At 35.6% G+C, this 219,877-nt stretch overlaps 4 protein-coding genes and 1 long non-coding RNA gene across 5 annotated transcripts; 4 read left to right on the top strand and 1 right to left on the bottom strand.

The window, feature by feature from the left end:
* The first annotated feature begins 10,693 nt into the window (after positions 1-10,693).
* On the top strand, positions 10,694-80,337 carry LOC121412036. The gene is made up of 27 exons (XM_041604947.1): positions 10,694-11,055; positions 22,939-22,971; positions 34,723-34,890; positions 37,857-38,023; positions 39,866-40,013; positions 40,314-40,466; positions 40,972-41,171; positions 42,625-42,847; positions 43,555-43,986; positions 45,263-45,522; positions 45,961-46,138; positions 46,899-47,142; positions 49,726-49,913; positions 56,239-56,434; positions 57,151-57,383; positions 58,436-58,694; positions 60,098-60,342; positions 64,362-64,548; positions 65,350-65,579; positions 66,638-66,995; positions 68,267-68,418; positions 71,935-72,062; positions 74,367-74,528; positions 75,812-75,974; positions 78,473-79,042; positions 79,860-80,183; positions 80,321-80,337. Exons 1-27 carry the CDS (start codon positions 10,968-10,970, stop codon positions 80,335-80,337), a joined length of 5,706 nt encoding a protein of 1,901 aa, XP_041460881.1. The 5' UTR covers positions 10,694-10,967.
* Positions 52,320-54,287, top strand: LOC121411135. Its single transcript, XM_041603667.1, has 2 exons — positions 52,320-52,897; positions 53,494-54,287. Exons 1-2 carry the CDS (start codon positions 52,498-52,500, stop codon positions 54,084-54,086), a joined length of 993 nt encoding a protein of 330 aa, XP_041459601.1. The 5' UTR covers positions 52,320-52,497; the 3' UTR covers positions 54,087-54,287.
* A 1,447-nt stretch (positions 80,338-81,784) lies between the features above and the next one.
* On the top strand, positions 81,785-83,684 carry LOC121411134. The gene is made up of 2 exons (XR_005969427.1): positions 81,785-81,881; positions 82,604-83,684. It is a non-coding gene; the product is annotated as an uncharacterized LOC121411134 (long non-coding RNA).
* Positions 83,685-85,056: 1,372 nt separating this feature from the next.
* Positions 85,057-139,883, top strand: LOC121411133 (zinc transporter ZIP12-like). The gene is made up of 13 exons (XM_041603665.1): positions 85,057-85,704; positions 105,759-106,094; positions 118,973-119,180; positions 122,690-123,153; positions 126,536-126,710; positions 127,941-128,110; positions 129,653-129,889; positions 130,353-130,457; positions 131,071-131,176; positions 132,434-132,586; positions 133,025-133,212; positions 136,987-137,100; positions 138,515-139,883. The coding sequence occupies exons 1-13, from the start codon at positions 85,435-85,437 to the stop codon at positions 138,659-138,661; spliced, it is 2,673 nt and encodes an 890-aa protein (XP_041459599.1). The 5' UTR covers positions 85,057-85,434; the 3' UTR covers positions 138,662-139,883.
* Positions 139,884-163,768: 23,885 nt separating this feature from the next.
* LOC121411132 lies at positions 163,769-192,007 on the bottom strand. Its single transcript, XM_041603664.1, has 5 exons — positions 191,356-192,007; positions 179,599-179,670; positions 167,628-167,689; positions 165,636-165,740; positions 163,769-164,516 (listed from the first exon to the last, which is right to left on the bottom strand). Exons 1-5 carry the CDS (start codon positions 191,447-191,449, stop codon positions 164,475-164,477), a joined length of 375 nt encoding a protein of 124 aa, XP_041459598.1. The 5' UTR covers positions 191,450-192,007; the 3' UTR covers positions 163,769-164,474.
* Positions 192,008-219,877: the final 27,870 nt, after the last annotated feature.

Below are 219,877 nucleotides of genomic sequence, written 5' to 3'. Positions count from 1 at the left end.
AGACATATTCCACAGTCAAACCAACAAACCGACTCAGAGCCGTCCGTTGGAAGTTGTTTAAAATAATGTAATAGCTTTGATCAGTATGGGTTTGGTTTGATTGATGTGACCCTATGACTTTGTTTCAGGAATGCATGTTTGGGTTACTTTTCTGCACCAATTGGTTGAGAAATGAAAGAATATGATTCTACATGTAATACAATATAATGCTTTTGCAGAAGCAATGCAATCATGCATCAGACAACCTTCCTTGAAAAATGAGTCGCGTGTTCCTTACCTTGACTCTGAACGAGCAACTTCCAGGCATACCGTAACAAATATATATTACCTGCTGTGACAATACATTTGTGACTTGACTGACATTTGGCAATCTATATATAGTATATATTTCAAGCCACAGTTTGCAGTGTTTGAGTTCATAGAAAAGTGCTTATATAGTTGCTATGATGCAACAACTATGATTTTGCGTTTTCATACGCAACACTAAATATTACATGAAATATTCTGAATATATTTTTATCATTTACCAGTTTGGAATTAAATACTAGCATCATACAGCTATTTGAATAGAATAGTTATTTTGCTTGCATTCATGTTTATGGTACATTGGATTTTATATTCTATTGCCCGATTCTTGGTTTTAACAAATGGTTTCAATACACTTTGTCATATTTGAAATAAAGTATTTGAACTTGTGTGAATCAGATAAAAGAGGAAATTCATTGCAAAAGTATTTTGAGATAAAATGAGTCATTCCGATGTTGTGTATACTGTACAAATTGTCTAATTTCTTCATTGTACATATGTATAGAGTCTCGTATGTTGCATGTATGAACATGACCGTTTGTTGGTTTTTGTAGTTTTAAATGAAAACTATTTTGAATATAATTTGGAGAGAGAGACCAGAATGAAATATCTATAGTGTAATACCATGAATTTCTGTATTGATATGTTTATAAATAATTTAAGAATCTGTACATATTTACAATTTTTCTTGTTTTCTTGTGCATGGCAGAGATATTACTAAATTGAATTGTATAAAAATACAGTTGTCAACAAATTTGTATAGTTTGTTACAATCTGTGTGTATTTGCTACTTATGCACAGCCTGAAATGGTCTTTTCCTTCCTCTTATTAATAAATTTTATATTAGGTACCTCATCATTGTGTAAAATTTTTAAATTGAAAATTATCATGTTCATACAATGACAAGAAAATGAATTTTGTAGGCCCTTCTTGTGTAGTGTCTGTGTATATATTCATGAAATCTTTGCTATGCCAGTATTACTTTGTTTTCCTTCTCTCTGTCTCTTTCTTTCTCTGATGATGTCTAGACTGAGAATAGGAAGATGTTGAGAGGGACAATATCAGCATATGTTTTTGTTGTCTTTATTTGCAGTAATATTGGACTCTGATTAATAGTATGGTGCTTTATGGGTAATTAAGAAAAAAAAATGTAAATTTTGTTTTTGCCAACTTCAAATTTTAGATATATTATGTGGATTATAATTGTGGCTGTGTTGTATATTAAGATTTTATCATCATTGGGAAGATAAGAAAATAGTGCTGCAATTTCAAGGGGAAAAAGAAAAGAAAAGAGAGAATGGCAAAGAATTATTTATCAAAAATTATTTTGGTGATGTATTGGGTTTGCTGGTGTGTATAATAAATTTTATGCGCAGGAATTCATTAGTGTTTGTATACATTAATTTCTTTCTAATTTCATTTGCAATATGCTAACAATTGGTGAAGTAGTGTAGTGATTAAAGATTATGTGACCCGCGTGATTAGAAAGAACACATTTTTTTAGAGGACAATCTCTTTTATTAAAAGGTCAAATTTACTAGTTTAAAGTCGAGTTGAATTAATGGTATTTACCAAGATGAATATATAAAACTAGAGACTTTGAAATACTACATGAGAGCTATATCTGAAATCATGAACACTTTCCTATCTAGTTGATACATTATCTACTGAATTGTTCTGAATTATAACATATTGTATATTGGGGGGAGGGATTTTTTTTTCAGCCAGGCCTACATCAGAAACAGTAGGAGAATGCATATTTTTGAATGTCATTTAATATGTTTGCTCTGCGTCGAGTGTATTGTATTCTTAAAGGTAACCTAGCGTTTCCATCTTTAACAAATTATATTTTATCATAATGTGATTTCTGAGGTTGTAGAAAACGATGTGTGACTTGATATTTTCCTTTTGACAATACAAGTATATATATATATTTGAAATATGGGAAAGGGAGAGAAAATGTTTAATATATCGAGAAAAAAAAAAAAAAAAAGTTTTGCCTGTAAATTGTGAATATGATTACAGCAGCTTTGAGATATTTTTACCACATTCTTTAACCCTCCCCCAGTTTACCTTTCTTGTATATGACTACTAGGTATGCAAATAAGAAATTTCCATAGTCTATTTTGAAATAGTTTGTAGGTCCCTCTGTAATGTGTATATGTGTTCATAATGTTTCTCTTTAGTGATGTGTCAAAACCTGATTCTTCAAGAGTTGCGTTTTTAACAAAGTCGTATATTTTATTCCACCTTTTTTCAGTATAGGTATTTTGTAAACATTTTGAATATTAAAAAAAGGTACTACTGGTTGATCCTACAGTGACCCTATGATTGGAATAAAATCTGCACTTGATATTGTTTGATGGCACTCAGTAACTGTTCTGTAAATAATCGTTGAATTAAGTTTTGTGGGCCTGGTTTCAGTTATCTCTTCATTTTTTCTCCCTGCTGTATTTGTTCTTTTCATGATAAAAATGCATGTGGTGTAGTGGAGTGTGTTGTCATTGTACATGTACTTTGTTCTTTTTTTGTCAGCAAACGTATTTGCCAATAAAGTATCAAACCTTTCAGAGAAATAGTAAGTCACTTGTCGGGACCTCCTCAATATCACTTGCCATTTACAAACAAGAATAGGAGAGAGGGAGAGGGAAAAGCATTTAGAGGAAGAGAGAGAGAGGGAGGAGTGATAAAGAAAGGGAGACAAACATGAAAAGAAAGTGGAATAGTAAGATGTGGATGAAAACAGAAGATGTAAACATACTGGATATTTGATAGAGGTCGTCAACTTCAACCCTAATATTTTCTGTCACTTCCTTGATTCCCGCTGAGAAAGTAATGTGATTTTGTTTATTCGATAATGCGAAATGAATTATATCACGTGCATTTTATGTGAACGATGTGTATAAATAGTTACTCGCTTTCCAAATCCATATAGGCCTATTTTCAGCATACACAAAAGTTATTTTGAAAAATACCAAATAAATCTCAGTGACACTGAATGTAGGGTAACTATCATTTACTTTTAAAAATTGTTTTTAGAAACATTTCCAAATAATAGCCTTTTTTTAATTTCAGAGAAAATCTCATTTTTAGGGTGCAAAATTATCATTTACATTTACAAATTGTTATTTTGAAACATTTCCAAATAATACCTCGTTTTCTCCGAAATTTCCAGATAATTCTCTAAGTATTCCGATCTTGTGGTACACATGAGAGAAGGATGTGAAAAAGTTTTCAATTGGAATTCAGTTTCGTAAATATAATACACGTTGTCAGATCATCCAAAGGGGGAGTCTACTCTATTGATTTAGAAATAAAACATTTTGCTGAATTAAATCTTCGATGTAAAATAAGAAATTATGACATTTGAAGTTTGTTTTTATATATGAAAAACAAGGGAGATGCGCAAATAAGATTACCGATGATATGAATTTTCACTATTCCTTTTGTAATTCATTGAAAAAGGTATAGCATTTTATTTTTTACACAAAATGACGCAAAAATTATTCCTATATACCTTAACATGAGGAATACTCATTGTTGTAACATAAAAAATGTCGTTCAATCAAAATGGTCATTATCAAAACTACAAGATAATGAAATTTTCTAGAAAGGACAGTCGCCATGTCATGCAATTTGATCCATCGTAATCACTTCAAAGTGATGTCGAGACATTGAAATAAACCAAACAGCGGTTAAAATCATGATTGGACTTTTTATCAACTTACGTACTCATTGCGCTCAAAATAAAGGAAACTGAAAATTATCGATGATATATATAAGTAAATGACCTATCATAAAGCTTATAGGGTGCGTTTATGCGCCACTTTTTTACCCTAGAATCACGATTCTGCAGAATCACGATTTCGTTTATAACTTAAATGATTATTCATTCACGCTTGAATGAGCAAAAATAGTTTGAAAAGGGGGATACCAAAAAGTCTCTTGCCTGAGGTATTTGAATTTCAAAAAGAAAAATCACATATCTAACAGTTCACCATCTGCTCTTTAAAGTGATACTCCAATCAAAGAATTCAAACTTACATTAATGCTTCTGTTTAAACAGCGCATTTGTGGGTTATGTTCATGAGTGCAAGTTTGAAAAGATTTCTCTTTTCATGACTGACTGATCCATTATTTTCCATTCACCACCCTTATCAAAACTTGAACTTGGGTCAATGAAATATATGTACAAGTTGTCTTCCGGAAGTACAAGATTAAAATTTATTTGTGGTGTCAGTGATGACAACTAGATGTAGGTATCAGTAATGAGGGTTTAATATTTCATATTCTGGTAAGATCAGGTTGCATTTTTCAAAATGAATTAAGCCCTCTAAATTTGGATTTACTTTTTTAAATATGATATGCAGGTTGCTCAGTGCTCTCTAGCACGAATTGTAACGCCTGTCTTTCTATCAACTGTAAAGGCCTATAGAATAACCTCGAATCTGTTAGAGTTCAATTTTAGGCACTAGCAAAGACATTTTGTAAGGAAACAAGACATTTGGTTGAATGATATTTGAAAGAGCTTAGTCAACTATCCTTGGCATTGAAATCACGCTGTTATGTTGCCGATTCATGCCAATAAATCAGTTTGCAAACTCGACGTGAGTGCATGGTGAGAGGTATGTTGTTTTTGTTTACGTTTTCATTTTGCATTTTGTGTCGTAAGTGGAATATGTTGGGAGAGAGAGAGAAAGAGGGGGAGGGGAGAGAGCAAAGAAAAAAACTCTTTAAAAAGACTACCAAAATCAATAAAGAGGTACAAAAAGAAAGGAAAAGACAGTTAAGAACAAAGGTAGAGCTAGGGAGGGGTGAAAACTTGATTTCATCAGATTCTGATGGTCAGAATTGTAAGGAGGGAGACTATCTTGTCTTTCCATTTAGTCGGTGCTCACATCCTCAGTTGTCACGTTAAAAAACATATCCAAGATGGCTAGTGGCTCAATATTTTATTTGGTTTTGCTGGCCTGTTTTGCTCTCGTAATTTCAAACAAGATGCCCCTTCAAGAAAAGGGTAAGAAATCGAATTTAATTACCATTACGATCTGTATCATTTTTATTATCATAATAATTCTTATTATCAGTCTTATTATAGTTAGGTCTGTCGATGTTGAATTTATTATTAGTATTTGCATTATTATGATAACATATATCATCATCATCATCATTTCCATCATTAGCAATATCATTATCATCGTCATCATCTTATTATCAACATCATCATCATCATCATTATCACTTTTATTTTCATTATTCCACTGACAGATCTCTCATTGTAATTTCCTTTTCCTAAGAACCTTTAAAAAAAATATAAACTATAGTATTAGACATCTTTACTGTATTTTCTTCTCTTAGAGTGTGTTAACGATAGAAAACATTTTATTCGATAGACAAGTATGAAATATAATCATATATTACATTATGAATTCAATTATATGATGTTGACTATATATATACCGCGTTTTTATAATCAAATATTTCTTTGGTTTATTTGTGATCCCGATTGACGGTTTACTTAACATCGATCCTAAAGAGCATGCTCATTCGAGGAGAAAGCGAGGTAAGTGACTCATTTTCAAGATTCCTTTTTAAACACTGCTGGGTCATAGAGATAGTTGATTTTGGGTTTAATTTGTTCTGCTTATGAACAGAGTTCTGCCATCAAATATTGACCATTTTCAGCAAGGCTGTCGAGTGTTGAACCGCAGTGTCACAAATAAAATATGAATATTATCAACCGAAAACATTCCTGCTTCTGTCCTACGACGTCCGATCTGATTTCCATTTTCGCATTTTGTTTTTATTTTGAGAATGCTGTGCGATGTTACCAAACATATCGCGAAGAACGTTCAAGCGGCGTAGCGTGGATCAATTCAAGGCGGCGGCACCGGAAGAATAATTGTGAAACAAATTCATTCCCTTTCAGGTGGGTGCAAGGAGCATGCATATCCCCGCCCGCGCGAATCGCAGATTTTCCATCTTCTTTCTTCCATCACATTTTGAGAGAAAGAACACGTCTTCAACCACGAACTAGTTGCTAGTACCCACATCCTTCGAATTCGATGTAGCATTTCGCAATGAAGGAACTTGGCTGGAAGAACAAAGAAAAACCAAGTAGAAAATGCATAGTTAGTTGATATGCCTAATATTAATTGACACATATCTCTCATATTTTTTTTCTAACATATTCAAATTGTTTGCATACTTCCCAAACAAAGGTTGAACGCATTATTCAAGAGTTTATGGGTACGTTGGGGGAATAATAATACCATTGTTTTTTTTTCTTCAAATTTTAATGCCAAATGCAATATAAAACCTATCTGTTTCGTTCTTCTTAGCCGTTGATTACAATTAATGATCAATTTAAAAATTTTGATTTCGGCTCGATCGTTTCTCACAAATCTTAAAAACAACGCACAAATATTGCAGCAACGTTCCGAAACATCAGCTCCCTCATCAACAACACCCGTGATAGGGCCTATTTGAAAATATATTTTCCCAATTACCTCATTAACTATTCTTAAAAATGTCAAATAAGAAAAATATCGTTTGGCTGAAGCCTGCGCGTCAGTTATTGATCATTCTTCCTAGTTCATCTAACCCACTCAGAAAATATGCTTCTGTATTTTCTAAATTTCTTAAAGGGGAATGAAACCTTTGGAACAAATAGGCTTGTGTAGAAACAGAAAAAAAAAGAATAAGAATACAGAAAGTTTGAGAAAAATCGGACAAATAGTGAAAAAGTTATGAGCATTTGAATATTGTAATCACTAATGCTATGGTGATCCTCACATTGGCAAAACCAAGGATGTGTGATGTCACTGATGAACAACTTTCCCTTTGGTGAACTATAAAATACCCTCAAAATGTCTCTTTTTGCTCTTATGATGATACAAACTCTTTATCCATGATGTATTCTTAAAAATCTGAATTACATGCCCTCATGTAAACAGAACACATGATTTATGAATAGATGTGATAAAAGAGGCAATTCTAGTGAAATATATACTAAAGTAATGGGGAGAGTTGTTCACAAGTGACATCACACATCTTTGTCACATTGCCAATTTGCTATCTCCATAGCATTAGTGATCGCAATATTCAAATGCTCATAACTTTCTCATTATTTGTCCGATTTTTCTCAAACTTTCGTTGATCTGTTTCTTTGATCTGTTTCTTTGATTTTTCTGTTTTCACATAAGTTATCCTGTTCCAATGGTTTCATTCTCCTTTAAATCATGGAATCATAGCCTAGCATTCTCTTCGGTCGGCATCTCAGAAAAATCGCAATCTCCCTAGAAATTAATTTAGAAGAACCATTTGAAACATACCGCCACAGATACGAGATGACCTCGGCTAATATTGGAAACACATCAGGATCATTCTTTCTGATTGATCGATGCGTTTATTTAAATTTATTTAAAAAAAAAGACAACATGTCAAGGTGAACAGAGAACAAATTAAATTTATTATCCCAAGTCTGGGAGCATTGACCTGCGTCAAGGGGGTGATTGCTGCAAACAGCTCGAGATATCAAAACAGATTTGGGGGAAAGAACCTATATATGTCCTTAATACTCTAACAAACCTAATTTAGATTCCCTAAGGTCTTCAAAACTCTATTGGAAAATGATACAAACAGAAGAGTTCGGAACTGTTATGATGCGATTTGTAAACTCAGAATGGATTTACACATCTCCAAGTATCATAATTCCCCAAAAGAGCTTGTTTTTGTTTGTGAAAGAAGTTTATTTTGTTTGTACTTCGCTTCAATTTGTGACCCTGATTTTAAAGCTAGAAAAAAAATCATATCATATGAAAAGAAAATAATCAGATAGAAAATTACATGATGTTTTTGTTTAAATAAGGATGGGGATTGGATAGTGGCAAGACTGGGGTAGTAGCTCTTCTCAGAAACATTTTTACCTCTACCGAAAAGTCTAAATATATCATAGCACATTATTACGGCATGTAAAAGGGTAAATAAGTTATACATGTATAACAGCTTTGGCAACTCTTTTTTATTCAAATATTTTGTGACAGAAATTTTCTCTTCATCCATTTCTGTCACAAAAAATATATATACATGTATAATCACAAATAGTTTAGTAAATGCCCTTGAAATAAAATCGTAGATTTTAAAAGGAGCATAGCTCTCAAAAATTAAAGGTAAAGTCACACTCGTCGTCACTGCCCATGATGTGACAAAAAAAAAGAAAATTAAAAATCTGTTTCTGAAGCAGCCGTGAAAATACGTTTGTTCATATATATATAGTTTACACTTCGTAATTCCGAAGGTTCGTAATTCGAAACACCGGCGCAACACGTAAATTGCCTATACCTCGAAGTTCGTTAATCCGAAAACGTAAAAGGGTTCGTTAATCCGAACATTTGTAGCGTTATTCCGAAGGCTCGATAATCCGAAAACGAAATAAGGTTCGATGTTTCGAAGGTTCGTTAGTCCGAAAACGAAATAAGGTTCGTTGTTCCGAAGGTTCGTTAATCCGAAAACGAAATAAGGTTCGTTAGTCCAAAAACGAAATAAGGTTTGTTAATCATTACGTTTTCGGATTAACGAATCTTCGGAATTACGAACTTCACTTTGTTTTCGGACGAACGAACCTTCGGAATAATGAACCTCATTTCGTTTTCGGACTTACGAAACTTCGGAATTAGGAACCTTCGGAAATACGAACCTTCGAAATAACGAAGCTTCGGAATTACGAATGTATGCGCTATATATATATAGTGAAAAAAAAGATGCAAACAACTTGTAACTTTCTTGTAGATAATAAACCAATATATATATCCTACGAATTTATAGAAACCTGAACCTGGTTTCACTCCAATTAACAGACCTTACGATCAACGCTTCCTTAAGAATGTAGCATCTTGCCATGACCTCTGGCACTGATCATTGTTTTGTCAAAATGGATGCGATCCAAAGCAATGATGTTGATGCTAATGAAGCCTTCTTGGTGGTCAGAAACCTGTATCGTTTCCATCTATCATAACCCGGTTACATCAACGACACAAATACTGTAATCATTACCAGTTGTGACTGATTCACATTTAAATTTTAACTTCATGTACATATATATTATTTTCTAAGAAAATAAATACGAAGGCATAACATTACTGAACCAATGAGTAACGTTGGCCTGGGGCCTGGGGTGAGCACAATATTTTAAAACCCAGGTTTAAAACGTTATCATACGTCGCGATGGTACAAATAGCTCGTCCAAGACCCCTCCATTTCCTTCCTTGGGAATGCTTAATTGTAGTCTGGGCATACTAAGAGCCAGTTTCATTAAGACTTATGGCAACGACCATGGTGACAGGGCACTGCAGTCAGTAATACTCAAGGTTTCCATGGAACATATAATAATGGCAAAGTTTTATTGTTTATCTTCATAAAATGGGCCCCAGAAGTAGCTTGCAATGAATAAATGATCGAGTCTGACATAATACGGGGTTGCATCAATCTTTGATCTAAATCAATACACGTTCCGTCTTTGTTCAACTGCATGTCGGGTAAACAAATCCGATGGGGTCCTACATTAATGTGGAACTGGTTTGTGACGTATAATGGCGACGAGGGTGTAGGATGTTTTCTTTAACCCCCACCCAGCCACATTGTACATGTTGTAATAATGAAGACATTCAATATGTACAGTCTGTAACTCATCATCATCATCTGGTACCACCGCGATTGAGTTGACAGGAAAACACAAGGGTTCTACAAAGACACAAGTCACTTTTGAATCGTATCGCAACCGTAGAAAATAAAGGAAGGATAAAAAAATAATACTCTCTTCGGAAAGTATAAACTGGAGAAAGAAGTAGGTTTATTCAAGTTCATTGAAAGAACTGTCGTGCGATCCTTTGCGAAAGCCAAGATTGGAGATCGCAAAAATTTTTGAACCATTCAAAAATTTTCTACGATCAATAGGATTACCACGACTGATCTGATATGATCTGATACGATCTGATAAGGTCACACAACGATTACCCCACGTTTAAGTACGCCGTTTGAATCGTTGCGCAAAAACGTGACAGTGGGAACTAGATATGAAAGAAGCCTCGATTCGACGTTCCGATTCGGCTCCTTTATTCGGCGTTGTGGTTAATCCCCAAGTTATCATTTCAAATTTGAGGTCAACTGACATACCCTATTGTTACGATAGAGTGACCCTTTCATGTGGCGGTGTGGTCAAGACAAAGTATAAAGTGAAATGTCTCTATATATTTTGTGTTTACAGTATTATACGTACTGTGCCTATAACGAGGTTGTGAAAGTCTTGGCTCATTTGAAATAATACGTTCAGACTAAATAAGTCCTTTAAACTGTTCCCTGGATACTCAGTCCAACATACCAGTCCTAAACTTGCGACATACCTATACTAACACCGATGGACGGTTTTAGAACGATGAGTTCTATCTAACTCCTCTTCCTCCCTACCTATTTTATGACGGTGTTGTGATCGCCTGCGCGCGCATGTTGGCGCCACCAGAAACCGAGCGTCAAGCTGAGATAAGTATTTCTCTTTGCTGGCGCGGCGGCCGATATTCGACGGCATTTCATTACACGTCCCTCATCATCAACGTTCGGCCATCTCTCACTTCACGAGTAGGTGATCTAAGAGTGCTCTAAGAAAGATGGGAGACGGTTTGATATTTCATCTGGGCTGCCTTCTGGCCTGTATAACCCTGGTGATTGGGTACAATATTCAGAACGTCAACAAACGTAAGTCTATTTTCTTTCCCTTCTAAACATATTCGCATATCGAGTTTTCATTATTTTGCATATAAGGATACATAAGTGATATAAATTAGTGTAAGAATTACACAATCTTTAAACGTCCCTGATCAGTTTGGTGTTTTGATATTTATCGTAAAAACTATGTCGACGAACAAGCCTCTTTCACTTTACGTAACCCTAGGAAGACTGCATTATGGAGTTTCAAAGGGTGACAACGATCAATCAAGAATGGGGGGGGGGGTGGTATATTGCTTGTAACCAAGAAAAACAATTTATGACGAAACTACCAAAGCCCTTTCTTCGGAAGAAAATGTTAAATGGCATTCAAATTTTCTCATAGGAAACCGCCCCTGAGGCCCTTCCCCTTAATACCCCGTGTTTGGTTATGGATGGTATCATTTAAAATGTTATACATACAGCCACATCAATGGATACTGATATATTTTAATGTATGGTTTATTCGAACAATGATTACATAAAAGAATCAGCGTATAGTTATTGGCCCTATAGTGGTGATGTGTGTGGGTGCGTGTGTGGGTGTGGGAATGTGTGTGTGCGTTTCTATGTGAGGAATGTTGCTAGGCACAACAAGGTGTCCTCAAATTCATACAGTTCCCAAAATAATATGGCAAAGTACATACAAACGCAGGCCATTTCCTATGGGCGAGTGGTATATAGAATATAACTGGTTTTAAAAGGTAAGACATTGCATGAGGGTAAAAAGTGGTAAAAAGTATGCACCATCAGGGAAAATCGCAGTAGAGTTGTGAAGTTTGAAGGCCTATTTCAGGATGGTACTTAATTGTTAAAATCTTCGATATTCGTTTATTAGGCCATGTCCTAGTTAACCTGCTTCTAAGATCATCTCGGTCATCCTGACCAATTATTATTATTATTATTTTGATTTCCAATGCATTTCCATCAGAGCATTCGAAGTTCTGTTTCGAGATGTGTGTGTTTATCGGAGTTCTGTTTCGAGACGTGTGTATTTAGGGGAGGGGGGGGGGGCAGTGTTACCCCTTGTTTATTGAGATATGCAATTTGTTTGGATAATGTACGATATTTTTGTTGCGTTATATCTGGAGGTCACATTCAGGATAACTCCAGCTTTTTGAAAAGTAGCACCAACATGTCAAACATCTTATTTCCATTTGTTTACTTATTGTTTTACATGATAAAATTTTAATATACGGATGGAAAATGTTACTTTATGTAGGATATACTTCGCGATATGATTAGCAATAATTCAGTTATGCTAATGCCATGAGTACATGGACAAATATCACTGTTTTTTTTTATATTTCGCTCGCCCATCATGCCCATGGGCCTAACAGTTTAAATGATAATATTCAATTTCTAGACTTGATGAAAATGTATATGACACTGTGGTACTTGCTTGTATCCCTCAAAAATAATGTTCTTATTTGGTGATCGGATGTGGTACACAAAACTCTGCCTGGAATAAAAACAAAATGGTACTTTACTGACTTCAGAGCTTACCCTACCAGGAAAGGTTTTTCCGTTCATCGTTTCCGATTCTTCCAACAGTCAACACAAGTAGAAAATTCAGCACACCTATGTTTTGTACGAAACAATCAAAATCTACTTGCAAATGAAACATTACTTAAAGTAGCAAATAATGATAATAATCATTCGCTTTTATGATAGAGCACTTAATATATCGGAACAATGTCTTGAAGCGCTTTACATTTCATTACCCCGTTCATCGGCTGCCCTCACCATATTTGCCTACTGGTAAAGCGTATAGAGAGACTTCACCTCGATTATTATGCGTTATATACATTTAAGTATTATTGTTATCATTATTATTGTTATTATTATTATTATCATTATCATTATTATTATTATTATTATTATTATTATTATTAGTAGTAGTAGTAGTAGTAGTAGTAGTAGTAGTAGTAGAAGTAGTATATATATATTTAAAGGCTACTGTACGTGAGGTTTCGAAATAGGGTTGGGTAAGAGGGGGTGTATAGTGTTTGACACGCTTCCAATGATTCGCTAGAAATATAAAAAAATGAGAGAAAAAGTATAATGAAGTCAGCTCAAATTGCTGCGTCTATATGATGATTCAAAATGTATGTCACGTCCTGAAGTCTCTTCACGGATTGGCCTCTGACGGTCATTACCCTTGACAGACAAACATGTTTCTGGAAATAATCTGCATCCAACAACAAATTGGAAATCACTTAGGAACTCATCGCCTGATCATTGCCAAGAGTTCTAAGGTCACAGAAATGACGTTTTGCGAGTCCGATCTTCATTACCATGGTCAAAGTTCGAGAGAGCTACCCTTTCCAGGTCAGGGTCGTTTCACAAAGCACGCTGTCAGTGATTTTCACCGACAACCGTTATAAGCTACTGAAATCCGTGCATCTGATTGGCTGAAAGCATTGAAAAATCAATAGCAAGTCGATTCATGAAAGAGTTCCAAGGTCTACATCCAGGACTTTCAACTCTGTTTTTCTTCTGAGTCAAGTGCACCTTGACACCAGATCGACGATCATCAGAAACCTTTCATCGTTCTGTGATTTTCCCCATTGGGATTGTTGTTATTCGGATGTTCCTGGGTTATCGGAGAATCAGCGATGGCAGTTTGATGGTTTTCATTCCAGATCAATATCAAACCATCTCAACAAATCTGATGACTTGTCATAAACAAGTCAAAGAAAACAGATTGCTTATATGAATGCTGTCCTAATTAAAATGGTTGCGGTTGGTCATTTATCTTATGCGGATAAGACAAATGGTTCTAGCATCCTTTTGCTGTCTGGGTTAATACGTGATTGTCCATATAGACGCTCTAGACCCAGGGCTGGGGAAGAATTACTGTAACATGGAATGCTTAGCCAATTCTTAAAAATGCATTTCGATATCAAGACACAAAGCGCGACAGGTCTAAGATACGAGGTCTAAAGTAAGAGAGCACCATTTGCCGACCGATCATTCTTTTCAATCAATAAGCCGTCCCATATACACGTAAGGATGATAAAAAATGTAGGGAAAAGTGTTTTGTGTGTCTCATTCGTATACTAGTATTGCGATATCCCTGTAAGATATAAGATTACAGTAAATTATAAAACGCGTAATTTTATGTATGCATGTTTAACTTATAGTACATTATTGTCACAGAGATTACAAACATTATTTCCTATAACATTATTCAGTGTGAACAATTAGGAATTTCCAAATCATTCGGTTCAGTTACCCAGAATGTACACAAGGTGATCATGCGATAGTAAAAACAGATTGCTCTACAATCAATTGATTTAGCCAAATGACCTGAATGTATACATTCAGCAATCTTTACGTGCTGTACCTACCACTTCTCCACCCAACCACAAGCTTTTGGCAATTTTGGAGTAATATCCTATTGTACTATTTCGCCCTGATGAGAAGTGGATGTTTCCTCAATTATTAAGATAGATTATGTATTTATTTTTTTTTTTGGGGGGGTTAGAAAGATGAATAACGTAACCCAAACCTCAAATAATTATCATCCAGTATAGTGGAACTTCAAAGCAATGATAAATCAGAACTTTCCTGTCATCTCTCCAATTACATTAGCGTAGTAGTTAAGTATTTCCAGGAACCTGTAGGCTCATAGTTTCGAGAAGAGTTGGGTTTGTGATACCATTTTCAGGGAACTAAACCATTCGAATTGACTGCATCGTTTCCAAGACCTGTACTCGTCACATCTAATTACCTTTGACAACCTTTATACTTCTTACTGCGAATAGGTCAAGTACATCTAGTTTGTCTAATGGCGGGAGATTTTAGGAACGTATCTAGCAAGATAGACAGAAATTATCGAGCAGAGGCTCACGATAATTTTTTTTTTCAATTTGTGGTCTAATATGAAAAAAAAAAGAAACTAACAAAGACAATGATTCATGTTGTTTGCTTACGTGGCGATGAATACCAGAACACAGGCGATCAGTGAAGACGAAAACAATAAGCAGGAGGGGAAGATAAAATGAATATGAAACTGAAGACAGTGAAAGCGAAGAAGAGTAGACGAAACAGAAAAGGGCACCAGCAACAATAATAAGAGAAACCATGAATACAATAAGGAAAAGATCAAAGAAGTAAAAGGAGAAATAAATTGATCATGAGTAGTACTAAAATAAATAGGAAAACAAGAAAATGAAAATGAAGGAGAAAAGCTTGCCAGATGAAGAGTCCCTGCATAATTATTCCCCGTTCCTAATTAAAAAAAAACACATTTACTTCGTTTTGGCCTTTTGAAATAAATTTCACAAAATCCTTTAGAAAGATTCAATCGAAAAAAAATCTGCTCGGTTGTTCAGCCCCCTCACTTCTAGACTTTCATGTATTCTTGAACATTTTACACCCTCTTTTCCCCTCCCTTGGTAGATATTAGAAGAAGAAGGCGGAGGAGGAGACGAAAAAAGAGAAGAAGAATAGCAACATCAGCTAGGAAATATAGAATTAGAATTGTTGAATTAAAGTCTGCAGTTGACCATGTTGACTTTGAAAACAGAGGCATTAGAGAAGGCAGAGACGATTTCTCCAAGGGAATGTAATGTGAAATGATTCTGAAACCATTAAAACAATATGAGATTACTCTTCCAAGTAATCCGCTTCCTACAGCCTACATGACTGAGGTCTCTTGGGTAGCTTTCCATGCCTGATGGTGAACGTGCACAACAAGCTTGTGTCAAGGGCTAACTGAGCCAGCAATTTACTTTGGCGCGTCGGAGACCCCATTTGAAACCACTATCCCCGTCAAAGAGAATAGTGAGTTTTAGCTTCCACGAAGTACGACAGATTCAAGAACACAGAAAATATATTGAAAATTGCCCATCAAATGATAATGAACAGCTGGGAAGTTTCTGACGAAAATTGGTGAACCGGAAGAGCAGTTTCGTCCCAAGTTTCGGAGGTGACGAAAAATTGCAAATATTTCGTTTGGATACACCAGTTTTGGACAAAGAATTCTTGGTTGTTCATTGTTATGGAGGTCATTATTATACTACATTTTCTATGATCTTGAATCTGTCGCCCGTCGTGGAAGTGGAAAGCTCCCTCGTGTCCCTTGAGACGAAACCATCCGTGATCCATGTCACAGTGTCAATTTCGAAACACATGGACGTATTTAACCCCAACATGGAGGTGTTCTTGAAAATTCATCAGGGGCTCACTTTTGTTTTCGATTCTTGTTTGTACTCTATTAGACCAGACTCCAAGATGTAAGTTGCAAGGAAAGAAACTTTGGGAAGGAGGAGTAAAAAGAGGAAAGAATGCAAGCGGAGCATGAATGGGAAAGGAGGAGGAGAGAAGGATGGAAAGAAGAAGATGAACGGTGCTTTGGGATATAATGTTAATTGTACAAGGATCTACCCCCCTGATTTATAAAGGGAAAATTGGGACGCTGGATTGATTATCAAAGAATGCACTTGATCACATCAAATTAGCGCCTATGAACATGATGAAGCCAGGGTTTCATTTCGAAGGGGGGGGGGGGCTGGTAGGGAACACGCAAAAATGTAAATTAGTTTTTTTATAGAGCATGCTCTCTATTGGACAGGATGCAGAGAGGGAAGATTCATCTCCCGCGCAAAGCGCGGAAGCTTTGATGTTTCATAAATCTTACTGAATATTCAATCAGCTTTTGTACGATTGAATGAGAAATATATCGTTAGCATATTATGCTGCATTCCCAGCGATTCGCGAGAAAGTTTCTTTTTTTTTAATGGATGAATGTAAAAGGAGTGAAAAGTATTAACCCCTATAGGAGAAAGAAAACAGTTTCAACATTCTTATAACATAGACCTACATGAATTTTATGCCTGCATCTGTATATTGAAAGAACGATATTAACTGTCATGTTGTATATCCCCTTGTATTGACATATCTGGGGCCCATTCCATGAGGATTATATGTCAACCGTGATTGTGATTGGCTGCTGATCCCAATTACCATGATAGTTACCATGTTACAACAGGTAGAAGTCCTTTATGAAACGGGCCCCTGCAATTTGAATAGTCATGATAATGCGGATATTGGACGATGATTCCAACCGAACTTCCATTCACCAATCGGATGAACTCTCGTACAAGTAAAATCAATATACCGTGTGAGTAAAAAAAAAAACAATTCCCAATTTAAGGAAAAAATATATTTCATATACAAAAATAATTATTATATATGACCTGAATTAGTACATTCTCCCAAATAATTTGATATCATATTTATGTGGAATGTGTTAACGGTTGGATAACCATGAGACATTCTTTACAGTGATGTAATTTTTTGTTTGCGCCAAATTAAGGCATGACTGTACTGCAAAAAATGAATCCAGATGTAATTGATTTCATAATCCTACAAAGATTGTACTAAACCCCTTTCAAATACCTTTTCAGTAACTTACACTATAATTGTTTAATAAACACATTTTAGTACCAATTTTCAAATTGATTTTATGGAAAATGGATTTAAAAATATGTTCACTAACTCATGTAGGATTTTGGCATCTGGATTCATTCATTCAAATTGATTTTATGGAAAATGGATTTAAAAATATGTTCACTAACTCATGTAGGATTTTGGCATCTGGATTCATTCATTCAGTCATGCCTTACTTTGGCGCAAGTCAAAATTACATCACTGCAAAGAATATCTACTGATTATTCAAGCGCGAAGACATACAACATTAATGTTGTATCAAATTATTTGGAAGAAAATATTCTTTCCAGTCATATATAATAATTATGTGTTCACGGCATATCTTTCCCTTAAACTTGCATGGACTTTGTGACTTGTGAGGTGTCTAGTTACCGATAATGCATATAGCATTTCCATTTATTTGAAAACAGGAAAAAAGAGCATTGAAGATTAAATGCCTTGCTCACGGCAGAGGTGGCGTGGCCGGGAATTGAACCCCGGTCTTTCCATGTATAGCCCTGCGCCTTAGACCACTCGGCCACGGCACCTCTTTTTTTTTACTCACACGATATCGGTAACAGCCCGAACGTTCATGTGAAGCCAGTAAGTGCGCCTCTCGGCTTCCCAATGGTGTGCTACCTTTATGAATAAAACAAAAACATTCCTAGACAGCTATATTTGGAAACGATTTATGACGAAACATAGGCCCAAAACCATGTCTGATGTGTTATGTGATTGAGCCTACATTAAACCATCGTATGTTGTTGTCCAGGCTACCATTTAAAAGTATCCTGGTATCGCTGTTCTCTGGACACCCCTCTCCTCCGGATCCATTCTTAGAATGCCTCGACAATTACTGCATTACGACCTGGAGGATAAAAATAATACTCAGATGATGGGGCCGATAGACAAATAGTTTTATTAAGATGAAAGAGAAGGAGGAGGAGGAGGAGGGTGAGAAGAAGAAAAAGAATAAGAAGGAAAAGAAAAAGAAGAAAGAGTAGAAGAAGAAGAAGAAGAAGAAGAAGGAGGAAGAGAAGGAGACGACGAAGAGGAAGAAAGTGGAAGCAATTATTTATAAAGCTATTTCGCAGAAATAAAAGGTGCGTGAATGGTGTGTGTGTGTGTGTGAGGGGGGGGGGTAATGAATGGAGAAAATTGTAACATTATGACAAATGAAGTTGTTAGTGAGGAGGTAAAACTGATCAGTTAAAGATTGCTATTAACTTGCGATTACTTTGGACAAACATTCCTTATTAGATTAATGGTATTTGCGGCGTTGGGCTAAGAATAGATTTTGTTACAGATGATGACATTCGTTCCAAGGAACGCCATCACGTGACTTGTATGTATTCTAATGCCGAATTTTTATTTTTTTGCAAATAAGAGTGTGCATCAGCGCCAAATAATTTAATTCAGTCGAATGATTGACTCCAATACACTTTTGACATTTGTGAAATCTTCAAGACTATAATCGACATCAGCCGGATATTATAGGCTATGACGTGTATAAGTATATCACCATGTATTTCGAGACAATTCAAATGTTGCAATTACGATCGAAAGGCGCTCCCTTATTATTCAATCAAACGGGAAGAGCGCACCTATTACTTTGTTGTAATTCAAGGATTTGAAACCTATACAGCCGACTAAATATTATGAAAGGAAAATTGATGTTGAATGGTAAGGTCATGGAAGTATGCCTTCACTCTGGTAGGGCAACGTTTAACCTCACTGTAATCGTAATAGCATCTGATTTATTAGTACTATATAGTAATAGAAATGCAACGAAGTAATATTAGCCAATTAGACGATGGTTCCCAAAACAAATCTTACGTAGATTTCACTGCTTATGCCGATAGTTCTTTTCGCCATCCACTGCAGTGGCGATGTCATGCCATGCACTTTTTGGTTTTAGCATAACGAAGACGATGGTTATGGACAAGAGCCGAAAAAGGTAGATTTGAGTTGGGACTTCTACACTGGTAGCAATTGCTTTGATCATTGTTTTTCTAATAGTTCGGAGTGAGTGGAGACAGGTCAAATATCTCGTGAACTTGATTTATAAAATCTCCTTTTTGTGGATTAAAGTTTATATGATTAGAATAATTTTATATGGCAATCTTTGTTTCTTGAAATTGGTTGATTGTTTACAAAGGCAGTTTCACAGCCTATTATGGTATTGTGATATTTAGACGTATGTTGACAATCTTCTATCACTTTATAAGGCATTGGAACTGATTTATTTACCACAAATTTCGTTATATCAGAGTGATGAAAATGCAGGTCATTGTTAAAAAGAAATCAGTTTTTCAAAAATGAAGGAACACTAAAAAAAATTGTTTTATTTTTAAAAATAATAAATTAATATCACACCCCAAAAGAACATATTCCACTTTCCCCTATATCTGAAGTGGCGACAATTCACAACCTTTTATGATTTCTGGATACCATCACAGAGATTAAGAAATTAGAGATTCTCAGTGTGTATCATGAGAAAGAATAAACCCATTTTGATTGAGGTCACATTTTATCATAGGGGGAAAAATCTAAAAAAAACAAAATAAACAAATCGACATTTGGGGACTTTATCCGCAGTTTGAACTATTCTAGATTGTGGTTCGGAGTAACCGGAGACGGGTCATCTTGTGAAGTTGATAAAAAACATCTCATTTTTTGCGGATGTACGCTGATTTGATTAGGATAAATTTATATGGAATCTTTATGTTTCTTAAAATTGGTCGATTGTTTGCAAAGGCAGTTTCACAGCCTCTTATAGTATTGCCCTGATTTCAAGCGGTGAGATAATAAATGTCATCGTAAAGGTCAGTGAAATCGACATATTTCCCCCAATTTCGTTATATTAAAGTGATAAAAATGCAGGTCATTGTTGAAATAGACTACCGAGGCCCGTTTTTTTAAGGGTTGCGTTTAAAAGACCGCCTTTCTTCCGCAAATAATTCAATAAGAATGTTTAGGCATGTTTATATCGACCGGGTAGTTTCACAGTTTGTTCAAAACAGTGATGGTTTACAAATCTATGAACTACTTTCAATTTTGTAATAAGTTTGTATTTTGAACTTGTATAAAAGCAGAAGAACGAAAGTCTGATCTGTGCGCTTCTGATTGGTCGGAAGTTGAATTTGATTTCTGCCACGAGCTAAGTTTTCAAGTCGGCTTAGTCCAGTGGGGAAGAGGGAGGGGTGATTTCATCATCGACTAAACCTTAACCTAACATTTGATAGGAGGGGGGGGGGGTGCTGTATGTTTACCTTTTGTTGGTTATGAGCAGGGGGATGGGTAGTGATTTGTTTTTATAGTCGTATATTTGTCAGATAACCAAAAATATCGATTTTTTCGCAGTATGTCGATTACCTATAACCGATTGATTGGAAAAGGATCACACGCCCCCTTGGACCTCTATATATCCAAGACAGCAAAGGATGACCGCGGTAACATGTTCCATGTCATTTTTGATCATCAATGATTGTTCTTGGTACTTCTGTGCCAAGCTATACTTTGTTCTAGTTACCAGACCTCGTGAAAATGAAAGTGGATAGCCTTGCCCAAGCCGCTTTTCAAACCGCGATCGCAAGGGAACACAGCACGATAAAAACAGTCCTAATTCTTTAAGGATATCGGCCATTGTACCAAGCCAACGTCGTCCTCCATGACACATTACGATCCATTAAATATAAAACTAACATGATTAGTTTTTATGATATTTCCATATCGGTGTGGGCGTATATAACAAACCACAATTTTGTAGTGATACGACCCCCTCTGAGTTGAAATGGGATATATCAAAGATATTATATTTAAATCTCCTTGGTTGTATGGTATATGTAGTTAGAATATTTATTCAGTCAATCAGTGATAATCCATTTGATTGTGATAAAAAGTTCCTGTGGCTGTATTTACATCTGGGATTTGTTAGGGACATATTCTTCAAACTTCTCTTTCGTGCAAAAGTATATTTGAAGTTGTGCATGTCTTTCAAAATAACACAATAGCGGATAGCGAGAAAATATTAAATGAATAAAGACAGAAGGTGGATAAAACAATGAAAGATTGCAACAGAATTTAATTGGACTAATAAGTAAATTAAATAGCTTGCATGCACTGTTGAATAACGGAATAATAGAATAAGGAAATAAGTTAAATAATCAGGAAAAAATTATGTCTGTTTAAACAACAACTTTAAAGAATGTTAGTGTGTCAGTTGGTGAAAGGGTAAAACGATAATAAGCAAAAAAATGAGGGGGAAAGAGGGATCCTATAGTGGGATCAGTTAGGGGGGAGAGAGCGAGAGAGAGAGAGCACAATCCATAAGGAAAGGTTATGAAATATTATCCCAAATATTATACGAATAAGTGAATATTTAACATGACCCCATCTACACCGATCAGCTAGTAACAACCAGGCGCTGATCGAGAAAGGGAGGGGGGGGGGGGGGTCACAAGCCATGGGCACTTATGGTAATAATGAATATCATTATTATTATTTGTCACAGATTTTGACATAAGAAATCACAGAATAATGTCTAACAAGGGTAGGCCTATATAGTATCTAAGATTATAATAGATAGATATAATTAATTCATTATAGAAAAGCACCTTGTCAGTATGAAGGTCAATGCTGATATCTGCCTTCGCATTATGCCCACATTTTTTCTGTGTGCCATTTTTATAATGCCGTGTCTGCTGTTGCCATAATAACAATAATTATATAACATTTATGAGGCGCCGATTTATCTAGTTTCCTATTCAATGGCGCACTATATAGTACCCTACATGGCTGTAGCTCCAGCTGCTAAATGCGCTCGGTGTATTGAAGGAATTAATCCTGCAGGGTACCCATTCACCTCACCTGTGTTGAGTGCAGCACAGTGTGGATGAATTTCTTGCTGAAGGAAAACTCGCCGTGGCTGAGATTCGAACCCACGCTCCTCTCACTGAAAGACGAGATTCGTAACCACAACGTCCCCACAAACGAATAATTAATGTCTAGAATGAATAATTATTAAAAAAAACAAAAGAATCATTAGAAATTAATGGATTGTCTGGTTCAGTACCAACTCTCCTCTGCCGAAAAACGTTTTGATGTGGCAGCTGCCAAGACTTGGAATGCTATCCCTCTTTCAATATGAAATTCTTCCAGTATTCTGGGCTTCAAATCTTCCCTTAAGGCATGCCTTTTTCCTCAATAATATATTAATTTCCTTTTTTATCTTGAATATTGTAGTAATTATTGCAAATGTTAAATTATTATTCATACATGGTACGCGCTATTGTACTTTTTGTTTTAGCGCCTCTAACTATCCATTATTAGTATTATTAACGAAGAATAGGATATTCTTAGCATTTCTTATGATTTAAATAATTAATTATGCTTATATTTACTCAAAGCCTTTTCAATTTGTTTATTTTCATACAGATGATGTTGTTGAACAAACGAGAGAAAGGCGAGGTAAGTCACATTTTATTTCATTCTCTCTCTCTCTCTTAGCCGTGAGTCATTTGCTTTCATATCTTGACCAAACTTTTTTGTCATGTATTCTCGATTTATTTGACATCATCTAAAAGAAAAAAAAAACACATTTTTTATGTAAGCATCTGCAAGTTTATGTTCTTATATAAACAGTTCAAGTTCATTTTAAATGTAATATTCGTGAACTTATAGAGTGGAATGTATGTAAATAGAGAGGACAGAAATAGGTTTGCGTGAATTGGTGATGAACTTTGAATCAATGCATGACGACGACGAAGGTAGTGATGATAATTATTAGGAGGGGGCAGGTCGGGTGGGCAGGGCTCAGAGGGCACATGCCCTATTTTGGTCAAAAATATTGAGAATGTTTCATTATAACCCCCTTCCTGCATGTTATTTATAGAAGTGAGATATAGAAATATATTGACCGACTCTTTGTGCCCCATTTCTTTTCCCTATTCACGAAATCTTAGATCCGCCCCTGATAAAAATAATGGTCAGAAAAGTGGCGGAATTATACTTACAGATGCCAAAGGGTTCAACTGATGGTACTTTATCACAGTTTTTTTCATGTTCTTTTTAAAATTCTGGGGTTAGCAATTTGTAATATGAAATCACAAAATGGTAAGGGGTATATTTTCTAAATAAAGGATCTACGCCCCCCCCGCGCTCCCAAAGCATCGTAGGGTTTCTTCACGATATTATACTTTGCTGGTACAAACTGAGCCAGATTGTATGAACTTTTGGGCCTAATTGGTGATGAAGGTGATGGTATGTTCCGTGCATTATGGATGAGGTAGGGAGATTTGCCAAATAAAATTGCAAGGCTTAAATGAGACAGAATAGACCCATTTACTAACTTTTAAACATGTCATGCATGTTTTGACGAAAATTTCAATAGGGCTTGCTTGTCATGACAATAAGCAATATATGTAAGTGGGATTCCATGTTTTATAGTTTATTTATTACGAAAAAAAGTTATAATGGAATATACGTACCTCGATACAAGGTACTTCCAGAAAATAAGCATCAACGGACTGAATAATTATCTAAGCTTATATCGGGTACATGATGGTGGTTGCAGGCTGTAGTGTAGTGGTGGTGGTACTCGGGTACATGCACTGCAGAAACTCCGGTGTTGATTTAACACCATCCTGGAATCTATAGATGTCCACATCGGAGAAGTGTTAAACAACACCAGTTTGGTTTTGGTCTACACCAGATAGGTGTTTATACAACACCAATTAGTATTAAAACAGCATCGGTTTGATTCCATACTGGTGTTGTTTCAACACCGGAGTTTTTGCAGTGTGATGGTGGTTGTAGTGTAGTGGTGGTGGTGCTCGGGTACATGACGGTGGTTGCTGGTTGTAGTGTATTGGTGGTGGTGCTCGAGTACATGATGGTGGTTGCTTATTGTAGTGTATTGGTGGTGGTGCTCGGGTACATGATGATGGTTGCAGGTTGTAGTGTCGTGGTGGTGGTGCTCGGGTACATGATGATGGTTGCAGAGTGGGTGTTGTTGTTGGTGGTGGTGGTGCAGATTGATGTAAAGAATACCAGTGATGGAGTTTATGGTGTGTTGGTTCTGGTGGTAGTAGTGGTGGTAACAGTGTGACAATGGTTGTGAGAGAGGAAGTTGTTTTGTCAAATCCCACCTCTCGTTACACCTTCTCCATTCCTTTGTCTTGATGTTTCTTTTGCTTTATTGGTCACATCCAACTAATCAATCACAGCCCTAAGTACATGTATCATCAATGCTTCTACATCTCACCTTAATCGTTTAGTATTTATGATTTATTTATCGAATATTACTTATTTTTATTCAGTTATGTATTTAACATTTTCTCCATGTAAAACTTTGAATTTCTTAACGCTCTGACATGAATTTATTTCACATCATGATTTTTGTTATCTTTACAGGATTTTTTCACTCGTAAATGTCAAAGTTTCGCTCACGTTTAGGTGGTAATTTTTTAAGTGGATAGTACTGTACAAATATGAATTGGTAAGAAATCCCGTATGTTTCATAGTGTTATGCGTATTATATAGGCCCTGTCATGTACATTATTTCTGGAATGTGGAATAAAGAATCTGAAACAATTGGGAAACAGTTGAATGGCAGGATATCGGCCCGGAAGCCAAGAAACATGAGAAATTATGTATTTATTCCTGCACCAATCACCCTTCACACATGAGGTTTATTCCGCCGCTGGCACAAACACCCCTCAGTTGCTACTATCCATGGTTACGCCAATCAAACGGGGCGTTTCTTCCAAGACGTGGGAGGTTTTCCCGCTCCAGGTAATTCCTCCTTAGCCATGACCTTTGAACCTACTCTATTATCATCACAGGTGTCGGTAAAAACGTGATTTAGAGAGGTGAACAAAATGCACGATGCCAGCCAACATTACAAAAGTTAAAGAAAAGTACTCTGTAAGATACAGATGGTACTGATATTACTTCACCTAGTCGATATGTTACCAATTAGAAATAGATAAAGTCTGGAGCAAACAATATAAAACAAGTAAACAAAGCAACAGTCTAAAATGTTAATCGGTCAACTATTCCTCCTCGGCCACGATATCCCTTTCTCTGCCCACATACCTTTCTCTTTTCTTTCTTGTTATTTTGACCAAAGTTCACTCTTTACCCATTCGATTGGTTCAATCACTTCAATTTGAAATAAGAGGTTAAAGAATGTGTAAACCTAAAGTGTATTATTTATAAGAAGGCCTATCAAGACGTCCCAAAATGTTTTATTTATTTATTCATTCATTTATTTTCTAGAAAGATTACGAAACGGTAAATCGTGTTTTGTGAGTTTAGTTGTTTCTTCATCTATGAATTTGTTTGCAGGATTTGGATTAAAATGAAGATCTTGAAACTTTTTTTTTCTCATAACGCTTTGAAATGTAGTCATATTTTCCTTCATGCCATATATGATAATTGATAAATCATGAACAGCGTCCTCATCATGATTTTCCTCTTTTCTAGGATATAGGACTCAGGGCCTTGGGAACGATTTTTTTAAAAGCTGGGGATGCTGATGTAAATTTAACAAGCAAGAAAGAAAGGTAGCACTAAAAAAATCAAGGTAATTTTGCTACCGATAAATTTGACAAGAAAAAAGTTTAAGGGTTTCAAAAATATGAAGGTAATTTTGATCCCGAGAAATTTGAGAAGCAAAGAAGAAGAAAAAAAAGGAAGGTCACCTTGGAAACATTTTCATTTTTTCCAGGGGCACCCCCGCTTCCTAGGGCCATGATAGGACTACATGACAGTTCACTTCAAGTCAACATTCAATCGGGATATGAAAAAAATGTCGGTGAGATCTAATCAAGTCTATAATTCAAAATAGATGCTTTGTCGCCCTCTATCTTACATCGCAATTGCCTCAGTTTACAAACTTGTACTTGTGGACCTTTATTCATTTTCTTTTTAAAGAAAATGAAAATAATTATAAATAAAAAGCATGATGAAAAGCAATATACCATGGATAGGTTGCAATAGGTTGCGGACAAATGACGCAAGGCTGCACACTGAAGTATTGTTAATCTTTAAATTTTCTTTTGTTTATTTCATTATTTATCTTATTTTTAATTAATATATAAAAGCAGACCTTCACCCTACAAGTTCTGCTTTATAGTTGATCTCCTTCCCTTTTGGTTTCATGGTATTATTGTAAATATATATATTGAACTACCATTGTAAATATAAAAAGGTTGAAATAGGAAATGAATTGAATTGAATTGAATAGAATAGTAATAGAAAAGGGGAGAGATAGATATATAAATGATATTTATTCAAATTCACCACATATTGCACTTAACAAACTAAATTGCAAGTGAATTACAAAGTTTAAAACGAAGGATACATATCATTAAATACATTTTACAGTACAATGTTCAAGTGTGCAAAGTCATGGAAAACACGAGAAAGGGAAAGGCCATGCAATCTAAAAAAAAGTGTCATGAAAAGGAGAGGATATGAAGTAAATAGGAAGAAGAATGCGGATTACGAAATATATAAGTTTATTTTGATTTAGTATGGAATCATTAATTTTATATCATGTTGTGGGTGTTTTTTTTTCAGATTTGATCATTAAAAATGAATTCAAATAAAAAAAGCTAGATTATTTAGCAGAAAGAAAAAAAAATGATAACGAAGGCCGATTGAGGGGAGAGGTGCAACAACTTTTCATAAGCCCCGGGGGGCACTTCCATTGACGAGTGGATACCATGCGCGACCACGGGGTCTTTAAAAACACCATAAACATGTATTTTCCATATTCTGAAAGTGCACCCCTTAACAAGTATTGGCGTGTGAAACCCTACCCTTAACAAATATTGGATACATGCTATTGGCAAGTATTTCCAGAACTGCGCCCCTAAACAAGTACAGCGATGTATTTTCCATATTCTGAAAATGCACCCCTTACAGTATTGGAAACAAAACGATACTCTTGGCAATTAAGTTTTCCCTGAAATGAACCCCTAAACAAGTACAGAGATATTTTATTGTTATGTCAAGCGTCCGTCGGTCGTCGGTTTTACCGGGGTTTTTCCTTTAGACACCATTATTTTGGTTTAATACGGCCCCACCTTCCACACCTCGCGCAAATCGGACGCTAAACACGTAGTGTTGGGGCAAAATGGACATCCTTTATAAAACATTTTGATTTTGTATTATCATCCCCGCATATTTGACCCTAGACACGTATGTTTTTCCGAGCGAAATATGGTTACACTTCGTAATTCCGAAGGTTCGTAATTCCGAAACACGTAAATTGCCTATACCTCGATGTTCGTAATCCGAAAACGAAAAAGGGTTCGTTAATCCGAACATTTGTGGCGTAATTCCGACGGTTCGTCATTCCGAAGGTTCGATAATCCGAAAACGAAATAAGGTTCGTTGTTCCGAAGGTTCGTTAATCCGAAAACGAAATGAAGTTCGTTGTTCCGAAGGTTCGTTAATCCGAAAAAGAAATGAGGTTCGTTGCTCCGAAGGTTCGTTAATCCGAAAACAAAATAAGGTTCGTTGATCCGAAAACGAAATAAGGTTCGTTTTTCCGAAGGATCGTTAATCCGAAAACGAAATAAGGTTCGTTAATCCGAAAAATGAAGACCGGGAAAGCAGAGACAGAGGCAAAGGGAGGGGGCGGGGGACATTGTTGCCGTTCAATTATTATGAGGATGGGAAGGCAAGGGCGGCCCAACGAATTTTCGTTGGGGGGTAAAGCCTAAAAAATGAAACTCATACGTCAAAATGGGCACTTTGGTGATATTTTCACCTTATGATTATCATCTGCTTGAAGTCATTGTGTGTTTGATAGTGATTAAGTAGAGAAGCACTTTTTTGAAGTGACTTCTTATTATGGCAAAGTGTATATTTAGGCTTTATTTTTCGGGAAAGAGTATATGAGCGAGCGGCTTGGTAAAAACAAATTCAAAGGTGAAGTTGTAAAACGTTTTTTGGGGTCAATCATTCTTAAAATGGCATTATTGCGAGGTGTTGCGAGCGTGAATCACAAGCTAAAACTTTAGGTTATTTCAATAAAAAATGAAAATAAGTTTTTAAAAATCCGAGCAGATTTCTGCTGTCATTGAAAACATGAAAAAGATGTGCATCTAACTAAAGAATTAACATGAGCGCAAAATGCGAGCCTAAACATACTGACCAGAAAAGGAACGTGTTAAAGAAAGCATTTAGTGACCTCTTTAGGATGCATATTTCACCAATCGAATGAGAGTGCGAAGCGCAAGCTGAAAATTTGCAATACTTCAGCCTGAAAACTTAACTTGTATATTTTAAAAAGAGAGTCAAAAGGGGCCTAAGCTTTCGATCCTAGCAGAATCTTCTTCGGAGGCAAAATGACAAATCAAAAAGAGTATTTAATTTCGAAAAAAACATGAAAAACGGTATATTTATTTTTGAAAAAGGAACTTTCTCTTTTTGGAAAATATTAATTTCCCTGTTTTTTATTTCATTTTTGGGGTGCAAGTGCCCCCTGCCTCCCTCCCGGCGGATCCAACTTTCGTCAAATAGGGGGGGGGGGGCAATTTTTTTTCAGCCATATTTTCCTCAATCGGCAGCTTAAAGTTGATTTTTGTTTGTTTCTTTGAAAGGGTAGTCCTAACAGTCAATAATTAGCTTTATAAAATATAGTAAATATGTAATAACATGATAAACCCTTTTTAAATAATGCGATCGCGAGCTATATATTTTTTAATATGATGGGCAATATGTTTGTGATCTTCAATACGAGAATAATGCCTATGTAACTAAATTTAGATAATAACTGCGAGCAAGAAGCGCGAACAGAAATTTTAAATATATAAGCTCTGACCTGATCTAAAGGGGACATTTTAAGAACTTTTTGCAGTTAGCAATGAAGACGATGCGTGTTTCAACCACTGGCGGCGGAACGTATTTTCCCTTTTTTGTGGGGGGGGGGGGTGGAAGCAAAAAAAAGGGGTCAATAGGGGCAATTTAGTGCAAACGGATATTTTCACCATGAGATTATCATCTGTGTAAAGAGGTTGTGTGTTTTGTAGTAATTAAATTGAGCAAATTTTTTAAGTGATCACTAAAGTTAAATATTTACGTTTCATTTCTGCGAGCGTAGCGATCATTGCATAATATCGTGTAATCTTGTAATAGCAATGTCGTTTTTGTTACCAAAATTAATTATTTTCATTTTCGGAAATACGAACCCTATTTAATTTTCGGATTAACGAACCTTATTTCGTTTTCGGATTGACGAACCTTCGGAATTACGAACCTTATTTCGTTTTCGGATTGACGAACCTTCGGAATTACGAACCTTATTTCGTTTTCGGATTGACAAACCTTCGGAATTACGAACCTTATTTCGTTTTCGGATTGACGAACCTTCGGAATTACGAACCTTATTTCGTTTTCGGATTGACAAACCTTCGGAATTACGAACCTGAGTGTTTTCGGACTGACGAACCTTCGGAAATACGAACCTTCGGAATAACCGAACCTTCGGAATTACGAAGCTTCGGAATTACGAATGTATGCGGCGAAATATATACCCTTTTTCAATATTTTTGTGTTTTTGACACCCTTATCACGTTACGTACGTAACGTGCCCTATCTTGAAAAAGACACCCTTTTTACGTGTTTTTTGGTCGCGCATGGTATCCACTCGTCAATGTAAGTGCTCCCCCCCGGGGGGCATAAACGGGGTGGAAAAAAAACTGTTCACAAGAAGATCTCGATAAAGAGAGGGGCGTAACCTGAAAGAATACAGGAGAAACATTTCTCTTCGCTGATTCCGCAACGGGTCACTGTTTCCCCATGACCTCGACCTCTCGGGATTACAGACGCCATCACAACAACAACCCGGTGCTTTCGTCAGCACCACATGGTACCCCATGGTACCTACCGTCTCCCTCAAGATGGCGCAGGAGTTCCCCACAGAAGAGCAGGGGTAAAGCCCAAAGAGCATGATATGCATACATGCGGCAGCCATGCCAACCACGGACGATCTCGGATCAAGCGATGTGTCTAGCAAAACTGAAGTTTCCACGAATCAGAGTTTGGTATATCATGGACCCAACCCAACATGGGTATTATGATGCCCAAACCTTTGCAGACCGAATATGCAATTTCAGACGAGACGTCAGACATCCTATTAAACTTGCTGATGACGAAGGGTAAATCACAGATGGTATTGTTTGCGTGATATATTGGTGATTAGAATAGAGGTAAGTCAGTTTGAAGAATTTGTGCAGAGAATTGAAAGTATTGATTTATTTTGGAAATGGGGTATTAATGTTTACTCCGGGTGTTTACTTTGAAAGTTGTCTTGCCATTTCCATAGTGTAAGAAGAGGATGTTGTTATTTCAACTTCGGAGAAATTTTAGTTGAAATTATTTGGGATCATCTCCTCGCGCTGACATGTCGCACTTGTTTTTATAGGGGCGAAGTCAGCAAAGGCATTGATCAATATTAAAAACGAAGCAATATAATATGAGTTTGTATGTCGGTATATGGTATTTAGATATCAGTTGGGTGTATACTAGTATAGTTGTATATAGCTTACTTCAACGTTGTCCAGTGATATAAAAATATGTTGTATATATTGAGATAATTATAAACTATTATAGGTTGAAAAACTGTCGAGCTGTCATTCACCCGTTCTAACATGTCTAAGGGTATTAGTAATGCCCGTGTTTTCATGAAGTGAGTCTATTATTCAAAGTCGAAAACTGAAAATAAAGCATCATAAGATAAAAAACCCCGACCTGAACACAGCTTATTAATGTTCATTTTCATTATACTGCACTTGTGATTGGAGATGCATGAGCTTAGTATGACATTCTGTATAGTTCAAAATAGTGGTTGAATATTCACAAATAAAAAAAAAATCATTGCATTCCGAAAACCGTTAGCCGAATATTACCCCCCCGAAATACAAAACTCTGTAATGGGAAAGTTGCCGGGATTTGGCAGCATATGGCGAACTGGTGGTTTTTTAATCCTCACAATATTAGGGCCAAGGAATAAGGTCATGTAAATTGACTATAATGGAAATTCAATTTCATCCACCTTCATATATAAACATTGAATTTTCTGCCTCGAAGTCTCTATGTTTCTCGAAATCTTCCGGCTGTATTATTATTTTTTGTTTTTTTCATTATTGTAATGGTGCAATCTATCATTTTCTGTTCTCCGGTTCACAAAATAAATTAAATCTAACCCCTCTCCCCTATTAGCGAATTTACCTGTCTTATATCTCTCTCATTTCTTTCATATTTTATCTTTGTTACCTATTCCTTTTGTCTCCTTCCTTTCTCTACCAATCTATTTAATTTTTTCCTTTCTTCTTTTTTTTGTTCGTTTTTATTTCTTCTTCATTTTGTCTTAAAAAAAAAACGTTATCCGTTTGTGTCTCTTTTCCTTTTTTCCCGCTTTTTTTTGTTGCTCTCTTTCCCTTTCGCTGTTTCTTTGCTTCATTGTATTCTTATCTATTTCTATATCTATCTATTTATCTGTGTATGTATGTATGTATGTATCTATCTATCTATCTATCTACTTCCTACCTATCTAACCTATCAATCTCCATTCTACCTTTCCTTTTTTCTGTGTCTTTCTATCTAATCCTTTTCATCCTTGTGGTGAGATGGATGTCTCTGCTGTCTTGTCTATCTATCTTTCTATCTATCTATCTATCTATATCTATCTATCTATCTATATCTATCTATCTATCTATCTATTTTGCTATCTTTTCCTTTTCATCTTTGCGATGAGATGGATGAGAAATTGTCACTGCTGTCTTGTCACTGGCAGCCGTCGCTACTTAAGAGAGAAATAAAAGTTTCTAGAATCTGCCTATTCCCACCCTCGCATCGTATCCGAGGCTCTTCTTTTTTTTGTCTTCGTCAGCAAAATTTCACTTAAACGAAAAAAGAGGCGCATGCCCACTTTCCTCGGGTAATAGCCCATTTTGTCAATTTCTGTTGGTTGGAAGCCAAAACAATTCCTATTTTGGACTGTTCTCAATCCGTTCTTTGTATCATACAAGTTAGTGAATTAACAAAATTGATCATCGATTACTGCGTATCCAATACAAGGAATGTTATTAATGAGGAAAACAGTAAATATATCTATGGACAGTCATGGACCGAATACCGTGTTTACCCAGTCGAAAAGAGTTGAACCGTTACTGCATCCCTAAAAAAGATTTGTGCATGGTGGCTAGAACTTGTGGAGGGACATAGGTTTCAAATTTGAGTTATTTATAGGGTGAGTATTACTAAGGATGTGAATGGATTTATCATTCGTTTTGTTTTAACTTAACCGATTGGTGTACAATTTCTGAAAGTGAAAATAACGTTGAAAATAATATGTTTTATTGGTACTTCCCTCAAACGTTAGCAGGAGAAATAAGTATGCGTTTATACCCAGTAGACTTCATTTATGTTCGTTATTAGTGGCCTTTAAATAACTTTTTTATTTGTTTTGCAATTTTGAATTCCTGTAATACATTTCATAATCACTTTCCGTTGCTTCAGGCTTTAATTTCTGTTCTCATTTGCATGTCCTTATTTTTGTTGAACAAAGGTTTCATTCATATTGAGAGTATACAATTTAACTAAGACAATAGTAAAATACGAACATATATTTTCTAATTCATTTTATATTGAGCAATCGTTTTATAAATCGCCTTTGTATATTATTTTACAATTACTTCATTAATCATTTCTTTAAAAAAAAACGTATGACCTATTTTTTGAATTATCAACCGTGTATTTTATGCTCACAATAGGGTGCTATGCGCTTTTCTGTTTAGGGATGAGGATCCATGTCTAAATGTGTATAAGCCCTAAGTGTATACAGTAGTTGGATGAATTCTTATGAAAACATTCTTTAAAAAGTTTACTTTCCAAAATGAAATATATATCCAGTATCCACCTCCGGTAAAAATGAGATCCTTAGATTTTTTTTTTTTTTTGGGGGGGTAACCGCATATTTGGCCTCAGTTGTACATAGTATCTCCTATTGTTTGAATATGTCCCTAATTGCTGTAAATCGTTCATTTTTGAGGGGAGAAAGGCTTTTAATGGTGACATAATTGTAATTAAATATGTGCCCGTCCCCTTATGATAAGACCCTGTCCAGAGACATTGGTTATCAACGGTAGACAAGAGTGAACCACTACAAATATACTAAACAATCACTTCTTGCGAGTATCCGTATGGTTTGAATTCATCTTTTGTTAGAAGTAGTGAACATCATACAAGTGGTGTTCAAGTCATAAAAAAGCCACCTACCACACGTCCAAAGATGTCCTTGATACGACTAGTTATTTTGTGGCCCCTCTCATAAATTCCAAAGAGGAATTGTTGCTCTCACCCGCTGCATTTACACCAATTGGTCCAGCGGTGTACACATCTGGGTCCCCATTTAATATCTTTCAATCGAATGCTCAAGGTGTTTCAGGATATGAAAGAAAGAAACCAATATAGTGTTAATTCTTTCTCTTTTTTTTATTTTCGTGATTCAACAAAACTTTTTCTGGCCAACAGTGTGCGGTATGTTTGGACTTTCCAAAATGATTTGCTATAATCAAAATACACTTGATTATTATTATTTTTTTACTATTGCCAATCGGTACAAATCAATCTGTGTTGGCATGTTTTACATACCTGGGTCCAAGTTTGCAGTCACAGACCCTGATTGAAACTTTGATCAACAGATGGGCTCCATACAAAGACTAGCACACACACAAGGCATTATATGTTGCAAATTTATATTCAGACCTTTACCTCGAGTGAAGGGTTTGCAGTTTGCACAGCAGACTACCTGGATCCCGTTGCAAAAATGTTACACTTGTGGAAATTTTCCAATCGATAGTAACTTGCTCCATTGTATCCTTGATTGTCATTGGCTCGGACATTGATTTCATGCAACGGTACCCCTGGTCATATTATTTTTGTGGCAATTCTCTCAAATATCAATATCTACATGTATTGTAATGATTACGTATGGCTTATTGAAATGTTGCCTGTAATGCAACTTTGTGCGTCCTCATAAAATCGGTCTTTCTCGCAACGTTTGGCAATCACTTCAATCATGGTCATCTTCACTATTGTAACACCATCTTGATTTCAATCACATCGCATCATTTTCTTTACATGCCTTCACCCTCAACTTTTTTTTTCTGCACATCATATTTTATGACATCAATATAACAGGTGATCATCAACATCGATCTCGGCGCGCTTCTAGATATAGAAATGTGATATTAGAAGAGATCGGCTGGGACATCTCGGCCAAACATCATCATGGCTACTACCATCCCAGTATCTCCATAAATGTCACCTTCCAAACATCAAGGGCGGGCGATAACATCAAAGGACGAGGTGAGTTGGCTGTCTGGACGCCTGATTCCTTTTTGGAAAAAACACAGCATCCCACAGTATGTTAAAGATTCAGACAATTAAATCTGAACATTTCAATAGTTTTACATCGTCCACTATGTGACCATACTGTGAACACTCACACTGACGAGGTGTTCACAGTGTGATCTCCATATTGTTAATTAATTTCAACTTTGTGAACCACATTTTTTCATAGTCCACTATGTGAACACACTGTGGACATCCACACAGTCGAGGTTCCACGGTGTGAAAAAAAACACATTTTTGCATAGTTCACTATTTGAACACACTGTGGACACCCAAACTGTCGAGGTGTCCACAGTATGAAAATCATACCTTTACATAGTCCACTAGTTGAACACACTGTGATCACCCACACTGTCGAGGTGTCTACAGTATGAAAATTACATCCTAGCATAGTCCACTAATTGAACACACTGTAGACATCCGCACTGTCGATGTTCCAGAGTATGAAAATCACATCTTTACATTGTCCACTATTTGAACACACTGTGGACATCCACAGTATTGAGGTGTCCACAGTATGAAAGTCACATCTATACATATAGTCCACCATTTGAACACACTGTGGACACACAAACTGACGAGGTGTTCACAGTGTGATCTCCATATTGTTAATTAATTTTAACATTGTGAAACACATTTTTTCATAGTCCACTATGTGAACACACTGTGGACATCCACACTGTCGAAGTTCCACGGTGTGACAAAATCACATTTTTGCATAGTTCACTATTTGAACACACTGTGGACACCCAAACCGTCGAGGTGTCCACAGTATGAAAATCATACCTTTACATAGTCCACTAGTTGAACACACTGTGATCACCCACACTGTCGAGGTGTCCACAGTATGAAAATTACATCCTTGCATAGTCCACTATTTGAACACACTGTAGCCATCCGCACTGTCGATGTTCCACAGTATGAAATCACATCTTTACATTGTTGACTATTTGAACACACTGTGGACATCCACAGTATTGAGGTGTCCACAGTATGAAAGTCACATCTATACATAGTCCACCATTTGAACACACTGTGGACACCCACACTGCCGAGGTTTCCACAGTATGAAAATTACATCTTTACATATTAGAACACACTGTGGACACCCAAAGTGTCAAGGTGTCCACAGTATGAAAATCATATCTTTACATAGTCCATTAGTTGAACACACTGTGATTACCCACACTGTCGAGGTATCCACAGTATGAAAATTACATATTTGCATAGTCCACTATTGGAATACACTGTGGACACCCAAAGTGTCGAGGTGTCTACAGTATGAAAATCACATTTTTGCATAGTCCACTATTTGAATACACTGTGGACATCCACTCTCTCGACGTATGAAATTATCATTCATAAATTATATTTACAGCTAAGAATATATGAACAACCTCGGAAATTGGGACAAAACCAGAATTGCAGACAAGCCTGCAGAAAATTTTCAACGAAAAAACAACAAATCAAATAACACTTTTTCCCTTTCCTATATCTGAAAGGATTTAAGAAAAGAGGAATGAGTTAATAAATTCTACTCAGGACTTTTTCTGTACTGAGTGATCAAAAAGAAAAAAAATCGTAAATTTGATGCAATGACACGGCGTTTACCCTCCATGCGCGGTTCCGCAAAATGCTTTTTTTTTTTGGGGGGGGGGGGGATAAGGAAAATAACCTACTGTCGGCAGCATTGGGATGGGAGACATACTCACTCTGCAGGTGGGATTATAAGACTCTCTCCCCGACCCCGTCAATAAAATTAGGTCAAATAATCGAATCATGTGACAGAGCGTAGCGACCGAGCGAAACAAAACATAATTCCCAACCTTTTAAGTAACTTTTTTATCATTCATTTAATCTGCAACATCCAGGGCCTACAAATTTTGTTTCACAGTAAAGGGGACAAGACTTTAATAGGTCTGTGTTCTTCTCGTCTCCAGGCTTGCAATTATTATTAATAGCCTACTCGATCGAGTTAGTCTAGCTAACGGGAGAAATGCTTATTTTCGAGAGCAAAACTTTATTGTTGAAGATCTTTGACCATATTATATGCGTTAATATGTGAAGATGATTTCGATTTACTTAACTTTCTCCACTATTGGAATGAAACATAATTGAGTCCCCACTGGGTGTGTGTGTGTGTTTGCGTGTACAGGCTAATTTGTTCGTCTGGGGGAGGGGTGACTTTTCAGAGCTTAAACCGGCCCTCCCAAATATTTTACCTCAAAAGGAAACAAAAATGTCTATAGGCCTTCACATATTCTCACACACGCACACGGCCCACACTCACCCACACGTTTATTTCTCCCGTTTCTCATCCTTTCCCTCCTTTTTAAAAATTGGTTTTCGTACACATACCAATTATGACTACAACAATTTGATGTAGGCCTACGATGAAATAAAGATCCTTAAATACACAGCTACATGACACACACCCTCAAACACAAACACACCCACACGTTCGCTGTTACAGACTTACAGGTGTGTTTTTTTACGAAAGCCTGAAAGTGCTCAGTGGCGAGATAATTTATCCTGCAAAGTCGACATAAAACCGTTAATATCAATTTGCCGAGAAACGAACCGGTACTTTATATAACTTTTGAAAAGTTTTATATCAACATGCGAGATAGGTTTGACGACGTTTTGTATGTCGAGATTTAAATTTATATCCATAGCGTGCGCGCACGTGGCCGGCCGCAGAGCGCCTTGATTCGTCAACCATCCATTGATATGGTGCTTTTACGCGCTGTGGATATACTCCTTGTTCTAATCTCGCCAATTATGTCGACTTGTCGAGATAACGTATCTTTCCACGTATACATACTTTTGATGAGTCAACTTGGCTCGCTAAGTCGACAAGTGGACATATGGCACTTCTGTTATATGCATGTAGAATTGACATTTAATTTACGGTTTCCTAGGTCTCTGGAAGATTGGTCTGTTTCGAAGTCTATATCGAGATGGGTTTGGTGATCGGGCTGGGCCGTACGTTTATCAACTTCTTAGCGATGAGGAGGCTTCAATGGGAGTCCGTACTGGAAGACCATATCATTTTACAAATCTCCAAACAGTGTATGATTTGAATGAGGTTAGTGTCTTTATCGAATATAAAGAAACGACGAAAAGGCCAGTTTGTTTAACTTAGGAGAACGATTATTTTAAACGCGTACGGTATTAAGTCGATCGAGATGCGTTCAATGGAGGAACCAATAGCAAGTGCTCACTGCTACGTACTGTACAATTTTTTTTTCACAATTTAATGCTTTGTTTTTCACGCTATTAATATTAGGTTTTCATCTATTTGAGCTAATTTTATTTCTGACTCGAGTCTCAACAAATGAAAGAAATGAACCAAAGTAATAACTTGATTTTGAAATGTCAGCATCGGTCATTACTTTAAAATTTAGGCTTAATTCATAGATTTGCACGGTTGGTATTATGATAATCATAGGCGGCGGAAGTGGGGGGGGGACATGTCCCCCTAAATTTTTTGTTGATAACTTTTTTTCAGGTGGACCCCCCCTAAATTTTTTCGCTTCCGCCGCCAATGTTGATTATCCCTATGAATTACAGGTCTTAAGATTTAAGTGAAATTTTATTTGGGATTTATGAACTTCATCCCTCATGTTGTATCAAGTACAACAAGATTTTGAATTTTCAACTGTTGAAGTCACTATTTTTTTACTATCAGCAAAGTGAATATGATTCCAGGTCACTGGTATGGACAAAGGTCATTGTATTTTCAGGTCAATGAATGTTCTTTTGAAGAATTGATATTTTGTACATTATAGGCCTTGCATCCATTTAAAAAATTGTATTCAGATAACACTTGTACCAACTATCACAGCTGCAGCAAAGTTTGAATTATTTGTTATCAAGTGGAAATCAGTGATTTAAATTTGTGAGTCCCAATTGAAAGGCTGTGCATGGGAACAAATCAGTATCAATTCATTTTATTTTTTATTTTTTGACTTACCTAGTGAAATATAAATAATTTCAAAGAATAAAGAGGCTCGTTTATTTTCTAAAATTTTGTATTATAATCCTCCTCTTGCTCTCTTCCAAATATCTGAACTCAAATGAGTGTGTTGCTTATGTAGCATAAACTCAGTAGAGACAAATTTGTATGTTGCTTTTTACATGTATTTTTATAAATAAATGTATATATTTATTCATAATGATAGTGTAATTCAAATCTTGGATTTTTAAAAAAACACACAAATTAATAAGAAATAATTATTATTTGACCTTTCTCATTGTCAAACTCATGGTTGGGGGAGGGGTTCAATTGAACACCTTTTCAATGATATATTTCTGAATAATATTTTTTATAGTTGGTTACAATATAGCTCAAAAATGCATATCATATGTGTGCTTCATATAGTTTTTTTTTATATAATGGAATATTATGGGCTATATACTGCTTCAAATGCGGTGAAAAAAATTATTAGAAATATCGTTAGAAAGGACTTAATACAGTATGATAAATGCAATCCAAATGAAAAATGATACAGTATTGAATTTGATTGATTTTTATCATTGTGAAAAATGTAGTCTTGGCGATAAAAACCATTAGTGGTTTAAGATAGATGATAATTATATAAGAAAATGAAATCTAAATTATGAAATTCATTCATGTGACTTAATTTCAGTTACTATTGAAATTAAATTGAAAGTGCTTTTAATTATTGGTCATGACTACATTTTTCAAAATAACAAATATGTAGCATCTTTAATTTGAACACAGATAGGTCTCCATTAGTATACCCTGTAATTTGACCTAGGTAAAAAAATGACTAAGGAGATAGCTTACACATAGATTTATTTGATGTGAAAACTGCTTTAGCATCGGTAATTTTTGCAAGTTGGTGCTTCTAAGGGTATTTATACAGAATTAGTCATCTAAATTATTGAATGATCATCTTTACAGGTAGGGTGCGATGTCGAATTCCATCATCTGTGTATGGAGTTCACACAAGGTGATAGCCCAAGTCCATGGTACAATCTCACTATTGTATCCATAACTGGAAGTGCAGTACTATGTACTGAGATACCCTGTTTCGGCCGAACCGGTCCAGGTAAGCCATTGTCATTATCAATAATGGTAGAATAAAAACAGAATTTAGGTTTATGAGGTTTTGTTATAATTTATTGAATTTTATTCATATCACGCCATACCTGTAACCTGCCCCTAAATGAGAGTGCAATTTAAGCAAAAATAATAGGCCTGCACCAGCTTTAACCAATTTGCTATTAAAATTACTATAGGCCTACATTGATTTGTAATCAGCGGATAGGGGGATTGGCTGGTATGTATTGGCAGTGACACGAGGTACAGCAGTACCCTAATCAAACCTCTTTGTTTTCTTTATACATAGGGGTGGATAGAAGATGTCGCCTCCCTTGTCCGGAAGATGAACCTGTTTGTGGAAATGACGGAATCACCTATCCCAGTTCATGTGAGGTTGACAACTTGATCAGATGTCTGTCACGGGATGTAACAATAGCTTACTACGGGGAATGTCGAATAGGTCAGTTGCAAATGAAATCTCTTGCCATTTAGTATTTCAGGGTTATTTGCACTATCGTCCACGTAATGTACATATATACTAAATCATATTTTCTATGAAATATGGTTTTGAATTGTTTTATAACCTCAGTACATATACTAACAAATTGTTTCATGAGCGCATTCTCCCACCTGTTGTACAATGGTGTCCTCACAAGGTTTGTTATAATATAGGCCTATCAGAACCTAAATGTGCTTGCCTTCATAATATCTGGAGATTTTAACCATCAATTGGTGGATGAGGGGAGGTGTTCCACCTGGTCCCCAGTGTTGTGCTACTTTAGGCTGTCCTTAGGGACAATTATGTGGTCTGATCCTTAGCCAGTTCATGCTTGGTATTTGCTTACTTAATGTAAGTGTTACACCGTACAAGACAATTCATTTTGCCAAACAATGATTTCTACCTGTTTTCTACTAAGAAATAGACCAAGGTCTTAATTCCCTTATGAATTTCTCTCTCATCTTAGGAGTTATCATGGAGAGTATGTTTTGGTCTGCCAGTGTTGTAGACAATGAACCTGGTGAACTGACTGAACTGGAAATGGAAGCGTTCCTCTTTGCCAACGAGTCCAGTGAGAGTGTGGCTGGAACAAATCTATGGCGTATGGGAGTATTTGGCAGCATGAATGTCGATGGAACTGGACCGAAGTTTGGTTATGTACCACAGGTAAGATACTGCATTTCCTTGTGTTGTATTCTGCTGTCATGATTAATGTCTAATGTACATGTTGCAGCCTATTTTGCAGTGGCTTTTTGGTGGGTGAAATTTTGCATTCATGTTCAATTTTTTCCACCTACAATAAATTAAATGATTCAACGAAGCAAGGATGTATGTTTAATGAAGTTATCAATGAAGTACTGCAGGAATTTACATGACGAAAACCTCCATTTGAGAACACTATACCCCAATATCCCTCAATCAATTCTCTTCTCCAAGTACGACAAACCCACCGCCCCAAGCATAGACCTATCCATGCCCCAAGCAAGCAATAATATTTAAGTATCAAAACACCTGTTTCTTGACCTCGGTCCGAAGATAACACACAGCCCGAGCGCGGTCCCTGCAAAGCATGCTGTCATTTATTTACTTACTTTCCTTATTTCAAGGTCGATTTTCTTCGTTCGAAATTTAAAATGGACTAACATTGGATTTCTGAATACAATATGCCTTTGAAAACGTGATGAAAAATCGAATACAATAATTTCATTCCGAAGGTCCTACTACAGGCAGAGAAGACAACGGGATTACCTGGCCAAGAAGGGTTTATCGGGGCTCGGAAATGTTATTGAGATTTCAAATGAAAATTGGGGTCTAGAACCGCAGTTTGCAATCCAAACGGGGGTTTGACGTAATGATAATTTTGATAAAAATTTGCAACATAGAGCCCAATTCTTTTCCCCAACATTGTGAAGAAATATAATTTTGTTTTTCATGAACCCATGTTTGAAAAGTGTTCACTATTTGGAAGCCTATGGTAATTATTATAGATAATAACAGAGTTTGGAAGGAATTAGCCTGCTAAGGTCACAGTATAGTTTGAAACAATTTTAGTTCATCAAAAAGACTCCACCTGTAGAGTATTGGAGGCAAAGAGATGATCAATTTCAACTGTTTGACTAGAAGAACAAGAAAGCCTGTTTTGTATGAGTACAGAAAGCTGGACTACAGGTTGATCTTCAAAGTAGAAAGAACCAGATATCAAGACTAGCATTGATAACCCTCATGTGTAAGGCAAGGGCCATCTAGTCATAATTTTACAAGACTACTTGAAAATCATTTATATCCCTCAACCTATATGAATCTCCTCTGAATGTAAGTGGCCACTGTCAGTGTCAAGATGAGTACATTTGCTGATGCTTCAAGCTTGAAAAATACAAGTAATGCTTTCTACAGTAAATTAACAGCTTTCTGAAAAGGGTGTACAACCTTAAAGGTATTTGAGTACGTGGAGGTCTCACCATTTGAAATAATTGGCTTTGTCTGTGATAAAGTACAGATGAAAATTGTCTGAAATAATATAAAGAAAATTAGAGAGAAAATTTAAAATTGAATATGAACAAATATGTCGGAAGCTCTTAAAGCAACTGGAATGTGAAAGGTTTCTCTTTCTTTCTTGCAGATTCTTGATGAGACTGCTGCAAGTCAGGTATTAGTTTCTGGCCTCCCACTTCCAATCAGAGCCCGGTTCCATTTTGATGTGGCAACAATCGGCTGTAATGAATTTGATTTTATGTGCATGGAGTTTACTCGTGACAATGCTGCCGAACCATTCTTCCCATTCCAGACCAATAGTGGAAAGGACACCTTCACAAGTTGTCGAGTCGCGCCATGTGATCCTTTAGGTAGATGATTTAAGATGTTTTGCCATAATTTCAATTTTTGTATCCTTGTTGATTGTGCTTGTGCAGTATGTTTGAAAGTAACGATATTTGGGGAGCTTTAATTTGATGAGTGATAGCTGGAGAGAATGAACTTGGAGTACAATGAAAATGCGACCTTGCGACCACTGATCCAGCCAACCTATAGACACTCTGGTATTGCTTTATTTTGCCTTCCATCTCTATGCAATGCTTTCCAAGTAATGTTATGAAAAGTTTAAATAAGCATTCATGTTTTTCATGCGCAAAGGGTCTATTAGTGTAGATTTGCATTGTTCTCTGAGCTACTGTCTTCTAAGCGACTGTCTTACATAAAAAAAATATCTCCTACGAAACAAGACTTGAACTTTCTGACACACAGTATACACCAATAACCAGGTTTGCCCATCATAATCTTAGACCCAAGACCAGAATGCATATTTAATTGGGTTGTTTAATCTTTTTATTTTTCTCAGATCAATTGTCAGAAAATGATCTGTGTTGTATTTTTATGTCACTATACTGCAGGTACATGGTACTGTCACATTATCTATTGTAATTATTTTAATGATTAATTTATTTAACCACAAAGATCCAACAGTATTTATTAATGACATCCCAGAACTTTGATTCATAAATGTCAGTTCCATGATTTGAAGTATTGAAAACATATTTATTTCATTTTCCACCAGCCAGCTTAAATCGTATGGCAGTTGGACCAGTGACTTGGGGTATAACAGTAGCAACCTTCCGTCGGAGTGCACCCAGTGATATCGTATTGGACGTGCTGGTCCAAATCACTCCTGACAGCGAGTTAATTCAAGGGAATGGGCTTTGGCGGATAGGATTATTTGGTAGTCCTTTGGCCAATGGAAGTTCTTCTGAGAGGTTTAACTACGTCCGACAGCTCCTTGACCCAGCTCTTGCATCCTTACCTATTACACCTGGCCAAAAAATTAACTTTCCTGCTCTTCCTGCTCAATTCAAAATCATTGAACTGGGTTGCTCCAGGTACAAGTACATCTGTCTAGAGATTGCCAAAGGTGATGAACCACAGCCAGACTTTGTCTTTCACAATGACCAACAGAAGCCTCTCATCTTCTGCAAATCTGTGTCTTGTCCTGGTAAGCCATCTTAATAGAAACCCTGTTTGAAAATGCAAAGAGAATAAAAGATAAGACTGATGTTGACATACATGTACATGTACAACTTCTCATATGTCAACTCTGTGAAATAACATAACTCGCCAAGTTGACTTACAATTTTTTAGATATCGACTTAGTGAGGAAATGTATCTGGTCATATTGACATACAACTTTTCATATATATTTTTGCAAGGTAATGTACCTCGCATTGACTGGCAACTTTTCATATGTCAATGTGGTTGATGACACTTGAAAGCTTCCGTACATCAGGTCACAGGAAGGCTATCTCAAATTATTTAATGTCTGCCATCTAAACTAACCAAAGCAAGTGGAAAAGAATTTAGCACTATAAGTCGCTTCCATATTTCAAATAAATTATGAAGAAATTAACATTAAAATGTCTGGAATTCGAACTTAAACTGGATGTATATTGAAATTGCTTTTAATATCCTGAAATTATCATCATAAGCCAAATTCTTCTTGTAGTTTTGTTGTTGTTCATTTGGGGTTGTTTTGAAGGTTAATTTACCTGTAATTGTTGGATTGCCATTCTTAATTTCATTTTCTTATATTATTTTGCGGTAAAAGCACAGTAAGCAAATTATTGATCTCCTAAAACATATTCAAAGTTGAATAGTATGTATTTTGGTTTCCTCAACTCTGTTCCGTATATCCCACATGTGATGATGCTCCCATTCTATCACCAAATAAAATGTTTCTCTACCACTGAATATAGTCCAAATTCAAGTTTTAAACACAATAAAGTTTACATATTTAGAATGCCTACTTTATTTTTTTTCTCTAAAAAAATCTGGCATAGCTGCACTGGTTGTGAATTCACAAGACTTTCTGTTACACTCCACTTCAAGTTTGATAATGATAAATGGAAATACACACTGATGGAACAGAAGGCCGGTCAGGTTTAATCAAATTAAATTTAATTAAAGTCAAGTTCCTCTGGTAATGTTTGCTTTCACAAAGTGCGTTACTATTGATGGGGTTTATCTTTTTTATACAGCTTAATGTACTCCTGTGCCTTACCTGTATCTTTCAGGTTGGTACACTAATTCCATTGATCATTAAACAAGCTGGATGTTTCTTGCCTGAACAGATCTTGGAGATTTTCCTGGTCAAATCCTAATTGTTCAAAGATGGATACATGTACATGGTATCATGGTGATTAAGCATACACCCATATGACCCCATGCTGAATGCATTCTTATGGCTATAAGATCAATGTAATTCATCATTGCAGGTCCCCCCAAACCTGTTGTGCGGCTGCTTAGTCTTGACTGGAATTTAGGCCTTATCACGCATCGCATTGGTAGCCCAAGCAATGTCAGCATCATCGTTTCGATCGCTACTTCAGAAAGATCTTCACCTGTCAATGGTACTGACCTGTGGAAACTTGGATTCTTTACAAGCGGTGATGCTAATGGAGTGGGTGGCAGGAGAGGCCAGTACAAAGAACAGATCCTAAGCCAAGCAGATTCTTCACATCCCATCATTCCCGGGGTATCCACCTATACCCTTTCTCTACTGTGCTTAATTAAGAATTTAAAGTAAAAATAACTTTTTAGTTTCAAGGTATGACTGTTACTGCCTCAGCAATCTAAAATATACACTCTGAATACACTGTCTAAATAGCTTTGTTTTGAATGGTGGCTATATCCAAACTGCCTCAAAATGATACTTTGTACTACATTTTTACCAATGGTGATTGTTTTTATTGCATAGCTGATTAGCTATGATAGTTTCTTTTGAGGATCTGACCACATGATGAAGAGATAATGCCGTCAATGGTGTATGCGCCTGCCTCCATTTACTGAAAATTTTGAAAATCCTGTAACCATCTTCAGAATGCACTTTCAGCTTTATAGAATTGCATGTTAATCAGATCTAGATTCTTGGTTAATCAGAAACATTCTGTAAATAATGCTTCTTTTTTTTCAGATGCCACTGAACTTTGTTGATGTTCTCACTTCAATTGACATAACTGGTATGGGATGTGCAGGGTCCAACTTCAGTTACACCTGCATTTCTTTTGCGAAGGGAGATGCCGCAGACCCAGACTTTGACTTACCATTACGTAATGATGAAGCTGTTTCCTGCAAGAGAATTGCTTGCCAAGGTCAGTTTATTTAGTCACCCATCTAAGACAAACTAGGCTCACATCATTCAACAAGTGGCTCTTTCATAACAAATCATGTATATTTATTAAAAAAGAGTAAATAAGTCTCATGATATTTTATAAGGTCTACAATGATTTACTAACAAGTGAGTATATAATTCATTTCTTCATTTTCATGTCATACATTGATATTTTGATGCATTTTCTTCTAATCCCGATGCACATATCATGCTAACGACAAAGATTTCCTTACAGTGTGGCGAATCTGCGATTGCTTCTAGGTTGGTAAGTGAGATTTACCACAAAGATCATCCTTCTCTTACCTGATGCTTGTTGTACTGTCAATGTAATCCTTGTTCTGTTTGTGTCTTTTATGTAAATGTCTGTACGCATATCTCCAGCAAACCTTTGTTAAAATAAAGTCTTTCCTTGTCAACCTACCCCTCTTGTCTGTTTTCCAGTTGTGTTCAGTTTGTTTGATGAGATGGGAGAGGTGAATGCACATGTGTGAGTGGGTAATGTGTGTTTGCTAGGTATGTATGTTGGCGTTATGGTGTAAATGAAGTAGTTGATCTTGGAGTGAATGTTGGAGTTTAGAAAGCTGTAATTTGTAATTTTCTGTGGCTAACTTACTGATTTCATTCCTCACAGGGAAAAATGCAATATAGACTTATGCTACCTTGTTAACTGAAATGATCTCTGTTCTTCCACAACCTACTATCCCACTGCCCCCACCCCCTCTAATTCATCAAAAATATAGCTGCACAATCTCAAAGGTCGGCCATATTTCAGGCAACATCGGTGACCTGGGAGTATTTGGATGACAGCTCTGCAATAAAAGTGAGGATGAGGCTGATCCCAGATACCGGTCATGAAACAATCTCTGGAAGAAATCTTTGGGAAATGGGTGTATACGCCTCGGATCCACCTGAGAACAGAAACCCGACGAAATACGGATATGTTGAAAACATACTTGATGGACGTGTTATGGGTACGACAAGCTAGTGAGTAATTTCCAATGATCTTTTGTGTTCATTAAAAAAAATCAAGATACAGTTCTTTAGTAATGTCAGTGTTTTCATTAATGTCAGTTCTTGCCTCGCCTGCATAGTAAAGCAAGACCATAGGCACAGCTTTTCCAACACTAAACTGAACTTGACTGTGATTGGGTATCAACATGCCGTGGTCATTTATGTCAATAATTAAATTACCTAACTGTTATGCTAGTTCACTGATATATCTTGTTTCCCAAATAAAGTATACACATTATTCACGCACCCTCATGTGCCACCTCCCTGCCCATGCACGGAGGTTGCGGCATTTCGGTTTCATTGATCATCGATCCCGAAAGCATTCAAGTCTCCATGTGGGAACTGAGCCCTGCCAGAGATAGAATTGTTTGGGTCATCCTGCAATCATATACTTCAGATGTTTTGCTCACCGATAAGCCTAAGGATCGAGTCAGAGGCTTGGGCTGTGGACACCTCTTATCATTGGGGAGCCCAAGGGGTTATTGCCTTTCCCCTGTCCCCCTGCACCCTCAAGTCTTGCAGGAGATGAAGGAGGATCAAGCCTGGGTCCTTATGGTAGCATCCAGATGGCAGAGGAGGCCCTGTTTTCCTCTACCCCTCACCTTAATTAATAAGCAGGTAGCCCCTTCCTCTTCCTCTTAAATATCCACCATCAGAGGTTATTGTGATCGGCCATCGCCACAATCCACACAGGCATTCCGATGGCTCGGCTGTCACAATCTGAATCTCTTGACCAGACTATCACCTATACTTTTTCCATAAACATTCTTCCGAATTGAAGCTAGCTCCTTGGTGTCTGTCAAAGGTGCTTGAGACTTTGGCTTCGAACTGTTATCGGATTTGGCACTCCATCACGTGACTGTTAAGACAGTTTACCTTAACGCTGTTGCTTTGTGCCAGAGGCAGATTTTCCTCTATGCCCTGTGCACCACGCACAAGCACATCAGATGGGAGATATGTGCAGTGTCTGCCTTATCTCTATACATATCGCTACATGCGAAGAATCAGACAGCATCTTTGGGCTCAGATGAAATTTGGGGTCCCTTATACAACTTTTTCTCAATCAAGGTGAAAAGTCTGGTGCACTATATGTGCCCTCATGTGATATTTGGATACAACTGAAAACCACAGCAAGTCTGAGCAGCTTCACAAACCTTCACTGCGATTCGGGCGATTCTTTCTCTTGGTGCATTGTCAAAATGATCCATGCTGCGGGCTCAAACATGCACATTTTGGGTGATAAACCCAATGTCCATGTTACCAGATGGATTGATACATCATGGGCACTGTTTCAGGGCATCATGCTTGATGAAATTTTATGGCCACTCTTTGTCATTCTGCCAATTCCTATATATATATCTACCTAAAAGTAATCTCCTCAGGCACGGTTTGCCTCCTCTGCATGGAAGGTACTTGGAACCTCTGTTTCTCTTTCTTATTAGTGCCTAATTCCTTCCTTTTTCAGACAAGCCTCTTTAGGATTTATTCCATGCTGGTATAGCCTAATGGGTAGACACATCTATCAGAAAGATCTTACTATTTATGTGAAAATTTGATGCATCTTCTGGGCTAGCCCCCCCCCATCTGACAAAGCAACATGTTCTGACCTCTTCAGTAGCTGATGAGAGAAAGAATGGCAGTTCAGCAGTCAAAGGTTATCTAATAATGATAATAATAATAATGTCAGATTTTTCCCAAGGAAGCCAATTTAGTTTTGAAAACTGTTCTATACCAGCGGGCCCTGCTTAACATGATAATATTATTATCTGAGTTCATGTGTTAAAGTTTACCTGCAAGACTGATCTCTTATAATAGAAGAGACATATATGACATAACTCTGCGCATGTTGCAATGGCTAACAATCTTTGGTGCTCTTGGGATGTATTCACGTCAGTTATGGTGCCTTTGGAGGTCAGATGGTGAAGTCAAAGATCATACATTTCTGGTCAAATTTCTGGTAATGTCAAGGTCGTTTGAAGTTTACCTTGTGTAATTGAACTTTGGGGGGAACCTTTGTGTTATGTAGTCACTGATGGGTGAGCTACAACATGACTATTGCCTTTCTTCATATTCAGAACTGTTGCTATATTGAATTGCATAATGCAGGCGAGACAGACCCAGAAAGAAATCTTCTTGTTGTTCGTTATCAGCTGAACAGTTTATTGAAACTCTTATTGTAGTTGGTATTAAAATGCTTTTTGATAAAAAAATGAAAGTGATTTTACATGTATTATTTCTAACCCATTCTATAAATATGTGTCATTGAAAAAAAATGAATTTATGTAATTTATATTGTCAAAAATTGAAAGTAAATGGAAAGAGAATATAAATATTTATGAATTTATAATTCTCTATTCTTTGATGGATTTTCCTCAAATTTTCACTGATACTTTTCTCATTCTTCTACTTTTATTACCACCAACTTATTGTCAGGGAGAACTTCCCTTTTAAGCAATATTTTGAATGCTTAGTGAAGAGTCTGTCTTTGTCTTTTAGGCACTTTATTAAAAATCAAAATACATGTCTATATCTTATTAATTCTCATTGTATTTACAGCCGGGATAGAGAGCTTGAACTGGTAGGATCAACGCCTTTTGAACCACTTAATCGCTATCTATGCAGTGACTCTAGGCCCCGCCCATATCTTTGTGTTGAGGTGAGAAAGAACCCAAGGGCACAGCCACCGTTCAGTCTCCTAGCCACAGATGAGCGCATTAGACAGTGCAATCTGTTCAATTGCCATGGTAACAATTCTTTTACATCACTCATTAAGAACTGAATATAATTCTGATTAAATGCATTTGGTTCATTGTTTTTTACAAATTGTACCAGTAATTTTCTTTTATTTGAATTTGATCCTAGATAGTTCATTCTAAAAATTATATCAAAATATCAAGTCATTATACCTTTTTCAAAATTTTAGAACAATGTCTTGAAATTGAATTTCAGTAAATCAAATTATATCACATAGCTCAATGATATTTCCAGTACTTGTGAAGATAAATCCATTTATGGTGGAAATAAGTTACTTTGACAAAATAGTGTGAAGTTTGAATTAATTAATACATTACTAATAGTATGAAATCCACAATGCAACTACAAACCGCAATTATTTAGAAAATGTAAAATTTATAAAAATTGAGGGGAAATGATTATGTGAATGACTGAATGTAATGTACTAAGCGGTAAAATTATATATTTTTTTGGCTAGATCTGTTGTGATACGTTTTGACATATGTATTTATACATTCAGAGCATAGCCAGTATCAATTTTACATGTTATTTTCAATGCAATTAAAACAATGCTTGCAACATTTATGAATTCATTCTCAAAATGTTTCACCAAAATATGGTATGGTTATTAACTCTGTTTCCCAAAATGTTAATTAAATATTTTAGACCTTTTCTTCCATAAGCTGAATAATGTACATATAATTAGGATGGAAAAAATCTAAATGTGCTTATAATGCAATAGAAACATTAAGCATTAGGAGTGATGTTAAGGGGAATAATCCTAGCTCTAGAAGCCAAACAAATTCTGCTTTAACATACTAACCTAAAAAGAACATTTATTTATATATTCATTGTGCTGAATAAATGCCAAAAAAAAATGAATTAACAACAACATTCTGTTTTACAATTGCCCTGAAATGACTTTTGAAAAGTGATAAAGTTTTCTTTAAACCTGAGCTCAGTCCTCTTGGACTGACAATCATTCCCATTTTTGGCATAGAAGTTAGTCATCCAGTTATGATCTTGCAAATTTATTGTTATTTTCCTATTTGTATGAATGTTAATTAGGGAAATTTGACTATTATATTTTACTGTTTGCATATCAGCATGACAAAACGCTTCCTTGAATAACTAGGCATGTTGTACCTCTAGCTTGATATTAGATTAGTAACCTTATAAACACTTCCTTGTCTGTAGTATTGCATTTTAAGTGGATGAGAGAGTTGTTGGCCTGCATTGATGCATGCCAGAGACAAACTCTAGTGTATCACTGACTATTAGTGTGTTTGTATGACCAATATGTCCCTTATGATTCCCTGAATCAATAATTCCAATAACTAGTTGTGTTCATCTGTGTAAGAGACATATGTATGGGTAAGATCATATTTTTCATGTACATATTTTTTGTAAATGATTGGGGCCCCACATTTTCTTTGAGTTGTTAAATTCATGATCAGGAAATAAACCATTCCCCAGCATTTTTAGCCTGGCAGTCATTTTAGCCCCAAAATTGGCTAATTCGAAACAAATTGCAACAGATTTTATTTCACCACAATGCATTTATGTTGAAATTTTTTCCAAGTGAAAAGTTAAAATGACTAGACTATTAAGAGCAGGGATTATATAGTACACATTGTGTGCTAAACTGTGCTTCTCAATAGTCTAAGGACAAAATGTGTCTTGTACATAAATTTGTCCATGTAAATAGGCCTACCTGTTGATAAGTTTGAGAATAATGGCTTAAATTTCACTTTTTGTACCTTTAAATATGAAAATTTATCATGTCAGAGTTGGTTCTGTAAAGGCAATCATATTTTGTCAGATGGCAATACAATTGAATTATTTTATGGAAAACATTGGAATGTCCCAGAAATGAATGACTATCATTATTTATTAGATAGGAAAATAATATAAGATAGAATTTAGTCTCTTTGTTTGTTTAAAAGTGAAATACCGGTACTAACAAACTTTATAAATGTTAAAAACTGACCTTTTACAATTTACACATGTAGAGGTAAATATCACATGGACTTTACCATATGGCCTGTTCTAAATAGCTAAGCTTTGCTGTTGGGGTATAAGAACTATTTACCAAATGTGTCAATAAACTTTGTGTTGTAAAATTTGCAGCTCTTTGGCAATTCATGTAATTTGTGGATTTGTAGTGTTTCAATTTCTTGAGCTTGTTGTCCTCCTGGGAAAACAGTCCTGTAGATTTATCATTTTACTAATTATTTTTGGAACAAGATGTTTTGTATTAATGAAAATATTAAATTCCACTGTTACGCTTATTGTCGATAGCATCAACATTTGCTGAATACACACAGGATGTAGCATTAGATTACGCATGAAGCACTCATATGTTGAAACTTTTGAAGTGGAGCACGATTTTAATCATCGATTTGTACAAAGGACTTTGGATGCACTACTTGACCTGAAGCATGAACTTTGGTGAGTTGCACGAAACTGTATAGCTATAGTGCTTTCTCTGTCAACTATGGTCTGCATTACTTGCCGACCGGCCCCATTTCTCCTCGTTCCAATACAGACACGAGTGGCAATATTGAAGGTCTCCCATCGGCTCGTTTCTCTAGTATGCAGTGGATGCTGACTCCAATATTGGATTTAGGATCTCGGAGAGCAGCCCAAAGTGTCCGTATCCAGCTCATCGTAATGCCTGAGGCTGGGACTGACTACATCCATGGGTCAGGGTTGTGGAGGGTTGGGTTGTTCTCGAGCGGCCAACGGGATGGTCGTGGTGTAAGACACCAATATGTCCGGCAGATCCTCAATGAATATGAGACAAGCAGAGAACTAACTGTTTCTTTACCCTTGAGATTTGATTTAAACACAGACTTTAACATGGAAGGAATTGGATGTGGGGATACACGCTACATTTGTATTGAGTTCACAAAAGGAGATAGACCACGTCCAAACTTTAATCTACCGATGACCAATAACCACTTTATTAATTGTCATCTTTATCGCTGTAAAAGTGAGTAAAAGAAACATTTGATTTATTTCCATCTTGAAATGATATAGACTCAGATTCCTGTAGTTTGTATCACAGATTTAGATACCAGTAGATGAAAGATGACTGTTAACTGCTTTTCATGGCCAACTTTCCATAGATGAATTGTAACTTGACAAAGAGTCAATTTATTTGAACATGCAGGTATTAACAGGCCTACTTTTGTTTTTTATTGCCTATTCAGACATATTCTGGAGGGGGGGGGGGCGGTTCAACATAGTTTTATATACCTGATGGTCCACTATCTGTTTGTCCCCAATTGTTGTTTTCAGTAGATAATTCAAAAGGCTGGTTTTCAAATTATTTCTTGATTTAGTTAATACAATAATGGACAGATATACTTGAAAGCAGATGCTGTATATTATGATTAATGGTGCCTATATAGTACACCCAGTCATTTTGGAGGAAAGAAAAATAAACTGGTATTAAACCATGATCAATTATTGTTTTTATGGTCTAATGCATATGTTTCCATTGTTATGTCCTCAAACATGGCTGCTTGTGACATCTTGTGGCTAGCCTCCCTGTAATCAAAAGATGCTATTTTTTATTCATATCAGATTCAGATCCAAGACCAACTAGAGCTCCAAGACCAAGACCGAGACCACGTCCAAATCCGAATCCCACTCCCACCTCTAACCAGGGTCCCGATAGAGGACCTCGTCCTGTCAGCAATCAGAACAGTCACCTCAAGACGGCAAGACTTACAAACTTTCGATGGAACATGCAGCCAGTAACATATCGGGATGCTATGTCGAGCGATATAAATCTCAGGGCATGGATTACCCCTTCCCCAACAACTGATTTCATCCATGGCGTCAACCTATGGAGATTGGGTATCTTTGGCAACTCATTGCAAACAGGGAAGGGACCGAAAGTTGGGTACCGTCGGCAGGTCTTGCCTCTTCGTGATGCCAATGCTCCAATGCATGCTGCAGCGCCACTTGAATTTGAAATCCCGATGCAATTTGAATTGTGGAGAGTTGGATGTAATGACATAGGGTTTCTCTGTGTTGAGTTTGCCAAGGGAGATTCTCCTGATCCAAATTTCAATTTTCCTTTACCTGGTGGAGGTGCAGTTGTTTCCTGTCAAAGAGCAACATGTCTTCAGGGTAGATCCAGTGGTTGGTACACTGCAAACTATTTTTTTTAAGTTTCTTGCAAGTGTTCAGATATAATGTAATGCACTCAAATGCATGAAATAGTGGGTGGTAAACTTATAATAGAATAAATGAAAAGCACTGCAATCTGTAATGATCGTACAATTTGTTGTGTCACATGCACAGTTGTGAACTTTTTTTTTCAATGATGGCAGGTTTCATTCAAGGTTTTTGATATCAATCATAAATTACAAATTGCAGGTCTGCTTCTTTCAACAAACAACCCTTATTTAAGAAAGTAAGAATTGATCATAAATCATTTGCAAGTTTGCAATTGATTTTTTTGGGGGGTTGATTGATAATAAGTTGCAGCAATTAACCCATAGAATTAAGCTCCAGCTGCTTAAAGTGTGCAGTAACGTTGGTTTCTTGTATGATATTCAAGTCTTAAAAAAGACTGAATACCATTGAAAATCAAGATAAGTAAAGACCATTGATATGTTATAACCACACCCTTCCAAAAATAATTGTAGATTTCCTAGAGCATGTTATTGAATTATTTAGAGAATGAGTCCTCATTGAAGTATCACATTATTGCCTTGTGTACACTGTGTTTCACATGTGTTAAAGTGTGTGTAAATTATTTGTTGGTATACATAGAGTTTTGAATATGATTTGCACTAAGTTTAAGATGAACTCCACCCAAACAACAAGATGATTTGAATAGGTGAGAATCTGTATGAATGAGAAACTTGTAAACAATGATAGAAATCTAATAGTGAGTTGAAAAGCAGGTCTGGATGGTATCCCAAGTTGTGTGGGAAGGAGCTCATCGATCTCTGACCTGAACAAGCAAGAAGAAAAAATTAAACAGTCGTCTTGGTTGGGGCCGCTTTCCTGTCAAAAAATATTGGACAAGCAATTAAAATAATGAAGAATAAGAAGGGGGGGGGGGGCACATGGCTCTTTAACACCCCCTGTTGCACTTCTTATCGGCTGTCATTTCCATATCATTCATTTCATGCTATACACTGTTTTTTTTAATGAATATAAGCAAAACTGTTGAATTTAATGATGTCATATTTTACTTCAGATCTGTATGAAATTTTAAGCATTCTCCTTTTTTTTACCTTTCTCTGTCAATTCAAATCACCTTGTTGCTGGGGAAATCCTGATCTCACATACAAAGTACAGAGTGATACATATTTAGCAGTGTTGGATTTATTGAAGTTTGTGTCAACTCCCATTGTATTCATAGTTTAACCATAGTGTAGACATTTATTTTGTGATGTATATATTGCCACTATGTGTCAGATATTGAGCTATATGTTTATCCCATATTCATAGAATTACCATTGTCTAGTTTCAGTTCATATGGTTGACCATATCATCTCTTCATAGTTCACATACTGAACATATCCATCATTTACCATGTAGTATATATACTAATCAAATTATTTATTAAGCCTTGTATTAACAGAATTAGTAGTATCAAATTTCAGGGAAAAACAGTCTGCATGGTGTGATATGTTGAACTATTTTTTAATGAAACTAATATTTTCATGGTTTCTTTTTCTTTCCCAGCTCGATCCCCACCTCCATTTTTTTCAGTTTTTTTCATTACTTGTGACATCTTCATCTGTCAGATTTTCACATTTGTCTTTCCCATTGCTATGTTTTAACCCTTTTATGCTTAAACCACAGTCATTTTGTACCAATGTGATATTTGCTTTCTGACATTTTCTCGCATTTTTAACACCAGTCTAAGCTCTGAAATAATATGTGGTGCATAAGCACTTAAATGCAGGATGGAAATGAGACGCAGATGTACTGTTTTCACCGTGACAGAAATCTACACATTTTATGAAAATGTGTACAATGTTAGCCAAGTTTACTCTTCATTATCAACATACAGCATTAATTTTTGAAAGGAATTCAACTATACCACTGCTTCATGTTCGGTGTAGACACTTTCATTATGATTACTGCATTCACATATTTATGATCATCATGATTCCCCAAAATCAAATAAAGTATGTAATATGGATGCATAGTACCGTACATCAACATAGGGACAAAGTCCTTAAAAATGTTGGCCAAACAAAAATTAGATGCTCCTGGTAGGCCCTACATTGGCTGCTAAGGTTTTGTTTATCTCAACAGAAATTAATGAATGATTTTCTTTTGTTTTCTATGGTACTACAGCTGTTTCTGTTAATGTCGCCAACTACAGAAGTATGCGCGCTAGCTACGGTGTAGAAAGTGCACCCGGTGAAAGGGCTGTTCCTATAAGGGTTAATTTGATGGTAACCCCTGGTGATTCAACGAAAACAATTACTGGGAATCGATTGTGGAAGGTGTCCGCTTTCGGAAGTGCATCTCCTGACGGCAGTGGTTCAAGGCAAGCTTAAGTCACTGCGTTTCATAATTATTGTTCCCAAACTACTTTGATCAAAAATCATATGCGACTTGTGTCACTATAAAGTATTTGAACGTCATGAATAATTCCTTTTTGCATTATAGAACATTGTAGATACATATATGTATAACTCTTGGGGACCATGCAATCATCCAGAGTTTGGACCTAGGGCAACTTATCTTGAATTTTACAATAGCACTTTGGGGGGAATTACTCCAAATACCATATTTCATTCACAAAAGGTAGTATTTATATGATTCTTTTAATCCGTAAGTGCAAATCGACTGATGGGGAATTTAGTGTAAAGGAAATTTGAACAACATTTTCCACTCTGTGTTTGCCCATTTCTTTATATTAAAGTGTAAGAGGCATTCTGTAGATATACATATGTAGAAAAAAAATTGAGGGGGAACCTAATGTCCTCAGAATGGGCATGTACTTGTCTTCATTATTGCCATAGTTTGGGGAGTTTCTCAAAAATAATGCATATTACCTAAAAGGAATGTTCTTTTATATGCTTACAGTTTAAATCAATTTTTCATTTGATGCTGATATGTTTGTTGTAAGCAATTTTGAAAAATAATTTTGTTCCTCATTTGAATCTCTGTATATTTTTACTGGCAGGCTGAAGGATCAAAGCAAAAATCTGCAGCAAATCTTGTATTTCCCTTTTATTTCTGTTCAATAAATATTTTTAGGAGAAGCGAAATACCAAATATCCTGGATTCAGAATCCCAGCGTGTTTCCATGCGACCAAGTCAGGAGATGACATTGAGTGGAGATGTAGGGCTGCCTTTAGCTGAACATGTGGGTTGCAGACCTGGCTATGAGTACCTCTGCCTAGAATTTGCTCGTGGAGATAATCCCACCATGACATTTTCCATGAATTCCAATGTCATGTGCCGACAAATGGACTGCCAACCTGTTGGAGGTAAGATTCTTGTTTCTGACAGGAGAATGGAGGAAATCTGAACTTTGTAGAGATAATCAGTAAAACACACTAGTAATGCATGATGTATTGTGTACGTAACTCCCAGAATTTTTGTCTCGCACACCAGAGGTGAAGGTGTGATAGAATCAGGGATCCAAATGTCATCCATCCGCAAGGGCGCCGGAAGCGGGGGCAGGAGGGGCACTTGCCCCCCAATGTGCCCCTAAAAGTAGAAAAATTATTAATTATGTAAGGACGAAAGTAAACGAAGGTACTTTTCTGCCTGAAAGTTGTGATTTCCATTGTCAAATATAAAAAAAAATTGCGGCTTTTTTCGCCCCCGATGGGTCAATTACATATCATAGTAAGCCTTGCGTCTTTTGACGAACATGTTCCTCTGTGAAACATACCTTTGATAAGCCCCCTTTCCATCTTATTACAGTGTGATAACGTTTAACCTTTTAATAAATACATTTCAGACTAAAACTGAATGGCAAATTGAAAGTGGTTCACCAATGCATGCTGGCTGTGTCGGCTAACAAACGTGCGGTCGCCCAGAAACGCTCAGACCGGACCCGATATCACTAACACACGTGAACGCTAGTTACTCGAGCAACATATGAAATCTATGTCATAGCTGTCAGGCCCAGAAACCATAACATCTTGTCTTTTAACGTTTTTTTTGCACTTTATAGTTCCAGACAAGTTCTTTTCACAGGTTCATCATCTCTGAACGTCCATCCCAATCCACTTTCTTCCACAACAAGTTCTTGCATTCAAGAGGGCACTTGTATTTTTTCTATCAGATATTTTGACACATATTTTGGTATCATGGCCCAGCCTTTCTGTTCTTAAGTTACCTTCTATTGTCTCCACACTCCATGTTTCTGAGCCATAGGCCTATATATACCTTCTAACTTATGTAAAGTTTATTGGTTGGCTAAGTGGTTCTAAACAAACCAGCATAATACATAGATATATATATTAAAGTAGTAAATCACAAAATCGCGTGAGATATATGATGTTCCCTTTGATTCTTAATAATTCTCCAGATACTTCGAGGAGGCCTAATACTGGTAACACCGGTAGTACTGGCCACACCGGTAACACTGGTAGTTCTGGTAACACTGGGAATGCTGCTGATACAGCCAGATGGCAGCGGATGGGCGCCAATTTACAGGGGCTTGGAAGTGACACCATTGGTGCTTCACTGGAGATACATCCTCATGACACTACTTCAAGGATCACTGGAAGTGACCTGTGGAGGGTGGGAGCTTTTGGAAGTTCAAATAGAGAAGGCACTGGAAGCAGGTCAGCTCATGACAGTTTACGTTATATATTTTTACCATCACACATGCAGGAGTGAAAAATCCCTTTTGAAGTTTGAAAATAGGGTCTTAAATGTATTTTTTACTTTAAAGTTGCCTACATTCCTTTCTGGGGCTAGGCTTCCCTTTCTAAATGAAAGTGATTTTGATCAGTCTGAATGATAATACTCCTCCACCAAAAGTATTCACACTGGATTAAAAATTTACTCACTCTAACCTAATGTGATTGGCATGGGGCAATCATTAAAAGTAAAGAGTATTACCCCATATCCCCTGATAATACCCTTTGTAATTTTCTGAGTATGGTTTTGCTTACTCACAAATCTTTACTGAAATGGAAGCCTTTGTTATAATTTAATAAGTTCTCTCGAGATTTCATACTATTAGGTAAAGCATTTCCTTTAATATGCCTCTTAAATATGATAAAGAAACTGTATATTTCTTGCCTGCTTTTTAAATTTTTAAACTGTCACCATAGCTTATATGAGAATATGGATCTATTTCATGAATTTTGGATGTGACGGAAAACGAGTATCATTATTCATTTTCCATTGTTTCAGATCACATAATCAAGGTCAAGTGTAATTTAGGGTCAATGAAATTTGATTATGTGCAATCAACTTTGAAATCTTAACCAAGGTTAAAGTTTTTGAATTGTCACCATAACTTTGAAAGTATAAGGACCAATTTCATTAGACTTAAACATAGGGGTAATAAAGTATCACTGATAAACTTGCGCATGAGCTCTTGAACACATGACCAAGGGCAAGGAACATCTAGGGTCAATGAACTTTGACCATTTGTGACTTTTGACCATGTTGTATCAACAAATATGATTATGAATTTACAAGATGATTTTTTATTGCATCAAACTTACATAATAGCGGTTTATTGAAAAAAAATTGATAAATGAAATTCAAGGTCACAAGGTGAAAGTCAAAGGTCAATTTGGGTTAATAAAATGATATCAACTTTAGATTTTATTTTTTTTTCAAGATAATATTGAAAATTTTAAATTTATTTTATGTTAAACTTGAATATTATGAAAAGAGATATCAGAAATATTTTCAGATTACTGCGTCATGTTCAAAGCTTATTTCAGATCAATTAACTTTGATTAATATATTAATATTCTTTCATTATTTTAATAGTACCTCATCAAATTACATGAAACTTATAATTATATGGAACTTTTATTTGATATAACTTATGTATTTATAAAAAGAATAACAATTTTCTCAGTCAATGGTAACGGTCAGTGAACTTGTTATTTTTTCAAAGTCAGCACTGCTGCTATATTGATTCGTGCAATGCAGGGGAGACTGCGAATTGCGTTCCACTTTTTATTCTTATCTATCAATGGATTTTGTTTGATTGGTATTATAGAAAAGGTCAAATACGAAACATCCTTGATGACCGAGCCATGAGGACGTCTATGGTACCTCGTCGTCCAATTACTCTGTCTGGGGATATTGGTACTCCCTTGAGTAGAAGATTGGGCTGTCTCCGTGGCTATGAGTACCTGTGCCTTGAATTTGATAAAGGGGATAGACCTTCTATGCCATTTAACATGGAATCAGGCATCATGTGCCAAGAAATGCCAAGTATAAACTGTGACACTTCAGACACAGGTAAGATAGTAATTATGCAATCTAATTTCACTTTTCACAATATTCACAAATTTTGAGTTGTATTTGAAGTTGATTACTCTCTTGAAGCTTGTTAATGAAAATTGAAGAATTAAGGTTTCATTAAAGTCATTCAAACAAATTTCAACTTTCTTGTTACATTTTAAGAGAGAGCACAGCAACAAACTTCAAAATACCTCCAGTTGCTGTCAGAAAAATGGTACCAAGGATTTGGCCAGATCAACATCAAAATTATTTTTACAAATCTAAACTACCCTCTTGATTGTAGTCAGAATTTTTAAGCAGTCTTTGAGCTGATTGTTTGTGGTACCTGATGATTCTGAAAAAAATGTGATTTGACCTCTGTGAAACAGAGAAAGAAGAAATGAATTTTTCTGATCTGTATTATTCATATTAAATTAGATTTGTTTACTTTGTTTTGCTACTATGTTTTCTTAATAACTGTATTTTGCCTTTTGTGAAATTTGTCATGTATGTTGATTACTTTGTAAGCAGTAATTAAAAGAAACGTTAAAAAAACCCAAACTTTGAATTTAGTGCATTTTTTTACATTATATTGTATATATGGTCCTCACGTTCAAAATTGTCCTCTTATCAAAACATGTTGCCCATGAATAGCAAAATGAATTCCTGTGCATAACTCTCTGCCTGTATCTAAGAAAAATCATACACCAGCGTCAGAAATTGCATATGAATTTGAACAAAGAAATGATCATGATATACACTAAGTAAAATGATAACAGCAAGCGCTGCCTTTTCAAATTTGTTTTGACACTGTTGGATGAGCTGTTTTGGCAAAATATGTCATTTTACATGTTTAGCCAGTAAATTTTTCCTGTGATGATTCTGGCTTTTTTTTCAAAATTCGGTGGCAATTTTTCTTACTATAATTTCTCACAACTTTGGATATTGGACGAAATTTGACGTTCTGTTGAGGCATTGGCAATTATTGCAGAGTCAGTCTATGGAGTCTACAATTTGATTAAAATACTGTTTAGTAAAGAGAAAGTACTCTGTGGTGTACTTTCACATCAGATCTCAACTGGGGTTTCCTCTAGATCTAGTTTTAGGATTAGGCTAGGTATGAAGTTAATCTTTTGTTTGTTTGTTTGTTTGTCTGCTTGAAATTTATTTCTGCGTTCCACATGTTCAACATAATACAACATAATCAATTATTACATAGATTTTACATATATATACATTTTAGACACACGTATCATTTACAATCTCTTTCTGAAGATAAGAAAAAGTATATGAAAAATATTATTTAACTAAATTTCAGAACGCAGGTGACCCTCGTCATGAGCGACCTGCTTGATGTTGACGACGGCCTCAAATTTTCAAATCATTAGCCATCTTAGTTGAAAGTGATGTATCTAAGCGCAACTCATTCCCAGGCCTGCATGATTCACAAAGGTGGTTTTGAATCTATGGTTTTAAACAATGGTGTTTCATGCAGTTTCTATTCAATGCGTAATAGAAAGCATCCAATAATGAACAATTGAATAATGCACAACATTATAACCCAGCTGTTGTGTAAGTTTACCAGCCCCGAAAGTGCACTAAAAAAAAATGGGTTAATTAATGCTGGATAAAGCATTCATAAACCGTAGTTTCAAACCATAGTTTACATGTAATTCACTGTATTCTAGCCGTTTTGGTCTCAATAGCAGAGTGAGACTATAGGCGGCGCTTTTGCGACGACGGTGGCGGCATCAACACCAAATCTTAACCAAAGGTGAAGTTTTTGAAATGACAGCATAACTTAGAAAGTATATGGAACTAGTTCATGAAACTTGGCCATAAGGTTAATCAAGTATTACTGAACATCCTGCCTTAGTTTCATGTCACATGACCAAGGTCAAAGGTGATTTAGGGTCAATGAACTTAGACCATTTTGGGGAATGAACATCAAAATCTTAACCTACGGTTTATGTTTCTGAAATGTCATCATAACTTGCATAGCAGAGTGAGACTATAGGCGGCGCTTTTCCGACGACAGCGGCGGCGTCAACACCAAATCTTAACCTAAGGTTAAGTTTTTGAAATGACAGCATAACTTACAAAGTATATGGACCTAGTTCATGAAACTTGGACATAAGGTTAATCAAGTATTACTGAATATCCTGCGTGAGCTTCACGTCACATGACCAAGGTCAAAGGTCATTTAGGGTCAATGAACTTTGGCCAAATTGGGGGTATTTGTTGAATTATCATCATAACTTTGAAAGTATATCGGTCTAGTTCATAAGACTTGGATATAAGAGTAATCAAGTACCACTGAACATCCTGTGCGAGTTTCAGGTTGTATGATCAAAGTCAAAGGTCATTTAAGGTCATTGAACTTTGGCCATTTTAGAGGTAATTATTAGATTGCTGTCATAACTTTCAAAGTTTATAGATATAGTGTATGAAATGTGGATATAGGGGTAATCAAGTATCACTGACAAGTTTTAGGTCACATGGTCAAATGTCAATGACCGTAGTATTGTATCATTATATGAATGGTGTTTTTTGTGAATATTTTTTTATATTAGTTTTCAAAGTCAGCACTGCTGCTATATTGAAGAAAAAAAGGCTAAAAAAACAGCATGTTGCTCCACAGTCTGACAATGCATCACCTATTGGTGTAGTTCTATGAGACGTCTTCTTTCTCTCACATCTCGTGGATGAACAAAGCTTGCCTTGCGAATCACTGAATGGGAATTCCCACATCCCTGTATCTATGTTGCACTCAATGTGTGTTTCTTTCGGTGCCGTTCTCATGCATGCAGCCACGCGTTGCTTAAAGAACTTGTCAGGGGAAAGATTATTTTATGAGAAAGTTTTGTCAGGGATTTTCACTTTCACTGATGACTTATTTCCCCTCGAAGGATTTGCAGGAGTTTGTAAACAATAATGAAAATCACTCCCATTTTGTTTCATGAAATGCTGTCCAGAATACCACTTCAAGATGTCACTTCGGAGTGGTCAATCAACCCTGACAATATCTAGATGCCACTTATTGAATTTACACTTTCATCATGTCAATACATATACCTCAGGATTTGGGTACATGCAAGCAATTGAAAAAAAGAACTTTAGATTGTTATTTGTATCAATATTATTATGAAGGTAGCAGTAGAAGTAGCAGTAATAGTACTAAAAACACTACTAGTAATATTAATAGTAGTAGGAGTAGTAGTAGTAGTGGTAGTAGTAGTAGTCGTAGTAGCAGTAGTAGTAGTAGTAGTAGTAGTAGTAGTAGTAGTAGTAGTAGTAGTAGTAGAAGTAGTAGTAGTAGTAATTGCAGTAGTAGTGGTTGTGTAGTCTTTATTTTATAGTATATGATTTATTAGTAGTAGTATTGTGGTTATTATTTTTCTATTATATATGTTCATTAGCTATATTCATCATATTTTGAGAAGAAATTTTGATTTTCAGGTGGATGGTCAGGGAAGGAGTGCAACCAAAGAGGATACTGAAACAGGTGGAGGAGAGTAGAATTGAAAGAGAGAGAGGAGAGGTGGGGGGGGGGGGTAAGCCAATAAGGATATAGATGGTGGAACTTAAGGGCAAGATAATGAATTCACCCATATTTTGTGTGTAGACCAGCTTTAAAACTGAGATGATTAATATTACTGATATTATTACTGTTCATCTTATTGTTTTTATTATTTTTATTTTTATTATTATCATCATCATCTTCATATCCATCATCATTATCATTATTTTATTATTATCTACCTAATAACTTTGCAAAGGGGTAGTCAACACTAGTGAGAAACCCAGGGAGAAAAATAGGTTTAATTTCATCAACAATTGATCAAATCTTCATATATGTTCGGGAAGGGGGGGGGTGTTAATAATGGGAGAGGATACAAAATATTCCTCAAGGTATGTATAATTGTTATTATAATCAAGAACATATAAAAGCTATAGGATAAGGAAGGTCACAATCATTCTATCATTAATATCATTGCTATCATTCTGATTTCCCTTGTGCCCCTATATACCCATAGGACATGAAGTGGAATCTGGAACTGTTGCTAGGTGGTCTCAAATCGCCCCTGGTTACAGAAGGAATCGTAACCGGGTCACTGCCACAGTAGACGTAACCCCTCATCCTGATACAGACTTAATCCATGGCAATAATCTGTGGAGGGTTGGAGTCTTTGGTAGTGAGCGTTCAGACGGATCTGGACGAAGGTAATGGTTTATTGCAACTTAGTTCTGCTTGTACAACTGTACCGGTACCCCAAAACATGTTTGTGAAACAATGAATTTCTTGAGTTTTCAGTTAATGCTTGTTTTTTTTTGTGAATGAATGTTGACTTAAGAACATTAATAGCACTAGCGTTGACTTTTTATTTTAGGAACATTTCCAGATTGAGAAAGTATAAATCTGATACCTGAAAATGGTATAGACATATGAGCAGAAGTTGCAACGTGACAATATGAATGGCTCGTGGTGTAATATCAATAAAGGAAAGCTATTTAAACTTAATATATGAACATGAAATTCTCTTTTATCTTCTCAGTTTTGAATGATCTTTGAAGGTTTCATTGGTTGTACAAATTATGTTAAAGAGAGATGGAAATGTAAGGTGAAAAAAATATGAATAAGAGAGAGAGAATCGTTCTAGATGGGGAAATAGCTGAAGTCCTAAAATGATTGTAAATCGATAAAGGAGCAGTGAATGGGTTGAAAATTATCAACAGCAACGCGTAAATGTAATTTCTGAACGTTTCCATGGTGAAGAAGAAGAGTGTAAAGGGTATATGTCATGAGAAGTTGCTACATTTTGGGCAGCTTGACTGTCACTCATTAGGAAGTTTTCTTTGTTAATGAAAACTATTGATCGGCAACACTGTTCTATTCATAATTTTAGATGGCACCAGAGTATTCATTAGCATGTAGTAAGTAACTATAAAATGTTAGCAAACTTAAAAAGGGGCAATTCTGTTGGCAATATTGTGAAAGTTCTGACTCTCATGATGCATTCACAGGAATGGAGAAGTCCGAGACATCCTCGATTACTCTGGGCGTGGCCGAACCCTTCAGCCTCCGAGAGGAAGCAATCAAAACATCATCGAGCTCTCTGGTTCTTTCAATTTCCCTGATGGATGCACAAGAGGATACCGCTATTTGTGTATAGAGTTTGATAAATCAGAGAATCCCAGCATGGATTTTTCCATGAGTCGGCCAGATCCAGGCTGTATGGAACAGCAATGTGATGGTAAGTTCAACCTTTCCCTCAATAATCTGCACATTTAATTTTTTCTTTAAAAGAAGAAAGGAATAAGTAAGTACCTCCCTTGATTTTTAAAATTATTTAAGGGGGCTTGTTATACTCTTTTGATAGAAACTGGCCACTTTGGTGAGACAGTATTGTACTCAACTTCCCCCAGCCCCCCCCCATAAAAAAATCTTTCCTTAGAATCTTCTTGTTGAGATTCAGAAAAAATGGACCACATATAATTATCATTTTAATTCATATTTGACAGCAAAAAAAAGTTTGTAAAGTAGCCTTAAAAATAAATACACTGAAGGTTTTCAACATGCACTCATTGGAGTAATATTGCATGAATAACTAGAATGGTAGAGCAAAAGAATCCTATTATATATTGTTTCGGTCTAGTGTACTTGCCATTCATGTGATTTTCCTATGATGAGTGCATGTCCGAAAGCTTCAGTATGTCCGTCTCTTAAGGCTATTTTACAATTTTGCAGTACCAAACACTTATTTATATAAAAAACAGGTCATCATTTTGCATCTATTTGAATAAAAGTATCTTAACTTTAATTGCAAGAAGGGTTAATAATTGTGGAATGGAAAAAGTGTATGCATTGCGACTGACAAGAATCTTTCTGTTCACAAAAGATACCTGACCAATGGGACTGACGAAAAAAATTTTGTCCACAAAAGATAGCTGAATTGGATTACTAAAAGAAGCCTATTTACTTGAAACTTCTCTGTGAAAGTGATTTTTGCAGGTTATTACATTTGCAAAGGTATTTCAATTTTATGGATCTATCAAAATGTGTAGTGGGTTTCATTTTACACCATGTATCTATCGTGGGCTATTGTTGGTCCTGAAAAGGTGGACGGTGAAACCCACACACATCTTCTTTGCCATGAAAACCTTTTGAAGTTGGATCAATTAAAAAGTAAGTTATTCATTGGCTATGACTTTCTTGTAAATGAGGATTATTTTGAAAAAGGCCATACATTTTAAACGAATAACAATTCTGTATATTGTTAATGACTTGTCCTACACATTTGATCAAATACAGGACCCAGGGTAGATCCAGGGGGTTCTGGTACAAGTGGTGGTAGCGGTGGTAGCCATACTGGTAGTAGTGGTGGAAGCCATGGAGATACATCAGTTGAAATCACTGGCCTGTCATGGGCACCAGTGAGGAGTCGTGGAAGTAATTTCTTTGACTCTGCGGAAGCTACCGTCAACCTGAACTTTGAACCAGGCCCGACATTCGAAGGTTCAAATCTGTGGAGGATGGGAGTTTTCGCAAGTCCTGATTCTGAGGGCCAGACAGATCGACAAGATGAAACCGAGCAGATCCTCAGTAGTGCAGACAGATCAAGGACCATTCAACAGAGAAGGGGAAATACATTCCAAATAAGCAATCCTCGGTAAGAATTAGCGCTGTAATTCATCCAGTTAGGTCTGCTTTACTTTATCCAAAGACTAAGACATAGCCAAAAACCCACGACCCTTTGCTTAAAAGGCAAGGGACAGAACCACTACACAGTGCCACTTCCTTGTTTCTTAGGGTGTTTTTCCAAGACCAGGTTTTTCTTGAGGCTTCCTTGAAATAGGATATATCACCAAAAGAATAATTTGATAAAATATTTAATAAGTTTTAATTTATTAAAATTCAGGGACATCACTTGGACAGTAGCAAGAAAATAAAACATGGGAAAGGGGCACTTTTTAAGGGTAGGTATAGAATGCAAAAAAAAAAAATTAAAAAACCCTAATTCATAATAGTCTAATATGCAAAAAGCTATATAATTTGCATCGACTGTGGGACATATGTAACGAGACCCATGAAAGGAAATCACTACCTTGATAAAAACCTGATAAAAAGTCCAAATTCGAACTGAGATCCCTATAACCCCACATTTCAAACCTGAACCAAAATCCCCAATGAAGGGTAAACAGTGCTTGTATGAAAATCACAATTATTCATAATGAAATTTCTGTTTATGTTGCTTTTTTTCAGGATGATTCTCGAGGATAGTGTCCACTTTTTGATTTGATGCCCATTGTAGGCTTATTGAGAATTCAGGCCCTATGCACCCATTAATTTTTCTATATGATTATAATTTACAAATATTTAAAAGAGGGGGCCCTTTGCAACATAGACAAATATCAAACATGGTGACATATTCAAATAGAAACAAGAATAGCACATAAATACAAATATAACTGCTTATGTACATCAGTTCATAGAATAAACATGTTAATATGTTAGCTGTGTGCGCTATGAACACCTAGCTTAGCCGGGTAATATAGGAGCGCCTTGAGCACCTAACAAGGTGGATATGTGTGCAATATAAATACCCTACATTATTATTATTATTATTAATATGGGGGAAAAAGGTATGTTACCGTACAAATTAAGTCCCTTTTACATCTCAGCTGTCATTTGCCATTTTTTCTACTGTTTAAATTGTTTAATGTTTTCTATGAATGGCAGCCATTCAAAAAATTCAGACGAGTGTTATTAGTATGAGACAAAAATTAATTCTGGTGGAAAGTGAGGGTAGCACTGACATCTTCCAAAAAAGAGTATTAGACTTACAACAACATATGAAGAAAAATGCTAAAATTTTAGATATTAACATTTTTTTTCTTATGCATTTTATGCTAAAATTGTATGATTGCCTTTACTCTGCAGTGTGAATATCTCTGATGCTGGATGTGAAGGAAAGATCTACTTATGTTTTGAGTTTGGCCAGGCCAGGAATCCCAACCCGTCCTTCAGCATATCAGGCCCGCATGGTAATGGACAGACAAGGATATCATGTAAAAGGCAGACTTGTAGAATAAGTAAGTTTATGATGTTGATGGGACTTCTCCAGATACCTTTTCTTAACACTCAGCATTGAAACTGATGTATCCTTAAATGACAGTCTAGAACATCTTGTCGTGCATAGATAATTGACCATCGATTTCTGTAGTTATTTTCATTCATTGAAATGTATTCATGATATTTAATGAATATTATATTGATTAAATATTTACAAATTTAAAGAAAAGAAACTAAAAATAATGTGTTTTTTAAATCAAACTCTGAAGAAATGTAAAGAAAAAAGAAGGTACCAGTTAACCCTACAGGGCTCCGCTGCTTCGCGGCGAAGCCCTACGCTCAACTATTGACAGCACCGCAAACCGTCAGTTTGGTTCGCTTATTTTGGACATAATGCTTTGAAAGTTAAAAATTTCTACTCATATATACTCACGAACTTCCTGGACAACCAGCAAACCCTGTAGAATCCTGATTTGAAAATTATTTTGAGAAAAAAACGTGATTATCCAGTGCTGTCAAAATGTTCCCATGTTGTAGCAGCCATCTTGGAAAGTCGAAAATAGACTGCGCATGCGCGTTGTCGGCGCAGCAAACATGAATATTCAGGCTTTCAGAGAGATTAATGAATATGCATGAAGACGAGTCTGTACTGGCATGGTACATCTCGCAAAGACGTTGCCCAGCAGGTTCATAACCAAGCTCCTTTTGTAGCCATCCCCAAATTTCAGTGACCTTTGAAATGCTCCTGTATTAAGTAAAAGGGTCAAAGAATAGATCAAGATCAACTGTTTTGAGGAGTATTAGGTAATTATGCAAACTATGTTAGGAATGATGGTGAATATTAAGAAATTTCACTAATGTATTAAACATTTCATGCCTTGTGATGTCAAAGCAGTATTCACATCATTTATTTTACAAAATCAAGAAATTAAAGAAAATATTAAGCATGTATACAGATGGAGTTTTAAAAAAATGTTCATGCTTGTTACAGTGCCTCTCAAACTTTCTATGAGTGGCATACCCACAAATAAAAGTATAATCATTTTTATTTGGTGCTAGAGGTAACACCTGGATTCATTTTTTTCTTTGTTACAGTGGAATTGAACTGTAATATTGTAAGTTTACCACTGTGTCATTTAACTCTCTCTTATCTAGTAGTTATCCAGGTACACCATTTTACTATCTTACTTTCCATATTAAAGAACATGTATGCTTACTGTGTGTAGATGATAGCCTTTGGGGCTTTGTCCTGGTCCCTCTTTAGGATTTCAAGATAATCCTTCAGATATTCTCTGAAGTCAGTGGATGTCGTTCTTTGCAAGGATAGGTGGATATTTGGCCTGGTGGTATAAACATAAAGAACAATTGACTGATGCCCATGCAACAGTGTTTTTCACTTTTGTTCTCAATAAGAAACCACATAATTACAATTTTTTTTTTTTCAAATGCTCCTTAAAATCAATATTATTTTAAATTCACAAGTTTATTTTATTATTTTGGTCAAAATCTCAGTGGAAATTTTAATAGGCAATAAGTTAATAGGCAAAAAAAAAAGAATTCCTTTGAAAATGCAACAAAAGTTAAATGGGTATATCATTAGCTTTTTTATCCTATTATCATCATATAATGATGTTTTTTGTAGCATGCGAAATGCTTGAAGGTATCTTGTTGCATCGAGATGGTCTTTGATTTTACTCATCGATGTTTGGGGATTCTCTGGTTGCACATCATCCTCTGGATCTTGGATCTCTGGAGGCTGTTGGCTGGATCTGCATGGCGAAGCGAAAGTCGCTGGCCTCTTTGCACATGGTGTGCCATGTGGGGAAGAAAATGTGCGTTTTGTTCTGTCCCTTTTATTTGGGGCGTTCTTATTTCGTATGGTATTTTGCACCAGTTTTCTCTTGCATTCTTCGCAAATGAAGCTGTACAGTATGCCCTCCCTCTGGAAGACCCTGCTGATTGTCCTTGGGCTGGTGATTTTGACAAGTTGTATTTTTCTGTAGCCCGTACGGTTCTTCACGAAATAAGCCGAACAAATAGAGCACTGCTGCTGATTGCTCATGCTCGCCATTTTGTTCTTGCAAGGTGATATTACCACCGGCGTAAATCCGTTTTGAGGAGTGGGAGGGGGGGGTGATAGACTTTTTGCCGAAGTTTCTTGCATGAACTCACACTTAAGTATACACACACACCCTTACTAACCTGAGCAGACCCCCACACATAATTCTTTTATTTTGCCAGCAAGTGAAGCGAGCGAGAGAAAAATAACCACTTCGTTGTTTTTAAGAGCATTTCATATGAAAATTCCACAATATAACCGTCGTTTATGACATTTTTATGAAAAATATCATCAACTGAATTAAATACAATATCATTTTTTCCTCAAAAGAGGGGGATATTGTACACGCCATCCCCACTCTCGAAAAAGTGGGGGAATTTATTACCTTCATCCCCCAGGGATTTTCTCTAATGGATATTAGAATAAACTATCTCTTTGGGGGGTTTTCTTTTTTCTTCTTCTTTTTCTTTCTTTTTTTTTTTTTTTTGGTACTCTCCATGAGAGCAAGGATCTGTCACTCGTCTTCATGCATATTCATTAATCTCTCTGAAAGCCTGAATATTCATGTTTCCTGCGCCGACACCGCGCATGCGCAGTCTATTTTCGACTTTCCAAGATGGCTGCTACAACATGGGAACATTTTGACAGCACTGGTTAATCACGTTTTTTTCTCAAAATAATTTTCAAATCAGGATTCTACAGGGTTTGTTGGTTGTCCAGGAAGTTCGTGAGTATATATGAGTAGAAATTTTTAACTTTCAAAGCATTATGTCCAAAATAAGCGAACCAAACTGACGGTTTGCGGCGCTGTCAATAGTTGAGCGTAGGGCTAGGTACCAGTGAGAATTACCAACTGAATTGAAACAGAAAACAGAGAAATTGACATGGACTGGAATAAGCAATAAGATTAATTTTTTTTCATGCACAAATTAAAAAAATAATCTTGTCACCTTTTGAGGGATTCTCCCACCTGATTGTGCTCTTGACTTGGCTACCCTTGATAGAAAACATTTGCTACAACTATAGTATGTCCACATGTTCAAAGAGTAAACATGTTTAGTATAATAATCATTAGAACAAAATTGAGTTATTTCAAAGTTCATATAATAAAATACAAAAGAGATGGTGAGTCAGTGATGTCATTGATTCCCTCATTTGTAATGTGAATTTGCAATGTGCTCATATGGTATAGGAAATTAAGTGAAATCTCTAAAGGCTTGTTCTAGGACAATTACCCCCCCCCGACAACTACCTCCAGACAATTACCCCCCGACAGTTGTCCTGATCCCCTAAATGCTATTACTTATTACAAAATTTGTTGAAATTTTCATGATTGTGATTGTTTGATATTTCATTATAGATTTACCATATCTTTTGAAGTGGATTTTATATGTATGTGTTTAAAAATCATTGTGTTTATAAATCATTGCAGAATGTAGCTACAAATTAAATTATTACATTTTGTTTGCTTTATCAGCAAAATCAGTTTATGTGATGAAGGTCACCCCAACCTCATCTAACCCTCAGATTGTAGCACAGGATGATAATGATGTACGATTTAATGTCGAGGTCAGATTCGATCGGCCGAGGACTATGAGCATTACGGTAAGTTGATTTTTCTCTTTAAAGGAAAAAAGTGATGCACACAAACAGAGAAATCCTCTTTTACAATAATTTTAGAATCATCTCATAGTTAAATTAAAATTAATCAATTACTTCAAAGTTGAGAGGGTAGAGATGAATTGAGAATTGAACAGAATTTATAATAAATCAAATGGTCATTAGATGAAGTTGCCAACATAATGCATAGAATGATGATCAGATCCTTCAGTTCTTTACATAAAATTGGAAGAAGACAGAATACCAAGTTTCAAATTGGCAATATTAAACAGTAAGTAGACCAAATGGATAGTAGACAAAATGGGTAATGTGATATTAAGAAATAGATCTGAGAAAAATAACAACTCTTAGAAGGTCAAGTTTACTTCTGAGTTTTGACATATTAAATAAATAAAAAAAAAATTCAGGGATTTATCAAGTCGACCCCCCCATTGGTATTGCTGGAGGCATTATGTTTGTGGGTTGTCCTTCCGTCCATCCCATTTCTGTCCCATGATAGCTTCAGAACTCTTTGATGGATTGACTTCACATTTGCACCATGTGGGAGTGACAATTGACTGAATTAGGTTTGGGGGTAGAAAGTCAAAGGTTGAAGGTCATAGAGGTCATTACATACCTTAAATGCCTTCTCATGATAACTCAAGAACCATATTTACTCTAAATTTGAGTCATGTATGCATATAGAGTAAGGGTGATCTGATACGTTTCACAGGTCAGGGGTTCAAGTTCATAAAGGGCATTATGCATCTTAACCCTATCTAAGCCGGGGTATTTTGGGAGTTCCTATGGCCAGGGGGGGGGCCTCCCAGGCCCCCCCTAAGATCTCGGCCGTCGATCGCACGATCACGCCAAAGATTGGCATGTGGGTTGTCTGGGACATAATCTACAAGATTGTATAGTAATTCATTTCGTGCGAATCGTTATTAAGTGATTATGCTAATTTATGCGTAATTAGTATGCGAAATCATACTTTTTCCTCTAACTCCCTAAATAGAGCTCCAAATGTACTAATTTCTGGTATAGAAACTCTTTGTGGTGTCCTTAGCAAGTTTGCATGAAAAAAATTGTGATATCAAATCATTTTCCTATGTATTATATTGTTTTTTGCAATTTCTTATGTATTTCTTTGTTTTTTACCTTTTGTTTTTCATTGTTTTTTCAATGAAATTTGTTGGGGACTCTTCTGTGACTATAAAAAGCATAAAATGAATACATTTAGACAAGCAAAACTAAAAATAATCATACATTTATGAATTTTGGTTGAAAACACAATTTGCATTGACTTTGTACATGAAATTACGTTTTTGAGCAATTTTCGGTCTGACATGCACTTACATAATGTTGCGTAATTTCGGAACCACGTAACCGAGTGACGCAAAATTGGTCTCAAAAGTTGCGCAAGACTTGAAAGTAGCAAGTCAGCCAGCAGCGCATTAAAAAAATTCGCACGGCGAAAATATCGCGCGATTCCTTGAGGGGGGGCCTCGGAGCCCCCCCCCCGGCCTAGATAGGGTTAAAGTACCTTGTACTTGAGAAAGCTCTTTGAGTATTTGAGGTAGCAACTTCAAAAATGGAAGATGTTTGCTTACTGGAGTGATAATAATCTGATATAGATTTGGTTAGACAGAGATCAAAGGGCGAAGGTCACAAAAGTCATTCATATATTCAAACATATGATTTTTTTATAACAGTACTCAAGGACAGTCTGAAAGACTGCATGATTTCAAACTGGGTTTATGTATGCAAGCATATTGACAATAATAACATATCAAAGATGTTGTGGGCTTCCTATTCTTGGAGAATAGCAAACTAGTACAGAAAATTAACTGGCTTATTTTTTTGCTGTTTCTTAATGTTCCTTACTCTACCTACTGAATGGTAAGTTCCAATAAGTTTTATCATTCAAAAGTGAATTATACCCTGATACTAATGTCAGAAATATAATGCTGTAGACCTGTAAAGCTAAATGGTGATTATATCATAATACAGTTAAAGATCAAGCACACTGTGACAGATAATGTTGAATCCATAAAAGTCTTCTTATTTTCAATGAATAAGAATTATATGGAATCTATAAGAAGTGATTCTCTAATGACTATGAGGTTAACAACCTGATGAGATTAACTTGATGGTTTCACAATATCGCAATAAAGTAAGCAATATAGTTCAAATCTGGCAGTGGCGGGGGCTTAAATTTTTGACTGTGTGCAGTTGAGAATCCATCTAGTTTATCGATCTATTTTGACAACGCAATTTTGATATTTTTATGGTTTTCACCCTTTGTTACAGGGTACTGATCTCTGGAGAATGGAGGCCTGGGCTTCAAATACCAATAGAGCAAGTGGAAGGAAACTATCTCACTCCACACAGATCCTGAATAGTGACTTTGTACGGGATACTGTGGTCACCAAGGGTACCGACAGTTCAAGGATTGGTGACTTTTCGTTTACGGTACATGCCAAAATATTTTGTAATAGATTGGTGTACCAGAGTGGTAATTGGTCTATTCTTGTCTGTGTGTCATTGACAGTGCAAGGGGTTGGATGGTTATAGCTGCATGCATTCAGGGCAGGTTTCAAACGATGTACAAACACTTTGCCATTTTGGTGCAACCATTGTACTAGGGCTCAACAGCTGATCAAAGTCAATGTTTTTGTGGGAGTTACTTATCAAATGAGAAGTCACCAGAATCATGTTCTCTATGAAACGGCTCCAAGTATCCGATACTCAGAGCTGCGAAGTAGAATAGATTTTTTGTATTTAGTACTGTAAAATGAGAGAAAAACTGGTATCTAAAGTTTCAGCTTTATGTCTTGTCGTATGGTATTCATTTAAGAATAGTGATTTTTCCCACCTAAATACCGATTTTCAGCTATAAAAGTACTGAAATGTTCCTGTTCAGGTTGGCAGCTCTAGATATTGCTTTTGATTTTATAGCATGAGTTAGGCTAGGCCAGCTTGTCAGTGTCACCACACTTGGGCTACTGGTGGCCTTACTATTTGTACCCACACAGACATGAATCCCAAATAAAGGTTCTCATGATTTATGTATTTTATTATATCATGCGATATGATACTTATATCTTGTCTGCATATATTTCTGTTTTATAGTTATCATAGAATAAAGACAAAAGCATAGATCCTAACATCCTTGGACATCTCCTAGTTGAGAACAATGAACTGTCCAAAATAGCCCTCATAAGTTGCAAAAAGCCTTTGTCCATTACTTGCTACCTTATTAAATTTCAATGGACAAAGGCTTTTTGCAACTTATGAGGGCTATTTCGGACAGTTCCTTGTTCTCCACTAGGAGATGTCCAAGGAGGTAACTGCAGATGTTGTAGTAAGTATGTAGGAAAAATACCCCCAGTTAAAAGATATAATTTTTCATGTGTGTATACATATGTAGGTCATTCTTGGCTTCATTTATTTGGTACCTTTATTAGGCATATTGTTATCTCACAGAAAGAATGTTTAATCTCCAAATAAATCACATCAGATTTACAAAATTTTCCATCTTCCCCATTCAACAAGACTGATCATTGTTATACATGGATCTATATGTAGACTTCAAACGGATATGATTACTTGGAATTCATGATTCCAAATACAAAATGTAGGCCGGGTTAAGATTTCAGGTTCAGTTGGGTTTGCTACTATACACATGACGAATGGAGAAGGAATAAAATATAATGAAATCACTTCTCATGTTGTGAACTCACATTTCATTTCAGAACCTCGAACATAGAATTGATATGAGACCCGATGTGACATGTAAGCAAGTGAAGTTCCTATGTGTCAAGCTGCATAAGGACAATCCACACCCAGATTTTGAACTTCAAGTGAGAGATAACAACCCTGATTTCCTCATGGGCTGCCTCAAACTCCAGTGTGAAGGTAAGACAATTATCATTTGATGATACTATGTGACCGCCCAATTAAAAAAAACACATGATAAGCCAGCGAATACAAACTCATTTCAAGGAGCTTATTTTGAAGCTTTAAGAAGATAATATGGCTTGTCAAAACTGATCAACAAAATCCCATTATGAAATGAACTACTTGTTTCAATGTTGCAGCTCATAGATTTTTTTTTAGTTTGAACCTAGAGATTAATATGTACAAGCATGAAATGTTGAAAAGGAGTCAGATCTGTTGAAACTCTCAACAAGCAGGAAATTTTTTTTTCTCTCTTTAATCCTCATAAGAGGTACTTTATTTGTTCACCTGATATTTACAATCGTTTTTACAAAAGTCGCATACCCAAATATACATAGATAAAATAAGGAAAAGGAACTAAAGAATTGAAAGAAACTTTGAGACTTGCTTTAAATCAAGTCTCATCTGATTATTTTCGTATCAAATAATTTCGAATTTCTGCCTTTAGATCTTTAATAAGATAAAAGGCATGAGTCTTATGTTTGTCGTTTTCAAAACATTTTCTAATATAATTTCTGTAAATTACAAATTGTGAAAAATTTATAATAAGGTTAACCACATTCATATCTTTTTTTTCTATTTCATGACCTATTACAATAATTTTTTTGTTCAAAACAATCTTAACATCGAACAAAGCATATATTAATTTAGAAACAATTTTCCAAAAAACTGTTACCACTTGACAGGTAAAAAGAAGATGAATACTGTTTTCTGGAACTTTACAAATATTACATAAAATATCATTTTTAGTTTTCCATTTGCAAAGGTTGTCTTTACTTGGTAGTATTCTATGAAGTAATTTAAAATTAAACTGTTTAATCCTGTTGTCGTTTATAAAATAAAGTTTAAACTCTAATAATCGTTTCCAATTGAATTCAAGAGGCCAGCTAAAGAAATCGTTCCAAAAATGAATACAAGGGAGGTCCCTTTTTTCCTTTTTGATCATTAAATGATAAAAATGTTTGGCTTTCATGCCATTGATTTCTATACAGTCACCTGTTGATATTTCAATAGTGCTGGATTTCGATGACATGCTATTTACGTTTCGTGCACTATTACGTAATTTGTCAAGCCAGATCTTCGGGAACGCATTTTTTATTTTCAACAATTCAAAGGTAGAAAGTAATTCTCTTTCTTTAAAAACAGTGCATATTGAATCTATCTTCTTCCAATCACCACCCGTTAGGATTTGATTAACTTTTAAAATATTGTTTTTTATCCAGTTAGGAAAATATAATACATCTTTTTATACTTTATGTTACTATTGTACCAAATAATTTCGTTTTCAATATTCGTTACTTTAAACATATCAATATACTTTAAATCATCCCATGAACAGAACATGCTTTTTCATACAAATACGATACATATCACTCTTTTTGCAATTAAAAGTCAAACAAAGAGGGAAATCCCCGCCAATTTTCTGTGTCCAATGTTCGAACAGAGTTTTCCAAGCACTGTCTTCTCCTGTCAAATATTTATTGATCCATGACAGATGTAGTGATCGACATTTAGTCTTTAAGTCAACCATTCCTAATCCCCCTTCTTTTTTCAGGATTATGACATACATTACGTTTCATCATTTCTTTTTTGGAATTCCACGAAAAATTGTAAACTAGTTTATTAATATCTTTGATTAAAAAATATTCGTAAAATAATCTTTTTATCAAAACATTGTATTCTATTGGATTTTTTTTCTTTATATTGTAACATTTATAGGTAGATGAAAAAAACTTGACACTGCATTTCAAACTTTACTCATGTATGTGTATTGATGTGGACTCATGCTATGATGATCAAATTAGTTGATATTTAAGTTGAAACCAATATACAATGAAAATGAAAAAAAATGGAAATCCATATTTTATTATCCTAAAGAGAAATCTGAGAATGAAAATATTCCCAAAATTCATTTTGCCCAATTAGAACTACAATGTAAAATATCTTGCAGAGCAAATTAATTTGTCACTTCTTTTTGTTCAAGTTCTCATGAGACAACATTGTTTTTTTTAGTAAAGACTTATGCAGGGTTCATTATTCGAGAGTGACAGAAACTTTGTTGCCATTGTAATATGGAAGAATGATGTAGCCATTTCCTACCACATTACTGTTATGATAGGTTGGGGCTATAATCATCTTTGGTAATACTACTACTTATATTATTATTGATGATAATTGTACAAAACTGCGATCAAATTGGTTCCGAGAAATTTGAAAAGAAAAAAAGGGTTTCAGAAAAAACTTAAGGGCATTTTTGTTACATTTTTACACATCGTCCAAAATACCTTGGGGTGTTGCTTATGGAGAATAATGCACACAGCACCCCCGATTCCTAGGGCCATGCCATATGGTCGTCATGCCCCTTCTATAAGAATATACCCTGGTGCTGCTGGAGATTTACCTGGGTTTATTTCATAAATCAAACTCCTTAATTAATTTATGTTTCTATCAATTAGGTGTTAACATGACTGCTGATTTGCTCTCCACCTCATCACCCTCTCGTGGTATTGTCCATCCCACATCCCTTCCTTCCCTTCACCCTTCCCCAATTCCTTCAAATCAAACAGCCGCGTCCGAGAAGATGTTCGTGGTCAATAATATAGGAATAAGTCGGGAGGTGAACTCAGCTGTGCAGTCTGGTAGGAACAATGACATGCTCCTCAACTTGAATGTGGTTCATGACAGAGGAACCTCTACCGAAGTCACCGGACAACCAGGGTGGGCTGTTCAAGCTTGGGGCAGTTCCAAGAAAAACGGAAAGAAGGCCAAAATTTCTCCCGCTAATCTAAATCTTGGGGCGGAAAGACAGCAGAATTTCGACAGGCGAACCCCGGTCAGATTCAACAGGATTCCCTACACTCTTGATCTGAATGATGGCTGTCAAAACGTAAAATACTTGTGTGTGAAGCTCTCAAAAACAGGACCTGGCTTCACCCTGAAGGGTAGACCAAATAGTAAAGCTCTCACATCATGTACAGCTTTGACATGCATGGGAGATCAAGGTAGTACCCCTTCTAGAGATACTGGTAAGTCAATAGCCTGATCTAAATGGCAGATTATGACAGAAGCTGACTGTTGACAAATTCTGAAAATCCAGAGATTGTCACTTGATATCCGTGTTCAATGATTTTTTCACTGTTTTGCTGACTTGAATTGATTCAATTTATTTCAATTCTAGTCTAGATACTTTGCATACTAAGTAAATGTCCTGAAATTCACTTGTTTCTATCCTTTTGAATCATTTAAAAAGCACCTATTATATTGATGATAACATTTGTAATTTTCATCTTTCAAACTCTTTTTTGACTGATGAGTTTGGCTTTATAATCCTAATCTTGGCTCACATCTTGGGATGAGGGTACTGTCATTGCAAGATGGACACCATGCTCATATACAAAAGCAAGTTAAAAAAAAACAGTGGTCAAGGAAAAGGGTATAAATTTCAGCAGCCTGCAGAACAGGCTTATATTTCACCCTTCCGTGAAAACATAATTTATGGGGCATTATTTATGGTATGAGAAAACATAGTGAAAGTATTTGTATAGGATTCTTCAAGTTCCAAGTAAGATTATTTTGTAGGTCCATTTTTAAAACCATCTACAAGCAGGTGTCCATCTCTACAACAGCTTCTATTGGTTCAAGTCCCAGTTTGAGCTAGCTTTCATTTCATGCTGATTACAATGTTCCATGCTTAGAAACATTAAGTATTAAGATCCACATAAACTATTGTTATTGTAATGCATTAAAATACAGCACTTACCCAGAATGCATTTGTCTTTGGCTATGAAACATGAATTTCCTATTTGTTTGCGATAATACTCTTTTTCTTAAATTTTTGCGCAGGTCGTGGACAAGGTGCTGGACAGGCTGCTGAACGCCCTCGAGTGGAATGGGAATCATTGGCTACTAACATGAACTATCCACTGACGACTGGAGAGGTGAAAGTGACCATGGACGCCACCATGGGATTCACAGCGAATTCTGGAGTGCCTTCTGGTCCTGGACTGTGGCACATGGCAGTCTATGGCAGCCGTGAAGATTCTGATTCTACTCATGATAAGTTTGGATATACTGGCAACGTTCTAACACCCAAACAGGCCAAGACCCGCATTGCACCTGGAAGGTCTACCACTATCAGCGGAATTTCATTCAGAATGGATATGTCTAGTATGATATATTTTGTTGCATTCTCTTTCAACTTTCTTTTGTTATTGTCATTCTACCATAATTTCTTTTGCAGAGAGTTGGTAGTTTTTATAATATCAGCATTTTTAAAAGTATTTTGATACAATCTTATTTTGAAGGAATCATGGAAAGCTAGCAAAGACTATCGATAAAAGATGTTGTCTTAAAATGTAATATATCGATAATAGATGTCTAAAATATTGTAACGTACAGTTTTATTGATTAGTTTAAATAAACCTAAACTTTAATTTGAATTTGTTCTTGTGATAAGAGAAGGTACATTTGAAAGATAAATTTCAAACAATTGTTACATACAAAATTTTATACCATTGTCTATGGGAAACCGATAGTAATGCTGATTCTGATTAATGGAGGATTGTTTCGAAATCTGTGAACTATATTTGGATACTTAACATGACAACATATGAGTCGTATTCGGTACTGTAGCCATAGCCGTCACCGGGTGGTGGGGGTGTGGTGGGTGCAAAAGCACTCCCCTGTCCCACCCCCTTTTTTTGGGGGGAGTGGAAGTAGTGGTAGGTGTTTTTAGAAGGGCGACCTGTCAGAATTAGTTTTATTATTCATATCTACCTTAGATTATATGAGCAGCTATAGTCACAGTGCGTCAAAGCTCATACCTAGCGCTGTAATAGCGCACCTCTAGCACTAGCCTACATTTACTCAACAATGCATTAAATAAAACATGTACTGGCATTGACAATTTTTGGGACGACATAAGGTTCTTGACCCAAGATGTGAATTTACCATATTGTCTTGCCTGAACGAAGTTCAGCAGAGACCTCAAAATCACTTTTCCTGTTAGATCTTTAGTCCTTTGGTCTGTTTAAAAATGTTAAAGTTTTTATTCAACTTCCTCTCATTACTTAATCTTTGCATCTATTATGTTCATACTTGGTAAATATGATCCTTGGGTAGTAGCACATGTGACCCCATGGGAATAAGGGGGTCAAAGATCATCTAGGAATCATAAGATCAAATGATATGAGTTCGCGTTCATCCTTATTTGAGATTTTTGTTCAACTTACTCTCATTTCATTATATCTTTATCAATTTTTATTAAACTTTTTTTGAATGATCCTTGGGTGATACCCTATGTGTGCTGTTGAGGAGGGTGGGATCAGAGGCCATCTATGGGTCAAAAGCTCAGATTTTTATTCAAACTGTCTAATGTACTTCTTTATTTCTGCATCATATGTGTTAACTCTTGGTACAAATGATCCTTGGGTAATACCACATCTTTGTTTATGAGGATCATGGGGTCAAAGGTCATCAAGGGGTTAAAAAACAAATGATATGAGGTCATGTCCATCCTCTTTTCAAGCTCTCATTTCTTTATGTCTGCATCAATTGTGTTCATACTCACTACAAATGATCTTTGGGTAATACCACACGTGTATCCTTGAGGATGATAAGTTCAAAGGTCATCTAGGTTTTAAGATCATATTGCATCTATTATTGATCACGAAATCAGGCGACCACCACCTTGTATGTGTATATATATCTAAAAACATTTGGCATTTGTTTTCTCCTTTTATGCAGGGATCGGTTGTGCTCCATATTACTTCTTGTGCATAGAGTATGGCAAAGGAACCAGCGATTCCTATGACATGGCTTATCCACGGAATGACAGAGGCGTCTCATGTGAGAGACGACAATGCAGTAAGTATGTTTGGACATTTTATGAGAAATCAATAATTGACAGTTAAGAGTACATGCAGCCATCCAACACCAACTTAATTAGGAAATCAAAAAGAAGAGTTGAGAAGACAAAAATGAAGACCCACTCTCATGAGCATTCTTATGCAGGGGCATACAAAACACATAAAAAATAACTTAATAATCATGATAATGATGATATGGATAATGAGGTGACTAATGTGATGACTAATGTTTGTGTGTGTAAAAGTGTTTCTTTGAATTTGTTTTTCAAAATAATCAGTGGACACACAGATTTTATGTTATTTGGGTAGAATTCAAAAGTTTTCGACCTGCATAGCAAATTGTTCTAAGTGAAATGGTTTTTCTTGCATATGGAACATTTATATCTCATTGAGATTAGGATTGTGTATCTGAATCGAAAAATAAATAGCAAGTAAGGGAAGATAGAAAGTTTTTTTTTTACTTTAATACATGAATAATGTAATTCTTTTTCAAATATGTTCATGATTCTGAGCCTAATCCCCAATATTTGAACCTGACATCATGCAACTTACCATGTCTGGATAAGCTACATAATGTACAGGTTATTTATTCAGACATCTGTAACTCAAGTGTTGTAAGTAAAAAATAAAAATACTAAAAACTTTGAACAATATTTATGGCTAAAAGTTCAAGTAATATTACTCTAGTCTATTCATCCTTTTTTTTCTTTCTCTTTGCAGACTAACAAGCCTGCAAATTAATCAAATCGTTCATTCGGATAGCTGAGGAGTTCACCAGATGCTGTCAAGTCATCTCTCGGCACAGTGTTTGTTCAATTATTATCTAGTCATCTTTTTATCAAGGGGGCATGAATGGTTTTACGGATTCCCACATTTTGCAAACATATCACTGATAATTATAAAACCATGTATGTCATTTTAGTAGTTCATGGTTCATATCTTGAATTAGATAGCTTTATATGCTCTTTTATACTTTTACAAAAATGAATGATCTGATATTACCTCTTGTACTGGATGGTACCCATCCAATCTTTCTTTTTTTTAATGAAAGACATTGAATGGTAGGTGTTCTGCAAACACAATGCTTTACTGTTTTCTCAACCTTTCAGCAAAGTTTTGTAAAGATATTAAGATTCATCTCTCTCAACAATTTACAATAGAACCGTAAAGCTGTTAATGCAAACCTTAAATTGAAAACTATTATATGAATATAACCATTTCATAGAGATTTTGTAACAATATCTGATTCAGTCTGACTTTTCATCGGTTTTGGACAGGGAAGAAATTCTTTGATTTTTCTTATCCATGTACATCAATACTGTGATAAAACCTACATCGCGATTCCCAAGGAAAGTTTGTACCTAATCAAATGTGACTGTAATCCACCCCCAATATGAAATGTAAATTTGTATTATTCTTGTATATAACAGTTATCACACTTGGTGTTTATATAAAATGCTGTGGATTTTTTTTTCAATACAGAAAACTTTCCCCCATGATGAAAACATTTTAAACCGCAACTCAAATGCTGACTATCGAGTGTTTTTGTTGTTGTTTATTGCATAGATCATAATTAATTTCATTAGTATGTTGTATTGATGAATAAACTACAAGAGGTGTAAAGGTATTTTCAGCAAATTTATGGCTGAACACAGAAGGGATGGGGGCAAGGAGGTGACCTAGGGATAATAAAAAGATATTTTTCTATTGCTGTGTATTGCGATTGTACACTAAGCCCCCAAGTAAAGTGAGAACCTATAAACACTTTGTATTTTTACTTCCTCAATTGTTCCCAACCACATCCTCTCAGAAAAATTGCTGGACATGATATTGGATAGAATTAAAAAAAAGAAAGTGTCATGTAATTATTACCATCCCCCTGTTGTTTCCCTTCACCCAATGCAATCACTTCCCCCAATGCATTCACTTCACCCCACCATAAAATCTGAAAGACTGTTGGAAGGAGTGTAATTAATCTCAATGTAAGATAAGTTATCAATTGGATGACAAGAAAGATGAAAGCTAAACTCTAAGATATATTATACCCTATTGTTGTAATATTGGCTCCCTTTTTGTAGAGCTTTTAGTATGAAAGGTACGTTTTAGGACTTAGAATTAGATTAGATTCAGTCTCCACCTATCTCGATCCATTCATAGGAAGTTCTGTTTTTTGGGCTGCATGTGGCATAGGTTTTGTTCAATCTGTTATTGATAGCCAAAGCTATAGCTCTGATTCAACAACAAAGTATTCATGCCCTATTTCAGACAATTAGCCAGCAACTTGCCAGTAACTAATCCTTTTTAATTCCTTTTCTATTCCTCAATGCAGATTTTGCAAAAGTTATCGTCCATGATGGACAATTATTATCTGCCATCTTTGATCATATATTCCTATCTCTCATGTATCACCTTTTTTTTATTTAACCAATATGCAACTTGAAAAGATGGATGCTTTTATGAATTAAAGTACATATCCTCTCCCTGAACAAAGCTTCTTCACTTTTTAGTTCCTTTGTCATTTATGAAGTACATGAGATCAAGTTTGCTGTTTGTGAAAATAGTGAATGTGCAAGGAAATGTCCTGTCAAAATTGGCTGGAAACTTACTAAATCATGATGGTTATGTCTTCATGATTATTTTTAAATAACCTCCGGTTTCCCCTGCACCCACACAAAAAGGAGAAGAGGAAGGGAGAGTAGAAAGGGAGAGAGAAAGGAAATGCAGAATGAGAGAAAGTGAAGGCTAAGAAGGGGTATATGCAGAGAGGAAAGGAAGGAAGGAACTTATGAGAGGAAAAGACTGATAGTTAAGAAGGAAATGGTGGGACATAGACAGAAGCCAAAAAAGGAAAGAAATCCGCTCTCATTATTTCAAATTGCCTCCCCCGTGAAATCCTGGATCCGCCCCTGCAGTGGTGCTCCTCCTGTCTTGTGTGTTTCATCCTGGAACATGAAGATATTGTGTATCATATCGACACTATAGCCATCGCTCGAATTAACGCGCGTGCAATGGTTGTTGCAGCTGCGTACGTACAGACCAGGAAGACTCCTATTCAAACCCACGTGGTTCACTGCGTCTCCAACTGCACAGGGTGGGAAATGACGCATTTGGTTGAAGTGGCTCCGTCTACGAAGACCCTTTGACTGGAACGATATATTTTATCCAGACGAACCAGCGTAGCTTTATCTATATGACATTCTAGTTTGTGGGATCAGTTAACGTTCAGATGATGACTTCCTTTCCTGCGGTGAAATAACCATTCTTTGTTGCGAGGGTTCTTTGCCTTGAGTCACTTGAATTAAATCCAATTGTTGTAACAAGTCAATTAAACTACATGTACGTAGTTCATTAAAGTGTGAAAGACGGAAAAACCTCTTAAGATCATTCCGTTTTGACACTTGACGCACATTTGACAAAACGGCGATCCTTCGTCAGGCCCATGCAGGTCTGCATTGACTACATCTTTACAAGTACTTGATTTAAAGTGACTATCAAATTTTGTGGATAACAAGATTTCTGAATCATTCGTAGCCGTGTTCAGGTCAAAGCCAATGGGGTCGTTTAGGAAACTGTTCATCTGGTCGGGACCAAGTCTTTGGATATTATCCTTCATCGTTGTTCTGTCAGCCATCATAGAGACCTCTGACGCTCAGATTCATGGGCGCAATGGACCTTTTGATCGTGTGACCCGTCTCCTACAAAGACAACAGGATTCAAAGAGAGGTCCTAGTTTGGACTTAGAGCAGACCCAGCTAATGATAGATACATTATTACAGAGGGTTGACTGCTATAGCTCAACCAATCCTGAAGTATGTGATTGGGTAAGTAGCCCACCTCTCCCAACAAAAGGCCAACTGGTCAGCCGGGCTATAAGAGAAGATTTATAAGATTCAATCATGGGGGTGGGGGTGGAGAAATTTGTGGGTAAGAAAGGAGCGGTATTGCAAACGTTTGTGCATAAGATGTACGAATTACTAAATTATAAGACACTTGACAATTATTCATTGAAAGTGAATTTTAATGTCAAAAGGTTCCCGGAAGAGTGTGGGTGTGTGATCTCTGTGTTGGTTGATAAGGGTGGGTGCGTTTGTGTATAGGGTGTGCGTGTGGGTGCCCATTTGGTGCATACCTTTCTGCATGCAAATTCAGGAGGTGTCCATACTAGCACCGTTCGATGGAAACCGATCATAGGTCAAGTGTGCGTGAGGGCCTGGTGTATGAGTGTGTGTTTAATTAGGCATGTGTGGGTGAGAGACACTAGATCGAGAGATTACTCCATGAGAACGAGTGTGGTTGCGCAATTTTGTGGATTATCCACAAATACCCCCTATGAAGGTGAAATTACATATTTCGTCACCGATACTTTTTTCTGATACGGATTTCAGTATTCATATAGGAGGGTGTGTGTGTGTATGTCGGTGCTTGGTGGTGCGCAAGTCAAGTTTACTTTCGTAAGATTTACGTCAGGACACTGAATTTCAGACCATACACAATACTGACTGACACTCAGACATTACCAATGCCATGAATACTTTGAATAAATGCAATATTAAATTGAGTCCATCACAACAAAGGTTTAATTTCATTAAAAAGAGAAAATCCAACGAACATAACTGAAAATGCCTTCAAAATAGGATCTAGAATAGGAAAAGTTAGGACATTCCAAAGTTTCGCTTAATTTCACAAAACAGTTTTGCACATCCTGATCGGTATGCAGTTGAGGAGACTGATGACGTCATCCACTCACTATTTATTTTGTTAAATGAAATATTCTATTTTTCTCCTCATTGTCAAGTGAAACAATGATTAATCCCTCCCTGAATATGTTGAATTATTGTTTAATACTATATTGTTCAAACAAGTTCGCCCTTACTGTCATATCTGTTAATAATGAAATATTGTATAATTCAAACAATTTAAAACAAGAAATAGTGAGGGACATCATCGACTGTCTCTTTGTTTGTCACTGTTTTGTGAAAAATAAGTGGAACTTTAAATGTCGTAACTTTCTTATTTTTAATCCGATTTTGATGAAATTTTCAGAGTTATGCTCGTTTGATTTTTCTCGATTCAAATGAATATTTATAAATATAAATATTTCTGAGGTGGACTTGGCCTTTAATATACACGACCTCCTGCCTGCATGTTACCACCTTTCATGTGCACTTTGTCACAATCCTTGTTTTTCTTAAAAGGAAAGTTCACCCTGACGAAAACTTTGTTGTAAAAGTAGCAGAAAAAATTTGGTAAAGGTTTGAGGGAAATCCATTAAAGAATAAGAAAGTTTCCGAATTTCACGTGTTGTTACGTCACATACATGTTATGTAATATGAAATGAATATATTTATAGTAATTTATTAATAAATTTGAATTTTAATGGTTCGCGATGACGTATGTTTAATTCTCTTTTTAGGAGCGGGTGTGAAATAAGTTTGTGTATTGATATACTGAAGGTACAATAAAAAACATTTTCAATTTCTGAGAAAATGACATTTCATTGATTTTTCTACCGTACGAAATAGGAAAGCTGCTCGCTTATGACGTCACAAATCAAATAATTCAATTCTATTCATGGGGTTCCCTCAAACCTTTGCCAATATTTTTTATCATTTTTTATGTTATTTTTACATAAAACTTTCTGTCAGGGTGAACTTCCCCTTTAACCGTAAGGGACTTCACCCCGAAAGGCCCGAAGTGAAGATTTATAAATAGGCATATGTACTTCACACGTACTTTAGAAATGACTTCAAATATTGTAATTATTGAGTTGATTATGCTGAGTATCAAGAAGAACAGCAATATTGAGAATAATGATGAAGAAGAAAAACACAAAATATGTATGCCTATTGGTAGTAATGATAATATACCAAAGTCGTATGGTAGTCATTTCTGCGTCAGAGTATTTTGATCAGTTAGTTGAATGTGAATTAATAAAAGAGAAAATTTATAAACATGAATAAATGGATACTGAGTAGCGTAATTAATAAATTAATGATAAAATTCATGACAATAATATATAACCCTGATATAGTTTTCTCTGTCAAAGAATACCATATATTAATTTCATTCAGACTTTAGCATACGAATACGCAAATATCACAATTCTATATTATTGACCATGCATTAGGAGTATAAATAAAATAGGAGATAGTAAACAATAGTGTGTATGCCAAATAAATTACGCTAATCATCGGCTAATCGATTTTGTGAACTGGGTAATGACCAAGCTTGATTCATTTTTTCCCTTTAGTATGAATAGCATTACCTTATATTCGATCTTGCTTTCATGTTGCTTTTTCTTCAAAATGATATTGTTCAATTTATTTATTTTCAAAATCTATTAACTTCGAGATAAGCGCACATGACAAACGGATGGCAAGTTGGAACCCTGAAGAAAGGATCAAAAAGCGACGTTTAATTCTAAAGTTTTACATTACCAAATTATCTCTTTTCAATGCTCTTCTTTTTTTCTTCTTCCTCCTCTATTGTTCTCCTTTTCTTTTCTTACTTGACAAACTATAAGGGGAGGTTGCCCCTGTCTTCCCCACGGTGCCACCCCTGTCATAAAAGCTACATAGAATGTACAATATACTGTCAGACTTTGGCAAAAGAACTAGTCAAAGAGCAGTATTTGTGGGAGGTTACGAAGATTTAGATCGTGGAAACTTTCCAACTGTCGAATTCCTGAATACATCCACGATGCAACCAACCTGCTTTGACCATGTTGACGGTTCAAAATGTCTTTGTTTGCATAGCAACATGGCACTGGTACAGGCTTGCATTTGCTAGAAACAAATACACAAAGAGATATACATATATCGAACAAAGTGTTGAATAACATTTGTTAATTTTGTATCTTTCCACACAATAGTACAAAGCAAGGAAATATGTAGACGGTTTTTAAAATCTTAGTTATTATTTTCAATTCAATGTCAAACTCAAAGTCATAAAATTCAAGTGTGGGGAATCTGAAGTTTGTATTCATCAAGGGGCCATGACAAATAATAAAAAACTTAGCGACTGATAGAACAGTGTAATTGTACGTTTTGTTACACGTATTTGATTGATATATGCCATTGTAGCAATAGTCCCGATGATTAATGTATCCTTGGCGGTCGTATTAGCATTATACATGTGATGTCTTGGTAATAAAGTAAAAATAATTGAAGGCCTTTTTCGATTGTGCGCCCTAATTAATTTCTAATCATACTTCATATTCATTACCATCGGGTTTGTGGCTGCTCTGCGATTTGAACTTCATATGACCTCTTATACCCCTAAATACCCGCCCCTCCCATTTCCCCTTCCCTGTACACTTCCTTCGAAAATGGGCTGGATGAAGGGTGGAGACAAGGAACACAGAAGAAAGTCCACAACTAAAAAAATGACTGATGATTTATCTCTCAAATCATAATTTGTCTCACCCTAAGAGGGTTGTTTTTTTTTCGCCGAACATTTTCGATGGGGGTTCAAACTATGAATCAACAAATTATAGGATATTGAAAATGTATGGTGTAATAAATACATAAGGTATATACTTGTATGCTAGAAAAAAGACATTTCAGGAAAATGACAAAAAAATTAATGCCATTTATTAACCTAAGATTAATAACAAATACAAATTTGATATATACCAAATCCAATAAATTCAAAAGTTTACAAAGTTAATAACACCGATAATAAAAAATGGAACCGTAAAATAATAATGTGCGGGATTGTAAACCATCAGAACGGACTTTTAGCCCCGACCCCATAGAGAAGAATGCATGTATATTGCAAAATAAATAATTTTCCAGATTGCTCGGTCACCGGTAGGTTTAATATATCAAAATCGATTAACAGATTACACAGAAGACAGACACATACCAGATGTACTATATTTATTTTCTGTCTTGGTTAAATACGTCTAATTGATATATACTTAGAATTCAATTTTATTAAATAATGAGAACAGATTGCTGAAAAGAACCTCCCCCCCCCAAAAAAAAATAATAATAATAAAAAGGTTGCAAGAAAGGGATTAGAGTAGACCCACATAATGATATACGCCATCCAGTTGATACAGATGAAAGACGCACATTTCGGGTGCATGCTGTATTATATTTGTAAGCTTAGAAAAGGAATTACCGTGAAGCCATTTATCATGATAAACTATCATAACTTTAATATTGTGCTTTGATGTGAATATAACGAATGCACACTCTTTATGATGATAAGAAACCCTATTATGAAATATTCGTATAATGTCATATTCTTCTCGAAAAGAGAGTGACTTCTGAAGATTTAACCTTTTCGAATCATAATGCAAAATGAAACGTAGTTTTGTCTTAATTGCAGTCCCAGTAGGCCAACCAATGATCATAACCAGACAATTACGTGTATCTCACATTACTAATATATGTTTTTTTTTTTTACTCAGAATATACATTATAAGGTTGTTCATCCATCTGTGTTGATGTATCCATGGTTAAATTTGGTGCTTGGAATCTACAAGAGAAAAAGAAAAAAGGGTGACTAAAATCAATCATGATGACAATCCTCGTGCAAATTGTGAATGTTCTGAAAAATTGTAAGTAGATAATTTTTATTTTTTGAATGACATTTTAGTATATTTATATCCAAGATTCATTCAGTTATCAATATAGTATGTGTGTTATGCTATGAAAAATCTATTATACAAACTATATAGAAAAATTAATGCACAAGAAAACAGATTAAATCAAAGTCGATTAAACAAGATGAATATACGGAAACTTGTTTTTTTTTTCAATGTGACCGTGGAATCGAATAAACACTGAAAGTTTAGCCACGGAGGATTTCATATAGTCTGGATCTCTTCTAGCGTCATACGCAAGCTGTCACACCGAGATAAGTGTCAAGTAACAACCCATCATTCCTTAACCTCACGACACCCGATGTTAGAAGATCCACAGTTCGAAGAGGATAGTAAGCAAGTCAATGCATCTGGCTAGAATAATCATTATGTCAATCAATCAGGTTGAAAAATCTTAATGAAACGATATACAGATATATTTTGTTACACCAAAGTTAATCATGTTTATACTCCAACATAAACAATTATTGTTGTCCAGAGTGTAGCAGACAACTCTGGCCAAGTTAAAGAAGAGTGGATTATGCTATATAAACATGACAAATATATGTTACGATGGATAAAATCTACTACTTTTTTTAAAAAACAAGTCCACACATGGCTATTCATGATGCATATAACATTTTCATTTATTTGATGTACGATAAAACAGCAATGTGGGAAAAATACCTTGCTGAGGGGCATAAGTGCCGTGCCGGGAATCGAACCCCCGATCCTCGGATCTTCAGTCAAGCGCCTTAGATCACTCGGCCACGGCACCTCCGAACTGCATGCCGAACTATGAATAAGAAATCGTCTTCCTCTACCTTTTTTTTGTCGAGAATCAGTTCTGATCCAAAATCAGTGAGTCAAACTTGTCTTGATGATAAATGAGAATATTGGGCATCTGTTGAATAAAAGACATCTACAATTTGTTTGAATATACTTATGGCTGATGTCTACAAATGAGTAATGTTTCATTGCTCATTTGTAGAGGTAAGATAATATAGATTTTTTTTTCAGAATAGATTCGCAATTTGTGTGCCACCTGCAAAAAGTTCTTAAAGGTCAGGCATTATCAAGGGCAGTAAGGACCTTTTACCGGATATATGACGATTACACGGCGGTTACAATCCGTGTACCCTCTCCATATCCCTCTCTCCAAGACTTGGATTCAACGAATGCGATTCAGTAGCAAATGTGGAGGAGGCATGGCACAGAAAGTGGCTAAAAATATCATCCAGGTCTGTAGGAAAGTTTTGGTTAGGGGTAAGCGAGAGGCCCCTTCCCTTGCCTTCGTTTCCGTATCAGCTATCCATAAGGCTCACTGTGTAAGATCCACTCATAGGGTTATACCAGACGTATGTTGTGTTTGACATGCGAAGAGTTTGCAAGTGCATGTTCAAAGATAAAAACTGCTGCCACCATTTTATTTAAATCTCAACTTTATCAAATATGAAAACAAAGAGAAGTACAATGAAAATAAGTCCAGGTTACTTGTTTTTTCTAGGACAAAGTACAGTACTAATGTTAAATAAAATTGATTACAGATAAACATTATGACAAGAAAATGTATATAAAGCATTTATGCTATGGCGACTAATAGCAGAAAACAAGGCTGGAATTATATTATATTAAGCAAAATATTAAACACAAAGTTTGAAACGAAAAGGAAAGAAGTTGTAGCCCTGGAATCCTTTAGAGCTTTTATAACCACAAAATAACAAAAGACAATGCAAATAAATACTTATCGTTATTATTGTAATGTTATATGACTTCTAAAGTTCTAATTTTATAAACTGATATATTCATCAACTCCCGTTACCTATATTTTCTACAAAATACCAATTATTCTTCTTTGATTCAAACAACTACTAAAGATAACTTAATAATATCAGGTCTTTCAGATTTGCCATTTTGGTTCAGTTAATACTGCTTTGTCATGCTTATAAGGACAATATTCACGGTATAATCGAAATTTTATTACGTATTAATTTTCATGCTTATAAGGACAATATTCACGGTATAATCGAAATTTTATTACGTATTAATTTTACGCACTAATACTTTTCATGATGAAAAGTTTATTAAAGTAAGTACAGATCGTAGTGAAGATTTTTATTATGGAATACAACCTTTACAATTTTAATGAAATTAAAGGCAAATTACGTTACTTCCTTGAAATAAGAAGGTCCTGTAAATTAAATTCTGCCCCGTTTCTGCTGGAGTGACGAAGGAACGATTTATTTTTGGTTAAGATGTATAATAAGTGCAATTTCCTTAATAAATCGGAGAGGTGTAGCAAGGATCAGATAAAATCCATTTTCAAGTAATTTCAGTATTTGAAATGGAACGTGAATGCATTATCTCGATTTCAGCAGCACTAGGAAAAGTCAAAAGTTTGGGGTTGTTCACATGGCGGAAACTGTCAGTCAGCTTGTTTGAAATATTTCTTGCAGCAGCTGCTTATGAAAAAAAAGGTCAGATATTTTAAGATTTTTTTGTATGTACCATGATGGTGACATTCGAATGTGTGGAACGTTGCATTATAATTTGACACGAATTTACTTTTTCATTTTCCGTTGAAGATAATTACGCCTTAAATCACAATCATCGTTTCATTCGAAAATCAGCCATGTTTGCTTAAGACCATTCTGCGGTGTCATGTATACAATAGACTGTTTAGATACCGGCCTCTATTAGTCATTAATGAACCTGTTTTTAAGAAACATTCACTTCTTTCCAACCAAACATGCCAAAGAGCTATTCACTCATTCGATCATGAGAAAGTGATGACAATCAGATCATGGATCAAGGATGATTAGTAAACACTGTAGAGAGAAATTACATTAAACATGAGTAACTCTTCTGTTCAAAACTCTTCATCCTTGGTTTGTCGTCCCATTATCTGACGACTGTCAATAACATACAGATATTTACAAATAGGTTTTGAATGGAAATGAGTCAATGGAATTTCGAAACAATATATTTTCTTTGAATGATTTGCGAGCTGATTTAAGGAAAGTAATTGAAAACCATTGACAAGGAGGATTTCAATTTCAGGAATGTAAGAATGTTACTAAATGATGCACATTACTATTGACTGACATCAGGGCCAAATTATTGTTGTATCGGTTTTATCACATGTCATACAATACATGAAATATAATAGACAATGAGATAACATATAGAGATTTGCGCTCATGGAATGTGTGCCAATTATACATGTATTATGATTTCGACGTTCTGACTGCATGTATAAGGGTTAACGGCTCTTAGCAGAGTCAGAGATGGAGACTGAAGTCAACTCTAGGACCTTTTTTGCATTATTGTATGTTTAACAACAGCGGCTGATCTAGGATCGACCAGTCATGCCAGTGGAGCGGGGCAAGGATTGACCAGTGGCTTGGATCTAGGATTGACTAGTTGACTAGTTGGGATGGATCCAGGCTTCCCCAGTGGGGTGGGACTAGGCTTGATCAGTGATGGTGGATCTGGCCAGTGTGGGCGGACAGTATTGACCACTGGGGCGGATCTGATGATCGATCAGTTGGCATGGTTGGGAGGCTGTGATGTACTGCCAGGGGCGGAAATCTCTCCCAAAAGGTAGGGGGGATATGGGGCTGGAAAATTTGACCTGTACAAGGTTATCATCCCAAATTTAAGCTCATTTCGACGAAAATGAATTTGACAAGCACAAAAGGGGGGGGGTTATCATCCCAAAATTAAAGTCATCTCGTTCTAAAATACATATTTATACAGGGGTGTGGATCCAGCCTTCGCCAATGGAGGGGTGGGGGGTGGAATTTCTTCAGACATATTTTCCCCGATTGGCCGCTCGAACATGATTTTAGTTTTGTTTCTTTCAAGTGGTAGTAATAAGTAATTCTTAGCTTTACTCTTATAAATCAACATAAACATAATATCATAATCATAATTTATATAATGCGAGCGCGAAGCGCGAGCAAACTTTTTTTTGGAAATGTTATGCACAGCTTCCCTTAAAATTGGGACATTTTACGCAATGCTTGTTATCCTGAAAAGATGTCTATGCAACTATACTATGAACGCGAAGCGCAAGCGGAAATTTTTTATACACGTTTTGAACTGATCGAAAAGGTAGACCTACCTGTTAAGGACTACTTGCACTTAGCCAGGAAGACGTTAGATATTTAAACAATCAAATAATGCGAGCGCGAAGCGCGAGCTTAAAATTTTTTGACATTTCTAGTACATAAAAATTGAAAATTTCAATCATTATTTGTAATCGTGACAACTAAACAATTGATACGAGCGCAAAGCACGAGCAAAAAATTCCAGATTTAGACACTGTATTCATGTTTTGTAAATCATGAAAGTGATGAGTAATAAGGGGATCCATCTACATTAAAGGGATGATCCGGACTGAAAATATTTATATCTTAATACATAGAGTAGAATTCACTGAGCAAAATGCCGAAAACTTAATCAAAATCGGATAACAAAGTCATTGAAGTTTAAATTCAGCAATATATGGATATGGATTGCACTTAATAAAGAGCTGATATTTTTCGTCATTATTACCTTGAGTATTGAAATAGGACCGAGACATCCTTAGGACAGTCAACATGAGGACTATCTTTCTATTCCATTTGCTATGCGCGAGATGAAACAAAAGGGACAATTTGATTATTGAATTGATATCTTATTTATTGAGGGCGCGGGATTGACGTGAGTGCAAATTGTGAGCCGAAACTTTGTGATAAACAGTCATGAACAAAGGATTTTAAAGGGGAATGAAACATTTGGAACAAATAGGCTTGTGTAGAAACAGAAAAATCAAAGAATAAGAATAAAGAAAGTTTGAGAAAAATCGGACAAATAGTGAGAAAGTTATGAGCATTTGAATATTGCAATCACTAATGCTATGGTGATCCTCACTTTGGCAATGCGACAAGGATGTGTGATGTCACTGATGAACAACTTTCCCTTTGGTGGACTATAAAATACCCTCAAAATGTCTCTTTTTGCTTTTTCTTATGATGATACAAACTCTTTATCCATGATGTATTCTTAAAAAATATGTATTACATGCCCTCATGTAAACAGAACACATTATTTATGGATAGATGTGATAAAAGAGGCAATTCTAGTTAAATATATACCAAAGTAATGGGAGAGTTGTTCACAAGTGACATCACACATCTTTGTCGCATTGCCAATTTGCTATCTCCATAGCATTAGTGATCGCAATATTCAAATGCTCATAACTTTCTCATTATTTGTCTGATTTTTCTCAAACTTTCGTTAATCTGTTTCTTTGATTTTTCTGTTTTCACACAAGCTATCTTGTTCCAAAGGTTTCATTCTTCTTTAAGTAGTTTGTTGCGTTATCAATATACCACATACATAACTCGAAAATCAAAGGCGAGCGTGCAGCGCTAGCTGATACGTTTTGACAATCAGGCCTGAAAAGGGATATTTTAAAAAAATTTATGGCATACACGAAAATGATAAGTACCTGATAAATCAAAATTTGCGAGCGCGTAGCGCGAAAAGATAATGTTAATATTCAGACCATAAAACTGACATTTGTACAGAGCACTTTATAAAAATCTATTTGTAAATCACACAAAGTAATGAAAGTTTGATTTCCAAGGTGAAATATGTTTTGAATATTGACTTCCAAACTTGATATTTTGTGCTCAATATTGAACAAGTTATGTAAATCACCTAACGGTGCGAGCGCGGAGCGCGAGCGAAAATTTTATTTATTGGCATGAAAGATTCTTTTTATTTTCCAAGTCTTCCCCTCATTTTATTTATTTTTTATTATTCACAGGTCTTCCTCCTTGTTTTTTTCTCCTCTCTTTCCCTTTTTTTCTCTCTTTATTTTTTTCCTTTTTTTTGCTCCGCCAATAGATCCCCCTAGATCCGCCTATGTTATATATGTACAAATAGTAGGGGGGACATTTGATATTGTGTCCCCCTACTATTTTGAGAAGGGGGGACACGTCCCCCTGGGATTTCCGCCCATGTGTACTGCCAAGCAAGCATAGAAACAATCACCCCCCCCAAAAAAAAATATATATATAATAATAATAGTAATAAATAATAAAATAAAATAAAATAGAATGAATGCATAAAAAGGTAAATAAATTAATATTAATGCAAAAACAAATAATAGTGTCTTTTTTTCAAAATCCGAATTCATGGTACGCGTGGTATAGTTATTCATGAAACTATAAAATGATTGATAATCATAATATACAGGTAAATTCAGATAAAAGTCACTATTCATGAAATAGAATACGGACAAATAAATTAAATAAATTGATGAATGCTTAAAAGGAATGTTCTTAACGTGTCGGCCGTGAAGGCCCGCTCTTCATTAAATGGAAGGCCGTCACTATTTTAAAACTCATAAGGACCATCTTTTTTTTATATTGAGAATGACAATATTTTATTTAGTTATTTCACCCAGAAAATCTTGCTAATTTTCATCTAAGTTTCACTCAGCCAGTTTGCTATAAGAGATAGGGAGTAGATCTCATGCAACAATGAGAAGTGTAGGAGATTAGGATGTTAGGGATTATTTTGTGAGAAATCTATTGTGTGTTGTGTCCAGGGTAGTGAACATGTATAGGTCCTTTAATTTCAGCTCAGTTAGCCTTTCTTTTAAACAGCTGCTTGAAATTATGTTGGATAATGGTAAAATTGGGAGGAGACCCAGTAGCTTTCCAGTAGTTTTTCTAATTCTAGGCATTGTATCTTTAGGCATTGTATCTTTGTATCTACTTTGTGAAGCACACATATTAAATTGCAGTCTGATGAGGCAGTCGCCATTTTACCTGAAATATATTTTGCTTCCGTCGCGTAACGTGGGTGAAGAACAATAGAAAACAAGATGGCGGCTAAACATCGGGCAAGTCTCTTCCTTCTTTTCATGATATTCTTCTCATTTTTTTAATGAATTCTTGTCTAAAATGAAATCCATAGCACAGAAATGTCGGAAATGAAGTATCCCATGTACACTCTAAAAAATGAAGTGCTAATTCAGCTCTTAAAGAGCGTGTATAGTGACTGCACTCGGAGTGCTGATTTGTCTAGTTCAGAGGGAAAAATACAAATTTCAGCCAAAAAAGTATTTAAAAAAATATGTAAAAAAAGATCAGTGCTTTTTAATCACACACGTCTTGAAATATGATAAATGAATAAGAACAACAATATTGTCAGTCCAGGTATGGATTCTCATTCTTGCCATAGTATTAATGGATGCATAAGAAATGTGTGGATGTGAAAATATCGCATTAAGTTCGGACTGGGGTAATTTGAGCCAGCCGACATGGAGCAAGTTGAGCCCTGGTAATTCTCATGTTAATGTATGATAATAATAATAATAAAACCTCAAAAAGCCATTGATATGCAGGCAGAAAGGAGCAAAGTCACATGACAGTTCTTTTATATTTAGAGGATGTTGATAGTATTTATAGAGATTTAGCAGGTGAAAAAACTTTAAATTAAAAAAAAAATGACATGCTGGTTCTTCCTGCATACCTTTTGTGCCTAGTTTTTTTGTGGCTAAACTTAACCCAGAAGGTGGCACAACTTACCCCACAGATGGGGCAAGTTGTGCCATTTGACATCGTTTTATTTTTTCCAAGATCACAATAACTTTCAGTGTATGGGTAGAAAGTTATAGGTGAACAATATTTCCCAAGAATCAAATTTAAAGGCAAGGTATTTATTTTTACAATATTATTAGTCATCAATTCTAACATGCAAAAAGTGTCACAACTAACCCCGCCTTCCCCCACTAATATACAAGTAGGCGAAGTTTGGTGATAAGATCGGTGCAGGATCTTGTCAGGGGTATTGGAGTTAGAAACCGTTCAAATTTAGATATTGGATCAATGCAGGATCCGTTGCTTGTTTCATGATTGTGCATGGGTGACTCAGAGTAATAATTTACTTTATCATTGGAGGTGTTATATATTTTTTTCTTTCTTTTAATTCCAATGTGTGTGACAATACTGAACTTCAAACAGAGACGTTTTGATATTGGAGTTTTTGGTGTACTGAAATGAATTGTAAGTCCTGATTTGGTGTGTCAATTATGAAGACAACTATCATGTTGTCAGATGACAGTCTCTAAAACCAATTACTCCATATATAGGATCAGCGGCATTATAATCCTACAGAGGTTATTCATAATCTGAATTCATGTAACTCATAAAAGTGAATTGATTGCTAGCCATCATGGTCTAGAATAAGGAGATTCACTATATTCATAAGAGTCATTCACGGATGATGGCGAATGGTCTCTATGGAAAATGCAAGATACATCATGAGTGTTGATTAAGTTTAATGAAACGGGAGGGGCATTCTGGAACCGCTTTTGCATACTTTTTATTTTTTTAATTCTATACATCCCCAGCAATAAAAATGATTTAAAGACATAAATGTACGAAATATCGATTCCTACCAAAACTGCTCCTTAAATTTTAAATATATATTTAGATAATCTCTGCATTTATACAGGTTTCTTTTTTAATCTCCTACCTTACGTGAAATTACGGTAATCCAAATGTTCGGAAGTTATTGATCATTGCCTAATTCTATCGGGTTGAAATTCGTGCTAGCTAGGCTGCTGACAAGCCCTTTCATCTGTGTGATTCAGTCTATGGCTCTAATAGTCGTCGGACCGAAGGGGTTAACAAGAACCACCAAATCCAGTGTAGAAAGATTTATCTAACGCGATTAGCGGCCATGCGCATCACCACTATACAGTGAAGGCGAAGGTTCTCCCGCGGTATTGTAGCGGAGAAATGGGATTATTTATAATTAATGGTTTGCGTGAGTCTTCCCTTTGTCAGGATCGGTCAGGACATTCATAGTGTACATCATCGAACAGGTTGAAAGGGAAATTGACCTTGATCATGGAAATTATAGCTACCCTTTTGACATGGAGTTCTATTCTATTGTCATATCATGACTAAATGACCCCATGCCAGAAAACTATCATTTAAAAAACCAGAGTAACAATGCTCAATATCCAGGCAAGGTCGGGGATCCCTTGTAGGTTACCAATGATAGTTACTGTTCTTTAAATAACCAACAAGAATAACCTGGGCAGTTGTGTGCAACAATACCCGTTTAATACGATGATATAAATACAATAATTTGATACAAACATCTACAGGTCGAAATTAAATGCATACACAATACTAAAATATTGAACTATTTATTTATCGTTCTTACTCGGGCATAGCCTGAATATGCATTAAGTTTAATGTCTCAAAGGTGGTGAATGCGGGTTTACCTCCATACATGAACGTAACTAACAAGTAACTACCTTTTCTTTTTTTGCGAAACGATGTCGAGAATAAAAAGTGATATCGTTTGGGGTATTCTATGTGTTTTTGCATGAACATGTGACTGATCAATCATGCCATTCATGAACGAACAAATAATTATGAGTAAATCGAAACACGTGATAACAAATTATACAAAAGGGCGTGGCGAACGAAGCTAACCATGTTTTCCATTTTAATCAGAAGATCTGGCTAGCAGAGTTACTCGGGATTAAGTTCAGATTATTTATGCTTTATAATTCAAACAACTAGCAATTCTTGAAATCTTGTGTAAAATTACAAAACACTAGAATGTTATTCTCTGCGATTTCTATACTTGGACCTAGATTTAGGGAGGTTTACAAAGGGGGGGGGGGGGGGGGGGGCGGTGGTGTGTGTGTGGGTGAGTTTGCATGTGTGCTAGTGTTTGTTGGTACATGCTAGTATTGTTTGTGTTTGTGTGTTTTGGGGTTTACGTTCGGACAAATTTATGATAGGCCTATATGAATATTTTCATTGTAAATAACTTTCAAGTATTTCTTTAAGCATATTGAGTGTTTTATATATAATTGTCATTCATATTCATTAAATCATTCCATAGCCGATTCCCATTATCTCTAATTTTGTCTTCTAAGGCCCCTCTCACGTGATGTGATTTTCTGTGGTAAGATCTTTAACGTGTCTAGTACCTTTAAAATAGGGCTACAACTGTTGTAAATTGTGCACCTTATTATTTTACATACATGTATGTAAGGAATTTCAATAAATAAATAAGGAATTTCAATAAATAAATTCATTGATTCATGATACATGTGAACATCCCTCCGTTATTTTGTTCATATTCGCTCTTTATTATCATTATTATTATTAGTAGTAGAAGTATAGTAGTATCATTATTGTTATTATTGTTGTTATTATTATTATTATTATCTAGGCATGGTTTAATTTAAAAAAGAACAGAGTAGAATGTGATACATTTGAAATAGGGGCACGATTACAGCCTTAGCCAGTAAATCTCAATGCGGTTTGGACATCTACAGCAGCTCACTCGACCACAGTGCCTTTGGATAAAATGGAATATGTCTGAATAAAATATGATCAACTTCTTACCATGAATGGGAGATTTGCCAAGTAAAAGTAGTTCAGTTCGTTGAAACAATTCGACAGGGTGTACTCTTCTTTGATTTGGGCAGGAGCGGCGCCAGTGTATTATTTTCAGAAGGGGGAAAGGTGAACAATACGATCGTTTTTTTTTTTCTGAATTAATAAGATGAATTTTATAATTATCTACCTGGGTAGATATCAATAAGATGAATTTTATCATTTTTCTCGAGTTTGTTGTATTCTAAAAATAATCAAAGGTGTCATATCGTGCAAGGGTTGCATACGACATCACATTTCCTCCATTTGAATTTTAGGTCTGTTATAGTTTATTATAGTTATAGTTATTATAACAAGACCAAGGACTCTCCTTCTTCCATACTTCTTATTTATCTTTTGATCATTTTCCCATTCGATTTTACATTCCATAAATAAAACAATACATTTGCTAAATGAATTATCATGATGATGATCATCACAATTTTTATTTGGCAGGTTCGGTGGATAACTGCACTGCAATAGTGAAAGGGTTTCCTGCTTATTGAAATCAAATTCACTTCCTTTTCAGAGGGGATGAGGGGACGGGCACAGACACAAAACTACCATAGGTTGAACTCTATTGCAGTTGACAAGCCTGCCATTGCTGCTTGCCATCTGAAATACAGGGCCATAAGATGATTTTTATCATTTTTCTCGAGTTTGTTGTATTCTAAAAATAATCATACAGTAGAGGGTAGTCTGTAGCTATCCAGGATTATACATGCATGGACAAAATGTAAAACGGGATATTCGTCATGGTCCCCAAGACAATGACTGTACGAATAACATGGTTTAACAGGTCCTTGCCATGTTACGGTCTGAGATTATTGTTTGAAGCAAACTGTGAATCATTTCTACTATACAGTTGCCCCCTTCAATTCAGGCAGCTGAACACGAGTAATTATTTTAGGTTTAAGTGAGATACATTAAATCTTCAGTGGGAGGAATTTAACGTTAACAATCAAATCATTTCATGTGATGTGTAGTATTTACTGCCCAATCGGTGAAATTCGAAAACAATATTTACAATTCCGTCATCAATCGGTCACATCAATAACTATTCAATAAAAATCACAATCAATCAATAATTTTCAAAGATTCATTACCCAGTATGAAAACAACCAATAAAATAATGCTTTATATTCTTGAGACACTTAAACATCTCTAGTTAAAAAGTTCTCGCATAAAAGCAAGCTGTAATTTTTACACAATATTTTAAAAAGTAGATGATTAATATCAAAAGACCAACTTTATATTTTTTTATAGAAAAGTTCGCCCCCAATCCCCTTTTGTCAAGGGCGTCCACAAGCCATTTATGATTTCTTTTCTTCTGTATATTCAAATACATTCTAAGGTGAAGTATGGTTGCCCTAAACAAATAAAATACATTAACCTTAAGTTTGTAGTTCCACATATGAAATTTGAGATTGCTTTTTATAAACATTGTTAAAGTAGTGGTGTTTATTTCGTGATTATGGTAAATATTATGACAGACATGATAGTAAAAAGATCTCGTGGGAAAAGAAGATTTAGAGCCTCTCATAGATTCCGTTTATGAAGACCTTCACGATTTTGCTTTGAATAGAAAACCTGAAAATAATTTATCTATCAAATCACTGGAAAATGAATGTCACTACAAATATACTTTTGTAAGGCCATGAGGAAATCACATTATTAAAACATACTGCGTTGTTATGATAAAGTAGTCATGTTTGAATGAAAACATCGTTGTTGCAAGTCATTAAGGATAAACATTCTAAACTAACGGGAGGTGTACATGACATGCCTTCATAATTGTCTCTTATAAAGTTTCATTAAAATGAGTGACAGTTCTGAAGAGAGAGAGGGGAGAATGAGTGCGTGAAAGGGTGGGTGTGTGTGTGTGCGTGGAAGTCTCTGTGTGTGCTAACTTGCCGTCAAAAAAAATCACATCTGAACCCAGGACACTGCACGCCGAACTGAGGACGTTGGGGTTCGTTGACCATTGCAATTGGGCCCATATATCATATGCTTTTGGATATATACGCCAGATATGTCCTCGGTTGTAGTAAAATGTCACATGGGTATGTGGCTCCTGTCACTTAACGATGACCCCCTCCCAAGGAGAGGGGCTGTCAATATTGAAACGACCTATCAATTCAAGGCGATTCAAAAAGTGAAAAATACGTTTTGTATATCGGTACAAGAAAATGCATGTTTAAAAATAACATAAGGCTATACCATATATCCTTGAAGCACATCGTTGTGAGTCAGACAGAGCTGAAGTTGAAAATGAGCGATTCAGGGATATCATTAACATCGCATAGACACATAACGAACTTATGCTAGACCCTGGATGATAGAGCCTCTTAGAGATTATTGAAAAGGAACGATGCTGTCTGATATTTATGACATCATTGTAACAATACACCATTAGTTTGCATTATTGAGATATACACAGTGAGATTAACTCGTGTGCTCACAGATATTGAACAAATCCAGGCTATACGGAAAGCCTCGTGACTTGTATGACTGTATAATACAGGGTCTGATGGGACTGCATTTTGTTGTATACAATTCGACTCATTTTTATGATCTGTATTGCAGGGATTTTATGATGAAATCATCTCATGAAAGTTAATGAATATAGTTGAAGCCAACAACGCTAGTCAAATTAATCCAAAGTTCAATCCTTTTCTCGTTTCTTTTAGAGGTTTGAAGAATACCGCACATAATTTTGTCAAGCAATAACGAGGATATTAGTCATCATCACCGAGGTTCTTAGTAACCGTTTTTTTTTTCAAATAAAAAAACATGTTTCGCAAAGTTTACACAAAGGTCGAATTGTCATTTGACGTACATGTTTCAAAATTTGAAGCAAAAAATGAAAATCTTGAACAAGCTTGAAGTTAAGTTCCATCCTGGAGCAAGTTCATTTTAATAAAAATAAAAGTTATAGGAAAGTTATGACATTTCATTAATAAATTGGCTAGACTTTACACATTTAAATACATAACATGGATCATATGAATTATTATCTGTATTATATGTATTAAATTCACAAATGAACATATAAAAGCAAGATATAAAAAAATAACAAGTTAGAACAGATATATATAAAGAAACAACAGTATCAAAGAGACATGAGAAATAGTGAAATCGGAAGAACACCCAGTTCAGCTCTGCCCATAGACAGTACTGTTCTTCCACAGGGTCCAAAGATTAAAACACAAGTACTTAAGAAAATTCTTACAAAAATCTCTTAAAACAAAAGGGGGAAAATAGGGGATATGGGGGGTGTTCCAGTATCAAATTCAAAATACTTCATAGATCAGGGAGGAAGGCATTGAGCCTATGTAAGAAGACTTTGAGACTACAAGGGACCTTTAGATTTGCAGGGAGATTATTGAATTGAGAAGCACCTCTGTACGAGAATGAACGTTTACAATAATTTGTTTTAGGTTTTGCCAATATTAAATTTTCATGGGGAATTGAGAGAATAATTATACTGGCTACTGGAATGTTTGAAAAATACTTTTGAATATTTAGGAGCAAGTTCATTTAAAGCCTTAAAGACCATTGTATAGATGACAACAACGTCTAGTTGATAAGGTTTTCCAACCCAAACGAACATGTAACTCAAGTATCATGAGTATAGACACGCGACTGTATGGACTTATTCCTAATATACTCAGTTCTGCATGCTCTGTTTTGAAGTTTCTGCAATTAATCGATGTATTTTGCACATGCTGAACCATATACTATATCACCATAGTAAAAAATAGGGAGAATAATGGCATTGTACACAATTTCTAAATTTTCAATATAGTGATGCAGCCGAGCTAATAAACGTATGAGTTTGTTTATTATAAAACATATATATTCGATATGCAAATACCATTTTAAACTGGGATCTAACAGCATGCCAAGATATTTAGTTGATTCCACTTATTTTATATGTATTCCATTTACATTCAAGTTCAACCTATTACATTTACCAATCACTTTTCCAGAGCCAAATAGCATACTTACTGTTTTATCACAGTTAAGACTTAGTTTGGAATCACACAACCAGTTGTTTATTCTTTTCAGCTCAGAATTCAGTTGGGTTTCAATATAGTTGTTACATTTTTATGGGAGAAATAGACTACCGTGTCATCAGCATATAGGTGAATAGATCCATTTTTAATATGCTTTACGATATCACCAATAAATTAGGAACAAAAGCGGACCCAGAATAGATCCTTGAGGGACACCGTAGTTTTTATCGGAGTCCGCAGAAGTAGATGTAATGTATCAAAAATATTTAATTTTCGTAAGTTCGAGGTAACATCAATAAGTTGCAAAACCTTTTAAGTCATAATCAGTTACAGCAACAATCGAGCAGTCAAAGCATAATTGTTTTTCACTTTCGGAGGGTTTTTTTTCTTCAAATTTCACAGACCTAGGCCCTAAAGTGAAATGTAAATTAGATAGTCAGTATGTAACAACATCGGATCCCGCATTTTGTCAGCTTTAGCTATTGAAATTGGAAATATTAATATATTCTATTGCATATTCATCATATTATTAAAAAAAATAGAATAATGGAAAAAAATGCCTTCTCTTTACAAATTTATGCAATTTGATTGAAAACATTCATTCATTATGATTTGGACGTTTATGCATTTTTTCATGTAGCCAATTCAAAGATTTCTGTAATTTTGTTTCGGCCTTTGATTAAACTTTGGTTGACATGTTTGAAGTAGGAATAAAGTTATACATCTCTCATCTGCCCCTCTGCATCATTCCATCATTTCATTCCTTGTTGTGTTACCTTCTTACTCAAATCTAGTGCATACCAGCGGAGACGCTCTTCCGGATAGTAGGGGTAGATACAAGAGACGGTTACCTGAGCGAAGCAACATTTGGTCCAGCTAGCCTGGTCATCCTGTACTACATCCATGCACCAGAGGCGACATGTACACTTGGACCTTCTACCGTTGGAACCAACGATTCCTTCTCGTACAGAGATTACCTTCTTGCACTGAGCGGTCTCAACTCGACGGGCTCCACTCCTAAACTCGGTTCTCGGATATCATTCGGAAACGGAGCCATGTTCTCGGAGGAAAAGTTGGAGCTACTTCTGAAGAGCATCAATAAGACTTATATACCAACATCTTCTTTTCAGGTGAGTTGTATTTAGGGTCAGTGTCACGCCAAGAATTTCACCGCAATTTGTAGCCAACCGACAGCCTTTTCTTTTCTTTGACGTCTTTGGTAGATATCGTGAGACTTTTGAGACTCGAGCGACTCTGGGAGCGACTATATGCTAGTTGGGTAAAAAAAAAAAAGAGAGAAAAAAAGAAAGGTCGTGGTGTATCGGCTTTGACTCTCACCCCTCTCACCTTGTATTCAGAGGATCGTGTGTTCATATCCGACCGAGGCACTTGATAGTGCCCTTTTGCAAGATGTCAATGCACTCTTCACCACTCTCCACCTATACAGGTGTTAAATGGGTACCCTGTAGGATAATTGTCGTAATCAATTAGAGCTTATTGACCCCTCATTGTTGAAATACTATACTCAGGGAGTGGAGATTCTTCTTTACATCGTATACGCGGACAAGCCACAAATCCGTTAATGGGCGCTAAAATGCATGTTCCGATGTGATAAACGCTATATGCAAAGGCGGAACATACGCCTACTGTATTAACCTGTAGCTTACGCAAATAAATTTTGGTCGAATTCATCAACTTTATTTCATTTATTTTGAATTTTCATAATTTTCGACTTTTCAGATGAGTTTTTATGAGTAACATACATCCATGTTCATGAATTTCTACAAAAAGTTCTTAAAATGTCAAAATCAGCAAATTTCTTGTGTGTGTGTGTGTGTATCTGCGCCGGTGGCTGTGAGTGTGTTATGATATCTCAGGGGACAGTTTCTTACATTTTACACATCAACCAGGGACGTCCTAGATAACCATGTCAATCAATTCCTCATCTCATTTCAAACTGTTTGATACAATATGTCATGTACTGAACGCATTATGTTCCCGTTCGGCCAATATAATAAATGTGTTCGTGTAGGACGCGTCCTCGGTTAGCGGACTATAGCAACCCTCTTGCATGTCAAAAGAAATAAAAAATACTCGGAAATTGTCCGAACAAGGAGATAAATTCTATTAACGCAGCAGTCAACTTCCTAGAACTAATTCACACAGATAGCCGCGCCGATCGTTTGATAGCCAAATCAGTGGTCAGATCGTCTGACATTGTCTGAATAGATGCGTTAATAACTAATTTCCCCATCTTTTAAACTTCACGCCTCCAGGATCACCCTCACTTAATTTTGTACGCAATTTATTTCGGAGCATATTTTCGTTTTCAATGAATGATTTCAATACAATTCACCAAATAACTTCGGCACACGAACCTGTTCACATCGGGTAGGGTGCACTCGCTGTCTTGGATGAAGGATACAAAATTGGGGGCGAGTAAGGGTTGAGTGGAATGACTTTTCAAACTTCCGGATTCTACGTTTAAAAATAACTCGAAAGGAAACCCGAGACTCCTCCTGTGTTAAAAAGAAAATAGATAAGAGGCACAAGCTAGCGGTTTAAACACTATTGTATAATGCAGCAGTTGACTATTTTTGCAAATGATAAAAATGAAAGTTTTAAACAAAAATGACGACGACGGCATATCCAGCATCAGATGTAATTGAAAACTGGAAGCATCAACAAAAATATATACATATTGATATTCATACCTGTATTAAGTGTTATTATTTCAGTCAATATAAGTTTCAGGACAGATGACTATAAGTAAAGAATGAGTGGAGCAGAGGTAGGGATGGAGTAGGATAGTCACTACAGTAGGCTATAACTATATGGATTGACAAACAAATCTTAACATTTTTGATAATTTGCGAAGATTGAATCAAGTTCAAAAAGAATATGAAGTCGTATATTCCATCTTTAAACGTTGAAATAAAAGGGCGTTCATAAAAATTTACACGTCTAATACCAGTAAAAAATAAAAACATTCCCCCCCCCAAAAAAAAAATATATATATATATATATATATCACAATAATAATACAAATGAAAAATAAATGAAAATACTATATACTATATATAAATTGTTTTGAAATTCAATGAACACATCAAGGTATATAACAGGAAGTCGATAACTTTGGATCAACTTTAAATCTTTAAGAGGCCTGCTTGAAAATATAAAGACTATGGTTCCATAAATAGCAACTGATTTGGAATCGTATTATTGAATTTCATGCTATATATTGACAAAATTTCGGAAGATTCCAAGGCATTGTTTCATTTACTGTGTGTTTTATTCCTGCATCCATCGGATATTTTCGTCCCTAATCTTGTTTGTTTTGCTATATTGTGATATTTTTGTTTTCAATATTTCGAAACACCAGTTATAAAACCGAGGTACGTAATGATATTATCTAATAGGCCATGTCCCCTCGAACAAACAGTTTATTTGAATGAAAAGAAGAAGAAATAAAAAAAAATGCTGGAAATGTCAAAAATTTTAAGTTGAATCGAAATCGCCTAAACTTTGATTATACATTTAAAATTATAATCTCATAAAAGGGTTACATAAACATCATGATAGTGTACACATGAGACACGCGATGACATCATGCACTCCCCATCTTTCTTTTAATGTTCTTAAATGCAAAGCATTTTATCATTTTTATCATTTATCAAAGTTATCATTTAGCTTTATATAATCTTTGAATGGGTCAAATCATGATTGTTTTTTTATTATAGTAAAATCACTCTAAGCATAAATTCTAGCTAAAATGTCAAAATCATTTTGATACTCGCTGTATATGTTTTTTTTTTTCATGATTATGGTAAACCAAATTTTAAGATCAGTTATTTAATTCACATGAAATAAACCAGAAAACTGTTATACGATCTATATATTGTAGATAATAAACCTTGCTGCTAAATGTAAATTGGGTTTTAAATATTTATTTTGCTCAATTTGACCAGGATCTTACGAGGATTTATGACTGGCAGTAAATCGGGGAACGTATTAATGTCGTCTGTAATATTCTGTTTTTCAAATATAAAAGCAAATTTTAAAAGGAAAAAAATCGAAGCAAGCTACATGCCCCTCCCTCAAATGCATATATAGTTTGCCTGATTTCACTGTTACACCCTTCGTCAATTATGGCGGGAAAATGTTATGGGATAGTCATGGTAAATACTAACCAAACACTGATTCTATAAGGTTTGTTTAATGATAATAGCAGAGATGTCTATGTTCTGTAGTATGTGGAGCCAAAAATAAAGAAAAAAACATGAAAAGGCCTTAGCCCCCTAAACCTTCCTTAAACGTGTTGAAGAGAAGAATTCGGTCTGTCATAAACCGCTGCAGATCCAGGATTTATCAGTGATGGTGGACACTTTTCTGTTCAAATTTTGTCAGAAACAAACAACTTTCACCCCCCCCCCAGATTTACGGTTGGTCTTAAATCTGTCTCGGATGTAAATATCTAAGAGTTATTGTCGTTCCCCATTTTTGTCTCACCTGCGAAGCAGAGTGAGACTATAGGCGCCGCTTTTCCGACGGCGGCGGCGGCGTGAACATCAAATCTTAACCTGAGGTTAAGTTTTTGAAATGACGTCATAACTTAGAAAGTATATGGACCTAGTTAATAAAACTTGGCCATAAGGTTAATCAAGTATTACTGAACATCCTATTAGAGTTTCATGTTACATGACCAAGGTCAAAGGTCATTTAGGGTCAATGAACTTAGACCATGTTGGAGGAATCAACATCGAAATCTTAACCTGAGGTTAAGTTTTTGAAATATCATCATAACTTAGAAAATATATGGACCTAGTTCATGAAACTTGGACATAAGGTTAATCAAGTATCACTGAACATCCTGCATGAGTTTCACGTCACATGACCAAGGTCAAAGGTCATTTAGGGTCAATGAACTTTAGCCGAATTGGGGATATCTGTTGAATTCCCATCATAACTTTGAAAGTTTATGGATCTGATTCATGAAACTTGGACATAATAGTAATCAAGCATCACTGAACATTTTGTGCAAGTTTCAGGTCTAATGATTAAGGTCAAAGGTCATTTAGGGTCAATGAACTTTGGCCGAATCGGGGGTGTCTGTTGAATTACCATCATAACTTTGAAAGTTTATTGGTCTAGTTCATTAAACTTGGACATTAGAGTAATCAAGTATCACTGAACATCCTGTGCGCGTTTCAGGTCACATGACCAAGGTCAAAGGTCAATGAACTTTCTCCGAATTGGATGTATCTGTTGAATTACCATCATAACTTTGAAAGTTTATGGATCTGATTCATGAAACTTGTACATAAGAGTAATCAAGTATCACTGAACATCCTGTGCGAGGTTCAGGTCACATGATCAAGGTCAAAGGTCATGTAAGGTCAGTGAACTTTGTCCATGTTGGGTTTTTTGTTGAATAACCATCATATCTCTGTAAGTTTATTGGTCTAGTTCATAAAAAGTGGACATAAGAGTAACCATGTATCACTGAACATCTTGTACGAGTTAGAGTAGTATTCAAAGTCAGCACTGCTGCTATATTGAACTGCGTGATGCAGGTGAGACGGCCAGAGGCATTCCACTTGTTATATAGATCAGTAACATGTAGTTGATGGATAAGAAACTCTGGTCAAACTCAAGGCGGTACTATGAATGATGACGAATCTGAGCTAATCTGTCGTCTGCCCATGGCATCGAACGACCTACTTGCTGACTGTCCTTGCCCCTAGGAAATGAGAGATGCATATAAGAACTCAATGAATTCATATCTATAACGCGGATCTAAGACGTGTAGTGATTCGAGCAGGAAATGGTTTACATGCAAGATTTTTTTAATGTAAAGTTAGGTCTATTTTGAAATCTTCAGGGCGCTCGGATACAGTCTTGAGGCCACCGCACACCTTACGATTGGGCCACGAATAAATCCCATTTTGTTCATTTTCTGAAAATGTGAATGAAAAGTATCAATTAATTGAAAGAATACTGATATAACAATTTTGAATGATTGCAAGCCTTTATTTTGGAGTAAATGCCAATTTAGTTTCAATTTGTTGACAATCATACGCTTGCTACTATATATATTGAATGTGACCAGCCAACCCCAAACCAACAATAAGTCGCCCTAAATAGATTTTTAGACCCTTTATTGAATTTTAAAAAGTACATCTTAAGCTTTAAATTGATATTTAACTTGTCAAAATTGATCAACAATAACCTACAAAAGTACTTAATTGAATGTCGGTGAAACTAGCTTTATATAGAAGAGAGGAAAAATGTTTGAAGTTCAAAGTTCACTCAAGCATGAAAGTACACTCTGTGCAAATTCAATGAAACTTCCAAGCAATTTAACTCTTGTGTCAAAGAAACTCCTGTATTTAGTTTTTTATACAACTCTACAACTTGAAATTTTGACATGAAAAAATATGTTTTTCTTTCAAATAGGCAAACTTTTCATTTGCTTTTGGAAGATCAACTCACTTATTTTGCTATTATAGCAGAGAACCTTCCCAAGCGACTTATCGTTGGTTGTGGGGTGGCTGGACGCAAAATTACTTTTATTCTAATAAGGATGATGGCATATAGTTTCAGATTTGAAAATGATTATTCGTATGATGATTTAGAACTGTACACAGTAAGATATTCCATGTATCAATGTTAACATCAAATTCCACTACATTTATTCCAAAATCGGATGGCAGACCAATCGTAAGGTGCGCGCTGGTCTTTAGCGATCAAAGTAGTATACTTATCAGCATAATTAAGGAACATTTATCTCATAAGGAAATTATGGTTTACAATTTAAAAGGTTATGATTGATAAATCCAAAAGAACGTGAAAATAATAAAATTAATTTCGAAACAACCTTCATTAGAACCTTCATTGGTTCAGGAGCTACCTTGGATTGGTTCAGGAGCTACCCCAGTTCTCGTAAACAATTTGTTTCTTATATAGGTATAAATTCTAGTTTGAAATCAATATCTTGCGGAGTACCCCAACGATCACTCCTTGGTCCCTTACTTTTTATTCTTTACATTAATGATAAGAATTCTTCCAATATTTTGTCATTTATTTTGTTTGCTGATGATTCTAAACTTTTTCTGTCTCATCGTGACCCACATACGCTACTTAATACTTTGAATACAGAACTTCTATCAGTTCAGTCTTGGATTAGAGCTAACAAGTTGTCAATTAATGTTAAGAAAACTAATTTATGATTTTCAGTAATTCTCTCAAAATTTTACGTGGTCAAGTAGTCATGGATAATGTAAATTTATTACAGGTTGAATCCACCAAATTTCTTGGGCTATATTGATCATGATTTGTCTTGGAAGAGTCACATTAATTACTTGAGTAAATTGACATCTAGAAGTATTGGTATTTTAAACAAGCTACAATTCTTTTTCCCTGATTATTTACTATTAAACTTATATATAACTCTCATTTCATCACGATTAAATTATGGTATATTGGCTTGGGATAATACAAACAAGACTGTATTAGAAACGTTATTTACAAAAATTCCAAAAGCGGGCATTTAGAGTAATTAACCCATCTGACTTTTATGCACACAAATCCATTATTTATAAAAAATAAAAAATAAATAAAAATCCTGAAAATTCATGATCTTTACGAATTTCATTTGGGTACATTCATGTTTCAACTCTCAAAAGATGGTCTACCGGAAATGTTTTCTTCCTTGTTTCAAAGAAACAACCTCATCCATTCTTACCCCACCCGCCAAAGGGACTCATTTCACCTTCCACGTACTCGTACGTTATTTGCTCAAAGAACAATTGTATTCGAAGGACCAAGGCTTTGGAATAATCTTCCAAACGAAATAACTAGCTGTTAATCCCTAAGTATGTTTAAATGTAAACTGAAATCATTTCTTTTGTCCAGTTATGGACACCGTTAATACTCACTGGCTGAATATATATAATGTATTTGATTTGTACCTTTTTAAAGGTATAATGTGGTATAGTTTTTGACTTTTTTTATTCTTCGCTCATCCCCCTCCTATATTTCACATTGTCCACTTTTCCTATAATTCTTTACCCCGTGAATTTTGCGCTAATCTTTGGCTTTTCCTTTGTAGTCTAATTATTCTTTAGTGTCCGATCTCCTTACGAACTTAATTACTTTAAGGAACCTGTAGACATTATAAGCTCTGCTTTTCATGCAGGTTCTATATTCCTTCATATTTCACTTTATTTACTGCCATTATCTTTGTCTTTTCTATGTAATCCAATGTATTTCTTGTATTATGTAATTATTTTGTTATCTTGTGATTTATTTGTGAAGTATGAAAATAAATTCAATTCAATTCATTAGATATTGAACCTTCATTAGATATCACCCAATATGTTTCATAGCAATTTTACGTTTCTCATTGAGAGATAATTAATTTGCACTTCTGTGGCATGATTGATACGAATATAGTGACAGACTTCCCAAAATACTTTCTGAGATGCCCAAAGGATATTGAAATAACTAATGACTCACCGAATTAATTGCCCACTGTTCAAAGGCGATTAAAAGTCGCCCTGTGAATGACCGTCTGTCAGAACCAACGGGATCAAGATGGACAATGAACTTTCATTCATGATCCCGGAAGAAGTACTATCTACTAAAGTGTAGATGTCGCCCTGGAGAGGGTCGTTCGTTGTGACTCTGATCGTGGAGTGTGAAATTGTACTGTAACTTTGGGGGGGGGGAAGTATAGGACTAAAAGTAATCATCCCATAATTTGTTCATTAATTACTTAATACTTTGAATACAGAACTTCTATCAGTTCAGTCTTGGATTAGAGCTAACAAGTTGTCAATTAATGTTAAGAAAACTAATTTATGATTTTCAGTAATTCTCTCAAAATTTTACGTGGTCAAGTAGTCATGGATAATGTAAATTTATTACAGGTTGAATCCACCAAATTTCTTGGGCTATATTGATCATGATTTGTCTTGGAAGAGTCACATTAATTACTTGAGTAAATTGACATCTAGAAGTATTGGTATTTTAAACAAGCTACAATTCTTTTTCCCTGATTATTTACTATTAAACTTATATATAACTCTCATTTCATCACGATTAAATTATGGTATATTGGCTTGGGATAATACAAACAAGACTGTATTAGAAACGTTATTTACAAAAATTCCAAAAGCGGGCATTTAGAGTAATTAACCAATCTGACTTTTATGCACACAAATCCATTATTTATAAAAAATAAAAAATAAATAAAAATCCTGAAAATTCATGATCTTTACGAATTTCATTTGGGTACATTCATGTTTCAACTCTCAAAAGATGGTCTACCGGAAATGTTTTCTTCCTTGTTTCAAAGAAACAACCTCATCCATTCTTACCCCACCCGCCAAAGGGACTCATTTCACCTTTCACGTACCCCTCCTATATTTCACATTGTCCACTTTTCCTATAATTCTTTACCCCGTGAATTTTGCGTTAATCTTTGGCTTTTCCTTTGTAGTCTAATTATTCTTTAGTGTCCGATCTCCTTACGAACTTAATTACTTTAAGGAACCTGCAGACATTATAAGCTCTGCTTTTCATGCAGGTTATATTCCTTCATATTTCACTTTATTTACTGCCATTATCTTTGTCTTTTCTATGTAATCCAATGTATTTCTTGTATTATGTAATTATTTTGTTATCTTGTGATTTATTTGTGAAGTATGAAAATAAATTCAATTCAATTCATTAGATATTGAACCTTCATTAGATATCACCCAATATGTTTCATAGCAATTTTACGTTTCTCATTGAGAGATAATTAATTTGCACTTCTGTGGCATGATTGATACGAATATAGTGACAGACTTCCCAAAATACTTTCTGAGATGCCCAAAGGATATTGAAATAACTAATGACTCACCGAATTAATTACCCACTGTTCAAAGGCGATTAAAAGTCGCCCTGTGAATGACCGTCTGTCAGAACCAACGGGATCAAGATGGACAATGAACTTTCATTCATGATCCCGGAAGAAGTACTATCTACTAAAGTGTAGATGTCGCCCTGGAGAGGGTCGTTCGTTGTGACTCTGATCGTGGAGTGTGAAATTGTACTGTAACTTTGGGGGAAGTATAGGACTAAAAGTAATCATCCCATAATTTGTTCATTAATTATACCAACGATGAATTCATTTTCGTAAATCGGCCAAGCTCGTTTAACCGTTCTTATTGTCTCGCCCAAAGAAGGCGAGACTTAAGGATCCAAATGTCGTCCGTCGTCCGTCCGTCACAAACCTGTAATGACACATAACTCCGCAACCATAAGTCGCTTTTCAACCAAACTTGGATGGTAGATGGACTTGGGGGACCTGCATGTTATGCTGCAGTCTAGGTCACATGGTAAGGTCAAAGGTAATTTTCAGGTCAACGTTAAAGTTTACATGCAAGACTCTCTTATGACACCTAACTCCGCAACCGTATGTCGCTTTTCAACCAAACTTGGATGGTAGATGGACTTGGGAGACGTGCATGTTATGCTGCAGTTGGAGGTCACATGGTAAGGTCAAAGGTCATTTTCAGGTCAACGTTAAAGTTTACATGCAAGACTCTTAACTCCGCAACCATAAGTCGCTTTTCAACCAAACTTGGATGGTAGATGGACTTGGGGGACCTGCATGTTATGCTGCAGTCTGAGGTCATATGGTAAGGTCAAAGGTCATTTTCAGGTCAACGTTAAAGTTTACATGCAAGACTCTCTTATGACACCTAACTCCGCAACCGTGTGTCGCTTTTCAACCAAACTTGGATGGTAGATGGACTTGGGAGACGTGCATGTTATGCTGCAGTTGGAGGTCACATGGTAAGGTCAAAGGTCATTTTCAGGTCAACGTTAAAGTTTACATGCAAGACTCTTAACTCCGCAACCGTAAGTCGCTTTTCAACCAAACTTGGATGGTAGATGGACTTGGGGGACCTGCATGTTATGCTGCAGTCGGAGGTCACATGATAAGGTCAAAGGTCATTTTCAGGTCAACGTTAAAGTTTACATGCAAGACTCTCTTACACCTAACTCCACAACTGTAAGTCGCTTTTCAATGTTAGATGGACTTGGGGTACCTGCATGTTCTGCTGCAGTCTGAGGTCATATGGTGAGGTCAAAGGTCATTTTCAGGTCAATGTTTAAGTTTACATGCAAGACCCTTAACTCCGCAAAAAAAAGTCGCTTTTCAACCAAACTTGGATGGTAGATGAACTTGGGGACCTGCATCTTGTTGCTGCAGTCTGAGGTCATATGGTAAGGTCAAAGGTCATTTTCAGGTCAACGTTAAAGTTTACATGCAAGACTCTCTTATGACACCTAACTCCGCAACCGTATGTCGCTTTTCAACCAAACTTGGATGGTAGATGGACTTGGGGGACCTGCATGTTATGCTGCAGTCGGAGGTCACATGGTGAGGTCAAAGGTCATTTTCAGGTCAATGTTAAAGTTTACATGCAAGACTCTTAACTCCGCAACCGTAAGTCGCTTTTCAACCAAACTTGGATGGTAGATGAACTTGGGGGACCTGCATCTTATTGCTGCAGTCTGAGGTCATATGGTAAGGTCAAAGGTCATTTTCAGGTCAACGTTAAAGTTTACATGCAAGGCTCTTATGACAAGTGTTATTCCATCCCAGTCATTTCACAATGAAGTTTCGATAAAATCCTCTTGCGTGCCCTCACAAATCATGATATTTCTGGTTATTTTCATAAGTGGGCGAGACACAAAATTGCTTTTGCCTTATTGAATGTTGAACTGATACAAGTTCACAAGTTCAATAATTCAGGCAATTTGTCAGATTCGTTCAATGAACATGATGCGACTCATTCTGCCGGAAGACTTCTAGACGCCAGCTATTGATTATGTAACTAAAATATTCATATAGCCATGATAGGAGTTTTATATGGCTTGACATTCTTCTTTTGCTGCATCACTCATCCCTACTAATAGGCTGTCGAGGGTCATGTTATAGCATTCATGCAGAGTGTGAATATTGGAGCTACCTCGGAGCGACCGAGAACTGCATATGTAGAAAAGGATTTGGCGGATATTTGACATTACATTCACTTCTTCCGTATTGTATGTTGCTCAGCGAAAATTCTGTAATGGGGCCTCACGACCCTCCTGTACATGGCGTGTAGGAAAATATGTTCGTTATACACTACCTGTATTAGCACCCCCGTCCTGTAAAGTCTAGCAAGTTTTTGCTCCGCGACGCAGAATGAATCCTAGCTACAAGGCAGCAGATAAATTGAAAACGCAAGTCAAATCACATTGGAATCTTAACCGAGGGTCGGTGTATCGGAAAAGCAGTTTTGTCCGACGTGTCAGAGCTGATGAAACTGCTGTTCCGATTTTCCGATCTTCAACAAAGATTTCATTGTATTGAAGGGCATTTGATAATAGATTCTTTACGTTTTAGAAAGCGTCTGCCTAGCTGTTGCTAAAACTCCCTTCTCAGGTATAAATCGCCAAACCCCGAAGAATATACAGGAAATGTAAAGATTTTTTTCAGCATAATTGAGGGGGGGGGGACTATCGGGAATTCCCCTGCAGCGTTTTACGACCAAGAGGTCAAAATATTTCGATAAAAGTAGAAAGAAAAAGAAAAATAAAGAAGCCCATAAAATGAAATTTGGTGAAAATCTATAAGCAGAGTTATGATATTATGAATATTTAATTTTTGACGTCACAGTTATGCAGCTATTCCGTAAAAGTATCCGTGTAATACGAATTACATAACTTGCTTTTTTGTATGATTCCTAATGGTTTCACTACTTTTATGGTGTTAAATTAACACCGGCGTTTTGATGTGAATAGGGCTACAAAAATGCATCTGATTATAAAGTGACCGAATGCATCTGACTGTAAATTGAATGCGCATGTCAGATCGTTTTCAATCTTTATTTTTTAAAAATTACTTACACTAGGCGTATTGATGAGGTGTTTGTGATGCCACAAAATCGCATCCTTAACCTACAACTGCGATGAAAACAAGACACAGTTTACTAATCGAATCATTCTTGTGATTGCTAACAACGTTGCACCTGTTTCTTCATTCCATCATTCTGTTCTTAAAGAGAAAACATTGTTTCATTGCCTTATTCTATAATGTAAGACAGCTTTAAATGCAAATAGTCATGATAGGCAGAAGTAGAAACGAGCCATTGTTATTGTTTAGTAGAGAGCTGTGAGGAACCCAGAAAATATTGAAATAAATCCCTGGCGAAAGTACTAAGAAAATGAACTATAGATCTCTCTAAGTTTCCATGGATAATGACGGTCAGTATCCATGGTATCACAGAGTTGGTTAATGAGATTCGTAATAGTTTTCATCTCCTATTCATTTAGCAGTCATAAATTTATTCTCTCTCCCTCTCTCGGGGGGGGGGGGGTGTGAGTACTTGAAATATGTAAAAAATATAAAAATACAGTATGCACCCAATAAGTGTATGGATACTAGAATAATGTATGGTGTAAACACGATATATTCCTATTATACCATTACCATCACAAAATATTTTAAATGAAGGGCAAGCAGAAAAGAAGGTGGATTTTAAATGAAAACATAGAAAATGAATGTATGTATTTATCCTTCCTTTGTGTATCCAAAGTTTCCATTTAATTCAAGATATTTTATTTCCACTTTTTTATTTTCCCTTTTCCCCGCATTTCGTTTGTATTTTAATTTTGTATAAATATTATATTTATAACTTTGCGCCGTAAGCTAGTGATTTTGTAAACTTTAAGGCTTTGATTTTTTATTTTAGGACTTTGATGCTTAAATCCTCCTTATTCAACATTTAAGAATGTGATGTACTGTCAATTGATTATTTCTTATTGGTAGGTTGCATCTTTTTGCTTGGTACGACTCATTCATTCTTCTGATCTATATTCTTGGAAACGGAAATAACCGAAATGACATGAAAATTAATTGCAGACAGATCGATTAAAAGTTTCATCTATTATATTTTTTCAGTGTTTTGAGGCTCACACACTGATCAAAGCTGCCAGCATCCCCGACGAACATGATATCGCTCAGTCAGGTTTGGAGATCTTAGCTGCCCACTTAGTTAGTTCCCTACTCCATGGACACTGTATTGGCGAGGGTCTTCTTGTCCCTCCTTCCTACTTTTCGGATTACATCTTCGACGAGTTTGGTAGCAACCATATCATACGAGAGGCAGGTAAGGTCGTTCTTGATATGTTGAAAAAATTATAAATATCTACCTGTAAGATTTTTTTCTACAAACTCACCGACTGGGATTTAGTGAGGAGACAGAATATACGGGGGAGGTGCTAACGAGAACATTAATAATAAAAACAATGGCTACTTTAGCTGGAAAATTTATTGTGTACTTTTGTAACAGATTTTGAAATGATGTCCGGAGGATAATTAAATATTTCAGTCTTTTGCACCTCTATTCTTTCGCTTTTCCTCTCCCCTTACCCTTTCGATCGGGGAACGTCAACTATAATGCATATACCCATATTTTTCGTCCCACTACATTTTATCGCTCACACTTTCCCCTATTCCGCCTTATCCATTTTCTATCTTCCCCTGTATCTCCTCTCTCCCTCCCTATCTCCCTTACCCTTTCTAAATCCAGTTTCCCTTACCCCGGTCACAGGTCACTATACTTCTCGGGGAAACTAATGTCTGGACCTTGCTTATTTCCACCCACGATTACAAAACCTCATTTCCAAAATGATTCTTGAAGTTGCCATGGCATTCTCACTTTTTATGATTTTGTATTCCCTTCACTTATATTAGTCATCGCTTCTTTACCATTTAATTATGTTAGAGTGGTTGATAACTAAAGAGGTACCACTATATATGAGATCAAACTTTGAGAAAATTTGCTTTTTTTGTTATTTTATTCTTTTTATTCTTTATGAAAATAAATCTTGCTGTTGGAATAAACTCGACCTTTAAATAATCGTATGCAATAGATGCCCATTTCGATGGGGATTTTTCAAACCATTATTTCCATCCCAGGACATTGTTTGACTCTGGGAACCTTCAGTGTAAAACTATTTTAACATTTCATTTCATTTATTTATTTCACCACGGTTAAAAAGCCCATTCAGCATAGCTGTTTTTCATTGGGGCCGTGATACAATATACAATATTCAATACACAAAAATGATCATAGTTTTTAAGCAAACAAAGTAAAAAAAAAATCAAAATATTACACGGATACAAACAATTAAAGTGGATAAATAGGCCTACAAAAAAAACTATAAAAAACTAAAACTATACAAATCGTTATCCCTTGTACCCCTTGCGTTTCCCCACCCTTCCCAAGTGAAATCATTATATAAATCTTAATATGTCTGATTAGAGATTTAATTAAAGCACATTAATAATGGTAGCTTCATTTAAATGTAGTCTTAGTTGTGATCTGAAACTGAAAGTGGACCTTATACCTTTTAGGTCATTTGTAAGATTATTCCAGGCAATTGCACCTCTATATTCTAATCGCCTTTTCCCATAATTTGTTTTTACTTTGGGGATGCAAAGACTATAATCCGATTTGCGTGTTCTATAGTAATATATTTGATAATTAAATCGTCTACTTATATATTCTGGAACAGCTCCATACAAGATTTTGTGAATTAGCATTATCTTTCTCATTCTAAGCCTTTCAGTGACTTTGTCAATTTTTAATTGACGATAGAGGTCTTCTGTTGGATACCTTCTGGATACCATCAATACTAATTTAAGAGCTCGTTTTTGTAACAAAGTTAGTTGTTCTATATACCCTTTACCCGTATTACTCCAGACTCCATCACAATAGTCTAAATGACATTGTATAATAGTTTTATACAAAATTAGGGCATGATTTTGAGATATATAAGGTCTAATTCTTTTCAAAAGATACATACATTTAGCAATCTTGGATTTCATATGACTGATATGAGCTCCCCAATCTAGGAATTCATCTAAAACAACTCCAAGATATTTTGTTTTAGTAACTCTTTTTAGCAATTCGCCATTCAAGGATACAGTTATGTCATTATCAACTTTGTGTATACGATTTCGGGTACCAATAAGAACAAATTCACATTTAGCTATATTCAACTTTAATTTGTTACATGCAAGCCACTCTGATACTGCTTGGAGATCACTCTCCAATTCAGATTTTATATCAATAGCATTTTTGGAACTGAAATAAATGCATGTATCATCAGCATAAAGTGATAATTTTGATTTTTTAATTACTTTACCAATGTCATTTATATATAGAGAGAATAGCAATGGTCCAAGCACTGAACCTTGTGGTATGCCACATTCAACGGTAGCATAATCAGAGTTGACACCATTCATATAAACGTATTGAGATCGAGAGGATAAATATGACTTAAACCAATTGAGGTTGACACCTCGTATACCTATAAAGTATAATTTATCGAGGAGAATCTTATGCACAATACTGTCAAACGCCTTTTTCAAGTCTAACATAATCAATCCAGTAAGTAATCCCTCATCAATATTCTTTAAAACATCTTCTGTGAGGTTTAAGACTGTCGTGTGGGTAGAATGTTGGGGCCGAAATCCCGATTGATTCTCAACTAAGATATTATTACCTGTTACATATTTATACATTTGTTCAAAAGCTATTTTTTCGATAACCTTTGCTAACACCGACATAAGAGAAATCGGTCTATAATTTGCCATCTCTTCCTTATTTCCCTTTTTAAAGATAGGTGTCACTTTTGAAACTTTCCATTGCTGTGGCACATTTCCAGTTTTTAAAGATATAGTGCTTTCGAATCAGTTAAAGTTGAAATTCTGGAGGATGAGATTGCACGTTATGATTCATGTCTTAATGTTTCAAAACAAGACAAGGTCAGGAAGTTGTTAATGATTAAGGTGTTTATAGTGTACGTTTTCCTCTTAAACATGTTCTTCGTGCTACGATACATTCGATGGTGTAACTGTACAAAGTTGGAAATAAAACAAGTAGTAATAAAATCATACAATCTGGTTAGCAAATTGAACTGTCGGATATTCATGAATTGGGATTTTTCAAACAAGAAAAATATATATTCGAACCAACACTCAATCAGTACATAAAGTATTTGAGCCGATTATACAAACTACAAAACTAGCACGTGTGATAGTGCATTGATTTCTCCCAGCTTCTTTTTCTTTGTAATATATGAAATCCGAATATTACAACTTTTCATATGATATTGTAATAAATCAAAATGGGTTGCCATGTCTAAAAAATTATGCAATACAGTTAATATTCTAACATATCGTTATTCAGTAAAAGGCTTTTGCCTTTGAACTTATGATATTCGATGATAAATTTCAAAAGATGAGCATTTACTCGATAATTTGTCAGTATTAGAGGTAGATGGGGGGGGGGGGGCTTGAAGGGGCCTCGCCTCATTAGACCAAATATCTCTGTAATGGCGGAGACCTAGTTATCAGACCCTTTTTAGGGGGGATGCTTGGCCGAAAATGTACGTACGTTTTCATGAAGTTGAATATAATCTATCAAAATCAATTTGCTGTTTGGTGAGCATGGTTTTAAAAATTTTCATCTATAGAACTCGAATACATTGCAAAATGACCTAGTGATAATGTAGCTTTACTCCTTTCAAACTTTCAATGCTATCAGAATTAATGATTATGTTCAATGATTAATCGCACCTTTTTTCCATTCCACTGATAAAATTGCAGGACTTCAGCGTCTGCTTGGCATTCTCGATCTCGGTTTTGTTCTGACCGACCAATCAGCAGAAGGTGGACATCACGGCCATGACCACGGTCACGACCACCATGACCATGACCACGCCAACAGTGGTCCTACCTTCGGCCGGGGATCCACGACTGGCCAAGGACAGGGAACAGGACACGACCATGGGCACGACCATGGGCACGACCACGGGCACGACCATGGGCACGGACCTGGCGGTCACGGGCCTACGAATAAAACAACGGCGGTAACACCGACACTGGATCCACATGCCGGGCATGGTGCTCATGGTCACCACGACCACCATGGACATGGTCATGGACCACCGCATCATTTCGGGTTTCTGCTGGAAAGAAACCTTATCAATGACCACCGAACCAAAAGAAGAGCAACACATCTCAATTCCCCAGGACACGAACATCACGCAGAAAATGACACCTTTCAGCAGGTTAGCCCGAGTGTATAGATATTGTAAATTCAATAAGTTTAATCAACAAACTCGTTTTTTTTATTTCTTTATTTATCTTTTTTTTGGGGGGGGTGTTCATTATTCCATATCACAAATCAGGGTACTGAAAAAAAAGTATTTACAATTTCTTCTTGGTAGGCTTTTTTCACTCATGTAGCCAGAATTTTTTAACAGGCAAATACGTTGGAGCAAAGTAAGCGATCGGGGGAACGATTATAAAGCAGTAGTCCCATTTGGCGCACATATCGCAGCAAGAACGTAAAAACGTCTCAGAGATGTACGTTATCCCATCAAAAGGAGATCATATTTGCTGTCTTTGGAAGATAAATTTGTCATATTTTCACTCCTTGTAAAATAATCTTAATTCAAATCTAGCTCCTTAGAACAACGTAAAAAAACCAGCAAATTTGTTGGCATTCGAAGTACTGAAAGACGAAGTGTGTGATATAAAATATGATCAGGCAAAATACATGTAGTGAAAGTACACGTCCATATTAATCGATGCATGCCATCTAAGTCAGGAGGGAAACTTCGAATCCCAACACATTGCCGTTATCTAAATTTCAGTCAACGAACACGATAAGATTGACGAATGACAAGACCTCACTTATACAGGTCGAATCAACCCCCTAGCACCTATCCAACCCCTTTAATCATCATGGATACCTCACGATTTATTGAAGAGGACGGACGTTCTCTCCATGTTTCCGTTCGTTCGGTTTAAGTCGAGTAGACAGTTCAGTTACATGAGTCATTCTTTAAGGACTCCTTCCTCCTTAACATCACAATAGTGACCGCATATTGCCAGAAAGAGCGCTAAAGAAAGCAGGTGAACTGTTGCTATAGAAGAAGGTTCAGTCAAGAACTTATCTGAAAGATATTGTTTCAAGGTTACAGGTAGTGTGCAGATTTGCAATTCTAACAAATCTTTGCTTCTTAAAATGTAACGTCAACCCATCTAGAAATTCCTTCTTGAAACAAACAAAACAGATTGTCTTTCTTTGGCATTTAAAGCGGTCTCCGTGATCAATCGTGTTCCTTCGCCCCTTTCGTCTCGACCTGTGACTGTATTCCCATCGAGGGTTAGTCCTTTATTTGAACCAGTTTGTCTTGGTTTATTTGGCGATGAATGATGTTCTATTTTGATGTGGTGTCATGGCAAGGGTTTTTCCTGTCCACTCATGAGGTCACGTGGTATTAACTTGTGAGTCACGAAGAATTGAGAGGGGGGGGGGATAATGATTTGCTCGCCCAACACAATCCCGTCATAGTAGAAGTGCCGTGGTGTAGGGGTTCTAACTTATGCCTTTCCATCTGAGGAGCGTCTCATGAAAGGATTTGTCGGACATTTTATCCGACAAACCCTGTTTTATCCGACAACTACCAAAGGAGCTGTGTTTCCAAGCTAATCAGAAAATTCAGAATAAATGAAAGTTGTCAGATATGACAACTTGTCAGACAAACATTTTGATAAAATCCCCAGAGCGTCATGAATCCGAAACCTCCTGCGGAATAGCGTCCTTTGACATAGTGTCTATCTAATAAAAGTTACTATTATGGTAACTTGACCATCCAATTGTATCTAAATAGGAATGCTTGATTTTGATTGGCTGATGAGCATTGTTACCATTGTAGTTACCATTTGATCACAAAATTACCATAATAGTAACTTTTGTGCAACGGAGTCCTGGTATGTTGTGAAAGTAGTTGTAATCACCAAGCAACATGAGAGTTTCACACTGCCACTGGCTCAAATTATCCCCAAGAAGTGGTGAATGTACATGTGATGTACGCAGGCATGGTTTACTGAATCTAATGACATGGTTTGATAGCACCTTTATTATTATTTTAGAAATAGTTTGCTCGTTTCAACTCCAAAGAATGTTTTAAGAAGTCATGTTCAATCAAAGAATGATAACATTTGTTCATGTTGGGCACGGCACTTTTTGTCCATCAATAGTATTTGAAGTTCTCACTTTTTTCGGTCGGCATTGAAAATTTATTAAAGTTCAAACTAATTATGTTTCATCATAACAGTGCTTGTGTTTCATCTGTATTGAAGCAGAACGCGACAAATATATATTGCAGACAGTTGATTATCTTTACAACACTAAATTATAAGTCGCTTCATTGGGTGAGGGGTATTACACTGTTTCTCCTTTAAAAAAAAAAGTTCCTGCAGCATAGATGTAATCTTATTGCACTATGTAGTCTCACGTAAAACAGTGCAAATTTCCAGTAATGAAGCCCCTCCTCCCCTTAATTTTTTTTTCTAAATTACGGAAAATTACCTGTTACAACTATTTACAAAATAATTATGTTATTTTTATGTTATTTTATTATTTGATACTTTTCCAAAAAAAAAACATAACAAGCTCTTCTAGTTCGCAAAGTATGTGAGTATCATGAATTTAATTTAAATGCAATTACCTCTATTTTATCAATTGAAAGTGCTTTTTAAAAAGAGCTTTATTTTGTTTTGGTTTTTCATAATTTCAAATGGCCATTCATCAAATGTGCTCACCCGTTATGACAATACGTAATTACTGTCGGGGTCTAGGTACCACATTTTTGCCTCTGTGAAGACTGAATTAATTTACTGTAAGTTGAATCAGTTCTTAATCTTGTCAATTCTCTCTCCTTTTTTAATTAATTGATATTTAAAAATTGGAACTTGAATATATAAGAAATATTACAGTAGAAAAGTAGTATTCATTTATTTAACTTGATGAGGATATATTATAGGATAATATGCTGGATCCATACCGTTTTCGGTTCCGTTTCTTTCTAATCCATGAATGTTTTGTTTATTCATATATTTATTTTGAATGCTAAATCAACCAACTGTCATTTTAAAGCATTTTAAATCTTCAAGGATTCATTGATATCCATATTACAATATGTCAGACAATCTGGTTTAAATTTATATTGATCATTTGGTTATGCAAAGAATGTTTGCTTTTTACTGCAAATGCTGTCAAGGGTATGAGACGTTTTCTACAGACGCGCCTCAGACGGATTACTTTGAACCGCTGAGAGATGATGGTCCAGCGCTCATCGCGTCTTCAGGGAAATAAGGAAAATACCCTGCATTGTCTTGCAAAAATGGCGTATTACACCCTTACTAGTCTGATATATTTCCCACTCATTTCGTGCACTATTTTTGTATTTGACAGTCGGTTCCTAAGATGATACAAAGTAAGTGATAATGTATTCTGCTTTTGTAAACTCGGTAAGTTAAAGATAAAAATACAATTGATAAGTTATATGAAACTGAGCCTAACCTCCTGTCTTCCATCCCTCGATCAGAAGCAATACAGACCTTGATAATTACATAATGATTATTCACTTCTCGTTTCAGTGTTATTCTGGTGATCAACTCTTGGATATATTTGGTATCAACGAGGCCCTGGGGATCTCAGAGAGGCAGTTCAGTGAACTCTGTCCAGCTATCTTACATCAAATCATCACGGACGCTTGTAACCCCGACAGGCATACTGATGTGCGTCCTGTAGGGCCTTTGTCTACTGCGGAAGGTGAAGTTCAACCCTTGGAGGGAGGGGGGAGGGGTTGGGGAAGAAGGACTCATCAGAAGGGACAGAAAGTGTGTGTGGGGGGAGTATAAGGTAGACCAGCATCATGTGTTTCTCGTGGTTTTCGAGTTTCCCCTATTAGCACATTACGACCTAAGAGATTAATTGATATATATAGTTCCGTCATTTTTGTAATTATTATTTTTTTCTGACAATTGTCTTGGTGCCCCCTATCGTTGTAAAGATGGGGACGATTTTGACTTTTGACTGGCACTGGGACCCCAAAAAGTTATCATATTCTAATCTAGCACAATTATAGATGTTTGTTTTTATAAAGGGCAAAGGGATTACTCGTGTGTTTTGGAGACATTGTGCTCCTTACACCACATAACCCATTCGACCCCCCCCCCCCCCCGAAAGTGGCTCAATGGGAACGTGCCTTTCCTAGATACTCCACTATTGATATATTGATATTATAGGTTAAGAATTTTCAAAAACGGATTAACATGCAAACAGACAATTCCTAGTGAGACGTGTGAACTTGACATGCCCAAACTAAGGAAAGTAGTAATTGTGTCGTTTTTAAGGGGGGGGGGGGTTAACATCCGATGAAAGGAAATGGCCGTTTGGTGCTATGTTTACATCATAAGCCATCTCCACATGTTGTATCACGTAATAATATTGAAAGAAAAACGGGAGATTGTATCATGGGTTATTTTGTTAAAGAAAGTCTTAGCTATGATTTCTTGTAATTGAATGAGGGAGTAGGATGCCCCCTCCCCAATTAAAGGAATTTAAATTCGATAAGGCCTAATAATTTGAAATTAAGTCGTGGACATTTTGTTTTAAATCCAAAATTAGTTAGATTCACCCTTTATTTATCATTGAATGTTTTAAGCTCTCAATGTAAACCTTGAATATAAAACCCCAACGGCATTATTCTCATTTTAAGGGACATGAAGTATATATGTATGATTATTCGAACTTCTCATGTTGAGTTGAATTGTGATTGAATTTTAAACATCATAATTATATGGTTTCATTTTATTTGTTTTTTCAAATGTACTAGTACTTGATATTTGTGGGGTTTTGACCTTTGATCGATGTGGAGGGAGTCATGAATGCTCCAGCTGTGACTGGTTTTATCAAACTGATTCCTTGGTGTAGTATACCTTTATTATTTTAAGATCTTTAAACTTGTTTTCTGTCTTTTTCAACTTTTTCTTAATTCAGTGTATGGTTATGGAACGCTAGCGGTATTCATCATCACGGCATCATCAATATTAGCCGTTCTTATTCTACCCTGTCTCAGTGACCCGGTTCAACAATACGTCATACATGCCTTTGTGGCCCTCTCCATCAGTACTATGTCGGGAGATGCACTCATGCATCTTATTCCACAGGTAAACTTTTTTTCTCTCTCTCTCTCTTCTTCTCTCTTCTCATGATGACAACGATAATGGTAAAATCGTTTATACTCGATTATGTATTTTATTTCTGGCGAAAGGACAAGAAATTACAAATAAAGAAAATTGCAAGGCCAGTCGATCGTTGGTCAGGGATAGCCAAAGTGATGCTAGCTCCTATTGATCCACTGATCTTTAACTAATCATCACGATCTCTTCACAACGATCTCTTTACGATCTATTCACGATTCCCCCACGATGAGATCAACCCGCTCACAGTTAGAATTCATTATATGCAAGGCTTTGAAGTTGAATATGGAAATTTTAACCTCGTGATGTACCACGCGCACTTTGAAGCCGAATGATTTAATCAGTGGTGTGCTCTGTGGTCAGAATATCATTTAAGACACGGTGAAAAAAAATCGGGTTGAGATCGAGATGACTTGTACTCCCGGAACATGATGCATTCTTAAGAGATGAGTTTACGATGCTCGAACTTTGGTCTGTATCTATTAATAAGAAACTCGTAAAGTCAATGTAAATTTCCTCTCTCTATACTCCCCTCATCATGTCTTTCCTCTAATGAACTCTTCGTTTTGTTTTTCATCCCTGAATTTCATGCTGTTTTCATCGTATGTCCCCTACAGATCAATTAGTCAGTATCCGTGAATGTTGGGTAAATGTTCATCGTACTATTCTGTCTTTTCCTCTCCCCGCCTTCGTTACCTAGTAACTTCGTAATGACCCGGACATTAAATGTTCCATAAATCATTTTATTCGCAAACGCGTGACTTTATGAATGGTTCGAATGTAGAATGCTAAAGTCTGAACATTAAAGGCATGTTTTCTAGGCTCGGGTTTTATCTTAACTACAAAGTTGTGGTTTAACAGTACAAGTTCAATTTATCATCTCATTTGACATTTACCTCATTCATAACCAGCTGGCAGGGAATGTTAACTATTTTTTGTCACCATTAGAGCATGATGAAATAACAAAGCAAAGATCACAAACAATTTAAACATAGTTTACTCGTGATATTTTCGGCTCTTGACAAAGGGTTATACGTTGGTCTGAGTTAAACCCGAGTTCAGAATACAGGCAAGGGTATCCGATCATGGGAATGCTCTCAAACTATTTCATTTACATGAAGGCAAAAGAAAAATGATTTCACTGAAAATGTTTTTAACTTGCATATATGTTTGGTAGAACTTCATTCATGGACGTCACACAGGGGGCAGGATACCACCCCTTTGATTGAAGAAAGGTAGTGAAAAGGGGAGAGAAACAGGTGAAAGGAGGCCATCACATAGCTAAGTTTGGATCATGCAACTATGGTTTATGGAATTCTAATAGGCCTATTTACTTACCTCAATAAATTTGCACATTTGGCATCTGAAAATTCAATGATTTTAAGTTTAGCAAAAGGCCTCCGTCACGAATACGTCATAAAAACTTTTTAACTTTAGTATTTTGGGTGTGTTCTTGTTATTCTCCTCTTGTTTAATATTAACATTTTTATCTCATGCCGTTTTTGCCAGGCCATTGGTCTTCACAGTCACGGTAACGATGACGAACATGAACATCATGCTCCAGATGGTAGTCACGATCACAGCGTGATGTTGGTTGAGGTCGATATGATGAATATCATGTACAAAATGGCGACGGTTCTGGGGGCTATTTACTTCTTCTTTCTCTTTGAATCCTTGATGAATGTCTTGTTTAGCAGAAAGAAAAGTGAAGATGCGGAGACAAGAAGATGTTCAAGATTAGTAGAAGTTAGTATTGTCTTTGGATGTAAAAGTCTAGCGCCCCCTCCCGAAAATATGAATTTCCTTATTTTTTTAAATAAAAATCCGTTACAAATTGCAACATTTCAACTCAATGAGAGCGAGTCAATGTTAAAATATATACATACCTGTGTTCATAATAGAAGAGTAAATGTGAATAGAAGATATTGGTATTTAATAGGAATGCATTCAGCTATTTCATTTACCAAATGTAATATCACTGGACTTGAGGAATATGTACGTGAATTCATAAATCTAATTCAAAGAGATAGATGTCATATTGTAATTGAGGAAAGTCAGCGAAACCTTCCCAAGCTGCATGCGTCTGCGATTAAGAGCGGGGGGGGGGGGTAGTCTGTTCACGTGTTTACTGTGAGCTTTGAATCTATTCTCTTCACAGTCTATAAAATAATCTGTAGAATAATATCTTATTATTTCTTTTCCAAACAAGGATTGCGATGAGAAGACATCAGTATTCAACCAACAATCAGAGCAAGTGTGGCTGAATGATACAGACAATGGCATTCCCAATCTTCCCGAACCTAGCACTTTAACGGTAATTTCTTCAATATAATATGACTGCCATGTTAGCAAATCAGACACAATCTTGCCTTGCCAAGGGAAATATAGTTTCATATTCTTTCGAACAATAAAATATTGAATACGCCATGTCGCTTAATAAAACAAAATTGGTATTGGTCACTAAGATTCTTATTTCAGTCGTTTATAGCACTGTTTGTATACATGCCATTGATAAATAGTCTTATATATAAAAACTGGGTCCAAGGTCTCCTTTCACGCTAGAATATAAAAACAACAATCACTCTCAAAAGCTTTTTAAGTTGTGGTGTTCAGTTGGATGGTAGCAACATAATCATGCATATATTGTATTTCTTACTCATAATTCTTTAAGAAACAAAGAAATTATTTCGTTAATTACAAAGAATAGAAATTGAAAATAATGTTAAACCAATGAAGGATTCGGAATTATTTGATTTGAATTAAGAACGTTAGTTGTGATCAGTATAAAAAGGGGCTCTATTTCATGCTGTTTTGCATATATATTTGTTTAATTTAGATTGCTTTAGGGTGCATGTACGCTTTTGAGAGATCAAAACAATCTTACAATAATTATATATTTTACGTTATCTTGACTATTTCTTTCGCAGCCATTATCGATTAACATGAATGGCAATAATGACGCGGAAGATCGAGGTTTTGAGAGTCTCGTTCAAGAACAAAAGGATGAAGATGACAGATCGTTTTTGATGAGAGGTAAAAACAAATTCTAGACTTTAACAAGATTGGTATATTGAGCGCTTAGTTTAATAAATATTTCAATCAAAATTGTATAGACGCAGGACAAAGTATTTAGAAATAGATATTAACTACCATCACGTATGACGTATGATATGAGGTTTAAACTATACAAATAGCTATAAAATCTCAATTACAGATATTTTATTTTTTCATTTTGGTCTTAGTAATTATTTCAAAATATAGCAGAAATAACTTTCAGTAGAACTCTCAATATTAACTAACCTTTTTTGTTAATATCATGAATTATCAGATGTTTTGAAGATTGTTGAAATGAAAATAGTTTTGTGGTATTTTTAACAGTTAAATTTTAAACATTATTTGCGGACAAGACTGAGTGTATTTCATGAACACTTACCAGATTTATTTCATTTAGACTCAATCTCTAAACAAAGAAATTAAAAATGTTTACGAAATAATAAGTTCAGAAAGCTAGTAATAATTGGCGGCTATTGGCGGCATAAATAGGGGAAAGAGAAAGTAAATGAAGAAGAGGGGGAACATGAATGAGAGGAGAAACAGAAAGAAAGATGAAAGACAGGTGAAGAAAGAAAAATGTATAAGATCAGGTAAGAGGAAGGCTTGGAGAATAGAAAATCTTTCAAGAATGTAAATATTGCCTGCGCTTCGCGCTCGCATTACCTATTAAATGAGAGTCATATCTTGCTATTATAGATCATTAACCTTAGCTTGCCTTGGCTATTTTCAAGCCTAAAGATCTCGGCTGTGGATCGCGCGATCGTGACAACAATTTGCCTTAGGTAGGGAATTACATAATCTGTATCGTTGCACAGGTAAATTGGAAAAAGTCATAAATGTTGAAACATGAATAAACTATGCTAATTTATTCATGAAATCATACTTTCACAAGTATATGAATTACTGCTTAGAAATACGTCATTATCACTATAAAACAAAATGCTTCAAATGTCCCATTTTCAGGTCTAAACATACAAATATGTAGCTTGCAAACAAACAACGAATAAACAAACTGAAAAACATATAGAGCTACCCGCCCCGATACATAATATTATCATCAAAAATCTGTCCATAAATATATGTTTTTTAATCTTGACAAGTTTAATATGATTAAATATCACCTCTAATTCTTCTTCGATATTTTTATTGTGTATAGAGGGGTGGTGGGTCTCGTTCATAACTCCATCTTCAAATGCAGAAAAGAAAAGTATTTTAATCATTTTTTAACTCCCATAGGATTAACACCTGTTTCGATCATGGTGCTGTTAGGGGATGCCTTACACAACGTGATGGATGGTTTAGTGTTAGGAGCGGCTTTCACGTCCAATATATTTGTTGGAATATCGACGAGTATTGCTATATTATGCCACGAAATACCACATGAGCTCGGTAAGTACATTGTCTTAGATATCACAGGGGTGCCGATGGGGTATGGGGCAGTGGCGTAACGAGCCGAATATATTTTTTTCCCGTTCGTCTTGAAACTGTGGAGGCAAAACAAGAATGAAGTCAAGGAGGGGGAATAAAAAAAAAAGAAGACATAATACATACAGACGTGAAATAAAGATTGAGTGTGGCTTCCCAGATATGGCATAAATTCAGATGATTGCATTTTTCCTCGAATCGGTTAATTCAGCTACCAGTTTACAGCATTTTTTTCTAAATCGTACAGATAATATGTATCAAATAATTTATATCAAATCAATTTATCTCCATATTAATCTTTATCAATATACTTGACATTGTCGTGTGCTAGTGTTATTGGTCTTGCCAGTTCGATGATATTAACATGTTCTTTGGGGATTTGCCATTTATTTTTTATGAAAGGTGACTTTGGTGTTTTAATAGAGAATGGAATGAGCAACAAACGAGCGGTGTTCTGGAACTTCGCCAGCGGTTGTTCAGCCTTCGCAGGTTTATATCTAGGTATAATTATTGGGACGAGAGAGGGCGCCCAACAGTGGCTTTTCGCAATCACCGCTGGCTTTTTTCTATATATTTCAATGGTTGATTTGGTAAGATTTCATTTCGACGATTCATTCATATTATTACAGTTAAATTTAATTGTCCCCAAGCCCACATTCACCTTTCTGTAATTCTTGACATAAACATGTGAATTCACTGGCCTGTGTCTTCTTTCCATCTCTTTATTCCCTATTAATCCATTTGGACTATTTTCATTTATCATACTGTCTCTTTATCACCAAATGATGTGTTTCTTTTCTATTTTGATATTACAATCTCAAAACCAACATGATCAAATGTTAGGTATGTCCATCCAATTTCTTTTAAAAAAGATTAAAGTGATCAAAAATGCGAAATATCTCGTCTGGAGATTCGGTTTGTATTACAAAAGTTGCACTCTTTCCTTGTACATGTAGGCCTGTTAGATCCCATCAGAGTAAGATCAATATTGTAGATGCTTATGGGCACTGATCGTCTTTATCCAGTATGTAAAAAAACATGTCTTGCGAAAAATTGATGGAAGATGGAATAAGCAATCAGTAAGAACGCATGTCCACCTAATGAAAATTTGACTTTGCATGCACAGAAATATTGCAATTTGATTATTATGAAGACCATGGGCATGCATGCTTGACAATGGAATGCAGGTCAATTTTTCAAAAAAATTCAGCTCGCACATCGCCCTGGCATTAGTGAAACAGCTAACATTGCGTATACTAAAGAAAATGTATTTAAAAATTAGAATTGTGATTTTAAAGAATGTATAAAATGGATATAGCCATGAGAACCGATAAGAGACTTTAAAATGCTTCATTTTCAGGTCAATTTTTCCCAAAATTTCAGCTCATGCACGCTTCGCGCTCGCATTATAGCTATAGTCCATTTAAGTATCTAGTATTATAGAAATAAAGCAAACATTATACTTAAAACTTAAGGACTTCTTCTTCCCCACTAGCTGCCATGCAGACGTGAGGTATGGAGGCCATGGACCTCCAAGAAAGTTTCACAACAAAGAAAGAAGGAAAGAGAAAGAAATGGAAGAAGAAATATGATATATATTTTAAAAGATCATGTCTATCACAAAATTAGATTTTGTATTAAAATGGTCAAATTTTTTGCTCGCTCGCAGCTTTTAAGATAATAAACTTTGCTCTTTATGCCTGCCACCCTAAAAAAAAGACTCGTAATACCAAAGACGACCCCCTCCAAACTAAAAGAAAAAAAATCCCTTTCAGTGAACAAATTTTGTGTCAGTCATTCCCCCAACCATGAATACCGATCGACACCCATGGGCGTATCCCCCAAATTTTGAATTTTCAGGTCAGTATAATGTTATCTTCCCGCACTGCTCAGACCGGATTTACGCCAGTGGATAGTAGAGATTTTAAAACACCTGCAACAACACTACCAAAGCCGCATTTTGACAATAATCCTGGCAGATTTTCCAAAAAGTGCAACAGACGTCCTAGTTTTAGACAAGGTTTTTGTGTCAATGTATTCCATAAAGAATTCTTGATATATCACAATGACGTCGTTCGTTATATTGATTCGAATAATCAACATTTGTTTTTTTTTAGAGTGGTATGTTAAAATATGCCTACGATTCCTTGAATTATGCTACTCGGATCATAATTGGCATATCCTTGTATCTGTTTTTGTTTCAAGAAAGTGTCAATAAAAAGAATTGTATGTACATCAGTGGCGTATCTAGGACAAACGGTGCCCGGGGCACGTGCTAAAATCGCGCATTTTTCAAAGTTTATTTTATATATATATATATATATATATAAAATCATCCCAGTGTAAAGATATGTATGTTTCATTTTTTCTTAATGTGTTGTAAACTGCATCAACATCGTTTTAGGACGGGGGTATTAATCACATTCAGTGGTATTCCTTTTCTTCGCCTCAATTCCTTTGCCTTTTCTCTTCATTTTTTTTCTATATGCGACCACTGAAAGTGCACCCAGGACACGTACCCCCTTCACCCTATAAATACGTTCAATAACACAACCAAAAATATCAGGAAGTGACACGCGTTAAAAACATAACATTGATGCTTTACGGAGAGCGAAATACTACTCAAATGAATTTTCTTTTAAACGCAAAACAAAGAAGGAAACGTGCACTTATCGATTCAAATGGTTATTTTGGTTAAAAGGCGTTTCCCGATTCTTGTTTTACATACAAGGATATAAATAGTCCATTGTGAGATTGGGTCAATTTACCCATGCCAAATGTAGTCATGGTCATACTTCTTGAGCTGTCACGGAAAGCTGAGTGACCTTTTGGCTACTTTTGTTCCTGTATATATACAAAAAATAGATTATAAACAAGTCATGTCAATCTTGCAGCCTATTATCATCATATTGTTTATATTCAGCATTCACAATGCATGAACGAGATATCGTTTATCGTAGAATGTGGCAAAATATAGAAAAGAAAAAAATAATGGAGTCAAAGTATCATGCTTGTAATTTGTTTTTGTCTTATGATACATCATACGAGAAAAAACTGTACTTAGACAATTAGAGTTGAATCGATCTACATATTAAGTGGCAAGCGTATTGACCAGCGCATTAGTGTTTTAGTGTTTTTAGTTAGTGTGAACTATATTATTTTTATGACTAAGTGAGGTAAATCTGTGTGGTTTCCAAGGAAGATTTTCGTGACTTTAAGTTACGGGAATTAATAAATAATAATGATAATAATAATATTTATAATAGTAATAATAATAATGATAATGATATGTATACAAAAAAAAATGCTTTTAAAAGGATAGGTAAGTAGGTACTTGTCATTTTGGCTCCCCATATTTAGAACATTGACCACAACGTACATGACGTAATGATGTTACGATACTGCAACAAAATCACAATGAAAATTAAGTTTTAAATTTGATTTCCTTTTTTTTCAGTACAGGAAATAATTACCATACACTAAACACATAAAAAATAATAATGATCTTACATCTCTTGAAGTGTCAGATATCAATCCAAAGTTATGATAGTGGCGTATCTAATTCAGATAAAATCCAATTTGGTTGGCGATGTTTCCTTAAATTAAATTTCACAATGATGGCGATGATGAAATTGATGTTGAAGCACGATGAATAACAAGAGTCACTGTAACGAGTTGAAATATCTGTGAAGACGATGTTGATGATGATTAACAGTTAATTTCAGCATTCCATGGGTCTAAAATCGTTCATTAAACAGGTTGATGATTTCGAAGAGAACTGATAATTCCTCTCTCAAAGTAACTGCAAACAGTTCATTGATGGCGTGTAAATAATTCCACGGAAGATAAATTTTACATTCCAGTTGGAAATAAACTATGCTCTGACATTAAGTCTAGTGTGAAATTCTGAGTTTTGATCTGATATGATGATGTCCTTGACGAACTGCCAGCTTATATACAAATTATCCACTATTCTGGAAGCTTCAAGTATTGTCTTTATAAAACGAACATTATCCTTCTTCCTAGAATAGTCCACTTCTGGAAGACTCTTGAATGACCTCAGTGAAATTAACAATGTAAACAACATAGGTAATCCTATTGTCCTTTTCACTGCCACTATAGCATTCTATTGTCTATCTTAGTACATTCCAGAAATAACAAAGATTACCCTATCTCATTAAATAGCATGCCTAACAAATCTTTATTGAGACATTCTGGAATATTCTTAATCATTATATGCTATGAATGTCCTTAAAGAGGAAATAACTAAATGAACGAATGTATTTGCTCATACAATTTTACTTATATAACAATGAACCTTGGCACTTCTCTGAATTTTTTATGTGCTTCCTTTGTTTTTTTAGTTTGGTGGAATGTTACGGAAAGGTGATCACGGTCATGGTCACTCTCACGGATCATCGTCGACTTCGTTGAAGAGATCACCAGCGATGAGTAATAGACATAGCTGGCTACAAGAGGTATGATATATCAATTACCATTTTTTCGGAGGGCGGGGATTAAGAAAAAGAACATGGCAAATTTCTTTAAATTTGCAGGAAATTTAGATGAAATAATAATTATTACTTTGTGGAACAGCCTCCAATGCGGCAATTGTTTCCGGCAGAAATTAGGTCAAAAAGCATAAAAAAATTTTTTTTTAAATGATAAAGGTCGGCCTTCCAGCATAATAATCGCCTACCAGATACATAATTTTGCTATTATTTCATTGTTTCGCTTTATTCATCAGATCCTTCTCTCTGTTATAACTTGTGTTTTATAACGCAGAAATGGAAATTTCCTACATAAAAATGGCGTAACTTTTCATAATTAAAAAAAATATAACTTGGTTTAAATGTTTTTGGGCATGTTAGACTTTTTGGACTCAATATAAGATTTCTGTGAAATATATAATACCGGTTCGTCAGGTCATGTCTGAGTAAGCACACATTAAAGGCTGAAGTTTCACTGTTTATTTCGGTCATTTCATATGTGCTCTCTCGACCATAATAACTACACAGAAAGCAACCACAGTGAGTAAAGCTGCACAAAATAGACAAATTTTGCTGTTTGTAGCTACTTAATGTACTAATGTCTATATGGAGAAATCTAATTGGACAAAATTCGCCGTTTTGTAGCCATTTCATGTACTAATTTCAAAGGAGAAATCTGCATTGACAAAATTCGCCATTTTTTGAAAGGGCTACAAGACGGCTAGAAAAGGGCTACAAGAGGGAGAGAAAATAGCAGATTGTGGACAGTAATCCCGGGAGGGGCATGCCCCGGAAAATACCCCCCCCCCTTTCCCGGCCGTGACAAGAAATCTGAACAACTTAAAGCACTTGATTGAAGTTATCTCTTGGATGTTTATACAATAATTCTTTCTTGGGGTCTTTGGGAACATTTTTTTATTTGCCTCAATAATCTGGATGGATTTAGTAATGCATCATTTTTTTAAACATTTACCAATAAGAAGTTTGACAAAATAAATCGTCAAAATCTATTCCTTAAAAAGTGGCAAATTTGTCTTTGATGTGTATGGCTTCACGAATCGACTTAGTGTTTTCACAAAAGTTAAGGTATAAGGACGGCTTTACTACTATTCACTTTGATAAAAATTCTTTCGTTGAAAAGTGAAGCCATGTTGATTCAGATGTAACTTAAACGAAAAATATGTTTGGTGAATATGATCAATATCATTGAATGCATTGCTTTGAATTGAAGTTCATCATAAGAATTTTACATCAGGGAATTATGTAATTAAAACCGCACTAAGATTTCCACATGATATGATTTTTTCCGAAGAAAGGGTATCGGTGATCGTAGTTTGTCGATTCAAAATTCTTATCACGTATTATGTCTCTTTTCTCTTTGCGTATGAAATGTAATCGATAGATGGCGCTCAACGAAAAATCAGAAAAGAGATCCAAGCTGGCGGTTTTTATCTGTCAAAATATCGGCTTATTGGTTGGCTGGGCCCTCATGTTTCTACTCTCATACTACGAGGAAGACCTGCTGCATTTGAATATATTCAACCGTTGAGGAAGGTCACGTCCCCATGCACTCCATCTTTCAATGACGTAATCCTTCTTTCAGGAAACCCCAGACGATTATGTTCGATGGAAGTATCGATTGAAGCGCTGCCTTTTTTATCAAATTTCCTTCTCCATATTTTTGGAACTGTTTATCGGTATTTTGTTGTTTTTATTCATTTTAAATAGAATACGTGGCTGGCGGGTTGAAAGAAGTATTTGCTGAATGTATATTTTTCGAAACGTGTGTGTGATACATATTATTCTTTACTCACTCATAGCATGTTTCTTACTACTGGAATAAAGATGGAACTTTGTGTCTTGTATTCTGAGCAAAGAGACGTATTCATAATTTCCTGGAGACCAGGATGAAATGCTTTATTTTCTTTATGTTTATTTTTAAGATATACGATAAAAATCGAATAATTGTAGTTGTTGGAAAGGAAAATGAACGAAATTGAATTGAATGAAATGAAAAATTTATATGAGCTCTTAAACTACAGCAGATAAGTTTATATATTAAACTAGGCCGTGCAAAGTGCATACAGGTTGTTTAAGTTAGTTTTGACTGTGTGAAAAGACAATAAAATTTCAAAACACGATATTATAACCAATTCTATCATCTTGTCAATATACTTGTTTTGAATCTCAGATGTAGGAATAGTCCATTAACAGAAAAAAGTGTATAAATGAATGCAAACAACACAGTTACTTGCTATGGAAGTCCGAAACTAGGAAGCTTTGAGAAAATACCCAAAGCTACAACCTATCTTTCATTAATTATAATGTATGTTCGACAAGGCATATAAAGATGAAGAAATACAGCAATTTTAGTCACGTTCAGGGTGTAAATGTAAGAAGGTCCCAAAGTTAAACCGATATTTCCGAGGTGAAATTTATCTCCACTTTCACACATCTGCTTTATAACTGCAGCTGTTTTCTTTTTTTTTTCTTGAGTTTCACAAAATCATAAGCTCTCTGCACGTCCTGTAGTAACCGAAAGTTGAAAGGGATATCGATAAGTGAATGTTTGAAAGCCAAAAGAATAGCCATCATCCTCTGTCTTGTTCTGTTGTGTCTTTCAGTCCGGTTTCGAAATTGCTTATCGAGAATTTCACGACTCGTCTTTTCTTTCAGATATTTCCTAAAACTGGTGCCCGTTTCATAAAGGACTTGCAACTGTTGTGACTTTGTCATAATGGCAACTACCATGGTAACGGGGCTCATGAGCAATCATAATCAAGGTTACCATGGTAGTTGCCATAATGGCAAAGTTACAACAGTTGCAAGTCCTTTATGAAACGGGCCCCTAGTCTTAAAACACGTAATGAGGCACCCATGAACACGGCAATGGATATTCAACAAAAATAACTTCAGGGTCACGAAGTATCGATACACAAGTTTCAATATTTTATTCCATATTTCTTCACAATAATAATAGAGAGTAAAACATTTGAGCAATAAACTCACATTAATTAAATGGGATAATGATAATGAATTGATTTGGCTGTGGCCTGTGGATCAGCTATGATATTATTTAGGAATAATCCGTCATGCAGAGCTTCCAAAAAGTATTTAAAAACAAATTAATATTTAGTTTGAAGTTATTGTTTTGTTTCATCATCATTGTTATCATTACTATCAGCCTTATCAATTTATTATGTTCTTGTTGTTGTCGTATTTCCCGCAGATGCTATTTGTAATCCATGGCGTATTCATTTTGCAAGGTTCCCTTTCATGACATATATGCTGTTGATCCCATCATGATATAAATTTTTGAATTGTATTCGACAGTGGTTATTTCACCCGATTTATGCTTATTCTCCACGTCCATTTCTCCATACTCAACATTTTCTTTTCCTTTACTTCTTCATCTATATAGATATTATCATGTATTATTTCTTATATCTTTATACTCTACATTTGTTTGCCCTGCCATCGGCATTTAGTTTCACACTTTTCCTGCCAGGGACTTGGGCTTTAATTCTAATCTTTCGATTTAAATGTTTACACGTTATTTCCGTCTTTATTAAACCTATTTTGAATTATTGTTAATGTTTTGTTTTACGGCAAATGGCAAAAAAGAAGAATTATATATATATATATTGATCTTTAAATAACATTTGTATCTAGTTTGATGTATACTTTTTTGCAATGTAGATAGCTACCACTTTCTGGCATATTTTCAATTGAAATGCTGCTGGGAATTAAACAATTAGGCATATGTTTTAGGGGACTTCTAAGTCATGTCAATGAAAGTGTTATATGTATATCATTGAACGATTATGTGAGAATCAAGCTTTCTTTATCGTGTACAGAAAGTATATTTTGTGAATGAGAATTGATTAAAGCATGGTATTGTAATCTCAAACTTTCTGCTTCCTTTCATATGTAGTTCTCGCGAAACTAAGAGATCGTGCATTTATTACATACACATAATATTTTCATCGGTGCTATCATCCACCTTTCTCCTCCCCCTTTCTTTATGTGCTTAATCTCCGCCTTCTTGCAACTTATGTCAACTAATGTTGACATCATTCTTATGAGGGGTAATATTTGTTCTTGCTTTAAGACGATGTCATGTATTACTGATCTGTATACTAACTGTCGGTGTATAGGTCGATGTACTGCACTTATTAAAAAAGGATTGGCATTGTTCTGGGGTCCGTTGCAGAAAGAGTTGCGTTTAAACGCAAGTCAAAATATCATTCGCAAGTCCCAAATGCGCGCTGTTGATTGGTTGAAAATCAAGTTGCGCATGATTTTTAGAGTTTCGATTGATTGCAACTCTTTCTGCAACGGGCCCCTGTTCTCGTAAGTCTTCGTTAATTAAAGAAAGCATAGTACACAAGCCAATGTTGGGCATGAATATGTTGTTCCCGGTTCATTATTTTGGATTATTATAATTAACCAGTAAAATAATGATAGAGAGATTTCACTTTAACGATGCCTCGCACGACGAAATCAAGAACAGAAAATTTCAAATGCCCGTCAAAGGAAAATTGACAACCAAAAAGTCTGTCGAAAATTGGCGAATCATGTCCGCGTCCTGGACCATGGCTGTACGCAGTAATGTTTTCTTGGGGAGGGGGCGAGCGCGTAAAAAATTCGAAGAAACTGGAAATTTGGAGAGCTTCGCGACCAAGCTTGTCACTGGAGCATTTTTGCATTTTCAGAAGTGAAATTGAAGGATTTCACGCAAACTTTTGTTTAATTTCATTCAAAGATTTTCAATTAAAAAATGTAAGTTTTCAAAATGTCAGGGAGAGGGGCAACTGCCGAGACTCTGGACAAACAACATGTTTGCAATCTTCGTCAGCTGCGAAACGTAGGTTGGAACTTTTCCGGTTCAAAATTTCCGACAAAGACTTCCCAATTATTTGCTGTCATTTGACGTACATTGACAGTACATTTACTGTGTTATTGAATACGTCGTGAAATTAAAAAACTTCCTCATGTGAAAACTAAAAATGTAAGATTTTCAATGGCAAAAGTGTTGCAAAATACACCACGAAAATCAACAAGGATTATGTTATACGTCGCATTTAGGTTTTTTTTTGTTTTGATGGCACAAAGATATTATTACGATAAATCTCAAGAATTGATTCAGTTGAATCTAAATATAAGTATCATATTTAATTCAAAACGCTTCCAGAATCGAAAGATTTTTTTTTATGAAGCTGTTACATTAAAATCATCTTGATCATTTCGATTGCCTTTCATTTTGCCAAATTTTGACGTTCTTGTTTTCGGAATAAATTAGTTTTCTCAATTGCGACGGGGACTGATTCTATAACATAGAAAATCTATTGAAGTCAAATCACAACGAACGCCGAAGCTCTTTGTAGAAAATGAGTCAACCGGGACGTTAGATTCTGAGCTGACGAAAATGGCAAATGTGTCTTTTGTCCAGATTCCAGGACGAAACTGTTCCAAGGTTGGATTCACCGATTTTCGCCATAGACTGCTTTGTCAAGAAGGGCATTTTGACAATAGGTTTTCTATTTTGTAGAATCCGCCCAGTCGCGATTGCGAACAACGCCCATAAGCTCATTTAATCATTACGAAACTAACAATCTCAACTCTATAAGCCGACCTTGTGTCGAAGCCATATAATATATCGACGATCTACATGCGAGACAATAATGAAGCTGATCAATAGATGGGCGAGTTTAAAAAATAACAGGTTTAAAAAGGATAATTTCTTTGATGGTTTCTTTTCTTTCTTTTTTTCTTACAAGAGTTCGATTCTACAACAAGGTTTTGAAGAATATTGCTATACATGTAGGTAAAATAAGTCTCGTTTCTCGATTGTTAATTGTTGAATCGAATTAGAAGAAAATCGAAATTAATTAATTCGTAATTATTTCAAATTTCGTTAATACAATGGGTTTACTCAGCTTTTGATATACACTGGTATCTGACGGGAAATGAAAATAGTGTGTGTGACAAAATCGGTACAATTCTGCATCTTTTATGTGCAAAATGTAAGTGTGTACATGAATATCAGAAGAGCTATCGTTTTGGCTCGTCGGCTGCGTAAAACAAATGGATCATCGGCTGCATAAAGGTTAACGAACTTGATAAACAATAACCATCACCACCCCCCCCCTTCACATCACGTAAATAATATCGGGTGTCTGAGTTAATTTGAATTTTTGAATTTGGCATGGCACTATGGCAGCTACATTTGTGACTTTTTTTTGTTTTGTAATAATATTTATTAATCATTCAGTTCAATACAAATCATCGTACAAATACTCATGGTATTAACATAATCATATACAGTGGATAAATTCAGTAACAAAAATTAACCACTTATAACCAATATAAATTCACAAAAATCATACAATAGTTGTGTAGAAAATTTATTACTCAATATTGATTAAACTGAATGAAATTTACAATAAAAAATGGAATGGAAATGGAATGGTTTGAGTGCAACCCCCCCCCCCCACAGACACACACAGAAGAGACATAAAACAATTGGACAGTACAAAAAAATACAAAAACAAATTAAGAAAAGCAGAAGGAAGGAAAATAAAGAGAGAAAAAAAAAGAAAAAGGAAGAAAAAAAGAAAGAAAGGAAAGAAAGAAAGAAGTATAACAAGCAAAGTAATGAAAAGAGGACAGTCTATAGTGACAGACAGACCAGCCAACCCCGCACGTGTGGAAACCGGGCAAAACCATCTCTCTCTCATCCTTCTTAATTGTTTTTTAGGTGTTCCCACTTTTTATAATGCTGTGTTAATGTTTTTCGCTCTATAGCAATTTTTCTTCTTCTTCTTTACTTTTAAAAAGCTTTACTTGAATCTCTTCAGCAGTTGGTAGTTTATGATTCCCCTTCCGTGATATATTAAAAATTTGATAAGTAAAATGATATGATTTAATAATTGTCTATTTTCTGTTGTCTCGTCTAATCCAACATGGATATCCTTCCACTGTAAGCTTTTAAGAATCGGAAATTTTAATATATTGCTACACAATCTCCATAATACTTTAACCATTTCACATTCATAAAAAATATGTCTATAAGTTTCTTCATCTTTACCGCAAAAAGAACATTCATTACTCGATGCAAATCGACGATAAACGATAAACCTTCGATTCATGCCTTATTAAAAGTTTCGTCGTTTTGATCACCTTTTTTGTCATTAAATCGACTATTGGTTTGATGGTCCTTAATAGGTCTACCGATTCAGAGGGACAGTGATAAAAGTACTCACATTTATAAACAAATATCTGCGTTTTAGGTCTTATAGATTAGTATTGACACTTAAAATTTTATTTCAAGCAATTTTCTTTTCTCAAGGTGGTTTTAATGTATCTAAGAGTCGTTAATGAATGTTTCGATACTATTTTAAATTTTGGAAACATCAAGGAAGAAAACGGGACCGCGGATCCAGTTAAAAATCAATGCTCCGTCAGAAGAAAAAAGAGTATATAGGCATGCGTAGTGTGCTTCCTTTAAATTTCTCTGCTTTCTTTCGTATATCTGAGATCTTCCTGTGAATAACCGCCAAGCAGCAAATTAAAACAGGATCAAATCTGTCATCTCATTAATTCTTTACTTAAGTTAAAAACATATTGAGTTATTGCCATTGGCAATAATATATTAACACATTTCAGGGGTTTTCCTATGATTTAGACGATTTAAACTAGATCATTTTTGTCATATCGATGTTGGTTTTAATAGAGAAGAGGAGCAATACGTGCCATGGCGGTGCCTTTTCTAGCAAGATAATCTCTCGTGATTAACACGTTCATCTCCGAGAAGTAATCCAAAGTAGATAGACACCTCGTTAGTTAAAATGCGCAATACATGGCTCGAATGGATTATTCGTCGAGACAGCTTTTCATTTTTTTTAAAAAGATAAAACTCATCTTGTAGGTCATGATCGACCTCTCTACATTATAAAGAAGCGTTACCGGGGAGGCGGGGGTACATAGCGCGTTGGTCTTAGACAAAACTTCATGAGTGACATCTTTTTGATGAGACTTACTACATGCTAATAATCAGAGAATGTAATAAATATAAGGTGATCCTAAACTGTGGTCTGCAGTCGTAGTCATGTGCACTGGCTTATATTGGGGGAGCTACTGACTTTCCACCCCACCCCCTCCGATAATAGAAATGAAAATGAACAACAACAAAAAAGGGAAATGAAATAAAACTGAAATGTAAAAATAATATAGATTTCAATAAAATAACATAAAAACATAAAAATTAATTAATAAAGTAGATTAACAAAAAACAAATAAATGAATAATGAGTAAATAAAAAAGAATTGTTTTTATAAACCAGTGTAGTTCTCAACTTAGTAAGAAAAAAGTTTTAGAATTTATGTCTTCTCCGATCTGACTTTTTGACAACTGGACTTGTTGCGACATTGATTATCATTTTGAAATACCGTTTTGTACTTTTTTTTCTCTCTCTCAAAGTTTCTCCCTGTTTTTTTTCTTTCATGCTACCTAGAAAAACTAAGAAGGGTCGCCCCTGCCCCCTGTAGCGCCGCCCTTATTGTGTCGATTATATAGCTATTTGTCAACACATTGCTTTACGACTCAGTGGCGTATAGCAATATTCTCCAAAGTGAAAAAAACAGGGGGCAAGGCCCACCCCGCCCCGGTGAATTCGCCTGTGATTTACTCTTCTGTATTCTTCTTTAATTTCACTAATGTGTTTTGAATAAAGATGACACATAAGGCGAGAGCCGCGAGCGAGAAAAGTAGAAGTAGTAATTGCCATCCATACCACCAAGAACTAAAGGATTACTTTATTATTGTTCTCCTTATCTGTTGCATTCGTTTCCTTTCCGCATATTCCTGAAATATTGTAGCGAGTAGACATGGTATAGTATTATTATCACACTACTGAAGCTTTATGCCAAGAACGACACGATAAAAACTATGCATGCAATCAATTATGCATAATATTTTGGAAGTTCCTTGCGATTCTCGAGGTTTGTGGCCGATGAGAGAAAGATGACTAGGGTTTATTCACGGTGCTTACACGGCAGACAGCCGAACCACCACGAAACGCCATCTAGACATGTTGTAGTCGATGCGTTATCATTGTTTTTTTTTTTTCATTTTTTTAGCATTAATCTCACCTATTGTCTCTAGAACAACAATGGGCGGCTTTCAAATGTATTAGGCTTATTAATATTGCTGTGGCACGAACTTGACAATATTCACATTCACGTTGCTTCGTCTGTCGTGGCTTCCAACCAGATCCTTTATGACCAGTCAATATCATAAGATTATAGGCTCTCTTAACGTTGAATATTACATCCTATGCACGCCCACATAATATACATACACCCACTTTTTTCCCACACACACACACACACCTTCACACCCACACACATCTTCACCATGTATATGGTATCTACACTCACATATTGCATGCACTACGAAATACTCTACAATTATAAATATCCTTCTCATCAACTCATAAAATCCACTTAAAAAACGCAAACACATGGGGAAAGAAAATTATGAATGCTAAAGTTTCACGGCTTTGCATATATTCATGCAAAGGTCTCTTACCTTGCTGGATTTTAGATGAACATTCCTTTTGATCGAGTCTAGCTAGAGAATACCCTACTCCATGACATTTCATTTGAATGTTAATCATTTATTGTAACTTTCATTTCATTTCATTTATTTTTTCCATTTCCAACAATCATTTACATTTACAATAGTTTTGTTACATACATCTTGATATAATTATAATCAATAAAACAAAGAAACTTATTATGTATAATACTCAAGATAACAGGTCGGAAACGGAGGAGGCTGCTAAAAAGCGAAGCTTGTAGGATGCAGCCTCCTATAACATACGTATGAAGAATATAAACAAAACACAAACACAACATGGTAGAAATTTGAACGTAAAACTATCTGAATGAATAGTTTAAAAGAATAAAAAGAAATAGAAATGAGAGAAAATAGCAAGATCAGTGGTCTCCAGATTCTTTCTATTTACAGTCATCCACATTTTTTAGGAATAAAAATTGACACACCTCTTTTTTTTTTTCATTTACTCGTATAATAAGCACGGCGTCTCTGAAAACCAGTCATTGGATAATCGACGTTTTTTTTTTACCGTGTTGAAATAAAACGAAACAAATCAAAATATTCTAATCGTCACTATTGCAGAAATTTGTCAATTTTGAAGACAATCTATTCATCTACCTTTATTCGTTGGAAAATACTTAATATCAGCCACATCGGCATACATTGCGTTCTGATTTGACAAGGCGCGGTATGCCAGATAGAAATAGCCTATATGTGTAACGAACTGTTTACAAACAGACTATATTTATTTATAACAATATTCATGATATTCGGGCAGATTTTAATCAAACATGATGTGATTGATAAGAGGACATTTTTTTTCTTCCTTTTACTCATTTTTTTTTGAAAAAAGGGTGAATAAAAAGGACAGATAATAAAATCCTCATGACTTAAAAATTAATCATGACTGTTTTGGATCGTCACTGGCATTTTTTTAGTTCTCGGAAATGAATTTATGGAAATTTGAGGCAACGGAAGACTCTGAATTGGAATGACTTCTATATATGATGTTTCAGCAGAGAGACATTTTCAATGTCCCTTTTAATGTTTTTTTTTACCATAGTATATCAGAAGAACAAAATCACCCGTTTCCCGCCAAATCGAATAGAAATATAACATCAGCTCGAGTAATTGGCCTTCTCATTTGGCTCTAATGTTAATCATAATGACAGGGCCATACACACGGGGCTCCCATAAGAGTTATGAAAGAAAATATGCCGTTTGGTATGGAAGCTTAAAAGTGCCACCGAGATGTTGAGATAATTATCTTGGGAAGTCGACATCATCTCGTCATGTCGACATCTTGTAGAAGAGATGATCAGATGACAAGATCCCGAATCTCGTCATGTCGACATCCTTTAGAAGAGATGATCAGATGACAAAATCTTCGATCCATGATCATGTCATCTGATCATCTCTTCTAAAAGATGTAGACATGACGAGTTACGAGATCTTGTCATCTGGTCATCTCTTCTACAAGATGTCGACATGATAAGATCCGGGATCTTGTCATCTGATCATCTCTTCTACAAGATGTCGACATGATGAGATCCAGGATCTTGTCATCTGATCATCTCTTCTAAAAGATGTCGACATGATGAGATCCGGGATCTTGTCATCTGATCATGTCTTCTGAAAGATGTGGACATGATGAGATCTGGGATCTCGTCATCTGATCTTTTGCTATCATGATGTCGACTTCCCAGTATAATTATCTCAACATCTCGGTGGCACTTTTAAGCTTCCATATAAACGTGATAAGATCCAAGATCTTGTAATCTGATCATCTATTCTAAAAGATGTGGACATGATGAGATCCAGGATCTCGTCATCTGGTCTTTTCGCTTGCAAGATGTCGACTTCCCAAGATAATTATCTCAACATCTGGGTGGCACTTTTAAGCTTCCATAGTTTTTGTTTGGCAAAAATATATCATGATAATGGACAATCAACTCCGAGTTGAGCATTCCTGTTGTTTAACCATTATTGAACCATTATGTTTACTCTAACATTGGACATTGATTACCAGCATCATGTGGTAATGAGAGTTTTGGGGACATTTTGGCCCCGTAGTTGGGTACATTTTATATAGGGCATCAGATAATAGGGTGATTTCGTCACAAAGGATCCTCATTGTTATTTACTAGGTCATTTTTTTTTCATTTCCATGGTCATACAAAAGTATGGTAATTTTCGTTCGGCAGCTTTCTTCTTGCATATTCATTATATCATTTCCATTTTTGTTAAATCGTCGTATGCCCATGGTAAAGTATAACATTTCAAATAAATATTGGGATTTAAAGAGAATTTAATATTCATACGTAATAGTTTTGATTAATTTATGGGACGGAATGCACGCTATCGTGACTTTCTAACAATTAAAGAAGTATTAGTTTATTAAAATTTTCTATCCAGTACCAAATGGGTTAGTTCATAAGACTGAAACGCATGCGTAGCTGGTTGTTAATGCATGGTGACAATGTGTTTTATATCAGAATGCATACTCATGTGTTTAATAGTTCAGGTTTCTGCTAACTCGTTTAGTCAAATCAGCTACATGTATGAGCAATTTGTATGAGGTTATCATATTTAGTTGGAACTACAAACTATTGCCCAATAGTTAGGAGTTCCAAGTAAATCTACTATTGTTTAGTAGTTAATTTCTTTTTAAAGTTTGGCAATGGCCTCATGTGGAAATATAAACGAAACTTGAGGGTTATACAATGCGTCCCAGAAAAAAACCCGAAACCGTTATTCAGTGAAAGCTTTACTGACATAACGTTCATAATGCACGCATGATTGAGTTAAAATGATTGAAAGTAGTGCTACCAAATTTTGGATTATGGAACGTATGTTTGTAATAGACCAATGTGTCGTTCCATTCTGCGCATGATGTCTTGATTATTGTTATATATTCCCAACAATTGTGCTTTTCATTCGATCCACTGGAAAGCAACAATGCACCAATTATTTAGCGAATAACAGTTGGCCGAACAATGTAACAGTTAATGCATTCGAAGTGCAACAAATCCCTTTATAAAGAGTTCATTGAAGCGCTTTTGTAGTCACCTGGTCTATATGCAAATTCTGCATTCTGCTATGTCAGTTGTTCTCACATAATTGAAATTTGTCTATCCTTATAGAAGAAATGAGTGTTCATTTGAACAATGTTGCCCTTACGAACTGGTCTAGAGAAGTGGTATATGTTCGGGTCCTAGGCTATAGGGTTAGCTACAAGATCGTAGAAGAACGAAGTGATCTGGGAGAGCTAGAAGAGCGTAAAGGGATAAGGTCAGTGAGATATCCAGGGTCTCGGGCTTTGATGAACCTATAACAGTACAAGACATGAGAATATCTTGGAAATGATGCACTGCCGCATTGGAAGCCCGTGAAGAGATTTCAGAATTGGCGTCCGACGTTCAGATTTTCTAAAGAGAAGTAACAAGGCTTGCAAAAGTATTTTGATTTCTTTGGAGAGGGGTGACAATAACGCGATAGCTGGATTCCAGAAAGAGCAGAATTGCAGTTATCTAGGTGGGAAAATACACACAAAGGTAAGTTAAGAACTGTTTCGGTGATTTTTAAAATAGAAAATAGAATTAAGTACCGTAATGATCATTTTATTCAACGGGTCATGATGATCAATAGAATAATCAATGGCACATACCCCATAGGCTACAACATCATTGATCAACGTGCGATGAAAGCACAGACTTTGTCATTTTTTTCCAGAATCCACTGGTGGAATGCACGTGGGCGCTTGTGTATGTTTGTCGGGGGTGGCATTTTGCATAAAATTATGATCATGATTTACTTATACTTTGATCAAGGATTTGTGGAATTTAGTCCGTCGTAGCAAAAAAAAAATGCGTTTCCTATTTACACAGGGTTTTTATTTTTGCTTGAAAATTAAACTTCATTAAAAACTGCTGTGATTGAAGTGCATTAAACTTAAATCGGTAAATAATTGACTATTTTGATTTTCTACAATTATTTTTTTTCATCAATCTTATGGATGAATATGTTAATCAAGATTCCAATTCTGTCTTAAATCTTCTCCATGCTAATACAAATTGTATATTGTCCCCATTATATCCAATAACCTTTGGAGTAATCAAACCGAACTTTACCAACTTTTTAGATTACTGATAAGTTCAATTTCAAAGGTTTTAAATCTAATCTTTAACCGAAAAACGAAATGTTAATTTTGCATATATCAGACTTTGAATCCAAGAGTGTATTAAGAAAATAGTAGTACTTGCCCTTTCCGAATTTATTCTCTGACAATATCGGGATATAATTCAATTCGAACGCAGATAATTACGGAACGCATCTCATACCAGACTCAATTTCAATCAAAAGTGGGTCGGGTATCGTATGTGATTTTTATTGTTTAATCACACATTTAAGGGAGTTTCATAGCGATTCCATTAACATAGTGAGAATAACAACAAAAAATTAACATTATTTTTGTTAATTACTAAGGAATGACTTTGATTAGTAAATTAGTTTACATAATGAAAAAGAGTGGCCTTATAAATCGACAATCATTTTTTTTTATTATTATATTACACGTGGGGCATTGTTTAAAAGTGTTCCACCAAAGTATATTGCAAACTCCCGCCATTTTCCAATGAAAATAACGTAGCTTTTGATCAGACTGGAGTCAGCTTGGTCATGTTGGCCATTGTGACTAGGGTTAACGAGACAATCATTAATCATTTCTCTCTCTGTGCTGTAATGAAACGGTATCTAATAACTAAACTTTCGTGGTCACTCATTCCAAAGCAATTATAACATCATACTTCTTAAATATCATCAATCAACCATATTTCATTAAAAAACAGCAACAACAATGTAAACTCATCGAGTCAGAAAAAAAACATTGGGATGCAAAGGTTTATCCTTCTTTGTGACATTTTGGTTTTATTCAACTTGATGTCTAGTGGAATATTCGCACTGCTTTATAAAAATTAATCATGTAATGATGAGTTTTATACACATTAACATGAAATTTTGTCGTTATACAAAATGCAATAAGCCTACACGTCAGAAAATGTGAATGATGGAGTCTTAACCTCAGAGATTGTTTTTTCAATGTACATAATGCTGCTTAGAAAGCTGCTTTCTAACAAAAAGGACATCAGATTGTATTTGGATGAAAAATAAATATCCTCAAATTCCCTAGACCAAAAATTTAATTTTAATGCGAGACTTGTAAATACCTGAGTCTTAAATACCTATTTAACGAAAATTTAATTCATATACACTCTATGAGGTTAATTTAGCGAAAAATAAAACTTCAAGCCTAATGAAATCTTCTGTTTAGATCCAAAGATTTTGTGATTTTAGTTCGTTAGAATCTTTTAATGGGGTCAAAATGAAAAAGTAAGAGGTTGTAAAATATGTAGGCCTCCTTCCAACAAATATCGTCTAGAAGCCATATTGACTGATTTATTTGATATGCGATATTTGAAATAACCGGACTTTAAAAACGCACAAAATTGATCTTGTCGTTTTGTTACATTTTGGTTCAATGGGTTGGTCAAGAAAACCATTGTGCTCGATCGAACTTGGTTAGAAAATATCATAGATTAACATAATTTTAAAATGTAACAGAATTTGTATTGATATTGACCAGCTCATATGTTATTTGACCAATAGCAAAAGTTTAGAAGATGCGTAAACCCAGAATGGAAGAAAAGAATCGTACTCTCTGACAACAGAAAACTTAAAATTTGCGGCTCCTCTTATTTTTCTGGGACACCAAGTATAGGGGGGGGGTGGGGTGGTTGTTTACCAAAAAATGCACATATATTCCCCATGCATTCGTTGAATGAGATACTACTAATAAAAAAGAGATCGAACCTCCTATTCAATATGAATTTGTTTGTAGGTTTCTTAAATTCTACTAATTTTTCTTCTTTGCACTGCGTTTGGAGTCACCATGTTTCAACGAAATAACGTTTATGAATACTAGTACATAACAAACCAGTCATACAGAAATATAAAAAAAATCTACATTACATGAAGTACATAAGCGATAAACGATTTACACAACGACTTTGAATTGATAACTGACTCAATCGAGAAGTAACACTTGCATATAACGATTATATAATTGCATGTTCTGGACTTGATCATGTTGCCAGGCATCCTCTGAAATTCCTTAAATTATCGAGCACAGGTTGAAGGGGAGGCAACATACACCGACAAAGGATGACTAAAGGGGAATGAACTCTGATTTGTTGTAAATAAAGACGCATAATATGATATGCCATTGGATTGAATGAATATCCGAATCAACGAGGTTGAAAAGAGAACAAACTATATACCTCTCAAGCTAAAAACATCACGGAGGGGAGGCGCTGGTTATTATCGACCTTCGGACGATAGGGCGAATCTATCACATCCACTTAGGGGAGAAAAATAAGGTGATGTATGGGGACCATTATCGGATAAATGAGTCCTTTCTAATTTCGTAGAAATTCTGTATGAAAAAAAAATGCTGATGCATGGAAATTGGGAGAACAAAATCACAAGTTTTGACGAAGTTTCTTCTTTGTGGCCGAAAACATAAAACCTGACGAAATATCGTAATACCTTTTCCTGTAATATAATTATGTATGGTATAATCACGAATCGTTTGCTTTTGGTAGACAAATTAACTAACGTCCTTCTTTCTGGAACGAATTGTCTATCTCTTTTCTTTATATACAGAACAAGGAGAGGGGTGGATGATGTGATGTCAGAAGATATATACGATATTTTCATCAAAATAATCGATACTCAAAAGAGATGCTGCCATACATTAGACGAGAATATTGTTTAACAATTTTAAGGAAACATTTTTCAGAAGGTGGGGGGCATTCTGAATTACTATCTTTACGTCCGTAAGATGAAAATATTACTTGGCTCCATTTCTTGCACGAATGTTGACAACAATTTTATAAAAGAAAAATTCAAAACAGGTTGTTACCCATCCTGTTGGTGTGGTTGTGTATTCAATTAAGTATACCACTATTTTGAATAGTGAGGTTAGCAAATAACACACAAGATATTTAGAAAACAAGCGGCTCTCTTTGATCAGTTTTTCCCCGGCTGATAGTTGTTTCGCTGACATAATATTGCTCGGATCAATAGAAACCCAAATTTATCCTTTTCATGAGATTTAATGCAACGATTGTGTAAAACCGCATGCTCTATAATCATTGAATTATTAATGTAATCCAATCGTTATAATTTTCAATCGATGATCCAAGAAATCAATCTGTATTTTCTTGCTTCAGACAAAAATACTTCGTAAATAAATGCAGCAAAAAAAACGCACAAATCTCTATAAATCAAAATGGAATTGCTTTTAAAACAGTTTTTTCTATCAAAATTAAGAACTGTAATGTTAAAAGAAATGTCGATTTATCGACTTAAATTGCATGAGTGAGCTGACATTAACAGCATGGACGTACGTATTAAGAGCAACATTTTATTCTCGAATGTTACAAGAGTAATTATCGGAGTTTATTTCGGAAATTTTTTTCTTCTCGTGAATGTTCAGTTCTTGTGGTTGTTTTTCTTCATTAATAAACCTAATTGCACGTTTCCTGATACCGTGTTTAGGTGGGGGAATCCCGATTGATTTGGAATTACTGAATTCATTTAAATTATCAAAAGTAGAACAGATTTTGTTACCAAACCCACGTTGTCAGATATAAATATAACATGAAACTTTTTCCTGTCATGATTGAACGAACGCTTATCGAGATAAATGGCAAGGAATACGTAAAATCACTTTTGATATGGTATACCAATTTTTTCTTTTAGTAAAGAATGATAATTTTGCCCGAAATGTGTTTTAACTATTATTGTATATAACTTTTAAAGGGATTGTTCGTAATTGTTCGTTGCAACTCGGCTTTGCTCGAATGAATTTAGGTGCATGCTTGCGGTTGCGGGTGTGTGAAAAATTCAAACTACCGACCTAGAACATGTAGAATAAAAGGTTTCTGCATGTCTTGATTGCAGATTGCAATGAAACCAAATGAACAAAATAGTAATTATAACATTAACCCCTTATTCACATTGCGTATTAAATCAGTTGTCAGCTTCCTGATACTGTATGTGTCTTAGTACTAACAATCCATATACAAAAAATGGGCGGATCCAGTGGGGGCCAAGTGGCCCGCCCCCTATTGGCGGAGCAAAAACAAAAGGAAAAAAGGGGGAAAGAAAATAAAAGAAATAGGTGGGGAAAGAAAGGAGAAAAAAGAGGAAAAGTAAGAGGAGGGAGACGAGTGAATAAAATAAGGTCAGGGAAGACTTGGAAAATATTATTTAAAAAAGTATTTCATGTCATTATATTGAATTTTCGCTCGCGCTTCGAGCTCGCATTGTCTGTTCGACGAAATACACATTTTGCTCAATAGGCTAATATGTAGCTTAAAACATCGTGTTTTGAAGTCAATATACAAAACATATTTCAGCTCGGACATCGAGGTTTCATGTTTTTGTTGTACATCGTATAAAAAATTTCGGCTCGCGATTTGCGCTCTCATTGATTGTGAAAACATATCAACATCTTAATCCTATTTAGGCCTCAACCTTAACAAATTTCGTGCACTTATTAGGCTTCTTAGATTGATAGATATGATAATAAAATTTTCATAATTTCCTAATAACCAAATAACCTTTTTTCAGAAAGGATTATCGACAAGTTTCATATTGCGCTTTGGGAGGAATAGGAAGACAGTCATCATTTCTATATTACGACAAAATGTTCTTAGGCCTAGAATGTCCCGGTCCTAAGTCAAAACGATAATAAAAATATCAGCTCGCGCTTCCCACTCGCATCTTTTATAAAGTACTATCCACATCCACTTCACAATTTTCCTACACAGTGTTTGAATTAGTGCTTAAATTGACCCTTTTATACCGGAATATCATATATTTTCGGATCGCGCTTCGCACTCGCATTATTGATTTTCATGATAAAATATGAAATGTATTTAGAATGCCCAGATTCTGTCTAACTCTGAAACACTTGCATGCATGTTAATTGAGATACGCAGGTTGACCTTTATTCAAAACGTGCTAAAGTTATCCAGTTTCTGATCAGAATATTAAAAAAATCTGCTTGCACTTTGCGCTCGCATTATTAATGTAGGAAAATACCAAATTACCCATCCTTGTTAGTGATTTACAAAATGAATAGTGTCTCGTTTTTAGGTCAGAAATCTCATTTTTCTGCTCGGCGCTTCGCGCTTGCGTCACTTGTTTAATCATATACCTATACCGTTAATGATTACAAAAAGTGCCAAGAATGTCAATTTTTTAGGTTGGAATGTAAAAAAAAATTCAGCTCGCGCTTCGCGCTCACTTAAATTAATTGTTGAAAAATGTATCGTCTTAATGACTAATTGCAAAACAGGTCCCTTTTTTATCAGGCCAGAACACATAACAAAAATTTCTGCTCACGTTTTGCGCTCGCAGTAATTATGTAGTTACATAGGCATCTTGTTCAGGTTCACAAACATTGCCCAGAATGTTCAATTTTTAGGACAAAATACATGAAATTCAAAATAATTTTAGCTCGCGCTTCGCGTTCGTAATATTTAAATAGGGCCTATGAGATTATTACATATTTATGTTGTTTTATAAGAATAAAGTTAAGAAATAACTGTTAGGACGTGTGCGTTTTGGCCCCCCCCCCACCCAATTTTTCATGACCAAGAAAAAGAAGAGAAAAGGAAAGGGATAAGGGTAAAATATGATATTATTTTCCAAATCTTATGTCAAAATTTATCACAAACTTGGCTGTTTGTAGTAAAAATGTCGAAATTTTGCTCGCTTCGCTCGCTTGCAACGGATTAATTTCACGCAATGCCTCATTTGATTCATTACGCAATTGGGACAACCCCTTCAAAGAAACAAACAAAAATAACCTTTGAGCGGCCGATCGGGAAAAATATGGGTAAACATTTTTTCGCCCCCCCCCCCCCCCTGTTTGCGGAAGCTGGATCCGCCCCTGATATACATTTCATAAAGCGTGTTTATCTAAGATACAAAGCTCCTATACAAGTTTTTTTTTAATCAGAAAACATTGCATGTATATGGGTGTCACATTTCATGACAAATATAAACACTATCATAATCTGAAATAATTTAACGTCACCGGAAACAGGAAGGTCAAATACTTTGTGGATTACCTTCAAATATTTAGTTATCATTCTGTGACATTTAAAAGGTATTAAGAAATATGGGCTAAACCAAATGTATTACTTTGAAAATCACATACTAATCCTATATCTGATAGATGATGATTGTAAGCCAACAATATATATTTTTTCTTCTGCTAACGTATTAATGATGGAAAGTGGGTCCAAATCCACCATAATATTTTGGTATTTCGCATGATCAAGATAAAATAATCGAGTAAATCGAATCCATTAGTGTTATTTCAGTACTTACGAGGATGACATGATGTCCTTCATCAGATATTCATCACGTTTTATTTATTTTTCTCATTCCTATCGTTGATTTTTATACAAAAATCAGAAGCAACATCGTTATCTTATTTTTGTAGAATATTTCAGCTAGGCCTATACCCTTTCATACCCAAACAAATAAGTAGAATTCAAATTATCAATAAGAAATGGACGGTTCCGTATAAATCGATTATATCTCCCCGAAAATAGTCCAATTAGAGTACATTGATTTGTTATTTTACTCAGCCGATCCCTCTCTTACTTACGATTTTTCGCAATTTCGACAGGAACGAATTCTAAAACATAAAAAATCTATTGAAAATGCCCGTCAAATTACAATGAACAGCTGAAATGTCTTTGTCGAAAATTGGTGAACCGGGACAGCTGACCGTCGTAAGATTCTGAGCTGACCAAAAATGCTAATATGTCGTTTGTCCAGAGTCCAAGACAAAATACTGGTTTGATTCACAGATTACTGAAAAAGACTGCTTTGTCATGAATAAGGGCTTTTTGACAATAGATTTATGTTGTAGAATCTGTCCCCGTCATGTTGCGAAAGATTGCTAATAGATCTTGAGATAAGATAATAAAATAAACGAATTTTTGGCATACATTCGTAATTCCGAAGCTTCGTAATTCCGAAGGTTCGGTTATTCCGAAGGTTCGTATTTCCGAAGGTTCGTCAATCCGAAAACGAAATAAGGTTCGTAATTCCGAAGGTTCGTCAATCCGAAAACGAAATAAGGTTCGTAATTCCGAAGGTTCGTCAATCCGAAAACGAAATAAGGTTCGTAATTCCGAAGGTTCGTCAATCCGAAAACGAAATAAGGTTCGTAATTCCGAAGGTTCGTCAATCCGAAAACGAAATAAGGTTCGTAATTCCGAAGGTTCGTTAATCCGAAAACGAAATAAGGTTCGTAATTCCGAAGGTTCGTTAATCCGAAAACGAAATAAGGTTCGTAATTCCGAAGGTTCGTCAATCCGAAAACGAAATAAGGTTCGTAATTCCGAAGGTTCGTTAATCCGAAAACGAAATAAGGTTCGTAATTCCGAAGGTTCGTTAATCCGAAAACGAAATAAGGTTCGTAATTCCGAAGGTTCGTTAATCCGAAAACAAAATAAGGTTCGTAATTCCGAAGGTTCGTTAATCCGAAAACGAAATAAGGTTCGTTAATCCGAAAATTGAATAAGGTTCGTATTTCCGAAAATGAAAATTATTCATTTTGGTAACAAACACGGATAATAATAATAATAGCTGGGAGAACAGTTTTCAGAACTGAAGTGGCTTCCCTAGGTAAATAATATAATTTTTATCATTTTAGGCCTACATGAAATTTCCAAAAGTTTGAGCACGTGATTCGCTGGCAACATCTCACAAGGATGCCCTTTTTACAGTAATTGACCAAATAGGCGAATTGTACATTTTCCCAAAAACCGCTTGCTCGCTACGCTCGCAGAAATGAAACGTAATATATAACTTACCAATCAGAGATCACTTAATTTTTTTTTTGCTCAACTTAATTACTACAAAACACACAAATTTTTACACAGATGATAATCTTATCGCGAAAATTTCCGTTTGCACAAAAATGCCCCTATTGGCCCCTTTTTTGGCTCCCCCGCCCAAAAGGAAAACACGTTCCGCCGCCACTGGTTGAAACACGCATCGTCTTCATGGCTAACTGCATAAAGTTCTTAAAATGTCCCCTCTAGATCAGGTCGGAGCTTATATTTAAAATTTCTGTTCGCGCTTCTTGCTCGCAGTTATTATCTAGTTACATAGGCATCTCGTTTTGAAGATCACAAACATATTGCCCATCATATTAAAAAAATATATACCTCGCGCTCGCATTATTTAAAAAGGGTTTATCATGTTATTACATATTTACTTTATTTTATAAGTATAAAGCTAATTATTGACTGTTAGGACTACCCTTTCAAAAAACAAACAAAAATCAACTTTAAGCTGCCGATCGAGGAAAATGTGGCCGAAAAAAAATTGCCCCCCCCCCCATTTGACAAAAGTTGGATCCGCCGGGAGGGAGGCAGGGGGCACTTGCACCCCAAAAATGAAATAAAAAACAGGGAAATGCATATTTTTCCAAAAATGGGAAAGATTCAAAGATCCTTTTTCAAAAATAAATATGCTGTTTTTCATGTTTTCGAAATAAAATACTCTTTTTAAAGTAAAGTTTTCAGGCTGGAATATTGCAAATTTTCAGCTTGCGCTTCACACTCTCAGTTATTCGATTGGTGAACTATGTATTCTAAAGAGGTCACTAAATTTTTTTCTTTAAGATTCCTTTTCTGGTCAGTATGTTTAAGCTCGCGTATTGCGCTCGTGTTAATTCTTTAGTTAGATGTACATATTTTTAGTGACAGCAGAAATCTGCTCGGATTTTTAAAAACTTATTTCCATTTTTATTGAAATACCCTTAAGCTTTAGCTTGTGATTCACGCTCGCAACACCTCGCAATAATGCCATTTAAAGAATAATTGACCCCCAAAACGAGTTTTACAACTTCACATTTGATTTTTTTTGATAATCTTAAGGTGAAAATATCACCAAAGTGCCCATTTTGACGTATGAGCTTCATTTTTTGGCTTTACCCCCCAAACGAAAATTCGCTTGGCCGCCCTTGCCTTCCCATCCTCATAACAATTGAACGGCAAGTGTCCACCCCCCCTTGCCTCTGCCTCTGCTTTCCCGGTTTTCATTTTTCGGATTAACGAACCTTATTTTGTTTTCGGATTAACGAACCTTATTTTGTTTTCGGATTAACGAACCTTATTTCGTTTTCGGATTAACGAACCTTATTTTGTTTTCGGATTAACGAACCTTATTTCGTTTTCGGATTAACGAACCTTATTTTGTTTTCGGATTAACGAACCTTATTTCGTTTTCGGATTAACGAACCTTCGGAAAAACGAACCTTATTTCGTTTTCGGATTATCGAACCTTCGGAAAAACGAACCTTATTTCGTTTTCGGATTAACGAACCTTCGGAACAACGAACCCTATTTCGTTTTCGGATTATCGAATCTTCGGAACAACGAACCTTATTTCGTTTTCGGATTATCGAACATCGAGGTATAGGCAATTTACGTGTTTCGGAATTACGAACCTTCGGAATTACAAAGTGTAACCGAATTTTTGAGGTGCCATCAAACCACTGGACTCATAATCGCAAGGTTGTGAGTTCGAATTCCAAATCCCAACGTGATTATGATTAGCTGAGAGGCACTGTTACCTTAGTAACTGTCGGCTAAAACGTCTGACGAGTCATTTCATGAAACGCTCCCCCCAGGGCACTCTTAACCTAACTTGACCGGTTCCCCGGCATTATTACTACGTCATGAAGAATAAGTGGTAACAACTTCATGGGCTCGCAAATGCTACAATGTCAAGGCAACCGTGTAGAACCAAACAGTAAGAGTGCTCCCAAGGAATTCAGCCCGATCCTACGCGAGCCCTTCTTTTTCTTTATGTATATATCTAATATAATATATATCTAATATGAAGAAAGGATCACCAGTCGTATGTTGAATCACTCGCAAATTAGCGACACAAAATAGCTACACAAAGCTTAGCAATCATCGTATAACATTATTACGATTGATTGCATTGACCACATTAATGGTGAAAATAAAGCGTACGATTACTAGCTAACCTTTGTGTTACATGGCCTATGCTTTCGGGTGGTGGTTGAATCAGGGAAAGTCAGCGCTTTATATCAATATCAAACATAAGTATAATGAGTGTTTTTCTGGATCTAACGCATGGCATAGATCCTTTAAAAAATGTTTTGATGGCTGATGTACTTTATTAAAAGGCTACATGTTCGTCTCTGTAAGACTTTGATACTCATTATCGTTTCTTCTCAGAAACAATTTTTTTAAAATAATGTTATGGAAAGGACGGGTCGAAGTACGCCCGTATCGATAATACAAAAATAGAAACTATTGACCGGATACTAGCATGACTAGTGAACAATAAATGCGCATCATTATGTGCCGATGGATTCATTATGACTCGCCAGCTGCGTTAATATCAAAATTGACAAAAAATACAATGTTTGTCGAAACACCCCCCCCCCCCCTCCTCGCCTGGCTGATTAAAAAAATACACTAACAAACTTTGTTAAATAAAATCTGTTGTATTTTAGGTAAAGTAAGTTATTTGCCTCTGATTTGAATGTGTAAAATAATGGTCAAATGATGGGTCAGATGTTTAAAAATCAGCAATTGCTTTTGCTAGGCTCATGCTTGGCTTTTGCTTGATTCCTTATTGTGCATACAAATGAGCGAACAAATACTCTTGATGGTAAGTACAAGAAATTGTTAACTACCTTCTAACATTTGCTCATAGATTAAGGTATATTGCTATAAAGGCGTATATGGAATAAAGCGAAACTCTTTGCTTCTTCGTTTAAGCATTTGCTTGGTTTTTTTTTTGAAGCTCCGTCAGAGCAGCGTGAGCGTTTGCTTGATCATGGTATTCGCGTTTTATAATCATTTTTATGCACCACACAGAGAAACCTAAGGCGGTGTGTACAGTAGCCCACATGTAAATGTTGTCATCCTAAGCAGGGGCGCGGAAGCGGGAGGACTCAGGGGGCTTCACCCCCCCCCCCCCACACACACTTTTTTTTCCAAAACGGTGTACAAAAACGTAAAAATGACTGTTATGATTGTGATTTTTTGCATGGTCTGCCCCCCCCCCCCCCCCCTTTTGGCTCGGCCCCTCCACGTTGGAAACCGTTCCGCGGCTCCTGCTGAGTAAGTGCAAATTGAATGGCAGCTATATAAATTCATTGATTAGAAACAATTTAAAGGAATAGTTTGACGCCACATCTATGAAAGGAAAATATGTTACATGAGAAAAGCGATATTTTGCACTGTCATACCTTTGCATTCTCGTTCCGCATTTTTTCTTCTATTCGCGTTTGCACCAGCGTGACGTCGCTATTGTTCAAATCCATAGCAATTGCTTTCTAAAGGCAAGAAAAAGGGTTTAAGCAGAAGCAAAGGGTTGTGCATATGAAATAAAGCAATTACTGGAGCATGATGTTTTGCTTGGCTAGCTATTGATTTTCCTGTAAGCAATTCCTTTCAAGCAATTGCTACTTTTGTGAGGTGAATGGGTACCCGGTAGGAAGAAATTCCTCGAATGCTCGAGCGCCCGATCAAGGTAGCCGTGCTAAAGCTGGGGTAATACTTAATACCCGCTGGGAGAACAGTTTTCGGAATTGAAGTGGCTACCCTGGGTAAATATGCCGATATTATTATAAGTAGTATTGTTATTATTATTATTATTACTATTATCATTATTATTATGCACCTGACCCAGTCTCCCGACTCGGGGTGCTTGGTGGGTCCGCCCAGAGCGTGGGCAACAGGAAAGATGAAATCAAGTCTCTATGCGCTATAGGGAGATAGGAAGAAAAAAACATAATATGTCCTTAAACTCGAGTCTTCGTGACATAATTTATGGATGTCTCATATCTTCAACTTTATGAAAATGATCCCGAAAAAAAACACCGAGATTACAAAGAGATATATTGCAAATACATTTATTCTCACCATGAGATATTTCAAAACAGTTGTTAAAAGAAATCATCGTTGGAGTTATCATTTCCAAACATTTGTCAAATCTTCACTACATGAAATGTTTTTCAGAGATGTTATAATTGAGCTTACTAAATGAGTATTGTAAACAATAATTTCTATCATCTATAAAAAAATATTACATGTTCAAAAATGTATGTAACCATGCATCGAAACAGTTGATAGAACAGACCTATATAAACCAGATTTATATCGCTTTGAATAGTGGCTGCGATTTGTAGTATTTAGCAATAAATTCTTTATACATGTATGTATCACAAATATGATTACTTCAAAGTAATATTTCCTAGAACATTAGATTTAAACAATTTTGTAGAATAAGTTTGTCATAATCATGATAACAGGACACGTTACTAATTGCTTAAACATATTTTGTAATTCATTTATAGGTTTATTTGCTTTTACATAAATCTATGTATTATCTATATATTACACATTGATTAATACATAATACGTTAAGTTTACCACTTTGGTCTGTTGCTCTACATTCAGAATCATTTTGTCATATCACAACAGCTTCAGTTTGTTGTCATAATGGTTTTTCAAGGCTGACGAAGGAGGAAAGTGGTTCACTATAAATATTACGGTAAAGATAAAAATGATAAAGAACAACCCTGATTTCTCTAAACTATTTTGTAACAAACACTCACAACCTCAACATTTATCATTTCAGATAAAATAATGATAACAAGTAGGTCAATGATGTATAACACGCAGACGAATAAATGACTTGAAAATCACTAATATTTCCAATCATACATTACAAAATAATATTGTTCTTTATAGCCAATTTCTGAAACTACATTTTCAATGAATCAATATGGATATTTATATGCAAGTTGAGTCTTATTTTCTATACGTAATCTTTCCAGAATTAAATGAGAATTGGCTCCAAATCTATATGACTACTTACGTGGGGTTTTTTGGTGACTTTGGACTTTAGGGGAGCGTTTCATGAAAGGACTTGTCGGACCTTGTATCTGGCGAGTCCTTTTTTATCTGACAGTTACCATAGTAACAGTGCCCCCTCAGCCAATCAAAATCAAGGAAACTGATAAATAATAAAAGTACATACACGTATGACGAATAGAAAGATGCTTAAAGAATTAAAAGTGCTTTTTATTTAAAAGAAAATAAGTACAAATTCGATTTGTTTTCTCAGTAATATCCCTTTTTATATTTTGTAAGCACTTGGAGAGTAGAATTTTACTGTTATATTATATTGGAAAGTGCCTATGAGCATGCTACATACATGCTTAATGTAGGTATGGGTGTATGTCTGCTCATTAAGGTTGGTTTAAAAAGCGTTCAACATTGCACAATGACCTTGGCTAAGAGCACAATCATGTGAACTCGGAAAAAAAGATCCTGACAATAGCAGAAAGGAAATTGTGCTAGTGTTACAATGAGCCAATGCTTATATTTCTATTGTATCAGTCCTTTGCTTTGATAGGCGCTTATCGAGAATTCTGCAGGCACAAAAAATCCGTTTCCAGGCAACAACTTCCGGTGTTTCCTCCCATACTTTTATCTGGTTGAAATGATAATTCCTGGCATATTTCATGTTCTTTTGTTTGTATCCCGCAATAGATTTCATTTTATCTACATTAAATAATCATCAAGATAGCATGGTTAGTACCACGTGTCATCCTCTTGCAAGGCGCTTCGAATAACCTAGAAAATGAGAGAGAGAGGGGGAGAGGGACAGAGAGAGGGGAAGGGCAAAAATATCAGATTGACGTGATATAAAAAAAAATAAACTGCACTTTGATAAATATTAAATGAAGTTTCATATTAACTTCATAATACCACCCAATGGGCTCAAAATATTCTTTAAGGAACTTTTTAAAGCAACAATCCGCAATAATGAACCTATTTAGTATTACATAATTCTTGCTAATAATCATGATACATAAACACTTTGTGAAAGACACCTTCTAAATATGGCATATAAACATTGGCAATAAACAGTCTTATTCCCGCTACTCTTTTTTATCTTTATTTTTGGTTATAAACGGAATAGGTTTTAATGATTATATCTTCGTATTTAGCTTTCTGATTTACCCTTTGTTATAATATGCATTACATATAAGTTTTTACAAGGCCTGAATGAAAAAAAGACAATACACAAGCGATTTAATCAATCTAATTTAAGAGTCAGATTCAAATCATCACAAAGAATCTGTTCGTGAAAAATGATGTAACTGGCAATTTAGATTTAAATATTGAAACATTGTTAATGTAGTCAGTTGGGCGCGAATTTGTGAGATTATGGCCTCTTTAGGGGGGTGAACATTCCTTTCCCTAGCTTGCCTGTACAAATTCGACATTCAAGGGGCACGCCCCCATGGCCTAAGGAAGCGGGGGCACGCCCCCATGGCCTAAGGAAGTGGGGGTGCTGGGGTACAGGAAAAAAATTCTGGTGGGTGCTGCGTGTTATTTCCATACGCAACAGCCCCTGAGATTCTGGTAGGTGTGGCTGGATAAATATAACCAAAATATCTACATTTTGTAGTGAAACCTCTTTTTTTTCTGCCAGTCAAATTTCTCGGGACCAAAACGACCTTCATTTTCTGAAGAAACTTTGTTCTTTGCTTGTCAAATTTACATCAGCACCACCAAAAAAATAATAGTTCACATGGTCATCCCCCCCCCTCTCCCGTCGGATGACCCTTGATCCCATTTCAATAATGGATTAGTCGATAATAACGTCTTTTTTTATAAAATCCAACCAAAACTTAGTAAAGGAGTTCGGCTTCTTAAAACGAAAAACAGTATTTGGAAGGAACTTACATCTACTAATCTATCTTGCCAAACAGCTGGTAATTGTGAGGCGATTGAATCCAAAACACATGCTGAGTTGTCAAAAGCCGATCCAAAATTTAAGCTGGTTTGTCTCTGTAAGATAGAAATCGAACTGAATAAATTGTCATGTTAAAGATAATCAAAATACAACTAAAAAGTACACAGACTACCCTTTTCATGATATCAAAAGCTAAACCATTTCTCAACTAGAAACCGCATGATGAATTGATTGCACTTTACATGAAAAAGGGTAGGTTGAACCTGCGAAAGGTAAGTTGGCAATGCCACTGCGATCAAAATTGTCCAACGTGATTTGTTTTAATGAAGTGACACATTTCAAAGGCATGGTACAACGGCCATACATTCTTTGACACTTTCATAATTCGCGTGGATCTGATCTTCAAGGGCGTATGCATTCTTAATTCCGAAGCTTCGTTATTTCGAGGGTTCGGATATTCCGAAGGTTCGTTAATACGAAAGCGAAATAAGGTTCGTTGTTCGGAAGGTTCGACAATCCGAAAACGAAATGAGGTTCGTTGTTCCGAAGATTCGTTAATCCGAAAACGAAATAAGGTTCGTTGTTCCGAAGGTTTGTTTATCCGAAAACGAAATGAGGTTCGTTGTTCATTTCGTTTTCGGACTAACGAACCTTCGGAATTACAAACCTCATTTAGTTTTCGGATGAACGAACCTTCGGAATTACGAACCTATAGTTAATTGAACTGAATTAAAAATTTATCAAAATAAGTGTTGGTCCGCAAAATCGTAAAATAGCCTAAAAATTGGAATACTGAAGCTTTCCGACAAGCACTCATCGGAAACACTTTAGCGTTTTTGCTTATTCACGCGATTTTACTCCGATAAGTGCATGTCGGAAAGCTTCAGTATATATATTCGTTTTTGAGGCTATTTTACGAGTATATATTTTTGCTATACACTGGTGCCTAAAATGCAAACGTTTTCAAAATGAATAAAGCTTACAAATGAGATCACTTACATAAATCAATTATAAGTTATCAGATATAATCAACTTAATTGGAACAAAAGCAAGATTAATGTTTTATCATTAGTTAATGATAAATATTTTCATTAAGAAACCAAGCATAAATGATGAATAAAATCATGGTTCATTCATAATAGAATTAACGACAAAACGTTAACGTTATTAAAATTTAAATTCGAATTTTGGACATGCATTCGGTGACACATAGTAGTAGTTGAATTGAACCTTGGGGATCATTTCGTTCGCCAAAGAAATAAATTTAGAAGAATCTGGACATGTATGAAGTAATTGACTGATACGATAAAGGATGGGCAAATTAAAGGGGTGGTCCGGGCTGAAAATATTTATATCTTAATACACAGAGTAGAATTCACTGAGCAAAACGCTGAAAATTTCATTGAAATCGGATAACAAATAATTTAGTTATTGAAGTTTAAAGTTTAGCAATATTTTGGGAAAACAGTCGTCATGAATATTCATTAGGCGAGCTGATGATGTCACATCTCCACTTTCCGTTTTCTTATGTTATTACATAAATTCATATTTTTTTCATTATTTCATACTTGTGTGAATAATATATCTCCCTTATAATGAAATAAGTTGCAGCAATAAATATCTAATGCACTAAATCAGTTGTCAATCCAATTTTTCTATTTCTTGGAGGAAAAAAATTGAATAAACCTTATTTCATATAATAAAATACAAAAGAACAAGTGGAGATGTGACATCATCAGCCCACCTAATGAATATTCATAATGACTGTTTTTACAAAATCTTACTAAACTTTAAAATTCGATAACTTTGCTATTTGTTGTCCGATTTTGACGAAATTTCCGGCATTTTGTTCAGTGAATTCTACTCTATGTATTAAGTTATAAATACTTTCAGCCTGGACCACCCCTTTAACTCATATAGTACTTGGTCTTCTAGTATAGTATTGAATGGGGAAAAATAGATCGATGTAAAGGTTTCCTTACCTCATTTACAGTTCCATCTTCCTTTATTGTACTACCTCCGCTTCCTGATCTTTTACCAGCCGCTAAGAGCGAGAAAAAAATAATACTGTGTGTCACAAAATAAATCATATTCTGTTATACAATCATTTTCATGAATTCACTTTTCAAGCTAGCTCGATTGTTTACAACCTTACTTAATATAACAATCTTTACACATTATTGATGGCAAAATCAATAGCTGCTTTTGAGCATTTTAATACAGATGTATATCCATAAAACTACAACATTAAAACATTTCTGTTAGTATCAATATACTATAGGATAAATTGAGGAATTTCCGACTGATAAATCAATAGTCACAAAGCACCGAATTGCATACAGACACGATGTATTAGTAGTTAATATGATGATGTAAATACAGAAGTTAAAAAAAAACTGACTTCATTCTACGAAAATATTCCAGAATTATAATGACTACACTTTCACATTCTCAAGACATTTGAAGTACATTAAATCCAAGTAAGTGGCGCATCAGGTATTACTGGTGAACCATTCAAACTACATATTTCAATCATTTCATTTAGACAAAGGTATTTAATAGAATGGTATTGTTGAACGTTCCATTTGCTCACATACTCAAATTACATAAATGATCTGAAAATAACAAATTATAGTAGTAGGGGACTCGATGAGTATTATGATAAATAAATTCAACATACACGGCATCTAAAAACATATTTCTATGAAATATTTTTTTCTGTCATAAAAAGAAGCGATTATCAGTCGTTATGACGTGATCTTATATCCCATTCCCCACTTGCAAGATGCGTATATGAAACTTGATTTATTTTTCTTCTGCATTACACAATAAGCTATCACAAATATCACAGAAAGGATTAGACAATGAATCAGATATATTACTGCACATGTAATAAACACCACAGACGCGCCATAAAGCAAACCAAACAAACTCAATTTGAATTAAGATTTATCATCTCCATGATATTATAAGACAAAATAATCTAGGAATACAGAAAAGGTTACATTTTCCAAATACATCCCCTGATGTTTCAGTTTTAATTTTAAGATAAATTCTGCCATCATTTGTTGGTGTACAATACTATACAGAATTCATAGTGTTTTATTTTTCTTCTTAAAGCATGAAGATAAACCATAATCGTTCGCATTCCATATTCACCCGCACACAGTATCTAAATGAAGGAATGACCTAGAATTTTTTTAACCGTAAATCAACCATCCCAATTAATTTGTTTGGCATTGTATGACTGAACAAAAGCATAACGTCATTATGAAATATATTAAAGGGTCTATAATGGCTATTGCTCCTCATCGGTGTAAAGATCCCGGAATGGCTATTTCATACTAGGTTATTTATCTCATAAAGGAAAGCGAAATCGGACGTATCAATGAAGATGATGGTTAAAACGAAGGTCATGTAAAATAGCGTAAAAAGGGAGCTTTTGCAACCACTTCGCAGACACCTTCTGGAACACAGAATATCTATTGTTAGATGCCCTCCATGATAAAGCAGTCTTTGTCGAGAATCGATGAATCAAAACACCGGAGTTCTGGCCTCTGGACAAACGACATATATGTCCGGTCCGAATCTTCGGAGAATCTGCTGTCTCAGTTAACCAACTCACCACAAACCCTTTCAGCTGTCCATTGTGATTGACTTGCATTTTCAATAGATTTGTCACGTTGCAGAAGCCGTCTCCATTGCAACTGCGAAAACTCCTTATTGTCAAATACGGTCCAGTGTCCCGTAACACAAAGGTTAGCGATTGATCGCTAATTTGAAAGAACAATTCTGATTGGTTCCCGGTCAGTCTACTGAGAAAAATGCACATACAACGATGATCTTAATAGGCCATTTCATTTAGCGATTAATCGATAATTCTTGTGTTACGGCACCCAGGGTCCCGTTTCATGAAGACTTGTTATAATTACAAATGCACAACTTCTGTTACAAAGGTACTACCAACCAATCAGCTTGAAGGATTTCAGTAGCTTTTCACTGTTATTGAAAATTTGGTATTAAATAATAACAAGTTTTATGAAATGGGCCCTCAGTCTACGTACCTTGGATTTTTGTTCGAAATGCACTCCATCACGCATTAAACATGTCTTATATTCCACTGTCTGTGTTAACAAGCAGTAGTTAAGGATTAAGGATTTGGTATTCGCATTGTGATCATCCTGAAATAATATGGACATTTAAGGACAACATCTGCTCCTCTGACAATGAGGGATGTAAATAGCCTGCACGGTTTAGACGGTTTCATAAGAAAAAAATCATCCAGAATGCATCTATTATTATTTCAGGAATTGTCACAGTTACAGTTATCGGGTGATAGTGCTTGCTCAAAAGCCACCCTCTTGTGTCAGTTACGCTGGACTATTTATCGGGATATACAATGCTGCATATATATTTCAAAATTTCTGTATATATTTTGTGATCATTATTATTACGTTTAAAAGATTTTTAAAAGAACAATCATCCACACGTCATTTTAGCTTGACTGCCTTTGAACGACTGTCCAAATTTACGTCTTTAGTGACATGATATGAAGTGACATATTTGTGAATAATGATATGTCTGTAGGGAATATACAAAGGAAAAACATATCGATGACTGAGAGATATCAAGATAGTACCAGTTGTCACAATTTACAGGAATGAGACAAAATAATTTCTAATAGAAGAGTGACATGTATGTTATATCCGAAATGTATTATAAACTTACGGAGTATGGCTACAGGTAGGACGCTGAGATGCATAATGCTGGCCTAGAATATTGAAGACATTTTTGAGCTGTCAGATGCATGTGACAATGTGGAAAGCCTATTATAAATTTTTAATAATACTGGAGCACCTCAGAGCGACAGTTGTCTTGCCATGCTCAGATCATTCTGTCGTATGTTTGAATATTTACTTTATTCCCATATGGCCAAATTGGTATGTCCATTCTTATCATTCCCTTTTCACACCTCATAGAGGCTGTTTATTTATTAAACTGAACGTTACCATAATAGTCTTAATTTTGTAGGTCAGTTTAATTTTAACATCATAAAAAGTTTTGAATCGAAGTTGAAAACACATTTCATGCGAAACAGAAAATTCTATTTCATTTTATTCGATATTTTAAAGGTCGCATATTTATTTCGCCACCAAAAAATGTATATACATAATTAGGCCTATATATTTCTATAATAAAAAATCTTTACAACTGGACCTAGATAACATTGTTTTTGAAAAATGCAAAACATTTACTACCAATTGAACGCTCTTTAATAATAATAATGATAATAATAATAATGATAATAATACTACTATTAATAATAATAATAATATCATTATTATTACGACGTTGCTTGTATAGCGCACATCACTGCCTATAGGGCGTCTCTGTGCGTTTAATAGGAAAATAGACAAAGAAAGATAGATGATTAAAGCTATTGTGTAGACTGTCTTAATCATAAACAGCAGTTTCATAGACAAATTAAATCTACGACCTTCAATGCATTTGCCCCGTAGATCTGAACATCTGCAGCACATTTCCTTTTCACTTGACAGAATAGAGAAATAAATGTATCTTAGTAGAGTATCATTTGATCTTATTCCAAGGGCATCTGTAAGAAGTTAAAACATGTAAAAGGAAAGAACAAAAAACCAGCGTGGTGGTCTATTAGAGTATGAGGTGAATATATGCCTGCTGATGCGTGGATGTATGGTGGGGTGTGAGAGTGACTTCAAGGGTACATCGCCCCTTTAAAGTAAAATTTTACTTAACGTTTTACAAAATGTGTATTATGTACTTGCGAGTGTTAGTGGAGGAGTGTCTTTGAAAGCATTCCCTTGCTCTTCGTACAAGAAATGGAACATCCAGCTGACCATACATCTGTAGTCAGTGTATTTGCAAGAAGTGCTTCATTCACTTCTACGAAAGTTTCATCATTCATCAGCAAGAATAAAGGGAGAGAGAAAGAGAGAGAGAGAGAGCGGGGGAGATAGAAACTAAGAGGGGGTAGAGAGGGGGGGTGAAGAAGAGGGCAGATTGACGGACAGAAAATCAGAAAATGTGTTGAGAGAGACAATTGTCATCGTGATATGAGTTCGTTACATTGACCGTGTCATATACTTTGGCCGCATGTAAGTAAACGTCAGTACTCAATATTCATTGGTCTTCAAGTAGACATTTTTCAACTTATAAATGACTCAAAAGAACGTATCGATCAATATGGTTGCCTAAGCACTAGGCGGTAAATTTTAAGGTAGAATACAAAGAGATGCCCTTGGGTCATTACTCTTTACTCGGAGAAGATAAGAAATAAATCATGTAAAAGGAATGAGGTAAGGATAGCATCCCCTTTCCTGTTTTTTATTTTTTTTTCTGCAAACCCGGTCTCCAATGCAACACTGTTACTACCTGAATAATTTTAGTCCGCAAGCTCTGAAAAATCAAATTGTTTTCTTCATTACATTTGAAAGAAAATATCATCAAGGAGTGTCGTTGCGCCAACATTATCATCACGAGCTTATTAGAAAATCCTGAAAAAAATGTAACTAATTATTTTGCTCATTACATGAGCATAGCTGGAATAAGTCATTATGGGATTCATGGAAAGCTGGAGTCCATGTTCCATTAATGTGCCAGGACATCAATGGAAAATTATGCGTATAGGTGTGTGACAGTTTATTGAATGCAATTATACTGAACGCAATAATCAAAACACACGTGTCCCTATTGCTGCAGTCACATTTACCCTTAGGCGGCCGATACGGCTAAGTTTTATTCAAACCACCTATGTAGCTGTTAGAAAAATGTTAACACGGCTGTTTTCGACTCGTCGTATGGCCGCCATCGGTGAAATGTGACTGCACCACCACTAACATACGACTGCGTCCATTCTTCACATTTTAATTTATGTATGGATAGAATACTGTTTGCATGTAGAGGAAGAGTTTCTCTTTCAGGTAACATTTTGATATTCAAAGACCTAATTGCCATTATGGCTCATTACAGATTACATTGTCTGACTAGACAGCCTATTGTGTGTTTTGAGCCACTGCGAATGGTCCCTGATCCGAGTTTAGAATAAATTCGTGTTTTGATCATCTAATGAGATTATGAACGAATGAAATTATTTCATTATTTGAGGGGTATATTAACTATAAGAATAGTATTATCGAAATTTTTGATAATTCAAAACATTATTTTTGAACAAAGGTCAGATTTGTTTCAAACTGTAGTAGAGCATATTACAGTTATACAGTGGTGTATATGGGATAAAAGGCGCACGGGGCAAGGGCTAACATCACACCCCTTTCAAAGTGTATAATAATCACAACTGGTTTATCAAAATGCCGTAGAAATAAAATCATAGATTTTAAATGGAGCGTAGCTTGAAAAATGAAAGATAACGTCACACTCTTCGTCAGTGCCCTTGTGACAAAAAGGATAGGTCAAAATAAAATATAAAATCTATTCTTCTGGGAATATTTTTTTTCAATCTTAAGACGTTAAAACGGGATATTCTAATTTCTTTTTTTTTTGTAATCATAGACATGATTCGTATCTAACTAAACAATTAATATGAGCGCGAAGCGCGAGCTGAAAATGATTGATATTCAGACCTCAAAGGGAACCCATTTTAAGGAATTCATAGATAACAGGAATCTCATTACACAAATTGACCTTATACGAGGGCGAAGCGCGAGCTTTTTTTTTTAAATATTAATATCCTAAGACTGAATATTCTAAGAATTTTTTAAAATCATTATTATGATGTATATCTAAACAATTATTGTGAGCGCGAGACCAGAAATCGGAGAAGTACTCCCACAATGGGTATCTAAGTAAGCAATCAATGCAAGCACAATAGTTGGGCTAGAGATGAAAAGCAAGATGTTTTCGATTGAAAAGGGAATATTTTAAGTACTTTTTTTAATTCTTGAGGGGAATAAGTATGTCACAAATCAAAATTTGGCACGAACATTCATCCCTAAGTAAAGGCATTCATCAACCATTTTCCAAAGTGTTGGAATCTTCATTACCACAGTAACAGCATATGACGGGGGTATTGATCACCTTCAGTGGTATTCCCTTTCTGCCTCTTTATTCCTTTGCCTTTTATCTTCATTTTTTTTCCTTTTCTTTACGTGCAGCCCTTTCCCTTTTCGTACCCCCCTCAAAGTGGAGCCCGGGGCCCCCCTTGCCATCCCCTCCCGATACAACACTGTTGCTATAGGGTCATGACCATTGTATATTAAAGGAGAATGAAACCTTTTGAACAAGATAGCTTGTGTAAAAACAGAAAAATCAAAGAAACAGATCAACGAAAGTTTGAGTAAAATCAGAGTAAAAATGAGAAAGCTATAAGCAATTGAATATTGCGATCACTAATGCTATGGAGATCTTCAAATTGGCAATGTGCCAAAGATGTGTGATGTCACTTGTGAACAACTCTCCCAATTACTTTAGTATCTATTTCACTTAAATTGCCTTTTTATCATACCTATCTGTAGATCATGTGTTCTTTCTGTAGGAGGGCATGTAATACAGATTTTTAAAGAATACATCATGGGTAAAGAGTTTGTATCACCATAAGAAAAAGCAAAAGAGACATTTTGAGGGTATTTTATAGTCCATCAAAGGGAAAATTGTTCACATGTGACATCACACATCCTTGTCGCATTGCCAATTTGAGGATCTCCATAGCATTAGTGATTGCAGTATTCAAATGCTCATAACTTTGCATTATTTGTCTGATTTTTCTCAAACTTTCTATGTTCTTATTCTTTTATTTTTCTGTTTCGACACAAGCCTAATTGTTCCAAAGGTTTCATTCCCCTTTAACTTCGATTTAATTCTCATAGGGAGGGTAGCATATCGTCACGGATTTGAAATAAGTATTCGTACGATGATTTAGAACTTTGCACAGACGCTCCACGTCTCAACATAATTTTATACGCAGAATGTCTTTCCCTCTCATTGAAACCTCCATTCAGTACACTTGAAATCAGGGGTAGATGTGAACGTATTCTGAAGTCTATTTGGCATAATCGTTAAGCCGGTATTAAGTAAGTGCCCTTTGTTAACTGCCATTGCAAAATAACATAAGCAGATATTTTTTCGCACTGATGCAACTGAGGGGGCCATACACGGTCCATGACAATATTTGTTAAGAGTCCCGAGCGAGCGAAATGAGCGAGCAAAAATTTACTTTTCCCAAAATGAAAATCTAGTTTGGGACAGATTTTGACCAAATTATGTTCAGAAAAATCATACCTCATAACGTCATATCCTACCCTTTTTTAGTTTCCCTTTTCTTTTGTTTCCTATTACCCCCCCCCCGGGTGGTGGAACTTGTTTTTGGGGGATGGGGGCATGCCTTCTGTAGCAGGACGCCTTGAAACATGCTTTATTTTATACGGTTACCTGGAACACTTACAAGTTATGTCACAATATTTGGCATAACCTTATCCTTCATATCTTTGTAATGGTAACGATTGAATATCTTACACAACGGCGAGTTAGAGATATTATTTTTCACTTGGTTACTACCGTAAGTAATAGGGAATATATAATTATTGATTTATGTAAAGTCATCACTATTTGTTCATCAACTAACACTTTGCACTGTCTTTCGAAGGCGAGACTTCAAAGAAAAGAAGGCCTTACGCATTTAACTTGGTCTCTATAAATACTAAACAAATTATGAATTCTGATTTCGAGCTAATCTATGCCATTCAGTTGATAAAATACAGTTATCATCTCTCTTATATTTCAAATCGAACGTTATTTCCATTGTCTCTATTGTTGAAAATTAAGTGAAATTGGAATGTGTCTCCATGTACTTTTCAGGTCAATAATAATAATGATGCAATATTGACTAATGTAGATCACACAGTAATAATGTCTTGTTGAGCCGGGAGAAGAGTGAATTGATTTCCACAAATGTTTTATTCCTCCAAGATTCTCCCCGGAGACGAATATTTGATTGTATTTGGGAAGGAGTTTGTATTAAGATTCATACTTCCGATCAGACTAGTGGATATCCACTCTCCTGTACAACTTGCCGAGCATGGTACACGGTTTAAAAAAAAAGGGGGATTTACTTCATTAATATTGACCAAGTGCATTCTTCGAGCATCGATTTGATTTCCCTTGGGTAATGCTAAGCAATTAAATATCTCGTCAATTCATTCTGGAGTTTAGGATTTAGCATTGTTTCATGAAGGATTTGTATGGGGAAAATTTGGGTATGAAATTCATTAGTATAAAGTGCAAGCACTTCTTATTTCTCATACTGTCATAGGCCAACACGAACCACTTATGATATCGTGAATTTAAGTGATGATTCATAAATTGGGCATATTTGTGTTGAATATTTATAACACTAATATAAAAGACATTATGGCCTTCCTATGATTAATTAACCTTTCCATAAATGTGCGTGGCGAATCACACATCTATGACCCCCCCCTTCAATACAATCTTGAATACGTAACTGTGCCGCCATCAGGAACAGTATATAGAGCTAGATTTTTTTTTATTGCAAGAGTCGCTTTTATAAAATCAAAAGACCAGAAAGATGTTGGGGGAAAAAACAAGCGATACCAATAACAAACCAGAAGGTAAGAAATACATGCGTCTTTACATTTACAACCCATTTATTTTTTTTTATTCATTTATTTCTTTATCTATTTATTTATTTATTTATTCATTCATTCATTCATTCATTCATTCATTCATTCATTCATTCATTTATTTATTTATTTATTTATTTATCTTTTATTCATTCATTCATTTATCTATTTTTTTTTGTTTTGCAAAGCAGCCTACAATAACTACAATAGGAGTGTCGCCTTGTTCCCTTGTAGTCTTTTGAAGCTCAACAAAAAAGCTCATGATCTGGACCAATGAGATGATACGTTGAATTCAACTTGCGCGTTTACACCTGGATGTGACTGTTTGACAACAACTACTATCTCATTGTGGAACACTCCCTGATCCAGACAGTATTGATTTGAATTCAAGAAAGAAAACTGTTAAGATTGAAAATGATTGTGTCCATGGGATCGTGATTGTCAATCCATGTTTATGCCAAACACGCAACCTAGTGGCGCAGTCATATTTCCCCTACGGCGGCCGTGCGGCGAGTCGAAAACAGCCGTTTTAACATTTTTTTTTTGTCCCAGCTAAAAACTTGCTTTGAATAGAAATGAATAAAACCGCTGTTTTTTTACTCGTCGTTATGACCGCCGTAGCGTAGGGGAAATGTGACTGCAGCGTAAGTTCACGAGCATGTGAAGAGATTTTCATTCATATCAATATCTTCATGACTTTTCAATCTGGTGCACGTAGTAATCATAAAGTATTACATAGATCATTGATGGGCAAAGTTGCTTTTTGCCAAAAATTAAACAAGTATTGATATCGACTTTGTCTTACGTGACATTATAAATTTAATGCGGACATATAATTGCTTTTTACTTTGTGAATTGTAGAAAATAACGAATCCCTGCTTGAAAGAACGCAACGTGATTAAAGTGTGTTCACATGATCGACTATATGAATATGTGATTCACACTGTTGAAATGCTCAAATTCAACAGTGTGAATGTGATTTCACATTGTGTTCCACACTGAACTGTGAACACACTGTGGCACACATAGTAGGGATATACGGGGCAGAGAAAGATTATATATCCCTTAGATTGCTATTTTGCGGGGCAATGCACAACACAATTTCCAAGAAATTTAAAGTTCTTATTGCAGAAAAATTGTATTATCTAAAAAAAAGAAAATAGAAATGAAAATGGTATCTTGGGAATCTCACATGTCAAAATATCATTTTATTTAATCTTATTTTATTAATTGATATATTCATATTCCACAAATCTTCTAAGTACATTTCATTATAAATCATTTTTTTACAATGAAAAGATGCGTCAACTGCAACATATGCAGGGTTGAAACGTACCAATGAAATGAAAAAAGGAGAGGGGCCTTCTGATTTGCAAAGCTTGTGAGATGTAGACCCCCTATCAAAATTGATATAAGTAGAGTAAAATAATCAGCAAAATTCTATAAATGTATGGAGATATAAACACTGTAACACGAATGTATATACACTATATACAAAATTGCATATTGATTTTAAAATAATCCAACACTACCGTGGATAGTATTCACAAAGGAATTGATTGAATCAGTAAGAATTCAGAAGATTTTTTTTTTGATGAGCACTTTAAATCGGTTCAGATTAGCTGCCTCTTTTATTCCTCTGTCCAGACAATTCCAGATTTTTATGTGAAAAATACAGTTTTGCTAATACTGATCTACTTTTTAGGTAAGTGATAGTTATTTGACTGTCTCGTATTATAAGAATGGAAATTATTGTTTCTCATAAATTTCTTTGTAGGACATTAGATAAAATATTTCTATCTACCTGAGGCATAAATTGGAATAGTTGTAAGTGGTACAGGTCACTGACTTTAAGGATACGTTAATGATTTAATGATAATTATTTTGATGATGATTTGTAAAATTCTAACTAATTCGGTGTAGAATTCAATTAACACATTATGACAATTATCGCACAAGCATTGATTTCCAGACTGGGAATTGTTGGGGGAATTGCTAATAGTGTTATAGTGCTAGACGCAAATATTTCGTAAATGGAAGTACGGACATTCCCTCGAGTTTTTAATCTAAAAGACATTTCATTTACTCAGCATACATCAGGAGACCAAAATGACTTTCTTAATATCGCATCCTTTGGACATCGTGTCTGCGAATGAAGATATGAAAACATGCAAAGTTTCTGTGTAGAATCAGAAGATGAGATATTAGCTATCTTTCAGACGTCATAATGGGCCAAAGTAGACGAGCTAGTCATCGGCGTGTAATGATACCTAGTAAAAAAAAATTAGGGGGTCGCACATGGCGTTTGGGGCTAACTTTCTAAAATGTCGTGAGAAAACCAAAATGACGTTTTAAAATGACATATGATATCAATTTGTGATAGAGTTTGACAAAATATTCAGAAGAGTATATCCTATTGCACCCTTTCCCTTTCCTTTTCTCTTTATTTATTTTTTCTTAGAAAAATATTTGGGAGTCAGTGCCCAAGCACTCATATCTATTAACCAGTAGAATAGGGGATGGTACATAAAACTGTTCTCTACTCACCGAAGAATTGGTGGCCTGTTTTTGTGCTTGAATTTCTTGTTTTTTAACCAGTTCTCTAAATTACCTCAATTGCCAATAACCCAACTGAAACCAAACTTACAATTAACGAATATTTTCATTCAGATGGTTATCAACAACATAATAACTTTAACTTGCAAACCAACTTCTGCTAATGGGAATCAAGAAGCTTATTCATAGCCAAGAACATGATACATTCGATTCGTGCGTTACTTACGATTGGTTTCATAAAACAACACCGGACATAAGTTTCTAAAATTATTCATGGTCAGAATCAATGAAACATTTAGTATATCTACGAGAAGGAAATATCAAGAACGGTAAAAAGGAAAAATTAACGCACACTTTGATATCGATTTGGTAAAAAAAAAATAAAAGCAATGTTAAAACAACGTCTCAGGTCCTTAACTGCTTATAGGTAAATCCTAGCCACTTTCTCAGAATACTCCAATTTCGTCATCAAATTCATATTTCAAATTTACGTCATCATTATCATCCCCATTGTCATCACCTTCATCGTCATCGTCATTCAATCACCAAGTAGAACTATTCCTACCAAATCACCAAACTCTGCGCCTGCGTAGACACCCCTCCACCGTGCCCAATAAGATCCACCCTCGCAGTGCAATATCAAGTTTACTTTATTATCACTTTGGAAGAAAAATGGAGGAAAACATATTCTCTCGCTCATCACCCTCAATCAGGCTGATCTCTCACCGTTGTCATAATAAGACTATTTTGGGGTATAACTTACGATTTCTTCGACAGTAGAAACATAGCTCGCTCTTCCTGCTTCCACCCGTGCAACGTGTTTGACAGAAGCTCCCTATGGATTCAAAAACACAAGGCATTAAGTTACAAAATTGGTGCTAATAGGAAACGACTTTGTCCGATGAGTGAGAGAAATAAGAAGATGAAATTCAAGTCTGTTTAGTTATCATGCTATGAATAATTCACTTTTTTTGTTTACTTATGAATCCTAACACCTGGGTTTCTTGAGGTATGAAACTGCCATTTTACTGGATTAAATACAGTCTTCTAGTCAGACGGAATTAAGCAGATCTTTACCTGACTTGGGGCAAATAAAACAATAATATTCTGATGTCTTTCAGACGAGTTAATAGGTAAATGAAACATTTACCATCCGTATTTCCATTATGTTTAACATTATAACAATTATCTTTTTTGATTGACTTTTATTACTTGACGTGGTATACGCATATAACTTTTACCATCAGTCTTCTTTGTTATATATTACATTATAAAAATTATTCATTATGCTTAATATAACTTATTACTTGAAATAATATTGAATCTATTAGAAGCAGCAATAGCATGTAGAAATACTGTAGTTGTACTAGTAGTAGTAGTAGTAGTATAACAGCAGCAGCAGTAGTAGTATAGCAGTATAGTAGTAGTATAAGTAGTAGTAGCAGTGGTAGTAGTATAGGATAAAAAAAATAGTTTTTTTTTCTCATATGAGATAGTATCTTAGTATCATCATCATTCATTACTCTTATCAGTTTGACTGTCAAAATATATCATAAGTAATAGTCAAATTACTCCAAATGTTTAGCATATTCCTTACTAAGTGTATGCAGATGCATTTTTGCAATTTCCCGTAGGCCTATCTCTGAATTAATTCTCCATGACTTTGAAAGCAAGTTCACAATTATAAAACAGGATTATTTCTGTAACCAATGTGCAGCTGTAGGCTGACACTTACTCTCTATATTTACCTCTCCTATTTTAATACCACCTAATTGATTAGAATCAGCAAACGTGTCAAAAATCATGCAGATGTTCTTGCCCTTCGCATCGATGTACAAAATTTTGTTCATGAGTTACCCGATTACACATGCGCAGAAGACGTTTCTCCACATTTTCGCACCGACTAACAATCTATTTTTTTTAAGTTTAAGGTTACAAAGTACAATTAAAGTAGCGTTACTCCGTTACTGGATTGCGTTTCTATCACATTTTCTAATTTTTGGTGTATAGATATTTATACATTACCGGTATATTGAATCAAGAGTAATTTTGTACGTGAGGAAAAAGAAAATTAGTCTGGAAGCAATAGCAACGAATCGTACAGTCCTATAAATAAACTTTTTTCTGTCTAAAATTGTATCTACTTTATTCTTATAATATTGAATCTAATATAAGTAACAATAGTTAAAATAATAATGATAATCATAATAGTAATAATAATAATAATAATACTATTAGTATTAATATTATAATGAAAATAATAATAATAGTATTATAACAGTAAAATTACGAAGATAAATCTTTTAACTGTTTAACTGTTTTGTGAAATGAAGCGAAACTTTAAAATGTCATAGCTTTCTTATTTTACATCCGATTTTGATGAAATTTTTAGTGTTATGCTTGTTGAATCTCTTTTTATTCAAATCATGTTTTTGTTGGGGTGGACTTGTCCTTTAAGGATAATGCTATGAAGTACTATCTAGAGATTCCAATAAATATTCATGAACAAATTTCTGCTCTATAGTTAGCAAAATTATACCATTGAAATATTGTTGTTGTTTTTAGAACTGTCCTGCATGTCATAAAATCTAAACCAGAAATTGTAATATATTGATTGATACTGCAAATACAGAAAAACTCTGAGATGTAATAATGGGGATACAGGGAGAAACAAACAAATCTTCCCCTACTCTGATTGAATCCCTTTTTTTACTTCCTAAATAGCGTATTTGACAGTGATGGAAGATAAATCGCGTCGGACAGTTTGTATGGTAAATTACTCTGGAGACCTATAAATATTCTTATTAGCGAGCAATTTATTTCATTCTCATCTTAATTAGACTAAAATTCATTCCCAATCAAGATATTTCCATCCATTCTCAAGAACAACCCACACCAAAGTCTAATGCATCGATGATATGGAGAGCATGTGTGTTATTTGGCCAAAACTATTACACTTTAGTCTTTAAAACATGAAGACCAAATTCGAAGATAAATATAATGAAATTCCGTTATGTTGATAATGACAGGGGAGAAGGGTGCATGATGATCCTTTGTGGTATTGAATGTGTATGTAGGGTGTGGTTTGAGTGAGGGGCGAGAGTACGCATGCGTGTGGGGTGAAAATTGGATGTGTACCTATAACACATGAATCTGTGCGCCGGACGACCAAATATATTTGCAGTAGAGTGAGAGAGCGAAGCCAGCAAGCGGTGACTTGCGAGAAATAATTGAATAGCAATTATATCAAAGACGTTATACGCAGGATATTCCATAATCTACCACTAAAACCCAGTTCTAAAATTGGGGGGACAATCAACATAAATTAAATACTAATGAAATTTATGCATAGGATATTATTCGCTCGCACTCTGCTGGAGGAACAGTTCTTAGCAAGAAGTAGATACGAGCGGAAAAAAAAATCAACGACAAATTTTAAAATTCTATACCCATTTTATCAAAAATGGATGTATAGGATAACGATATGGAAGCGAATAAAACAGTTAATGTTTTTTATTCAAACCATCAAAATGCATGTTTTTAATTCATACATATAACTTACAAGTGGTAATGGAATGAATATTCCAAAATAAAATTACTGTTCATAGTTGTTGGTGTCTTGTTTCTGTTGTCCGTTTATTTCTCAGAATTTGTTTTAGTAAAATCATTTTCCATCTTTTAACATAATACTTTTATATTTTCAAGTTGTTTTAACATCTTACATATTCTAGTATTCGCTGTTATCCATGTGCAATTGGGTGTTCTTTCCTACTACTTTAACACGCGTTTTTATAGAACCTTTTTTTTACATTCTCTTAAATAAGGTATCAAGTCTGACGTTTCATGTTGGTTCTAGTAAAAACGGAATAAGGATAACTATTTAACCAACACACCAAAGGCAACAAACCTATTTTATAATATTATTCGGTGATATCATTTTTAAGCTGCTCTTCTATTCAGAATATGAATTCTGTAAAATGGCATTTATAAACAGTTTTCAGTTATTTCAGCTGATGAAAGAATCAGATTCATTATTTCATAAGCTCATTCGTGAAAACAAAATCATTCCATGCTCCCTAAAATGTTAATGAATGAAATTTTAAGAAATCATATTATTGGGAGCAGTTAGAAGATGTCGTTAAGAAAAAAATTCTTAGATTTCATAATTTCTCCCATTGATGATTTTTTCCTCTTTTTCTGCTTTATTAAAATCTAACATGAGGTCACTGTCAGCCTACCTTGATGATGATGAAATCCTTAGATTATATATTCATATAGTGATTCAATTATCTATGCGCTTTGCAATAAAATACATAGAAATGAAGATGTGAGTAAGAGGATGAATCATACATATTTCAGAAAATGGAAAAGAATTTGTGTCAAGTCTGTAATATTCAATGGGTAATGTAAAAGAAATACAAACACTATATGCATGGCTATACGCAGCGGGGGAGGGGGCAATTTGAAAACTTACATATTATTTACTAAATTTTTTTTTTACAATTTTCACCAAAAGTGCACACCAATTTTACTTCACAAAATGCAAAAACGCCCCAATAAGCTCGGTCGCTTCGCTCCCTCGCTTTCGATTTTTTGAAAAAGCTTTCGCGTGCTGCCCCCCGCGAAAAATTTCTGCGTAGTGCCATGACTAATGTGCTAATTGAGAAGGAAAACGTATATAAAATTGGAATAAAACATATTTTGTTTGTGTCATATTATAAATAACATGGATAATACTTTTGGTATGCTAAATAAAAATATAAACAGTAATTGATGAGGTCCTGTTACTATCAATGTCGTTGAAAAATGACAAATGTATTAGAGTACATCCGATATTTCCGTCAGAACAATGTCATATGCACAAGGAATTAGGTAAAGGTGAAAGCTTTAAGATGCATTAGGCAAATCTAGCAATCAGCTCCTGGGATTATGTAGTCTAGATCATACAACTTAAGTTCGTCATTATATGCGAAAACAAATTATCTTTGCTAAAAAAGGGCACGAATTGATCCAAATAATAGGGTTTCTTTAAGTAGCTTCTTTTCGATGGTAGAATAATCTTTCAAATCATGACAATACCAGATCATGTTATCCAACCAGACAGAAGTTATCCGTAAAATATACAGTATATATTTATATATTTCTAGTTAACCATAGTTATGATGGTGGGTGTATTTGAACCTCATATAGAGCAGTGAAATTTGTTTCGGTTTCTTAACTTTTATCTTTGCCCATGCATCCCCCCATCCCTGCACAAGAAAGGAAGGGTTTAAAAAAACAACTTAGTTGTGCCTTAATAATAGCAATTGCAATGGTACTCGGTGTATATCATGATATCGCCGAAGTCGACTAATAAATCATGTCCAGTAATACTGAATTTGAACATTGAATTAATTCTGCATATCAATATAATGATTTCATATAGCTAACTCATCCCTGCTCGTAAAGCCAAACAAAATAAACGTTATTTCATACAAAAAAAGTGATACAGTAATATCTGGATCCTGGCATAAGGCAAGGGGCCGTCCACCGAGCCTGTGTATTTACCATATAGCTTACGATGGAGGAAAGAGGAGGGCGGGGGGGGGGGCAAAATCACCCAATCGGTGTGTTGAATTTTATGTTAATACATAATGAGGTATTCTAAAGTTGTAAGACCATGAAGACCAAGTAATGTGTTTTCCGTAATTATCCCTTAACATAGTGGACGTTTGATTTTAATGGCTAAAATTGCTTTAGAATCCATTTTATGAAGCTATTTAAGACCATCATCATGACCATGGGTTCTTTGAAGATGTTAAATTTAAATAGATGTATTATGGAAAAACATATCTTTCAAAGTTGGCACAGCTGTTCTGCCAAGTGAATAATGATAATTATACTCTTCAAGATCATTAAGGTGATATGTTTACACTTGGATACTTGGATAATGAGAACATATTTTATAGTGTGATGTAAAATTTGATTTGCACAAACGTAAGGTATGATTGCAATGAATGAATCCAGGTGTCCATCAAGTCATAATCCTACAAGAGTTACAGTTCATTACAAAATATTATTTTCTAATGAATTATAGTTGTTTTATAGACACTTTAACGGATAAATGTGTAAGCAGGCGTGGAAACGGCCCTCGATCTTTAATTATCTTTCGAGTCAGAATCCCATTCTTCCCTTGCACCTTAAAAATGGGGGTAATAATACAGGAAATGAGAAAGTATGAATCAAAGAATTTTCATCTCTCAGAGTGGTTGCTACCTTCTAGCTTTTCGCTCCTATAGCTATGTGATATCCCATCACTACGTCTAAATCAGATCAATGCAAGACACTAAGAAATCGAGTAAAATGTTCATAATTTGCTGGTAACCCGGAGTAACTGACATGGCTGAAAGAAAAAGAGAGATGAAGAGAGGTTAAAAGTGCTGCGATAGGGCGGACGACCATCTCATCAAGAGCGATGGCCTTCTCAGGCAGCCTGTTTGAAGCTGTCACAGATCATAGCGTCAAAATGTCTTTTCATTTTTTTTTCTTTACTTGAGTTGCTTCCTTCTCTTTCCTGCTTTTTCTGTGGACGTTACTTCACGCTCTAATTCTTTTTCAAGGGAGCTTGACGCAATATGTTTAGTTTTCATAAATCAACAATAAAGCTGTTGAATATTTTCGAGCTTCGTATTTCTCAAATTGCACTCAATTTTTAAAGTATTGTACGTGGCTTTAAATACCGTCATAATGACATATGTGCTACTTTTTCTATGAGATTCGCCTACGTTAAGCCACTATTCCTTAGTTATTGTATGTGACCCGGCTATGCATTAATTTAAAAAAGAAATCGGTTAACCCCGGTTTGAGAAAACGTTTCCAATAAAACAAATTACGTCGTATAGTTGTTAGATTAGAGTGGTGTAACGGGAAATTTGGGGGTGCACTTCGATCAATACGGAGCCCAACAACAAGATACCAAATATGAGATTATCTTGAAAGCCTATGTACCAGGGGGCCATTTCATAAATCTATTCGTAAGTTATCCTTTCTTGTGGTAAATGATATTCACCATTAATGTTCATTGATGATTATTTAGCGCGTAACAAAGTTTCACCAGTCGTTCTTAGAGTCGCTCTGCTTCATATCAGTCTACAAAAACATAAAATAAAAGGCAATCAACAAAATTTATTAATGAAATGCAGATCCATCGTTAAAGGAAGCAAAATATCCTTCTTTTCCTAAATTCCTAAATTTGCATGAAAAGAAAATAAAACTTTACTTTTGGTTTGACTTTGAGGAGCACATGGCAAAATGGCGCATTTGATAGTCAGCGTAGACATGTAACTGATATTTTGTGAATACAGGGTCATAAATCTGCCCTAGTATCCGACATTTTTTTTATCCCTCTTGTTACAACCAGAGATGAGAGAGTATGTCAAAGCTGAGAAATCTGAATTTCAGATTATTGCAAATATAAGAGGCTCTTTCAAGAGCATGATGCAAAATATGGGTGGCAATTCCGCCGTATAATTTGAAGTAAAGACTGATGCACCATAATTAGATTTCATTTTTGGAAACTAGAATTTCTTATCACGCCCTGAACTCTTAAACCGAAAATATGTCCTTTTTGGTGTCTAAATGACTGGGACTAAGGCAAAAAAAAAAATTACCAGGAATACGGTATGAAATGACAATGGCCCACCTCCATAATTATTTTGGGTAATATTTTATTCGGAACTAGCGTTGCCCAAAAACATTGAAGAGTGTGGTATTCTTATTCATGTTATTGGACATATAATGTTTCCGTTCATGAAAGCTTGGTCAAAATGCACGATAATCAAAATGATAAAAGCTAATGCTTTTGGACGTGCATATTGCGTTACTGTCCATTTTTCAGTGACATTCAACCTTCTGAAAATGATTTCAAGCGAGGCAAACTGAAAGAGTAAATGGAGAACCATGACAACGACATGGTTTATTTTTTTAATTTAGCCATTTCAGATCATATGGACAATGCGTACGTAGGTATCCTGTATCATGTATTTTGATTCAAAGCTCTGGGAAATAATCGTGCTGGTTCTTCGAAAATAATAATTTTGACAACTTGAAAAGTCGTCATATTCAATGTAAATATTTCGTTTTAAAAGCATTGAAAATCACCATTAAAGACATTCAACTGCATACTTATAAACTGTAAATTAAATATTGTGCTGTTCATGTTTGATTTATAGTTGATTTTCATAATGGCTTAATCATTGATATTTTTGTATCTAATGGTCTAATTTGATAATGATTTCAATTGAAATGACCAGGATGAAAACCAACCTAGTTAAACTAAACAATATTATCCAGTTAAATATGTTTGATACCTTAATGAATGAATTTTACAACGTGTGTATTTCTGTCTGCTGTATCTAATCATAATCAGAATTTATATTTTATGCTTACCACACCTGGTGGCTTGTCATTGTTCAAAACCCACCTACACCTGACAAAGGAAATTATAATTGGTATAGTGTCGAAAATCTGTCTATCTGACGGTCAGTCGGGTGGGTGTTTCATGAAAGTTGTCAGCACTGACTAAATTGTCAGTGCTGACAATTATAGTGAAATCCTTGTTTTTGATTGGCTGAGAGGCACTGGCCTCTGACTGTTCCTATGGTAACTGTCAGCGAAAGACAACTTGTCAGTGCTGACAACTTTCATGAAACGGCCCCCTGATCTGGGTCGCCCTAGCCACTAACCCGTCTCTGTGGTCTAGTGGTTAAGGCACCGGCGTTCAAAGCTGGGGGCCGGGTTCGATTCCCGGCAGAGACATTTTTTCGGCATTGCCAATTTTTCGAAAGGGCAGATAGCTCTAGGGAACCTTGATTTAAGCTACGCCTCACATTGTTCTCTTCATCCATTTCTTTCACAAAATATTTAAATAAAAGAGTTGCTAAAGCTGGTGTACATGTATATGTATGATTTCATACATTTACATATATATATATATATATATATATATATATATATATATATATATATGACTTATGAGACACATATCTCACCAACCAACAAATTAATGCGAGCCTGTTTAGAACTGTTTGTAGTAACCCATTGGAGGATACATATCTCACTACACAGATAATGCGAGTGCCGAGAGCGAGCTGAAATTTCTTTATATTCTGACCTGAAAGCTTGATATTCTAAGCATTTTCGGTACCAATGATTAAGATGGGTATCTAAAAAACATTAAATGCGAGCGCAAAGCGCGAGCTGAAAATTTTGATAATCGATCTGAAAAAAATTACATTTTAATGGACGTTTTTAATAAAGAACAAGATATATATCCAACAAAAGATTATTGCAAATCGAAGCGGAAGTTCTTTCGAGGTTTAGAACTAAAAACGGGACTTTCTATTCACCTATTTAATCATGATAAGTATGGGTTTTTGCTACAGAAATGATGCGAGCGGGAAGCGCGAGCTGAAATTTTTTATATTCCAATCTGAAAAGCTGACATTTTGAGCACGATTTTAAATAAAGAAGAGTTTTGTATCTCAATCTCGCTTGCTGATTTCTGTGTAAAATTACAATCTTATATTATTTTTTGCACATGCGGAATTATTGGGGGCAAAACGATATGTATGCCCCCAGTATTTTCATTGGTGGGGCGATACCCCTGCCCCCTCCCCCAGGATCGACGCCTCTGTTTGTGGACGTTCATCACTATCTAACCTGATGGGGGTGTTTCACAAAGATTTAAGTATGACTAGAGTCGCACTTACATGCCGACGAGTACATACAACGAGCGATCTTATTGATTGATACAGTATATAGTTCGCGTCCTCATGGCACAATCTGACCAATGTGGTCATGCCTTTTATACCGCCGCACGCAATTAGGCATTTAACTGCGACTCTAAGTATCTTTGTGAAACACCCCCGTCGGTATCTATCTCTTTTGTAATCAAAGTCGATATTGTCCGAGTGAAGTCACGTCCTAAATAGAACCCGACACTTTGGAATAAACATCAAATATATATAACTCTCCTAGTGATCTGCCATAACCTTTGTGAACTTGGGCGGATATCAAAATCCATTTAAGGATTTTATGAAACATTATCAAAGCAGTCATCTTTTGCTTTCGAAAGATCTTTCAGCAGCTTCAGTGGCTGAATGGGAGGAGGAATATGAGAATCTTGAATGGGCTCACTAATGAATTCTGGCGAGTAAAAAAAGTCACTGTGATCTGAAATACCGAAGTATCAATATACGGCTGAGTGAGAGTTGTAGTTTAAAATGTTGAGTCCTTCTTAATCATCATCTGCAAATCTAGCAATGTTAAAGTTTTATGTTTCTTTCCTTGTTGGGTTGAGGGAGATGTCTATCTGAGACGAAACAAAAACAGAAAATATCTGCAAGACTACATCCCCGTGAAAATAATGGCAATCATTTAGTTTCATCTGTTGCATCGTAATGAATATTAAAGAAAAGGGACGGATCGATCGTTGAGATAAAAAAGAGCTATTGTTGCTGAAAGAGAGTTTTCGCTCACGCATTACGTTCTATGGAATTAAATATATAATTCACTACGATATTATCTACATCAATAGCATTATCCTTGGTAACCTTGACGAGAAAGATGGTTTAGTTTACTCACAATGGAAGTTCGATCCTGTGAAATCTAGATTGTGAAAGCAAATCACCGTCATTATGAAATAAATAATAAACATCATGAAAAATATCGTCGGAAAACTGTATTACTTTCCCCGGCATTCAGCAACAAAACTTTGAAATTCCTGTTCAGGTTTAAAGCCATGCTGAATGCTTTGCCAAAAGCACTATACATGTACACTAAAGTAATTCCATTTGACAAAGTACATTATGATGCGGTGTTTTGCTTAGGGTCATACATTTTCAGGTCCACTACATTTGATCCCGCGAAAAGTATTATGTGAAACTAGATACTGACCCCAAGTCTAATTTTAATCTTAATCATTTCAAACGATTTTTTTAGACTAAAGGCTAATTTCACGCCTATATAGTCGGGGAAAACTGGGGGTGGGGGCTTATTTAGAACCGTCGGATATCTGTTGTCAAAATACGCAATCTTGGTAAAAATCTATACATGCATGCCGTGATTCTTTTTTTTAAATGTAAGATTTAGTAAGATTTAACGAAATAAACCTGACAAAGTTTATTACGCTTTTGTATGGGTAAAAATGACTTTGCACTAAAATTTAAAACTTAGGTTTCAATAACAATCGATTTTGGTGTGTATTCTTTGTAGTGTTCTTGAGAAGTGCTCATGATTAAAAAAAATCATTTTAAAGAAGTTGTTCCGACCTGCCAGTACAAAAAATTATTTGCGTTACTCCTGAGTCCTGAACCGCGCACTCAGATGTTGCAATAATATTATAGTCTTTTAGATCCACGAGAAAAATAATAAGAAACATCGCGGCGAGAGCTAATCGCATGATCTTGGGGATAATCAGCCCCCTCCCTCCCCCATTCTTTTTAGTGTTAAGATATCATTTGTGATATTTTCTGGAAATTTCAGACTATTTCAATTCTTAAGATCAGAAGTAGTTTTATGAAGAAAGTTAAAGTGTGAATCCATACACCATTCACGTAAATTAGAAATATCTTGGTGGAAAAAAAGGTTCGAAAAAGCAATGTCATTGATTGCAAAAGTCATATGAAATACTACTACTACTACTACTACTGTTATACTTCTATAATACTACTGCTGATACCCAACTATTACCATTCCCTCTACCACTGGTAATACCACTTCCTCTTCTACTTCTACTACTAGCTCACTACTACTACTACTTTTACTACTACTACTACTACTACTACTACTACTACTACTACTACTACTACTACTACTACTACTACTACTACTGCTGCTGCTGCTGCTGCTGCTGCTGCTGCTACTACTAGTACTATTACTGCTGCTGCTTCTACTACTACTACTACTACTACTTCTACTACTACTACTGCTACTACTACCACTGCTACTGCTACTACTACCACCTCACTACTACTACTACTACTTCTATTACTACTACTTCTACTACTACACTGCAAAAAATCCGGTGTTGATTTAACACCAGCCCGGAATCTATATATTTCAACACTAGAGAAGTATTGAAACAACACCAGTTTGGAATCAAACCGATATGCTGCTTTAATACTAATTGGTGTTGTATAAACACCTACCTGGTTTTAGACCAAAACGAAACTGGTGTTATTTAACACTTCTCTGGTGTGGATATATATAGATTCCGGGCTGATGTTAAATCAACATCAGAGTTTTTGCAGTGAATTACTAATGCTGCTATTTTCACTACACGGTTATGTAGGAGACATTGCCATTCATAAATGATTTATGTGGGGACTACGCACATCTACCGGGATTAACCACTTTACTTTCTTTCATCATTTTTTCATACATCGTATACTGATGACTTATAAATCATCACGATTATAAACGCCAACGAATATCTGAATAGATGATTTGAGCAAATTTTAAGTATAACAATTAAACTCACCGCTAACCACTGTCGATGAAAGAAGCACCAAGGCAAGTATAACAGGAACTAAAAAGTAATAAAAAGAATTTTTATGTCTGACTCCACACGCCATTTTAGTCTGTGTTATAGGGGTTGGTTGGCTTGTTGATGGAAACGTCGAGTGTAGGTGTTCACTCTCCTTTTGAGCAGACGATCAAATGCGTTCAGATGGAGACCTGCTTTCAGAGAAAGCCTTTTTATCCAAAATCAGACAGAAGAAGAATTGATCTAGTGAACTCCTTCGTACGTTCATTTAGAGTGGGTCAGAAACTTATTTTTCTTTTCTCCAAAATCACCTTCATTGGTGTTTCATAAATTACCAAGCTGCTTTATCGATGCTAATTTACGAAGCGAAGTTCCGAAGTTTCATAAACCAATCATTCCTCGAAGTGAATGACCTGACCAGGCAAAAGCTGAAAGGTAAATCGACGATGGCTAAAGAGGAGAAACCATTAGCGGATTAATGAAATAATTGTTGTGTAGCAGAAAACAATTAATTAGATGACTATAGATACAAAGGTGGGTAGACACTTAAACTGTCTGCTTTTAAAAACAAGTACTTGTTGACAGCGTGGTCAAGCAGCATACCTTGTTTCCTCATCGCAGTTCGTCGTTTAACTGAGATGGACCAGCGCAGCAAGACGGTTTCTTTTGTCTTCACACAGGCGAGTCAATTACGCGTGTGAGAGAAAAAGAGGCGGGCAAAGATGTGTGTTTTTTAACTGAAGGATCCATGGATGTTAAAGTGGAACCCGCCCCTACTAACACATCGCATATCGCACACCCACACACACCCATCTGCACACCCACCTCACCCACTCGCCCACACACCCAATTTCAAGCAGATACACATCATCATAGCGTAACACATCCCCACATCCACTACACATTTCCTATCTGTCTCACCCACACAAACCCACCGCACTTATCAGACAGAATAAGGGGAGAAATATACTTGTTTAATAGACAATATACACAACAAGCGGAACTCTTCAATTCCGGGAGATCTATAAGGCTGGCAGGTTATAACGTCCTTCAAATGTTTTTTTTTTTTAGATAATACCCCATCCTTTTCGGCTTTTTTGTTTCTTTTTTCATACTTCCGATTTTTTTCTTCGTTGCTTTCTACTCTTTTCCCGTCTTTTTCTTCCTCATCTTTCTCCATTTTTGTCAACTGAGTGTCATACTAGTGGGTCTTGTTACTTGGCAGCACTGAAGTTTTTTTGTACATTATTTTCAACACTCATAAATTTCCATCGCATGCCATTTAAAATCTGCCTTATCTGACTTTTCATATGCAAAATCTATTTAAGAATTACTAACATATTTACATAAAAGATGTCATGATGAATTTGAAAATGGATTACGTTATGTTCACACATGCGCAGAAACACTGATCACATGAGGTTGCTTTGTTCAATAAGCTGCATGCTATCACTGATAAATTTGTTAAGATATTTGGCTGAACTTTATCGCTCCATGTCTTCACTAATTTTTTTTTAGAATAATAAATGAACGGCATACAAGAAATGGATATATCAATCCCTAACAAAGTAATGAGCGCCATACCATCTTAACTTTGGTTTTGATAGTAAACGGCAAGGTGGATCATAAAGAAGAGGAACAAACATTAAAAAAAAATCAGCTATTTCAATTTGCACAATACAGTTTGTAATAACTTTATTTCAATAGATGCTTTGTCTTATCTCTCAAATGCGATTTGAAAAAATGAATTCCATTTCACGTTTGAGTCAGGGGTTAAAAAAGGCTTTGGGAAACTTTGATTTAATTAAGCTACATCACCAGTGAAGTTCGCCGGCGAACTTCTCCACCTCTATATACAGTGCGTATCAAAAAAAGTTTACACTTAGAAAAAGTCCTGTAAAATTCTACATTTGTAATATCCTAAAGATTTTTCCACATTTAACTTTGGTACAGATCCATTTAAGCAAATGACGATATAACTATATATAACGAAAAATATTTCCGCTCGAGTGGGTACCACTTACTTTTGAAAAGTAAGTGAAAAATGATTTGCGCAGAACTTTGAAATAGTTATGCGAATAAAAGTAGACCTTAATCATGAAGAACATGTTGAATTTAGCTAGTTAAATTTATTTTGAAGATATCTTTTACCTTTTTAACTTGTTTCCTTGCCCAAAACACTTCGAAGAGTGCACTGCGCCCCACCCCACTCCCCCTCACACAGAGGCCATCGTGACGATATTTGATTTACACTGAGCTGTGATTTACATGAAATGGCTCAGGCTTGATTTTCATTTTGTTAATCATTGTCAAGCTTGGAAAAATTGTGAAGAAGCAAGTATTAAATGACAAATGAAATGTAAACCCACTTTAAATGATAAAAACTTTGTGAAAAAATGCTGGAGATGTCTGATATAAACTTTTGTTCAGACTTAGTTATGTGCTCAGATCCAGCTGGCACAAAAAGGGTAAAGGTTGTGCTTACTAAGTATTGAAATTTCAATTTGGGTGGCAAAATTGTCACAAAATGCTTGAATGTATCCATTTATTACAATTGACAAAAAGTGCAATGGGAAATGTATGAGAAATATTTCGCAGGGTAAGTTTGATTTCGCCCTTTCCCCTTGACACAGTGTGAAAACGAGCATTTCTGCGCAAACAGATTTCTGCGAGCTTTACAAAAATGGACAGTGCTCACTCAAGTGTAACATTCTGTCAAAACTTTTACTTTCATTGGATAGATGAGACCCAAACCCAAGATTAGATGTGAAAACATTACCCACATGTTGTATATTTTTTAATTCCCAGGGCTTTTTCAAAGTGTAAACTTTTTTTGATACGCACTGTAGAGGTGGAAAGCAAACCGGAGAACTTCTCCTGTTTAAATAAATGACGTCCGAGGTCATTCTTTTTCTCTCCCGAAGTCCCCTGTACCGAGATTCTGCGTGCGATAGTTGCAAGCTCAGCTGAATGCTATGGCCAAGTAGATACCCTCTAACATACTTTTTTTTACTAACAATATATTTATTAAAAAGCATTTTTACATGTATAAAATGCGCTAAAATATAAAAAAAACATGGTGATATTTTTTTTCTCGTAATACTTCCGAAAGATGTTGTATTAATTTTTTATACCTTTTATAATAGGTAAGAAGTAATGTTTACAATTTTCTTTCGTTCTGCAATCGCCCATTGACTTTCGCCGGGGAAGAAATGTCAGTGCGAAAGGGTACATTTATTTTTTCGCCGGGGAAGTGAGGAATGCGAGGCAGAGAAGTTCGCCGGCGAAGTTCACCGGTGAAAAATGAAGAGGGCAGTATGAAAGGGGTATAAGACTCGTGTTGCAGGAGAATAGTTTTGATATTCTTTGGTATTACCAAATTATTGAAAATATATCAACATTTGTATAAACTAAACGACCTTTTGCATTTTTCAGGTTGAAGTAAGGGAAAGAATGTGGTTGTAAAATTTTGCGAATTCTACATTACTATTTCCTGTTTTCTAGAAAATCATGTCCATCCTAGAAACAAAAAAGGTTAATATAAATCAAAAGGGAAAAATAAAACGAGCATAACACTGAAAATTCCTTCCAAATCGGATCTAAAATAAAGAAAGTTATGAAATTCGAAAATTGTCCTTACTTTTCACAATGCGTTTTAGATACACGACTCAGTGACATATACAAATTAGAGTGCGAATGATAAACGGATTCACCGTTTGTTTTTTATTGTATGAATCATACAATGTTCCATTTTATTATACATTAGGACTCACTTGATTTAACCATAAAAGTTTATCAGTATGGCAATTATACAAGTCAGGAGGAATCTATACATGTTTATATTTCTCTTACTTTAAATCCTATTTTTAATGAACTTTTCATGATTCAGTTAGGTTTATATTTTATTTTAATAATTTTCCAAATTAAAAATCTTCCTTTAATTCACGAATTGCCTATATTACAAAATTTGTTCTTCAATAGACATTTTCCTTTTGTATCTCATCTGTGCTCATGTTTGCATATTTAATGTTTGTCCAAGGGTTCATAAAATGTAATCATTTCCAGCCCTAATTTCGCAATGTATAATTTTCACCAACGTATAATGATTCTAATTGCTAATTCAAGCATTACTCTATTCCTTTTTTGTTGGTTATTATCTGATTCAGATGAACTTAATCAAATCTATGACCAGACGACATAATGTCGAAACGGTTGAAGAAAAAAATCAGTTTGTAACTTCAAGATAAAGAGAGGGGGGGTCTCCAAAGTGGTTTAGGATGTTTAATTCGACCTCCAAATGCAAAACATGGTCTCATTAAAAGGCAAATCGAACAGAAATAAGGTGGGTATTATTTAAAAAAAAAATCACAAGAACTGACATATTAGTTTTCATCATTCTAATTACGATTTCTTATTGACGTTCATCGGTAAATATGAAAGGCAGACGATGCACCATGACCTTCACTTCAAATGATTTACATTTTACAGCCTTAATGCTTACGTTGTTGTCACATTTCCTTCATTTTAAGTTTACTTTCAGATAATCATATTGCATGTTAAGCTAAATTAGTCATTTCCAAACAGTGAGCAGTTCCTGTTATTCCCTATATCTCTTTAACCCTTTCACTTTTTTATCAAGATATGAATCTGTTGCCGTATTGAACATATTTCTTGTTGATTCAAGTTCGGTGGAGCCCTCTTCATTTACATTTAGATGAAACTTTCGGCGACGTTTATTAAGAATTCCGTCTACTTCTCTGGCACGCAATTACTCTTATTTCAAGATACATCTTTTTTTTTCTTCAAACTAGGTTATTATTAAGACCATTATGAGAAAAATCAATTTTGGTTGACTTGGAATGAAGTTTAGGTATTGATTGATCACGGTAAGCTTGATATTGCACCCAATTAAGAAACCAGAGGCAAATTGTTTTAAAAATGGTCAACCTACATCGGTGACAGGGATAAGTATAGATGGACTTTAAAATGATGGAAATCGTATGGAGATCCTTTGGGAGAGCTTTCTCTTTATGAGAACCGCACTAATTATGTCACGTGCTTGGTTTATTGTCATCAACATCTGTAAGAAAAAGGCGGGATAAATACATTAATAGCGGACCCATTTCCAGCGGGCCGCGATTTATTGTCACACGATACTCGGAGATAAAATTCATAAGTGTAGGCGACTTTACGAAGCCCGCGCAATTTGGCGTAGATTCAGTTTGGCTTTTAATCGGTTTCATTAGGGACCCCTTAACACGGCCGAACCAGTAAGTGCAAAGAGGTCGAGATGGACTCCTTAAAGAGGACAAGAGATCGTGTTTCCATACTAATGAAGGGCGACGAGAAATACTCTGTCCATTATACATGGATGGAGTTTTTTTATTACTGGATTCATAGTCATTCACTTTGTTGTCGCCATCCATGAAATAACTGTTTAGGGAGAAAACCATTATGCTTTGATTTGCAATTGAAGATGTGCTATGAATCTTAGTCATTCTTACCTCCATTGATTTTAGTTCACAAAAATGTGCATGAAATAGCACTAACCGGAGACTGGTGTATGTGTGTGAAAGTATGTGCGTGTGTGGAATTACGTTCTTATTATATCAATCGGATACATGTGTGATAATATGCGCCTGGGACTGACTTGAAACTGTCACCATCCGAAGGACTAGGCCCCAGACTAAAAACCGCGGACCATCGAAATATTTTGAACAATTCAAAAGAATATACGAATATTTGAGGCATCGAAGTTGGCATTTATCTTATTGAATTTTATCCACCATGCCAATTGAGTTTAAATGACTTTCTGCTGATAATGCGCAAAATGGAACACAGAACTAGGGATCGTTTCATGAAAGAAGTGGTCGGATGTTTTATTCGATATTTACCATAGTAACCGTGCCTGTCAGCCAATCAGAATCAAGGAAAGTTGTCAGATCTGAAAACAGTTGTCCGAAAAAAAAAGTTTATTAAACGCTTCCAAAGTCTATAGCTTTTTCCAATTATGTTTCTTGTACGATCACCTACACATAATGTAACCGGACACGAAAAAGACAAGTCATTATATTGTGCAAAACAGTAGCATTTTCATATCTACATAAGATTTCTCACTTTCATCAAAATCTTAACATTTTACGTCTTCGTTTTCTTTTCCCGTGTCTGGCTCTATGTCTGACTGTCTGAAACTCATTCTCGTTATATCTCCCGCTCGCTCTAACACATCATAGCATTCCACACTTGCACACACTACCACATGACAATGAATTTGTTCGACCCCTGTCACCCATATTAGGGTATTGGAGCCACTTTGGTGCAAACTTTACAATGTATTCTTGAATATAAACCAAAGAACCAAAGACAAATACGCAATCACACAAACATACGCACACACCCAACACACCCACACCTCACAATTACACATATACACATCCTCACACAGGCCGGTGTACCTCACACCACTGACCATACAAACTTGTCTAGCTATAGAACTAATACTCCGACATCCCCCAACTAGACAGACACCCTCATCCTCAACATCACCAACTTTCTTTTACCATTCGTCTCATCTGTTTCTCCCCTCCCTGTTTCCGTAGAGAAGTTCGATTCTCCATAAGCTGTCATTTTTTTTTTCAATGTTCTACACATAATCAAGGGTAACGCGGGGTTCTTTGTAGAACCCTTTCAGAACCAACGTCATTTCCCACCAAAATGTCATTTACCCCATCGTTAGTGATTCCTTTTTTAACAGTTTAATAGGAAATATTTCCTCTGACCTCTTTACTTAAAGGTGAAAGTTTCTTAATATGAGACCGCTAAACTCCCAATGGTCGACATACGAGCATAATGCAAAGTGAATATTGATTTGCGAAATTAGGTTAGGGGAGTATAGATTAATACGTGAAAGACTTCAAAATCGTAGATTTTGTAGGCCTACTAATGCAAAACTCGTATCAATATCTGTTTATGAGATGTTGCCATGGTAGCGAATTTGATTTTCTATCTCTCTCCCTCCCCCTCTTACTCTCTCTCTCTCTCTCTTAATTTCGTCGTCTTTTGATTTTGATGGTAAAACGCATTTATATGGTTTTAAGCCCACGCATGCTTGATTCATAATTATAAACCACACCATCGGCAGACAATGCAAGCATATTAAATCCTATAATTTCATATTGGTATCAAGCAATATAAATATAGTTTTTATCAACATTTCGTATAGATGGGGTTGTGAGGGTAAAATGATTATAAAATCACAGTATTGGCGATAAATACACAACAAAAAAAGTAAGTGCCCCCTTAAACAAACATCAATTACCAAACCAATGCGAGTTTTTAATATATTGTTACATGAGCGTGTAGGTAATTTTATAAGCTTCCCTATGAGTAATTGCTATGGACGTATTTTACGTCATGCTTCAGTGAGCACCGTCAGAAGGCAAAAATATCACTTTTCAAAAGTCAAAAGCCAAATATGACTTTGATTCAATTCAACCTATGGACAGAATTCTGTGCAAAAATTAAATCGATTTGTTTATTTATGGATGAGTGAGCACGCATCAAGGTGGGAAATTGGTATTTTCAATGTCACAGACACATTTTAAAGGATAATAAAGTGATTATTGGGGGCAAATTCGGTTTCAAATGTGACTTAATTGCCGTTGTTTTTATCATCCATCATTTCTATCACCATACACTTTCCGAATTTTAAACATTTTCATGGTTGAGCGAGCACAATCGAAAACTTAGGAATGAATACTCTTTATACTGCATAAATGTATTCTTTTCCTAACAATTTCTCAGGATCAGTTGAAAGTATGGACAAATCAGTGGTGGATCCAGAATTTTAAATGAGGGAGGGGCCTATAATCGGGGGAGCCACTAACATTTTCAAATTTTAACATGATCTAACAAGTTGTAGAGGATACTACCATAAACCCCTATAATGATACGTTACAATTCAGGGGCCGCGGAACGGTTTTCAAAGTGGGGGGGGGGGCGACTGAGCCAAAAGTGAGGGGGCTGATCATGCAAAAAAAATCAAAACCGTATGGTAATTTTTACATTTTGTACATGCTTTTGAAAAAAAGTTGGGGCTGAAGCCCAGCCCCCCCCCCTCCCGCTTCCGCAGCCCCTGCAATACATTGTGCTCACTCAACCATGAACATACGATATCAAAATCTGGTCTGAAGTGGTTGAATGATGGACAGTAAAACAGCGTTACACCAAAATATTCACCTGAAAACAACTTTTTCCCAACTTTGTATTTGAACAAACTGAAAAACGACTCTTGTGACTTTAAACCATTTGTCAAATTGTCATTTTTAATTCAATCTTTAATCACTCATGCATGACTCCACCGATCGATCTCACTTTTTCCCAGGAGTTGCTTAATGAGTGCAGAAAACCACCTATGAAATATCATATCTCAAACTAATTTGGTTCAAAAGTTACAGCAATTTGATTTAGGGGGGCTTACTTTTTTTGTTGTGTATATATATAAATATGGACTGCGGAAAAATAGTTTCTGCATTAAAAAATGTAAGGTTTTTTACCACATTTGTTACTTCATGAATTGGGCAAATGCGTCACACGGGATGACCTACAATGATTCGTAACTATAGCTATCTGCGCTGTACTAAAGATTGATCAATAACTATTTGATCGCAAATGTCGCAGAAGGGAGATGCGATATAGCATGATAAGTTTGCAGGATTTTTAGAGCATTACAAACTTTTTTTTATTCAGGCGGCCAGTGGAAATTACGACTATGATAATCTATCAATTTACCAAATATCGGTTGGTCAATGACCGCATCATCTACTGACGGAGTTTAGTCATAGGATCTTCGACAAACCGTCGGACTTTTGGACAATATTATTCTGTAGAACCTTCTTTCCGACCCATAATTTAGTCTATCATGTTTTTGTGCAGTCAACATGGTAACAATACGAAACCATGTAAATCCGTGCATTAATCATGTTAATTGAACTTGTTATATTGCATTGTTTTCTTCAAAGGTTGTCAGTTTTTTTTGTACCTCCGCCCATATCTCGACAGCATAAAGTCAGAAATCTAGATAGGTGACAATAATAACCAGTGGCGTACCGTGGGTCACGGCATGTGGGGGGGGGGGGGCACCAGCAAAAATTTTGAGTCACTTGGTGAGCGCGCGAAGTTGTCAGGTATACTGATCTAATATAGACATTTTAAGGAAGCACTTGTAGTCATTGTAATCATAAATAAAAATACGCATCTCAGCAATCAAATAATGCGAGCGCGAAGCGCGAGCTGAAAATTGTTTATATTCAGACCTAAAAAGGGACATTATAATCGATTTTGTAATCATGATACGTACCTGTCTCGCTAAACAATGCGAGCGCGAAGGCGAAATTTTTGTATATATTGACCCCAAACAGGGAGATCTTAAGGACTATACTTTAGGAATCCCTTAATAGTATTCATATCTCACCATAGTCATCTAATGCGAGTGCCAAGCGCTTGCTGATTTTGTTAGAATTACATCTGAACACATGAAGCACTTTGTGTAGTCATTGTAATCATGATTACCATACGCATCTCACTAATCAAATAATGCGAGCGCGAAGCGCGAGCTGAAAATTTAGATAATTCAGACCTGAAGCGGGGCATTCTAAGGCTTGCTTGTAGGAATTCACTAAGACCATACGTATTTCACTAACCAAATGATGCGAGCGCAAAGCGCGAGCTGAAAATTTTTGATATTCAGATCAGAAAAAGGGACATTTTAAGGACTGATTTTATGAATTCACGGAGAGCAGACTTTTCTCACCAATCCACTGATACGAACGTAATCACGGACAGGAAATGTTTTATATTAAGACTTTAACATGGGGCAATCATTTTAAGTAGTCATTAAAAAAAAAGCATATGTCACTACATAAAACAATAATATATTTGGTGCATATTGACTTGAAACGGGGGCTTTTCGTAAAACAGGTTTATATATCTCTCTAAACAGACAATGCGAGCACCAGGAACAATAACAACATAGGCCCTGAGCAAATTATGTTCCATAAAGTTATGATAAAAATGTTTCCTATGTAATATAACGTAACATGATTATAATGTAATATACCATTATAATGAATAATTTCTTCTTTCCCACTACGTTCCTCTTCTTTTCTTCCTCTTTTTCTCCTTTTCCCCGGGTTTTTTTTTGTCAGCCGATGGGGGGGGGGGGGAAGGTGCCCCCATGCCCCCCCGTAGTTACGCCACTGATAATAACAATGACATGGGGTTGCGGTATGTGGCCTGTATGTAGCCCAAGTAGTCCAAGAGCATAAGGCCAAAATGGGCTTAAGAAAGGAAATTTCAGGCAAAATGCTGATTTTTTCAAGATAGGTCCAGGAATATGTCTAGAATAACATACTAAAGTCCTCATGTATCCTCCTTGAGGGTTTTCCGTAATCCAAGATGGCGTCCAAAATTGCCGCCATTACCGAAAATTGCCATAATGCTCTCATTATCCGACCTAGACATCAAATTTTTGTGCATATTTCATGGTTTAAAGTTGTGAAAGAGCTATTGATACAGGTTGGAGTGAACATAAGCAGATCAGTAAACCCAAAAATTCAAGATGGCGTCTAAAATGGCCGCCAAAGCCTAAAAATCCACAATGTATCTATTGCTTATGTTAGTATATTTAATTCTGTTTCTATTCAATGGTTTTAAGGGTCAAGTAGTACATTTGGACAAGTTACAAGGACAGTCAGTGGTCAAGTATGTCAAAAAATCCAAGATTTCTTCCAAAAATGGGGTTTAAAATGGCTTATATTACATACAAATGGACATAGTACATTTAATATCTGCCTGGATATATGATTGTGGTGTCCAAATCACAGTTTGAAGGGAATGGTTAAAAAGACACTCAGTGGTCAAGTATGTCTAAAAATCCAAGACGACTTCCAAAAATGGAGTATAAATTGACGGCTGTTCCTGAAAAATTGACATAAAAATCAAAGACGGCTTGTAAAATGGAGTTTAAACTTGACATAGTTCATCTAATAACTGCCTGGGAGATAATATTTTGGTGTCTAAACCATGGTTTAAGGGTCAGATAATACATAAGGACAGGTTGAAAGGACATGCAGCGGTCCAGTATGTCCAAAAATCCGAGATGGCTTCCAAAAATGGAGTCTAAATTGACTACTATTACTAAAAAAATTACATATTTCATTAAAAATCCACCTGAGAGATATGATTTTGATGCCGTCTAAACTATGGTTTTAAAGGGTCAAAAGATCCACCAGGACAAATAAAAAGGACCGCCAGAGGTCTAATATGTCGAAAAATCAAAGATGACTTCCAAAAATGGAGTCTAAATTGACGGCTGTTCCTGAAAAATTGACATAAAAATCAAAGACGGCTTGTAAAATGGAGTTTAAACTTGACATAGTTCATCTAATAACTGCCTGGGAGATAATATTTTGGTGTCTAAACCATGGTTTAAGGGTCAGATAATACATAAGAACAGGTTGAAAGGACATGCAGCGGTCCAGAATGTCCAAAAATCCGAGATGGCTTCCAAAAATGGAGTCTAAATTGACTACTATTACTAAAAAAATTACATATTTCATTAAAAATCCACCTGAGAGATATGATTTTGATGCCGTCTAAACTATGGTTTTAAAGGGTCAAAAGATCCACCAGGACAAATAAAAAGGACGCCAGAGGTCTAATATGTCGAAAAATCAAAGATGACTTCCAAAAATAGAGTCTAAATTGACTGCTGCTACTGAAAAATTGAATTACTTCATTAAGAATCCACCCAAGATATATGATTTTGGTGTCAAACTATTGTTTAAAGGGTCAATAATACACTAATACAAGAAAGAAAAAAGGGACCGCCAGTGGTCCAGTATGTCCAAAAATCGAAGATGGCTTGTAAAAATGGAGTCTAAAATGGCTGTTGTTACAAACAATTTAACATAGTTCATTTAATAGCTGCCTGGAAAATGATAGTAAGCTGTCTAAACCATGGTTTAAAGGGTCAAATAATACATTACGAGAAGATAAAAGGACACTCAGTAGTCCAGTATGTCAAAAAAAATCAAAGGTGGCTGCCAAAAATGGAGTCTAAAGTGGCTGATATTACTTACAAATGGACATTAGTATATTTTACATCCGCGTTAGATATTACTAGTATTTTTGTGTCTATAGTTTCAGGAGTCAAATAATACTCTGGGACCCCTCACAATGATATGCAATCGTCCATTTTGCATTAAAATCCAAGAGGGCTTCCAAAATGGCGTGTAACTCCCATCACTTATAAAAGGTCATACTTAACTCTTTCAACGCGTACTTCGCACCGATGCACGATCGGTGCCGCGCGAACTTCGCATTTCATGCTCAAACATTCAGTCCACGGTATTTGTGCGAATTGTATTGATTTCCCTGGAGGCGGTTTTCATTCAGCTTCCGTTATTATCCACACTCAAAAGGCTTTCGCATGCAGTCGTTTTCAATATAGATTTACATTGCAAATTTTGGAGAAAAACGCGTTTTTTACAGCTTTTTTAGTGTTGCCATCATGGCTCAGAGGAGGTTCTTCTCCGTAGATGAAGCTCGTGAACTTATACTGGCGGGCTCTTCGGATTCACCTAGCTGCTTTTGTCATGGATTCCCGGGGGGGGGGGCACTTAATTCGACGAGTGGATACCATGCGCGACCAAAAAACACGTAAAAAGGATGTCTTTTTCACGATAGGGCACGTTACGTACGTAACGTGATAAGGGTGTCAAAAACACAAAAATAATGAAAAAAGGGTATCTATTTCGCTAGGAAAATTAAGTGTTTAGGGTCGAATTTGCAGGGATGATAAAACAAAATTAAAATGTTTTATAAAGGATGTCCTTTTTACCCAAACACTTCGTGTTTAGAGTCCGATTTGCGCGAGGTGTAGAAGGTGGGTCGTACTAAACCAAATAAGGTAAAACCGATGACCGAAGGACCCGTAACAATAAGACATTCCTGTACTTGTTTAGGGGTTCATTTCAGGGAATATTTGCCAAGAGTATCGTTTTGTTTCCAATACCTGTTAAGGGTAGGGTTTCACATGCCAATACTTGTTAAGGGGTGAATTTTCAGAATATTGAAATTACGTGTTTAGGGTGCTTTTCGAGACCCCGTGGTCGCGCATGGTATCCACTCGTGAATGGAAGTGGCCCCGGGCATGGATTCAGATTCGGAGCATGATGATATGTTTATATATATATATACATTGGTATAACGATTCAATCATTTATAAAATTAATATAGAAATAAAGACGGATGGATAAATGAAAATAGTTTGCAGGCAGACATACAGATAGAAAAGGTATATGCAAACAGTTTTGTAATGGGCATTTAAAATAGGCAAACATGTACCCGTGTACATTGTATGGTTGCTATAAAAATAGATAGAAATATGCGTAGGTGGGTAGATAGATAGATGGATGGATGGATGGATGGATGGATAGATAGATACATACATGTAGATAGATAGATATATAGATGGATAGAGAGAGAGAGATATACATATAGATAGATAGATAGATAGGTAGGAGGTAGATAGATATATATAGAGATAGATAGAGTCAGAGAGATTGATAGATTTATAGATCGTTAAATAGGTAGATAGATTTATAGATAGATATATATAAATAGATAGATTTATAGAAAGATAGATAGATAGGTAATAGGTAGATACAAGATACGAATTTAGCAAGTGGCTAATAATGTAACTTGTTTGTGTTTATTGGGTTTTGTGCCAATCATTTACAAACTTTTGACTCAAAATATAGAGATATATAGAGTACAGTATGTCATTTTTGACCTGCAAATACCAAACTTGTTGTCTAAAGGGTATTACATAAAATTCCGAAGTATCTCCCTAAAAATCAATAATTGCACTCAAGGCCCCTCTCAGACAAAATAGACAGGATATAGATACAATAGTTCATTGAGTTACATGGTCATGTACTCTGAATAGGGGGCAGGATATGAGTACAATAAGACACACTTCTCAACCCTAATCTGGGCCCTAATCATCTCTTTTTCTTTTCTCCTTGATAACTACTTTTCTTTAGAAAAATGGTATATGTTTGGTATCAATGGAAAGCTTATATGATCCACTCTATAATGACAGTATTTTATTTGAACATGTGGTTATGTAGACTCTTATACACTAGGCTTTGAACATCCTTTACCATAATAGAATCATCTTTCTATGAAATTATGGATTATATACCAATTTTTATCATTTTTCCCCAAAAAATTGATACAGTTGGAAAGCTTGTGAAATTTTCTACAACTTTGCTGTGAAGCATTTTCAATCAAAATGTTGGAGTAAAAAGATATAGCAAGTTGAAGTAAGTAAGTCTATATTGTTTACTTCTCCTGATGCCTCCTTGAAAATAATTTAGCACAGAGGGGGTTCATGGCCCAGCACACAAAGAGTTAATATCCACCTGTAAGAAGTGAATTGGCAACTATAGGACAAGAAAGTAACAAGGATGTTCAGCTTTTCATTATGTGCAAAAATCTAAGGGGGTAAAATTATTGAAAAATGCCTGCTGTTACCTGCTCCTGAAATCGTAAGCCATAGGATCAGTTTTCCCTAATGCATTTAAGAGTTGATACCGCAATTATTCCTCACAGGTGGATATTTTATGAATTAACGCTATTTTCAAATGATAGGAGTCATTGAGACGCCATCTAAGACTTTTAGGCAAAATGGACAACTGCATATCATTGTTTTCAGTCAAAAATATTATTTGACCCTTGAAAACATCGTATAAACACCACAATCATATCTCTCAGGTGGATTTTAAAATAAATTTGTCATTTTCCAGTCACAGCAGTCAATTAAGATTTTATTTTTGGAAGCCATCTTGGATTTTTTGACATACTGGACTACTGGCTGTCCTTGTAACTTGTGTCAATATATTATTTGACTCTATAAACCATGGTTTACACACCAAAATTATATCTGCCAGGCAGATATGAAATGAACAATGTCCATTAGTATGTAGAAACAGCCATTTTAAACTCAATTTTTAGAAGCCGTCTTCGATTCTTGGACATACCTGACCACTTTACTACCTGACCTTTTACACCACTGAATAAAAAGAAAATCAAAGATACTAACATTAGTATTCGACGAATTGTGGATTTTCAGGCTTTGGCGGCCATTTTAGACGCCATCTTGGATTTTGGGTATACTGGTTTACTCTAACCTGTATCAATAGCTCTTTTTACACCTTTAAACCATGAAATATGCACCAAAATTTGATGTCTAGGGTGGATGATGAGTGGGATATGTCCATATTCTGTCAATGGCGGCCATTTTGGACGCCATCTTGGTATCGTATTAGAACCACAACCGGAAAACCCGCAAGGAGGATATATGAGGACTTTTAGTGTGTTATTCTAGACATATTTCTGGACCTATCCTGAAAAAAATCAGCTTGTTACCAAAAATTTCCATGTTAAACCTAATGCTCTCGGCCTAAAGCTGAATTAGAGAAGTTCGATGTTCGATCTCTCGTGACGTCTTTCTGGCGGTGACTCTAAAATTCGTCCCAGTTGAAAATAATGATCTGATTGAATATTGATATGAAACACGTCTGCAAAAAAAATATATACAGTGCGTATCAAAAAAAAGTTTACACTTAGAAAAAATCCTGTAAAACTATGTATTTGTAATATCCTGACGATTTTTCCACAATTCAGCATTGGCACAGATCCATTTAAGCAAACGACGATATAACTGTAGAAAAATATTTCCGCTTGAGTGAGCACCACTTACTTTTGAAAAGTTGGTGAAAAATGATTTGCGCAGAACTTTGAAATAGTTATGCGAATAAAAGTGGACCTTAATCATGAAGAACATGTGGAATTTAGCTATTAAAATTGATTTGAAGATATCTTTTACCTTTTTAAACTTATTTCCTTGCCCAAAACACTTCGAAGAGTGCATTGCGCCCCACCCCACTCCCCACATACCGAGTCCATCGTGACGATATTTGCTTTACACTGAGCTGTGATTTACATGAAATGGCTTAGGCTTGATTTTCATTTTGTTAATCATTGCCAAGCTTGGGAAAAGTGTGGAGAACCAAGTATTAAATGAAAAATGAAATGTAAAGCCACTTTAAATGATAAAACTTAGTGAAAAATGCTGGAGATGGCTGATATAAACTTTTGTTCAGATTCAGTTAATATGTCCTCAGATCCAGCTGGCACAAAAAGGGTAAAGGTTGTGCTTACTAAGTGTTAAAATTTCAAATTTGGGCGGCAAAATTGTTACAAAATGCTTGAATGTATCTGTTTTATTTCAACTGGCTAAAAGTGATAGGGAAATTTATGAGAAATACTTCGCAGGGTAAGTTTGATTTCACCCTTTCCCCTTGACACAGCGTGAAAACAAGCATTTCTGCGCAAACAGATTTCTGCGAGCTTTACAAAAATGGACAGTGCTCACTCAAGTGTAACATTCTGTCAAAACTTTTACTTTCATTTGATAGATGAGACCCAAACCCATAATTATATGTGAAAAAATTACCCACATGTTGTATATTTTTTAATTCCCAGGGCTTTTTCAAAGTGTAAACTTTTTTTTGATACGCACTGTATATATACACGCGCGTGCACCACACACAAGCACATATTATGATGTCATGTATAGTCTATTCATATATGCACAATCACTATCATTAGTACTGCATCATTTTCACAACAGTCATTCATATTTGACCTCAAGCAGTGGCGTACAGGTGGGAGGGGGAGACTTGGGGCGTTTACCCCTCCCCCTAAAAAAAGCATGACCAAAAGGAAAAAGAGAAAAAGAATAAAAAGGAAAGATAGAAGGGAGAAATTTAATTATTTTCTGACTATTGTGTCAAAATCTATTACAAAATTGGATATTTGTAATAAATATATCGAAATTTTTGCTCGCTCGACTGTTTTTAATACCTTTTGCCCGATACGCAATATCTTGCCCCCTCAAAATTTGTTGCTAATTGTGCTACTGACCTAAAGGATCGGATTAGATTAATATGACTGAGAAGTCACACTTACAAAACAGTTATGAAAGTACAATAATACCTATCGAAAGGATTCTATTTCAAAATGAGTGACACTATTTGGCGTCGACTATGGATTTCAGTTTCGCAATTTATGGACATCTTCGTCAAGACACCATCATATTACTGGAGAAATTGTATGATATCACAGTTCAGAGTAATCCTATATTCTGTCACATGCAAATAAGTATCCCCTCCCCTTTCCGGGTTCGTGATCATTGAATATTTTAACCAAGTTGGTGATCATAATGTTTATGGCTAGAAAATATATCTAAAGGCCACCGCACACCTTACGATCGGTAGTGCGACCCAATTGTGAAATAAAAGGTAGTAGAATTGAGAAGTGAAATATCTTACTGTGTAATGTTCCAAATCATATTCGAATACCTATGTTCAAATATGTGACTGCTATCATCCTTTAATATTAGAATATAAACGAATTCAATTTCTAGTCTGTAATCTAATGCCAGAGATAATTGTGGCGTTCATACGACCGGCAAAAAATGAAATTTGAAAATCGATGTTTGAATGGCTATTATTTTGTGTGTGTGTGTGGACCATCATCCCTATTCCAATGGCAATTATTTTGGTGTGTTTTTTTTTCTGAATGATTGGGAATATTTGATAAGCGCTGTGTGTAAATCCTTTGGCGATGTTTTTTTTTTTTAATAAAACGTAATGAAATTTGATGCGAACATAAATTTTAGACATGAAAATGTGTAATGTTTATGTTGTCGGACGAATAATTATATTCAAATGCATGACTATGGCACCATTATAATTAGAATAAAACGAATTGAATATCTAATGATTAGATGGCGTTATAGCAATCGAACGATTTGAAACTAATTTGGCATTTACTCCAAAGAAAGACCTGCAACCATCTAAAATGGTTATAATTGTATTCTTACGGTTAAGTTGAACCTCGAATAAATAGTTACTTTTCATTCACATTTTCAGAAAATAAGCAAAATGCAATTTATTCTAAAATCGGGTCTTGTACCAGTCGTAAGTTTGCAAAGACCTTTATGTACGTGCATATACTGTACGCCTGTCGATCCAATGCTTGGAATTAAGGTCCATCTCCGGTCATGAAAAATCCGTGCATTTCTTCATCGAGATTTAGATGGCGATTTTTTTCGCTGTGTATGAATGGTAAAAAAAAAACACACCGAAATTTGGATCGCTATCCAGCTTTTAATTTTCCTTGTGTAATATCAACGCATCTGAGGATTATACCACGGTCGGGAAACGAATTACAAGAGAATACACGAGAATACATGCAAGCGAGAGGGAACAAAACGTCTAACTTGTGTTCTTTTCTTTCTGTTCCATTTAAAATGGACTTTTGTGCATATCTTACGTGTATTTTCTTCGATTTTTTTTTCAAAACCAGGTTTTACATTATCTCTTTTTTTTTCAATTATCTATTTTATTTCATTATATTTCTTACTTTTTTCGAGGGGGGAGGGGGGGGGGGCTGTAAGTAAAATTCCCTCGTTTGGACATTAATTCTACTTTGATAAAAGTTTTAAGAAACAAAATAGCTCAACTTTGTTTTCAATCATATCGCCAATCCGTTATCATTCTCTTTAACTGTCCTCTGATTGTCCCGGAGACCAGTTGTGGAGCCGTGATATGTGCAAACGCCGGGATATGTGCAAACAACGGTATATGTGCAAAATTTCGCCGGGATTTGTGCAAACAACGGAATTTGTGCAAACGCCACGCCGGGAAATGTGCAAATCTGTCAAAATTTATCAACGGCATCTGTGCAAACGTGACGACGGGATATGTGCAAATGAACAATTTTCACGGGAAAAGTGCAAACCTCCGGGATATGTGCAAATCACTGTTTTTTATCCATATTAAGGATATTTCTCATGAAATGTTTCATAACATTACTGTTAAAATAAGAAACATGCCTGCATAAGGGAGAAGCTACCGCTATAGTGTCATCGGCAATGAAACGCTTTTCAGAGAGGCAGTGGGGGGGGGGGGGGGGCACCAGGCTTAGTGGACATTTGCTCCGGCGACAATTGCTCCGATGGAAAATCTAAACATTAAGCGAAACATAAAAACTAACCTCCAAAACTAAATACACCCTAATCGTAATCATGACAATATTCTGAACCAAAACTCTATCAAAATCCTAACACTGATCCTATATGCCTTCTGAGATATTAATTGTCGCAGGAGTAAATGTCGTGTCACCTCAAAGGGACATTTAGTACTGTTTCAAACACTGTATGGGGCAATTAATTAAAGGGGGTGGGAGAGGCAAGCATGATTTCCCCTGATACAAACATTGATCTGTTGATTTCATTTCCAGATTTCATCAGAAGTTGTCGAATTTCTTTAAAATTTAATTAGAAACCCAAAATGTCTTGATTACTATGGCATTTGATATTATTTTTTATGAATCTATGAACATTCAAACAAGACATTGTTTCCTATCTCTTTTAACGCACCTAAAGTGATGTACATGTACCGACGCCAGCTTGTGTAATATCAGCCACGTGTGTAAAAACACTGTACCCACTAACGTATATAAAAATATTTCCCACACAATCATGTCATACTAGCGCACTTTACCAACAAGAGGCATTAATTTTGAACTATATACCCACAAATGCGATGCACTTTACTCTCTAAATGCAATATTTTTAGGTTGCAATTCATACATCTCGATTTTACAACGAATGTTCCATATGATATGACTGCAGGGGCTGCGATCCGGGGGGGGGGGTAGGGGGTTCACAGTGCCCCCACTAAACATTTTTCCCTTTTAACCAAAAAACTTTGCACCTTTCATCTTAGAAGGACCCGTTTTAAGTGTTAAAGTGTGCCCATTTACCTTTTTATAAATATAAGTGCCCATTCTCGTATCAGATAAGTTTCCAATTCTTAAAACCGTTCTTTTCATGCCCTATCATTGCCCGTTTTCCTTATTTCGCGTTCTTATCCCTTCTAAAAGTGCATATTTAAATAATAAAAATCCTTTTAAAATGTTCCTCTCGCCCCTTTAACCCTATCTAGGCCGGGGGGGGGGGGGGCTCGGAGGGCCTCCCCCCTCAACGAGTCGCGCGATATTTTCGTCGCGCAAAATTTTTTTGACCGCGCTGCTCGCGGAGTTTTTACTTTCAAGTCTTGCGCAACTTTTGAGACCAATTTTGCGTCACCCGGGTACGCGGTTTTTAACCAAAAATCATAAATGTATGATTATTTTTAGTTTTGCTGGCCTAAATGTATGTATTTTATGCTGTTTATGATCTTAGAAGAGTCCCCAACGAATTTCTTTGAAAAAACAATGAAAAACAAAACAGTCCAAAAAACAAAGAAATACATAAGAAATTGCAAAAAAACAATATAGGCCTAATACATAAGAAATTGATCTGATATCACAATTTTCGTCATTTACACTTGCTAAGAACATCACAAAGGGTTTCTATGCCAAAAATTAGAACATTTGGAGCTTTATTTATGGAGTTAGAGGAAAAAGTATGATTTCGCATACTATAATTACGCATAAATTAGCATAATTACGTAATAACGATTTGCATGAAATATACAATTTCGTAGATTATATCCAAGACAACATGCGTGCCATTTTTGGTGCGATTGCACGGTCGACGGCCGAGATCTCAAGAGGGGGGGGGGGGGGGCCTGGGAGGCCCCCCCGGCCATATGAACTCCAAAAATAACCCGGCCTAGATAGGGTTAAGTTGCCCCTTTTCAGAGTGAAATTCTTCTTCTGTAGTGTGTACATTTTCACCTTTAAACAAGTGCCCCATATGAATATTCTGATTAATGCCCCTTCTCTTCTGGTTTGTTCAAATGTCCAATTTGCTAATATAAGGTATATGTATTTGCAATTAGAGTCCTTTATTTTATGCAGAGGCATCTGAGCCGAGGGAGGGGGGGGGGGCACTTGCCCCCTTAAGAAAAGGACCTCGTTCCATGGACCCCAAAAGTTTTTAAGACCAAGAAAACGAAAGGAAGAAAAGGAAAGAAAAGTGGGAAATATGATAGTGTTCTCTATGTCAAAATCTATCACAAATGTTTTTTTTTTCATTAAAAGTTTCAAAGGTTTGCTCGCTCGCTCGCAGCTTTAAAGAAAATTTGCCCCATACGCCATGTTTGCCCCCTCAATCATTTTGCTCATTACCCTACTAGGGTACATATGCTATTTTGTTTTAATTTTTTTTTTTGTTTCAAGTGCCCTTTTCAAAAGAGGAATTACCCTTTTTCGCTGTGCCCCCCCCCCCCCCCTCCCCCTATCAATTTTACTCTGCCAACCCATGCTGGTAGTCCCCTTTTCCAGACCCAATGCGACCTTACCCTACAAGACGAAGGTTATTAGTCTACTTTTTAATACTCAGTCTTGGCCATATGTTCTTCTAAACAGCGGGATTAACGCTATACCTGGACTAGCTAAGCGTAGTCTTTACTCAAAACCCGGTGGTTAAAAAGAGAAATAAACTTTAAAACTTAGACCTCACCATCTTCTATACCATTGCCATGTAATCAACCATATGGATATAGAGTTATTATTTTCTCCAGACCCAGTCATTTGAAAAAAAAATCAAGAATCTTTGAAACTTCAATACCGTCATCTTTAATACTAAGACCCTGTAATGTAGAACATGGGTATACAGCGTAATTATACAGTAGGTGTACAGTGTTTTTTTTTAAATAAATGGGTATGGAGTAAAGGCTATGCTATAGCTACCCGTGCTTTCTGAAAGACTATCAGTTTGGAAGATGATGGGGTCTTAGTATTTAAGATTTTTTAATCACCAGGTTTGGAGTAAAGACTATATATCCATTCTTTCCCACAGAGATGAGACGGTGGGGTCGTCAAATTGAAGATCTTATAATTTTTTTTATTAACAGTGTCTGGGGTAAAGACTGTGCTCTTATATCCATGCTTTCTTACAGGGTCTTATATTTGAAGATAATAACATATTTTTTTAAAACGGGTCTGGAGTAAAGATTACGATATGTACCCTTGCGTGTGTGTGTGTGTATTTGAGTTTTGTCAGACGTGTATCAATCAGATATGATTATTTACGTCTGGGACCGACCTTTAACGTCACCATCCGAAAGACGTGACCGGGGCTCGAACCTCGAACCTCTGCATCAAATTGTAACTTCCCCACATAGCTTGGATTACAGGCGCACGCCACAACGCCTAGTTTGCTTTATAACGGAGTCTTAGTCTTGGGTCTTAATTCTGAAGGTTTTTTAATCAAAGGTCTGGAGAAAAGACAACGCTTTATATTCATCTTTTTTCACAGGAATGAGACTGTGGGGTCTTGAAAATTGAGAATACGTTATATACACGTTCTTTATAACAGAGTCTTAGTAGTGGAAGATGGCGGGCTTAAATAGTTTGGGGTTAGGGTTAGGTCTGGAGTAAAGACTACACTTCAAAACCAGTAACCACCGATAGCTCAGTTGGTAGAGCGGAGGACTGTAGATAATTGACAACTGATAACCTTATGTCACTGGTTCGAATCCTGCTCGGTGGATGTGGTGTTTTTTTGGCGCAAATATTCACTACTGAATGCATGACACGCGCCGTATAAGCTAAAACAACAACAACAACAACTTATTCCATAGGAATTAGACGGTGAGGTACAAATTTGTTTTTTTTTGTTATTGATACAAGGTCTAGGGTAAAGACTACATTCTATATTCATTTCTACAAGGTCTTAATTTGGTAGACGGTGAGGTGTCGCATTTTTTTTCAATGGCAATGCTCCTTATGCATTAGTACAGGATCTTAGTTCAGAAGAATCTTCAAATTATTAAATGACCGGGTCTGGAGCATTAAAAGACTACACTCTACATCCATGATATTCCCAACGATAGTGGGTCTTCAATTTAAGGTTGGTGCCCCCCCCCCCCCCCCGCCTCTCTGAAAAGTGTTTCATTGCCAATGTTACTGTAGCTTCTCCCTTATGCAGGCATGTTTCTCATTTTTCACAGTAATTTTATGAAATATTTCATGAGAAATAGCCTTTATATGGATAAATGCAGTGATTTGCACATATTCCGGAGGTTTGCACTTTTCCCGTGAAAATTGTTCATTTGCACATATCCCGTCGTCACGTTTGCACAGATGCCGTTGATAAAATTTGACAGATTTGCACATTTCCCGGCGTGGCGTTTGCACAAATTCCGGTGTTTGCACATATCCCGGCGTTTGCACATATCACGGCTCCACACCAGTATTCATAGTATTCTGAACACGGGAATGCGAAGTCGGTTAAGCGTCTGCCCGTAGAACCAAATATCGTGGGTTCGAGTCCACCCCATGTGGATGGCTGAAGCCAGTGCGTTGTGTGTAAACGTCTTTCCCGTTTCATAGATGCAAGTGCATAGATACAGTGGAAAACACTCTGTCCCTCGGATAGGACGTTAAATGGAGGCCTGTTGTAGAGTATAGGTGTACACTCTAAATTACAGGGATTTAAAATAAGTCCACATGGACTGTAGTTAGGGACCAATCGAATTCCGGATTTAGTTTGAATCCTTAAGATTCATTTTTGAATCTCGAAAGATTTCAATTTAAATCATTTGAGATTTAAATTTAAGTCTTTAGGATTAAAACTGAATCCAGAAATCGATTGGTCCCTAACTACAGTCTCTCTGGACTTATTTTAAATCCCTGTAATTTAGAGTGTATTCGGATGGATCGCAGTTGATTCGGTTCTGGTGTGACCCGGCCTTTAGGTTCACACCCGACTTGAGAATACAGCGAGTTGCGTACACTACTCTCTGTCTCTCTTTAATGTATCCCTATCTTTCCCTCACTCAGCTTTCTATATCCTCTGTCTTCCCTTTTCTCTATTCCTCCCCTTCTCCACCCCACACCCTCTTTTTCTCTCCCTTTTCTTTCTCATTATAATCGAAGTTTTCTTACACCTTACCCCTCTCAAGCTTTCTATTTGTCGATATCCGACCTTCGTTGATCTATAACAAAGAAGAACTTAATCATCCTTGGTATGAAATTGTCGAGTTGCACTCGTGCGGAATAGTCTTGTAATTGAATCCCAAATATAACCGAGGTAAAAAGAATGTAAATTATAATTTCTAAAATAAAGACATGATGTTGCATACTAATGGCTCTAAATTACCTTTCTATACCGTATAATAACCCCGTTTGATCGTTGGTTTATTCTCTTTTCAACGTGATTACAATTATTAACGATCCATGTCGCAAAAAAGTATTATTTGAATGAAGCAGATTGTTTATTTATCCCATCATTTTCATACATGATGACCATCTTAAACGACTATTTTGAATTTGGTTTAGGCGAATGTACAAGTGGCTAACACAGAATGCAATCAGAAATCTCATTTGCTAATAACAGTATTAAATAGATTTCACTGGTCAGGAATCATCAAGCAGTCGGGTTGAGTAAAGACAGCTTCGTTCTAATTTTAAAATATATAGCAGCCCTGCTGCTGCCGGACTCTCCCAAAAGGATTAAAATATAATTATCATGCAACGAGTGATGTTGCATAGATACAATAAACATCCGGATGTGCATTAGCAAGACATTTTAGGATGCAATACATGTCACTAAACTGCGCCTTGTTCCCTAGTTGAAAGATGCTCTTTTCCATCAGGTGGTGATGACGTCATAATGAGAATTTGTTAATCTTCAGGTCCCATGACGTAACCATCCGGCCCAACATTAAACTGTACATACCATGACATGTAAGCCGATCTTTTAGAACAATATCTCTCAATACAGAGCAAGAATGGAAGAAATTCATTTGTTTATTAAAATGGGACGAGGACAAAAATTCTCATTTCTCACAGCAGACTCATTCGCTTGAAAATACTGATTTTCAAAGAAGAAATGTTGTCAATTTCTGATATCTTTTTCTCGCTCTTTCTTGCCCTGTCTCTTGTTTTGTCACTTTAACTCTCTCTTCATCACCCTCTCATTCATCAAGTCCTCACGCCCATTATGTCAACAATTGTAATAGATTCGGACTTTATATTTCAACCGATAGCGTTCAGATATAATTAAAAAAATAAATAATTGAGTTAATGGGCAGGGGGGGAATTAAATCTACACTCTTCCCTTCTCCTTTTGTTTGAAGCATTTATGTTCGATGAAAATCCCATTCTCGTAATTCACATGGATATCATAAAATCGTATGTATATATTTTCAGTCTTTTTTTTCCACGTAACCTTTTACTAAATTTTCAAGGCTTTCCAGGAATTGTACATGACAATTTGTCCAACTTGAATTCAATGTTCTGTTGATATCCTGCGTATATTCATTCTATTTTCATTTCTTCAGTTTATGATTGGGTCGGGGGGCATTACAAAGTGGACACAGTGCTCGTATACTTTCTTGTGGCTGGGCGATGTACATGTATGAAGTGATAAGGGTCCCCCCCCCCAAAAAAAAAAGAGGTATAGCAAGAGTGTCACTAGGGCGAGCACATAATACGTCCACCTGTAAAGCTGAAAATTGAGATATCGGTCAAGCAAGAAAAGTGGAAGGTGGCGACTTCACCTTTGACTGTCTGACCTTAATATAAATAAAATTCCTGAGATCTATGCTAGTATCATACAAACCAAATCATATGAGCCTAAATGTTAAGTTAAACTTAAGTTACTACGTTAACAAGGACTTCAGAAGGGTAAGATGTAAACATGTGACTGTGATCTTGACCTTTGACCTCAAAATCGATAGGCTTTCTGGGATCTATGCTAGTATCATACACACCAAATCATATGAGGCTAGGCTAAATTTAACTAAAAATATCACGTTTACAAGGACTTCAGAAGGGTAAGATGAAAACATGTCACTGCACCTTTGACCTCTTGACCTCAAAATCAATAAGCTTCCCGGGACCCATGCTAGTATCATACACACCAAATTATATAAGCATAGGTTAGGTTAAACTGAAGTTATTGCGTTTACAAGGACTGCAGAAGGGTAAGGTGAAAACATGTCACTGCACCTTTGACCTTTTGACCTCAAAATTGATAGCCTTCCTGGTATCCATGCTAGCATCATATACACCAAATCATATAAGCCTAGGTTAAGTTAAACTGAAGTTATCACGTTTACAAGGACTGCAGAAGGGTACGATGAAAAAATGTCACAATGACTTTGACCTTTTGACCTCAAAATCAATAGGCTTCCTGGGATCCATACTAGTATCATACACACCAAATTATATGAGCCTAGGTTAAGTTAAACTGAAGTTACCACGTTTTCAAGGACTGAAGAAGGGTACAATGGAAATACATCACTGCGACCTTGACCTTTGACCTCAAAATCAATAGGCTTCCTGGGATCCATGCTAGTATTATACACACCAAATTATTTGCCTAGGTTAAGTTAAACTGAACTTATCGCGTTTTCAATGAAAAGTAAACCGACAGACAGACACTGAATGTGATACCATAATACGTCCCATCGAGACAGGCTTTACGTGTATAAAAAAGAGGTTTTCGACCCTGGATACATGAAAAGGGAACATGTACATATTTCACTACCCCCCCCCCAAAAAAAAGATAATAATCATTAGATGCTAAGGGTGGAACAACAACTAAAAAAATTGGTTTAGGGTACTCCAAACCCAATCTGAGTATAAATAAAGGGGGCATTTCTAATTGGTTTATGAAGTGGTAAATTGTCTCTAGGTTTAATTCTGTTTTGTCTTATCCCACATGGTTCAACCCCAGGACATCCTACAACCAGTTCGTCTACTTACCATCTACTTACTATCTATATGCATACAGATTGATTAGGAATTATGATTATTTGACATAAGATCATTTAATTTATGTGCTTTGAATAATATCACTTTAATCACTTGCTTTCACATCTACAAAATAAACATGAATGATGAATAACTAAAGTCTGATCTCCTTAAAGGTGAGGAAGAGAAATATTTTGATCTGAAAGGTATATATTTCTTTAATAAAGAAACTAGGACGGAAATCTTTTTTTAAAACAAGGCATAAGCGATGTTGTGTCTCGCCCACTTGTTGCAAAATGTGAATTTTGTCTTTGTGACAGTATTAGAGGTTTATTTTGGAATAAGTGGGATGTAATAGTTTTTGAATATGTAAAGGGTTTCTTGATAAACTGTTACTGCATTGTCTTTTGCATGTAATGTCATTGTTTATATGGATTATAGATATTTTATGTTGAAGTGAGAAGGTAAAAGTGTTTGTGGTTGTAGCAAGAGTCTTGCATGTAAACTTTAACGTTGACTTGAAAATGACCAGGAGTCATAAGAGAGTCTTGCATGTAAACTTTAACGTTGACCTGAAAATGACCTTTGACCTTACCATGTGACCTCCAACTGCAGCATAACACGCAGGTCCCCCAAGTCCATCTACCATCCAAGTTTGGTTGAAAAGTGACTTATGGTTGTGGAGTTGTGTGTCATAAGAGAGTCTTGCATGTAAACTTTAACGTTGACCTGAAAATGACCTTTGACCTTACCACGTGACCTCTGACTGCAGCCTAACATGTAGGTCCCCCAAGTCCATCTACTTAGCAAGTTTGGTTGAAAAGTGACTTACGGTTGCGGAGTTAGGAGTCATAAGAGAGTCTTGCATGTAAACTTTAACGTTGACTTGCATGTAAACTTTAACGTTGACCTGAAAATGACCTTTGACCTTACCATGTGACCTCCGACTGCAGCATAAGACGCAGGTCCCCCAAGTCCATCTACCATCAAAGTTTGGTTGAAAAGTGACTTACGGTTGTGGAGTTATGTGTCATAAGGTTTGTGACGGACGGACGACGGACAACATTTGGATCCCTAAGTCTCGCCTTCACCTCTGATGGGCGAGACAAAAACGGATTGTCTATGAATTATATCATAAAGAATGCATTACTAGTACTTTTTCATTTAAAAGAAAAAATGGTTAATTACATATTTTTGAAGAGGTATTCTACATATGTGTAAAAGAGTTGGATTCATTGTGAACATTTTCATTTGTTATGAAATAAAAATTCTTTATATTCTCTTGAATAAACAAGTGGAATGCCTCTGGCCGTCTCACCTGCGTCACGCGGTTCAATATAGCAGCAGTGCTGACTATGAATACTACTCTAACTCGCACAAGATGTTCAGTGATACATGGTTACTCTTATGTCCAAGTTTAATGAACTAGACCACTTTTTATGAACTAGACCAATAAACTTACAGAGATATGATGGTTATTCAACAAAAAACCCCAACATGGCCAAAGTTCATTGACCTTACATGACCTTTGACCTTGATCATGTGACCTGAAACTCGCACAGGATGTTCAGTGATACTTGATTACTCTTATGTACAAGTTTCATGAATCAGATCCATAAACATTCAAAGTTATGATGGTAATTCAACAGATACACCCAATTCGGCC

This window comes from Lytechinus variegatus, chromosome 3 (assembly GCF_018143015.1).
Source record: "Lytechinus variegatus isolate NC3 chromosome 3, Lvar_3.0, whole genome shotgun sequence".
Taxonomy (NCBI): Eukaryota; Metazoa; Echinodermata; class Echinoidea; order Temnopleuroida; family Toxopneustidae; genus Lytechinus; species Lytechinus variegatus.
This window is presented reverse-complemented; position numbering and strand designations above follow the sequence as displayed.

Bases quoted from the DNA above. Each gene is read 5' to 3' on its own strand.
- LOC121411133 (XM_041603665.1), top strand. From the start codon at position 85,435: ATGGGGTCGTTTAGGAAACTGTTCATCTGGTCGGGACCAAGTCTTTGG. The intron at 85,705-105,758 runs GTAAGTAGCCCA...ACTCAAATCTAG, and splicing joins ATCCTGAAGTATGTGATTGG to TGCATACCAGCGGAGACGCT. The intron at 131,177-132,433 runs GTAAAAACAAAT...TAACTCCCATAG, and splicing joins CAGATCGTTTTTGATGAGAG to GATTAACACCTGTTTCGATC.
- LOC121411132 (XM_041603664.1), bottom strand. From the start codon at position 191,449: ATGGCGTGTGGAGTCAGACATAAAAATTCTTTTTATTACTTTTTAGTT. The intron at 165,741-167,627 runs GTAAGGAAACCT...TCTATCTTACAG, and splicing joins AAGATGGAACTGTAAATGAG to AGACAAACCAGCTTAAATTT. The intron at 164,517-165,635 runs GTAAGTTCCTTC...CTCATTTTCTAG, and splicing joins GGCAAGATAGATTAGTAGAT to GTTATTCGAAGCGCCTTGCA.
- LOC121412036 (XM_041604947.1), top strand. From the start codon at position 10,968: ATGGGAGACGGTTTGATATTTCATCTGGGCTGCCTTCTGGCCTGTATA. The intron at 22,972-34,722 runs GTAAGTCACATT...TCAATATAACAG, and splicing joins ACAAACGAGAGAAAGGCGAG to GTGATCATCAACATCGATCT. The intron at 47,143-49,725 runs GTGAGTAATTTC...TTGTATTTACAG, and splicing joins GTTATGGGTACGACAAGCTA to CCGGGATAGAGAGCTTGAAC.
- LOC121411135 (XM_041603667.1), top strand. From the start codon at position 52,498: ATGCAGTGGATGCTGACTCCAATATTGGATTTAGGATCTCGGAGAGCA. The intron at 52,898-53,493 runs GTGAGTAAAAGA...TATTCATATCAG, and splicing joins TCATCTTTATCGCTGTAAAA to ATTCAGATCCAAGACCAACT.